General features: G+C 37.7%; 19 protein-coding genes and 1 long non-coding RNA gene across 25 annotated transcripts; 12 read left to right on the top strand and 8 right to left on the bottom strand.

Annotated features, from left to right (window-relative positions):
- Positions 1-4,212: 4,212 nt before the first annotated feature.
- Positions 4,213-7,215, bottom strand: LOC114252102 (SUN domain-containing protein 2). Its single transcript, XM_028186607.2, has 4 exons — positions 6,973-7,215; positions 6,739-6,897; positions 5,562-5,848; positions 4,213-4,507 (listed from the first exon to the last, which is right to left on the bottom strand). Exons 1-4 carry the CDS (start codon positions 7,159-7,161, stop codon positions 4,213-4,215), a joined length of 930 nt encoding a protein of 309 aa, XP_028042408.1. The 5' UTR covers positions 7,162-7,215.
- Positions 7,216-7,310: 95 nt separating this feature from the next.
- Positions 7,311-12,861, bottom strand: eIF3m (eukaryotic translation initiation factor 3 subunit M). The gene is made up of 7 exons (XM_028186608.2): positions 12,684-12,861; positions 12,408-12,587; positions 12,153-12,247; positions 11,243-11,458; positions 10,516-10,781; positions 8,881-9,024; positions 7,311-7,909 (listed from the first exon to the last, which is right to left on the bottom strand). The coding sequence occupies exons 1-7, from the start codon at positions 12,726-12,728 to the stop codon at positions 7,695-7,697; spliced, it is 1,161 nt and encodes a 386-aa protein (XP_028042409.2). The 5' UTR covers positions 12,729-12,861; the 3' UTR covers positions 7,311-7,694.
- A 1,096-nt stretch (positions 12,862-13,957) lies between these two features.
- Elp4 (Elongator complex protein 4) lies at positions 13,958-19,668 on the top strand. Its single transcript, XM_089732582.1, has 7 exons — positions 13,958-14,170; positions 14,336-14,371; positions 14,613-14,728; positions 15,445-15,706; positions 17,044-17,297; positions 18,193-18,427; positions 18,745-19,668. Exons 1-7 carry the CDS (start codon positions 14,059-14,061, stop codon positions 18,837-18,839), a joined length of 1,110 nt encoding a protein of 369 aa, XP_089588708.1. The 5' UTR covers positions 13,958-14,058; the 3' UTR covers positions 18,840-19,668.
- On the top strand, positions 19,253-28,421 carry Tsp68C (Tetraspanin 68C). Its single transcript, XM_028184874.2, has 5 exons — positions 19,253-19,381; positions 20,263-20,481; positions 21,123-21,305; positions 25,618-25,818; positions 26,888-28,421. Exons 1-5 carry the CDS (start codon positions 19,319-19,321, stop codon positions 27,200-27,202), a joined length of 981 nt encoding a protein of 326 aa, XP_028040675.2. The 5' UTR covers positions 19,253-19,318; the 3' UTR covers positions 27,203-28,421.
- Positions 22,768-25,267, top strand: LOC149501665 (uncharacterized). Its single transcript, XR_016324127.1, has 4 exons — positions 22,768-22,844; positions 23,021-23,092; positions 23,549-23,669; positions 23,761-25,267. It is a non-coding gene; the product is annotated as an uncharacterized LOC149501665 (long non-coding RNA).
- Positions 28,411-61,957, bottom strand: LOC114250829 (uncharacterized). Its single transcript, XM_089732581.1, has 9 exons — positions 61,288-61,957; positions 51,363-51,576; positions 48,222-48,956; positions 36,552-36,678; positions 33,592-33,717; positions 32,548-32,856; positions 31,775-31,889; positions 30,882-30,954; positions 28,411-30,799 (listed from the first exon to the last, which is right to left on the bottom strand). The coding sequence occupies exons 1-9, from the start codon at positions 61,350-61,352 to the stop codon at positions 30,470-30,472; spliced, it is 2,094 nt and encodes a 697-aa protein (XP_089588707.1). The 5' UTR covers positions 61,353-61,957; the 3' UTR covers positions 28,411-30,469.
- A 1,305-nt stretch (positions 61,958-63,262) lies between these two features.
- On the top strand, positions 63,263-70,233 carry Trap1 (TNF receptor associated protein 1). The gene is made up of 13 exons (XM_028184871.2): positions 63,263-63,681; positions 63,754-63,914; positions 64,744-64,905; positions 65,449-65,684; positions 65,875-65,984; positions 66,051-66,124; positions 66,439-66,715; positions 67,059-67,128; positions 67,282-67,429; positions 67,515-67,642; positions 67,780-67,967; positions 68,468-68,699; positions 70,013-70,233. Exons 1-13 carry the CDS (start codon positions 63,561-63,563, stop codon positions 70,185-70,187), a joined length of 2,082 nt encoding a protein of 693 aa, XP_028040672.2. The 5' UTR covers positions 63,263-63,560; the 3' UTR covers positions 70,188-70,233.
- Positions 70,234-71,658: 1,425 nt separating this feature from the next.
- Nrt (Neurotactin) lies at positions 71,659-79,201 on the top strand. Of its 2 annotated transcripts, none has more exons than XM_089732580.1 (7): positions 71,659-71,807; positions 71,975-72,249; positions 74,217-74,280; positions 74,808-74,983; positions 75,760-75,832; positions 76,092-76,242; positions 76,324-79,201. In XM_089732580.1, exons 2-7 carry the CDS (start codon positions 71,977-71,979, stop codon positions 77,756-77,758), a joined length of 2,172 nt encoding a protein of 723 aa, XP_089588706.1. In that variant the 5' UTR covers positions 71,659-71,807; positions 71,975-71,976; the 3' UTR covers positions 77,759-79,201. The 2 variants fall into 2 exon arrangements, with proteins under 2 accessions (XP_089588706.1, XP_028040667.2); XM_028184866.2 differs by having other exon boundaries at positions 71,671-71,807; positions 74,217-74,349.
- Positions 79,202-80,780: 1,579 nt separating this feature from the next.
- On the bottom strand, positions 80,781-87,529 carry LOC114250828 (uncharacterized). 3 transcript variants are annotated; one of them, XM_089732577.1, is made up of 7 exons: positions 86,620-87,529; positions 85,384-85,478; positions 84,898-85,085; positions 84,296-84,414; positions 82,744-84,205; positions 81,900-82,046; positions 80,781-81,344 (listed from the first exon to the last, which is right to left on the bottom strand). In XM_089732577.1, the coding sequence occupies exons 2-7, from the start codon at positions 85,415-85,417 to the stop codon at positions 81,120-81,122; spliced, it is 2,175 nt and encodes a 724-aa protein (XP_089588703.1). In that variant the 5' UTR covers positions 85,418-85,478; positions 86,620-87,529; the 3' UTR covers positions 80,781-81,119. The 3 variants fall into 3 exon arrangements, with proteins under 3 accessions (XP_089588703.1, XP_028040669.2, XP_028040668.2); XM_028184868.2 differs by having other exon boundaries at positions 86,624-87,529; XM_028184867.2 differs by lacking the exon at positions 86,620-87,529 and adding an exon at positions 85,574-85,876.
- A 137-nt stretch (positions 87,530-87,666) lies between these two features.
- Positions 87,667-90,185, bottom strand: Sf3a2 (splicing factor 3A subunit 2). The gene is made up of 3 exons (XM_028184875.2): positions 88,603-90,185; positions 88,265-88,528; positions 87,667-88,071 (listed from the first exon to the last, which is right to left on the bottom strand). The coding sequence occupies exons 1-3, from the start codon at positions 88,754-88,756 to the stop codon at positions 87,704-87,706; spliced, it is 786 nt and encodes a 261-aa protein (XP_028040676.1). The 5' UTR covers positions 88,757-90,185; the 3' UTR covers positions 87,667-87,703.
- An 11-nt stretch (positions 90,186-90,196) lies between these two features.
- Positions 90,197-91,923, top strand: RpS10b (Ribosomal protein S10b). 2 transcript variants are annotated; one of them, XM_028184876.2, is made up of 3 exons: positions 90,197-90,396; positions 91,167-91,413; positions 91,861-91,923. In XM_028184876.2, exons 1-3 carry the CDS (start codon positions 90,197-90,199, stop codon positions 91,894-91,896), a joined length of 483 nt encoding a protein of 160 aa, XP_028040677.1. In that variant the 3' UTR covers positions 91,897-91,923. The 2 variants fall into 2 exon arrangements, with proteins under 2 accessions (XP_028040677.1, XP_089588705.1); XM_089732579.1 differs by having other exon boundaries at positions 91,167-91,923.
- A 2,587-nt stretch (positions 91,924-94,510) lies between these two features.
- On the bottom strand, positions 94,511-100,126 carry ND-39 (NADH:ubiquinone oxidoreductase subunit 39). Its single transcript, XM_028184872.2, has 7 exons — positions 99,884-100,126; positions 99,554-99,747; positions 98,729-98,952; positions 98,320-98,523; positions 96,521-96,682; positions 95,380-95,569; positions 94,511-94,774 (listed from the first exon to the last, which is right to left on the bottom strand). The coding sequence occupies exons 1-7, from the start codon at positions 99,927-99,929 to the stop codon at positions 94,595-94,597; spliced, it is 1,200 nt and encodes a 399-aa protein (XP_028040673.2). The 5' UTR covers positions 99,930-100,126; the 3' UTR covers positions 94,511-94,594.
- A 1,645-nt stretch (positions 100,127-101,771) lies between these two features.
- Positions 101,772-113,720, top strand: ric8a (ric8 guanine nucleotide exchange factor A). Its single transcript, XM_028172735.2, has 8 exons — positions 101,772-101,939; positions 102,022-102,161; positions 102,631-103,102; positions 103,655-103,860; positions 104,219-104,357; positions 107,243-107,483; positions 109,066-109,277; positions 111,010-113,720. Exons 1-8 carry the CDS (start codon positions 101,856-101,858, stop codon positions 111,163-111,165), a joined length of 1,650 nt encoding a protein of 549 aa, XP_028028536.2. The 5' UTR covers positions 101,772-101,855; the 3' UTR covers positions 111,166-113,720.
- A 2,315-nt stretch (positions 113,721-116,035) lies between these two features.
- On the top strand, positions 116,036-136,686 carry LOC114241762 (spondin-1). Its single transcript, XM_028172718.2, has 15 exons — positions 116,036-116,556; positions 117,489-117,727; positions 117,888-118,082; positions 118,195-118,401; positions 118,618-118,884; positions 119,721-119,886; positions 120,263-120,479; positions 121,217-121,429; positions 122,570-122,618; positions 124,354-124,539; positions 125,457-125,607; positions 126,619-126,807; positions 127,663-127,755; positions 134,470-134,564; positions 135,478-136,686. Exons 1-15 carry the CDS (start codon positions 116,367-116,369, stop codon positions 135,628-135,630), a joined length of 2,610 nt encoding a protein of 869 aa, XP_028028519.2. The 5' UTR covers positions 116,036-116,366; the 3' UTR covers positions 135,631-136,686.
- ZnT77C (Zinc transporter 77C) lies at positions 136,343-152,796 on the bottom strand. 2 transcript variants are annotated; one of them, XM_028172720.2, is made up of 8 exons: positions 152,511-152,796; positions 147,461-147,665; positions 146,540-146,792; positions 143,131-143,241; positions 140,312-140,434; positions 138,250-138,425; positions 138,041-138,140; positions 136,343-137,781 (listed from the first exon to the last, which is right to left on the bottom strand). In XM_028172720.2, exons 2-8 carry the CDS (start codon positions 147,647-147,649, stop codon positions 137,654-137,656), a joined length of 1,080 nt encoding a protein of 359 aa, XP_028028521.2. In that variant the 5' UTR covers positions 147,650-147,665; positions 152,511-152,796; the 3' UTR covers positions 136,343-137,653. The 2 variants fall into 2 exon arrangements, with proteins under 2 accessions (XP_028028521.2, XP_089588704.1); XM_089732578.1 differs by lacking the exon at positions 152,511-152,796 and having other exon boundaries at positions 147,461-147,703.
- Positions 152,797-157,452: 4,656 nt separating this feature from the next.
- LOC114241816 (uncharacterized) lies at positions 157,453-178,025 on the top strand. The gene is made up of 19 exons (XM_089732547.1): positions 157,453-157,462; positions 163,936-164,021; positions 165,025-165,084; positions 166,274-166,391; positions 168,638-168,744; positions 169,434-169,614; positions 169,891-170,039; positions 171,150-171,271; positions 171,822-171,975; positions 172,723-172,941; positions 173,645-173,760; positions 173,838-173,946; positions 174,647-174,797; positions 174,894-175,033; positions 175,602-175,720; positions 175,808-175,925; positions 176,133-176,339; positions 176,696-176,938; positions 177,874-178,025. The coding sequence occupies exons 1-19, from the start codon at positions 157,453-157,455 to the stop codon at positions 177,910-177,912; spliced, it is 2,448 nt and encodes an 815-aa protein (XP_089588673.1). The 3' UTR covers positions 177,913-178,025.
- Positions 177,954-193,561, bottom strand: LOC114241835 (uncharacterized). Its single transcript, XM_089732546.1, has 18 exons — positions 193,415-193,561; positions 193,212-193,331; positions 192,299-192,376; positions 192,169-192,219; positions 192,006-192,087; positions 191,810-191,913; positions 190,880-191,066; positions 190,612-190,742; positions 190,094-190,224; positions 188,618-188,768; positions 188,326-188,508; positions 187,394-187,509; positions 187,063-187,310; positions 186,869-186,993; positions 186,482-186,591; positions 179,564-179,672; positions 179,249-179,488; positions 177,954-178,787 (listed from the first exon to the last, which is right to left on the bottom strand). The coding sequence occupies exons 1-18, from the start codon at positions 193,559-193,561 to the stop codon at positions 178,071-178,073; spliced, it is 3,030 nt and encodes a 1,009-aa protein (XP_089588672.1). The 3' UTR covers positions 177,954-178,070.
- Positions 193,562-193,661: 100 nt separating this feature from the next.
- LOC114241713 (uncharacterized) lies at positions 193,662-205,230 on the top strand. The gene is made up of 20 exons (XM_089732545.1): positions 193,662-193,669; positions 194,673-194,889; positions 194,974-195,033; positions 195,113-195,160; positions 195,445-195,586; positions 195,658-195,995; positions 196,580-196,799; positions 197,004-197,134; positions 197,226-197,356; positions 198,280-198,433; positions 199,480-199,662; positions 201,004-201,119; positions 201,571-201,806; positions 201,939-202,075; positions 202,250-202,368; positions 202,829-202,946; positions 203,490-203,621; positions 203,976-204,083; positions 204,232-204,440; positions 204,548-205,230. The coding sequence occupies exons 1-20, from the start codon at positions 193,662-193,664 to the stop codon at positions 204,564-204,566; spliced, it is 2,826 nt and encodes a 941-aa protein (XP_089588671.1). The 3' UTR covers positions 204,567-205,230.
- Positions 205,231-206,142: 912 nt separating this feature from the next.
- On the top strand, positions 206,143-210,704 carry LOC114241758 (splicing factor YJU2). The gene is made up of 5 exons (XM_028172713.2): positions 206,143-206,297; positions 206,386-206,598; positions 207,433-207,607; positions 208,755-208,932; positions 210,226-210,704. Exons 1-5 carry the CDS (start codon positions 206,274-206,276, stop codon positions 210,596-210,598), a joined length of 963 nt encoding a protein of 320 aa, XP_028028514.2. The 5' UTR covers positions 206,143-206,273; the 3' UTR covers positions 210,599-210,704.
- A 4,550-nt stretch (positions 210,705-215,254) lies between these two features.
- Positions 215,255-225,223, top strand: LOC114240883 (LINE-1 retrotransposable element ORF2 protein). The gene is made up of 2 exons (XM_089732544.1): positions 215,255-217,751; positions 225,084-225,223. Exons 1-2 carry the CDS (start codon positions 215,255-215,257, stop codon positions 225,221-225,223), a joined length of 2,637 nt encoding a protein of 878 aa, XP_089588670.1.
- Positions 225,224-243,793: the final 18,570 nt, after the last annotated feature.

Genomic DNA, 243,793 nt, shown 5'->3' with positions numbered 1-243,793 from the left:
ACATTTTCAAGATAAAGCGCATATATACAAGTTCCGAACAACAACATTGGGACCGTCGGTCTACCGAGCAAATATCACCCGCTCGGTGGAAGATCTTCCTTTCGTCGTATATCTCCCAAACTGGTGACCTGCGACGGAACAATTGCAGCCTTCACACTTCATCATCAGCGCATCAAGAACTTCGGCTACCATAATCCCCGCATTCTCGAAGATAAAACAAGTCATCGACAGTCATCCCATAGCAAGCCAGCATCGCAGCCTCAACAGGATCATCGCAGCCGACTCACCGCGCTTCCTGGTCCTACGGCACGCATCTTCACTGCCTCATCACGCCATTACAGTCCATCGCAGCCCACGACCGGATCATCAACGCTTGGGGTCACACATCTCCGGCGTGGCAGCTCTGCATCACATGGATTACTCACGATACACGCGCAGCATTCAAGCTCAGTCTCGACTCACCGCAGACTTCGAGCAGCACTGGCGACAATCACGCAGCACTCAAGTTCAGTTTCGACTCACCGCAAACTTCGAGCAGCACTGGCACTTGCAAGCTAATCTCAGCACGGACAACGATAACTAAAATGACACGACCTCCGGTCTCGGAGGGGAGTGATGTGGCGGGTAGCCATCATACAACGCAAGATAATTGACAGATGCCTGAATCTCGCTTACGACATTTTCAAGATAAAGCGCATATATACAAGTTCCGAACAACAACATTAGGACCGTCGGTCTACCGAGCAAATATTACCCGGGACCGTCGGTCTACCGAGCAAATATCACTCGCTCGGTGGAAGATCTTCCCTTTGTCGTATATTCCTCCAAAAAACTAACACACTGTAAAAGTAATAAATGTTATTTGTCATAGATTTTTTTTGTTTTCCTTTGTAACAGTATTTATGGCCAGACTAAGTATAATAATATAAATAGACCAGAACAAAACAATTATACCTTGTATTGGAGTTCTCTGTTGTCAACCGATTCTCAGTGCTTAAGTAGCTTAGCTAATTTAAGTTGGGCTTTGATGTTACCAAAAATGTATTTGGAAATAAATTTACCAGAATAAATAAACATAACAATCCTAACACGAAAAAGAAAATATAATACATAAAAGGAACGCATTTAACTGATGGTAGGGCATCTTAAAAGCTTGCACGGGTAGGCACCACTACTCTGCTTCTTTCTGTATGCTTTTGTGTTTGAAGGATGAGGTATTTCATTACAATATAAAAACTGATAATTAGAACTGATTTCTAACGTGGCTGGCGCCGTTTGCGTTGTTAATGTCTGTGTGTTCTGCAGTGGCGGATTTGCAGTCACGGCCGCCCTAGGCCCCAAGCCATCAGCCGCCCCTTTCTCAGCATCCACCATATAGACTACATAATGAAATTACTTTATTGCCAACTTTTATCTAAATAGATTTATAAATTTAGGAAAAAAAAAGTTTCATTTCGCAAGAATATGGTACATAGGTTGTTACAACTAGTTATTTGCTCTAACATACTCTGCCAATTTGGCATACTTGGTTTTGATAACTTTTACACGAGTGTTATCTACTTTCAACACTTAATTGCGAGTTAAATATTTGAATATCTATTAAAAATTAAACACAATTAATTTGTACGGAGCTACTTGTTATCGCAAGTGCGGGTGGGAAGTGTGGGTAAAATTAACCATAAGTTTATTATAATACTATAATAAATAATAATAATAGCTGAGATGATAATAGAGTATTTAAGGATGCGGTATAGATTGCACCATGCAGTGCAGTCCGCCGGCCATACGTTATATTAAGTTTATGACACGATTGGGGCCGTCCTTAGGTAAATCCACCACTGGGCTCCCGTTAGGAGCACTGCTCCGGTAACCACTTAGCACTAGGTAGGCTGGGGCTACTGGGTTTCTCGGCGGATCTTCTCAGTGAGTCGCAATTTCGATCCTGTTGTAGATTTTGCGAAGCACTGCTCTTCGCAGGACTTATGATAACAAATTTTCTCAGGTCGAGCCAGTGAGCTCACTTACCCGTCAGAGTTTAACTGGAATAGCCCCTTCTTAAGTTACCAACGAATAGGTAGGAAAAAAAGACAGGTCCATACCTGTCTTTTTTCCGGTCCATACCGTCGGTTGGACGGTCCATACCGTCCAACCAACTAAGTAATAAAAAAATATAAATCCTGATATGTCAATGAATATGATTGAATTTCGGGCGAGCAATAGTTTATTGAAACGATTAAATAAAACGTTTAAGCTCGTAAAAACGTTCATAGGATACTGATCAAAGTCTCTGTGTCGTGTGTCAATCGCAAAACACTATCCTATATACCTCACGGTAGCAAACATCTAAAATGTCCTATTGTGTAACTAAATCCTTTTGCGTTAACTTTTTTTTTGCGTACGAGTAATAAATTAAATAAAACTTCTTTCATAACGTTTCTGAAGAATATTATGGTTATACAAAAGATCAGTACTGGCTCGCTCAACCCATTAGTGTGGACTCGACGGGGGCTCATGATCACTTTGCTCAAGTTAATTTATGTGCTTTGTCGTTTTGTTCGGTACACAATAGTCGAATTTTATAGCGTTCGGCTGCTGGACATCCAGATTAACATCTACACATGGTTTTGGCTTTCTCTCGTTTTGTGCAAACGTACAATAGAGCTAACCGGACACACACCTGGCTTTAATGGGTCGGCGCAATGGATATTTAACATATAAAAAACGTTCTGTGGTATTAGTTTACCATGTACATAATTAAGAAACATTGGATTAAGAATTTAAATTAATCAATTGTTAATTAGTATATTATATTGTATTAAAATATAATATAAGAATATAAATATATATTAACTAATATTATATTATAAAATTAAGTAAAATTATATTATGTATTAATCTATTGTGCACGGATCTCTACAGTGGCTGAATGAAACAATTGAAGGTGACCTTGGAAATCCCAATTTGATATTCCTCTTTCTATTTAAATTCATATATATGTGTTTGCACTTTTGAAATTATAATCTAATTGTTGAGCTCGATACATCCGCCGTCAGCTATATTAGGAACAGAACTTCTTATAATTATGAATATTTAATAAATAAAAAATACTTCAACCGAAAATCGAACAGCTAGACTCCATGGTAAAAATCACTATGAAAGAGTTATAAAAACATATTATATAAAATACACAATTGTTAATTATTAGATTTTTTACTCAAGGAATTGGATTTGGAATAGCTCTTGTACTGACATCAATTAAATCTATAATTCGTTAATGATCAGTAAGTTTCGCCCGAGATCATTGTGTCCTACCCGAAAAGATGCCTGTTGTATCAAGTGAAGCGACTATGCCGGTGTTCTATCTTAGGAGCAGGTAAGAATTTTTGCAATGAAATATGTACCTAACATATATTAAAAAATTATTTCCACGATGAAGGAATAACGTAGCAATCGTGTTATAAAAATTAAAAGCCAAAAACTTTTTAAAATTGTAGAATTTTGATTGTATTTGTTAGTTCGCACAAGTTCGTATCTGCTTTCTGCTTTTTCTGCAGCAAAGCAATCACGCGTTCTAGTCACGAAAAATGGGACGGCCCCGACATAATAAAATTGCCTAAAACCTCATGTCTCAAAACCGGGTACTATGATGTGAACTCGTATACCCGATATACGCAATGAAAATCAAATATATATTTATTACAAACGTTTATGTACCTATATTATGAATTATTATTTCGGAGTATCATTCACTGCTTCAGTGGGCTTCTTCGGACAGTTACTGTTGGATTTCTTTCGGAGCAGGGCGACAATAGAACCCAGGTTGATTTTAAAAACTTTCACTGATACGTACTGTAACACACGTGCACTGCCACTATTGTATAGGTACCTTGCTCAATCCCATTATAATAGAATACCTACGTGTATTCTTTTCTTTGATTTTCGCGTAGTATAATTTAAGCAATGATTACTTTAAAGTTTCCGTGGTCACGGACAGGCGTCCGAACAAAATGAAGACAATAAAAAAAACGCGCATTTAAACCGTAAAAGTTTTCTCCATCTACATAATATATGAAACAAATAAAAGTGACTGTAATTTCTAAGTACCTTATTTATTTTACAACATTTATAATGTGATTTTACGTAAATATTGTTATATTATTGTTATATTCATAATATAATATAACAATATTTACGTTATTTCCATATATAATATTATTCATTTTCGATTCGCATCTCCGTGTCGTCGGCACCGAAGTTTTGATTACGTCCCGACAATTCACCGTGAACCCTCACTCGGTACACGCAAGTATACACAGGATGTCCCCAATTAGTAAGCACGCGTATCCTTATCAAGCTGTACCCCTTCGTTGAAGGATACAACACTTCAAAGTACTGAATCGGTTTGCCCTCCTTATCGTATTCAAAGGTACCAAAGTCGTGGGGGTACGGATCGCTGCGATATTCTAAGCCTTCCACTTGGAATAGTCGTGGCGCCGAAGATATTTCCCTGTAACAGAATCCGCATTTATTGACTTTTTACATACTTTCACAATGCGCAATGTTAGTAGAATCTCAGGGATATTAGGTAAAAAAATATATTACTTATATATTTGAACAGTGTTGTTAATTTTTGAAATTGCTAGAATTGCTGAAAATGAGAAGACTGCCTCACGGCCCACCAGGACCATCAAATCCACCAGGCGACCAGCGAATAAGAAAAAACAATTAGACAAATGCTTGCCGTTGTCTTCAACATTCAAACGCATAAATGTCTATGGCCTACCTGATGGACACTACTGCTCACAGACACAGGCCACTGAGTTTCTCGACGGATCTTCTCAGTGGGTCGCGTTTCCGATCCAGTGGTAGATTCTGCGAAGCACGACTCTTTCTAGAGTTCGTGTTAGCAACATCGTAAGGTTTGAGCCCCGAGAGCTCACCTACTAGTTAAGGTTACGCTGATATAGTCTCACTAGACCATCAGCTTAGGTAGGAAAAAAAAACTACTGCTAACGGACATTAAAGATGCCGGGGACAGAGCAAATCTGCTGCTTACTGCTGAGGACTCTCTCAATCCTCGTTTAAAGAACGACATATCTTAGGGCTCAGGAAACAACCGGGCAATGAGTTTATATCAGATCCAGATGCCAAATGGTAATTATTTTTTATTGCCTAGATCGATGGGTGAGCTCACAGCCCAACTGATATTAAGTGGTTACTGGAACCCGTAGACATCTACAACGTAAAATTCCGCCACCAGCCTTGAGATATGGGTTCTAAAGGTCTCAGTATAGGCACAACAGCTGCCCCACCACCACCCACCCTTCAAACTGCTTCACGGCAAAAATAGGCAAGGTGGTGGTACGCGTGCGAACTCACAAGAGGTCCTACCACCAGTAAATACCTAAATTATAATTTTGCGCTAGATACGAATGCACCGGATGTCCTGTCTTTTAGGCCACAACGAGTTCAAAAGAGCTGAGCGTACAGCTAAAATTCCTAGCTCATCTTCGAAAATACCTAAGCTATTAATTGAAAAGTAATGTTATAATTTAGCTGACCTGGTTGGCGAGATATGCGCCGGAATATGCTCCACACTGACACCCATCACCTTCACAGTACCGAGTAGACGTATCATAGCTTGACCTTTCGATCCTTTGAACGCCCAGCATTCTCCAGGTAAAGTACCTGGGCGGATCATAGCACTGGCCCCTTGACATTCCCTACACATCCACGACGTAATTAAATGTAAGCCCCAACTTATCGGCGACTCATAAACTAGGTGCTCTATCGTATCTCCAGTGTCTAATATGCGACCACCAGCGGACTCGAGCGCGTAATCAGCCACCTAAATCAAAATATGCTACTGTAGAACTTTTACCTTATCTCGATTCACTGGTGGTGTGTACATTTAATGTTTATTCGTTCTCTAGGGCAATATTTAATAATCGATCGTTTATATGTAGACCTTGGGACAAACTCTTAACATAACATACACATGGTGGTAGGGCATATTGTTGTCCGCACGGATAGGTACCACCACCCTGCCTATTTCTGTGAAGAAGCAGTAATGCGTTTCGGCTTGAAGGGTAAGGTAGCCGTTCTACTGTAAAATATTGAGACCTTAGAACTCATGTCTCAAGGTGGGTAGTGGCAATTACGTTGCCGATGTCTGTGAGCTCCGTTAACTCCTTAAAGCCAAGTGGACCGTGAGCTTGTCCACAGATGTAAGCAATAAAAAAATATATACACACTACCTACTTATTATAATACATGTAATCCAACCTGTAAATCTGAAATTATTAATTAATGCATTCGTGGTCGAAATAGATTAATCATAAAGTGCAGTTATATTAGCAGTAGTGCATTGTGTGCTAACTTTTGCTAACTGTGCCTACTGCTGCTACAAAGTAGTCATGCGCTCCCATTGGAAAGGTGTAAGACCCCTTATACTATCTCTATAAATCTGGACGAAGTTTTTGAGACGGATAGCAGCATTGACATCATAATGTGCTCCGTAACCATTTAACACCCGCATAGTGTATCATCATCATCATCATCAACAGCCCAGTCATCCACTGCTGGACATAGGCCTCTCCCAATCCATACCACCGAGCCCGGTTTACGGCTCTCCTCATCCACATCTTGCCGGCCACCGTTCGGAGGGCATAGTGTATATTTGGTATTTTTGTGACAAAATCAATGAAAAAAAAATTGTTTTGTATGAGAAAAGCGAACCTGTCTATCATAATCATAATTATCCAATGCCTGTCGGCTGTTCTTCCTCAGAGATGGTTCCAAGGCGTCTTTAGCGCGTCCTGCAGCCGCAGCCACGGCAGGAATCACCGCCGACATCCGTTCCATTTCGTTTTGTAACTTTTCGTGTTTTCTGTTAACCTTATGATATATATTTGTTTAAATTTAAATAACTAAATGTTATTCTTCCGATTTTGCATAAACATAACGTGATACCTCTGTAAGACCGCGAGTAAGCTGCATCACGACATATTTAATGTCTGAAAAATCCCCATCGAGCGAATCTGCAGATGGTCCCCAAAAATAAGCGTAGAAATTCAATGATAACAGCAACGTTAAAGTCACGCAAACGAACGAACGAAAAACGTTTTGGAAACAACCACTATTTTCATCATCATAATCCATTTAGTGTACTCTTCGAAAATGTTTTCGTTTTTTCAGTTTTTATGACAACTTTAGTGTCAGTTTTGTCAGAAGAACGTGAATGAAATTCGATAGGGAGAAATGTAACAGAATTACTGATCAGTCAAATGAGCGTAATAAAAACGAGAAAATATTTTGACAGATTTATTGATACAAAATAATAAATTTATTCTTATTACACAAATCGCAACTGGTTGTAGGTATCAGATGACACTAGTTTCAAGATTTTGGTTGCTTAAAAAAGGCTTTCATTTTATTTTTATCCAAATAGCACTGCACTATTATTTCAAGACACCTTTTCCATCTTCTACTTAGAAATTTATGTATATAACTAGGCACGTAAATACTGTGATACTAACAATCACATTTCAAAATGAAAAAGCAAAGGTATTAATTTAAACGGCCTAATCTATTCCTACCCTGAAATGGTGAAAATGAATCACTCAATTTTTGTGATAACAGAATAACAAGTCAGTCAATTGCAATATGTATAATAAACAAAGTTGTGACTGCGATTAGGATTTCTGTTGTTGCGCGGCGTATTCGATCTGCGCCGCGGCGACGGACTTCATGGCCTCGTGCGCCTGGTGCACGTTGGCGCGCCACGCCAGCAGCACGTCGCGCAGCTGCTGCCACTGCTCGCGCCCGAACGTGCGGTGCATCGTGTTGGACACGCGGACCGTGCGCTGGGCCTGGTCCATGCGGGCGCGCACCAAACGAGTCTTCAGTACTGTTGATTTAAAAAATTTGTTGTATGAGTCTGTGGCGAGTGAGCAAGTCAACTCGCACATCTCAACACAGCACCAAAATCATACGATTTTGTGTCACATCAGTGTGCTTAGTGCGAGTTTTTAACATTCTCGATATCGTAAAAGTTAGCTCATATTTGTATGGAATGGGATCGTTTGCTTACGTTTGCCGCTAGGGGCGCTGTTCCAACTGCATACAAAATTGGGTTAACTTTTACGCTATCGAGAATGTTAAAAAACTCGCACTAAGCACACAGGGGCAGTTAAACCCCCCCCCCCCCCCTGCAACATGTCGCCGGCGCATCTTATTTGTGGAAGTGATAAAGAGACAAGATGGCCACGCTTTGATCTATTATTCTTCAGGCGGAGGACATGTTGAAAGGGGCGGTAACTCCTGCGCAAAATTATTGTTGACTAGTTTTAATTTTTACTATAAATACGATTGTGCCGTAATTGTGATACAGACCATCTGGAATACTTCAAGTCCATCCATACATGTAACCGAGAGACTGGTGACAGGTTAGCGTGGTATGGACATGTGATACGTAGAGAGAAGATGCATGTGACTAGATGTATGGAAATGGTAGTGTAAGGTAGATGGGGAAGAGGTCGACCGAAGAAGACATGGTGGTGTGTGAATGACGATATGAGAGAGGAGAGAGAGTGAGAGAGGGGGGAGAGAGGGGGGAGAGAGAGAGAGGGAGAGAGAGAGAGAGAGAGAGAGAGAGGAGAGAGAGGAGAGAGAGGAGAGAGAGAAGAGAGAGAGAGAGAGAGAGAGAAGAGAGAGAGAGGAGAGACAGGAGAAAGAGAGAGAGGAGAAAGAGGAGAGAGAGGAGTGTTGAGATGACGGCTGATAGAAGAGAATGGAAGAGAAAAATTAGCTCTGCCGACGCAACCTAGTTTTATAATACGAAATAGATAGGTATAAAGATTTCTTAAAATAATAAAATACCTTCAATTACGAATGCTTCCACATCTTTCTCTTCAATTTGAAGTTCAGATATAATCTCATCAAATGTAAGGTCTGGATTTGTTTCTGCCATTTGCATAAATGACAATATTCTCATTTTCTTAATATTCTGTTCGTGGTTTAAGCCTGAAAATTATAAGCTGCTATTAACAATAATTATGACTAGGAAAACTAATTCCAAATAAGTTAACCTATATTATCACATCATCAATATATATTAATCTGGCAGGAGGTATTTCTACTTTTTGACTTTGCTATCTACAGTGTTACGTATAATGGTTAGCAGAGTTTATAGTCATACAAAGTAAATAGCCTTGCATATATTGACATCTGCTGGAAATCATAAAAACCTTCTAATACTTGTACACTCGTTGCAGAATCGAAATGCACAAAACAAAACAGTGAAAAAGCGGTAACCACCTTTTTGAAATTATAACAATTGGTATGTACCCACAAAGATTACCAAAACTAAGGATAAAGACAAAAAACATTTCTAACAGTTGCGATAGCTTACAGCTATCTCGTTACAAAATATATTAGCTTCAATCTAAAGCTAACAATAATCTAGTAATTTGAAAAAACGTTTAAAATAAGGTATATAATTTTTTTGTAAATTCAGTTGGCAATTCTTTTTACTTTAGAATTTGTCTACTCAAGGATACCCTCTTGGGTTCTAGGCAAGTGCCATGTTATCCCTATTTTTTTTTAATAGTAATGTAGACATAAATTAAATTGAGCATCTTGCAAGTTCTTATTAACAAACAACTGAACTAACACGGTGTGTTGTAAATAGTTAGCCCTAGTTTTACCAAATGACAAATAGGGAATATACAGTAATATCATCTATTACATTATTAGTAGAGAGTAAGTAGAGGAGTCAAGGTATAGATATTGGTCTACTTTGAACTCCAACTGAAAAGTTTTTTCATTTTGTTAAAGTTTGTTTAGTTTATACCAATTTCCTTTCATTTCACCCAGTCCTTGTTCTACCTAGTCTAGCCCTAGTTGAACCTACAGTATAAAAGATTTAAACATATTTCTGCATTGTCAGATTATCATGAACTTGAAACACTGTTTTCTTGTTCAGAATGTTTTAGAATGTACCTTTTTACAACAGAGTGGCTTGATGAGAACATAGGACAAAATTTATTATGGTGCCTGCGTGGATGCATAGAGATAAAACAGGCTTTTACAGTGTATGGTGACAATCCCATTTTAATACTGGTAGTAGATGCTCAAGCATATTGTACTGGAATTCAGGTTTCTGAACACTACTAAATTACTTAAAATCTAGGGAGTTTAGGATATGACCACCATAATCTTGTAAACTTTATTATGCTTTCATGTATGCTAAGGGTGGGGCAGCCGTTGTAACTATACTGAGACCTTAGAACTTATGTCTCAAGGTGTGTGGCGCATTTACGTTGTAGACGTCTATGGGTTCCAGCAACCACTTAACACCAGGTGGGCTGTGAGCTCGTCCACATATCCAGGCAATAAAAAAAAAAACATAAGAAATCCCAATTAAAGTTTTAACATTGCCCGCTATTTGCTCACCTGTACTAATAAATAAATAAATGCATATGATTACATCAAGCAAATAAAATTAATAATTACCTTGAGAATGTACAAACTCTTTATGATTATTATAGAATGTCTGGTAGCTTGACAACTTTTCAGATACAAAAATTGTAAGTAAATCGTGAATGAGCTCTCCTTCCAGGAAACGTACTGGTTTTAATGTTAACAAGGGATCCAGCAGAAATGTGTTGGGATCTGCCAATGCTGTCGCTATACATTTAATTGCGTCTTCTCTTGCATATGAAGCATTTTCATCTGTATATGTGCCCAGTAGCTCAATCATTACTTTAGCAGCTAGTTCACTGTAAATAAAATACATTTATATTTTTTAACGGAACATTCGAGTTTGTATTGTACACTAATTCAAAGCGATTACAAAAATCTACTTACTTACTATTTATTTAGTGCCCTTGTAAGAAAGACATTCCTGTGCAAGGCTGTCATCTTTTTAATATATTACATACATAATACTCTTATTAGTAGATAGCAGTTTTTAAAATCTGGCAGGTCCAATGACAACAGCAAACCGTATATTTAAATTACTTTTATAATTTAGAAATTTTAACACAAAACAAATACTACTAAAATAATTTTCAAATAGCAAAACATAATTCTAAGCATAGAATCTCTTTTGGTGAAATATCTATGCTATTTTGAGAAATATTAATAAAAATGTTTCCTTAACAAGCAATCAGACTTTGGTACATCACTCATAGAAATAATATGGTCATTCTTTAATAAATTTAATGTAGTGAGAACATACCTGTTTTGGTCTTTTAACACTTGATGTAAAAGCCGATACAATTTCTGCATTTGTTCATTAGAAGGTGGGCAGTTAGCAAACTCTTTCCTAAGCTGCTCAACTCCAGTGAAGACTTCCCTGACAAATCCAACTCGTGCAGCCAGTTCTATGACATGATAATATACATGGTATCTTAGAGGTGAGTTGGGTTCTAAGTTGTTGTAAAGTCTCCATAACCTATGAAACAAACATTTTGCAAAATTACTATCTTTCATTTGGATGAAAGTGATTGACCCTAAACTAAATACTGTTAGTCTCGGTGATTATTTGGGATCATTATTTTTTTCATTACTTTCCTGTCGTCAATTCCACTTTTCGTGGCACAAATAAAACTTTTGATGAATATACTATTACTTAGGGCAGTTAACTTAATCATACTTTGATTCACACACAAGCATCAAGCATTTAATTTTCTGTAAGCTTTTCCCCTAACATATTCTGTTTCACTTCTATAAAATACCAATTTGGAATTCTAGGATCTATTTTTTTTATATTTTAAGACATATACATTGGAACCATTGAATCCCAAAAATAAGTAAATTTATTTGACACATTTTTTCTGTCCCTAATGATTTTAAAATATTGTTTATTTGACATTTAAATAAATAAATAAATAAAAAATTGCAACATTCATTTTTACACTTTTAAGGGCAAGACATAAAAAGCCTTATTCCCTATGTCTTGATGGCTTCAACATCAACTAGCAGATTGGATCAGTCAAAAAATAAAGAATGTGAAACAACAGAACAAGTGTATGGATTTAAACCTATCAGATTTCACTTAAATCTTTGTAACTAAGATCTGATAAGTGATGTAGTTGGTTGAATAATAAAGGTTACTTCCATAGTTAAAAAAACCTCTATATACTTACGATTGCAGAGCTACCATTCCAAGTTTAGGGCCAGGAGCCTTAGTGAGCCTTTGACTAAATGCTAAGATAAGGTTTTCTCCTCTTTCTAATGGTATCTGTGAATATTAGTTATGATATATATAAGTAACAAGTATAAATATAAGTTACAAGTGTGATATATATAAGTAAGTCAACTGTCAAACAATTAATTAATGCTAAAGTACACCTAGATGTTTCTTATTAAAAATAACTATAGCTTTTGTGCGTTCAACTTACAGAAACCATAATAGAGACAATACTGTTCAGAATGGCTTCGATATCCGATTCACTCGGCTCTTTGAAACAAGCATCACAAACCCCAACGATCTTATGCAGATCATCCTCAATGCCCTTAGCTGATTTTTCTTCTGAAATCTCGGCGCCAAGGCTCTTAAAATATCTTCTCAGTTCGAGTGCCTTCAATCAAGAAAGAAATTTTATTAAAATTTGCATGTAGACACATTGCAGCAAATAATTTGTTTTGAACGACAGGTTATGTTGACATAAACTGACCTGATCTTCCAGGGATATGTCCATAAACACAGCTGGCCCTTGCATTTTAATTCCTTTTTCGAACTGTATTCTTTTATTTATTATTTAAAAGCATTAAAGTGAATGCAAGAACGATTTCTTAGCAACGAAATGTGGCAAACGATATGACAGATATTAGAGTAGTATTTCTAGTTTTTTCAACTGAGAAGGCAAAGGTATCATAGCATATAGCCTAATCTTTTGTATATTGTTTTTTATGAAAAATGATATAGAGAGAAATGTATTGCAACATGAGCATTGTAAGGTGTTAGTGTGACCAATACCGTCTTCACCATAAGGGCACACGGGGCCCGTGCCCAGGGCCCCCATTCTCAGGGGGCCCCGAAGGACCGACAATTTCTCTCACAGACTTATTCTCAAAACATTTTTGTCGGGCACTTTTTTCACAAATCAGTAATCTTATCAGAAGGTATTTAAAAGGAATATACTACGCCATTATATCGATGACTGCGCCTATTCCTACTGTACTAATATGGAGGCTAGAGGTAAGAAGGACCGTCTCTGTGTGTAAAAAGTGTCCGTTAAAATCTGCTAAATAAGAGTGGCGCTACAGTAGCAACCGGGTAAATTTAAAAAAAAAGCGCTGAAAAGTATTTTATTTAAAGCTGATAGGAAAATGCAATCCATGTCTCCACGTTTTACCACAGCAATAATTTTAGGTTATATTGATGAAATTTGCTTTGGAAACTGTTATAGTAATCCTAACCAAAAAACCAGCAGCATTCTAATATCATTAATGACATATTATATCATGCTATATTTGATTACCTTTATTAAATGGTCATACTCAGTAAAAAATTGTTATTATAATTCGCTTTTTTACTTTCCAAAAAGGCATCATATCCTTGTGTGCCCAAGGGCCCCAGCCTAGTTTAAGACGTCCCTGAGTGTGACTTCAATTTAGTAAATTATATGATTCCCGAGCTTTTCCAACATTGTGCCTTGTTCCTCACAGTACACATCTACTGTAATACTAATGGCATTTGGTAAGAACTAAACTACAGAATTTAAGAAATATACCGACACTAGACCACTAAACAGTGATCGTGACTTAATAAAAAATTCAGTTGAATTAGAAATTTACTTTCAGAAATACATAAATTACCTTTCAAATGATATTTGAAAACAGTAACTTATTGGTAAAGACCCGTTATCGTGGCAACTATATATCGTAAAGGTTTTATAATGTATTAATTTGTAAACCTACATCTGGCTTAAAGGTCTTGTTACCAAATCACAAAAACTTCAAAAACGAAAAATACCTACATCGTAGGTAACATAAATTTTAATCGATAAACAATATTTTGCAGAAATCGGCTTGATAAATTAATAAAAAATGCGTAGTTTTCGAAAATTTATAGATATAAGTACGCATATAAATGGCACAAAAGTGAAAAATAACCTACCATACGTATCTTCCGGTATTCCATCCTTAGACCATATAGTTGGTAAGTTTTACTATTATGTTTAATGGATTAGATTGGCAAAACAAGATCAAATCATAATTGATTATATAAATTAAATTTGTTCCCTACAATTGTTTAATAACTTAAGTTTTTATTGTCATATATTTACAAAAATCAATAAAATAAATATAATTTTACACTTTCTAGGTGGAGGAATACCTGCAGGCAGCATTTTTGTTGTAGGTTCGTGAATTTCTTTTAAAATTGCATAATATCTTAGAGCCAAAACAAATTTAATAAAGAAATATGGATATGAAATTTAATAAATAATCAAATTACAAATATTTAGATTTTTATCATAACTTCATTTAATTTTCAATACATTGCATTTTAAGAAAGTAAGATTAATATGATTTTTATATTCACACAACGCATTGTTATTAGTTCCAATGAAAGGACTTCAATTACCTTATTTACTTTTCAGAGGAAGATGTCCTTGGTGTGTACAGCAAAGTGTTATTTAAATATTTCATAGCAGAGGGTGTAGCTTGTGACCATGAATTATTTGTTACATCTTTAGATGAAGACCCACACAAAATAGTTAGTCAAAGTTTATTACTTTTTCTTAGATGAGTAGAAAATGTCACTGTGCACATGAAGCCAAATTATTACCAAAATTAATAGATATCACAGCATAAGTACTATTACCCATCTTTACACTGTGGGCCTGGGCTGTCTGTCTTTTATATAAAAAATCACAGATTTGTATTTATGAATGTAACCAAATTAGTGATAAATGTTAAAGGTCAAATAAATATCATGCACATCTGGAGTATACGTATACAACATACAAGCATCCAAAAGTTTGGAAGCAGCCAGATATACTGTGATAAAGTATTCAATTTAAGAATAAACAAAAAATTAATAATAAAATGAGAATAAAAGTACAAAATTAATATTCACATCAACTGTAGAGCCATCAAAGTGTCCACATATTTTGATTATTTATCTTCTTGCATATTCTAGGCAATAGGCATTCTATTAATTAATTTCTTGAATTATGTCATAACAAAACACGTCAAAATGAAGGAGCTTATTAAAACTTGACAACTTAATAATCCTATCGTTTTTGTTTGAATAATCTTAAAATGTTGTAAAAAAGTATCTTTAATACAATTTTTTACTATAGTGTCATAGATGCTATTCTTCATAATTATGCTTTCAAAATTTAGACTGCAGTGTATATATAATTACATAAATAAATAAACATAAGTTAGTAAATCTTATTAAAATTTTTGTTAAAATATTAATTCCAGACATCAGAACTCCCTCAACCATGTGCTTTACCTCCAGAAGATGAAAAAGCACCAAGTACTGATGCAGAAAAAATGAAAATAGCCTGGAGATATGAAGGCCTTAGTCAAGTTGAATCATCATTTGGCAGCAACACTAATTTTGGACATAACTTTGACTTGAGCAGATACATTGATGCTGACACAATAGAAAAAAGTAAAATCCAGTATGGTACTACAACTTGGCAAGACAGTACTTTGAGCTGGCAAACGACTATGCGTAGAGGTATATTTAATATATTATTCCCTCTTTTCATAAAAAAAGTTTTTTAATTACAATGTTTATAACGAATTAAAACTAACACAGTATAAGGTATAACTTAATTATGTGAGAACAATCAACAATTAACTTAAAGATAAGTAATTGAGGTAAAAACAATTAAACACTTGTCTATATTACTGAAGGACGGACTTTTTCTGGAAGCTTGGTGGTTGGCCAGCGGTGTCTCTGCCGCTCTGCCTGCATGCATGCCCTCCAAAGACCCACAAATACTAACCAATAGGGATGTGTGCATTGTGTTCGTTAGTTTTTATCACCAATAATTTATAATCAATATATTTAATCATGGAAAAGTCAAATAAGTAAAAGACAATAGTACATTGTGCACCAAGGGAGAAAAGTTGGACATTTCCCCTCGCGTGTAAAATTGCCAAACACGCTGAAGGAAATGTCCAACTTTTCTCCCGCGGTGCTCATACTATTTTTTCTCCTACCAAGCCGAAAGTTCGTGGTGTACTGAGCCCGGGTCCAGGGGCGAAGCCCTGGCCGGGGGTAGGGGGGCGGAGACCCCCGTACTCAAAAAAACAATTTAATCCTTTTTTTTTTTTAATAAACTACTACTAATTGTATAAGAACTGTCTGATGAACTCATGTTTGTTTAATACTACACTATTAAATTTTATTGCCTTTTGTTTATTTCACTTTTACACTAAACACAATATTGCAAATTACCCGAGCACAACAATGGCGGAGAATTTTAGGTGCGTGTGAGCAGACGTAGACACTAACGTGCATGCGCACTTGTCAGTACCCAGGGAGGAAAAGTTACACTTTCTTCCCTGTACAGCGGGAGGAAAACCGAACTTTCGGCGTAGGTAGGAGAAAAAAATATTCAATATATCTATATTAATATATAAATCTACAGTGCTTTTTATGGATGTTCTGTTATAACTATTGAACCATGCATCTGATTGACTTGAAACTTGGTATCCATGTAGAAAGTACATTACTTAATGGATAGGCTAATATTTATATGAGTGCTGGACTCCCAACACCAGTCGCGGGGGCGTTAATGATGAGAATATAATATAGAGAAAATAAAATAATAATGTTAATTTTAAATGCCCAGCGAATTGGACAGGTACAGCTAGTTACTAATATTACTTAAATAGTATTTGAAAAGACTGACACCTTAAAACTCATATATGTCAAGGTGGGTAGCAGTATTTACGCTGTGGATGTCTATGGGCTCCAGTAACCACTTAACACCAGGCAAGCCGTGATCTCGTTCACCCACCTAAGCAATAAAAAGATATAATTATAAGATGTAAATTTATTTTCAGGGAAATTAAAAAGTGCTTTGTTTCACAAATTGCTAAGAAATATTTACGAAACTGTATTAAGAAGTAGCGGTACCAACATGCTCAGGCTCGCTATACACTCATTGGGTTCCCCTATATGGTTGGCGATGGACTCTGATGATACCGAGTTCCAAAATTATGGAAGAGATCTCATAATGTTCATGTACTATTTAAGGATATTGATTAGAGACAAAAATGTTGCTGTGTTCATCACTATACCATCACATTTGTATGAGGTAAGTACATTGAAATTCAATTCGATTTGATATTGCATAGCAGAACCCACCGAAAAGCACATTCCTTACTTCATACAGTTTCAATCATGACTGAATTGTGAACTTAATTTGAAGTCGTCGTGGCCTAAAGGATAAGACGTCGGGTACATTCGTGTTGAGCGATGCACCGATGTTCGAAACCCAGGCGGGTACCAATTTTTCTAATGAAATAATATGTGATCAATAAATGTTCACGATTGACTTCACGGTGAAGGAATAACATCGTGTAATAAAAATCAAACCCGCAAAAGTATAATTTGCGTAATTTACTGATGGTAGGACCTCTTGCGAGTCCGCGCGGGTACGTACCACCGCCCTGCCTATTTCTGCCGTGAAGCAAGAATGCGTTTCAGTTTGAATTTGGGGCAGCCGTTGTAACTATACTTGAGACCTTAAAACTTATATCTCAAGGTGGGTGGCGCATTTACGTTGTAGATGTCTATAGGCTCCAGTAACCACTTAACACCACGTGGACTGTGAGCTCGCCCACCCATATAAGCAATAATAAAAAAAAACATCTTTACTTTTATAATGTCATGATTCCTTCTGTTAAAAAAAATAATCTATTTGAGTTTCATTATTTTTGTAATATTTGAAAGGGAAGATCACTTAAGGACGTCGTGCCTTGAATGATTCTAATACGAACTTTATTTCATTTACTCGTATATAATTATATTGTTAGTCAACATTTTTGTGAATAATTTAAATACATCAATTATATAAAAAAACTAATTTCTGACCATTGAAACATTTCTGCTTCATTAAATACAATTTGCATTATTGATCCTGCTATTATTAAGAACACTTTTATTTTCAAAGAATTGCAACACTCACTAAAACGACATTTTATTATCAGGATCCAATCATTATGAAGAAAGTTCTGTACTCGGCTCATAATGGAGTAAGGATTGAATCATTTGCTGGCTCCGAAAAAGAAACAAATCCTGTCTATAAAGATTACCACGGACTGTTTCACATTACAAAATTAACGGCGCTGTATACACTCGTACCATTCGTGCCGCCCAGTCTTGATTTAGCATTCAAGCTAAAGAGGAAGAAGTTCGTCATTGAAAAACTACACATTCCACCAGGTAATTTGGACAGCAATTACCATTTAAACAAGAGTCTAGTGTTTTTTTATGGCTTTGTAGGCAGGCAGACAGCTATGTAACCCGCCGGATGATGAGTGGATATCTTCGTGCAGGAACGTAAGCTATACCAAAGTCACAGCCAGGTTTGCGGTAGGCAGCGGCTTGGCTCTGCCCCTGGCATTGCTGATGTCTATGGGCTTCGGTAACCACTTAACACTAGATAGGCCGTGAGCTCTCCCACCCGTCCAAGTATTTATTAGTTTTTTTTTTATAATAGTTATTAACGGTAACAGTTATTTATGTATGTAATTTTACAGAACTTGAAGAGACGAGTGAGAGAGAGCAGGACGATATAACTGCAACGCCGTCGACTGCTTGCGGTGGATTCCGCAAAAAGGATATCGACTTTTAACTCGGCACGTTGTATATAACAATTCTTGGTGTATTTTTACTTTAAATAATAATAATAATAATGAGCTAAGAAAAAATGTACTACGCATATTAAATAATGTTTCATTAAATTTTTTAGATGAAAATAAAGTATCTGAAAACTTAAAATTCTGTAAAATTTAGCCCTTTGTATGAAAATGAATATTTTATTTTCCTTTGAAGTACGTATTGAAATACTTTGTGTATAATTTTATAGTAAGTATACGCAATAGGGTCTCAAAGCCCTCGAATACTAAAGAACAACTCATGCGTCAATTTTAAACAAAACTGACTCCTAATTACATATCACCCCACCTGTTCATCAGAGCATATCTCCCTAAAACTGGCGCATCTATTCATCGACTCATTCATTCTCATACTAAAAACCAACGATATCGCTATTGTGGAGATTATTATTGTCAAAATATTTTACGTTTAAATAATTGTGGATGTGTTGTAAACATGAAATGTTCAAGCGGTGCTTCGTCCAAAGTTTTATTTGGTTGTTCCAATTCAATATTTTTCGTAAGTAACCTATTTTTGTATGTGTCCAAAGCTCGCTTTTTTTGGTTTTGATAGTGTAGAGTTTTTAATTGAGCATCAGCTGAAATGCGTCTGCGGCCTGTCGTCTCTCTGTGGACAGATAAGCTCACACTAGTTTAACGTTGAACCTACCAACATTTCATATATGTGTATGTACTTAATCTAACCGTAAAAGGGTCAAATGAACCGTATTTAAAAAAAAAAGATGTATGAAGAAAAAATCCTTAGAATTCAATGTATTAGATGATTAAAATGCTTTTCCAAATAAAGTCTGTCTTATTTTTGTAATTAAAAGAAACTAAAAAAAAAGAAATTGAAGACGCACTCTTGCGCATTCTCAACCAAGAAGGGCCTTTTTGTTATTACGCCGTAATTTTAATAGAGATGCCTGTCACCTGTGAGTACTGGGATTCTTGTGATGACATTTGAGCGGTGTTCAGTAGATATCGGAGTTATTTAGTGGGTAAATCCAAGTATGCATCTAAAGGTTAGGAGAGATTCATCTTGAAGTATCCGAAGCGGTACTGCCCGCCTGGACAAAGACTTATGCTTTAGAAAGTACAAGTTTGGCCTCCCGTAGAATATTGCTCCCACATCTGAGTCGCTACTCCCAAATACCAGCTATTTCCGTTTGACTCCATACAACAAAGGGCCGCTCAGATTGTCAACAATCCCGTTCTCTGGAATCGGAACCTCCGGATCTATGAAGAAACATCGGTTCTCTTTGTTTAGTCTCGTTCCACTCTCTAGTGCTCTGAGAAATCGTTTGACATAATATCGTACTAACCCAGGAGCAGAGTTGTTGACTATCATGTGTAAATTATACGCCATTAGTGAACAACAGTTTCTTTTTTCATTTAAAGATATGCGGATTTCTTGAAGTTGTCTGTGGTTTCCTGCTACTGTGCGATTCAAAAAAAATATTATTGTCGCGGTTGCTGGCTTCCCCGGAAAGTAATTTGGCTCACCCGCCATTTTACTACTTGGCTCTGATTCTAATGGCAGCAGGCCTCACCATGTGTGCGACGGCTGCTCTTGGCTGCTGGGCAACCTATTTACCCGGATATGCAGCTTTAAGTGTCGTAAGTTTATAAAATCGACATTTTACTTTAAGTAAAAATAGCGTTGAAATTTTGTTGGTACTGTTATGGATGCCCACGAAGAGACACATAAGCTTAAGAAGGTTAAGTGTAGGAAACGTTTTTTTATGACGTCAATGCGACAGAATAACCCTTAATCGTAGTCCCGTCTGACATCTGACCTGGCTTACGCAGCAGCCAACCACCGATGTCACCTTAGACACGTTCGGACGAAAGCACCCGATCCACTCACGGTGCTGTTGACGCTATTACTAACATCGTTAAGTGCCAAATCAAAGGTCACCGTTATCACCGAAGAATACGACCCCACGCTTATTTCATAACAGTTAACCGAGTTTTTCTCATCATCATTCATTTCGCTCATCTCATCAGTGATCAGTTCATCATTCATTTCGCTCATCTCATCAGTGATCAGTTCATCATTCATTTCGCTCATCTCATCAGTGATCAGTTGCTATAAAGTTGTCAAGCCTCGGAGCACTAAACTCAAAATAAGTGACGTACGAGCGGTTTTAACAAATGGTTGTATTTCATAAATAATGCGATGCATACAATTTATATTCAATTTAATCACTACTGTACTCTGCTAGTCACTACTCTAACAAAAATCCTTTTTATTTCAGTACTTCTTAATAGTTCTGTCTTTGCTATTGTGCGAGTGTGCTGGAGGCGTTTTGGCTGCAGTATGGCCGCGATGTCTGGGACTTGAAAACGCACGAGGGGGCTCTGTCGGAGCTCTGCAAAGCTATTATGCTATGCCCGACTTTGAACAATTCACTGCGTCTGTAGATTTAGCGCAAACAGAGGTTAATAAAAATGATTGGAATATGATAGACTTAAAAAACGTTTGTTCCCATTGATCTCCATATGATCAATGTGAATTTTAAGGGTGTATTGTACTATTTTGTCTATTTCTTTACTTTACTTCGGTAGCACGTATTTTGCCGACGGGTGAGTAGCACCGGCCTGCCTAATTCTGACGCGAAGCAATCTTACTTCTCAATTTGCAATGGGTCAGTTCATGTTCAGCTTCATAGACATTCTGACTGCCTTGATAAGTTACTTTTTTGTTTCGACTACACATATTTATTAATCAGTACCCGATGTATATTCATTAAATTGCTGAAGTTGCAGATTAATCTGAAGAGCACACCTTGAATCAGGGGGGTGCAACTCCCATACAAAGGAAAATAACATACAACTAGCGTCATCTTACTCCTGTGGCGACGTCATTTTTGTAACTTTTAGGCATTAATGATCTAATAAACTCACTAGATGGCAGATATGAGTTCTGACTCAATAAAAAATGTAGCGTACTTTGAAGCAGTGCTTCCACTTTTAGGGAATTCTCCCTTTTTTAGGGAAAAATAGCTGATATTTTGGATGATAAAGACAATTTAAAAAATACCAGGATTTAGGATATTTCGGGGTAAAAAGCAAAGCCTATACTAGTAACTGTTGTGAATTTTAAAATAAACGATAATTAAAGTAAAACAATGAACATTTTATTTTATGGAGAGAGAATGACATTAAGTCGAGTTGACAAGTAAAAGAATAAAACAGAGTTGTGTATAAAAACTATAAAGGTTTGATTCAACAGTAACCCTCTAGTAAAGTAAATCATAGATTAAGCCACTGCTTTTTCTTAGGGATTCCCCAGAATCCCAATAAGTATAATCCGCCAAATTTTTATTTACCTATTTTCGTTGATGTCACCAGAACTTACTTGTATTGTAATATACAGGTACTTCATGTACCATGAAAGATTATCATGGTAATTTCATTTACGAAAACCTTGTAATTGTCATTTCACTTTTGCTAGCAGTTCCTTCTTCAAAGACTGAGGTGGAAAGATTATTCAGTGTTCTCAAATTTAAAAACTGACAAAAGAAACAGGCTTTTGAAACCCTGAACGGCTTGCTTCATAGAAAGTTCCCAACTTTGCCAGCAAACAATTGCTCAATTTTAGAACCGAACAGTGTTAGGTTGTGCAGCAAAAGAATATAAAAGCAATGCGTCGACTTCCTTGAAAATTCTAATCCTATAGATCTATGATCTTCTGGGGGCGTTTATATTATATATACCTACATTAAATAATATGCTGTGGTTTATTTTCTGTATTTTATTTACGCTTTCTATATAAAGGATTTATGAAAGTTGTCTAGGGAATTTTAGGGTAAATTCAAAAGAAACTAGGGTAAAATGTGTTAAAAAAAACGTAAGTGGAAACACTGCTTTGAAGTTTTCAAAATTCCAGGGCCGTAAAACAATCTCAAGAAAAAAAAAAAAGTTTTCAAAATGTCGGAACGATTTAATTTTTTAAATCGTTTTTTTTTGGTCTTGGTGTGAGTTATTTTACGTTGTAGTATTAATTTAGAGCAACTTTTAGCTTTATGAGAATATTAGACGATTAGACATTGAGAAACTCTGTTTTGAATTATCTTTAGACATAACTTGGCTCCAATACTTTTTTCTTCGTTAGCGTTTCGTAAGCCTGTGTAACTATTTTCATTTCTTACAGAATGTTTATTATTAAAAATCAGCATGCCTCGAAGAACGAAAATGAAATGCTATTTCGGATGCCTTGATAACGGTGAGTTTACACTATTTTCCCGGTATATTATTTGCTAACAGAATTATTATTCATAATATAATTAAATGAATTAGCACCAACTAATGGTCCTTCCTATTTCTGCTGCCTAGCTATCATATATGTTAAGTTTTGATCAAAACAGTCGGTATTAAGTCTCTTACTATCACACACACACCTCAGATAATAAAATTGTCTCGAGTGGGTTGAAGTATTTATGTTTTGCAACTCAGCGTATTATATGCTTATTGTCAAGTGGGCCCGAACTAGTTTTTTGGAATGATCAATCAGTCATGCTTTCCTGTTTAAATAAAATACAGCACAATTGATCTCACATCCAAAGTTAGATGATGGCATTCACGTTTTGTTTCCTGGTGTTTGATAACTAAGTTACACCAAGTGGCCTGTGACCACGTTCATCCTTCTACCCAATATAAAATAATGTTTTTATTTTTGTAGACAAAGGTTTGATAATGACAAAATTTTATGGAAAAATTATAAGGAGCACTAAAATGTCTGAAACATGAAAAGATTGATGCACTATATTTGAACCAGAACGTGTTATGTAATATATTAATTTGTAAGTAAGATTACATTAACACTAAATTTTTCATGGTCGTATTTTTTCAATATTTGTTACATACTTAAGATACTTTGTTTCTCCGTTTCAGAAGAGAAACTGATTCAGCAAGGAACGTGAACTCTCAAGGGATCTTAATTTTTTTTAAATATGTTTATAATTGATAAATTAATAATTGAAATAGTTCATAAGAACTAAATTGATGCCAATTTTGTTTTAAAATAGGTTGTTTAGTTCTTATAGTTATAGTATTACGTTTGAATAGTTGTAATTAGTAAGTTAGTAATATATGAAAATACTGATATAAATTTTTGTAAATAACCTTTTGTAAATTCTACGAGAAGATGATTTTAATTAATGATCAAAAGTCAACGGTCTTTAAAAGCATTATTTGCAATTATTTAGATTAACTGTGGAATATATTTGCTAAGTTGTGTTTTCTGTATGAGCAGATATAAATGAAAATGCCCAAACATGATTATGTTTCTTACATTTTCATTATGTGAAATCAATATGCTTGTGACTGAGTATATTAATAATTTATTAAAACTTAAGTGATAGACAGCAACCCCTATGGCACTGCTGAAGTTTATAAGCACTGGTGACCACTTATCATGGGCCGGGTTGCGTGCTCGTCTGCTGTTGAGTGCAATAAAAATTTTCGAAACCCTTTCTATTATTTAGATGTAATATTAGTGTACATTTAATTTGGATTAAAAGATAAATTTACATTTTATGTTTGCATGTGTATGTTTATAATTCATTTGCATGTAACGAACACCAGTTTCTTTTGTAACAAAATGTAAACTAATGGTTTGTAATGAATGTAATTAACTTTAAGATGATTTTCTTTCAATCTGCTGTTTGTTTCATCTAGTATTACCAAAGCTAAAGCATCAGAAACGTCAGAATAGAAATAATTTAGATAGGGAATAAAAGTATAACTAATGTAATCATGTCTAAGATTACTATAAGCGTCATTAAGTACAAACTATCAATATTTAAGAGTACTTTAAATCATCATTACATTTTTTAAACATTTTTTGTTTTTCAAATCATGTAATAAAACGTTTGTGCAGAACAAAATGTCACATGTTATGAACATGATTGTGGGTTAATCGTTTCTTAAATTTCAAAATTTTTATAAGAATGCTAAGAATAATTTAGTATTCACTTTAGTGTGTGTATTATCTCTACAATGCTAGTATAAATGACAATTATTGTATGACGAAGCATAGGTAGTGTTTATAGATGTAATATTTTCATACAAGGTCATGATCTGTCACGATCAACTTTAAGCAAGAACTGCTATAGTTAAGAAACAAATTTATTAAATTTAATTCAAATTGTCTACTATGTTTGTAATGGAAAGCTGACATGTTTATATTTCGCACAAATGACTTAAGTGACATTGAATGATTTGATTATCTAGACTTAATTAACTTTTAGATAACTTTCGATTTAATGTTATTAAGTACTCTAGTAGGATTAATCTAGAGGAGTTATTGTTATTCGAAATTTTATACAATTGTACGTTCATACTATCTTTTAACAGTAAATTGTTTGTAATATAGGGAAATTAAATAGCTTACAGAGAATTACAGCTTTTTATTTAAAAAAACTGTTTTCTCTCTGTATGAAAAGGTCTTATCGATTAGAATGCTGAACACAATCAAACGTTCTTTAATATTTCATAAGTACTACCGGGAATTTCAGCGATTCTAAACGATAAGATTTTTTCATAAAGAGAGTTAATTATAAAAAATATTAAAATTACTAAAAAAGCCACCTGGTGGGGGGTAGGGAGACTAATAATCGACAGCAGCGACGCCTGCTGTCCCGGGCTCTAACTAAAGCAAAAATAAAAATGAGAGTTGCGCATCTATCTCAAATATATTAAGTGTATAATCTATGCCTTGAATTAAACATGAAGTAAATGCTTTAACAGTTGCAGTGTTGCGGTATGACAGATGCTCGAAACTACGACATGTCCGTATGGCAACTGAGGAGGCTGGGTCCGCGCGGAATGGCCGTACCGTTGAGTTGCTGCGTGCAAATCGAAGAGAACATATCGTATCTGAACCCGATGCCGGTCAATTTATCGCGCTGTCAGGAGTATCAACCTAACCCTGTTTATCGGCATGTTCCGGTGAGTTCACTCTGACAGATGAGATAGCGGCATAAATGTTACCAACGCCAATCATAAACACTTCTTTACACACTACCTACACGTTGTGTACGTTCAGCTGTAGAATTACACGGACAGAGATACCTTAAGTTCTAAAATTACCGCGATTAAATATAATTCCTCAATATTTTTATTATTGACATTCCATGGTTGCGGAACATCATTTAGTGGAATCATAATGTAGGTACCATGAAAGTTAGGGTGATGGGAGAGATGTGCTCCGCACTAAACACTTCACTTTTCCCCTTCGCCTTTTCATGAGTTCTGTCTCATGCGAGGTTCAGACGTGGGTTGTTGAGCGACAGAAGATTTTTCGTCGGCTCGACTCCGACATGCCTCGCCCGCCATCCTCAGTGGAGGGGGGAAGTCCGGCAATTTCATACTGCCCAAAAAAATCCGTGAAAGTACTTAAGCTATATTTTAAGCTGAAAATTTGTTTTTGTTATTCCATTCGTACACTTTTGCAGCTAACTGTACACAGTGACCAAGTGTTGTGACTATACATGTGCATGACTCGACGACGAATTAAAACATTTGAAGTCGTCGTGGCCTAACGGATAAGACGTCCGGTGCATTCGTGTTGAGCGATGCACCGGTGTTCGAATCCCGCAGGCGGGTACCAATTTTTCTAATGAAATACGTACTCAACAAATGTTCACGATTGATTTCCACGGTGAAGGAATAACATCGTGTAATAAAAATGAAACCCGCAAAATTATAATTTGCGTAATTACTGGTGGTAGGACCTCTTGTGAGTCCGCACGGGTAGGTACCACCACCCAGCCTATTTCTGCCGTGAAGCAGTAATGCGTTTCGGTTTGAAGGGTGGGGCAGCCGTTGTAACTATAATTGAGACCTTAGAACTTACATCTCGAGGTGGGTGGCGCATTTACGTTGTAGATGTCTATGGGCTCCAGTAACCACTTAACACCAGGTGGGCTGTGAGCTCGTCCACTCATCTAAGCAATAAAAAAATAAAAATAAAACATTAAATTTCATTTTTACGAACGTAATTGTTGTTCTGTTTCAGGGATGTATCGGTAAACTTGAAGAGTGGTACCAGAAACAATATTTTGTCCTCATGCTTAGCATCTTTATATTTGCTGTATTCAAGCTGGGAGTTTTATTAAGCACTGTATTTTCGTGTATCCGACTCCGTCAAAGGAGACAAGTACTACATACAGTTACAGTTAAATCCATTGATCACGCAACGAATGAAAATATGTACGGTCCGGGAGTTCGCGAAGACCACATCACAGCCAAATATATCCAGCCGGATAATTATTACAGTCCAAGAGTTCGAAACCCTCGTATTTTTACGAGCAAACCGAACGAAATTATATGAGAATTAGCCTTGGAGATAAACGCTTTAGAGTTGAAATTGGAGAAGTTCTCCGATTGTCTGCATAAACACGAGGCTGACTCTATTATGTGGTGAACTGAAGATTGCACGACGAACGAATACATAAAGTGCCATATGTTAAACATTACATAGTTTACTCAAAGCAGCATTCAAACGCTATATTTCGTAAAACTTGTTTTACGACGTACAATCACATAAATACCGCCTTTTTTATCTAACAATGCAGTGATGTTTTAAGAAAATATCCTACATATTTATCTAATTATATAAATACTTATAGCTTTCCTCGCCTGTCTCGTGGCTAAAAGCGTCTCAAGCACGTGTCAAATCATAACCCTAGCGCCCTCTAGTGAGCACGCGATCAAAATGGAATAAGTACTTTAATAGATTCATTGAAAGTCCCAAGGCGCCCCCTAACACTGCTGCGACCACAATCTGCACCATTGATTAATCCGCCTCTGCGCGTGGAGGAGTGTTAACACGTAAATGTTGTGCATTGAATGCTTCACGAGAAGAAAAGTCTCTTAAAAAGGATCAGTGAAATCAGCTATAACTCAACGAAAAGGAAAAACTTTCAATTGGATATGTTCCAAAAATATTTTTGTAGGGTGGCCATACGAGGTCACGTCTCATCCGGTATTACCAGAGCACACAAAAACCACACAACGCTGAGGCCGTCAGTCGACTGAAGACATTTTTTTTCCTACCTATGCTGATTGATAGCCTTGAGAGGCTATTTCAGCTTCGCCTTAACATGTAGGTGAGCTCACGGGGTTCTAACCGGAGTGTTGCTAACACTGGCCCTAGCAAGAGCAGTGCTTCGCAGAATCTACCACCGGATCGGAAACGCGACCCACTGAGAAGATCCGGCGAGAAACTCAGTGGGCTGTGTCTATGGGTTTACTGAAGACATGAGGTCAAGCAATGCGTTCTAGTAACGGCGATCTGAATTAAAGCTTCATTAAAAAATCCTGTCTATCAATTTATAAACCACCGATCACCTATCATGGGAGTATTTAAGTGTTATTATTATTTAAGTGTAATTTAGTAATAATGTTTAGTAATAAATCCCATCATGGGAATATGTAGTAATTTATAAATTTGTGTACTCTGAAGTGTTTACTCCAACTGATTCCGATAAAGTGTATAAGATTATGGTATTAATTTAACTTTACAGTAAAATAAAAGAATTTTCGTTCAATATGCAATATTATTTTCAAAAGAACATTCAAAAATTGGTCCTAAAGTTAAAACATTGTTAACAATGGCTCTGGAATGTTACTGTCATTCACAATAATTGGTTTAGCTGTGGATTCTTTTATCTACTACATACAGAGAGCTGAAGTTTTTTGTTTAATTTATAATTAATTTCACAAACAATAATAATATTTAGATACAATTCATTTAGAACAAGTTGTTTAACAACCCCATCACAAATTATTTACACAAGACAAATACAAGTATATTTCGAAATATACTAAAACACTTGACATTCCATTCTCGCGTGACCCGAAGTCGCATCATTCAAAGAATACTATTAAAACGACATAACGGTCTGCTATTCCCGGAATCCCTTAAAACCCCAATCTAAAATGATACAATGAGATCCTTAACAATTAACAAATATTTATTATAATAATTGATACTATATTCACCTATTGACCGTTGAGACCGACATCACAGTATAATCTACTATTATATCTTAGGTACAGGAATGATAAAAATCCTCCAATATAAATTTACAATTTGCACTATAAAATAAAAGTCGGGTCGTTTTGAGGCGGATACAAACGTGACTGCTTCACTCTCTCACACAAACATCTCGTAACATTTTCAACTTAACTAATATCATACGTCATTCCAACCGATCCTGACTACACGGCAGCGGCTTCAGAGGGAAACAACTCAGTGGCCATATCGAGAGCGCATTCAGAAATTAACAGAACTGTCAGTACTGATCATTATCTAAAAAAACGGGAAATATATTTTTTATGTTTTAAGCACAGTTATATAAATATAATGTGATTCTGTGCTAAATGTTGTAACGTTTTTTTTTGTTTTTTAACTATAAAATACATAGACACTGTAATATTATAAATTGTGAAAGTGGATTTCGCTTACACATTTTAGCTGCTTAACCCATATTCATCTAATTATGCATACACTTTGTCTTGGTTACAGAAAAGGACACAGGTAAGTAAGAGCCTTTATGAAAAAAAAAAATACTATTTCCGAGAATATTTTTTTTGTACAATAACACGCTATGCGTTACGCTATTAAAAAAATGGTATAAAGAAAGTGTTCAGCATTGTCATATGCAATAAGGCTGATTCGTTTTTTTTTAAATCAATTTTTAAATTAAAACAACCGTGTCTTATGTTAGGTGAATGTGTTTAAACACCAGCGAAACTAAGAAAAATTATATTTAACAAAAAAAAATGTTTTTTTTAAATCCGACAAATGTGAAGCTTTGTACCGCTTCTCTGCCTCGACAACATGTAATCTGTATTTTCAGTAGTATCAATATATATTCAGCCATAGTAAAAGTATTTTAGAACGATAGATCATATAGTACTGACGTCACTATCGGTCACTTTCCGAATGCAACTCTATTCGCATAACACACGCAACAAACTCGATTCGAAAATTTGTGATAGCCCCGAGGAAGCAACGAATGGAAGTCCCAATCATAAGAAAATAAATAAAACATTCAACGCGAGATTTCCGAAATGAAGACTTCGTAGTATTGCCCCGTCGATCTGAGTTCATTGATAAATAATTTAACAAATAATAAAATAGGGAAGTGTCTTTTGTGCTATCTCCTTAAAAACTACATAATATATTCTGTAATAAATATACATTATGCTACTCTGCAGCTAAAATAAAGATTTAGATTAAAGGAGAATGTATAAGTCTAACGTTGATAGTTACGTCCCTACCACTACGTCGAACGAACGATCGATTACACGTAAAAGAACTACTTACAATAATAATAGTCATAAATACTAAGCAAAGATGTTTTTACAGTAAAAAGTCTACAAAGAACATGGTCCAAGACATGATACATCGAGATATTAATGTCGCCGGCTCTCCGGAAACGTCGCTCCAGCCGAAAGCTGGCGGTTAAATTCTATTTCATTACTTTGGTCACATTTCGAATTGGTCAGTTTCCGAACGCATAGCGAGCCGCGCCGCCACGAGCCGCGGGGGTCGGGGCGTTGGGGGGGGGGGGGGGCACGCGGACACTACTTAAAGGATGTCGTTCAAAAACGAATTGTCTATAGAGTTGAGCAGCTCTTGGGCCGTGATGTTGCTCGCGTCAGTGGAAGGCATGTTGTCGAGGAAGTCTAGGTTGAAGTCTGCAGTTTGTCCCGCGAAGGAAGACGTGTTGTGGAGTGAGGGAAACGAATGTTGAGGTCCGTTGGCCTGCGTCTGCACGGGACCGTTCTGGGCCATCATCGAGGTTGGCATGGGGCCGGTCTGGGCGTGCATGGGGTTGCCCTGGTGGCCGCCCATGCCTCCCAGCCCGCCCTGCTGCATCGACATGTTTTGAGACTGGCTCATGTGGATGTTTGGTATCTGTAAAAACAGTTCATTCCGTTACTTCGGATCAACCAATAAGAACATAGTAATTGGGAGCTGAGTCATTGCCTTAACTGACCTGTCCTTGCACGCTCATCATTTGGTTTTGTTGCATAATGAGATGGGACATAGGTGACTGTTGGCTTGAAGTCCTGAAACAATATTGTAACATTAAAACAAATAAAAGACTACAAAGAAACAAACCATGTTAATTAGGAATGAAGAAACTAATGTAACAGGTTTTTATTTTCTCAGTGAATCTTCACAGCTTTTAGAGCTAGCCATTTCGTACAAATTTAAATCGCCAGCTTCACCAACTTAGATTGCAAGTTATTTATAATAATAATAACTGGGAACAAATCACGCACGGCTATCAGACCCCAAATTAGGATGTCATTCCTGTATTATGAGTACCAGAGACTGACATACATACTTACTTACGTTTAAAAATATACATATATAGATAATAAACACCCAGACAAAGAGCAAACAAACCTGTTCATCACACGAATATTTGCCCCATGTGGGAATCGAACCATCGACCCTCGGCGCAACAGTCAGGGGCGCTAAATACTGCACCACCGAGTCAGTTATTTTAACCTTAATTCACAATTCTGTTTTATATGTATCAATAGAAATAATTATCCACCAATACATGGTACTGGTGGCAGGACCTCTTATGAGTCCGCACGGGTATGTACCACCGCCTCACCGATTTCTGCCGTGAAGCAGCAATGCGTTTCGGTTTGAAGGGTGGGGTAGCCGTTGTAACTATACTGAGACCTTAGAACTATATCTCAAGGCGGGTGGCGCATTTACGTTGCAGATGTCTATAGGCTCCAGTAACCACTTAACATCAGGTGGGCTGTGAGTTCGTCCACCCATCTAAGCAATAAATAAAAAAAACCTGTACTTGTATCTAAACAAGGTTCTTGCTATGACTGAAATTCCAAACTAATTAAAGAAACCGACCTCTGCTGCTGATGCTGCATGAGCTGTTGTTGTTGCAAGCGCGCCTGCTGCAGCTGCATCTGTTGCTGCTGTTGCTGGGTGATGCCGCCGCCCATGCCACCGCCCATGCCGAAACCTACGAAGACAAATAACGATTTAACACATTGAACGCCACTTGAAAATTGGAGTATTTTCATTCAGACCACGGTTTTTTTTCCTACCTATTCTTGTAACTTCGAGGGGTTATTCTAGATTCACCGAACTAGTAGATGAGCTCGCGGGGTTGAAACCTGACGTTGTTGCTAACACGAACCCTAGCAAGAGCAGTGCTTCGCAGAATCTACCACCGGATCGGAAACGCGACCCACTGAGAAGATCCGGCCAGAAACCAAATTGACTGTGTCTGAGGGTCTGTAGCCTTATCTTACTGAAGCGTTTGGGCCAAAAGGATCAACCGCTTCCTACAATATAAAAATTAGAGCTATCAAACGAAACGCGTACGGAAGTGAAATGAAGTAATTTACTGATTTGCCATTGCCTATTTATTTAAATTTACGTTTATAACTTGTTTTATTGCGTAAGGGTGTGCTCATGGGGCAATGAATAATACCGTTCAGTTTCAAATTGAATCAAAATTTATTATTAAAAATATTCTGTCTTATTTAACTTTCTAATTATCTAATAACTTGAATTTCCTCGAAAACGCTTTTTTGGCTTTGGTGAAAGTTACATCCAGATATCTAATTAGTTTCACACTGCCGTTTTACTTCTGGGTATTGCAATAAAAAAATTACCTTGGTGATGGTGCGGGAACTGTTGCCTGGACGCAGCCTGTTGCTGCATGAGCACGTGCCTCCACTCGGGCGAGTACTGGCGCGGGTGTTGCGGGTAGGGGCGCGGCGCCGCACGACGCATGCCCCCCACCGCACCCCCCACTGGACCCCCAACTGAACCCCCCACGGCGCCACCCACACTGCCGTACCGCGCCTTGTATTCCGGCGGTGGCGGCCTCATCTGCTGCTGTTGGGCGCGCAGCATCTGTTGTTGCTGTTGCTGCAGCATTTTGGCTTGTTGCTCTCGCGATATACCCGCTGCTGCTACTCCTGATGTACATAAAACAAACAAGTTTTTTTTATTGCTTAGATGGGTTGACGAGCTCACAGCCCACCTGGTGTTAAGTAGTTACTGGAGACCATAGACATCTATTATACAACGGAAATGCGCCAACCACCTTAAGATATAAGTTCTAAGGTCTCAGTATAGTTACAACGACTGCACCACCCTTCAAACCGAAACGCCTACCATACTTATAACTCGATTATACAATACAAGATATACATAATATTTATTATACTCATTAAATGTGCATATTAATTGTGCTGCAGATTAGATTCACTCAAAATTCATTATAATTGATTTAGTGACAGTTCTTGAGAGGAAACGTCTTCAATTGGAATCCGTACATTGACGTTGCATCGAAGACATCGCTCTAGTTAAACTAACGTCCAAACTAATAGATTTGTACTAGTCATATAGGTTACAACAACAAAAAATAAAACAATCTAATTTGATATATCCGAACAACCATTGTATATTTCGCAATCAATCCACTCCAATTGTATGAATGCGACATAATTTGCAAAGAAAAAAATTGGTTATAGAGTTATCTTCATCCCATGCTTGGGTGACGATCTTTTCGACCTCTGATAGAGAACGAATCGAAGCTATAAATATGTAATTATATAGAAATGAATATCGTTATTATGACTTTATCTGAGCTACAATGTTTTAATGGTTATTGAAATTAAATTGTGGAGAGAATTGTTATGATGTGTTACCGAGCGGTGTGGGGCCAGGACCGGGCGTGGAGTTCTGCTGGGCGGCGCTAGGCTGCCTCGCTCTCATCGCTTGCGAGAAATTGATGCTCTGCGATTGTGACATTGAATACGAATCGCAGCCATTACCTGAAAATGTAGTCAAAGAAATTGTCCAAATTATTATGTTTTGTCGTACCTAAACTAGCTAGGTCCTAAAGTAGTATATACTAGTTGACCCGGCAGACTTCGTAGTGCCTCAATAGATAGATAAAAGACCTAAACTTTTGTATAAAATAAACTTAAAACAAACAAAAAGAATCCGTCCGACGGGTGACACATCAAAGGAAAAACAAAATTGTTATTTTTATTTAATTCCGAGCGTTTTGATATTTATCTACATTTTAAACCTTATCTGTACTTTCACAAATAATTCAAGACCAAAATTAGCCAAATCGGTCCATCCGTTCTCGAGTTTTAGCGAGACTAACGAACAGCAATTCATTTTTATATATATAGAAGAAGAAGATAGAAGAAGAGGATATAAGATTAAGAAGAAGATTTCTTAGCTGGGTACACGAGCTTGCGGTGCACCTGGTGTTAAGCGGTTACCGGAGCCCATAGATATCTACAACGTAAATGCCGCCACCCACCCACTGAGATATAAGTTCTAAGGTCTCAGTATAGTTACAAGGGCTGCCCCGCTCTTCAAGCCGAAACGCATTACTGCTTCACGGCAGAAATAGGCAGGGCGGTGGTACCTACCCGTGCGGACTCACAAGAGGTCCTAACACAACGTACGTAAATGATATCGATCAATTTGGGACATTAAAAATATGAGGAACGGCTATTCTATGATTGAAACAAGACGTAGAAGAATATTAACGACCCAACTAATTAATATTTCATTGTGAACTTTTGAATTTGCAAATAGCACAATTGCCGAATATTTCCGTACGTTTTAAATAACATGTTCGTATAATTGTAAGCTGTTATTTTAATAACATTAAAACGCAACAGTGTCCCTTATCGGAGACAATAAAATCTCGACAGCGTGAGAATAATGATCGCAGTTAATTAACATGTGACATGGATACCTACGGAGATATTCAAGCTCCGTGACTATTGTGCAAATAAAATTAAAAGTGAAAGTAACCGGTGAAATATTCCAAAACAGTGTTACACGCATCAAACAGAGATGAGGTTATCTGCAGATCTTATGTATACAGGTAATACGATATGAATTTTAACATAGTATGACGTAAGTAGTATATGTCAACAGTGCTCACGATTCCGACGGAATATTTACTGTTTATGCTGAAAATAGGGTACCGTACTATTTTTCATACCCACGTGATTGATATCATGATTAGAATTATAAAAACAAACCAAAACATTTCTTTTTGTTTATTCATCAACAAGTTTTATGTGTAACACGACCGTTTTAAATTTATTATTACATTTGCGTATCATGAGATTAGATGGTAACAATCAAAGAAATATAAATGTTTGAAGTACAAGGCTCAGGTAAATTGCCTAACGTATTTCTAATCAATTTACCTAATTTATAGATAATTGCTAGCACCAGTGATTGCAGCAGAACGCTAGACTAATATTGTATGGTTCTCTTATTGAAGTTATACTTCTTTAGGCGCGTTATGAAAAATTGATGAGAGTGAAATTTTAAGATGCGCGCGCACCGTGACACAAAATTAACAGAATGAAGTTGCCCACTAAATCGCTCATTACAATACGACCGACGTAACTTGGCGAGTCTGAATATAGCCGCAGGTGAACTTCCCGAACCGTACCGAGAATTACCGAATTTATACGATGTCAAGAAAAGGGATGTGCAATATGCGTGTTTGAGGATGTTGTTTAATCGATTTTTTTTCAAATTGATTAAAATTTAAATTTTAAAAAAGAAATAAGTTTAATAAAAATAAAGTATAACTTCTTACGCACGTACATAAAGTACACGCACCCTTTTTGTTGCAGAATACATTTATTTTTGTGTCCGAGTCATTCGTCTTCAATGCAGTAGTAAACAACACATTAATCAGTTATAAAAATATGTAATCGTCGAAAGAGGTGCGCGGAATCTCACGGATCATCAACCTCGGGCGCGATCTCCCCACCACACACCATTCACCACAACAAAATGCAAAACGCAGTGTTGTTATTGCAACGGCATAGGGGTCCTATTGGTACCTTAACTAATGCGAAAAGTATTCAACGGAACGCGGCCGTTATGAAAATAAACACGCAATGTATTTCTTTGTTTTTGATAGTGTGAAAATGGCGTCGTTAATTATTACAGCGGGCCGCAGGTTGAACGCGTTATGTTAAGCGCGCGTCACAATGACTTCTCAATTCATTCAACGATTTATCGTTTGTAAATATCCGGCCGGTGTTTTGATCATCTTTTTGGTGTATACAAAATTCGAATGGCATCGGCATACTTACAACATGTGCTATATACGCGAACAAAAAATGAATCTGTCGTTACCATGAAATACATAGTTTAATACTAAAACAACTAAAATAATAAAAAACGTGAAATAAAAAAATACATAAACAAATCAATCTACCTGATATGCCAAGATAAATGAACCTAACATTTGATCGATTCACATAATTTATTTTACCTTCATTGTAATTTTGTACCAATAGTTTCCAAATTTGTATTGGATACTTAATGGTTGGTACTTATCACACAAACACATTCTCGCGATTAATTAAAACACAATTGCCATAAATATTTACCCAAAAAATCTACTTACATATTATGAAACTTACAATAAAAAGCTCTTGTCATTAGCAAAAACATGTTCTTAAGTATTGTAATATATTACAGGAGGCTGCCTCACATGAGTACTAGTTAATACGCTTCAAATTTCGTAGGTGACTTAAGAAACGATTTTGTACGTGTTCGTTAAATCAAATTTAAATAGGTACCTATTACATAAATTAATAATAGTCACCTTGATGGTGTTGCTGGGGCGGAGCGCCCTGGTGCTGGAAACTGGCGTACATGCCCTGCTGGGCAGCCACTGACACGTGCCCGCCGCCCCCCGCGCCGCTCACTTGCATGTGCTGCGCCGCCGACACCTGACGACCAAACGCTCATGATAAACCGGTTCGTTCGGCTCATCGTACACTTTTAATTTTACAACTACCTTTATAAAAGATATTAATACATTATAAAATCGGCAGTCAATGTCGTGTGATAGAGTGTGCTTAGTGCGAGTTTTTTTAATGTTCTCGATAGCGTAAAAGTTAGCTCATATTTGTGTGGAATGGGATTGTTTGCGTACGTTTGCCGTTAGGGGCGCTGTTCCAACTGCATACTAAATTGCTTTAACTTTTACGCTATCGAGAACGTTAAGATACTCGCACTAAGCACACTGTATACTAGAGCTGCTAGTCCCATTCTTCGCCTATAATTACAGCACTTTTCGGATTTCCTTCGTTACGTACCTCCCATGCATTGAAAATTATGTAAAAATTACGATAGTAGAGCATTATTGTTTCTAATTATTGGTCTCGCTTATTGGTATAAACCTATACTAGATATTCATTTATGATAACGTTTTATTTCAATTTCACAAATAAAGCGTATCCAATATTAAATCGAAATAAATCCTTTTTATAAGTCCAATAAATTTAATGACCATATCAATTTAATGAATATTAGTCTTCTATGTTTAAGCAATTTTTTTTTAAATACAGTTCAGTGGCTACTCGTATATTCAACATCACTTGCGAAGGTTATTCTTTCAGCATAACTGGAAATTATTTTTATTAAACACATACATTAAATACATTGGTTGCTTTTAGTTTTCTTTGTGAATTATCTAAACTAAAATGGTATTGCGAATTGTTTTTTAAATGCCGATATTTCCAATGATATTATTTGATAGGTTGTTAGGTTTTAGTTCGTTCAAGATATTTCGACGCTATTGGAAGTACCATCGTCGCGGATAGACTCACTTATACAACAGCACCAACAACACCAAATATCAACAACATAGTATTTAAATAGGCTTTTATTAGCTTCAGACGTATGTATTGTAACGGAATCTTTGAACATGATTATGACCCCCTTCAAAACGTCGGATTAATTCGAAATTTTGTATACTTATTAACGAACGATGACAATACAGTATTAAAAAAAAAATTTAAAAATTGAAATTCAACTAAAAAATGAAAAAAAAATAACCTGAAAAGCACCCCACGCTTTTTTACAATAAAATATTTTTTTCTTACACTATTTTTAATTCAAATTTATTAAAATTTATTTCCTATTTTTTAGTTGGATTTTCTATAAAAGCGTATTTTGTTAGTTTTTTTATAATGTTATTATTGGTCGATGATTGCATTGTGTTCATTGAAGCCGACATAAGACTGTGACAGATGCCATTCAATGCAAGAGGTGAACACATCATCAGGCTCGGGGCTCGTCTCGACTGGTCGCGCCGCAAACCAGTTTAGAACACAGGCGACCACGCACCGGTCCGCTTGCACCCGCGATTTCGTTGTTTTCCATAAGGGTAAAGTTACACTATCAAAGATCAACGACCAGATGACGGCTAATATATAGTATGTCTCTAAAGTCCTGTCGTATTATTCATTAGTTATTCAATAATCACGATATTGAAATATGAACTCCGCGATCAATCAAATTCCAATGTTTTTAAACAACTTCGTCATCTGTTAATGTTGGTCGACGAGTAAGTGCTTTAGCTACGATATCGCGACGCTCGTGCCATAGTTAGGTTAGTTACAACGCCAGCACCAACCTTGAGACATTTCGGTCGATGTCTCTATTATATTTTATAACGGCTGTCCCACCCATCAAACCGGAACGCTTGGCTGCTTCGCGGCATAAATACGTAAGACGATGATTCCTACCTGTACGAAACGCATGGCTGCTTCGCGGCATAAATACGTAAGACGATGATTCGTACCTGTACGAAACGCATGGCTGCTTCGCGGCACAAATACGTAAGACGATGATTCCTACCTGTACGAAAAGCATAGCTACTTCGCGGCATAAATACGTAAATATGGTGATTTCACAATACAGGACGCAATCACCAATAGTAATGACTATTTTTGCATATTACATTTTATTCCAAAACGTTATCGTTCCTCGTTGAAGTTATTTAGGGACACTAAACTTACTACCATATAATATATTTCTTTACACTAAAAAATTACCTGAGTTCTAAAACGATTTCACTCGATGTAAGAAAACCAAATTGTTTGTCCCTTAGACCGACGATTTTGACTTATTTAAGCTTTTAATTTTGACTTGTACAAAAACTGTAGTGGTAAGTGCACAACACCGAACCGGCAACTTCTTCTACGAGGCACGCATGGTGCAACCGGGTTCACGAACAAGAAAACGCTATGTCTATAAATAGAGTTAGTATGGTGGCCGTATGTAATGTGACCGTATAGCGCGTTCATACCGCTAAGCCATGCGCCTCCCATTGTTAAACCAGACGATCTAACGGCATCTCTTATCCATTTATACGTCAAATAACAATTTTTTTTAAACCGTCAAAGGAATGTTACGAGCGCAGGTAAAAATGACTCAGAATTAAAAAAATATATATGTTTACGTTCTCACAATTATCGAAACGGTAACATTAGTCATTAACATAGACATTAAATACTCTATACAACTTGTAGAATACATTGTAACAAGACAATTGATTTAAAGGACAAAGGCACGCAGGCAATTAAAGCAGTTAGTATTAGTAAAGTAATTAGCCTATTATGGTCTACGCAAATATTATATACATTGCACTTTCCAAACTTTGTTTATAAGAGAAACACAGTATTTGAGTTTTTTTTCCGGTCGACTAATCGGTTTCTAGTGTAATGAGTAACGATATCTAAAATCTTAATTTAATTCTAATTATTCTGGCAGAAACCGTAAAATCTCATCTCCACGACTACTATAATCCATCGATTTTATAAAAGATGCGTGAACGAATAGAGCACGAAAATACAAAAAAAAACCAACTACATTTTATTAATTTTAGATTACTTAACAACATATAGGTCGCCGTGGCTTAAAGGATAAAACGCCCGATGCATTCGTATCAAGCGATGCGACTGTGCCCGTGTTCGAATACCGCAGTCAGGTACAATTTTAAAAATGAAATACGCACTTCACAAATGTTCACGATTAATTTCGACGGTGAACGGCGTGTAATAAAAATCAAATTGGCAAAATTTCAAATTTGCGTAAATACTAGTGGTATAGAATTATGTGAGCCCGCATGGGTAGGTACCACCACCCTGCCCGTTTCTGCCGTGAAGCAGTAATATGTCCCGGTTTGAAGGGTGTGAAAGTCGCTGTACTGTAAAAACTGACTCTTAAGGTGGGTGGCGGATTTTACCTTGTCGTCTACGGGATTCTGTAACTTAACACCAGGTGGGCTGTGATATCGACCACCGATCTAAGTAATAAAAAAAGTTGCAATTCGTAACGTCCCAGAAAGAAAAGTCTAAAAGCTGTTTATCTCTGTTTAAAGCTGTTTGTTTATCTGTTTTACTGGTGGTAGGACCTCTTGTGAGCCCGCACGGTTAGGTACTACCGCCTTGCCTATTTCTGCCGTGAAGCAGTAATGCGTTTCGCTTTGAAGGTGGAGGCTGCCGTTGTAACTATAATAAGACTTCAGACCTTACTCATATCTCAAGGTGGGTGGCCCATTTACGTTGCAGATGTCTATGGGCTCCAGTAACCACTTAACAGCAGGTGGGCTGTGAGCTTGTCCACCCATCTAAGCAATAAATAAAAAAACTTAGTTCTAGTAGGGATGTGAACATAAGTATAATTGGACGTCAAGGGTGGTAATACAAGCGAATCGACCGCGTCGTCGCCCCCACATTACGCCCACAGAACTTGTATGCCGACATTCAATGTATATATTTATGTAATGAAATTTATTTCCCTACCTCGAGCCACGAGACTCAGCCCGAACCCTGAGGGAGTTAGCTAACATTTGCCCTAGCAAAAGTAGTGCTTCATTGAATCTACCACTGGGTCGGAATCGCAATCCACTGAGAAGATCCGTCGAGAAACTCAGTGGATTGTGTCTATGGGTTATCTCTTACTCTTCGTCGCATTCGTTGAGTTCGATCCGAGGGTGAATCAGGAGGATTTGGCATATCATGTTTATGGCGACGGCGCCGCGGCGGCTGTGCTTTGCCCCGAAGTCTGGGGCGATCGTTAAATTAAAACAACCATTGTAAAAACACCAAATTTCAAATAAGAATTCGATAGAATTTATTTATATCACACTGCATCACGTTTTGATAAACATCATTATCTTTCGACGTTTATCAATAATAAGCAAAGTATAAAATGCGACAGAAGAATACAAAACTGGTACACGAAATCCTGTTTGACCGGTGCGACGTGTAAACTAGATGTTATAAATGTAGTTATATTATGGATGTTAAAATTCTCGTAGCGTAAATACCATTGCGATAAGGCTAAAGGGCATGACGTCACGGATGTAGCCGGGAGATCGTCCTTGATAGCGCCAAAAGTAACGTTCCCAAGACGCCCACACTAGTGAGTCCCACCTTCAGGGAGCTTCAGGCTTAAATCGACACTTTGAAATAATAATAAAAATTAAGTTATCCTTTCGTTATAGCTTTAAAATATTAGAAAGATTTTCTGATCTCAATTGTAAGTAGAAAACTTTTAACGATAATCAACAATTTAGTATACTTGATTGCAAGACTTATATATAGTCTATGGGATGTTATGTGTCATCGAAAGTTGAGCGCGATTTTGGTTGATGTATTAATTTGGAATATTTCCTTTTACGTATTGTGTGAATTACGATAATGTTATATTACATGTTATATTACACTGTTACTAAGCCGATTAAATTTGAAAATATAAAGCGCTTTGCTGCCGAACTGTGTTGTTATTGAGCCATGGTATAAAAAGTCTTACAGTATTAGTTTGAATCGCAAACCCGGGAAAGAAAACTGACCACGTTTTCTTGCCCTTTTTTCTTTAAGCAGAGTCGAAACTGCAAAGATGCTTTTCCTAATTTAATTAAAGTTACAGTTATTAAAACTGTTTTTGTTTTAATCTCGCGTTAATTATTTTCATTAGGTTATTTCTGAAGTTTCATATATGTTACAGTTTCCGTGGTCACGGAAGACATTTGCCCAACAATTCATCGACATTTGAATTTTGTGCTAATCATCGTCGGATGTTTTATTAAAATCGTTATTTAATTTCTATGCCAAACTTGCTGTTTTAGACAGGATATCTGCAGACATCTGAGGCAATGCTTAAACGACGAAAGGAAAGATCTTCCACCGAGCGGGTGATATTGCTCGGTAGACCGACGGTCCGAATGTTGTTGTTCGGAACTTGTATATATTATTGTATATATGCGCTTTATCTTGAAAATGTCGTAAGCGAGATTCAGGCATCTGTCAAATATCTTGCGTTGTATGATGGCTACCCGCCACACATCCATAACCGGACAGTTCTTTTGGCCTAGTGTGAGTAGCATTAGTATGCTTCATAACGACTGGGTCTTGTATCGTTTGTATGGCCCGACAAATAATTGATTTGAGGTCGTGAATTCTGAACTTGTAATTTAAAATGGGACTGTTTTATATAAATAGACCCCCAAACTTATCTATGACCAATTACTTTAGGGTGAAATCTTCCCCTCGAAGAATTGGCAGCGCAACTAAACTTTGTCGTAGTAATTCCATTTCCAGTATAACACTGACGCGATATCTAAAAAATGTTTAGAATAAAAACAATCACTTGTGTTTTTGTCTTTAAATAGAAAGTTACTACCGTATTAATACTTTGAAAAGACCTTTTTACGTAGCTCTCAATAAAAAAACGTCGCGTTTACTGTTACAGAATTATTACATCAATTACCGAATGAATTCATTAAAATGAAAAGATTTCATTGCGTAAATGATATGAAAAAATCATAACGTCAGAATCTTATGTAAACTTCATATTATATTAATCAAAACAGAATTTTGCAAAACAAACCGCTTTTTTTGACTTGTTCTAAAGCGAACTTCAAACTCCGAAGTTGTTCATAACCTTCATTGTTTATGTATTGTTAAGAAGGCTCGTAGCGTAGAACAGGTAACACTGTTCTGCTTATTCTCAGTCGGAGAACGTTCGTGTATAATTGTTCGAAGGAAGGTTTATTTTATTATAACGGAGATTTCGATTTCAGGTTTTAAGGTGCTAGGCGAAATTCATTGTGTCGCGTTTATAGATTGCAGTAATCGCTCAACTACTTACTACTAACTTTTATAAAAATGCTACTAACATTTTATAACATATTTTAAAAATGGTTTTCAATCAACAAGTACAGAGATTGAATGCACGACAAATCTACGTTGTGGAACAAAGCATGTTTATTATAACTACAGCTGATGCTTTTCTTTAACTGGACTACAATGTGATGTGTTCATTGGGATTACAAATGAATTAAACAATCTCTAATATGCCAGTCAGCCGCAATTAAGAATGCAAACAAACGACGTAGATATTACTATAGTATAGCAATAAATCCCATAGTGTACCAGATATTTAACTAAAACCCAAATCACGCTAATATTCGAACCATCGGTATACCGATCAAAGTGATCCCTTGGTAGTCAGTGAACACCGACGGAGTAAGCCCACTGAGTTTCTCGTCGGATTTTCTCAGTGGGTCGCGTTTCCGATCCGGTGGCAGATTCTAAGAAGCACTGCTCTTGCTAGGGTTAGTGATAGCAACATCATCAGGTTTGAGCCCTGTGAGCTCACCTACTGATTAAGGTTACGCTGAAATGGTCTTTTAAGAGCATCAGCCAAGGGAAAAAAAAGACGGAGTAACTGTAACCTTCACACAGACAGCGCGTCATCAACGTCCTCCACTACCGCAGCATTCCGCCCTCTCCCAGTTCAACACGAGCTATTAATCATCATTTAGCTCTGCCTTACGTGGACTACTCCTGACACTGACATTCAAGCCCGATCTCGAATAGAAGCAAGCTTCGAGCAACACTGGTACTGAGTGATACTTGTGCTGAGTTTAGCACCGACAACGCAGCCTTGTGTCTACACGGCGTCCATCCGGTATCGGCTTAGATTGATATAACGATAGCTATCGTAGAATCTAAGATATTTGACAAAAATAGATTTTGCTTTTAAATTATAATAAATAATGAAGCTGTCCCGTTGTTCCAACCAAGTTAAATTTAGAAGAATAGAAGAAACATTTCAATGTATAATATAATACTTGAAATAGCAGCTCATCCGAAAGTATTTATTGGCTTTTGTTTGGCATAAAATATATGTACAAAATTTTAAGATCAATGATTCGTTTTTAAACTCAATAGGTTTTTTTTGTTTCCAGAAAATATAGTATACTTATGCTACAGTGTTATATTACAAAAGTTACATTAGATCTTTTTATATGCCCATCACTACTTTTGCTTTATTCGTTATGAATCCTGCCAGTGTGTTACGCCACGAAGATTTCACAACGACCGCGTTTCTACTGCATTCATCTACCGATATACTTTCTCTGGCAGAATTGTACTTCGCTGACTTTTACTGGGGACAAGGGATAATGAGACTAATTTGTAAATGTTATTATATAATATATATAAACACCCTGCATTTTCGCTGTTCTGCTGTTTCGATGTATTTGAATTGCTTCGTATTTTTATGTAATTTTCAACTAAAAAAAAAAGACATGCACCACAAACAAAGGAATGTCACTTATCAGACTAGTTAAACCTGGCTGTTTTTCATTTGACCTTAACGACTCCAACTATATTTAAATATGCAGTGGAATTTTAACGATAAGGCTTCCATTAATAGAATATTATAACGGTATCGTTGTGTTTTGACGGAATCAGCTAGAATAAATAACTTCATTTTTGATTTTGATTTCACTGCTCGTAATGGATTATGCAGTCGTTTTATAAAAGCATATTGAATAAGAAATCAAGTGAAATAATATTTTGCAGGATTACGAAAGAGAAATGAAATGAAGAAAAAAAATTGTAATGTTTTTCATGGTTTATGTATATATTTACGTGCATAGAAAGCGATAACCGTATGAGGGTCGAGAAGGCGAGATGTAGGGGCGAGGCGGGCGGAGGGACACGTGGTCCGCCTGGGCACAGGAAGCAATCGGGTCGGGAGCACTCTTTTTGTTCCATTCATGCTACTTCTAATGTCATCGGCCGAGACGTACAGACTTTCATATTCAACTAGAAATTACAAAACTAAACTTTGTTTCTAAGCGCGCTTGGTTATTTTTGTAATGGCGAAATTTCAAGAGTAATTATTTGCATAAAAAGCATGCTAGTCTACCTGATGAGTGAGTAAACAACGTCATACACGCATCAGTAATGCCAGAGCCATGGGTTCGAATAGATCTCGATTACATTAAAATGGTTATCGTACACTTCACACCAAAACGACATTACACTTCGTATCGGAATTATTGCTTCGCATGAAAATAGACGGGGCAGTGGTGACGACCCGGGTGGGCTCATAACATGCCAGTAATAAGCGGACACTAAGAAGTGAAGCTAAAAATTCAAACGCGTATTCAGTAAAGCGAAAATACTAAAAACTAATATTGGTGTAGGTGTTCAATACAAAGAATTTTAATAATATCATTGAAAAGTTTCGTCTTGTTACTCGCTAATCATTGAACACTATACTTGGAAACATATATTTTTTTTTTTTAATAGCTTATGAATTTTTTAGCGAAAATGTTATTTATACAAGGAATGGGTTAGCTTTTTTTTTTGTTGCTTCGGATTATCAAAATAAACAAACCTCGTTTATGGAGCAAGGAAAGATATATTAAACAACACCAAAGGTTTTCTAATCAGCCACAAACCTTATCACACAAAATAACTTTTTTTTTCTTCTTTTTTTTATATATGTCGTAATGTGAATACACAAACTATGGATAAACCACGTTCCGTAAAGAACGATTAATTTTGTATTACATACATTATTTCATTGTAATAACCCTAATTAAGCGCATGAGGCTGACGTCATGGATATTCTGACGCATTTACGATGAATTTAATGAAATCATAACACGTTCGTTCCAGCTACACTGTTAGTCTAATCCAACGAAGTGTTATAATGTATGTAGTATGTAGTACCTACTTGCGTTCAGCCTCGTATGAGACACAGTTTTAAATGTAACATGTGGCTTTTGATACATCTGCTTATTCGCCATATAAACCTAAGTCAATATATGTTATTACGCATTGAAGTATGCTTCTGTTTATGATTACTGAGAGTTCTTCACTGAAGATGTTATTTATTAGCTTATAGCTTGAAATATCATTCAGTTTATTATAGGGAAAGAGTATCGGAGCACATTGTATTGGTATAGTTGGCTAATACGATACTAACATACTCCACTCGCACATTCTTAAGAACGTTATTGTTCACTTTGCTTTTCTTTGTTCAAATATTTAATCATATGGTTTAACTAGAAAATTGATTTGTGTCATGTTTGCATTATTTTCGAAGTTAAATATTTCTGACATTTGAACAGTAAAATTCTTCAAATTCTTTGCAGTTTAAAATTTTCATAAAAATATATTTATTTTTTTAACGAAACTCATTTTGATAATTCAAAATTATCAACAACTTCTACTTCCTTTTTAATAAAATACTCTTCGATCGGAAACGGATAGAATTCCGTTACTATTTCTCGCTCGAGTACGTTTTAACAAACACGACCCACGGGTAGCTTTTTAAATTCTACGATAAAAATTTTCGACACATTTCGACTTTCATTTTAACAGAAGAGGAGGCCACGAGACATTCGTAAACGTCAACGTCGTCAATGTCGTCTAACGAGTACCTCTAATAACAAATTAAAATAAAACTAGTTGTCCCGCAGTAGTCGAAATTCGACTATAATTAATTGGAATTGTAAGTTTGTACACTATTATGATTGTATTTTATACTTCGATAATCACAAATTTCGCCAAGGCTACACTATAAAAAATATTAACAAAGACAAACAATATTTAATCTATTCTCAATTTGACAACAAACGTCAAGAAGAAAAGTTTGACAATAAATAGTATGCATGCGTGTGTGCGTCAAATACATGGTATGTAGTGTGCGTAATGTTTTCTTTATTGATTTAATGTATCTTTTATGCATTATTTAAAAAATATATTAGCATTGTGCACTTCTTCTCTATATTCTCTATAAGTGTGGAAAATTTCATACTCCTCCGTCCGCGCAATTTTCGTGAAAAGGGATACAAAGTTTTTGCTTCACGTATTAATATATAGATGATACGTCTCAATGTTTGTACTATATAGTCGAGTATAAACGGTAAAAGTCACACAGCGCTTCGCACTCGGCGGCGAGTGTGTGTGTGGGGAGGCAGCGCGCGCACACCGCCTCCGGTCGATACTCTAAACCAGACACCATGTTTTTTATGTCCTATAAGTCGCGTCACAAGTTACACGAACGAAATACAACAATTACTGAAACACACACACCTTTAGTTATTTCTGTATGCCTAATAAAATGATAAATACTATTTTTATTTTATTTGAAACAAGGTAACAACAGATTGAGGTGATCTCTACGCGTTATGCGAATCGGATCACTCGTAGATTAACATAATAGTTATTAGCATATTCCAAGGTTTTTGTATTTGATCTGAAAATCATTTTTTTTGCTATACCTCATGATGTTCTTAAAATTATGTCGCAAAATGTTTGGTAGTTGTTTCTTCGTGTAAGCCCATACTAGTAGGTACCATCATCGTGCATATTTCGGCCACTAAGCAGTCACGGGTTCTGGTTTGAACGATGAGACGTCCGTTATACAATATACTTGACGCCAAAGAGTATGTAACACTACGTTTACTTGACGCGTCGAAATAAGAGGGTGTGGATATTCACATATGATACCTATTGACTCCGATAAACACTTTACATTAGGTAGGACATGAGTTCGTTGAACAACTAAAAAAAAACATATCCGGTACATCAAATAAATTTGATAAAGACAATGACTGCGATCGAGGTCGAACACTGGTCCCGTGATACCAATGTCCGGGTCACTAACTAATGTACAAAAAACATGAATACCGCTTCCCGTATTAACATGATGTTCAATAAAAACCGAAACACTGTTTAGTGAATGTGCCTTACAACTGAGCAGCAAGGGTGAAGAATTAAGATAGATATTATTATCACTATTACAGACGGATGATTGAGTAATTCGTTACTTCGAGAAATTGAAAGAAATTCCATCATATAGTCTTTTAAGCATCCAAAAAAAATCATGATAATTATACATTTGTTCTAGTGGTAAACCGAAATCAAATAGCGACGGGCTCAATCCAAATTGCGATTTCTTGAAGCCATACGTTATGGCCTGTGGCATACGTATGGATACGAATATCGTTTTCATTTCTGCGTCCAGAGACAAGCTCACAGCCCACCTGTTGTATACTGTAATCGAAGGCCACAGACAACCCGAGGCGAAGGCCACTCGCCCACTTGCCCTCGCTTGTTCATTTCACAAATAACAGAATAATTATGGATATTATTAGATTAACTAAACATACCTGGAGGTTGTGGTGTGGCTGTGTAACATGCAACTGTTGCTGCTGCGACATATGCAAGTGGTCGATGGGAGGCGGCGTAGGTCGCAGACGGTAACCATAGCCTCGGTAGCGGGCCCAGTCTCCGCCAGTCGCCTGCTGGTGTTGTTCGGCCATGTGCTTCAAAGTCTGAGCTGCCGGTGACATCTCTCCCCCGGCGTACGGTCTCGGGGCAGTTTCCCCTTCAGGCGGCTCCAAGCCGATGCCCCCTCCATTAAATTTGCCCGCATCCAAATCGAAATCTTTCATGAACTCAGGGTACTCGGATATTTCAGTGATAAGGTCCTCGAATGTATCATCGCCGTCATCTTCACCTATCAGGTCTGCGAGGCCGGGGAATGCTGAAGCCGCATCGCGTTCAAGAGCCGCTGCGCACTCGTCGAGCCCGACGAACTCATCGTCTGCAACTTCAGATTTACATTCGGCCTTGCACTCTCGTTCGCAGTCTAAGGGCGTGGGGATCCGCGGCGGGGGCTGCTGCGGGGGCGGAGAGCTAGAGGTCTTTACAGCATTGGCGAGCGCCTTTACGGTGACATTTGTGGATATTTGCTGCGGTTGCGAATCAGCTGCCGAAGTTGTGAACTCGAGCTGTTGAACTATTTCGACCGAGAATTTGGTGAGTGCCTCGCCAGTGACTCCTCCACCCCCACATTGAAGCTTTGCCGGAGGTTCATAATCACCACATCCAAATTTTTGTTGCTGAAACAAATATACAGCATAAAAAACTTACTAGCAAAAAATTTTGTTATAAAACCTTTCATTTTACACTAGAGATTTTTATTCCCAATCTGTCAATTCGAAGATGATGTTTTTGTCCAATTTAAAATTTACTGAGCAAAATAATATGTATATTTGCAATAATGATAAGCAACCTTGGACGAATGGTAAACGATTTAATTATGTGCAGACATCACGTGTATGATTGCACGTTAACAACGAGGGAGTGCTCAAGTCTACAAATACGCGTGTGCGGTTATCACGTGAACTGATTCAGTTTAATTAATAGATTGACCATTATTATGTTCTTGCAAGATAATCTAAAACGACAAACGAGTTTTAAATGTCCGATCATTTAGGAAATATACGATTAAACAAGGATTAAAATTCAATTAATTATACACGTTCGTTTATAATTGACTTAAGAATACAAGTACAAATTACTTCTTTGTAAGATGATTTAGGTTCGATTTATAGAATTCTGGCAGAATGTAGGTCTACCTACAGCCACTGGCAGCGTTCTCTACACACAGTGTTATAATCTATGGTAAAGTGACAGAAAGCCCGCCAAAACTAAAACATAAAATTACACTTCTAATATTTTCTTCCCAAATGTTGCTAGTTGGATTGTTAATTCAAGTTAAATACAACTTGCACAATAATTGCGTTGTATAATTCAACATCGATAATAATATGATGACACGATATGATATCGATATGGGTACGTATGAAATTTTTATGCAGTTCTTTTTTCATTTCCTATTACAACATACACAGTACGCAGAAACATCAAATCGTTAAACTGTTTTCTCATCGGACATAAAACAATAATGAGATAAATGTTTTTTTTTTATTGCCCTTGTAAGCAGACGCGCATACGGCCCAACTGATAGTGAGTGGTTACCATCGCCCATGGATTTCAGCAATGCCAGGGGCAGAGCCAAGCCGCTGCCTACCGCTTAATACTCTCTACAAGCCTCGTTTGAAGAAAGACATGTCATAGCGCTCGGGAAACATCGAACTGTGTCTGAATCATTCCAAATTTAAACATATTACGGGGTGGGCCATAACGTAATACTTATTTGTCAATCTATACCAATCAGCTTTAGATATTGTCATCGGTTTTTCTTAGAGCAAAATACACCATATTAGAATATCAACAGAAAGCAGGTACAAGAGCCAGCGTACCGAGATTCGGAGGTCGTCGCGGTGAGCGGCGCGAGACAATGCGAGGCGTTTGTTGTGAAACTCGCGCAGTTTGCACAACTCTGACAAACCGCCCTACTGTACCTACGCCGACATGATCTAGCGCTGGTAAAAGGAGGTACGTGTCGAGAAGCTATGGCGGACGGTTCCGAGTAAATTGCGCCGGAACCTTGACGCGAACATAGAAACCTCTCAAAACAAATTACCGAGAACCACGTATTAAACAGAGCGGAGGTCAAACGAGGTGTGATAGGAAAATAACTTATTAACCATAAGTCTAAACGCGTCACATTATATAAAGCAAAAGTTAACAAATTAAAAGAAATATCTATCGAAACGCAACGACTCTTACAAATGCTTACGAAACATCTTAAGTTTGTGAAATTAACGTCTGCAGGCGATAGTCGCGTGCTAAGTCAATATAGAGCGTGAGGAACGGGAACGGGATGCTGTGCCATAGGGTCAACTCAATTGACGTTGAGTTACATCCGGCGCGGCTACTCAGATACGGCACGTGCTGCGCTAGTAATTATCACCTTACATTCAGTATCGTATTATAACACTGTTTATATAAAAATCCTAACAGTTTGCCAACACTTTCATTGGGTTATAATTCTTTAACAATTAACATGCACGTACATCGTATTTAGCATCAAAAATGTCGACTCACCGGTACAATTACAATGCATGCACGTGCGAGGCAAGGGGCACGTGGCTTAACGTAACACAAACAAGGAAGTTTTCTTATTACTTAAAGCGAATAGGTGAGATGTATTATCTTACCTTTAGACATGAGATCGCTCTTGCATCATCAATATGTTAACCGAGATATGCACATACGAATAAAATATATTTTACGTTGTTAATATAGCTAATACTATCGAAATCGAAGTTTCTAGCAGTACACGTTTATTACTGGTGGTAGGACCTCTTGTGAGTCCGCGCGGGTGGGTACCACCACCCTGCCTATTTCTGCCGTCAAGCAGTAATGCGTTTCGGTTTGAAGGGTGGGGCAGCCGTTGTAACTATACTTGAGACCTTAGAACTTATATCTCAAGATGGGTGGCGCATTTACGTTGTGGATGTCTATGGGCTCCAGTAACCACTTAACACCAGGTGGGCTGAGAGCTCGTCCACCAACCTAAGCAATAAAAAAAAAAAAATTTTGGACAATTAACTTACTACATGGACAACGCTACTGTGTAGATTGCTCGAAATGGCAGGAAGATCAGGTTTGCGCTCGCTTTTCTTGGCTTGCCGTTTTGCTTTTCCTTCAAGAAAGCGCTTCTGCAGGGCGCTCGTCTCCAGGTTTTGCTGTTCGCATGCTCCGCTGAACGACTGATCGAACCTTGGTACGCACTCGGACTGGCGTCGTCGATAAGTTTCTATCCTACGCCTGTAACAATAAAAATAGAGTACATTCAATCTAAAAACAATGCTTTTTTTTCTTCTAACATCTACGACCTCTAGGACCTCTTGTGAGTCCGCACGGGTAGGTACCACCACCCCGCCTATTTCTGCCGTCAAGCAGTAATGCGTTTCGGTTTGAAGGGTGGGGTAGCCGTTGTAACTATACTGAGACCTTAGAACTTATATCTCAAGGTGGGTGGCGCATTCACGTTGTAGATGTCTATGGGCTTCAGTAACCACTTCACACCAGGTGGGCTGTGAGCTCGTCTACCCATCTAAGCAATAAAAAAAAACGACGAGCAAACGGTCGTCGGGCGGTGAACACCGAATGTCAACATCAACGAATGGCTTAATAGTCATAACCTCCTTGAGTAAGAGATCAAATTTTCAACTGGCTCAAAAGTCTATCCTAACCGTAATACAGCTTTAGACATTATTATAACTGAAGTATAATAGTGGCCCATTAAAATTCCTTAAAGCCAGTACTTGAAATTGGAATTAGGGAAAGGAGTAAATAGAAAGAAGGTAATAATTCTGTATGTCGTAGCTGAAGTCACAGGTTTATAATAAACGGAACTTAGAAATTTAGAATGTATGTGATATTTTGATTGATAAACATACAGGCTATTATCATGCAACAAACATCGGTCAACAATAAAGTTATTGCAAACAAGCGGCCCGCTCCGGCTCCGCTCGAGTCTTTAACAAAAATTTCAACGACATATGACGCAGTTTTTTTTTTTTTTAAATAATATAACACTTAATGCGGCATAACTATAATAGTTAGACATATGCTGTCGCGACACTTTTTGTAAATAATAATGTGTTCTACAAAGTCGTAGTACATTATTTTATTCTATCATCAATAGTTTTCGCAGAGCACGGGATATAAAGAATATTTAGGTAATATTTTTACACCTTGGGTTACATTATTGAAGTTTTAGTAAGGATCCCTAATTTTTTTCAAAAAAAGATTATGGCCTATGTCATTCGGGAATAGTTTAGCTTTCAAAAAGTGAAAGAATTTTTCAAATAGGTTCAGTAGTTTCGAAGCCTATTCAATACAAAAAAACAAACAAATCTTTCCTCTTTATAATATTAGTATAGATAGTATAGACTACAACAAGTAATCAAAGTATTTCAAGGGATTCAGAAGTAACAGAACAACGTTTATCGGATAACAATATTTCAACCGATGCTCAGTCAGCCGCAACTCCGAGCGCGGTCACCTTGAGCAAATGTTAATGCGGACAGTCTGGCTTTATAAAAAAAAATATCATTACAAGCTTTTCATTTATTCATCAGCATCATTCGCCAACGATATAAGGCTCAAGGTCGTTTGTAGTCATTGGCGTCGAGACGTAATCTGGTTTTTGACTATCACTACGTAATAAGTCATAGAGACAACTATGTTTGGATTTAAATAATGTGTTATGTAATTGTCTTAGCACATTCGTTGTGGTAACTACGTAATACGAGGCGGTTCGTATCATAGACAATCAACAGCAATTTAAAAAAAATGCGAGAAATGCGGATACAATTTTTTTAACAACTTGTGTACTGCAAAAAATACTAAATATATTATATACACACATCAAAAATATCTATGGTATTTGTACGCCCAGACCACTACGTACTTATAGAACGAGTTAGTTTTGACAAATCACATGTAGGTAGTTGTAGTTGAAATTAAAGAATTAGCGGTTGCTATTACTGATGATCAAGAGCTTACGATGACTACTTACTATCGTCATATAAGCAGAACGTTTTTTTTTTATTTATACTGCACTTTATACAAAAAGTATACACTAACTGGAAGCCTCCTATTTTGTTCATTTTTAGTCAGTTCAGAGAATATAAAAAATTCTTGGCAACATTATTAACTCTACTAACATTTAGAATTATCGCTGTGCCTTAGTGACGACAAAGCTCGGACGCATATTGTGCAATACGCGTCTGCACGCCATAGGGGGACAAGGAAACTCAATGTGCCATTCATTATCTTCTAACGCTTGCGTTAAATTGACGACGTTCTGTAATTTTCAATTCAGTTAAAATTGAACTGTCTTGATTGAAAATCTCTCAAGCCATTAGCAGTAATTTCTAAAAAGAATTTTCATGAAGAGCTTTCCAAACATTTTTTTAATAGCTTAGAAACGAACTTACAGCTTAACTGTTCTTTTATCATAGCTAACATTGCCACCCTCTTTGTCTGTTTAAAAAAATGAAGATTTTGGAAGGAAATTATATAAATACGATACTACCTTTAAAATTTTTTTTTTTAAATAATTATAACAAAATATTATTATTATATTATTACTCTGCACTACCTTTGGTTGACTGGTAGAGAATGCCTTAGGCATTAAGTCCGCCAATGTAAATTTTACATGAAGTGTAATAAGTAAATAAATATATATACGAATAATAAAAAAATATTAAAACGTAAAATTGAAGCGTTTCAAATAAATATATCAACCTTTATATATCTGATATTGCATATCAATGAAAGCAGTTTATAACAACCACTGCAATTGGCAAACAATACATCACGTAACATTCAAGTTTGTAAACTTTTACATAACACAGATGCAATCCCCGTATCGCTTTAAGAAGACAGGTTTGTTTAATAAAATTCAATTGTAAAATTTTATAATGGCTGTCCCAACGTTATTAATCCGCAACTAACAATTGCCTCGCGACAGAATTAGGTAGTGTTTTAACATATACCCGTACAGACTTATATTACGACAGTAGGCAAAAGCCGAGATTTGACAACCATACACGTTGTTTCAAAAGTAAATTCGTAGGACGAGAATACAATTAAAAAAAAAAAAAACAATACGAGTAATGTATAAATTACGTAATTAAAACTGTCCGACAACACAAAATTTATCAAACACGTAATTTCAAGTACTTGAACTACGTAGCGTACGTAGTACCTAGTTATCGGATATTGTTGCAATGTTACAATTTATCACTTGAAGCAGTAGCCGGCTGATTACGATTTTAAAACTTTGTAAAAATAATATCTCATTACGTCTATGTATTCTGTACAAAAATAACCTAAAGCAAGTGACAATAAATAGAAAATGCATATAAATCAGTATTGTCAAGGTGGTTGGTTACAAAGGAATTACGAAATCGAATGTGTACGTGAACTAAAACGTTACGATGTTTATTTACTTGAGCAATCAACAGCTACACACACACTCACGAGTAGATAAACGATACGTCACAGAGATAACGTAAAAAGCTATTCAAGGTTTATCAATATGCGAATGTCTTGAAGTGAAAATAATACCACTACGCGAATGGCCATTTTAAATTCTTACTTCACAATTAACGAAATTCACTTTTCTTTCCTACTTATGCTGGTAGCTTAGAGGGCTATGCCAGCGTTACCAAACGACTAGCTCACAGGGCTTTCAACTGGTGAGGAAATTCACTAAACTAATTTTAATGTATCGAAACTTGCAATTGTGATTTGTGTGAATGTTTCTTTAAATTTAACTATTCGAAAAGGAATATGTAGTTGCGATTGGATCTCGCTTAGAAGGGCAGACGTGACTCAACAAGTGTATAATATCATATTCATGTTGAAAACGACACAGCACTATAACCATATATGCAGTAGCGTATACGCTACAACACAGTGTAACTCGTAGGTGTTTTTGTTTGGTTCATTGACCAGCCACGGTTGTCGCGCTACGCATACAACGTCTTCGATAAGTCCTGATTGTATGTCACGCTATGTCACTGACACCGCTCTTTATCCCCACAGATATCCCTGCGATATGATATGGATCGATACTAAATTAGAATTTTACAAATTGTTAGTTTTGCACCTATTTTTAAACAACGCAAGCAAATAGTTGCCCGAACAAAGGTCGTAATAAAAAATTCTAAAAGAATCACTATTCATTGAACCTGATAATATCATAATACAACATAGTCGAAATTTTATAGAATTCTAGTCGACGCCTTTCCGTGCTCAACCCAGGACATTTCGTCTCGGCGTTCAAGGGGTATCCCTACAAATGATCCCATTAACACAGGGGGTCGTCCCTCGCTGCGCTCGGCTAGCAGTATTGATCGCTATACTAGTAAACCGTCTTAACAACGACACCCACATTTGTCTACACATATACATTTATATACTTATCTCCTATAAAAATAAAAATATTTGAAATATATATTTGTTCGCTATACGTTCCAGAGACATTCATCTGTTGGGATGAAACTAATTCCGTTGTAATTGGCACTCTAGGGAGAAGGTTTCTATCAGAGTAACATCAACGTACGATAAATAGCGCGCGAATAGTTTCAAGAAATCGATGTTCTTCATACAGTTAACGATAATCACAGCATTCACTAGCAGGAAATGAAAGACGCTGATACAATCCGCTGGATTCGGGCAGAGCAGGACCGAGCATTATGACAAAATTTGGAGGAGCCCTATGTCCAGTAGTGGGCGTCCGCGGGCTGATAATGATAATGTTAAGAAAATGATTGTGGGTTTTTTTTATATAGATTTTGGTGGAGGTTATTTGGCTAGCGCAGTTAATGGACATCTCAATCTCAATTTTGAAATGACCATCTTTATGCGTGCAGAAACTGTGCGGTCGCCGTGCAGCGTAAAATAATCTCGTATGGGGTATGCTGGATATAAGAACTAAGACATGGCACACAACCGACACTGCAGTAAGTCGTCTTGACTATTGACGCACTTGTTACAAAAGTATTGAAGATAGAGTATTGTGAGCCTACTTACCTAGTAGGTAGATACATAGATTCTGCCTATTTCTCGTGCCTTAATATTGATGTCTATGGGCTCCGATAAACAATAGCATCGGGTGTACTGAGTTTCTTCTCTCAACTAGTGCGATACAAAACAAGACATGGCGTGAAAACCCGTTAAAACTTAGAGAACCATGAAATTTCTCGAATTCCTCAAATCGCTAAATCGATTAAAATGGTCATCGTGTTTTCATAAGCCTTTTGTCTTAAAATATGGCTTTTAGTACACATCAGTATTATAGACAGTACAAAGTATATTTATTTGCTCAAGTATAAACTAATAAACACAACATCGTCAGTATTTATATGTATTTACCACAATATTACTGTTCAAACAACCAATTATCGTGAACCGTGTATAAAGAAAATGACCGGCTGTTACTTGCGTGGATGAAGAGACGAGCTCGAGACCCTGCTGGTGTAAGACTATTGTCTACAAACACTTTTATTTTATTTTTATTGCTTATATGGGTGGACGAGCTCACAGCCCACCTGGTCTTAAGTGGTTACTGGAGCCCATAGACATCTACAACGTAAATGCGCCACCCATCTTGAGATATAAGTTCTAAGGGTCTCAGTATAGTTACAACGGCTGCCCCACCCTTCAAACCGAAACGCATTACTGCTTCACGGCAGAAATAGGCAGGGTGGTGGTACCTACCCGCGCAGACTCACAAGAGGTCCTACCACCAGTAATTACGCAAATTATAATTTTGCGGGTTTGATTTTTATTACACGATGTTATTCCTTCACCGTGGAAGTCAATCGTGAACATTTGTTGAGTACGTATTTCATTAGAAAAATTGGTACCCGCCTGAGATTCAAACATCGGTGCATCGCTCAACACGAATACACCGGACGTCTTATCGCTTAGGCCTCGACGACTTCGACACTACAGCGTAAATGTCGATGCTCATCTAGATCCACGTGGTCGAAGTCTCGACTGTAGTGGAATGTCATACCCGATCCTGCGGACCGAATGGTAAATAGTTGACGTCGCCCAAAACACGTCATTACAGATCCTCTCGATCCATTAACGGTGCTTTTAGGTACCACAAGCATCGGTCGCCGTCCTCGTCGAACCCGTCGCTTGCGACGAAGGGCTCAACGAGCGAATTAACCAACAGACACAGCCCACTGAGTTTCTCGCCGGATCTTCTCAGTGGGTCGCGTTTCCGATCCGGTGGTAGATTCTGCGAAGCACTGCTCTTGCTAGGGTCAGTGTTAGCAACACTTTGGTTTGAGCCCCGTGAGCTCACGTACACGTTAGGGTGAAGCTGAAATAGCCTCTCAAGGCTATCAGCATAGATAGGGAAAAAAATGGAATGATGTTTGCCATATTTTAACATTGTAACATCACAATTTTGCGATTGTAATAGGGAAAAAATAACATGAAGACACTAACTACTACATGTTGTAGATGATTTTTTCTTGAGACCGGGATCGCGTACCTGGATATTACATCTCATGAGCATAAAGACACAGACAAATGTCCTACTTTTTGTACCGAAATGAATGATTGCATTTGTAACAGAAACACCCAGATCAGTATAGTAGTACACTTGCCCAATAATACACAGTAATATGTCCTATCGTAGATAATTATTGATAATTCAACATATATATTTTTCGAAATTTATGAATAACATAGTGAATTATATTTTTGATAAGCTTAATTGTAATGTGTAATGGGTTTGGCTTATATTCATGAAAAAAAAAACATATTTTAATTACTTACTGACTTGCAGATAAGTGACTTCACAAATAAATTATCTGTAAAGTGATAATACTACCGAGGTTGTGTACCAGTGACTAGCTATTCAGTACCGTTAGGCATACCTACATACACCGATACTCCAACATAATTTCACTAAGTGCAACCACGCTGCACTAACACATACAAATTCTAATGTAGTACACGATACTATTTTGAGTATGCTTAGCCTCGGGAATAGCATGTTGTGTTGCATCGTTTCCTTTTATGAAAAATCACATTAGATAGGTTATTTAGATTATTAGGAAAGCGTGAACTTTTCTATTTGCTCTAGCTGTTGTCGAAAGTTGTGTTAATTTTCTTGGAGTATTTTTACCTTTTATTATATTATGTCGATTGAGGAAAAAATACCAAAGAGCAGCGTCAGCTATTAACCTAATTCTGAAAAAATCTTATAATAAATAACACCACATAGGCTTTTTTTGCGCATTGACTGTTGGTTTATGTTTTTGCGGCAAAAACTACACTGTCGATTTCTGATAACCCTGAATTTACAAAGCGAAGTATATTTCGAGTAAGTATGTAGTTTGCAAACTCAATCAAAATTATAATAGAAAATAGTTCCAGCTTATGAGGCCGTAGATCTGTATACGCTCCTTCAAATTCGTAGAGAGGATGTGACTCATATTTTATCTAGAGATTGTTCTAAGAATTACACCTAAAGGTATACGGTAAAAGAATTGTTGGCTTGCGAAAGATAGCTCGTGTTTTCATGGATATTTTTATAATGTTTGCATTGTCTCACTCTCGTCCGCCATTTGATTTGGTGGTATATCTTTAATGCAGTCTAAACTCAGAATTATCCGGTTAAAAGTAGGAAGTAATATTATTTAAAAAAAATATCTCTAAGTTATGTGTACATAGCATAATGTGCACGTAACGGGTGTCGGGTGCTCAACAAGTCTGTCAAAAGTTTTTATAAAGTTATGATTAGTGTGCGATAGCAGCATTTAAATCGTTTGCTCACCTGTCACTGTATGCTTTAAAAAAAACGAATTAAAAATGTTGCCAAAATCAGTCTTTCGTAAAAATAATTAGAATGGTCATAAAAATGTCCACAAATCATAAACGTATTGATATTTGGATCTAGGAATGATGATGATGATGATGACTTGTAGTAGGACCTCTCACATGAGATACCAACCCGCGCGGACTCACAAGTCCGCAGAGTAGGTATCACCACCCTTCCTATTTCTGGCGTGAAGCAGTGATGCATTTTGGTTTGAAAGGCAGGGTAGCCGTTGTAACTATACTGAGACCTTAGAACTTATATCTCAAGGTACTGTGCTTATCAACCGGAATTAATTGGTGGCAGGATTGTCTATGGACCACTTAATAGCAGTCTGGCCCTGAACTTATCTACTCATCTATAAAAATAAAATACAAAATACTTGTATGTGGCATGAGTGTACTACTTGCTTGTTTGATCTGTTTTGTGTTATAGTAGCCACAAAAATTACAATGCATCAGATATTTGGTATGTGAATTATACAATTGATTAAGAGACTGTAATGAATTTGAATGTTAACAATGAGCTGATTGATCGCAGAAATATCACATTCTAACCTTAGCAACTTTTTTTTAATGCTGTGGAATTCGTTTACGGATACCCGGTCCAGGGGGGTAACGAGCCAGGTTATCCTACCTAAGCTGAGAGCCTTGAGAGGCTATTTCAATGTAACCTTAACTAGTAGGTGAGCTCACGGGGCTCAAACCTGACGACCTTGCAGTAAAAATGTATGACCCAACCAATCTTTAGCTTTCTTAGAAATATATATTAAATTATTTATACATCAGAATGTGTATAGTCAAAACTAAATAATAAAACAAAATTACTTAACGCTATTTTTAAAATTAAAATATACCAAAATCAGTGGTACAAAATATTCCATTTTAAAGTTGTTTTTACTGTGAATATGTCACTTAAATATTATAATTATAGGTTCTACTAGTTATATAACGGTGAAAAATAATGCATTTCTAAATGTATTTTATTTTATTTTATGGACATTATAAATTTTATGGATAATCAAATTAATGACCATAATAATTACAATTCTATTAACAAGTGTAAAAAGATACCTGGCTATTAATATTGGGTCAACACTATTTTAATTAATTTAGTCTTTATTAATGTGTAGAGCTTCAATATACAGATTAAACCAATACATTATTAATTAATATTTTAATTACTATTATAATATTAAATTTATATTAATTAAAATTTTATAATTTAAAAATAATATAATAATTTAGTTGTTATAATATTTTAATTATTAATTATTAATTAATGATATTATAAATACGAAATTAACTCTGTCTGTTACATTTTCTTGCCAAAACTACTGAATATAGCTGGACACCTTGCAATAGCCAATTCGTACATAGAAAGCTAGTTTAACATTAAAATAATATGGTATATCATTGAAGTCTTAAAATCTTACACAGGAATCCTAGCACATAATCAGTCTGTCAAGCTTTTGATTAAAAGGAAAGGATTCAATATTCTTATCACATACTTCTCCAGTATCTATATTGGTTTACAGAGTAAAAAAAATATTGTTAAACATTCTACATTCCTCTAGTATAATGCCCTTCACATGCCACTAGTGCACAGAAATCCTTACAACTGTACAACATTTATACAAAATAATATGCAAATAAGTGAAAATGCTGTCTGCTTCATGTACAGACTATAAATGACTCTTCGTCAATGTATTGCGTTTGTGTGCACATACTATTTTGAGAGTCACAATTTAAAAAAATGACTGGCTTTCCAATAATCAATAATTAATAAAATTAATTCATTTGCAGAAAAGTTCTATTTCATTCTAACATATTTTCCAATATTTTTATTAATTAAATTAATAATTTATTTGAATTTGTTTGCTGTCTAAAGTAAATTGTAACAGACTATAAATGAAAACAAAGCTGCTTAATATTTTTAATTTAAGAAGAAATATTTAATTTCGATTAATTTAGTTTCTTTAAATTAATGTTTAGAAATACTTTTAGATGGTGTTTCATTTAGTCAAATAAGCTTAACAATAAATTAAATTTTTATCATAACAATAAGATTTTTATGACGCTTACCATCCTATTTAAAAAGAAATTAAGTTATCTTACCTTAAGCGGTCTACAACAGCTTGTCGTTTGGGAGGTAGAATCATTTCCTCCATAGGCTGTAGCATATTAGGCGGATGCTGGGCGGGCGAAGCGCCGGGCAGCAAGCCGCCCGCGCCACCTCCTCCAACCAGATGCTCCACGGTGACGATTTTAGTTCACTTTTGTCGTTTCATAATGAAAAAGTCCTACCAACCGACCCTAAACACAAATTTCAAGTACTGCCATGCAAATGAGATAACATCGAGATAAAATAATTTAAGTTCGTCCTGAATCCTTTAAACCAAATATTCATGTTGACACTGCAGTACGATACCAACTACAGTTTTGGGTTTATTTTAGGATTGATATATTCATCTTTTAACAAGAACGTCACTGGCAAAAAGTATCTTTAAATTTTACGAATAAAGTCACTAACACTAAACAATTACGTTACAGAATCAATGTTCACTGATAATATAAAAGAACACAAAGCAACTGCACTTCTATTAAAAACCAAAAACATATTAAAGAGTTTTTATGATGGATTTAACTGTTCAAATTGAGATTTTATTAAATAGGTTTTTATGAATTAAACAGTTCAACACGGGCACATCTTTTCGGTTGTCGGAGTTTGACTTAACTTGAGTGAATGACAAAAGCACTAAGCAGCAAACGCCAAACCCAAACATCAACTTTACTTAGAGTTGACCAATGCCAAGTTGAATAAAATCGATTTGCCAGGATCGATGAAAAAAATTACAAAATTGTTGGACGGTTAAATTTTGAGGGATTGGGTTCTGTAGGTTGATGAGGGGCTATTTAAAAACACAACTGCTTCATTATAATTATATTGCAGATTGCTTGAACACTTTTACACCATTATACAATTATTATCTTTATATTTTTTATAAAACTATTTCATGTTTCTCTTGCCGTGTCTAGATGAGAAGTAATAACATTTTCTTACGAGAATACAATGATCTGTTTTTAAAACATTTAAAATTATTCCAATATTCGAAATCTAATCAAGTGTCAAGTGTTGCCTGCCATTACATTTATATACAAACTCCAACAAAAATTGATTTCGGGATTGGTGGTTCCATTTTGAGCCACTTTTCTGTTTCTATGGGACAAATACTTTCATGGAAAATCGACGGATACCAATTAAAAAAAATTCGAAAGTATGTGATTAATTATTCAAATTCACATATGTTTAGTATTGTGGTGGTAAGTTCCACTAAGAAACATTTTGACGTTTCCAAATTATGTACCTACTTATAAAATTCAGATATTAAGATGGTTCCTACGGTAAGCACTAATACCAGATTCGCGGTGCCACCTCTAGGTCACCCGACTAACGGGTGGTCGAGGCGATCATCGACGATTCGACCTCAGTACAACAGCCCGTCAGACTGCTTTCGGCGGTGCCGTTGGTGTCCCTGAATACTCCGCCGGATCAGAACCTGCCTGCCGGCTCGGAACATGACCTATAGCTAGCGAGCCGCACTTACTTGCACTCTCAGATCCCGTAACCGTCACCGGGGGAGATCACCTCATTTATGGACCAGTCCCGGGTTAAAGCCTTTCTCTGGCCTCCAGCTCGGCAGTAACGGATTAGTGCGGAGAGTGATGAGTTCAACAGAGGGATCTCTGTTGGACGGTTAAATTTGGGGGGATTGGGTTTTGTAGGTGAGGGGCTATTTAAAAACACATTCTTCATGGTAATATAATTATATTGTAAATACTTTGTACACTATTACACCATTATAATATTTTATTTTTATTAAACTCTAAGACAAATTAACTGTATAATCTACTAATTTCACTCTATTCACGCTCTGACCTTGTCTAGATGAGAAGTCATTGTCTTTTCTGAAGAAAAGACAATTATTTGTTTCAAACATTTAAATAAGCATTCCAATATTCGAAATCTGTAACCTTACATGTGTCAAGTGCTGTCTGCCATTGCTTACATACTCAAACTCCAACAATCTCTCGTTCAGCCGTCTCCATCTGCGAGATAACGGACTCGCTGAAGTCGAACGTCACCTTCTGAGACTTGTTGCTATCGATCAACGGAGCCATGATTGCTGGCAGCGACAAACCTTGGTCTATTAGTGAAACGAGGAAACAGCGCTGCCCTAGCTTATGGGCCTACAGTCCCTTTGCCTGTTAAATAGACGTTTCTCTAACAAAAACGGGCTGTCATTAGTGTCATTGTACCGAAAAAAAGAATTTGCTGTGAGCTGTCTGTGAGTTTAAAAAAGGAAATTAAAGTGAATTATACATTAAAAATGTTTGCAGTCCGTCCCAGAGTGGGAACATTCTATTTGAAAAGAATTTTATCCCGTTCAATGACTAATGTAATAATTGTAGCCCCGGGATGTGAAATGATAACCTCAAGACCAACGAATGGTTAGCAGTTTGAGTTAAGCCTAACGCTGAAGTGTAGTAGTATTTCTAAAAACGATTCATTTTCAATTACAGTTTTCTTCGCATCCAAATTAAAAGAATTCCAGCACTTTAGTACTGTAACTGAAAAACAAAGCAATGAAAGCTTAAAAGGAAAGTCTGAAAAAAGAGAATTTCAAGCCGAAACGAGAATGTTGCTAGATATTGTAGCTCGATCTTTATATTCAGATAAAGAGGTTGGTAGTCCAATTTTTATTCTAAGGTGAAAGGACTTGCAAAGCCTGTCATTGTACCTATTTTGTTTCTGTGTTTAAACATTGTATTTTTTTTAAATATGATTTATTTAGTTTTTCTTAAAGATTAACTTTTACTCATGTGCTATTAGAAAAATTGATTAAGAGACTGTAATGAATTTGAATGTTAACAATGAGCAGATTGATCGCAGAAATATCACATTCTAACCTTAGCAACACAAGCTTCTTTTTCTTTTATTATCAGTGACCATGATCCTGAGTTGTTGAAGAACTTTTTAAGACTTAGAATAACAAACAGAAACTTACTAGTGAAAATTACTAAAAAAATCTTGTTATACACTTAAATTTTATGATTAACACATACAGTATGCGTATATGAAAGCATTAAATGAAATTGAGACCGTAAAATGTAAATGAACAATTCAATAATTTTCTGACTTGTTTGATTTAGAATATTGGTTTGCCTTTTGAGGAAAAAAGTTCGATTCTCGATCAAGGTAGTAGTTGCACTGATTTAATAGTGATATATGATCAGCTTATTGTTAGTGCTACAAAATATTAAAAGTAATGAATTTCTATGCTCCTTCAATGTTGAAATTGTAGTCTGGAACTTCTTGCCAAAGACTCATGATATACCACACAATCAAAGAACGAATTCAATCCAATAGCTTTTTTGTGGCACTAAATCAAAAGATACAATTAAATAGATTAATAAAATACTGAAATTCAATTCAAATACATAGCAAACAGTAATACTAAGATCCAGTTGGAATTGAGCCTTTCAGTGTCAATCATATTATGTCTTTTGCAGGTATTTATTAGAGAACTAATATCTAATGCAAGTGATGCTCTTGAAAAATTCAGATACCTGAGTGTAAGCTCAGTACCAGAGTCTGGAAACCTAAAAGAATTGGACAGACCACTTGAGATCAGATTAACAACCGACAAACAAAATCGTACAATTACATTCCAGGTAAAATTGAATTTTTGTAGAACAGCTGATATTATTTACAAGAGTTTTTTACGCGTATTTAATAAAGCCCTATTATTATTTACATAACTTATATTCTATGATATAGGAAGATATAACCCAAAAAGTGGTTGAGGTCAGACAGGCAGCCAGTTATAAAATTCAATGTCATTTGATTCATGTCATTGTCATTTAATTATACTCCCAGTATGCACTTATAGACAAGGGCATTGAGCATATTTTGATGTTGTTGCAGACACTGTTGGATGTTAAATAATAGTCCATGTAAAGCAAATACTTTACAAAAACTACAAAGTATGTTAATCACACATTTGCTCAATATTTTTGAACTCATATTTATAGTTATAGTCATATTTATTTACAAACACTTTGCATGGACCATAACACAACATAACTTTTACAGTTGAACCTCCTGTTACACATGTTACATTAAACGCGCAATTAAACAGTAAAAGGAATATTGATAATAATCATAATTTTGTAAGATGAACACAATCAATAAAAATATTTTAATGTCTATTCAAGGACTCTGGTATTGGTATGACGAAAGAAGAACTCACGCAAAATTTAGGAACCATAGCACGATCCGGATCAAAGTCATTCATTGAAGAAATTAAAAAACAAGGTGCTGAACAAGCCAGCTCCATAATTGGGCAATTTGGTGTTGGATTCTATTCTTCATTTATGGTGGCTGACAAAATAGAAGTATTCACAAGAAGCAGTAAAGGCGATTCACCAGGATATCAATGGTCATCAGATGGGTTAGATAATACTTAAAATATTTAAATTAAATATTTTTACACTTACAACATAAAACTTTGCATTTAGATTGTATTAAATTTAATTTTTAATGTAAATTTCACATAGTTAATGTTCAGTGTCAAAATGCCACACCAAAACCAAATCCTTTCTAGGTCAGAAAATATATACTTAAATTTTCATGTCTTCCAGATCTGGCACATATGAAATTCAAGAAGCTGATGGAGTTGAAATTGGCACAAAAATAGTTGTATATTTAAAAACAGACTGCAGAGAATTTGCAGATGATGATACAGTAAAAAGTATGTTCATTTAAAAAAAACTATTTGAATCTCACGAATGATATTTATAATACAAATTTGTTCTAGGTATCATTAAGAAATACAGCAATTTTGTTAGCAGCCCTATTTTTTTGAACAACGACCAAGTTAATTCTATTAAGGTAAGATTTGTAATTTTTTCTTTTAACAAAAATAAGTGTAACTCAGATTAATATATGAAACAGAATTCTTAGAATTGGTCCAGTAGTTCAAGTACGAACTACATTCAAAGAACCAAAAAAAAATGAATACAAGTTGTAAGGATATTTCCCAAAGGTAAAGAAAGATTAATGGGCTATTTCCAAAATAAACTAAAATGAAAATTCTTTTGTTACTACACATTATTTTCGAAAGGACCTTGTGCATTAAAACATTATTAAAATATAAATTTTTTGATGAATGTACTGTTATTATTAATATTTCTGATTTATTTCAGCCTTTATGGCTATTTGAACCAAAAGAAATAACTCAAGAGCAACATATTGAATTTTACAAATTCATCAGTAATTCATATGACAAACCTCGTTTCACACTTCACTACAAAACTGATGCGCCATTGAGTATAAGATCTATATTGTATGTGCCAGAAGGGAAGCCTGGTCTCTTTGAACTGTCACGTGATTCTGATGTAGGAGTAGCATTGTACTCCAGGAAGATATTGATTAAAAGCAAAGCAGAAAATATACTACCTAAATGGTTGCGATTTGTTAAAGGTGAGAAATTGTCCTAAAATTAATTCAAAAGAATATTCAGAAGATCATTAAAATATTTCATTAGAGGTTTCTGGCTCATCCTCATTAATATAATAATTAATAGTGACATAAAAAATCTACTCTGTCAAACAAATTATGGAATCCTTTACAGTGCGTAGTAGGATACATAAATTTTTTTCGCCTGTTTGTTAACAGTCAAAAACTACTGGACCAGTTTTAATGAAGATTTTGCCATTTAAAGTTAATAACAAAGCTAAAAAGGGTGGGCTCCTATTTATATTTTTTATTCTGCATCCCTGTGTCAAATGGAACTATGGGACTTATGTTTTTACTTTATTTTCAGGGGTTGTAGACTCTGAAGACATTCCGCTAAATCTCAGCAGAGAATTGTTACAAAACAGTGCGCTTATTACGTAAGTTCATAGAAACAGCCTAATCAGTTTTTATTATATTTCAAATCATCCTGTATTTAAATAAAGTAGAGTACTGTTTTTGCTGTAGTTACACACTAAATTATAACAAAGATCTCATCAAATACATTAACCACTGTATAATTTACATTACAGTAAACTGAGAACAGTCCTAACAAACCGGTTTCTGAAGTTTATGGTTGAAATGTCACAGAAAGATCCTTTGCAGTATGAGGCATTTTACAAAGACTACTCCATATTTCTGAAAGAGGGTATAGTTACAAGTCAAAGCCCATTGGAAAAGGTATAATCTTATAAACTATTATAAAAGTATTATTTAAGTTTACAGTCAATAAATCTGTATGATAATCTATCTCTTATTACTTCAGGAAGAAATTGCGAAATTATTACGATTTGAGTCATCGAAACTGAGTAATGGTCAAAGAACTTCCCTATCGGATTATAGTTCACGACAGAAAGATGATCAAAAGTCAATCTTTTATCTAGCAGCTCCTAGGTATGTTTTGCTAAAAACACAATATAGACTACTAGAACTTTAACATTTATTCAAATGTATTATTACACAATATTAAACTGTTAAATTTTAAAGGTGTTGTTAGTGTGGATTTTTTAATGAAAAATGTTTTATTTCAGTCGAGAACTTGCAGAAACATCGCCATACTACGAATCACTTAAAAAACGCGATATCGAAGTATTGTTTTGCTATGAAATGTATGATGAGTTGGTGTTGTTAGAACTCAAAGAATTCGGTGGTCGAGCTTTAGTTTCAGTTGAAAACGACATGCAGAGAGATCCACTAGATAAATCGGAATCTATTATAGGTAACATAAAAAATATATTTGTATAGTTTTCATTTTGAAATTAAGCATTAACATAACAAAACCCTTTTATTATACGCTTTATATTAGCTTCACTTTCTTTTTATTGCTTATATGGGTGGACGAGCTCACAGCCCACCTGGTATTAAGTAGTTACTAGAGCCCATGGACATCTACAACGTAAATGCGCCACCCACTTTGAGATATAAGTTCTAAGATCTCAGTATAGTTACAACGGCTGCCCCACTCTTCAACCCGAAACGCATTACTGCTTCACGGCAGAAATAGGCAGGGCGGTGGTACCTACCCGCACGGACTCACAAGTGGTCCTACCACCAGTTAAATATAGGCTACGACTAGGTTTTCTGCGTTCGTGACCCTAACGTACGTACGTTTGCATGTTTTTTGCATGCACGTTTAAAAATAACCTACACTAAAGTCTAAATAAACATTCAAGTGATTGTCGAGACATTAATATTAAAATTTCAATTTTTTTTTTTTAGGCAGTGAGGGCCTGCAGCAATCTCAAGTGGATGAGTTAATCTCTTTTCTGAAAACGAACTTAACTGGGAAAGTATTTGATGTGCGCACAACGCAGAAGCTAGATTCTCATCCTTGCGTCATTGTCGTACCAGAAATGGCGGCTGCGAGACATTTCATTAGAACACAAGCTCAAAACCTCACTGAGGAGAACAGATTTGCCCTTTTACGACCACAGTTAGAAATAAATGCTAAGTAAGTAACTACTGAATCAGAACAGAGACAGTCTAATCATAAACAAGCAAAATGTTTTCTTAAGGTGTCTACGTGGCTAAATGATATAGATATATACACAAATACAATATGAGGAAAATTTAATTAATACTATTAAAGATACAAATACAATTTCAAGAAGTACCTATTCTGTTCTTGATTAATAATTGCGAAAGTAAACACTCAGAAATTTCTTTCAAATTGCGATTACATTATGGCCCCTTGACATTAACCGACACACACACCACCTAGTCACGTCACGCATACCGCGTAATGGTGGACTGGTGATGAATGGTCTATACTCTATCTCAAATGCATAGCGAAAGCTTTTCCGAAGTTTTCCGCAGCTTTATTTAATAATATTAAAGCTTTCTACCATAGTTTTAATTGTCTTTTGTGTCTTACCAGTTTTATTTTTTATTGCTTAGATGGACGGACAATACTCACGAGCCACCTGGTGTTAAGTGATTACCAGAGCCCATAAACATCTACAATGTAAATTAATAAATTAAAATACTGGTATTATACCTCACGCTGGTACTTCACGCCTGTACAAAAAGTTTTACTTTATAAAGCACAAGTCCGGCCTCGCCTGTTGTACTGCTCCCACATCTGGGCTGGGGCTCCCAAATATCAGCTAGTTCCATTTGACTCCATACAAGAGAGAGCCGTTCGCATTATCGATAATCCCATTCTCTCGTATCGTTTAGAACCTCTGGGTCTGCGGGGGGACATCGGTTCTCTCTGTATTTTGTTTCGTATGTTCCATGCGGAGTGCTCTGAGGAATGGTTTGAAATTATTCCATTGTTTTTACCAACTCCTCGCCCGCCACCGGAGTAGAGTTCATCCATACTACCTAAAACCACTCCGTTCATACACAATACGTTTCCAAAGCCCTTTTGTGCCACATACCATTCGGCTTTAGAATAAGCTCCACTCTACGGCGTTTAGTGAGGGCTATGATATCTCTATCTTCAAACGAGGCTTGTGGAGAGTACTTTACGGTAGGCAGCGGTTTGGCTTTGCCCCTGGCATTGCTGACGTCCATGAGCAACGTTAACTACTCACCATTAGGTGGGCTTTAAGCTCGTCTGCCTACAAGAGCAATAAAAAAAGGAAAAAAATGTAGATTAATTTTTTTTCGTTTTTTGGCAGTAACATAAGAATTTGAATAATTTACTACCTATTATTGTTCAATATTAAGAAGGTGCAAGTAACCGTTCATGATGTCGGTATTCACGTTATATTTATTTAGCTTATAAGTAATTTTAAATCATTAAAATATTCGTTTCAGGCATCCAATTGTGAAAAAGTTACATAAACTGATGTCGACTGACAAGGAACTAGCGAACATGGTAGCTCAGCAGTTGTTCTCCAACGCCATGGTGACGGCTGGACTCGTCATGGATCCGAGAAATTTAATAACACATATAAATGATCTTCTAGTCAAGGTTTTAGAAAAACACTGATTCTGATTGTATTCTGTTTGTAGTTAATAAAATGCATTTAAATTTAGTGTTGTTTCATTTAAATTTAAAATGTTCACTGCTCTACTATTCATAGTACTACATACCATCATCGGACACCATAGGTATAGAATTCTAAATAAAACAACCGAAGCATTAGGGTATGTGTTTTGTGGCATATTCATCTAGAACACGTGTTGTCGGTTTGCAAATATAGCTAATTGCACGAACAACAATAATCTGTTTGTCCACAGATATTTTACCTATAGTAGAGTTAATTTGTCCGTCCAGTTTGGATCATAAAAAATCGGAACGGTGAAGCGAGTATTTCGCTCTCTCTTCCACTCACGAGCCTTATGGACGGGAATAGTGATGTGTATTATTGTTGTCGATAAGCGCTATCGATAGTGTATTTAGTTTTGTCATTTTGTGGGTTAGTGATAAAAATGAAAGAAAAAACACTAATCGAACACTTATACCACATATCGCCGCAGCACGTTAACGAGAACGGCAGAAATTAACACTTTGTAACTTTTCGAGATCTATTCTTATTTCAGTGAAAAATTTTAACACATTGTTGATAACAACACGTGCAAATATTATTTTGAATAAATTCTGCCGTTTTGATACAAAACAAAGGAGTAGCCATTGTGTCACTAAAGAAATTCAGAGAACCAATGCATAAAAACACATTTTTCTTCGACGTAATGTACTATAATTTGCAGGTAAGTACAAATGACTCTTAACACAACAGTGTCTCACCACTCTTCGTATACTACCCGCCGCCACGTACCTGCCTTCGATGACCCATTTGTTTTTATCGATAATATGGCGTTGCGCCCGCGCAGCATGCTCACCACCTTAGCCGGGCTATGTTTTATGACCCAAACTGCACGGACAAAATAATTCTACTATAGTTCATATAAAAAGGACGGCAATGTTTTTTTTTAAACTCACATGAGTGAACGAACTTACAGCCCGTCTGGCGTAAAGTTGTTACCGGAGTCCATAGACACCACAACATGAATGCAATCACCCATCTTTAGACATGGGGTCAAAGTTTTAATATTAGTGTGTAGCGACTGTTCCACCGTTCGAAAATGACAAAAAGGTACAAAGAGTCGAGTTTCTGGATAAATTATTACACAGCTCCTAAAATCTTGAGATTTTGCAATGCCAGGGGCAGCGGCTTGGCTCTGCCCCTGGCATTGCTGAAGTAAATGGGCGACGGTAACCACTCACCATCAGGTGGGCCGTATGCCCGTCTGCTTACAAAGACAATAAAAAAAAAAAAAAAACAATCTAAGAAAACAAAAATTGATGATTCTAAGGGACGAATCCGATATAAAATTTAAAGATTGAAGTTTGATGAAATAGCATTAATTGATGATAAAAAATAATCAATAAATATCGCTATTTAAAAAAAATTATAAAAAAATCTATTTTAGTTTTACGAGCTTAGTTCCCTTTGCCTGTCCAATTCTATAAAACACAGCAAAAAAATCTAGTGTTGCAAATGGCATCTGTTTTAAAATTAAAATTAAACTGAAAAATAAAGTTAAACTGAATTACTGAATGGAAGTGATGGTATAAAAGCGTTGATCAAAAAGACACACATCGCCAGTAAGTCAAACTTAAATTACTTTTTAAATTTGTATTCAATTAGAGCCTCTTTCTCCCTCCGATTTACATACAGACGAAGTAAATCCAAACAAACGCTTTGCAAATAGCTTGTTTCCTCGTTCGTTTTGTTGGTATTCTTTCATGCGAATCGTATCGTTTTCCCGCAGACATGAGTACAACTGAAATTAATAAAATAGAGTTTGAGGATGAGAAGACGTTGGATAAAAAGGAAATTGAAGCCGAAGAGAAAGAAGTTATGCTAAAAGCCGAAAAGGAAGCGGTTGATGACTTTGCGGAACTAAGAGCTGAAGCAGAAGGACCTGTAAAGGCAGCTCTTTCTGGTGATGTTACGGAACAAGGACGTGAAGTCAAGCCGAAATATATACCTATCGGGGCCATCAAAATGCCGGGATTTTTCACGAAAAGTTCTGAGAAATCGAAGGTAAGTTTTGTACACATAGTATGTCTTCTTCTTAGTCGTTTGCACTCTTGGCAGAGTGGTTCTGGTCATCAGCTCAGGTAGTGGTGAGTGATAGAAGCTCTTGAAATGTGGCGCTGGACAAGAAAATTGCATATATTGTAGACGGAGTTCAGAACGAATCACTAAATTCTACAGTGACATGAAGCAGCCTCCATTGTTCACGGTCGCATTCTCACTTTCTTTGTACATGTGTTGCAATGGGGGGACATCTGAATGCAGTGCCTTGTGGTACAGGGCATGATTGAAGATATAAGACATTGTGGCAGATTACGATGGACTGACCAAATAAAAGCTCTAAAGTCTCGTTAACTAGTTCACAAGAAGTGTTATAGTATACGAGGCATGGTGATATACAATGTACAAATTATAAAATTACTGAAACTCTTTGGATCTTGGTTAATAATAAAAAATAACTCACTGACTTAACTTAACTAAATATCTAGGGGTAAAGGCCTATTTGGTTTAAGTAATTTTACAGCAGAGCCATTTAAAGCTTAAAATTTGGATAAAATATCATAATAAAAAAACTTCTTAAGCTATTTGAATGGAGTAAACTTAATTGAGCCTTTCACACCTCAATATGTGCTTGGAACAATAACACATGAGTGCTTAAATTTTTTTAAGTATCCTTTAAACCATGTTGATAACTACATAATGTGTATACTGTTTAACATCCAATAGTTCTTTAAAGTAAAAAAAATCTAGCCTAGCCTTATGATGTCTTGTCTCACAGCTTTAAATTATTTTTCTTACAGTTCTTGCATACATATAATATAATTTATAATTTCACAATATTTTTTCTTGACTGCATGTATAATTAACACTCCTCCATCTGTCTTAATTTTTTATTCTTAATCATTACTACTTCTATAGCCAATTGCTCTTAATCCATTGGTTTCCATTACTTGGGCCATCACTACCTGTGAAATATAAGAATGATATTTATGTACAAAAAACAACAAATGTCTCTCGATTGTTTTGTCAGTATTTTGATAGGGATGCTCATAATGGTTTTGTCAGATATATTGAATAGATCTTAAGCAATATTGGAAATTCAAAAATAGCTTTAAACCTGGATTAGGTTTAAAGCTATTTTTGAAAGACATTTGTATTCTTTTGTATATAAATATCAGATAGAAATCACTAGACTTCTTTAATGATTTGAGCAATGCTGATTTTATTTTAGAAAGGGATCCCAACGGGAAACAAGTGAAAGATGAAGTTACCAGGTAGCACAGTACAAAAGATACCTTGTATATTGAATCTTTATCCTTATAATACTTGTATATGCATCTTGAAATAATATTCCTCCAGATGAATAAATATAAGTACTGATATTACAAATACTGAACGATCAAGGCTTATTAATTAAAACACAAGTTGCAGTCATACAACCGTATCAGAAGTTAATTATTAATTATTTAAAGCCTTCACTACATGAAATGTTGAGGGGTGGTTTGCAAATTATTACATACCTGGTATTTAATTTTGTAGAATTTTAATTTAATATATACTGTTGCACATACCGTGCATAATGTGGTTTTTTCACCATCATATCTCATCAGGGATTATATTTACCTGACTTAGTGTATATTGGAGTAACTGAAGGGAAAGCACTGTATAGTTAAAGAAGATGCCTGGGCAAGTCTTGTCCTTATTCATTTATTCATCCAAGCTACTTACAATAGATAAAAAAAATCCTTTTGAAATGTGTTAGAAATTATATGTATGTTTTTCAAGCCTTGTTCACTTTGAATATTTTTTTTTATAATAGGTAAAAATTTTAAATAAAAGATAGTCAGACCAGTGTTATTCAATAAAATTCCTCTAACATAGCTAGCTGTTCACATATTAATCCATTAGAATTCTTAACACAGTATATTTTCTGATACTGTATCATCAATAGATTTATTTTGCAATGATTGCAGGATGAAGAAGAAATTCAGAAAGAAACAGATATCTGCAAGACTGATGAAACTTCGAAACCAAAAGGTCATCATTTGAAATTCTTGCATTCTTGTCCGTTGACTAAATTTATGCATCATCCAAAGAACGAAAATGGTTAGAGTTTATGTAAATTACAATTATCTTTGAGTGCTAAGATTATGATAAAAATATATATGGTTATGATTAAACATTTATTAAGATGTATGTATTGATCCATTTCGCGGTCCAATAACATTGTTGGACATATGCTGTGAACACAATGTAATGATTGGAGTTAAATACTATATCTTGAAAAATAAATAGATACTAGTAGCATCAAATCAGAATACATATTTGAATATTTAGTGTTTCAATAGAACAATTTGTATCTGATTTTAGGATATAAACACTGGCATAGTCACATTGCTCAATATGAGCACATTGGGAGTCTTATTCTTATTACAACAACTTTAAAATAGGCTGCCATGAATAAACATTTGGTCTGCCAACCAATATTCAATGCATCTAAAAATGAGACTATGATCCAGCTCTTGATCAATAAAAATTCAATAACATATTAACTAAAATTACAGATGAACACAAAGAACAGCAAAAAACCAAAAGAAGTATATTTAATATCAGATATCCAAATTTTTTCAAAAAACGTTCTCCGAGTACTGCAGAGGCCACACTAGCTTCAATGGAAACTTTGGATGATAAAATGGATACATCTAATGATGGATTGGAAAATGTAAAACTGGAACCTATGGTAAATACTGTCAAAATATAGATACAGGCAGGCAAACAACTACTCACCTGATCATAAATTTTTAATTTCATTAATTTGTTAATTATTTATTCGGTTTGTATAGTTTAGTTGTATATAGCAAAAAGGAAACCGTAGTTAAAAATAATTATTTGAGAGGAATTATGAGTGCCATGAAAAAGAAAAAGTAATAAAAAAATTACAAAAGCTTATTGCGCCTTGTAAATTTTCAGAATAAAGCAAAAAAACGACAACTTCAGTTCTAATTAAATTATATGTAAAGAATGTTTAAAATTAGTTTTATGGTTTAATTTCGAATACATTGCAGTTTTCGTGTTAACGGACTACTTCGTCGGAAATTATATTATTTATAATGGCAATAAAAACACGAGCTTAAACCGTAAAAACAGTTTTAATTATGTCTATGACTCGCGAACACGGAAATAAATACTATATGAAAAGAAAAATTCATATAGTCCCTATCAGCTTCTTTGTGGTTTTTGACAGAAAGTTATCTGTATGTCCAAAAATATCGAAAAAAATGGCGTTAACCATTAAAACCATTTAAAGTTAAAAAATTTTGAAACAAAAATAAGTAAAAGAAGCAAACCAAAACATATCGAATTGGGGACTGTAAACTGACAGATCATAAAATATTTGTTGTAGTGTCATCATCCAGGCCGGTAACAGGGTTATACGGTGAACGTTCGATTTTCGTTACGATTCACGCGTAAATTCGTTATAAATAAACAACTATAACATTTCAATTTATTTAACAGGATCCTGAAGATGGCAAAGTGGCCACTAAACTTCCCTTGAAAGAAAGAATTCGACAAAAGAAATTTATCATTGGTAAGTTTTATCTTATCATAATTAAATTGGAATTAGTAATTGGAAATCTGCATACTGATCACCTAATTGAAGTGGTTACAGTGGCGCTCGTAGACACCAGCAGTCCTAGCTTCTGTCTACTGCAAAGAAAACTTTTCAAACCTTGTGTGATTAATAATACCGATAGAATACTGAACAGTTACCCCGATAACGCTAACAATCCTCAATTTCTCTGTCTGTTGATAATATGACTTACCTTGTCATTTGCTGTTTTATTTAGACGACATTGTGGTGTGCATTGTGGCGCTCTTAGTGGCAATGTCGGTGATCATTGGAAGCTTGATTGGAGCTTGTGTCGGACCGCCAGTTGAACGACCCTTGCGTTTGGGACGTTATATCACCGCGTCTACCGGCTGCGGACCCGTGGAAGGGTATGTTTACACATTCATCTTTTTTCATATCTGGATAATGTTATTACATTATGTTCACTAACAATTTTTTTTTTCTTTCAGAATATTGGATGAAGGTGTTTACAAGTTCTACAGCATTCCATATGCAGTTCCTCCAATAAAAGAGAAACGGTTTACCTACGCACAACCATTAAACAATTTATCGCTATGTTGGAATGAAACTTATCAATGCCACGTGCCTGGGCCACTCTGCGTTCAGTTTCTGGAGAACGGCACTATTACTGGCGAAGAAGACTGCCTCACGCTCGACATTATGACGCCTCACGTCAGGTACGACTCACCGTTGCCCGTAGTTGTACTCATCGGGGCTAACACACTTGCTGGCGGAATAAGCCCAGCTCAACCATCAGCTTTGTATGCTCGGACCGAGGAAGTTATTTTTGTGCGCCCCAACTTTAGACTAGGACCTTTCGGTTTTTTATCTCTCAATATACTATCCAAGTCAAAATACCCGCATACCTCTGGCAACTACGCTCTTAGCGATTTGCTGGCTGCACTTCGTTGGATCCATTTAAACATTAATCATTTTGGAGGAGATCCAGAAATGGTAACCTTACTTGGTCATCGAGCTGGAGCGACATTAACTGCCGCTTTGACGACAGTCTCCGGAGCGCACAAGCTGTACACCAGAGTTTGGCTGTCTTCACCTTCTGTAATATTTCCCGGAGAAGTTCTAGAGCAGTCTCAGAAGAACAACGAACAATTCAGGCAGATGAGTAAATGTAATGATGCGGATTGTCTGAGACGTGTGTCCAAAGAAGAGCTGTTGGCGCTCACGCCTGATACCTGGTTCGGAAATAATTTTGAGACGTTGCCCCGGACTGACGAAATTCAACGGTCTTGGTTAGTCTTGGACGGAGAGATGTTACGTATTCACGCGTACGAAAGTTGGCTCGATCAGAAGACTGCAAAACAATCTGGTAAAGTAAAAGTTTTCAAACCGATGGTCTTCACCACGACCCTGCATTCCGGCCACTCAGTTACTCTGAAAAACAAACATGTCAAGTGGACACCGGAGATCGTGGAAAAAATCGTTAACGACAGCGTCATCGGGGAGAAGAACTTGACCGCCGCCGTATTCACACATTTCAATAAGACTTACGAGGGTCTAGTAGAACTGATTTCGTCTGTCCGAACTCTGTGCCCGCTGGTGAGCCTGGCGCGGCTGCGGCTGTCGGTCCCGCTGTACGTAGTGCGGGGGGCGGGGCGGGGGGCGGGGGGGTCGCCCGGGCTGGCCGACGTCAACGCGGACGTCAAAGCAATTCTCGGTACTTTTGATTCCGAGATGCCCGAACAGCGTAGATTCATGGCAGTCATCCAACACCTGTTCTACCATTACGTCGGGCACGGCAAGCTGTCCGGTCCCGAGCCGGGCCTCGTTGCGATTGGCCAGGACCTGCTTCCTCAGCCCAGCCTTCCCGCGTGCGATCTACTCATCCGAGAGGACATCGTCCCGCGATACGCTCACGTCGATTAGCGAGCGGGAGCCATACGTGTATTACGCGATGTTGTAGAATAATAAGAAAAGGAAATGTGGCCATTTTAATGTTTAGATTAAATAACGAACCCCACGATTTTTTAATAACTTTTGTAACGTTTTTGTATGTCGTGCACGTGTTTAGTAGATAATTCGTGTTTTATGATGTGTTGTGTTAGCGCATAGATTAAATAAGTAACTGCCGATGATCAAATCCAAAGATTACAATGCTCTCAATTAGCAATTTTACTTACTCATATTACTTTATAAGAAATATTTTATCAACTACTTTGTGTGAGAATAAATTAGGTCCTAAGTTTATGGTGATTATATTCACTTGCTTTTATAATTATTATTAATGTAATTTTCTAAATATTTTTAATGTTATTTAAGGTTTGTGACTGGCTTAAGTTTGTAATGTTTGTAATCGATATTTTCGCCTTAAATTTGAGATTAAGTCTGATTATTCCAAAGAGATTTTAACTGTTTAGCTTTAACTGTGTTCACTGTGATTTGTGATCTCTGTGTTATTTGTGATCTCTGTGTAATTTGCTAGTTACTTCGATTCAAATAAGAAACAGCAAAATTAAAAATGTAACTTTAAATTTATTACCATACGGCTTGTATTTGCTTAAATTGCTTGTATTTTTAATTGTGTTACACGCAAATAGGCAGCACTATAAAACGTAATCATATTCTTTCGGTTACATGAAACTGTTTATTCGATGTCTAGACTGTGTTTTGTGTTTTTACTGTAATTGTTTTCGAAAACGACGACCTATGCCAAGTACGTCTTGGCGGTTTCAAAAGTTAATATTATGTTCTAGGTTTGACGCATGGCATGATGAGGTAAACGTTCTATGTTTTTCACATTGCAATGGAACAAGTAATCTATGACGGCTTCGAGGGAGCAAGAGATGAGGGGACAGGCACCTTCATTTTTCATAGTCTGCTCATATATTAAATCATTGCTACTTAATTGCTAGAAAATTTTTCATTTAGAGCTACTACTTTGTTCCGGCTTGGGAATTATTCTAATACACCCTGTATAACATGGTGAGGGTTCCTTACATAGACATCCTCGGTTCCGTCAATCTTTCCAAGAGATAAAATTGAGAATAATAAGTGAATATTTATAAAGTGCTTTGTGGTGTATGATATTCAAGGGCGTAAAAAAAAATCAAATGCACATCGTCGATGATATTATTATGTAAAAAAAATTAGAAAATCAAACAATCCCATCATTAATTTTTATTAACTACTAAGCCTAAAATTAAAAAAAACTGCAATGTAAATCTCAAAAGGTCTGGCAGAAGACTGAATTTTACGGAAATCTCCTCACGTTCGCATGCTGTAAACATATTGATTGGATAGTATTCTAATTGTCCAATGTATATAATTTGCAAGGTTTTGTAAATCCAGATAAATAAAATTGAATTCTAATCTTGGATATTTTTATTAGTACTCTATTTATTATAAATGAAAGGCTTTCATTGGTTGATTGTTGCTGAAAACTTTTTGTCTTGTATTTTTTACATTGAATTGTTATTGCTGGTGAACGAACTCAGACCACCACTAGATGATAAGTTGTTACCGGAGTTCATGGAAAACACAATATGAATACTTGGTGGCATAAGATATTTAAGTTTTTTTTTATCGCTTAGATGGGTGGACGAGCTCACAGCCCACATGGTCCTAAGTGGTTACTGGAGCCCATAGACATCCACAACGTAAATGCGCCACCCACCTTGAGATATAAGTTCCAAGGTTTCAAGTATAGTTACAACTCTCAAATATATTAAGTGTATAATCTATGGTTACAACGGCTGCCCCACCCTTCAAACAGAAACGCATTACTGCTTCACGGCAGAAATAAGCAGGGTGGTGGTGGGTAGGTACCGTAGGGGCGTGAACTCCTAAGAGGTTCTACCACCAGTAATGACGCAAATTATAATTATGCTGGTTTCATTTTTATTACACGATGTTCTCCCTTGTTGAGTACGTATTCCATTAGAAAAATAGGTACCCGCCTGGGATTCGAACACCGGTACATCGCTCAACACGAATGCACCGGACGTTCTTATCCTTTAGGCCACGACGACTTCAAACTGGGCTATGTCTACGGCTTAGTTCGCTCGTCGAATTCAGGAATTGGAGAATGCACCAAGACATGTTTCGGTCGACGGCGACTTTACGTAGTCCCGTCGCCTTGATCGAATATCTAATTAGCAATGGCCACGATAAATGGGTTATCGCGTCCCGCCGCGTTGTTGCGATAGCATTCTGCCGCTACCTTAAGATACTTTCTAGATTAAGTGTATAATCTATGCTTACTAGTTCTAAATTTAGAATGTCATGAAGATCGTAATTTTTTATGTACCACAGCTGCTGTATTGCAGAAACGATATTCGAAGACTTGATGATAATGTAGAATACGGAGCGCTTGGGCGAACACTACACTTACATCCGGCTATGGAATGAGCTCCCCTCCACGGTGTTTCCCGAGCGCTATGACATGTCCTTCTTCAAACGAGGCTTGTGGAGAGTATTAAGCGGTAGGCAGCGGCTTGGCTCTGCCCCTGGTATTGCTGAAGTCCATGGGCAACGGTAACCACTCACCATCAGGTGGGCCGTATGCTCGTCTGCCTACAAGGGCAATAAAAAAAAAAAAAAACATAAGTCATGACGGAACATATGCAAATTTTGTAGTCACCATGTTACGAAGGGGCAATTTACTTCGCTTGCAGATCATGGGGTAGAGTAGATCGAGTAGGACGCGGGTCGGTCGCGTACTATTTCGTTGTGGGTGCCGAATATCATCACTCTGTCTGGGGTGACGCCTAGATACTTGGAGAGTCAGGCCATTGGGTGACCAAAGATTTTTATAGAGGAAATGAAGTTACCGGAGTGGTGCCGGAAAGGCGATCCCTTTTGATCCTGGTAATATGGCTGCGTTTTGGTCGTATTCATTGGATGGAATTTCAAAAACATTAATATACGAATAAAAATGATTAGAATAAAATAAAATGACAACTAGTTTTTTAATAATTTATCACACCAAATAAATTAAACTAACAAATAAAAACTTAATTTTAAGCTAATGCAGTCTATAAAGGCACAATTGACAAACAAAACACATTTTTCGATAAATAGCTTGTAACTATAATAAATAAATAAAAAACTTTTCCTACATAAGTGTAGTTTTTACACGCCTCTAATATTAGTTTAAAACAGGTCGATTAATAAATTACACATTGAGTAGGTAGATAAAAATATTTTTGAGTTTTTCTTAACATTAATAAATTTTGAAGTCATAATGGAAATAAAAATAAGTTAGATAAATAATAAAGAAAAAAATAGATTAAAGATTTCGTTCTCTCAATGGAGATATTGTTTGCATATTTTCTTTGCCGACTTTGAGTGATTTTCGTAAAACTGATGGAGATTTCGGAGTGTATTGAGATTGTTCCAAATCTTTTTTCAACTTGTCAATAATGGAAGATTGTTTAGCAACAGTCATTGTCAATTCTTCATTTTCTTGGCGCAGCAGTGATAATTCGACAACCAATGATTGCTGATCTTGTATCTGAAAAGTTAGTATTATCCTTGATTTTTTTTAACCAAAATAAGAAGATAAACCACAAAAATTGTCGCCAAACCAGAAGATGGTCGAGGATTGCCAAATTATTGGAGTTTACTCCTTTAGAATCGATTTACATATATAGGCCCGGGGTATGAAAATTATGGGGACCAAAATCGTACTAGCATGTCACACGAAATGCGTTATGCGCATTTCGTGTGACATGCTAGTACATGCGCCGGCAGTCCGCCACAAAGCCTCGTACTGATCGCGCGTTTCTCTCATTATTGTATTTTCATATATTTGTTAGTCGTTTGTTTTGTGTCTCGTTAATTTGTTCATAATCTGTAGTGTATCGTGTTGTCGTAATATAGAACTATTTCTCGTATTGTTTCGTTTAATTTTTTATATCCAGTAAACTCCAGTCGTGCGTCGGAGCGGACACACACACTTTTTTTTTTAACGATCCTAATTTTACTTAAAAGCCTTGAAAAGTAGTAGCTAACTAATTAATCTAACAACGAGGTTTTTCAAAAATGCCACCTGGCTAATATATTTTACCTGTTGCTGATATCGTTCATTTTCATTCTCTAAGCGCGACAAATCCGCAGCGGCTTGCGCGAGCAACACTCGTGATTGTTCTGCGGCCGCAGTGGCCTGGCCTGCATGCTCTGTAGCCATTTCGCACAATACACGCTTTTTCTCGACCTTGAAAAGTGTAATTATTAATATTTTTTTGTAATACACACGAGTCGTCTATTATCAAAGGTGGCAATCTGTGCATTTGGACAAAAAAAATTATTGATATTTCAATACAGATTGATTTGAATATAATCGTCTCCTTCAAAGAATACGGTTCAAAACCTGCATTAAATAAAGGTTAATACTTAACCTGTTATTTATCTAAGATGTCGTTCAGAAGAGCTTTGTGACTGCCAATGGAATACAAAGTCAATAATTCGTTTTTCTGATTTACCAATAATTATCCAAGTCACATTGCCGGCTTTGATAATAGTCGACTCACACATCGTCTTCTCGCATTAAAACTGTATAATCTCAAAACTTACTAATTTTACCGGAGAGTGTTTTAAAGGTTTAACATGTAATTTTTTTAATATTAATCATATTTGCAACAATTTTTTTTTTACCAGTTACATCATGTCTTTTAAAGTAAGATAAACGTATGTATTAATTTTGTTAATAATCGTCAAAACATAGGTAAACTAAAAAAAAACACTAAAACTAAATTACGCTCTTTTGACAGTATTTATGAGAAAAATACTGGTGATACCCAATGTTTAAGCATATTAACTCAATTTCGAATATTTTTGGAAATTGTACACTTTTAATGCGAAAAGGCGACATATGCTTTATTCTGCAGCCTATTTATACTAAATAAATATACCTCTTCTCGAAGAAATTTAATTTGTGAATTTGATTCCTTTTTCAATAGCTCAACATCTTCAATGAGTTCATTTTTTATGGTTCCAAGTTCTCTGTATGCTTCTTTCTCGACATTTTGTAAACTTTCTATTAAGGTAACATTATGTTCCATAATACGAGTGTGTTCTTTGGTAAGGGCTGCTTTTGATTTTAGAATGTTAACTAGTGCTTCTTTATACTCATCACACTCTCTGACAGTGTTGTTTAGAGTATTTTTATACGTAGTTAATTCATTTTCTAACACTTCTTTTGCACTTGTTAACATCTGTACTTGGTCTTCCAATTGTTCTAATTCACTGTCAGATTCTCGCAATCGCAATGTTAAAACGTGTACAATATCTCTTGTTACTGACAAAGATGTTTCAAATTTGTTTTTCTCTTTGATAGCTTTTTCCACTGCAAGATTTAATTTATTCTTTTCATTTTCATAATTAATAGTTTTCTCAATTAGCTCATCTTTTAAAGTCTTTATTTCTTCAATAAAATTAAACTTTTCAGTTGACAATTCATCTTTACAATTTTTCAAATTGTTCAATTCCTGTTTCAAATCTGAATTCTGATTGTTGGTTAAATCTAAAGAATATTTTAACTCTTTTATCTCTTGTTCCAAATATTGTATAGTTTTCTCTTGCTGCGAGCAATGCTCTTGAATGCTTTGGCTCCGCTCCTCAAACTGTATTTCACATATTTTAAGTTTTTCACTAGCAGATTCCTCAATTTGTTCAAGTTTCGCTTTCATTTCCTGTTCTTTAATAATCAACTGACTATGGAGTTGTTCTAAAGCCTCACATTTCTCTTTTAACATTTGGTTTTTCAAGGATTCAATTGATGCATTATGTTTTGTTTTAAGATTTTCTTGATCAACTTTACATTTACTGATAATGGCTTGTTTTTCTTCATCCAATTTAGTCTTTAGAGCTTCCAATTCTATTTTGTACTCTCTCCTGATACTTTCATTAGCTACCAGTGCCAAAGCATGGTGTCCCTTAACCATCTCCAATCTCTGCTGTGTTTCAGCTAATGTTAATTCATTGTTTGTCAATTTTTCTTGTAAATCTTTACACAAACTATCTCTTACAGTGATCACTTCTTCCAGTGATGACAATTCCATCTGCTTATCATACACTTCATTGTCAAGTGCTTCACATTTTTTTTCAAGTTCAATAATCCTACTTCTCATATCATTTATCATGGCAGAAACTTTCTCAGTGTCTGTACCTTGAACAGCATTATGTTCCGTGTGGCAATTTGTGTTATTAATTCTAAGCTTAGAAAGTTTTCTGTCAATTTCATTGAAATCAATATTGTTATGAGATTGCCTAAATTTAGTTGCAAGTTCTTTTAAAATTTCTTGAAGTTGAGCTATCTCATTTTTGTAATCTTCTATTTGCTTGTTATACTCACATATGGTTTGGTCCTTATTTCTGAAATAAAATAGTATTTAATTATACTAAATAAATTTTAAGATCAAGTGAATTTATCAGCTAATTGAAATAATTATTTACAAGACTCACCTTATTTCAACATCTTGTGCTTGAACTAATTCATCCTGTGGTAATATTTTATTTTTGGGACATGTTAATGTTTTCTTAATGCTGCTGTTAGGAGCTTTGGTAATTTTGAAAGCTTTGGGCTGAAATTAATGAACTCGCTTATAATTTATATTATGTATGTACATATTTTATACACAGTAATTGATGGCTTTTTCATACATTTCATTATAAAGACTGAAACCCACAACTGTATGTGCACAGTAATGTGGTAATATTGTCACTAAGTTAAAAAAGAATTACTACCTAGCTCATTGCCAAAAATTCTTTTAAATGCAGTGAATAAGTACATGAGCTAGGGCATTTAATGTTACAATTACTACAATTAATATTGAGCATTTAAATAATGCTGACAGTACCTTTTTTCCCTATGTATTTATTGGTAGTTTAAGGGGCTATTCCAGCTTCTCGCAAACATGATATAGTACCATAAAGCTATCTACTCATAGAAGAAATTTATAATAATTTTGCAAAGGAGCAGGCCAAGTATGTGGTATTTACATGTTTGTCCCAAACAGGGAACTAGCAATAAAAACACAATGTAAAAAAGTTTAAACAATACTTACTGTGGCAAATTTTAATGATTTGCTACTTTGGACACTACTACATTGAGACTGCCCATCGACTGGTCTAATAGAATTGAGTGTGTTACTGCGACTTTTGCACAAACTTGATGATGTCTTTGTATTAATTTTAGTACTTTCACTATCTAATTTCTTATGTACATTTGTCTTCTTTTGATTTTTCTGAGCAACTGGAATTTTAAAGCACTTTTAGAAACAGGAATCAATAAATTTGTGGCTTTAACAAAATAAATTACAGTACATTTATCACACTCGCTGGTCTAGCTTGGTAGGTTGGATCGCTCTACTACCGGGTCCAAGTTCGATTCCCAGTCTGAGTCAGTAACTTTGTTTATTCGTGATACATATTCTTGACTCATAAATGTGTTTCCAGTGCCCATGGTATAGTAGAAAATCGTATCCGGGGGCCGTTAAATGTGGAAAGTTTATTAGTTCTATTCATTATTAAACTGTAGTGAATAAACTTACCAAGTGGTTCAAACCGCTTAGCTTTTGAAAACATGCTGAATATATTTGAAGAATCGCGTTCTTCGGAAATAGTTTTCCGGAACGACGAGAACGATCTGTTAATGTGTTAAATTATTAATGAATAAAATTGATTTCGTATTACATATGTATATAATTAACTGTTTAATATATGGACAGTTAATTATAATACCTAGCTTATAAAGTTAAGAGAAGGAATTTGACTTGGACCGAAACCGAGAACTGAACAGAACTGCGATGTGGCGCGGGAAACTGGACGGTTGGTTTTATGCATTGACGCTTGGTAATAATAAACAATAATATCTATTCAACAAACGAACAGCTGCAACGAACCGTTAAAATACGTTCCGTGCCACGCAGAATCATCGATTTTAAACAATAAACGAGATTTAAAATCAGAAATCTAAGTCAAATTATTCGACTGTTTGATTTTGAATTCACTTTACATTACACATACATAGGGCATAATCCTTTGATAGGGCCATATTAAGTGTATAATCTATGGATAGGGCATAAAATACTGCGTGGCAGCACCAAAATTTGAAATTAATTTTTTTATGTTATAAAATATTTAACTAAAGAGTTCATAATTTTTATCTGCAACATTTCGAATTTCGTTTTAACGTGCTTAAGTTAGAATTAGCGTCAATAAGGCAGCGTCATTGGCGAGCAGTTAGAATAGCCCCTTAGGCTACGAGCGAATAGGTGGGAGAAACGGCCGATGGGGGATGCAATTATATAGATAATATGTATTTTGAATTGAATTACAGTTGATTCCGGTACTGTTTATGTAATATTCCATTTCGATAAATCCTCTCTTCTCCCTCCCGTCGTGGCCGCCGGTAAATACATTCCTGATCCTGCGGACCGAATGGTAAACAGTCGACGTCACCCAAAACACGTCATCTCGGATCCTCCCGATCCACCAACGGTGCAGGTACTCCAAGCACCGGTCATCGTTCTCGTCGAACCCGTCGAAGGGCTCGGCGAGTATATTAACCCACAGACACAGCCCACTGAGTTTCTCACCGGATCTTCTCAGTGGGTCGCGTTTCCGAGCCGGTGGTAGATTCTGCGAAGCACGGCTCTTTCGAGGGTTCGGGTTAGCAACAACGTCAGGTTTGAGCCTCGCGAGCTCACCTACTCGGTCGGTGACGCTGATATGGTCTTGAGAGAATATCAGCTTAGGTAAGAAAAAAAATGTAAAATTGTAATTACCTACATTTGTGTTATGTTGTGGCGCCACGTGTCTAGTTGTAGTGTTGACCGCGGGAACCCCCTACTCTGACGGGTTTTGACCCCGGACGGAGATCGGACGTCGGGTGTAAGAGTGCAGGGGAGTCGTTTAGTGCAGTAGAGCCCTAAAATTCCTTGGGCCCGCGGTCTGCTCCCAACACCTTGCAGATCGTCAAGTCCCACATACCCCGCGCGCCCCCAAGGCGCGGGAACCTCGTAGGAGGTTCGGCCTCCGCGCCGAAAAAAAAAAGATAGTGAGTTTGCGAGGTGTATTAGTTGTTTATTTGAAAAGAACCTATAGGTAGTCAAGCAAGAATGATTATTATTAAAATGGCTACATCAAATTTTGCCCATTCATGTTCATTTTACCAACGCTGAGTTTTATTTTATTTATTTAGTAGTTATTACTATTTAATTAGTACCATAAGGACGGGGTAAGATTATTAACTTGCGACCATAAGCTTGTGAAAAACGATTTGTAAAAGACATAGACAAAGATAAGTTGTTAAAATTGGAATTGAGATATTTGTACGAAATTGAAAAGAAAAAGCTTTTATCATAGTTATGACATATATATATATATCTTTTAATGAAAAACTCCTTTTTTATTACCATTCTAAACACTTTTTTTATGACATTTAAACACACCAAGGAGGTAGAACTAAGTAAACCCAGGACTGAAGTAATATGTTCCTACTAAGGATTCTTAAGAAAAGTCATCATGGTCAAGAGGATAAGATACCCAACGCATTCCTAAAAGCTACATTATTATGCTAGTCACACTTCCTACAAACTCAAAGTAGGTATCAAAAGACTATTTGGAATGCAAGCTCACATCCTACATGGCATTAAGGGTTACTTACTGGTGACCTATTAGAGGAATTGAAGTCAAGACACAATCGTTAGCAATAACATTTTTTTATGTATATTGGAAATTTTTGTATTTTCGTTTAAAAACATCTTGACATTAAAGTACAAAAAGACCATAATTGAACAGAAAAGAGTGTTAATTAATTAAATTAAATTAAATGTATGTCAAAAACTTTATTGGAAAAATATCAACTAATTACATAGAGGGTGGTGGTGGGGGCACTGGTAATAATGGTGGTGGCGGTGGTACTCCCAACATCGGTGCTCCAGGAGGTGGAGGCAACCTCATGCTATGACCCTCCCACATTTTGGGATGGGGGGGAGGCATGCGTAACTGATCCATCTTAAATGCAAATTGCAAAAAGAACTGCTTTGTGTCCTTGTTCCAATGAGTCCAGAATTTTGAATCATGCTTTTCAACTTCTCTGCTAGGGACTTTAAATGCAATAGTTTCATAAGGCTCTGCTGCAAACAACAAATACTGCCATCTGCGGTCTGGAGGCTCAATCTTCTGTTCATAAGCAGACATAAATCTATGTCTAGGTATAACACCCTCTGCAATCTCTAAAAAAAATATTACACAGCATTTGAATATCTGTTCCTCTTTTTAGTATGGTTAATAAGAATTATTTCATCTAAATGACTTAAAATAAATTTTAAAGAGTAAAAGATTAGAAATATAATAACTGTAAAAGAAAACCTATTTAAACTACTTTTATTTCAATTTCACTTTTCATAATCATTGAAATGACTGTACCTGGATAATCTACTTGGAAGAGCAAGCTCTGCTGTCCAGTTTCAGGATCTTTCTGTTTTGTTACTCTGTAACCAGGTCTACCTATCTTCACAAATTTCTTAGGTTCAATTCTAGGTTTTTCCGGGGCAAGCTGTTGAGGCGCTTCTTTGGCTTCCTTTGCAGCTCTACGTGCCAAATTGGCTTGATGTTTCTTCCCTTGCGTGTGAGCCAAATAACTTCCCTCATTGTTATGCAGGGTTAAACAAAGTTTACATTCATAGGACCCTAAAAATGAAGTTTACGTTTGTGAAGTGAACGAGGTTAACATGTTGAAGTTATAACTAACGTTTATTACTCACCTAAATGATTTTTCATAAAATATGGATCTTTGTTTAAATCTATTGTTTCTAGTGCAAGCTGTCGTAATCTCTCCCGCCGGTCTCTGTTACTTTCCGACCATGACGCTACACCTCCTCCACCAGTTTTACCGCCAGGGCGATTTTGAAAATCCATTTTAATTAAAAGTAACACTTATTTTAAGCTTAAAATATTAATTGTCCAGTTGACAAAGTAGTTAAACATTGACATTAAATTAAATTGAAATTTGTAATCTGCTCTGTAATTAATCTACAAACCTAACCTTGTAACCTAACATGACATTTGATGACATGAATTGATTTTTTTTAAGGGATTTTATGACCTGGTTACTAAGACCTTTAGGTCAAGTCTTATTTTAATTTTAATGAAAACTTTTCTCTATATGGGCCGTTTTCCAATTACAGCACAAGAGCACATTATGCGGCATAATGCTCAACTAAGCTTTAGCATAATTCGGCATTGTGCGTCACTGAGTCGCATTATGCTCTGTAATTGGAAAACTACCATTAAGTAATGGTAAATGAAAAATGATATTATGAAATGAAATGAAGTTGATTATTAAGAAGCATGACATGAATCGAAACGAAACGGAATCTGTAATCTGAGACTTTAATCAATTGGGATGAAAGTAAATGAACTGATCAATTTTCTTCATTTTTTATGCTACTACAAACGATATGTTGACTACAAGCAAAATCTGCTGTAGTAAGCGCTTAAAGTATGTCTCTTGTACGAGTATGAAAAGTTAGTCGGAGACTATTTGAGTCGTCTATTATCAAAGGTGACAATCTGTTCATTTGGACAAAAAAATATTATTGATATGTCAATACAGATTGATTTGAATATAATCGTCTCCTTCAAAGTATACGGTTCAAAACCGGCATTAAATAAAAGTTAATACTTAACCTGTTATTTATCTAAGATGTCGTTCAGAAGAGTTTTGTGACTGCCAATGGAATACAAAGTCAATAATTCGTTTTGCTGATTTACCAATAATTGTCCAAAAGTCACATTGCCGGCTTTGATAATAGTCGACTCATTTAATGGAAATAAAACAACATGGATGTAAAACATTTGTAGGTGTTCAATGAAATTAAATGAAATAACCTCATTTCGACGAAACTCACTTTAACACATGCATGCACACGCGCGCTCATATAAACACACACACAACATCTCATTGAATTTCGTTTCCTTTAGTCATTTCATTCCATTCATTCCAATTTTACATTTCAGTTAATATTCATATTATGTCTTCCCTACAAAAGATTTGGCTGTATGAATTCAAAGTTCATGATTTGTCGATTGATTGCTATTTGACAGTTGACAGCTTTCAACAAACTTCTCTTCAATCCCCTTGCTCTTTTCTGTGTTAAGTTAGCCTACAGGTAGTACAGTTTTTCTTATAAAATCGATCTTAAATACATTAATCAGTGCATATTACTTATTATAAGTGTTATAAGTGAAGAAAAAAGTTATTGCGTAATCTTGTGATGAATATATTTCAAGAAGTGCTACGTTTTTTTCACTTGTATGTCTTAACCCAATAATTTGTTGTTTTAGGCGGCTTTCAAGATGTTGATGCCCAAACAAAACCGTGTTGCTATTTATGAGTACCTCTTTAAAGAGGGAGTCATGGTAGCCAAAAAAGACTATCATGCACCGAAGCATACTGAACTAGAGAAGATTCCTAACCTCCAAGTTATCAAAGCTATGCAATCACTCAAGTCCAGAGGTTATGTTAAAGAACAGTTTGCCTGGAGGCACTTTTACTGGTAGATATTTATTATGTTTCATGTGTTGTCTATTATTTGTCGTAATTTTCATACATTTAATGTAATGATACGATTCTCATAGAATTCTGTATCAACTACACTAATTTAATATAAACACTAATATTTTATACCTTTTAACAATTTGTTGAGAATGTTAAATATTGAGATTAACTTATATCTGTCAATCAATGTCTGTTGTTTAGGTGTGCAATAGAGTACACATTAATTATAATATGAATTGTTTGGCGCATCAAATTAATTTCACTAATAACTTTTTTTTTGTCAACCAAAATGACGAATCTGAAAAAAAAGCTGCTTACCTTCAGAGAAATACTAACCTTTAAACATCTGATGTTGTTGATTTTAGACATTTTTGTTTAGATCACTTACCTTTTCAATGGATTATTTAATTCTCATATTGTGTCTTGTGTGGTGTCAACCCATAATATCAACACTGCATCTCTTCTGGATTTCATAAATTGCAACTAAGGTTTTAGTGAAAAATGGATATTGGTGTTCTCTAAGTGTTCAATCTGATCTCTACTGGTATTGGGGTATTTTGTATTACGACTTCATCTGGGTTCCAGTTTGAGGGGAGGGGGACACCTGTTGCACTATAAAGTTGAGCTCATGTCTTAAGGCAAATGGCATTCTTGTTTATATTTATGGGCTCTAGTGACCTTTAAACACATCTGGGCACTAAATAAAATCTACTATTTCTTTGTCTAACCTTAATTTTTATAAATATTTTTTCTAAAAATTTTCTTCAGGTACCTAACCAATGAGGGTATTGAATACTTGAGAATATTCTTGCACCTTCCTCCTGAAATTGTGCCTGCAACACTTAAGCGCTCAGTACGTACAGAGACAGTACGTCGTGGCCCTGTTGGTCGTCCTGATGCCCCAGCCCGCTCTGCTGAGGACAGATCTGCATACAGACGTACTCCTGCTGCCCCTGGTGTTGCACCTCATGATAAAAAGGCTGACGTTGGTCCAGGCTCAGCTGATCTTGAATTTGTAAGTCCGATATTGTTGTGCCTGTTAATTGTAGACTGGATTGAAAAGTTACAAGCACCTGAAACATACAGTAGACTTCAGTAAAATCTTCTCCTGTTATCCGACATGCTTATAATATGAAAATACAAATTTATTTTTGTAAATCTTCATTAATGTGTTTGAACTGGTTGTATTGTATGAATATTAACTAAATATGTTGGATTACCTGGTACTCTTTTCGAAAAAGTTTTAGACTTTTTAAGAGGGTCTGTGACAATATTTTATGATCTGAAACAATCCTGAAATATGTTTTATCACATAACTACAGGTCCCATCGGGTTAAACCAACGAAATTTGCTTGTTTTGTTGAGAAGAAAGCATGTGTGAAACCAGTTTTGTTGCTTTGTGTTTTATTATATTTAAATATTAATTGCCTAAATTATTCAAAAAGAATATTTCTATTTGCAGAAGGGAGGCTATGGACGTGGCAGGCCTGCTTCATAATTTAAGCAATAAAAAAACTTAAAATAAGTCAATGGTGTTTTTTTGTATGGAACTAAGTTTTGTATTTAAATATACATTTCATAATATCTGATTGTATCTGAAAGTGCAATGATGGTCTGCTGAGCCTTATCTTACTGAACCATTCGGGCCATGAGGGTCACCTGTGAGCCTCTTGAGAGTTCGTACGTAAACACTTCACACGTAACCTACGTAAACAAGCTACAGCTTGCAGCTATAAAACAAATCGCGTACGGAAGTGAGCCGCGAGGCCTTTAACTGAGCCAAATGTCTTTGTTTTCAAATCCAATAGAAAGTTTTAGTTATTTTAAAATGTCTTAAGAACTGGCGCTAAAAGTCGCTAATTGTTACCTTCCGTGCAAATTATCGAATTGAAGTTGATAAAAATTACTAATTCCCTGATTTTGGCTTGGCCTGAATGGTATAGTACACTAGGCCCATTGGTGGGCCACAGCATTCAGCATGTTAAGAAACTAGTGTGAGTTCCTTCTCAATTCTTGTAAGCAATATAATAGTACTTAACTGCCTCATTGATGTGATTAGTGATTCTTGCATAATATACCGTGAGCTTATTCTAGTGATTGCCCGATCACCGTCCTCGTCGAATCATTTTTTTTTTTTTTTTTTTTTTATGATTGAGAGATTACTGGTGGCCCGAAGGCCTTTCCAGTTTCACCAGGACAGGTGGGCGAGCAAAGGCTCAGCCAAGAGGGGTGGGATTTGCTAACAACTGCCCGAGCGCCTCCGAAGGAGACCTAACAACTCAAGAGCAATTGCTTCGCGAATGAATCTACTACCGGATAGCTCGTCGAACCCGTCGCTTGTGACGAAGGGCTCGACGAGCGAATTAATTCATAGACACAGCCCACTGAGTTTCTCGCCGGATCTTCTCAGTGGGTCGCGTTTCCGATCCAGTGGTAGATTCTGCGAAGCACTGCTCTTACTAGGGTCAGTGTTAGCAACACTCCGGTTTGAGCCCCGTGAGCTCGCATATGTTAGGGCGAAGCTGAAATAGCCTCTCAAGGTTATCAGCAAAGGTAAAAAAAAAGCTAGTGGTTGGCATGATTCGTTGTACATTGCCTTTACAGTATTTCAGAATACAAGAAAAACTTTAGATCTAGGAACGAAGAGCTAGGATGTTGGGTGGTTTAAAATATGACCTACTAGGTACCAATAATTTGCAAGTTTTGTGGGTTTGATTTTTGTAAGACATTAGCCCTTCGTTATAAAAGTCGTGTGAACTCGCGTTGAATATTCTTTGGAATGTAGTTTCAAATATAAGGGTGGTCGATACGTGTACACCACGTGCTTTGCCTTGTGGGCTTCAAACACTACATACGTATACAAAGCAATTTTACAGTTTTAAAAAAATTATTAACCATACTAATATTTTATTGCGAAAGTAACTGTCTGTCTGTCGCGCTTTCAAGCCAAAAGCTCGAAACTACTGAACCGATTTAAATGAAATTTGGTACACAGATAGTCTAGAGCGTCAGAAAAGACATGATGACTATTTAATGTTAATGAATTTTTAATGCGAAAAAGGTAAGGGGGGATAAAGGTAAAGGGTTGAAAGGGGGGGATGAAAAGCTGTGTGGAAGTAATTTTTTAAGCTTTAGCTCAAAAAATGCTGTGGATTCGAAATAATTATATATGACAGTTTGACAGGTGGTAGGACCTCTGGTGAGTCCGCACGGGTAGGTACCACCGCCCCGCCTATTTCTGCCGTGAAGCAGTAATGCGTTTCGGTTTGAAGGGTGGGGCAGCCGTTGTGACAATACTGAGACCTTAGAACTATATCTCAAGGTGTGTGGCGCATTTACGTGTAGATGTCTATGGGCTCCAGTAACCACTTAACACCAGGTGGGCTGTGAGCTCGTCCACACATCTAAGCAATAAAAAAATAAATAAAAAGAGTAACATAGGCTATCTATAATATAAAAATGAATTGCTGTTCGTTAGTCTCGCTAAAACTCGAGAACGGCTGGACCGATTTGGCTAATTTTGGTCTTGAATTATTTGTGGAAGTCCAGAGAAGGTTTAAAAGGTAGATAAATATGAAAATGCTTGGAATTAAATAAAAATAACAATTTTGTTTTTCCTTTGATGTCCCCCCCGTCGTACGGATTTCTTTGGTTTGTTTTAAGTTAATTTTATACAAAAGCTTAGGTCTTTTGTTTATCGATTGAGGCACTACGAAGTCTGCCGGGTTAGCTAGTAATTTATAAAAATGTTGTGCGAATTACCCAAAATGCTAAGTGTCAAATAAAAAGAGAAAAAACTGCCATGTGCGAGCTATTTTTGAGTGCGTCGTAAAAACCGTTTGAGTTACTTATACCATATTATGTAAAATGGAAATGTTTATCATATAACTATCGTTTATTTGTAAGCCATTATCGCCAATACAGTGGACCATTAATTTAAGAAGACGAAAGATTAGATTTTTTGTTTATTACCTACGTTCTTTTTTAATGTGTTTGTTACTGTCAGGACCAGATTTGTATAAAAGAATATTCAATAAGATCAATAATAAATTACAGTCCTCGAAGCGAAGCCAGGGCGGGTCGCTAGTTACTTAATAAAATCCAAAGCATAATTGTTTTATGAACGTAATTTATTAAACTTTGTCTACACGCTCATAATGTTTATTCAAGAGGTAGCTATTATTTATAAAAACAATTCAAGCTGAGTAAACTGGTGGAGGGTCTGGTTTCGGGAACTCTCCAAGCCGATCCATGTAGTACTGATGGGCGCGAAAAGGTTTCAGTTCCCATGGCACCTGGTCTTCCATGTGCGTCAAGGTGACGCCCAAATCCTCAAGGGTGGGCACGCCGATCACCACATTATCTGAAGTAGCTTCCTGTAATTCAAACCATTACATTATTTCGACTTTTTACAATGTCTGAAAATTCAAAGCGTATTTTGTGTGATATGCGCTGCGTTTCACAGAAAGGAGTGAAAATTTTAGTTACATCTATAGTTAAATTTAAATTTATTAATAGGGCCGTACAGCCACGCTGTCATTATCATTTAATGATAATGTTTTTCAGAATATTGATTTGCAGACATTATTCGTGCGACACCCGTCTAACGTTGGTAATACTATGAAATACTAGCTGTACCCGTCCGCTTCGCTGGGCATTTAAAATTAACATTATTTCTCACCCCCACAAAAATTCTCATCATTAACGCCCCCGCAACTGGTGTAGGGAGTCCAACACTAATATAAATATTAGCCTATCCAGTAAGTACATGTACTTTCTACATGGATACCAAGTTTCAAGTCAATCGGATGCACAGTCCAGTAGTTATAACGGAACTGCCGTAAAAACCACTGTAGATTTATATATTAGTATAGATTTCCTGAAACATGACAGGGTTCAAGTCATCCGGATAAACCAAATATTCTAATCATATATAGAAGATATATATTTTGATTGTATCAGATAAGTTAATTTTAATTACCCTTTCAATTCCTTCCCAGTGAAGATTTCCGAGTGGATAAGCTGGTGAAATGGCGTTAACCAAAGCAACTTTCAGGGGCAGTATCGGGTCGTACTTCATGTCGTAGCGAATGTATCCACCCCATTTTTCGTCCTTCCTCATTAGTTTGTAAAACCAATCAACCAAATCGGCAAGTAAGTAGCGTTTTGGCCTGAAAACACATTAAGGATTGTAACGTTTTTTTTGTTTTTGTTTTGAACGAACTCACGCCGCGCATGGTGTTAAGTGGTTACTGGAGCCGATACATCATAGCATGAATGTCGCCAAAAACCTTGAGTAATGAGGTCTTAGTCTTAATTGTTTAGTATAACAGTTATTCTAATTACGAAGTCCCATGAGACAGATGTTACTATTATGTTCTTGTATGTGTGAATTAATTGTATAATGATTTAGATTCATTGTGTATTTTTTAAATGATATTTACGACCATGAACAAAAAATTATTATTATTTCAAATTATGCGAAACGTAAAGAGTTATGCGCGCATGTGAGTGGCCGTCAAACATTCATTCGCAAACTTAGCGGCTGTGCAAATGGGTTCAGTACTCAATTTGCGAACCCGTTTGCGCTTCCTCCTACACTTGTTTACGAATGTCTCACGAATTTCTCCTCCTTTTTAATTCGTCAATAGAACATTGAAGAGAAAAAGAGTTTTGAATTCTTTCCCAGATATCATTAACAGCCATGCTGTTTTTATGAGATTTCTTTTGATGAAGGTACGCTACACTGTAGACGTCACGATCTATGAAAATAGCGAAACGTCCGTTGCCTTCGCAATCCTGGGCGCAACTGGTCACACGAATGTGTGGGAGACTACGCGAAGGTTCGCGGTTCGCGCGCTTTGATGTCTGTTAAAAAACCGACACAGCTTGGAAAACCACGAATGCAGCGAAAACTTTGCATAATCATTTGCAAATGTCGTCCTACACTTGCGGGTTTGTGTATTCGTGCGCATGTGAGTGACCAGTGTTACGTTCTAAGAAGTTTCAAAAGGGACTTTGTAATTGGAATAGAGTATAGCTCATCCTTCAAACCAGAAAACAAGACTGCTGTAATTGTAAACTATTTGTATTCTGCGTTTAATATTTAAGATGGAACTCACCCAACGGCTTGATAGACTTCACATTTAGTGTCGTCGTCGCGCGCGGCGTTCACGATACCCTGAGCGACGTCCGACACAAACACAGGCTGTTTCACAGTCGCTAGTCCGTTTTTATAGAGGGGCATCAGGTTGCTGTGAGATCGCATCTTATTAACTAATGACCTGAAAATAGTTGCAGTATATCGGTATAGTTCGGTAGGCCCGTCGACATCCACGACATGACGGTGACACTTCGTCTTCTCGCATTAAAACTGTATAATCTCAAAACTTACTAATTTTACAGGAGAGTGTTTTAAAGGTTTAACATGTGATATTTTTAATATTAATCATCTATGCAACATTTATTTTTTATTTTTTACCAGTTACATTATCTGGCTTTTAAAGTAGGATAAAATTATGTATTAATTTTGTTAATAGTAGTCAAAACATAGGTAAACTAAAAAAAAATAAAACTAAAACAAAACTACGCTATTTTGACAGTATTTATGAGAAAAATATTGGTGATACCAAATGATCCGCATATTAACTCAATTTCGAATATTTTAGGAAATTGTACACCTTTAATGCGAAAAGACGACTTGTAAGCAGACGAGCAAACAGCCCACTTGATGGTGAGTGGTTACCGTTGCTCATGGATGTCAGCAATTTTGCTTAGATGGTTGGACGAGCTCACAGCCCACCTGGTGTTAAGTGGTTACTGGAGCCCATAGACATCCACAACGTAAATGCGCCACCCACCTTGAGATATAAGTTCTAAGGTCTCATGTATAGTTACAACGGCTGCCCCACCCTTCAAACCGAAACGCATCACTGCTTCACGGTAGAAATAGGCAGGGTGGTGGTACCCACCCGCGCGGATTCACAAGAGGTCCTACCACCAGTAATTACGCAAATTATAATTTTGCGGGTTTCATTTTTATTACAAGATGTTATTCCTTCACCGTGGAAATCAATCGTGAACATTTGTTGAGTACGTATTTTATTAGAAAAATTGGTACCCGCCTGAGATTCGAACACCGGTGCATCGCTCAATACGAATGCACCGGACGTCTTATCCGTTAGGCCACGACGACTTCGAATTCCTCGGGAACAATAGAGCCGCGAAGTATCGATGAGTACTTGTTTGAAGAAATAATTCCGAGGCCGCATAGTTAACTACTATAAAACCCCGTTTACCGCTGTTTCGGTTTAAAGCTCTTTGATTTGAATTCTAGGAAAAAGCATTTCACTAGATACTAAAATACAAGTGATTAGAAGTTTAGATACTAGTGAATGTCAATGTCAAATTGCTGCTGCATTGAATTTAGAATTTTGAATTCAACAATAAGGTAGAAAATTGGATATATAGAAGAGACTGAATGATCTGAAGAATAACTTAAAACTGACTTAGAATTTTATTTATTTTTATATGTATGTATGTGTATACATTTGTTAAAAGTATCTTGTTGATTTAGTTCTAAAAAATATAATTAATCATTTAAATCGTAAAATACCTGAGCAATTTTCTAACAATATTCCTGTAACCCCTTGTTGTACAGCTGTCCCACATTTCAAGTCTGAGAGCACCTACTCGCTTTTAATAGATGTAAGAGAAGATGCTTCGCTTCGATACCTAAGATGCTTCGCTTTAGCATTGTGAACAGTAGAAACGGAAGCTCATCATATATTACTTTTTGTTATTATTATATTTGTTATTGTAGCTTATTTTTTTAATTTTAACTAAGAATTTTACTCAATCAAAGACAGAATATTTTGAGATAAAGCAACAGACCTATATTATTAGGTGATTCGATTCTAACCTCAAAAATCTGTCTTCGGAACCATAGATGTCTGATGCTCGGATAATAGTGGCAGTTGGGTATTCCTCTCTGACTGCACACTCTCCCAAATACTTGCTTATTTTCCAAGCAGACGGTTTCTTCAGGACAAGAGGTTTTGGATGTTCTTCAGCATTTAAATAAGACAGATGAATGAATCTCTCAACTCCTTCTTCTCTGCAGATTCTGTTGTAAATATTTATCCATTATAACATCGTATTTCATGACTAAACTATAGTTCTGAGTACACATGGCTGATGCATTTTATTTCAAATCTGTTTAAAAGCAAAATAATTGAACATATTTATAATTTAATATTTTGTTATTATTATTAACAGTTCGACTTTATTTTAGTTTTATATTTCTTTGATCTTTGGTTAACAAAACAAACCTGGCAATTCTTCTTACGCCATCAACATGAACATCATTGTATTTGAAATTCTTAGTTTCATAATCTCGTCCAACTAGATTGATGACAACATTAGAGTATCGGACCGCTTTTGCAATAGACTCCTCATCAAGGAGATGGTAAGGAGTAAACAAGACCTGGCCTAAATCTCCGCACACTTTCAACCTTTGGGCATCATAGAAATCGCCTCTGTATGGTAAAATTAACTGCAATAGATATTCAGGTTAATCTAAAAATCCTGTCACTTAATATATTTATCAAAAAATGTTTAATCCGGTAGAGATTTTGATCGTGATCATGACATCACTCAACAAAAAAATGTATATTTAAAAAAAGAATTATTGCATAAAACATGAACAGAAAAATTATAGCATAAAGGCGAAAATGTTTATTTATGTCCATATCCATATTTAAGAGTAGTAAATGTAGGGGCAATAATCTTCTTTTTTTGATTAGATAGGTTGTTAAATGAGCTCATATCTCACGAGGTTTGAAGAGGTTATGGGACCCCTAATCATCACACTTGAATCCTTTATCCACCTTGCACCAATTATGCAGGAGAAATTTCGAACTTGTGGCCATTAGATAAGGATTATTTATTAATGGATTAAAATATTAAGATGAGTATCCTTAAGGTTGGTTCTATGGATACTTTCGTATATGGTATTTCGTATATATTTGCCTTTAGACATCTGTTTAATTTAAAATTTATTTTTGTTTGCGAACATCGCATTCTCTTTATATTTGCATGCTGTACTGGTATTTTTGATAGGCAGAAGACTCAGATTCAAAAGTATTTGTTCTTACCTGGGTACCAATTTTTCCCAATTTGTTGCACACATAGCGTCCGACAAATCCGGTGCAACCGAAAACTGTGGCTACGATGCCGTTAAAGCTACTGCGGCCACCAGTACCTCGCTTATATGCTGCAAGGTTGGGTTTACGATCCGAACTGTAGTTAGCGGCTTTGATGTACACAACACTCATAGACCCATTCAAATCTGAAATTTTATGTGAAATTTACGCAATTTCATATTATTTATTATACATTTTTTATCTGTACATAAACAGCTGAATGTCATTATGTAAGACTAAAATATCGTGTCAGATTTATTGAACAATACAATCTGTACTCACGAAGTAATTTGCTAGTAGCTTGAGTTTTTAGTGCTATCGCAGCCATTTTATGGCTTAAATATTGTGATAGCTCTTATTTATACAGTTGATAATACTCCCATTTAAAATGGACAAACTCAATGCGAGTGTGTATACAATATTACTCAGAATATTTCGAAGGTAAAATTTGACAAAAGATTGACATTTGATAATAATGATAGTAGTGACAGTCCTGTCAAAGCTATGTTCCGATTTGCACTATGAGCACTGCAACGGGTGACATCAATTTAGTAAAGTGCGAAGCCGTTTCTTTACAGTTAGCTATACTGGTTACCGCTTAAAGGGAACGCATTACAGTATACTGTCATTGATATTTTTGGCATTGTTCAACAAAAACGACTTGACCTAAAGGTCTTAGTTACCAGGTCATAAAATCCCTTAAAAAACAGTGGCTTAAACATAGATTATACACATAATATTAAACTTATTGTCATTATAATAGGTAGTATTAAGTATATACATAGATATACATAATATTTGATTAAGTACCTTTAAAACTTTAAAGTCTTTAAAGCTACTTAGACGAACGTGCTACTCCGATATTACAATACGACCGACGTAACTTGGCGAGTCCGAACTTCGCGCAGAAGGCTGCGCACAAACGTTTTTAGGAACCAAATGGTGGTATGAGCAACGTGCGTGGGGCGGAGGTCTAGGCTAGGGATTGACTCTATGTAAACACAATCGTCCCTTTATTCAATCAAATATCACAATCGATTTTTATCGGTTTGGAATTTATTGATTTTTGTTTATATGAGATAATGAATGAAAGAGATTTACAAACATATTGAATGTTGTCGTTAGTAAACGAGACTTCATCTTTAATAAAAAAAAAAACTAATAACACTTTATTTTCTTGGTTGAAAGACATGATTTAGTTGAATATCAGTTATTTATCAACAACTACTACAATAGGGACTGTTCGTGAATATTTTAAACCTCCTATAAAATGGAATATAAATATATATTTTTATATAAATTTTAATCAATTTGAAAAAAAATCGATTAAACAACATCCTCAAACACGCATATTGGACATCCCTTTTCTTGACATCGTATAAATTCGGTAATTCTCGGTATGCGGTAATGTGTCTCACTCACACGCTAGCATTAGTGTCGTGTTCGTGTCGCTATCTCTGTCTTGAGTACGGGCGGCTACAAAAGTTTTCATTGATTTGTTATTATTATACTGTTTTTGTTTAGTGCTCAGTTTTTTGTTTAGTTTTAAGATTGTTTGTGTTTAAATTTGTTTTAGTATTGAGTGTCCCTTGGCATTTATACTATTCGTTAACAAAGATGCCACCAAAGCATAATAGTGTTTTAAATCGACGGCCGACAAACATAATTTTTGATTTTTTTTTAAAAAGAAAAAGAAGAAGGCGTAAAAGATGTTGACAGTTTTATTTAGAGTTGCTAACGATCTGGTGTATCGCAACGCACAGTACAGCGGATCGCAACTGAAGGCAGTGTTGGGCTTACTTTCCAATTAATTTAATTACGTTATTTTTACCGCTTTCTGTCTTAATTTATTATTTTTTTATTACCTCTCTTTAATTTATTACGTTATTTTTATAGCTTTCTCTCTCATAGTGTTTTGATATTCATTTTATTTGTACTTGGTCCCTGTATATGGAAATTTTAATTCGTATTTTGATTTAAAAAAATGAATGCTAATAACACTTTTTTTTACAAGTGTACATGCGCGAAAGTTGACCTGCGGCTATATTCAGACTCGCCAAGTTACGTCGGTCGTACTGTACATTAGGTGTCAATATTTGCATTTGATAATTCGATTCTAAATTTCTATTTAAAAACTTTATTGATATTGGTAAAATATATTAGGTGTATAATCTATGTATTGGTAGTCTAATAAGTTAATTAGAGTGTACACTTTAAAATAAATAGTGAATAAATTTGAATTACAGACCAGAAAATGGATGAAATGGAAATTGATGACCTGAGAAATAGTAAGAGCTCAACAGAGATAACAAATATTTTACGGAAATTTGTTAAAGACGTGAGTGAGAATAATTTATGTGGATTCTTTGGTATATTGGTAATTCAAACAGAATGTTAATCTAATAATCTAATTTTCTCAGAACGAAAAAACTTTCAAATTTCCTGAACTTACGAAGAAATTTAACAGAGTTTTACTGTGGACAACACTTTTTCAACACCTGCAAAATGATGCTTTGGTTTCAACACATGCACTATGTTTAAAAGCTTTAAGGATTCTTAGGTTTGTGTTAACTAACAATAATAATCTTTTTGAAATTCTACTGACTGTAACAATTGGAACTGGAATAACCATTCCTGAAAATCCATGTAGTAGAGCTGGTGATTCTGAAAGAAGAAAATAGGAAATAGGTAGGGTGGTGGTACCTACCCATGCGGGCTCACGAGACACCCTTCCATCATATTTTTTTTAATAATAGGCATTTTAAAATAATTATAATTCAATTGATATAAGAAATGTATAGTCTCGTGCGAACAAGGGGGAATTTGCTGGCCTGCTTTTGCTTTATGCTGTGTGTACCAAAAATACATTTAACATGATAACTCTCATTATTGATTTAAGTAAAATAATTACATATTTGTCTCTATAATTATTCACTTTTGATAGTAACTAATTACCATTTCGATTTTCGGAATGGTCTCTTGAGACCCTGTATATGTAGGATGAAATTAAATTTTATGTATAATTTTAGCCGTGACCAAGATGACATTGAAAATGTTCTATGTGAACGATGGGTCATAACATTAATCGACAAATCAGGCTTGTTAGAGCCTATGGAGTCTGCTGAAAAGAATCCAACTCTATTAGTTGTGCCCTGTAAAGAAGTAGCGATTGAAGCTATGAAGTGTTTGTGTAATATTACGTTTAATAGTGAACTGGCTCGTAATGTTTGTGTAAACACAAGAATAGCACATGGGCTTATCACACGAATGAAGATATGCAAACACATTCCTTACAAAAAAGAGTTAATGCAGTATGATATGAAATTGATCTTCATACTGACAGCATTAATAGAAAACATAAGGTTGAAATTTAGGCACGAGGATGGTGCAACGCATATGATTAATTATCTCAATGAAATATACTCTGAAAGTTTACAACCTAGTTCTGAAGAGGCGAGTGTTAGTGCTAATTCAGAAGATGCTCCAAAATATTACTTCACTGTAAGTTTTTTAATTAATGTTGGGAAATAAGTAGTTAACCTAGCATGTATACCTAGTTATAAGAAAATTTTAAACATGAACACTTGTGATTATTAAATGAAAAATGTTGGCTAGTAGTGCCTGTCATATAACATTAAGCTTATGACAATCTATTAAAATATGATTAACAGTTAATGCTGTTCATAAGGTAAATTGTTCATCAGTGATATTGAATACTTTTAATTAAACAAATAAATATACAGGGTATTCCAAAACTCAATGAAAACCAGGTGAAAGGCAAAGTTATACCAGAGAAAAAAATCCTTGTCATTTAGTTAGCACTATACCATTAAGTAATTGAAATTACAAATCAATGTAATAAACATTGCTAATTTAGTAATTAATATAAATTAAGTTTCATTGCATTATGGATTACAAATGTTATCATTAAATTTTGGGATATCTTGTTTAAAGAAACAATCTGACATGGTTGTAAAATTTTCTTTTAAAACATGAATAAAGAAGCATTTTTACATAAAATTAAAAAGATTAAATATTTAAATTCTCTTACAGGATGAAGATCGAGTAATTGTGTGTGAGTTATCGAAGGCTTTATTTAACCTCATAATATTGCCTAATGAAGATACTCCCACAACAGAGAAAGAGAAACAACAATTTACAAAATTGGTGGCTGTGCTTGGGAAGATACTGACTGTACAAACCTCCTCCAAATCAAATGATTTAGATTTAATCAATAATATTGTTAATCTACTAACAAGGTATTATATTTTTGATAACTATTAAAACAATTAAAATAAGTTTAAAAGATTAAATTATAAAAGTTTATTATTTTTTAAATGGATGGAGGGGTTCAGGGTGCACCTGATGTTAAGTGGTTAGCGGAGCCCATAGACATCTACAGCTTACATGTCAACAAGGTGGGTACCTTGAAACATGAGTTCTAAGGTCTCAATTTCTAAAGTACAATGGCTGCCCCACCCTTGAAATCAAAATACATTATACTGCTTCATTGCAGAAATAGGAAGGGTAGTGGTATCTACCTGTGCGGACTCACAAGATGCCCTACCACTGGTAATTTTTAACCACCAGTTCAATGTTTCTACTTTCAAATTTCAGCATCCACACACTGTTTTATATGTCCCTGACAGAAGAAATTGGAGACAAACAAAAGCCTGACCATATTTATGAAGGTAGAGATATGACTTCACTGGTCATACTACTTCAATTTTTGAAACATCAGCTAACTGCTAGCGATGTAAGTAATCCAATGTTATTACAAAATATATTATAGGAAAGTTAATGTTTCTTGTAGTTGTCAAAGTTAATGTATACTTAGTTGCCTCCGCTCGACCATCGACGCGGTGATGCGCGTGCACGCCCTCTCTGATGAGGCTGTCGGCCGGGGCGGGGTTGCACTGGCGGTGTCCCTGGACATCGCCAATGCGTTCAACACCCTGCCCTGGTCGGTGATCGCAGGGGCGCTGGAGTATCACGGTGTCCCTGCGTATCTCCGTCGGCTGATCGGGTCCTACCTCGAGGACAGGTCGGTCATGTGCACCGGGCACGGTGGGGCGGTGCTCCGCTTCCCCGTCGAGCGCGGTGTCCCACAGGGGTCGGTCCTTGGCCCTCTCTTGTGGAACATCGGCTACGACTGGGTCCTGCGGGGTGCTCTTAGCGCTCCTCTCCCGGGTCTGAGCGTAGTTTGTTACGCGGAGGACACCTTGGTCGTGGCCCGGGGTAGGGACTTGCGCGAGTCTGCCCGTCTTTCCTGCGCGGGGGGGGTGACCTTCGTCGTCGGCAGGATCCGAAGACTGGGTCTGGAGGTGGCGTTCGATAAATCCCAGGCTCTGTTGTTCCACGGGGCCTGGAGAGCGCCGCCTCAGGGGGCCCACCTCGTGATTGGAGGCGTTCGCGTCGAGATCGAGGCGACCGGGTTGCGGTACCTCGACCTCGTACTGGACGGTCGTTGGAGCTTCCGTGCTCACTTCGAAAGATTGGGTCCCCGACTGATGGCAGCCGCCGGCTCGCTGAGTCGGCTATTGCCGAACGTCGGGGGTCCCGACATGGTGGTGCGCCGCCTCTACACGGGGATGGTGCGGTCAATGGCACTTTACGGGGCTCCTGTATGGTGCCACGCCCTGACCCGTGACAACGTCGCAGCGTTGCGACGTCCGCAGCGCGCGATTGCGGTCAGGGCGGTTTGTGGGTACCGCACCGTCTCGTTCGAGGCGGCGTGCGTGCTCGCCGGGACGCCTCCCTGGGACCTGGAAGCGAAAGCGCTCGCTGCGGATTACGCGTGGCGATGTGATCTCCGCTCCAGGGGGGAGCCGCGTCCCGGCGCGGCGGAAGTTCGAGCGCGGAAGCATCAATCTCGGCGTGCCGTGCTCGAGGCGTAGTCTCGCCGCCTGGCGGACCCCGCCTACGGGCGACGGACCGTCGAGGCGATCCGCCCGGTCCTCTCGGACTGGGTGAATCGCGACCGAGGACGTCTCACCTTCCGAGCGACGCAGGTGCTCACGGGACACGGCTGTTTCGGTCGCTACCTGCACCTCGTTGCCCGGAGGGAGCCGACGCCGAAGTGCCACCATTGCAGTGGCTGCAACGAGGACACGGCGTAGCACACGCTCGCGTACTGCCCCGCTTTCGTGGAGCAACGCCGCGTCCTCGTTGCAAAAATAGGACCGGACTTGGCGCTTCCGACCGTCGTGGCTGCGATGCTCGGCAGCGATGAGTCCTGGCAGGCGATGCTCGACTTCTGCGAGTCCACCATCTCGCAGAAGGAGGCGGCGGAACGGGAGAGGGAGAACTCTTCCTCTCTCTCGGCGCCGTGCCGCCGCCGTCGAGCCGGGGTCGGAGGAGGGCGTTTGTCCAGCTCCGGCCCCTATGAGGAGGCAGTCTCCTCCCGGTGATGGTCACGGGGCGACCTAAGGGGGTTGAGACTGCGCCGCACGCTACCGTCACTCTAGCGCGCTGGCACCAGGAGGACGGGACGACGCGTCGGCGGCTGCGGACTGCGATGCGGTCCGCATTTTCGTCGTCGCTGTCGTCGCCGAACATACTGTGGAAGAGCAACCCGGTCGGCGGTGTATCGCGTTCCGACCCGGCAGGCTGGTTCTGGCCTAGCGGGGTATCCCAGAACACCAGCGGCATCGCCCGGGCGGCCTGGTAGGGCCGCCGTACCGCGGAGACTGACGTCGTTGGTCGTCGACTATCGCCTCGACGACCCGTCGGTCGGGCGTCCTCGGGGTGGCGCCGCGTGTCTGGTTGTAGTGTTAACCGCGGGAACCCCCCTACTCTGACTGGGTTTTGACCCCGGACGGAGATCGGACGCCGGGTGTAAGAGTGCAGGGGAGTCGTTTAGTGGGTGGGCCCTAAATTCCTTGGGCCCGCGGCCTGCTCTCAACACCTGCAGATCGTATAGTCTTACATACACCGCGCGCCCCCTAGGCGCGGGGACCTCGTAGGAGGTACGGTCCTCGGCCCGAAAAAAAAAAAAAAAAACTTAGTTGCCTCCCCATATATTTCAGCATACTTAAATATTTGTATTTACCATAAAGTACTTGGTTTTTAAAGTTATTTGAGCACTATCTGAAGTGTGTTAATTCGTGCCCACATGTTGAAATTTTTGTTTATGTAGTCCGATCTTCATGCAACATACCATTAAAAATAATTTACTCAGTTTTAACTTTCAAGTTAAATGATGGTATTCATCAATTATAAAAAAGTAAATATTATTATTGTGCTCAATGACATGCAATGGGAGAGGTCTATGTCCAGCAGTGGACTGCTATAGACTGATGATGATTATGATGAAATATTAATATGACACTTCCTATAAAAGGTGCTAAGTTATTTCTATATTAGAACCTAGAACCACTGCGTTCATCCACAGTGCGATTCCAGAGATCTTTTTTGCCATATACCATCTGGCTTTGGAATGAACTCCCCTCTGTGATGTTTCCCGAGCGCTATGACATGTCCTTTTTCCAACGAGGCTTGTGGAGAGCATTAAACGGTAGACAGCGGTTTGGCTTTGCCCCTGGCATTCCTGAAGTCCTTGGACGACGGTAACAACTCGCCATCAGGTGGGCCGTTTGCTCGTCTGCCTACAAGGGCAATAATTTTTTTTTTTTTTTATAGGAGGGACAGAACCTGTACGAAAAACTATCTCCGATATTGACGGTCCTCAATAAATGTGCCCGTGTACGCGTCCAACGTAAGTTCCTACGTAAAGCCGTGCTGCCGCATCTCCGCGACGTGTCGAAGCCCCCCGAGCAGGGCGACGAGCTGCGGAACCACCTGTGCCGGCTGCTGACGACGCCCGTCACCAGCGTCAGGGACTTGGTAGCGGAGTTCTTGTTCGTACTCTGCAAGGAAAAAGGTACCACTGATGTCAAGTATTTCATTCTTAATTCTGTGTGCTTAGTGCGAGTTTTTTAACTTCTCGATCGCGTAAAAGTTAACTAAGATTTGAATGGAGTTGGAACAGCGCCCCAAGCGGCAAACGAAGGGAAGCTTTACGGTATCGAGAATTTTAAAAATTCGCACTAAGCACACTGAACACATCTAGCTTTTTTTTATTGCTTAGATGGGTGGACGAGCTCACAGCCCACCTGGTGTTAAGTGGTTACTGGAGCCCATAGACATCCACAACGTAAATGCGCCACCCATCTTGAGATATAAGTTCGAAAGTCTCAAGTATTACCTTATATATATATTATAGCCGTTGTACTGTAAAACTGAGACATAGAAATCATGTCTCAAGATGGGTGGTGGCATTTACATTGTTGATGTGTATGGCCTACAGTACCCGCTCAACACCAGGCGGGCACTGCGCTCTTCGACCCATCTAAAAGAAACAATTGAGTACTCCATCATTTTTGTATTGATTTTGATGTGGATAAAAAATATACATATATTATATTCCATTACGCCGCAAAACATTTACCACTACGACTGGATGATTTCATTGATGCTTTATCATTATTAGTGTACATTATGTAGTTTAAATAAAATTAAAAACCCATTTGTTTCGTGGCCGACTTTTAGCTCCTTAATCGCTCAGCTCAGTTTCTAGAATTTTAAACTATCGAGTGTGCCTTGAGTACTGAGGATTGAGTTATTAAAACAAAAGAAATTAAATATTAACTATGACAGAAACAACGAAAGGAGATTTTAAATTATTTTGAAATCATATTTATTGAGTTACGAGTGGTACCTTTATATAAAAAAAAAAAAAAAAACTTAATGATACCATCCACTTGTAATATCGTAAAGTAGCAACAATGTTGCTTAAACCTTCACCCCTCGATATACATAGTTATAGCGCCAGATGGTTTAAAGGTAACTCTGATGACCATGAACAAAAAAAAAAGATGGGTTGCGAGTGGTGAACACTATTGCCAGTCCATTTACTTGTTCGTCCATCTTAGCATAATTCGACGCTTGAAAGGCAAACGTGACTAAGCGACGACGTGAAATTTACAGTAGACCAATTTAAAGTTGAAATACCTGAAAAAAAACCTATTTTAACGAATCTAGCTGTAGGATTTGAAATGATTTTAATAGACCTAGAAATAATTTTTTTTTGCGTATCGAATATGGATATTGCCTATCATCTATACTAATATATAAATCTACAGTGGTTTTTACGGATGTTCCGTTATAACTACTGAACCATGCATCCGATTGACTTGAAACTTGGTATCCATGTAGAAAATACATGTGCTTAACGGATAGGCTAATATTTATATGAGTGTTGGACTCCCTAGACCAGTTGCGGGGGCGTTAATGATGAGAATCTTTGTGGGGGTGAGAAATAATGCAGTTAATTTTAAATGCCCAGCGAAGCGGACGGGTACTGCTAGTTTATTTATAAATCAGTTATTCTAGGTTAGTCACGTTAGCCTTTCAAGCGTAGGGTGTGTATTGTTGTATCTGAAGGAAGTAATGATTGCGTACAGTGAGCCGCATGGTGAAGTACACTGGGTTCGGTAACGCGGCCGGGCACCTGGCGAGCCGCGGGCTGCTGGCGGGCGGGCGCGGCGCGCGGTACTCGTCCAGCTCCGACTCGGAAACGGAGGAGTACCGCCGGCACGCGCACGCGCTGGACCCCGTGGTGGGCTGCACGCGCCCGCCGCCCGCCGACCCCTTCCGCGGCATGACGGACGAACAGGTCACATTTTACTTCTTTTTTTTCCTACCTAAGCTGATAGCCTTGAGAGGCTATTTCAGTGTAACCATAACTAGTAGGTGAGCTCACGGGGCTCAAACCGGAGTGATGCTAACACTAACCCTAGCAAAAGCAGTGCTTCCCAGAATCTACCACCGGATCGGAAACTCGACCCACTGAGAAGATCCGGCGAGAAACTCAGTGGGCTGTGTCTGTGGGTTAATTCGCTCGTCGAGCCCTTCATCGCAAGCGACGGACTCAACGAGGACGGTGACCGGTGCTTGTGGTCACTCTACTACACAACCACGCTACTATACGCCATCATCATACAGTAAAAGCTCTTTATTCGTTAGGTATACATACCATGTTCCGTAAATGTGCCACGAATACAGAAACCGTTAATCCTAACAGGAAGGGTAATTTACATGTAAAGAAAAACCTTTTTTTATGTAGTTTCTATATAAAACCCTTGACTTTTTAGTGAAAAAAAAAGATTTTTCTTATATAGGTTGACTGAAATCTCTGTCATTGAGAAAAAAAGAGGAGTTCAGTTTTATTTAATTCAATAATACTGTGTAAAATTAATTAAATGTTGTTTTCTTAATGTTGTACAGAAAACACAATTAAGTATTTTAATATTGTTCAACCATTTTTATAATATTTCATATCCTTATATTCATATACGGGATTATACGTTCCTAGATGAAAAATTAAAAAACAAGTGCATATAACAGCGATATCATTTAACAACATATTTTAAAATAGGTGTAATAAGGTTTATTTTACTTTTTTATTAGTTTATTTGATAACACGTTTACAAAGGATATTCGGTTGGATACTTGCATATTGGAATCCTCTTTATCAGTGTGTGTACGTACTGATGTACCGATTTGATCCGTGAATAAAGAAATCTTTAGTCCTATATTTAAAATTCGCTAATTGTGAAAACGCGAATGACGAAAGCGCGAATAAGAAGCTTTTACTGTATTTTACTTTCAACATTTACATTATTTCAAAGATATTCTGTAATCAAAGCTAATTTTTTTAAGCTAAACCCCCTTTCAATTAATCATAAGATTCACGACATTTTATTTGTAAATCCCTTAACGTACGACGTCAGAATTTTAACTTTATTATAATAATGCTATTCATTTCTACTCTTTCTTTCAAACCAGTATGACGAGTATTGATTTTTTATATATATACGTACCGTACGTAAAGGTACGTACGTTTATATATAAACTTGGTACCTACCTGGCAATTCGAATAACTTCAAAATTTGACTAGGTATAAGTTGTATAATGTATAAGTTGTATAATGGCTGTAGAATGGTTGTAGAATTGTAGAATGGCTGCTGAGAATTCGCTCTGAGAAGTTGTTCGAGATCCCTTCGTCTAGTTTTAGGATCACGCCGCTCGCCAATCGAGCATGCTCGCTTACGGAGGCAATAAAAATAATAATTAAAATGTATGTAGAATAGGGATCGCAGCGCATAGAATAAAACTTCCCCTGTTCCAAAATCTACTCTTCTAATAATAATTAATAATTAACACTTTTATTACGTCTTACTCATTTTTCAACCGTCTTCGCCATCTTCCAATTCTCTGTCATTCTGCCTGTCATTCTCATCTCTCTTTCTTTCCGTTTTCTCTCACTCACATCTTAACGCTCCGTTTCACATTCTTTTCATACGTTCCGTTCTTACCAATCCTACATGTATTTTCTTTAATTACAGAAAGAGTACGAGGCTATGAAGCTTGTCAACTTGTTCGATAAGATGGTAACCGCCGGCGTGGTGAAGCCGGCGCGGGTCGGGGCAGACGGTCAACTGCAGGCAGTCGAGCACGTGCTCCAGCTCAGAGAGGATCTACCGAAAAGGACAATGTCTTAAATAAAATAAATCCACTTTTTACTGGTGGTAGGACCTCTTGTGAGTCCGCACGGGTAGGTGCCAACACCCCACCCATTTCAGCCGTGAATCAGTAATGCGTTTCGGTTTGAAGGCAGGGGCAGCCGTTGTAACTATACTGAGACCTTAGAACTCATATCTCAAGGTGCGTGGAGCATTTACGTTGTAGATGTCTATGGGCTCCGGTAACAACTTAACAAACAGGTGAGCTGTGAGCTCGTCCACCAATCTAAGCAATAAATAAAAAAAAATCCAAACTTTATTTTTCCAAATATCATGCCTTTTTCGTTGATTTTTCTAGGTTAATTTATTTAAGTAAAATCGTTTATTGTCTTACTGGGTGATTCGGGTGAAGTATACTGTTTATAACATAATCGATAAGTACAATTTTGATCAGTACATAAATTTGATTGTTACTCGAATTTTCTTGCTACCATAACGCTCAACATCACGACACTGAAGGTCTTCAAGTGAACAATCATCATGCAGCAGACCACACGAGTGTCAGTTTGAAAGGCGCGCTAATCGCTCTAAGGGCTCGTACACAATATCCGGCTGCTCGCAATTTATTAAATCTTGCTTCGTTATAAATGCCTTTAAAATGATTAATAATTCTTCAAACGTGTTTATGCTCATTCTAGTGCACCCGTTTTCTTTGTTTATATAGTCTTGAATATTTCAAAACGCTTGCCCTCGTGTTTGTAAATAAGAATGTATCCAGTACTTCTTGGTTTTTTCTTTTTCACGTAACGTGTGTAAATTTAGTAAATAGTTGAAACTTCTTTTACGTACATATTTGAAATTTTTCGTTTTCATCGTCGTGGTTGGTAATCGCAAACCGGTAGGTGAAACTCGCAACGTATTGCGGATAATCACATAGTGTGTATGACTCCTAACAATACAATTGAGACTTCGACCTCAAGGTGGGCGGCAGCGTCGAGACTGGGCTGCTATGAGCATCAATGACCACTTCATATCGGTTTGAAACTGGGCCGTCATGCGCCTATGGACGACAGGTAAAAAAGTCACCCAAAAGAGGCGAACTAGAAGTTAAATACTCTATTATATTATAAAGTATTTATCTTTAAAACCTTTAATCTAATTTATATTATAATATGTATTAATAAATTAATGCTACTAACAAAACTTAGCCTGATTCCTTTTTGCCTGTGATAAATATAATTTGAAAGCTTAAAGGGGCGCTTTATTCTGGTTTTTCTATAGTATCTGGTTATATGATTATGAATCAAGTTTTAATGACTATTTCTACATTAGATGTAAATATGAAATCCCGATATATATTTTTTTGTGTCCTTGTAGGCAGACGAGCATACGGCCCATGGTGGATGGTGAGTGGTTACCGTCGCCCATGGACTTCAGCAATGCCAGAGTCAAACCGCTGCCTACCGCTTAATATGTACTCAATAGCAGTGCGGATGTTACAAAAAGGTGTTACCTTATGCCATATAGATTTTATACAGCAGTAGTGGACTCAAAATGCCAAAGACGAATGAATGAATAAAATCTGTAAATGAATGGAAAATGTAAAGGTAGTGAATTATTTTCGGAAAATGTATGAATATATTATTTCAAAATGTCAGTATAATTTATGTTGTGGATGTAATGAACTAACCTAATTATGTAAGTACTAATTTAAAAAAATGTATTATAGATATTTTAAAAATAAGTAAAAAGTAAATATTTTATTGTGTAACATTTTATTCTACTCCAAGAAATATTTAATATGAATTTTTAGTACGTATTAAATGATAAAATAATATAAGCATTAATCATCTTCATCTCGGAAAATGAATTAATAACATCAAAATAATTTTATTAATAAATTAAAAAGAGTAATAGTATAGTTTGATACTTTTAAAGTATGTTTCCATTTGTATATTTACATAGTATACTGTAGTAGTATAATAGCCTAGTCACGCATAATTTATTTCATATCAACTAGAGTATGCTCGATTTCATGTATTTGTAATAACTAGTGTACGTATACCAATGATCGAAATTCGACCGTAATCACTGACACCTCAAGATTTATATTCATTTGCATTAATTATTTGACATCTTGAACATAAAAAATTACTATTTTCAGTACTTTTATTGTTAACATAGAACTCTTCAGTCTAATAAAGAAAACCAAATGAAAATCGATTGATACCTCCGCCCCCCCTACTCCCGACAGGGCTTCGCCCCTGGACCCCGGCTCGGTAGGTACTCCACGAACTTTCGGCCTGGTAGGAGAAAAAACAGTATGTGCACCGCGGGAGAAAAGTTGGACATTTCCTCTTTTCTCCCCTGGTGCACAATGTGCTATTCCTTTACCTGTTTATACTTGATTATATAGGTTCACGTCGTGTTAAATATGTTATTACTAGTAGAGTTTTCATAATTCTTTGATTTAAATTCCAACATTATAGTATTGTAAATCATAGTTGTGTGAAATCATAGTATATTGTTTCTAAGCTATATCATTGTTTTTAATTTAATATATATTATTAATGGAATAAAGATAAAAATAAAATTACGTTGTTTATTATTTAGATTTTCAGAATAATTAGTAACTATTAAATATTTAAAACGTTCGCAGCCTAATAAATATCACGCATGGTGTCTCTTAGGTGTGTTGGGGCAGCTACCAATTTTCCGACATCGACCGATGAAGAAAAATAGTAGGGGTGTTCAATAAATATGTAGTGATAACGATTTGGGATCAGGAAGAAGATTTAAAAAAAAAGGAATTTTAAGTTTTGTACAAAGATATACAATGTGTATAAACCTCAAAGGTGACTACGTCGAAAAATAATATAACATCTAATAAAAGATTATTGCGTCATACTCATCAGTTTTTATTGAACAGCTCTAGTAAGTCCCGTAAAAGTTCAGATTCAACTCATTGGTTTCAACTTTAATGTCACCACGATATTTTTGTCGAATGGTAATCATGTCTCTAACTCCGAGCCCAAAAAAGCTACAGTTGCGAAAAGAACTGGCGAACCAAACCCAGTGGGTTTATTCTAATTTATTTTTAAAGTAGGTTTTTATATATTTACAATTTTAAATAAAGATACAAAAAAAATTATGATCCGGCACAAACACCTCACTCCCGCATTGTTCCGTCCGTTTGTGGAATGTGATAGCGCGTTTTAAGCCCCATGAAGACATGTGGCTCGGAACCTCCCGGTCCATTCTCGGTGCTATAGACTCTAAGCACCGGTCACCGTTCTCGTTAAATGCGACGAAAGTTTAACGTGTAACCTAGTCCATATATTCAACCTACTGACTTTCTCTTTATTTATCTTCGTAGTGGGTCGCAATTACGTTCCGGGAGTAGATTCAGTAAAGCACTGCTATTGCTAGGGTTAGTGTTAATAATTGTGGCCTCGCCTACCGCGTAGCTGGAATAGCCTCTTAAGTTTTCAACGATTAGGTAGGGGAAAAAAGTTGTAAACCCCTATAGATAATCTCTCTCTTCAATCGGTCCCTCATTGCTGAGGATCGTGACTCCGTCCGATTCTGTCAACCAGCTGTCTCCGTCGATCCCGTTCTTTAGCTTGGTGGAGTGCGTCGATGACAGGTATTTTCAGTTCCTCCGCTATTTGGTCCGACCATCTGTTGGGACCTCTACCCCTAGGCCTTTCCCCCTCGATTTTACTGGTCACCACAAGGCGTTCCAAATTGCTGGTATCCCTGCGTGCAACATGACCAAAATCCCGCAATATTCTTAGTAGGCAGGTTGTGGATAGACGTTGTCTTCTCTATTTTTAAATGCTTGAGAACAGATGTTGGTGCAGCGGGCCGTCCATGGTATTCATAGCATGCGTCGCCAGCACCACATTTCAAAAGCGTCGATTCTCTGCCTATCTGCGGCTTGGAACCTCCACGTCTCTGCACTGTATAGAGCAATGGAGAAGACAAGGGTGCCGACCAGATGTATTTTAGTCCGGTGGGTAATATCACGGTCTCTCCAAATTTTGCTCAGTTGGGTCATTGCAGACTTTGCCATGCCAGTCCGTCTCCGTATTTCATATAGATAATAGCGTCGTGTGTATTTCCACCTCGACGTAGTAGCGTCTCCTGGTTAGAAAGGTAGGGTAACAGTTATACGATTAGAGCTGTTTTTGAGATTGATTCAACATGAGCCGTGTCTTTCAGAAAATAAGTCATCACAGCCTGGTGATTAACTACTCAAAAGAGCAGGGTGGTAGTCGGATGACGGATGTGTTAACCAATTTTATACTGAAGTTGAACTAATAATGTGAAGATGACAAAAAATGTTCACGACTTGAATATCGGCGGAATGGATGTAATATGCTCTGCGTAAATCCTATTCTGCCGTCTCAATAACTCCGACTGGGCTCCGGCCCGGTCCGGGATAGGGCGCCGGCTGTGAGCGGCAGGAGTTTTTAGTGAGGTTCAACTCCCACATAGCCCTGCGCGGATGGGGATCCGGCGATTTTCTCCAGTGGAAAAAAAAACGACTTGAATATGCTACAAGAAATGAGCTTAGTAAATGTGATGGCGCTGATAAACATGCATTAAAATATAGTCTAGTTGGTATAAGTAAAAAAAATACTTGTCAAAATTTATTTGAAAAATTAAAACGGTATAAGTTTATAATATTAGCCCAGGAAATTCAGGAGGCGTTAATTTTTTTAAGAAATGCAGATCAATGTTATATAAGTACTGATCATAATGCAACTCACGTTAATAATTACATGGCAATATCTCTGAAACAGTTCTCCGTTTACATATAAGAAGTATAGAGCTGGAATTCAAAAGGCTCTATATAGCAATGTACTTAGTCTATGTAGGGGTGCGTCAGTACGCGATCAGTTGATGCCGAGGGCGGGCGGTTCTGGCGTCCACATTACGAGTTCCTTTGTCTGCTAAAATTACTTCAAGATTGTTAAATTGCGGCGGTTTTATGTATAGTAACATAAGTTGTGAATCCCTGCCTGTTTATTTAAATGTTTTTTAATTGTAATGAGTGAATAGACTTGACATTCTTTTGTTTACAAGGGCTTCTGAAAAGCCGGATTAAAAATTCCATTTGGTTTCGTTTACATAACCCAGATGCTGCAGTAAAGTTAGTTCGATTTTTTTTTATGTAGGAGCTGTTCGAAAATGGAAAAACATTTCATATTGGAAAGCATATAGAATATTTAAATATGCACGAGACGGAAGCGTTGAGGTTTTTATTGGTCTTGGTAGTTTCTTTTGAGAATGCGATATTTGTTGCTGGTGAGTCCTTGGCTAAGTGTGAACAGGCTCCGGCGCACGCGCAGCCCACCGATGATCATTTCAGCTTGCGTATATCAGGCGAACCAGATTTGTTTATACCAGGAGAGCTGTATACCGGTAAAATACCTTTTTATTAATGAATGTAGATGTGACCGCTCACCTGTTGGCAAGCGATTCTCAAAGTCTGTAGAAAACACAAATTAAAAGTCGTCTCTTGCCTTGAGATCAGGCGCAGTTTACCAATTGCTCGTAATAGCTTACCTTTTACTTTATTTTATTTTTATTGCTTAGATGGGTGGACGAGCTCACAGCCCACCTGGTGTTAAGTTGTTACTGGAGCCCATAAACATTTACAACGTAAATCCGCCACCATTTTTTTTTCCGGCCAGGGGCCGAACCTCCTACGAGGTCCCCGCGCATACCTTGAGATAAGTACTAAGATATCAGTATAGTTACAACGGCCGCCCTACCCTTCAAATCGAAACGCATTACTGCTTCACGGCAGAAATAGGCAGGGCGGTGGTACCTACCCGCGCGGACTCAAGAGGTCCTACCACCAATAATAAACAAAACAATTACAAAGAGGAGCGCAGGGTAACTTAGCTGCCAAAATAGACATAACGCAGATGCATGTTCACAACACGCTCTGTCACAAATACTCAAAATAAGAAATACGAAATGAGTTAGATACGAAAATAAAGAAACGGAAAAGTGGTAGTTAGAAGAGAATGTGGTTGCACACTCATTTGTTTTGATGAAATATTGTTAATTGTTATCTAAGATTCGACATTGTGTTCGCACAGTTCTGTGACGTCTTTATTTCTGTCCGATTCCGATGTAATGTTTTTGTTACAGGCGTTACGCATAGTCATTATTTTCTTTTAATTTATAGTTAGACGAAATGGGGAGCGACAACATTTATGTTAAGGCGCCTATTGTTCTCGGTAACCACTCAATGTCGATCATTCCCGGTAAAAATACACTTCAGCTTTAGACTGATGTCTATCGCTAATTCTGTGAATGATTCTATTGAGGTGCGTTGGTTTTAGTTACGCTCCGAGGGGCTAACAGCGGTCAAGGCCCCAATCCGTTTACCGGCTTCAAGATATGGGCTGAAGTCGCGAGTGATTTTTCAAAAGACGAAACAGAGCAAGGAGACCTGAGAGCAACAGCTGACCCTCACCAGCCGCTGGGAGTATTCCAGGCTTACGATGCTCAGACTAAACTTCATGAATCCTGTGCTCCAGCCGTCGATAATGCTACTGCCCACCCTAAGACAGAAGTGCAGGTGAGCTCATCGAAATCTATAGTTATAGGTGAAAGTAGATATCAGTGGCAAATGACACCCGACTACTAATGAAGAAGATACGGGACAGAAATGAAAATCAACAATGCATCAATCAATTGAAACAATGACACTGTTAGTAAACATATAAATTCTTTACCAGGTAATATGGAATGCACCTTTAAGTGTGAGAGGAGTTTGCGTGCGGCTGTCTGCTCGTGTCGGTCCCACGCTGACCGCAAATAAATGGTCTGTTTTGGCTCGTAAGATCTGCCCCACTTCGGCTGGACCTTCTAGCCTGAATCGACAACCACCCATTGTTGAGCCCTGCTGTGCTTGTGATGAAGCAAAATATGAGGTAATGTTCCTTTAATATTCACATCAGAAGTTTTAGGAAAATTATTATTTCTTAGTTATAGTAAGTTGTTTGGTCGAATCTATGAAATTATTATAAAATGTGTTCATTTAAGGTAAATTTCGAAGGAATGTGGTCTCGCAACACCCATCCTCGTGAGTTTCCTCCGGAGAATGCTCATGCCCATTTTGGTGATATAATTGGCGCCTCACATACTGCACAGTACAGGGTCTGGCAAGAAGGTCGAGTAGCGACGACTGGTTTAAGGCGTCTCGCCGATGACGGCTCTACCACAGCCCTCGAAAAAGAATTAAAAGCAGAGGTACCAATGACCAATCCTATAAAAATTATACTTTGTTTCTTCAATAGGGGCTCTACTCCTCTTTATTTACTCTCAAAGAGAGTAATGTTTTCAAGTGTATTTGTGTTATATAAAATAATTGAAACTTTGTGCGTTTAAATACTTATTGTATTTTTAATGTAGTCTGAATTTTTTGTTTCACTTTATAATTTATTTTATTGTGCTATTGTGTTTTAGAGTGATCATATCCGTACGATAATCAAAGCCCGTGGTATATCGTGGCAGCAAGTGACGGGAACTGGCATTCCAAGTACGTTTGCTGTGTTTCGTGTAGACGCCAAGCACCATCTGGTATCTTTGGCTGCCAAATTAGCTCCTTCGCCAGACTGGATCGTAGGAGTTTCGGCGTTGGAGCTCTGCAACGTGAATTGTACATGGAGAACGTCGGCCTCACTGTCGTTGTATCCTTACGATGCTGGTACAGATAATGGCATAAGTTATACTGTGAGTAATGTAATTGAAAGTAATCATTTTGACTCAAGCCAAAAATACATTTGCTACACAGAAGTCAAACTGTCAAGGGCTCAATTCAGACTTTTAGCAGTTACGCCCTTGAAAGTTTTCATTTTTATTGTATAGAAGAAGCACGGTTGGTATCGGAACCTATGTGTTCTAGGCTTAAAGTCGTCGTGGCCTAAATGATAAGACGTCTGGTGCATTCGTACCTAGCGATGCAACGGTGTTCGAATCCCGCAAGCGATTGCAATTTTTTTAAATAAATTATGTACTTAACAAATGTTCACGATTGACTTCCACGGTTTAGAAAAAACATCGCTTAATAAAAATCAAACCGGCAAAATTATAATTTGCGTAATTACTGGTGGTAGGACCTCTTGTGAGCCTGTACGGGTAGGTACCACTACGGTGCTTATTTCTACCGTGAAGCAGCAAGACGTTTCGGTCTGAAGGGCGGGGCTGCCGTTGTAAACTGAGACCTTAGAACATGGGTGGTTAGAACATTTACGTTGTTGATGTCTACGGGCTCCGGTAACCACTTAACAACAGTTAGACCGTGAGCTCGTCCATCAATCAAAGCAATAAAAAAGCCTCAATTGTAGTATTATTGATCGAAGATTTCTTATCTCAAAATTTATCCCTAGAACGAATTGTCCAATTGCATTGGGATAGTGGCTATTATAATTTTCAAAACCTATCGCATCTAGATTTAGACATGTACCATGTCGGCTTAAAAAATGCTCTACTAATTGGAGTCACGCTAATTTGTCGGGTTTGACGTAAACTTCACTTGAGACTTTTTTTAAAAATTGGTTTGTTTACAGTCTCGTCGTATGCCAACGATTCCAGCGGCGCCCGTGCGAGCTCTAAGGACGGATTGGCCTCGCGATGTGCGCTCACCGTTTTTCAGCACGACCGGGGAAATGAGACCCTTTGCGCGCGTTCGATTAACCAGATTGCGTTTATATGAGAAGAGCTGTGATGTCACAGGTAAGTCGTCGAGTGAGAGATCGATTTTAATATGGTATTAGTTTAGAGTTTCATTCTAATGTCGTCAGTGAAGTCCTCATAACTCATAAGACACCTTTTTTTTATTGCTTAGGTGGGTGGACGAGCTCATAGCCCACCTGGTGTTAAATAGTTACTGGAGCCTATAGACATCTACAACGTAAATACGCCACCCACCTATTGTTACCACGGCTGCCCCACCCTTCAAACCGAAACGCATTACTGCTTCACGGCAGAAATAGGCGCCTGGCATGATTGTATAAAATATTGTTTTTTTTTTCAGTTAAAAATATATTTAGATAGATTTTTTATAAAGGCGCAATGAAGATTTATCATTTTTTCTCGCAACTATAACAAGAGCCCGGAACGGATCAGAACGTTCAAGAAGGTGTCGGTGCGGGAGGTTGGTGCGCGACACACGGGTGGGGTCCGTGGGGTCCGTGCAGCGTGACGTGCGGTGCGGGCCGCGCCTCCCGCCAGCGCGACTACGTCTGGCCGGCGCGGGCCCACGCTGAGGCTTGTCGCGTCCAACTCACAGATTACAAACACTGCCACGGACCGAGGATGCATTGCCGGTATTTCCAAATGTATCCTAACTTCATAAATAATGTTTGTGACGACACCGTATAGTAAACAAACAAATTTATCAGAACCTATCAGGTTATGAGAAACCAAGTCTCGACTGCGTCGTACTAATGATTATTCCACTATTGAAGCCGAAAATAATTTATTTACATTCAGTGTTTAGTTGAGAGGCTATAGTAATAAGAAAAAGCTGGTGCACGTGCGACTTGGTGCACGTGAAAGAAGTGAAACTTCAACGTACCTCGAGAAATAACATAAGCTCAGAAAGAAGTCGTTGCTAGTATTCGATGATTACCGAAGGAGTTTTACTTAATAATATTTTGAGTGATAATTTAAAACATTACTTTTATTTAAAATACCGCTTATGGTAAATATTTTAGAAACTAAGCTGTTCACATAATTGGCCTTGCAATGTAGTAGTTTATATGAAGTCCAATAGATATTGCTAAACTAAATAACGACCTAGCTCGCTTTGTCCTTTCCTCTCTCCACGGTCGAGTGGTTCGCGAGACGCTCTGTCTATTTTCTCACTCCCGCTCGTCCTAAATTGTATCTTTTCTCTCTAGCCGTAACCAATCTTTCGCGTGCTAAATTTTACTCTCAAACTCTCAACGCGCCTAAAGAAGTTTCACGTCAACAAATTCTCTATAAACACTACGAACTGAAATGCTATGAAGAATGTGTGAAGATTTTACATTTAATTGACGTACCTTTTGGTGGGCACTAGAGCTGTATCGGAATACGAGCCAGACCCAGCGGAGTCGAGCGGCCCGTGTGCGATGTCTCCGTGGTCGGAGTGGTCCCCGTGCGACGGGTGCGGGGTGCGGGCCCGCACGCGGCACTACCTCGCCCCGCGAGCGTACAAACGATGTCACATCGGCTTCCGCGCCCGCACTATACTCAGCCAGGCCATGCCCTGCGCCGAGGGACCGTGTGAACAGTTAGTCCATTTCTCTTGGAACAAGTTAAGGCGTTATCCAACCGCAGTTTGAAATGAGCTCTACGTTCGAATTTTATTGAATTAATTAAAATATACAGATACATTTTTTTCCTACCTAAGTGATGGCCTTGAGAGGCCATTTCAGCGTAACCCTAACAAGTAGCGTAATGAAATACGTACTCAACAAATGTTCACGATTGACTTCCACGGTGAAGGAATAACATCGTGTAATAAAATCAATGCCATAAAATTGAAATTTGCGTAATTACTGGTGGTAGTCCTCTTGTGAGTCCGCGTAGGTAGGTACCACCACCATGCCTATTTGTGCCGTGAAGCAGTAATGCGTTTCGGTATGGGGGGTGGGGCAGCCGTTGTAACTATACTTGAGACCTTAGATCTTATGTCTCAAGGTGGGTGGCGCATTTACGTTGTAAATGTCTCTGGGCTCCAGTAACCATTTAACACCGAATGGGCTGTGAGATCGTCCACCCATTTTAGCAAAAAAAAAAAGTAGATGAGCTCGCGGGGCTCAAAACTGACGACATTGCTAACACTAACCCTAGTAAAAGCCATTTTATTAATGAAGTCGTTCAAATATGACAATATTTCAACCGGTCTGTCAATCTAATTCATAAGAATATTTCTTAAAACTGAGAACAGCGGTTTTGTAAGATATCAATTTTTTTGTTAATCTGTCAAATTAATTAATTTATTTATTTTTATTTTTTATTTATACTTATTGTACACAAAAAGAAAATACAATAAAAACAGATTTAGAGAATGTCTAAATACTATGTACAAAGGCGAGCTTAACTCATTCATGAGTTTTCTTCCAGCAAACCATTAGCAGAGAGAAATACGATGTATAAGAGGGGAATAGTGTACAATATAAGAGCTATTAAAGCATGATTTTTAAACTAAGCATTAAAAAAAATAATCTAATAATTAATCTCATTTTCTTTTCTTTCAATGCATGTGTATTAATTACAGTTACTAGGTACATATTTTTTTTACGCTTATCAATTAATCTCGTTCTGTTCGTTTAACTATTAAATAGCGTGTATGTGTGTATAACTATTAAATATTTTGACATTTGGCATTTCTATTTTAAATGTTGAGTTTTTTTTTTTTGCTTTTCAGACCACCGCCCCGATACGCGAACATGTCGAGTTTCGATTGGTTTTTCGTGGTATGTGATTAATTAGACAATTAGGTACTAAAATATATTTATCCCGTTTTTAAAACGAAGTAAGAATATAAAATCTGTTCAGTCTTATACCTATGGGGTTTTTTGTATTCCAATTTCAAGTATCGGCCATGTTGAAGATTTCTAGAATGCAGTTTATCAGTAAATTAATTTAAAATCAATTTCATATGTATACCCGATTGAACGTAGATACAAGAAAGCGACTTGATAGAGCGTGGTTAAACGTATTTGTTTAAGAACATAATAATATTCGATCGATTGGGGCTTAGAATAAATACACTGATTGGGGTTAAAATCTTAGTGCCTCGGTTTTGTCCCCAACCCCCGCCACTTGTAAGTAATAAGGTCAGGTCAAACTTCTGAGACTCGTGATTTCAACTCAAAAATTACAACTATAACTATTAACGATCTCATCTAAGTGCATTTCAACTTATATAGAGCGCTCATTAGGAAGTTCGCTAATTTATTGTGGTATAGTCATAAGATTTGTTATGTGTCCAGAATTGAATCATGCCAGCTGACTACACCAGACATCTTATCTATAACAGTACGGACGACGACTAGCTATTTATCTATCAACCCACCAACCTGTACTGCTGGATATAGTCGTTCCCCAAGATTTACCACAATCACCAGTCCACCGGTCGCGGATTCTCACGAACTTCAATAATATATCGCGTAGAAAGATTACCTACGCTATATTTTCTGGTACGCGGTCACCGCTCGAGAACTTTTTAGCCTTTAGCAATCATCTGTTATGAGTAATATACCCTGTTCATTGGAACTTCAAACTCACAGTTCTTTGGGCTATGTCACTTATCATGATTTTCCTGCGAATCTCCTCATTCCTGATTCGAGCTTGCAGGAAAACTTCAAGCATAGCCCTCTCCGTTACTTTTTAGGTGATCTTGAACCTTTTGATAAGGCCTAAGGCCTAAGGCCTTTCTGACCGACCATAAATTTTTTTATTATAATTTTTTTATTGCCCTTGCAGCCCTTGAGCACACGGCCCACCTGAGGGTGAGTGGTTACCGTCGCCCATGGACTTCAGCAATGCCAGGGGCAGAGCCAAGCCGCTGCCTACCGCTTATTTTAGTATGCCAACTACCAGCCAATCTACCACTTTTTTTTTGTTTCTACCTATGCTGATTGCCTTGAGAGGCTATTTCAGCTTCGCCCTAACGTGTGTAGGTGAGCTCATGGGGCTCAAACCGGAGAGTTGCTAAACTGACCCTAGCAAGAGCAGTGCTTCGCAGAATCTAGCACCGGATCGGAAACGCGACCCACTGAGAAGATCCGGCGAGAAACTCAGTGGGCTGTGTCTATGGGTTAATTCGCTCGTCGAGCCCTTCGTCGCAAGCGACGGGTTCGACGAGGACGGTGCCCGGTGCTTGTGGGGCCTAAAAGCACCGTTAATGGATCAGGAGGATCCGTAATGACGTGCTTTAGGCGACGTCGACGGTTTACTATTCGGTCTACAGGATCGGGTATGTAGTTTCCAGCGGCCACGACAAGAAGGTTCTAATGTCGTGTCGCCTTGTTAAAGCGGCGCAGCGATGCTGACTGTAAATACTTACTGACAGAGTCGAGCTCCAGGTCATCGTGAAGATCCACGTTCCTCAGGAACCATGGTGCTCCGACGGCTATCCTGCAGAATCGGGATTGGGGGTTGAATCTTCCACAGTTACTTAGTAAAATAGTATATTTACTTAAATAGGACAATCCTAGAGGAGAGTGTAGAGTGACGTCATGGAGCGACTGGTCGCCGTGCTCGGCGCGGTGCGGGCGCGGCCGCCGACTGCGCACGCGCGTGTACGTAGTGCGAGAGACGCGCGTGCAACAGCTCATGTCGAAACGATTGCTGGCTCAGTGGAATCAACGTTTTGCCGAATTGCAGAACTTGGTAATTTAAATATCGGCTCTGAATCTTTATTATGATACAAAATTAATTTAAGTTTTTTTTTATTATTTTTTTATTTATTGCTTAGATGGGTGGACGAGCTCACAGCCCACCCGGTGTTAAGTGGCTACCGGAGCCCAACGACATCTACGACGTAAATGCGCCACCTACCTTGAGATATAAGTTCTAAGGCCTCACTATAGTTACAACGGCTGCCTCACCCTTCAAACCGAAACGCATTACTGCTTCACGGCAGAAATAGGCGGGGTGGTGGTACCTATGCGGACTGACAAGAGGTCCTACCACCAGTAAAAATTAACGCATAAACTACAAATTAATGATACAAAATGTTGGTCAGTGACCTTCGTAACCCGCGATGACTATTAGCTGTCAGGTGGACCGAAGAGCAATACCGTCTTTACCATAAGTGTACACGGGGCCCGTGCCCAGGGCCCCCATTCTCAGAGGGCCCCGAAAGGCCGACAATTTCTCTCACACGTTTATTCTCAGAACATTTTTGTCGGGCACATAACACGTTTTTCACAAATCAGTAGTCAGAAGGTATTTACAAGGCATATACTATGCCTATAATAGAAGATTTTGCTCAATAGAAATCCCGAAAGAAACCGTTATCGAAATCGTAACCAAAAAACCAGCAGTATTCTAATATCATTAATGACATATTATATCATACTGTATTTGATTACCTATAATAAATGGTCTCATACTCAGTAAAAAAATGTTATTATAATTCGCTGTTTTTACTTTCCAAAAGGGCCTCAAATTCTTGTGTGCCCAAGGGCCCCATCCTAGTTTAAGACGTCCCTGCCGAAGAGCCTTAGTAATAAAAAGTAACATCGAAAAGTTAATTGATTTATTTTTATATCTTATTGTTATCTTTTAGTCGAGTTTTTTTCTAGGAAGTTGCTACAGAAAACGTAACCGCAGAGGACCCAGAAATTGAAAATCTCGTAGAGGAACATCTAGAACGATGCCAGTTCACTTTGACTCAACAAGAGGCCTTTTGCGACGGAGAAGACAGAAGCTGCATCAATTTTAATTACTCTTCAAGTAATTTAACAATTTTTTTTTATTAATGATAAAGCTTTTTATTTTATATTTTAAAAGGTTGAGTACAATTTAAACGGTATCATCATCTTTAATGAATTTAGTTGAGTCAGAAGAATTTACTTTTATTATTGTTTTTATGATTTTTGCACAGCACGCAATGTAATACAATCTAAAATCAAGTGATACGCGAAGTCAATGGTCTCTTGTAACGCAGATTTTACAAAGTAGAACCTACATTAGCGTACAACGAAGTAGTGAGTAATGTTTACAGAGTGCTGGACGTGTCTAAAAAATAATATCTGATTACGAGACGTCTATGATTAATGGAAGATGTAATATTGTATTATTAATAGACGTTTGCAACACTTAAAATGTACTAAACATCTTAGCAGCGGTCACAGCAGTATTCCGTTGTACTTCCAAAGTTTTTTGAAGCCTTAAATATAATGAAAGTCTTATACGCGTGGTTTTTTTAATGCATAGATAGGTGGACGAGCTCATAGCCCACCTGGTGTTAAGTGGTTACCGGAGCCGATAGACATCTGCCACGTACATGCAGCGACCCACCTTGAGATATGAGTTCTAAGGTCTCAGTATAGTAACAACGGCTGTCCCACCCTTCAAGCCGAAACGCATAACTGCTTCACGACAGAAATAGGCGGGGCGGTGGTACTTACCCATGCGAACTCACAAGAGATCCTACCACCAGTAATTGCGCAAATTATAATTTTGCGGGTTTGATTTTTATTACAAGATGTTATTCCTTCACCATGGAAGTCAATCGAAAACATTTGTTAAGTACGTAATTCATTAAAAAAATTGGTACCCGCCTGCGGGATTCGAACCTCGTTGCATCGTTAGATATGAATGCACCGGACGTCTTATCCTTTAGGCCACGAAGTCTTCATTTTCTATACATTATTTATTCACATTAATAAACATGACGACTCTTATGTATTCGTTGTAGCGTAGTAAAGACATGATCCTCTAATTATTATAAGTGGTTTTCAGAAATCTGCAAGCTACCGATGTCGGTCGGCCATTGTCGCAGGTATCAGGAGCGTTGGTTCTACGACTGGCCCCGCAAGTCCTGTGAACCGTTCGGATACTCCGGCTGCGGAGGAAACGACAATAATTTCCGTGACAGAGATGAGTGTTTGAGCGTATGTCACAAGAACACCTCGGTAGGAAAGAAATCGGGTTCGTATGAAATACCTACTTCATATTTCAAATAGACTCATTAGCTATAAGACTATTTACTGATGGTAGGAACTCTTGTGAGTCCGCACGGGTCGGTACCACTGCCTTGCTTATTTCTGCCGTGAAGCAGTAATGCATTTTGGTTTGAAGGGTGGTGCAGCCGTTGTAACTATACTGAGACCTTAGAACTTATATCTCGAGATGGGTGGCGGCATTTACGTTGTAGATGTCCATGGGCTTAATAATCAATTAACACCAGGTGGGCTGTGAGCTCGTCCATTCATTTACGCAATAAAAATAATTAAAAAATAATTACTTTTTTTTGTATTAGCTCACATTGTCAATCTGAATTGTCGATATGACGATACAAACTAATTTGTAACATTCATTAACTGCTTTCGTGTTATCACCATTAGAAGTTCCAAAATAAATCAACGTACGTCAATCGTTAGTTATTACGAAAATTTTGTCGGTTCAATCTTATAAATTAGGTTGTAGTGAGATTTATCAAGATGAGTGGCGGGATATATAAATGGGGTGCATAGGCTCCAGTAATAACTTAACCTCAGGAGGCGATGAGCTGTGAGCTCGTCTGCATGTTTAATGTAATAAAAAAAACTCGGTTATGTCGTTGATAGTTCAGAAATTATGGTGACCTTACGATCAAATGGACCGTAATCTTCCACTCGGACGACAAAGAGTCTTTAGTTTAGATTGTTAAGAAGTTATCTTGAATGAAATGGACACATTAGTGCACAAAGCGCGTTTAAATGTACACTCACATTTTACGAGCACTTTAGCGACCTTTTGTGCACGTTACGGTTGTATAGATTCTTTTGTTAATTTTTTACACAGAAGCTGTGAGCGAAACGAGAATAAAAAAAATGAAAGCGACCCCTTCATCTGATGACAACGAGGTCATGTTGAATGACAAGCCAACGGTGCGCGGTAAGCTCAATTTTATAGATTATACTAGCTGTACCCGACCGCTTCGCTGGGCATTTAAAATGAACATTATTATTTCTCGCCCCCACAAAGATTCTCATCATTAACGCCCCCGCAACTGGTCTAGGGAGTCCAACACTCATATAAATATTAGCCTATCCATTAAGCAAATGTATTTTCTACATGGATACCAAGTTTCAAATCAATCTGATGCATGGTTCAGTAGTTATAACGGTCATTCCGATAGAGGCACCCGTCACGTGCGGACGTGCTCATCGTCCACTCGATCGCCCGGTCTTTGTTCGCCCGGCTTTTGTTAGCCCGGCCATTGTTCGCGCGGCCTGTGTTCGTGATACATCTGCCGACCAAGTGTGTTTCCTGGAAGCTTTTATTTGTTTTGTTTTAGTTATTTTTGTGTTCGTGGAACATTTGCCGACAAAGTGTTTTCCTGCAAGTATTTATTTGTTTTGCTTCTTTTTGTAATTTCTGTTTTGTTGTGCTTTTTCTTTGTCCTGTAGTAATCGCGCCGCATTGCCACCTGTGTTCAATAGAACCGCTCAGGTCCGAGAAGTTGGGGCCTCGCCGCAAGGCGAGTGTTTTCAAGACCCGGGGCCGCCCCACCTGGGTACTCAGCGATCATGGACGCTGTATTCGTGGAATTCCTCCGACTTCGTCACCCACAGCTCGCCTCAGAGTTTCTGGCTTTCAAGGCCAATCACACTGCGAGCTCTCTCGAAGACTCCGCCGTGCTCGCTGCTCCTGCGTCGCCTTCGTGCAAAGCGTCTACATCGAGCACCGCAGCCTCCGTCGTGCCTGCCGTTCCCGCGTCGCCTATACTGGCGAGTAAAACTACTGCGTCGTCCGCCGTGGCCACCGTTCCAGCAGCGCGATCATCCGCGGCCTCCGTCGCGCCCTCCAAAACTCCTGCTTGTAGGTCACCTGCGCCCGCCTCCTCGTCCTCCGACTCTGACTCGGAGATGGAGGTCGACCTCGCCCCCGCCTCATCGACGGATGGATTCACCCTGGTACAAAAGGGTAAGAAGCGTGCCGCGGAGTCTCGAGCTCTCGCGGCCGCTAAAATTAGCAAAGCCGCGAACGCGTCGCGCCCCCGCCCTCAGACTCCCGTTGCGCCTCCAGCCCGTGCCACTCCGTCGCCGCGACCGGTGGCGCAATCTAAAACTCAGACCCCTCCCCCGGTTATCCTTCAAGAGAAGGCAGCTTGGGACCGAGTTTCCCTGGCCCTTAAGGCCAAAAATATTAATTTTGCCAGCGCCCGTAATCTCGCCAACGGGATTCAAATAAAAGTAACGACACCCGACGACCATAGGGCCCTCTCAAGTTACCTCCGAAAGGAGCGTATAAGTTTCCACACTTATACGCTCCAGGAGGAGCGCGAACTCCGCGTTGTCATACGTGGAATCCCGAAGGAGCTAGATGCCGATCTCGTCAAGGCAGATCTGATAGAACAAGGCCTACCAGTAAATTCCGTGCACCGCATGCACACCGGCCGCGGTAGGGAGCCATACAATATGGTTTTAGTCGCCCTCCAGCCTACCCCCGAGGGTAAGCAAATTTTTAACATTCGGACCGTCTGTAGGCTCTCCGGTATTGCCGTCGAAGTCCCCCATAAAAAAGGCACTCCTAGTCAGTGCCATAACTGTCAATTGTACGGGCACTCTTCCCGTAACTGTCACGCGCGCCCCCGATGTGTTAAGTGTTTGGGCGATCACGCCACGGCCCTCTGCGCTCGCGACCAAAAAACCGCAACGGAACCGCCTAGCTGCGTCCTGTGTCGAACACAGGGTCACCCCGCGAATTACCGTGGTTGCCCCCGAGCTCCAAAAATAAATCGCCGCGTCGCCCGTCAAAACCGCCTCCGAGCTTCCGGCCCAGACATCAAAGCCACGGTACCCTCTGTGCCGAAGGCTAAGCCTGCTTTCGTGCCGGCGTCGGTGCCCAGCGTCTCGGCTTGGGCTAAACCGTTGCCGTACACGAACACGGCTACAACTCTCTCCCCCGCGACTCGTCCCACCCCCGCGATACGTCCCTCCCCCGCGACCTGCCCTCCGACCGCGTCCGAAAATCTCGCTCTAGCGATTGACTTTTTTCAGTCGATCAACTTTGAGCGTGTTAACGCTTTGGGTGACGCCATTCGCGCCGCCTCCACTGCACAACATTTCATCGCCGTTGTGCAAGAATACGCTGACGTATACGCGTCGTTAAATACGTACGTCCTCCCCTCACTCCGCCGGTAATCAATGGCGTACATTAGTAGAATAAAACCCTTATCCGTAACAATAGGATTTTTTAACGCTTACGGTCTCGCAAATCAACGTGATCAGGTTTGTGATTTTTTGCGTGACCATCAAATTGACATTTTCTTAGTGCAGGAGACCCTACTTAAGCCCGCGCGCCGTGACCCTAAAATCGCGAACTATAACATGGTCAGGAACGACAGGCTCTCTGCCCGTGGTGGTGGTACCGTTATTTACTATAGAAGAGCCCTGCATTGCGTCCCGCTCGATCCTCCCGCGCTCGCTAATATCGAAGCATCAGTGTGCCGAATCTCACTGACGGGACACGCGCCGATCGTTATCGCGTCCGTTTATCTTCCACCGGATAAGATCGTTCTAAGCAGTGATATTGAGGCGCTGCTCGGTATGGGGAGCTCTGTCATTCTGGCGGGCGACCTAAATTGTAAACACATCAGGTGGAACTCACACACCACAACCCCGAATGGCAGGCGGCTTGACGCGTTAGTCGATGATCTCGCCTTCGATATCGTCGCTCCGTTAACCCCGACTCACTACCCGCTAAATATCGCGCATCGCCCGGATATACTCGACATAGCGTTATTAAAAAACGTAACTCTGCGCTTACACTCGATCGAAGTAGTTTCAGAGTTAGATTCAGACCACCGTCCCGTCGTCATGAAGCTCGGTCGCGCTCCCGATTCCGTTCCCGTCACGAGGACTGTGGTGGATTGGCACACGCTGGGCATCAGCCTGGCTGAATCTGATCCACCATCGCTCCCGTTTAACCCGGACTCTACCCCGTCTCCTCAGGATACCGCTGAAGCCATAGACATCTTAACATCACACATCACCTCGACATTAGATAGGTCATCGAAACAAGTTGTAGCGGAGGACTTCCTTCACCGCTTCAAATTGTCCGACGATATTAGGGAACTCCTTAGAGCTAAGAACGCCTCGATACGCGCCTACGACAGGTATCCTACCGCGGAAAATCGTATTCGAATGCGTGCCCTACAACGCGACGTAAAGTCTCGCATCGCCGAAGTCCGAGATGCCAGATGGTCTGATTTCTTAGAAGGACTCGCGCCCTCCCAAAGGTCTTACTACCGCTTAGCTCGTACTCTCAAATCGGATACGGTAGTAACTATGCCCCCCCTCGTAGGCCCCTCAGGCCGACTCGCGGCCTTTGATGATGACGAAAAAGCAGAGCTGCTGGCCGATACATTGCAAACCCAGTGCACGCCCAGCACTCAATCCGTGGACCCTGTTCATGTAGAATTAGTAGACAGTGAGGTAGAACGCAGAGCCTCCTTGCCACCCTCGGATGCGTTACCACCCGTCACCCCGATGGAAGTTAAAGACTTGATCAAAGACCTACGTCCTCGCAAGGCTCCCGGTTCCGACGGTATATCTAACCGCGTTATTAAACTTCTACCCGTCCAACTCATCGTGATGTTGGCATCTATTTTCAATGCCGCTATGGCGAACTGTATCTTTCCCGCGGTGTGGAAAGAAGCGGACGTTATCGGCATACATAAACCCGGTAAACCAAAAAATCATCCGACGAGCTACCGCCCGATTAGCCTCCTCATGTCTCTAGGCAAACTGTATGAGCGTCTGCTCTACAAGCGCCTCAGAGATTTCGTCTCATCCAAGGGCATTCTCATCGATGAACAATTCGGATTCCGTACAAATCATTCATGCGTTCAACAGGTGCACCGCCTCACGGAGCACATTCTTGTGGGGCTTAATCGACCAAAACCGTTATACACGGGAGCTCTCTTCTTCGACGTCGCAAAAGCGTTCGACAAAGTCTGGCACAATGGTTTGATTTTCAAACTATTCAACATGGGCGTGCCGGATAGTCTCGTGCTCATCATACGGGACTTCTTGTCGAACCGCTCTTTTCGATATCGAGTCGAGGGAACCCGCTCCTCCCCACGACCTCTCACAGCTGGAGTCCCGCAAGGCTCTGTCCTCTCACCCCTCCTATTTAGCTTATTCGTCAACGATATTCCCCGGTCGCCGCCGACCCATTTAGCTTTATTCGCCGACGACACGACTGTTTACTATTCTAGTAGAAATAAGTCCCTAATCGCGAAGAAGCTTCAGAGCGCAGCCCTAGCCCTAGGACAGTGGTTCCGAAAATGGCGCATAGACATCAACCCAGCGAAAAGTACTGCGGTGCTATTTCAGAGGGGAAGCTCCACACGGATTTCCTCCCGGATTAGGAGGAGGAATCTCACACCCCCGATTACTCTCTTTAGACAACCCATACCCTGGGCCAGGAAGGTCAAGTACCTGGGCGTTACCCTGGATGCATCGATGACATTCCGCCCGCATATAAAATCAGTCCGTGACCGTGCCGCGTTTATTCTCGGTAGACTCTACCCCATGATCTGTAAGCGGAGTAAAATGTCCCTTCGGAACAAGGTGACACTTTACAAAACTTGCATAAGGCCCGTCATGACTTACGCGAGTGTGGTGTTCGCTCACGCGGCCCGCACACACATAGACACCCTCCAATCCCTACAATCCCGCTTTTGCAGGTTAGCTGTCGGCGCTCCGTGGTTCGTGAGGAACGTTGACCTACACGACGACCTGGGCCTCGAATCAATTCGGAAATACATGAAGTCAGCGTCGGAACGATACTTCGATAAGGCTATGCGTCATGATAATCGCCTTATCGTTGCCGCCGCTGACTACTCTCCGAATCCTGATCATGCAGGAGCCAGTCACCGTCGACGCCCTAGACACGTCCTTACGGATCCATCAGATCCAATAACCTTTGCATTAGATGCCTTCAGCTCTAATACTAGGGGCAGGCTTAGGGACCCCGGTAACCGTACTCGTCGAACTCGACAAAGAGGTCGACGTGCAACCTAACCCATGCATCAGCCCGCTGAGTTTCTCGCCGGATCTTCTCAGCGGGTCGCGATTCCGATCCGGTAGTAGATTCATTCGCGAAACAATTGCTCTTGAGTTGTTAGGTCTCCTTCGGAGGCGCTCGGGCAGTTGTTAGCAAATCCCACCCCTCTTGGCTGAGCCTTAGCTCGCCCACCTGTCCTGGTGAAACTGGAAAGGCCTTCGGGCCACCAGTAAACTTTCAATCATAAAATAGTTATAACGGAACATCCGTAAAAACCACTGTAGATTTATATATTAGTATAGATGTATGTACGTCGGTTTGTAAAAGTTGAGCCATTCATCCATTCATTCGTTTCTATTATCCGGGTTCACTTGTAAAGATTTTTTCTAACTCCAAACCACAAATGAATTTTATTCGTTTCCTCATCGCTGAGGATCATGACAAAAAGTATCAATCGACAAAAATTATGTCAATTTTAGTACTGTGATGGTGTGATTTAAATTGGATTGTACCTATAAACTCGTAATTGTTTACCGTCATTAAACATGTGAAATGAATTGAAGAGCTACGTAAGTCCGACGACTCGTCAATCGCGTAATAGGTCGCTCAATGCGAAAGATTATACGTAATATCTCGTTTCCTGGGTCCGTACTGTGCCCGCGATGCGCGGTTATAATGTTCAGATACAACGCGCGCTAAAATGGACACGTCTGCCGCGTCAGGCGTCTTAATAGTCTGTGCACTGTGAACAAAAATTCGCCAGGTTTGAGCCCCATGAGTTCACCTACTTGTTAAGGCTACGAAGACATAGCCTCTCAGGCCTATCTGCTTTAGTAGTATTAGAAAAAATGACCTAAAGGGCGGTTTCATATCAATATTATTATATTTTATATTCCGCTCTCGTCACCGCTACCGCCACCGCGCTGATCACCGTACTGTGGACTCACACTCGAAATTGGTTAATAGATAAATAAAAAAGTATATTACTATCGAGACAGCACAAATTGGTCTTGCTAAACAGAGGATTATATAGTACATAACTGTTTTGTTTTTTTCTAGATTTGTGTTTTTATTACTGTCGAAAAAAAAGGAGCTACCTAATCTTATGTGATTACCTTCCTTTCACGAATATCCAAAGAAAAAAAATATCGTTGTAATACACTGCCGATGAATGCAGCCAATGGCGGATCCAGGGGGGGGGGGGTCATGGGGGTCATGACCACCCCCTGAGCTGGTTCCAGGATTTAGGTGGACCACTAATTGAATATAATGATTTTATTTATATATTTTGTCACCATACAGATTTTATGTAACTACATACCTTCAATATTTAATTAATTTAATATAATATAATAACTTTGTATAATGGCAAACGTCTGGGAACGAACGCATCTAAATTTGACTATATGACCCCCTCCTGGCTCCAAAACTGGATCCGCCCTTAAATGCAGCAGTTTGATATGACATAGGTGAACTTTCTTTGAGACGTAGACGACAGATAATGGGATTTTAAAACACTCCAAAAACGGGATCGTTCATGCAACATAGTCCTAAAGTTAAATTACGATTAGTCTTTAATGCAATGTTCTCTAGATTCAATGAAGTGTGCAACTGGTCCGTGGCTTGGATGGAGTAACTGTGTCGGCGACTGTAATTACGCTGTCAGACTCAACTACAGATTAGTATTGGTGAGTTCCGGTTTTTTTTTCTTTTCAGCTGAAACATAGCGAGTGCTTTCGAAACAACGGAAGATGACTTTTTAATTTCTGTTTTGCAATAGTGTATCGTAAAACATTTTAACGTAAATAGCAAAGCTTTTTTTGTAGATACGCCACTAGTATTCGTATAATAAACATTTTTTTTGTTGTTCTAAATATAGATTAGGGTGAACGTATTTATAATCTTTACCTACTCATGTCATAAGCGTCTATTCATGTCTTACATGCTTACATGCCTAGTTTTTTTTTTTTTTTATTGCTTAGATCGGTGGACGAGCTCACAGCCCACCTGGTGTTAAGTGGTTACTGGAGCCCATAGACATCTACAACGTAAATGCGCCACCCACCTTGAGATATAAGTTCTAAGGTCTCAAGTATAGTTACAACGGCTGCCCTACCCTTCAAACCGAAACGCATTATTGCTTCATGGCAGAAATAGGCAGGGTGGTGGTACCTACCCGCGCGGACTCACAAGAGGTCCTAGCACCAGTAAAAAGCCTAGTACCAAGTACAAGTAGTAGTACAAGTACAAGTAGTTCCAGGTACAATTTTCACGATGAGTGAATTACTTCGTACCATATAATTTGGTATCGCATAATTTATAAGCTATTTAATCTAATTGCTCGAGGAATTGACAGTCGTTATACAAAACGCTTGAGATATAAAGCACATAATAGATCGTCCTCATGTCTCACGGTGAGTGATACCATACAAATGCTGATGTTTTTGGGCTCCAATAACTACTGAAGATCTGATAGGCGGTAAGACCGACTGCCCGCTTAGACCAATAAAAATATATGTATATATGGTTTTCAGCAGCGTAAATCATTTAAATTTAATACTTTTTCCGGCATAGCAACTAAACTTTGTTGTGTTATTACAGAGTAAAGACTCAGGTCTAGGGACTTCATGTCGAAGGCTTGTGAAGAGTCGCTCCTGCAGGCCAGTCCAGTGTCGGAACGCTATTCTGGCTTCCACAACAGACTCGACCATCGACAAAGATAGCACTTTAAGTAATAGCTTAACTTATGAATAAAACACTTTGTAGACCCTCCTTAATTATTAATCCTTAAAAGTAATCTTTTATAATTAGAACTTCAAAATTTTATAGAAATAGTATCTTATACCTACAGACAAGTTCAGAGATATTGTGATTTATGACTATTTAACGTTATTATATCAATTTCAAGGAACTCATATTAGTGTTATAATAATTGTAGTTATTAATAAATTACATAGATACACCTAATAATCTAATTATTGACAACTGAGAATTCGATTTAATACCTCAACGTGACTCCAGTGACCACTTCACACCAGGAGAGCCGTGAGATCATTCACCCACCAATAAAATAAATAAACATGGCCGCTCTTAGTCTAAACGACTCTAGTTCATCGCTAAACGATTCAAAAATAACTCTAAGAGGTCAAGGTATTTCGTTAACTGTGTCAAGTACATGGCTACGTTATCTCTTAATCGAATTATCATTTGCATATTCAAATGAATTCCTGTTTCTATTTCATAATGTATAAATAAAATTATAATACTCCCGGCCTGTTGTCTATTTGTTTATTTAGTATTTTAAACGAGTGATTGAAAATGTCAACATTTCGACGCCATTTTACTAATCAGTGTTTGACGTACTGACCATAGATTATACACTTAATATATGTACTGACGGGAATATGTCGTCACTGATAAGGTTTTCTTACAAATTTAATAGGCATTTTACGAATGAAAAATCATAAGAGATTAAGATTATTTATTTTCACGTTGGGTAATTTCAATTTAACTTTGTACACATATATGTTATTTACCTATTACTTAAATAATAAGTTTTTAAAAACGAAAACTAAAAAATAATTTCCTTAAATAATACTGTAAAGAAACATCACAGTCACAATTTGTACAGCGCGTCTGTTTGAAGAATATCAAATAACCATTTTGATTCAATAAGAATCTCAACTATTATATAGTGTTGTTGCACCTTGTTGATTTATAAACATAGGAATAATTTTAAAATTTTACAATATAAATAGTGACTTAGTGTATCTTTCTACACTTGATTCAAATTAAATAATACGTAAATGATCCTGGTTGTTTATTCTTGTTAATCTTTGCTAAAAAAACACGAATTAAAAATTAATTCAAAACAATTAACTGTAAATTAATGCAATATATTGAGCAAATTATGACGTATTTCCAACAAATAACCTACCTACATAATAAAATGTCGTTTATTATGTAGATAGGTTATTTGACGTTAACGACAAACGGAGTTCTATATCATACAAATTCTTGTCAAGGAAAAATATGGCGTTGTCTTTGTTGTACATTACATGTTATTGTTGCTCGGTGATTTTATTACAACAATGGGAAATGAGTCGCTACTCGCTGTAGCATTGTGGCATCACGTACTATGTTTTTATTCATTTCACTTTCACTGTGGGCAGTTCTTTATTTACCGCAGCAAAATAGAAATTTCACCTTTAACAGCGATACTCGGACGAATTTCTTTGGTTTGTGATTGTGATGCAGTACGATTTTTGCAAATTGGTACCTAACGGGCGTGGGCTACAAATTACGATCATTATTGTAAGTAACAAAAAAAGCCCGTTTTCGCGCCATTATGAATGTGAAATGTCAGACGTATATAATTAAATCAAAACAACAGGCATAGACTACATACATCTCACTAAAAATATAATTCAAAAGAAAAAAAAAGAGTTGTGAATGGGTAATGATGGGAATTCGAGAGGTCAATTTCAATTTTTACATTTTTACTTCGAGGAGTGGTTGTACATTTAGTCATCCATTAGCGGAGGAGGGAAGCACTTATTATATGAAGGAGCTATGTTATACGATTTTCATAAATCTTTACATTACATTTCTTGGCAACCCGTTAAAGTTTAACATATTTAATTATGACCTAAATACGCACTTTTAGAAAAGCGCATCTCAGTATTCTAATTTCTTCTAAGAACTATTTAAAAATAATTTATTTAGTAAAAGTTACTTAAAGGCAAGATTTTGAGGATCCTTATTTTACAAATGGTTTTTAAATTCGTATAATAGGTGGTATATTTGGGGGTTCGCAGCAACGAGGACCGGTGCATTCTTTGACGCAAGGACAGGAACAACCTAAGTTTCCATATGCTATTAATTCCTTCTTTTCTTCTTCCGTACCTGTTTGAAAATGCTAATATTAGAAGGTGATCGGAGGCCACAGTTTGTCAGAACGTGCAGCTACATCGCATAAAGATTACTTTATGCCTATTATCATTTTTTGAAATTGCCTACGAAAAAGAATTACTGCAAATTTGATGATTAGTGATCACAATCGCTCATTAACCAAAAGGGTTTGGCCAGACTGCTACCTAAAATGGTATAACAATGTCTTTAAGTTTTCGAACCAAATTAGATAATTCACTGTCATAGTGCTTACCTCGTGATGATGTGAGCATGAATTCTGGCTGCAGAGTGACCAGCCCGATTCCGTGGCGTTTGAAAACATCACATACTAGAGCTGAATTCTTGAGATAATCCTATGAAACGAGAAAAAATATGTAGCCTTTCAGTACGCTGGTCAGCGGCGGATTTTACACCAGAGATTCATTTAGATCTGAGCAATCAAAGGTTGTGTAGCTTGTTTACCTCGTGCGTTCCATAAATGACGTGTGCCGTGGCGACCACCTTATCCCTGTGAAGTTGCCACACGTGCAGTTCGTGGATAGCGAAAACTCCTGGGACTCGGAGCGCGGCGGTTCGCAAGTCGCATGCTCCTAGACCTTCAGGCACGGTTTGAAGGAGCACAAGACCAGCAGAACGCACTGAAAGACAATACTGTTGTTTAATACAAAACTCCAAAGATAGTGTAAAACAAATAAAAATATATAAACATGTTATCCATATGCTCTATAGAAGGTGTGGAGGGATGATTTTAGAAAGGTTCCGAAAGCGGCGAATGACCACAGCCCTGACCCGGCATATGCAGCAGTTAACAACCATGCTCACCCTTGACTCGTCATTACAGATTCACCCGTTTGGGGCTGTTAGACACTACTAGTTCTTTTTTTTTATTGCTTAGATGGGTGGACGAGCTCACAGCCCATCTGGTGTTAAGTGGTTACTGGAGCCCATAGACATCTATAACATAAATGCGCCACCCACCTTGAGATATAAGTTCTAAGGTCTCAAGTACAGTTAAAATAAAGTTCGCTTGCTTCATCTAAGGCATAGTTAACAGTACTCGTCGAAGAGTTCGACGTGACACTTAACCCATGTCATGAGCTCTGCTGAGTTTGAAAATGGATCTTCTCTGGTGGTTGTGTTTCCGATTCAGTGGTAGATTCATTCGCAAAAGAGCTTGAACTATTAGGACTCCGTGGGAGTCTTTCAAGTAGTTGTTATTGAACCAACCCACTCGCGGCTGAGCCCTCGAGTTCGCCGAACCATCCTAGTAGAGCTGAAAAGGCATCCCGGCCAACCGGAATATATTTATCCCAAAAAAAAGCTGCTTCTTGAATTTGAGCGCAAATGGCAGTTTCCGCGTACGTATCAAAAACACACGACTATTGGAACACTTGTTTAATATTTTTATTAACTTGAAATGCGACTTGCGCTTATCGCTTTTATATTTGTTATTATTTTAAAATGAATTAGAGGAAGAAAGGACACGCTCAGGATCATGTTTGTGCCACCCGTGTAATTTTATAATACTGTTGTTGGTAACATAATAAAAATTCAATTACTGACTTAAGTTACATATTTCGAAGTGATTTAGCATCATTATCGTTTTAAAGAGCCGCTTGTAATAATTTTTAGATTATAAACATATAATTTCTTAATAGGGCTTAACTGATTATTTTTTAAATAAGTATTCTATTGGAGCTTACTTTATTTACCTTTATCTATGAATGAATTTATCGGTGTCGTCAACATAAAGATAACCTAATTAAAATGATTGTCTAAGTTTTACACAAATATAAAATAGCTAACAGACAATTTGCAAATGCTCACCGAGGATTCAATGAGAATAATTGTTTATTTACGGCAGACAATATTTACGTATAGTGACGTTTTAGAGTCATTTGTATGAACTTACTAGAATAAGGTTATTATGTATTTGCCAACGTTAAATGTTTCATTAGAGGCAATGAAATTTTACGAGAATAGAATTCGACTCGTTAAATCTTTGCAATAAAATTTGCAATTTGAGTGGTGCAATAATTATATATTTGCTTATAACACATTGTTCTTAGTCGTATACTGAATCACAGTTGGATTATAGTTTATTATACAATATTTTACAAAAATGAAAACCTGATTAATTAAAATCAGAATATCACCAATGTAGGCAGAGTCAAATAAACATGCATTATTAAGTACCTATATAACGCAAAACAACTAGTTAGATCTTCATAAACATTAAATGGGACTAAATGAGAAGTATCAGATAGGCGTTCGGGTAGCTGTTAGCAAATCCCACCCCTCCTGGCTGAGCTTTTGCCCGCCCAACTGCCTTGGTGAAAAAAAAAAGAACCAGCTTTCAAAGTAGCAGGTGAAGAAAGTATCAATGAAATCGGTTCACCCAGAAAAATATTTTGTGCCAGGGCACATAAAAGAAAACAGTCGAATTGAAAACCCCCTGCTTTTTTTAAAGTTAATTCGGTTGATAAAGTATTTGGTCGGTGTTTGACCTGTAGAGTATACTTACTGAATGGATAGTTGAATACTACGAGAACGATAGCAGCACACGCAGACAGGGCTGGGTCCGCGATACGAGAGGCCTCGTGTTCCCACTCTGCTGTGAGACCAGCCGCTATCACGAACAGACTGCCTTGTATTAGAAAAAGTATGCTTAAAAATGTGAAACGCATTCATGCTTTTTAAAACAATCCGAGACGAATACGTATGTGATATTAGTTATTTATTTCGGTAATTCGAGTAGTAAATCCCGATCATGCTTTGCTTTGACTAACGCTCTAAATGTAAAATGTGAACTCTCGCTACCAAGTTCAAATTAATGGCACTAGAATTCCGATCAATAATATATGAAGCGATTGTCATTGCAACTTGCATAATTGGCAACAAAAACAACAAATATAGAAGATGAACAAATAAACATTTGTTGTGTAAATATCGCGTTTAGGTATATTTTTCATTGTTACTTAGCAACATTGTTACGTTAACTTTAAATCAAAACAAATCATAAAAATTCAAATACAAAATTCCTCAAAGCTGTTTAATATTACATTTTGCTATGCTCGATAATAAAATTACATAGGTTTAATTTACACTAGCTAGCTACCCGTATTATAGGTAATAGTTATTATCACGTGGGTGGAGATCCGTGCTCTGCAGTAAGATGAACCTGTCCCGTATTTCTAACCTATGGTTGAAACTATTTCCATACCGAATATCTTCAAAATCGGTTAAGTGGTTTGACAGGGAACATGTAACAGACAGAGAGTCAAAAATATACCTAATAAAATATCGCTGGTTTGTGTTCCTTTACTTGTCTAAAGTAACCCAATTTCAATTTTTTATAATTTTGTTTTCATATGTTTTCGTTAGGTAATTACAATCTACTCTTTTGGCGGATACACATTTATTTATGACTACGGAGCGGAATCGTGCCTACGAGTATAACGTAGTTCAATTAAAGCAACACGTGTCCTAGATTTGCTACGTAATAAAACATCACCTTCATTCATTAAGATTGATGGGTTAATAATACGGCGCGATGTCGTTATTGGATATAAATGACAGATTTGAAAACACGACGATCATAGCGTTAAGATACGTAGTAATGTTCATATAGTTTATTTTTATTTTTTATTGCTTAGCCGGGTGGACGAGCTCAGAGCCCACCTGGTGTTAAGTGCTTACTGGACCCCACTGCTACCCACCTTGAGATATGTTCTAAGGTCTCAGTATAGTTACAACGGCTGCCCTACCCTTCAAACCGAAACGCATTACTGCTTACCCGTGCCTACCCGTGCGGAATCACAAGTGGTCCTACCACCAGTAAAAAGCAGGTCTTTAATAGTTTGATTACGAAATAGTCTTAATATATAAAGATTCTGTTCTGGTTACAATGTACCTAATAAAAGTATTGTTACTAAGTGAAATTCGAAATAAAATCAGTCTTTCAAGGCTTCATGAGTGTATGTTCTGTTACTTATTTGAATTGACAGTTGCTGTGAAGCAATTAGGTTTTATTTTTATTACTCAGTTAGGTGAATAAGCTTATCTGAACATCACACAGTGAATGTCACCGTCCAACATGAGGTCGAGGTTCTAATTGAATTATTGAACGGCTGTCCCAACCTTTCAAACGAATGAATGTGTTAGTGACAGAAATAGATAGGATGGTTGTACCTACTCTTGCGGACTTAGAACTTAGAACTCGCCGTACCATCGATAGTATCGATCGTAACGTTCGATTTTAATTGAGTGACACCGTATTGCGATTTGTAATACTGTGTTGGTCTTTTACCACGATTCTGGCACTACATTTTTAAGGTTGGTTGGGTTTTCATTGGTTTACATGAATATAGTAATAAATAAGATATAGCGCTATATTATAAACAAAACTATTTATACGTTTTAATATAAAACTGTATAGTATTCGAATGGTCGGAAATAATATATTTTTTTTTATTGCTTAGGTGGGTGGACGAGCTCACAGCCCACCTGATGTTAAGTGGTTACTGGAACCCATAGACATCTACAACGTAAATGCGCCACCCACCTCGAGATATAAGTTCTAAGGTCTCAGTATAGTTACAACGGCTGCACCACCCTTCAAACCAAAACGCATTACTGTTTCACGGCAAAAACAGGCAGGGTGGTGGTACCAACCCGTGTGGACTCCCAAGAGGTCCTACCACCAGTAATTACGCAAATTATAATTTTGCGGGTTTCATTTTTATTACACGATGTTATTCCTACACCGTGGAAGTCAATCGTTAACATTTGTTGAGTACGTATTTCATTAGAAAAATTGGTACCCGCCTGCGGGATTCGAACACCGGTGCCTCGCTTCAACATGAATGCACCGGACGTCTTATCATCATACGAATGTACCGGACGTCTTATCATCATACGAATGTACCGGACGTCTTATCGTCTTAATATACCTAATGGTAATAAAAAAACGCGAACTTAACATTAGTTTTAATTATTTCTATGACTCGCGAAAACCCAAGAAAATACTATGGCTATAGTAGTAGTCATACAAATCTCATAGTATCAAATTATTTACTCCATCCACAGATTTTAAAATAGGTAGATAGGTATTCTACAAAAAAAAAAACAATTTATGTTTTTTTAAATTATTCAAGTCTCTCAATTAAAGAATCAACCATACGGTTGCAACGCCGCCCAAGGCTGTTGCAAATCTTAAGTATGAAATTGTTCATAATTGATTATTTTCTAACCGCCAAGTTAATTTACTGTCAATAAAATTGTTCATTGAAACTGCACGCTTCGTTTTACGCGACAAGCTACTTGAATTCCGTTGTAGCTTACTTGCAATATCAGCAGGAGCGTGTGCCAGGACCGGTTCCCCTGAGCCAGTCTTCAACACCACACCACCACCTTCAGTGACGCTCAGTCGCCGACTGTAGCTGAGTTCACGACCTGTTAATATAAATGTACATTAATCACATTTTTACATACAAAGTTTGGCCCGCCTGGTATCTGGCTACTACTGGAGCCTATAGGAGATTACAACGTGAATGGTGTTGGTGGTAGGGCGTGTTGTAAGCCCGCACTGGTAGGTACCACCACCCCTGACTACTTCTGCATTGAAGCAGTACGGCGTTTCGGTTTGAAGTTTGGGGCTGTTGTACTATGAAACTGAGACTTTAGAACTTATGACTCAAGGAAACAGCGTCTACGTCGTTGATGTCTATGGGCTCCAGTATCCACTTAACATCAGGTGGGCTGTAAACTCGTCCATCCATCAAAGCAATAAATAAAAACCTTGAATATGACTATCAAGTGACAGAAATGGGCCCGATGGTGATAGTTGCCCCTTTAGAATTTCCAATAATTACGCTAATTAAATCATTTTTACAGGACTTATTAAAGAAAGTTATTTCTTCATGGTTAGGTTATTTGTCGTGTGTTCAGTATGCATTGACTTGAAAAAACTTGGTAAATGTCTTCTAAATTAAAATTTCTCTAATCGGTTATACCGTTGATGCTTTTAAGATACATTCAATAAGTCCTTTCAGGATTTTATGAATTACCAATTAATAAATATATAGCAACAGGCCATAGTTTAACGAAAACTACGAGTTTCACGGAATTATTGTGCTACAATACCTATGTTAACTTCATTTGAACATTTTTATGATGATTATAAAAGTACATACTATTATTGTTGGAAGTAAAAAAATTTTAGACATAATATTGAAAATAAAACAAGTCCGCTGAGTTTATCTGGTCTTCACATGACTCTTTATGGTATAGATGAAACAGTTTATTTTGACATTTATGTTATATGCCATTTAAATTGTATTACATAACCTTGGTTTTGTATAACCAAGTAGTTTAATACAATTTCGTAATAGGATTTCATAGTATCAGTATGGTCATTCCGCGTTTCTCGAATACAATTAGCAAATCTTTCCTATTCCAAATCTGTAATCGCTGTCGACGTAATTCTCAAATCCGTTTAGATATATTTCATAATTTGTACGACTATGGGCATATTGGTAACGTTTTTGTCCCCAATAAATGCGGTGATTATGAGATCAGGTTTTCGTGTCAATTCGTTTATTTGTAACGCTGCAAATGTTAACAGAAAAATCGTGTAGGAGTTGACCCACTTAAAAATCTAGACCGTGTTCGTACATAAATGGTTGTTCTGTGGACTACTTTCGCGGACCACTTTGAACCATCTCATGCTAGTTGTAGAATTATTAAGCTCGGGTCTTAACTAGCAAGTTTAATTAACTAAGTTTATAAATCTTCCGAGTTTTGAGGAACATTTTGGATTAGCTCAAAGTAAAAGGTTTTGATAGAAATCGTTCTCTGGAATTGTTACTGTCCGCTTGATGAAGAGTAATTATTATTAGTTGCCGTTGCGTACTGCTACCGGACTTGATGAAGTTGGAAAGGCTTCCAACAACACTTCTATCCCAAAAAAGCATACTGCCTAAGACTCTGTCTTTATAACCCTCGTTTCGAGAGTACAAGGAAGCATCAACAATTTGCGGGTTGAGTGTTGGCTAAAGATCTTGAAGTCGAGATGGGCGTTTCGCATATCCTTATCTTTCGATAGCCGGCAGATAATCATCGTGTAAGATGGGACAAGTCCATTAGCTAAGATGTTCATCGCTTTGTAAACCAAGGAAGTTATTCTGGTAAGCTTAAAATCGTAAAGATTTGATCGATCTTCGGTGTAGAGTATTGCTTGGGTAAAAGTGCTCTTGAGCAATGTTCTATGAAGAGTCGTAAAAATGTTGTTATAACATTTTATATGGTTATTAAAGAAAATGACATCAATCATTATTCTTGTTATCAGTAATAATTTCGTTTTTTTTTATTGCTTAGATTGGTGGACGAGCTCACAGCCCACCTGATGTTAAGTGGTTACTGGAACCCATAGACATCTACAACGTAAATGCGCCACCCACCTTGAGATATAAGTTCTAAGGTCTCAAGTATAGTTACAACGGCTGCCCCACCCTTCAAACCAAAACGCATTTCTGCTACACGGCAGAAATAGGCAAGGCGGTGGTACCTACCCGTCCTGACTCACAAGAGCTCCTATCACCAGTAAAAAACAGTTTTATAATAAGTACTAAAGAAAGATAAACTATCTTATGAAATCTTTTAAATTTTGATTTCGTTTTTAATAGGTCATTCACGGCTAAATCTAACGTTTTTACTGTCATATATTATTTCGTCCGTGACCACAGAAACATTTAAGTATTCAAAAAATCGGAAATATTTGAGTAACAATAAAGAAAAAGCGTGATAAAACTGTAAAAATAGTTTTAATTATATCCACGAAACGTGAAAATCGAAGCAAAAATACTACCTACCTATATGATTAAATTTCCATTTTATTGTGTTCTGTCATCTATTGCGTAATGTAAACGTACTATTGTTTACAGCGATTCTAATCATAGTTATTACGTTAGTTACCCTCAGATACTCGTAATGTTTTCATAACAAGCTCCTTGACTTTAGCCGTGTAATGCACGATAACTAACAGGCAATCAAAGACAAGCATTTACCTAAGTCACAGGTATTATTTTATAAATATTTAATTCATACATGTTCGATCATGTAAATACAGAGAATGAGTTGTATGCAATGTGTTATTGAGTCTCTTACTGATTGTAATTTAATATTATCTAATATTTTTATTTTATTTTATTTTAAACTGATGCTTGATAAATAAATAAATCAGTAGGTTCAATCACTAAATTTAGAAGTGTCTCCTATTAGTAATCTAAAATAACAAATGTTTGTCTTTATCTTCAGTACTAGATTAGGTTTTCGTAGTGAAACATCAAGCTACTGAAGCGTTATCTTTGTAGTTTGGTATCATCCACAATTGAACTTATGTAGGTAATTAATATAATTTTACGTCGATAGTTTAATATTTTTAAGATACAGTGTTACTTTGAATTGATTAATTTTTTTTTAAATTAATTAGCTCCAACAGCATCCTGACCATGATGTTCGAGATTAGATGGACCTTTTCTCAATCATTGTAGAGAGGTCCACAAAATTTGCTCGTAATGGTCAACTATTACAATTGTATGTATGTATGTTGTTCTTTTCTTTTGTTACTACATCCTTACTATCTATCATCATCATCAATCAGTGTTACTAACATTAATATGGATTAATATTATCTGAAATAAATGAATTTAATAATAATTACTGAAAACTATGTAACCGATTGAAAACTTACCAGCAAGTAGCATGTAGTTGATTGCGTTAAAGAGCAAGCCTATTACAGCGCTGCCGACAATGACTCTGGGGTAGCGCGGTGGTGGCCCGTGCGATGAATGCACGCCAAGTTGCAGAGCATTCACCACTAGCGCTAGAGCGAAAGACGCGAAGAGCACGTGGACAGATAGCCGACCCACGACCTCGATGCGAGCCCATCCGAATGTGTTCCGCAGGCGACCTTCGCGACCGGTTCCCTCGTCTGCTCTTTCGTACTGCATTCAAAAACATGGTATTTGTTTAGTAACAAATTATTTCATAATAAGATTTGTTGCCTACTACAAATGGTCACCGTCCTCTTCGAACTCGTCGCTTGCGGCGAAGGGCTCGACGAGCGAATTAACCCATAGACACAGCCCACTGAGTTTCTCGTCGGATCTTCTCAGTGGGTCGTGTTTCCGATCCGGTGGTAGATTTTGCGAAGCACTGCTCTTGCTAGGGCCAGTGTTAGCATCACTCCGGTTTGAGCCCCGTCAGCTCACCTACAGTTAAGGTTACGCTAAAATAGCCTCTCAAGGCTCTCAAGGCAAGCTTAGGTAGGAAAAAAAAACTACAAATTTTTATTTATCATTTTTACCACCGCACCGCTGGCCACCGGAGTATAGTTCATCCATACGACCTGGAGCTACTGCGTTCATCCACAGTGCGTTTCCAGAGACCTTTTTTCCACGTACCATCTGGCTTTGGAATGAGCTCCATCCACAGTGTTTCTCGAGCGCTATGACATGTCCTCCTTTAAATGACGCTTGTGGAGAGCACTTAACGTCAGGCAGTGGCTTGGCTCTGCCCCTGACGTTGCTGAAGATCATGGGCGACGGCAACCATTCACCATCAGGTAGGCCGTATGCTCTTCTGCCTTCAAGGACAAAAAAAATATATGTACCTTAAAGGAAATAAGCGTTGTGATGAGTCCCACAAGTCTACACAGAGAGTGGCACGTGTCAACGAGTAGTGTTGGAGAGTTTGTGAAGTGTGATGCGAATAATCTTCCGCCGAAGCCGGCGACAGCCAACAGGAGGGCTAATAGTGATCGTGGTGGAGGCAGCCATTGTAACCATTCCTTCATTGCCATTCCGATGGACTTAAATCTGTTGAATAATATAAAATATTATGTGCGACCTTATAATTTAACTAGTGTTCGATCACACAATGAAATTTAACAAAAATCATCGACGCCTTAACATTTCCATGCATTTTGTATTAGATTGTGTTCTTTGACTTATTGATAATATATTTTCTTGTAAATTGGTATTTAATGGTATCAACAGCTCGTATTTGAGTAATAAACAAAAAATATATACTGAAAAACACAAGCGAAAAATTTCGGGACAGAGCTTTTACTTTTTTCTATTTTAATAAAGATCATAAAGACTATATCACTGTTCGCATTAATAAATTGCACCAATGACGTAGTGTTGAGGTAAGTATTTTGTAATCTGACAATGTTTTAAAATCGTTTAATACGGTGTCATGGATACAGCGACATCGTTTGTTACTGTTAACCGTTTAATTTTAATATTTGTTAGATGTATTTCGAAGAACACAAATTAGAGATACGGTAATGTCTGAACAATTGTTATCGAAATTAATGCGACCGCATTATCAATTAAGAAATTAACTTAAAACTTAACATTTAATTATAATTACAATCATTAAGTTAATTGAAGTAGTTAAACCTGTGTTAAGAATATCGAAACAAGCAAACTCATTGAGTATCACTTTGTTTATACAAAAGAGTTCGTAGCTTGAACTATATTAACTAGTTTAATGAGCACCAAGTACCACTAAGAAGTCTAACGAAAGTTATTATAACAAAAAAATACTTCATTTAAAATACTGTGTTAATTCTGTGCAGCCTGCCTTTTTGAACAGTAGTGTCGGAGTTTATTGAAATGATTTTTGATTTATTTGGGTATTTAATATGAGCATAAACATATATTTCAAATACTACATTACGTTAATTATCGCAACATACATCAATAAATCAACATTTCATTTCTTACCGCTGGATTTTAAGACACTGTCAGTCAATAAATAATCGAAAAATAATTCACTTGAATCACAGCGGGATATCGAAATGATTTATTCAATGTATGGAATCCATACAGCGGTCATCGCGTTACTAATGAGATATTTGTCAGTCAAATATATTTATCCACGTTACATTTTCGTGAGGACCATAAAATTTTCCGTGTCAATGAAAACACATGTACCTGTATGCAAATAAGATATGATAATCCCTGAGATTAATGGCTACGTTAATGATAAACGTTGTACAGTCGATCTTAAGATAAATTTTAGTACAGCTACTGCTACTAAGTAGTTAGCTAAATTTCGTTCCAGCAAGATGTCGTTCAATTTGAATCGTAATAGCCTATCTCCGGTATAATTCGAACAATAAAACCAATTTGTTTGTACTGTTGCGTTTTACAATTTGGATGTTTTTGTCTGTTGCTGCGTCTCGCGTGATGAGTCTTTGTTTTGTTCAACGACAGTTTCGGTTTCTTCGGTTTTCCGTGTAATTTCGTGCTCTATTTACTTATTATTCGACGATCCATATGTCCAAAGAATTGACATAAGTAGAATGTAAAGCACGGTACTATAATTGAACACGGTGTTGTAATGATGTGTGATCGTGGTTCATTTTATAGATTATTAAAAATTTATTCGTGATATTGCATATTGAGAATCCGCACGGATGAGTACAACGATATCCGGTTTTCCGGTTTTTAGGGCAGTGCTAGTACTGCCCTAAAAGCAGCAGAAGAGAAGCTCATACAAATGAGACTTCAATCCTATGTCTCAGAGTAGGCAGTAGTATTAACGTTGTCTTGTCTAGGAGACCAATGTATAGGGACAATGAACAAACATATTGTGAAATCGCCCACCTGTCCTGGCGAAACTGGAAAGTCCTGCAGGCCACAAGTAATCCATCATTTAAAAAATATATTAGAAAAGGCCCGTTAATAAATAATAAACGAACACGTCTTCTTCTATTTGACAGTAGCATTAATTGGCTTTGGCATTAACTGTATTTTTCTTCAAACCTCTACTTACTTTCTACAATAATGACTGTTATTGTTTTTTTTTTATATTATAGTCGTTCGGTTTTAAGAAGACTGGTTTCGATATTTTTCGTCACATGATATAACAACGTGGTAACAAACAAGGTTGTTAAGGTTAAGTTTTTTCATTGAGGTTGTTTTTAAGGGAACACATTTTGTCAATGTTATTGTCGGTTGTGAGCTACAAAAAAAGGGACATAAATATTTTCAAATCAAGTTTTGTTCCGCAAAATAATATTAGCTGTTAAGTTCTTGATACGAAGGGTACCACCCACCCACTGGGTGGTAAATGTGCCACACACCTTGAGATATAAGTTGTAAAGTCTCAAGTATAGCTACAACGGCTGGCCCAACCTTCATACCGAAACGCATTACTGCTTCACGGCAGAAATAGGCAGGGTGGTGGTTACCTACCCGCGCGGACTCACAAGAGTTCCTACCACCAATAATTACGCAAATTATGATTTTGCGAGTTTGATTTTTACTACACGATGTTTTTCCTTCACCGTGGAAGTCGATCGTGAACATTTGTTGAGTACGTATTTCATTAGAAAAATTGGTACCCACCTGGTATTCGAACACCGGTGCATCGCTCAACACGAATGCACCGGACGTCTTATCCTTAAGGCCACGACGACTATCGACTGATAGATTTAATGTAGACATTAGTGACAATGTTTACATTTTGATTACATAATGATTGATTTGATTATATAATGTATATCGATTAAAAATAACGTCAAATTTAAACTAAACTAAAACAATTGCCCCCGCACTATAGTTCTTAGTTTTATCGCGGGAAGCTACTATGATGAAAGCATTCGCCATATTTATTGTTACGTACTGGGGCATAAAGATCCTCGAGTAGAGACCACGTACTGGCAAACGCAGTGTGAGACGGCCACATATCAGAGGGACCGACGACCTAGTGAAAATCGCTGGGTCACGATGGATGCAGGTGGCAACGGACTATGACAATTATATCTATACTAATATTATAAAGCTGAAGAGTTTGTTTGTTTGTTTGTTTGTTTAAACGCGCTAATCTCAGGAACTACTGGTCCAATTTGAAAAATTATTTCAGTGTTAGATAGCCCATTTATTGTGGAAGGCTATACGCTATATAACATCACGGTAAGACCGATACAAGTGGAGAACCATTAAAGAATGTTTCAAAATATTTTCACTTTCAACGTAAATGAAGTGGGAGGTAAAATTTAGCGTTATGCCAAAGTAACTATTCCACGCGGACGGAGTCGCGGGCAAAAGCTAGTATACGAACTATAACGGCGATAACGGAGATATTGATTGTTAGTATTTAAAGAATCAAAATTTAACATTAGGCTAGATTAGGTGTAATTTTATATTAAAATTTAATAAAGAAAATGAAATGTATAAAAAGAAAACAATTTGTCATCCGTGACTAATAAAAGCGTAAAAAATTGGAAATAATACAGTGAAAAAAGCAAACACGAGATTAAACCTTAAAAGAAATTTTAATTGATATTTGTATATAATATGTATATATATATACATTTTTTTATTTTTTTTTATTAATTTTTTTTTTTACTCACGCAAATTTATTAATAGTTAACTATCAAATGAGCATTATAGGAGTATTACAAAATCGAATCAAGGACCAACTATTATATTTTATGTTCATATTGATTTATTTCTAATAACTAATGCAATTTCGGTGTTAGCATTTAATATTTCGAATATGTTTTATTACATATGTACTAAAATATTAAATTGCAGACCAAATAAAACATTATCGAAGACTATTAGGATATAAAGTGGAATACAGTGAACATAGTTTCTGCATTTATTATCCGTCTTAGTAACCAGTAGTAGTTAGTAACCACATTGATAAAGAAGTGAATTACCAGCAGACGTTAAGTGCCCTTGAGATTACAAAATATCAGACTTTTGGATACGCAATGTTTTATCGTAGGATTAACATTATAGATATTACATAGTTCCATCGCCACATTTACCGCCTCTATCAGCGGAATATTTTCTTTTCTATACTAATATTATAAAAAGGAAAGATTTGTTTGTTTGTTTGTATTGAATAGGCTCCGAAACTACTGAACCGATTTGAAAAATTCTTTCACTGTTTGGAAGCTACACTATTCCCGAGTAACATAGGCTATAATCTTATTTGAAAAAAAAAAGTGATCCTTACTAAAACTTAAATAATGTAACCCGAGGTGTAAAAAAATTATCTAACATATTCTTTACATCGCGTGCCCTGCAAAAACTATTGATGATAGAATAAAATAATGTACTACGACTTTGTAGAACACATTATTATTTACAAAAAATGTCCCGACAGCATATGTCTAATTATTATAGTTATGCCGCAAAACGACGTCAAATATCGTTGAAGTTTTTGTTAAAGACCCGAGCGGAGCCGGAGCGGGCCGCTAGTTTAAATATAAAATTAAACGATCGTGGTCTCTTTACGCATAGAAAGACAAGTAATGTGCTGGTTCAGTTGATTTCATTATGATTCAGATGAGTGAAATTAGAAAGGTCAGAGAAAATATAAATATGAGACGTTGGATTCGGGCGGTTGATCAGCACGCGTGCTAACGGTGTCGCGACTGTTGTCTACTACTGATATAGAAGTCGCGCACCGGCGCGGCTACTAGTTTAAAATATATAAACAAACACGCATGTTTCGAACGCGTGAATCTGCGCCCAAAACTATATTAATCATTTGCCCACATAACGCGATATTTTTATTTTATTCGAAACCGCCTTAACGACTCGGCGAATAACCTCGATTTTAAGTCACTGTAAATTTAACACATTTTATAAAATCATAATCGATATATGGGAAAAAAAGGGATACGCGCTCACCTTTATAATATACTTTTTGGCAGCTTTTATTAATTGGCAGCACGAATTAAAATAAAACTCTGCAATTATGTGACACACTGTTGTTTTGAAAACACAAGGCGGTCGCGATTCAGGCACATACATATCACTTGAAAAATAACTGATGTTTTTTCTTTTATGAACGTTTGAATTTTGCGGAGTCTTTAGTCGGTAAGGTTGGTACGGCGACGTCGTTTGCAATACTGAGTGAGTGAACGATGCCAGGCAGAGCGGCGGTGCGCGTGCGCACTCTCTGTTATCGATGAACTCCTCGGACCCGATAAGCGAACGAAACTGTTGAGGGAAAGTCATTGTTTAGGGAGTTTGAACGGTTATTGGCGCTTCCTCAAATATCGATCAGTGTGCTTAGTGCGAGTTTTTTAACGTTCTCGATAGCGTAAAAGTTAGCTCATATTTGTATAGAATGGGATCGTTTGCGTACGTTTGCCGCTAGGGGCGCTGTTCCAACTGCATACAAAATTGAGTTAACTTTTACGCTATCGAGAACGTTAAGAAACTCGCACTAAGCACACTGGTTACTATAACTTTTAATTCGAGCGACAGTATTGTTATTTACGTAGATGGGCGGACTAGCTCTTGTCCTACTTGGACTTACGTAGTTATCACAGCCTTTAGATACAACGTGAACGTAAATTATATTCAATAATAATAATAATAGCCTTTATTCATACAGTATTTCATTTACATATCTTAACTTTCTTTTTGTTAACAATTTAATTTTTATATACTTTATATATTAAAGTCTTAACTCTATCCTTAACTATTTAGCATCGATAACCCCGTCTGTATGTCATTTATTGACAAAGGCCTCCTCCAACCTTTTCCATTCCTCTCTATCTTTGGCAATTCTTGTCCATAAACCTCCTGCTACGGCTTTAATATCATCCACCCATCTTCTGGATGGTCTACCTCTTTTCCTCTTTATATTTACATCGGTATAATAATTGTTCTAGCTTCTCCAAGTCGGAATGCACGACTGTCTCTTTGTGGTAGAACTCGTCCGAGCTCACAACAACCAAGACTCTCCTAAAAATAAAGAGCGCAAATTAAAAATATCGCAGGTTGATAATTTATTCGATTAATTGTTGTTTACATGATCTATTTATTATTCGATTTATAAAACGCCGGTCCACGTTATTTCCTGTAATCAGTAAGTGCCTGATTAAACAGCATGAAACACGAGATGTGTGGATTTTTTAGTCGACCACCAATCAATATATGGACCGTTTATTTTGAAAGTGGTGTAAGTCCATTTTCTTTTGTTTCGAGAAAATTAAAGGTTACTATATTTGTTGATTTAAAAATACAGGCAAATCATATGAGGTCTGGCTACCTCTGTCAATTGGACTTACACCACTTTCATAATCGATGATTATGCAATTTCATTTACCGACCGATTTTAAGTTGTACAAAACATGGGATTTTTTCGAGAAATTAAACACGGACTAGTTGTATATAAAAATTTACATTAAATTAAGCATGAATTACGTGATAGCTCATTTTTCTCAAAAATGGACTTACACCACTTTCAAAATAAACGATTCATTATATAGCAGTTTTTTTTCACCACAAAAATATGTACGTTTTATTACAGTGCAGATTTAGAAATTAGTACGATACCAATGTATGTAAATTCTCAGCTAGACGTTATGAGTTCACGGCCGGACATCGAGCCGTTATTTAATTTTGTTTAGTGCAGACTCAAAATACCTCTATTCTCTTTTTTCCGATTGCGCTAAAGATAAAATTCAATCGCTGTCATGTGACTAAAAATTATTAGTTTCGTATTTTTGATTATACTTAATATTACTTGAACTAAAAATATATATGTTAAAGTTGTGCTTTAATAAATAACGTTATTTTTTTAAGAATACTTTATTTACTTGGTTTATTAACCTAACATCTTACTTACCTCTCATATTTTATTTAATAGTTTTATTCAGCCAAAAGACTTTATTATATATTTTTATAAAAAGGCGATTATGATTAGAAAATATCATTTAAAGGCGAAGAAGATTCTGCAAAAAAATTGCAAATGTTTTAAAATTTAACATGAAAGACTTAAAAAAAAAAATTGGTGTTTCGGCAACCTGACACTAAATCACAGATGTTTTGTCCGTTTGTTTGATCATTCGAAGAACACACAAAAACCACTGACCGATTTTTATTAAACTGTTGATGCAGAACTGTTTTCGCTTATACATACATTTGGCACATCATATATTTTTATGTTATGGAGACAGAATATAACTTTCTCAGAATATAACAAGATTTTTAAACTAATGTTCTAACCGTTTGTTTATTTATGTATATACATACCGAGAAACATAACAATTACGCGTACTGTTTATTTCTTTGAGAAATCTGTTCCAGCAGATCCGCGTTTATTATAAATTATTTGTTCCAAATTTCAAATTTGTTACGGCCATTTTTGTTTTTGTTATAATTTTTGTTCTAGTTGACTAAATTATAAGTAACGGTTGTGAATACAACGGACATCACCTACCTTCGAACATTTGTCAAGAAAATTTGTCGGCTAAAGAGGTTCAAAGCATATTTATAATTTCTATTTTTTTAACCCACCATTTTATCAATGGTAGGGCAGGTTCTAAGTCCGTAAGAGTATGTACAACCATCCTATCTATTTTTGCCTCTAAGTAATAACTTCACAGCAACGGTCAATTCAAATAAGTAACAGAACGTACACTCATGAATCCTCGGTATGAAAGACTGATTTTATTTCGAATTTCACGTAGTCACAATAGTTTTAATACATCGTAACCAGAACAGAATCTATACATTAAGACTATTTCGTAATCTTCTTTTTTTTTATTGCTTAGATGGGTGGACGAGCTCACAGCCCACCTGATGTTAAGTGGTTACTGGAGCCCATAGACATCTACAACGTAGACGCGCCACCCACCTTGTGAGATACAAGTTCTAAAGTCTCAGTATAGTTACAACGGCTACCCCACCCTTCAAACCGAAACGCATTACTGCTTCACGGCAGAAATAAGCAGGGCGGTGGTACCTATCCGCGCGGACTCACAAGAGGTCCTACCACCAGTAATTACGCAAATTATAATTTTGCGGGTTTGATTTTTATTACACGATGTTATTCCTTCACCGTGGAAGTCAATCGTGAACATTTGTTGAGTACATATTTCATTAGAAAAATTGGTACCCGCCTGCGGGATTCGAACACCGGTGCATCGCTTCAACACGAATGCACCGGACGTCTTATCCTTTAGGCCACGACGACTTAAAATATTAAAGACTGATTTTTACTGGTTGTAGGACTTCTTGTGAGTCCGCAAGGGTAGGTACCACCACCCCGCCTATTTCTGCCGTGGAGCAGTAATGCGTTTCGGTTTGAAGAGTGAAGCAGCCGTTGTAACTATACTGAGATCTTACAACGTATATCTCAGGATGGGTGGCGCATTTACGTTTAAGATGACTATGGGCTTCAGTAACCACTAAAACCAGGTGGGCTGTGAGTTTGTACACCCACCTAAGCAATAAAAAAAATCCTTGGTACCTTAAAGGGCTATTCCAACTACGCGCAGATGGGTTGGTCAGCGGACAGATTTTGCTAAAACTAACGCTAACAATACGTTCATCTGACACCCATAAAAATTCCGATGAAAATGTGTTTTTATGAATATTGTGTGGCGAATTCATAACAATAAAAATTCTCAGTATATTAAATACCGTCCTCAAGTAATAAAGAGGTATCCGGATAGCACGAAAACAACCGTGAAATATCATTATGACAAGAATTGGCAAGTATGTACTTATATAATTTTCCAAAAAAAATATTGGAGATTTTACTAGCGGCATTCACATTTGCTTTTATGTATATTATATTTACTTTGGATTATCTGCCATACTCTTCGAACAATAGACAATGTGGAATTTATATTATTCACTATGCAATAATATGGCTTATTGTTTCGTCATATTATATGCAACATTAAGAAAGACGTACTTTGTGAAATTTTGTAATGTAGGTAATTTATATTACTTTATGAATCTTCATCTGGTATGACTTCTTTTTTGTACTATTCCATTATTGTACGTGTAATACTATGAGCATTTTGATTTTGATCTTGTCTACGTAGCGTCATTCATTTTGTTTTTTTTATAGGTCCTGAATTGAGCTGCCTATTCTCTCATCGCAATAGGTGGAAGTTTGGCGATTCATATCTGTCAAAAAAACGGTGTCCGGTCTCCGATGTCTACTTAACAGATATTTGAATAGTTATTTCAATTTGTTATTTGATTAATTGGACAGCGTACATACTAGTTTTTCTATTGTAGCTAAAGAAAAAAAAAAATCAATCGCGTTAGCTAAGAAGTTATAAAAATTGGCAACAGTTGATAATCACAAATCGCAAGTTTTTAAAGACCTAACCAAAGACATCCGATACAGTAAACTTCTATAAACTGAAGTATATAACATTTTTTCCCTAAGGCACTTTCTCTTTTAGGTGTTGTGATTCACATTTATTTCCTAAATACTCTATTTAGCGATAGCAATCGTAAAATACAACAACAGTGGCCTGAAACCTTGTATTGTAACAATTATTGTACATTTAGAAGATAAACTTGAGAAGCTTCGAATACCAATATTCGGCCTGTAGGTCTACCCCCCTCGACCGGGTATCCGTAAATGGATTCCCCAGCGTTAAAAAAAAAAAAAAAAAGGTCTACCCTACCACTTGATCTACCAAGTAATTACATCTCTCCGTGGACTTTCTTTTCATGTTTCTTCCAATCTTGTTTCTCCCAAAACCATTTTTTTATTTACATGTATAGTAACAATAGTCACTGACAAAAAAAAAATATTGTAAAAGTATCGATTCGATAACTGAGCGTAATACATAATATTGTAACGGTTGAAATGAACCTCGGTACGGTTTAAATGAAGGTAACCACAACAATTTTCCACTTAATCGTTTATTTACATAGTTATTGAAGTACTTTTTCGTAAGTGGGCTACAGATAAATGTAATCAGTTGTAAATTACATTTTGAAGCATGTTACTCTATTTCCAAACGTACATACAATGTGACTAATGGTTAACATAATAATATATGTATGTACATATAATATATTGGTTAATATGATAACTATAACGTTAAAGCAAAGTGTTCTTCTATATTTTAATATTAGCGACCCGCCCTCGTTTCGCTTCGGAAACTGTAATTTATTATTGATTTCTCCACTATTTAATGGATGTTATTATACATATAAACCTTCGTCTTCAATCACTCTATCTATTAAAGAAACGCTATCAAAATCCGTTGCGTAGTTTTAAAGATTTAAGCATACATAGGATATAGGGACAGAGAAAGCGACTTTGTTTTATACTATGTAGTTCTTGCTAAAACTCTCTTAGGATAGGTACGAAGTTTTTATAATAACTAATCTGCGAAAAACTAAATAATAAAAATGATGGTTATGTATTTAACACAATTTTAAGCTAATTAATCTTGTACCGGTATAATATTAAAATTTAATTTTCAGTAATTTCAAGATGTCTGTGTTACATCAAATAAAGAGTACCTATGCTTCTTTTTTTTTTTTTTTATTGCCTTTGTAGGCAGACGAGCATACGGCCCACCTGATAGTAAGTGGTCACCGTCGCTCATGGACGTCAGCAATGCCAGGGGCAGAGCCAAGCCGCTGCCTACCATAAAGAACTCTCCGCAAGCCTCGTTTGAAGAAGGACATGTCATAGCGCTCGGAAAACACCGACATGCTTCTCCGAGGATCGATGAGAATTATTTTATTACTTTATATGAGATATTTATACACGAACAGGAACATCAGGAAAAATATAAAAATACAAAAAAGAAATTTAGTTCGGCTTGAGGTTACTTTGTATCTTTATTTAACGAAACTATACTCACTCATTATTGCTTTAACTCGAGAAGAACAAGGTCACGACTGATAGGTATACCGTTGATCCATTGCACGACGCATTTTTATTTTTCATTCAATAAGTTCCGATGCTATATTCGCATAGAAACTACTCCTCTTAGTTTCAGATTTGGCCCTGAAAGATACGTGAAATTAATCTGGTGCATTCCACAACAAAAAATAAAAATTATGTTGATAATATTTTGTCTCGTGTCTGAATGTTAACATTCTGTGGAATAGTCCGAATAATCTTTTAAGCCGATATCTTACCGTGTTTGGGGCCGCAAACAAAGCAATAAAATTTATCTACCGCCTAATCTAAGGCAATAGTCCAATAATCTGTTGGATTAATTGATATTTAGGTAGTTCTGTTATCACAGTAAATTTCTAATTATTGTTGTTATTATTTAACAAAACACACTTATAACTTTCGATTACGCATGTGTTTTGAAGCTTTGAGATTTTAAAAATCCGTTATCGATTGCATTGCATTGCCGAGAATCGTGTATAAATATGTCATACATTTGCAAACTGGTAACTTCGATCTCAGGTTGTATTTAAATATAACCTCAATAGACGTTAAAGCTACTTCTTTAAAAAGAAGAAATCATTACAGCAAAATCCTGTGTCAATGTCACACGATCAAACGTACTATGACAAAACAAAAAATCAACAAGTATAGGAATTGTACAACTGAATATATTTAGCAAAGTAAAAAAAGGAAAAAAAATACAAAAAGCATTCGAGCCCAAAAATGATGAAAACTATGGCGCCTCTGCCTATTATAGGTACATATAGTTTTTATTTATTAATTAAATCGTTTTATTTTAAACTAGCCGTACTCGCCCGCATCGTTGGGCCTTTAAAATTAACATTATTATTTATTGTCATTATTATTAGGGAGTCCAACACTCATATAAATATTAGCCTATCGATTAAGTACATGTATTTTCTACATGGATACCAAGTTTCAAGTCAATCGGATGCATGGTTCAGTAGTTATAACGGAACATCCGTAAAAAGCACTGTAGATTTATATATTAGTATAGATATTAACGCTACTTACCATTGAATTTGGCATGTCTAACGTAAGGTGTCTTCATTTAAAGCTGTTTTTTCTTTCGATCGCTTTAATTTAGTCTAGCAGAATTACTTCCAGAAATAAATTATTTATTTATTTATTTGGGATACAAACATATAGTATTTAAAAAAAATATAGCTAAAACAATAACCAAATATGTTTCCACAATCAAAGTCACATATAAGTAGACAGTGAACAAGAAGAGAAATTTAGAAATTTAAATTACAAAAAAACAAAAGCAACAAAATACGCACATATTATTTTATACATCAACTTACAATATAAAACTATAATACTTAACGGGCTGAATCACCTTATAAATATTTTAAAATAGCTTTTCTATATGCTACAAGTGACAAGCAAAAGATGACAGCATTAGAGAACTTAGCATCATACAACCTACAAGATCTACGGACAAAAGAGTTAGAAGCATATTTCGTTCGAACGTTATCTGATGCCAAAGCACCGATTCATGATCATTTTATCTGCTTGCTAGCCTTAATTAATTCGAGCATATCCCACATCCTTATGGTTCGATTTGAATGTAAATTCTAACTTGTAAATGTTAGGTATTTATTTCTTGGTACCTATAGAGTTTTAAAATTCAATTGTTTGCACAACCTTAAATAATACTTGGGACGTTTATTGTTTTAACGCTGCCTGCCGGAAATGTGGTATATCAGAAACTTTTAAAAAACTAATAAAAGCGTGTCTGTACAATTTAATTTGAAGATTGATATCAAATAAGGATTACAGTGTTTAGGTTCTATTTCACATCAAAACGGATTGAGTAATGTTGCTTATTCAGGCCGGGTATCTGGTCTCTTATTCAGTTGCATCACACCGAAAATTATAGTATTCTTTCAATGAATATCACTGTGTTTATAATTTCATGAATAGACCAAGCTACGAAGTATTGTTTATATAATTACGATGAGGTGTACCGGAAATATGAAACTAAACTAAAACTTATTTTTGTTCACGAATAAGTGTAACTAATACAAGTTTGAATATTGTATAATTAAGATTGCTTTAGGTTTAAATAATAATAATTTCTCATAACAACATAGTATTTAAGGTAGACTGTTAGAGAATGCCTATGGCATTAAGTCCGCCTTTATACTTTCTAGTATATGAAGTTATAAATAAAATAATAATATATATAGTGCACTTAGAATGAGAGTTTATGTAAGCTATTTTAATATACAGTAAAAAAATGCAATATATTATATACCTTACAAGCATTTTACATACATTATATTACATAGTAATTTAATTTACCACGAGTGTTTGCCAGCGGTTAGAATTTTGCTTGTACTCCTTTGGTTATGTTTTTAATTTGTTAGATATTTACGATATGTATGATATTTTTAATAAATGGGTGTTTTTCATTTAATATTTTGCGATAATCGCAATTAAGCCTGATACTGGATTTCACTGTTAGTTTTTCCATTCGCGGAACGTTCGGCCGATTGAGTTTGAAATCTTGTACAGCAGTTGGCAATTTCGTGAATGTTTTTATTATGGAATATTAATAATATTATTATAGCATATAGTACCTGTAGGTGATTTAAAAAAAAAAGGTTAATTTTATACGTTTTTCTATAGTCCAGCAAATCGTTTGTAGGCCTTGATGAGTCACAATCCGAATTGTTTATGCGACAGTAAGCTTTCATAAAAAAAGAGTCCCAGGCTTTTGTTTCGTGCTTCGCTCTTTGGCTTTATTCCAAAATAATGCAAACAAGCCACGACCGTTACTAGTTGCCGAAAATAAAGTTTATATTAATACCTGAAACTGTTCAACGCTGTCAATTTTCGTAGTTTTTTTTTCGGAGTTCAGTTTGATTACAATCAATCTCTGAAATACTCGTATATATGATACAAAAAATAAACATCTATGGTATAAATATAATTAAATATGAGACTGATATAAGACTAAAGTAAATAAGGGGATCTTTGTACGAAATCATAGTAAAAGGGTGGATCGGGCCGAGTGTTCGTTTGACTAATAATGCTTTAAACAACAATTTTAATTAACACATATTACTGTAATCCATATATCTGCTTAATGTTTATTTGTGGCTTATACATAGCTATATGAATGAGCCTTACAAATCATACAAACGGACGAAAGCAAGCGTTTGTTTAAACTACCCATTTCGAAGTGCGTCATCCATATTTATTTGCTATTTATCTTAACATTGAATTTATTTTTCTTTAGGTTTATTGTGAATATGTAAATGTTGTGTACTTTATAGGTAAAATGCACTAAGCGGTTTGCTTATTTGTCCTCTTTATTACCTGAAACTCGTTGTAATCTAAGTGTTTGATATGTATGTATGTATTTTAAATGTGATAAATATATATTTTTTTTTAATTTTAATTGATTGGAATGGAAGGCTTTATGGGTTCATGTTCAAATCTTACATTTGGATGTACATGACAACGGCCCATGTTGTATTCGTTTGCGTTGTTATTAGTCTTGGCTAACAGCTTGCCTAATTCTAATAATTAGTAGTGCTCTGAGGAATTGTTCGAGATGATACCGGCATCTCGTTTTTATCATCGCACCGCCCGCCACCGGAGTAGAGTTCATCCATACTACCTGGAGCCACTATGGTCATCCACAGTGCGTTTCCAGAGATATTTTTTGCCACGTACCATCCGGCTATGGAATGAGCTCCCCTCCACGGTGTTTCCCGAACGCTATGACATGTCCTTATTCAAACAAGGCTTGTGGAGAGTCTTAATACTCTCTCGGTAGGTAGCGGCTTGGCTCTGCCCCTGGCATTGCTGAAGCCCATGGGCGATGGTAACCACTTACTATCAGGTGGGCCGTATGCTCGTCTGCATTCAAGGGCAATAAAAAAATAATAATAATGAGATTAATCTTCAAGCATCGGTATCGCAGGATTCGACTGATGTATTACCACGACCACTCTGTCAAGAGTGTACGACTAGGAAGAAAAAATGAAATTAATAGCCACGTTAATTGATTTCAAACCATTTCGCGTCTCTCTGCAAAATAGGACCCGTGGTAGTCAAAACACTCTGAATATTGTTAGGCACTTCAATTTATCTATCTATCTAGTTGGTGTCGTTGACATTTCAAGCAGCCGGCCATTCACCAGATTCAACTTCGGCAACTACTAGGACGCCATTCGGTGTCAAAACAAAAAAACAATATTTTCCATATAGTGTTGTCAAATCTATGTATATAAAAGAAAGTCGTGTTAGTTACACTATTTATAACTCAAGAACGGCTGAACTGATTTGGCTGACAATTGGTGGGGAGGTAGCTTAGAGCCAGGAGAAGGACATAGGATATTTTTATCACGTTCCCGTGGGACGTGACGTGAAACGTGGTATAACAAAACGCAACTGATATGGAATAACAAAACGCAACTGACAGCTAAACGTAAAGTAGTCTGTGGTTAATTGAAAAAATAATAATTGACCTTGATAAAATCTAAAGTCTGCTCATTTATTGCCTCTAAGGCGGAACAAAGTTCGCCAGGTCACCTGGTTACCAATAACACAAAGTTTCCCGAAATTATACTGAAAAACAAAATAGAACAATTAATTACTGTTACCATTCTTACAAATAAAATTAAGGATATATGTTTGTATCAACATTAATTTCTTAACTTGAATTCTTTTGGAGAGTAAATTTATCTTTGAAAATTGCTGTCAACTTTTCGGTTTGTTCGCCAAGTGGCTTTCCGTGTATCTGACGGGAACTATTTGAACAGAAACGTGGTATCATCTGTGTGTGATTGAAGCATTATATGCTACATTTACTTTTGGTCTTTGCCCACTGAGTTTCTTGGCGAATCTTCTCAGTGGGTCGCGTTTCCGATACGGTGGTAGATTCTGCGAAGCACGGCTCTTGCTAGGGGCAGTGTGAACGACACTCCCGGTTTGAACCCCGTGAGCTCACATACTAGCTCGGTGAACCTAGAATAACTTTTTACTGGTGGTAGGACCTCTTGTGAGTCCGCACGGATAGGTACCACCACCCTACCTATTTCTGCCGTGAAGCAGTAATGCGTTTCGGTTTGAAGGGTGGGGCAGCCGTTGTAACTATACTGAGACCTTAGAACTTTATATCTCAAGGTGGGTGGCGCATTTACGTTGTAGATGTCTATGGGCTCCAGTAACCACTTAACACCAGGTGGGCTGTGAGCTCGTCCACACAACTAAGCAAAAAAAAATTAAAAAGAAAAAACCCTCGAGGTTACTAGAATAGGTAGGAAAAAAAAGAAAAAAAAATTGGTCTAATTTAACGATTGATACCGGTCGTTCGGTATTAGACTATCATGTTGATAATATGTAGAGAAAATATTTATTTTAGATAACTCGTTACGTTATTTGTGTTAGATAAGGAGAATGCACCACAGAAACGTGTGCAGCGACTCCCTATCGCTAAGCGGGCACAGTCTGCGAGCCCCGCTGTCAGACCACGGGTAAGACTCTTAAATTATTCTTTTTTATTTTTTATTGCTTAGATGGGTGGACGAGCTCACACAGCCCACCTGATGTTAAGTGGTTACTGGAGCCCATAGACATCCACAACGTACATGCGCCACCCACCTTGAGATACAAGTTCTAAGGTCTCAAGTATAGTAACGACGGCTGCCCCACCCTTTAAACCGAAACGCATTACTGCTTCACGGCAGAAATAGGCAGGGTGGTGGTACCCACCCGCGCGGATTCACAAGAGGTCCTACCACCAGTAATTACGCAAATTATAATTTTGCGGGTTTCATTTTTATTACACGATGTTATTCCTTCACCGTGGAAGTCAATCGTGAACATTTGTTCAGTACGTATTTCATTTGAAAAATTGGTACCCGCCTGCGGGATTCGAACACCGGTGCATCGCTTCAACACGAATGCACCGGACGTCTTATCCGTTAGGCCACGACGACTACAAAATCATCTAGTTATGTCTCGAAATTACGAATTGCTGCTCTGAAAAATGACCACATTGATTCGATTGAAAATACAATGACGTATTCCTAATTACTCATTAATTTATTGATATTTAAATACTACTTTCACGGTTTAATCTCGGATTATTTTCGTTTTGTTGTTGCCGGCGTTACGAATACAGTTTTCGCCTACCTAGTCACGGCCGATTAATACGAAATTAAACTGCAATAGTAAGTTTAATTACTTGTACGACCCGCCTCTTCAAATTAAAAAAAAACTGTATTAGCAGAGTTTTATTTATATATATGCCTATTTAACGGGCTCTTACCACAATTTTCACTTTCGCTGTTGCAAGCATCATGATTCACAGGTTAATAAAGTTACGTTTGTTTTAAGTCGATTGAAAAATAACTATCAGATTGTTTTCGTAAAGTATGATTATAATTTTAAGATTATGCTAGTATCAACGTGAATGAACTTAATTGTACCTAAAGATGAATGGTATGATAATTACGTTTTTTAATGTTTTTGTAGAATCCGGTTCTTGGAAAAAAACCTGATCAAAGAAGATGTCAAAGCTTATCACCACTAAGTGTAAGTTCATGCTAATATATTGTATCGGCTTGGCTGTTATAATGATTATAATACCGTTACTGGTGTACTGAATATAACTATCGCAAACTGTAATATGATAAGAAAAAGTATGGAATTAAATATTAAAATGTAAATACAAAAATATGTTTTAGGTATTCTTTAAATAAGGTATCTGTCGTCTCTGAACGTATCTGAAATAATCGTATCTAAATTACATACCCGATCCTGTGGATCGAATGGTAAACAGTCAACGTCGCCCTAAACACGTCATTACGGATCCTCCCGATCCATTAACGGTGCTTTTAGGTACCACAAGCATCGGTCACCGTCCTCGTCGAATCCGTCGCTTGCGACGAAGGGCTCGGTAAGTAAATTAACCCATAGATACAGTCCACTGAGTTTCTCGCCGGATCTTCTCAGTGGGTCGCGTTTCCGATTCAGTGGTAGATTCTGCAAAGCACCGCTTTGGCTAGGGCTAGTGCTAGCAACACCTCCAGTTTGAGCCCCGAGAGCTTACCTACACGCTAGGGTAACGCTGATATAGCCTCTTAAGGCTATCAGCATAGGTAGGAATAAAAAAAATAAAAAAACGATCAATACCAATATGTTCTACGTACTAACGAAAATACGTACTTAGTACATGCTCACAACTGAAATCCATAATGAAGGGTTTAACTAATTTAAAAAAATGCATATTTGTCGGATGTATCATAGCCCAGCGCGGATAGGTTTAGCCTCCATCCTAGCTGTTAATGGCGCGCTAGCTATTAACAGTCAATTGTTCTAAAATTCCTCTCTGGCCCATCTACCGGCCGCGTTCAATCATTACCCTAGCGCCTATTAAGTAAGTATCTAATAAGCGCTGCCATAATGCAATAGATTACATTTGTTACAAATGTAATAGATTTATTGAAAATGCCGAGGCCAGTGCCTCCTAACAACGCTGCGCCCATCCCGTGCACCACATAGGCAAAATCGCCTCTGTTCCTTCTGATTCGATGGTGAGGGGTAGCCGTTGGACCTGAAATATTGACATCATTGCTCAGTATAGGTGATGACATAATTATACGTTATGTTGTTTATAGGCTCAAGATATTTAACGCTAAGCGGTATTTTAGTTCGTTTACAAGCAAAAGCGAAAGAAACGACCCTTATTATGTGGCTTTTTTGTTGAAATGATGTTTTACAGCCTACTAGGAAGAGATTTACTCCGGAGGTTTTGGAACGACCGTTCACTCAAGGCAGCGTCTCTGCACCAGAAGCTGCTCGTCCCCTCGATAATTATTCGTTGGAGCATCTGCAAGCAGGTCTATAAGAGAATTTTATAATCGAAAAAATAGAACACATTTTCATTCATTTTCATCTACTGGTGGTAGGACCTCTTGTGAGTCCGCGCGGATGGGTACCACCACCCTGCCTATTTCTGCCGTGAAGCAGTAATGCGTTTCGGTTTGAAGGGTGGGGCAGCCGTTGTAACTATACTTGAGACCTTAGAACTTATATCTCAAGGTGGGTGGTGCATTTACGTTCTAGATGTCTATGGGCTCCAGTAACCACTTAACACCAGGTGGGATGTGAGCTCGTCCACCCATCTAAGCAATAAAAAAAAAATCATTTAATAAAAACGAAAATTCTAAAATATAAAATAAAATCGACTAGCATATTATAAAATAAAGTACTCACTTCATTTATTGGTTCGATAAATAAACAACACTGTAGGTACTTGTAATTTTTATTATCAAAATGTATCTAAACATTCGAGCGCTTATATTGAATTTAGCTCTCGATATTGAGTTAGTTTTTTAAAAATAGAGTTTACCTGTGCTTCCCATGTCGGCTTTGTAATATATTTATTTTCTAAAACCAATTGTGGTGTGTATTTGCAGTACAAATCGATAATGATCGTTTTAATTTATTAATTAAGGCGTAATGTCTTACATCTGTATGTTATCTTATCTTGCATATTATGTGGCTTGCATTGCTATGATCGACTGTTCTGTATCTTTTTGTAATTAAGTACTCATGCGTTCCGCTTTCAAGAGTTTGGTAGCCTTAATGCAAAAATATGAAGTCTTCGATTCCACGTTTTGTCTATGGACATCGATAACCACTTAATATAGGTCACGAGTTCGTCCAAATATATAGAGTAAAAAATATAATTTATTATAATTTAACAATATACCTAGTCAGGTCATAAGTATTGTCACACAGTAAAAACTTTTCTTTTAGAATGCTGGCCACAAAAAAGTTTATTGAATTCGAATTTCGAATTGTTCATGAAAATAAAAATGTATACTTTTTCGAATTTTACTCATTTTTAAATATGGAGTGGACGCTTAAAGAAGACCGTGTTGCAGTTATTGCGTTGCATCGTTGCGGTTACGCGCCAATTCAAATTTTTAACATACTGAAAAATTTGAATATAACCAAAAGATTCGTTTATCGTACCATCAAACGATACAATGAAGACTCTAGTGTAGATGACAGGTCAAGAAGTGGTCGCCCTCGGTCTGTTAGGACTCCAGCAGTGATAAAAGCTGTGAAGGCGCGAATTCAAAGAAATCCCAAACGTAAGCAGAAACTGTTGGCCCTTCAGATGGGGTTAAGCAGAACCACGGTGAAAAGGGTGTTAAATGAAGACTTAGGGCTTCGGGCATATCGAAAAAAAAACAGGACATCGTTTGAATGCTCGTCTAATAGACCTGAGACTGAAGAGATGCCGCGCTTTGTTGAAGCGGTACGCGGGAAAAAAATATCGGAAAATTCTTTTTTCGGATGAAAAATTTTTTAACATAGAAGAGAGCTACAACAAACAAAATGATAAGGTGTACGCACACAGTAGTGAAGAAGCGAGCAACCGTATTCCGCGTGTCCAACGAGGTCATTTTCCATCCTCGCTCATGGTATGGTTGGGAGTTTCTTATTGGGGCCTAACAGAGGTACATTTTGGTGAGAAAGGTGTAAAAACGAATGCAGTTGTGTATCAAAATATAGTCCTGACGAACCTTGTGGAACCTGTTTCTCATACCATGTTCAATAACAGGCACTGGGTATTCCAACAAGATTCGGCGCCAGCTCATAGAGCGAAGAGCACACAAGACTGGCTGGCGGCGCGTGAAATCGACTTCATCCGGCACGAAGACTGGCTCTCCTACAGTCCAGATTTGAATCCGTTAGATTACAAGATATGGCAACACTTGGAGGAAAAGGCGTGCTCAAAGCCTCATCCCAATTTGGAGTCACTCAAGACATCCTTGATTAAGGCAGCCGCCGATATTGACATGGACCTCGTTCGTGCTGCGATAGACGACTGGCCGCGCAGATTGAAGACCTGTATTCAAAATCACGGAGGTCGTTTTGAATAAACTTTAGTGTAATAAGAATCTATGTTTTGTTAAGTTCATTTTGGTATATGAATGGTTACATAATGAATAAATTTGTTTCAATTATTTTACATTAAACATGTGACAGAATTTATGACCTGACTAGGTACATATGTATATATTTATAGCTTAGGAAGGTAGTCACTTAATCAAGCTCTGAGATTTTGCAGATAAAGAAGTGGTGATGCCGCAATGTGTACTGTCGAAAATAATGAGAACCCTCGCAACTAAAAAAAGAGAATTTATCAAAATGCGAAAAAATTTAATAGCGCAGCAAGTGAGTTGTATATTGCGGTTTTTTTTTTACTTATACCTTACTTAACCTACTTCGTGGCTATAAACGTTAATTATTATAGAAAATATTTTGTATTAATCAACCAATTATTTCGTGATACGAATAATTTAACACATTTCGGTCATGTAAAGCTTTTAAATTTTAAAGATAATTTTGATTACTGGCAGTTTTATGTAGTACGTATTATATTTGAGTTAGGGTTATTGAATAAATAGATACAACAATTTTTCAAAGCTACCTTTTTTATTATTTTTTTATTGCTTATATGGGTGGACGAGCTCAGAGCCCACCTGGTGTTAAGTGATTACTGGAGCCCATAGACATCTACAACGTAAATGTGCCAACCACTTTGAGATATAAGTTCTAAGGTCTTAAGTATAGTTACAACGGCTCCCCCACCCTTCAAACCGAAATGCATTACTGCTTCAGGGCAGAAATAGGCAGGGTGGTGGTACCTACCCGCGCGGACTCACAAGAGGTCCTACCACCAGATTACTGGCAGTTTTATGTAGTACGTATTTTAGAATTTTATATTTGATTTAGGGTTATTGAATAAATAGATACAACAATTTTTCAAAGCTACATTAAATGTCTCACCGATTACACACCTCTCTATGCTTTGAATAATTCTCCAAGTCAGATTTCGGTTGAATTTAGTACATATTCTTTAGAACTCTCTGTTGGAGCACTACGCGATCCTGCGGGATATGGAGAGTCGCGCTGGTGTCGCCGCGGAGACGCTGGGTGAAGTCCGCGTGCTGTCGGTGAGCGGGTGGCCAGCGCATGATCTGCTGCTGCTCGTCAGAGACGACCTCGAAATGCCGATGAACTCTGAGATAAACGGCGTATTCGGTACCAAAATAATAAGCCTTATCATTTCTATTACAAGGCTTTAGATATGAAGCGCGTTATTTTCGAAGTATTGCAATAAATAAATTGCGATTCATTTCTGAATGGTGATTTTTTCGTGCATAATTCTTTTTTTTTTATTGCTTACTTGGGTGGGCGAGCTCACAGCTCACCTGGTGCTAGGTGGTTACTGGAGCCCATAGACATCTACGTCGTAAATGCCCCACCCACCTTGAGATATAACTTAAATTCAACTATATTTTACCCTATTTCAATTAGGTACGCATGTGCTACAACAACTCATGGCTCAGTTGAACCCGATACCAGAAGAAGTTTTAGGGATGGGTGCGGAACTGATGGCGAGACGTTTGGAGCTATTGAACTTCCTCCGAGGGAAACATCGAAGTGATCGTGCTACGTTTTCGACGGTAACTTTTTGAAGGTTGATTTTAAAAGTAATAAATGGTAAATATGGGTTTTGATAATCCTTTTGTCATCTTTTTGAAAATCTGTTGAGTATACGGGGGATCTTCGGTTATTTCGTTTTTATCTTCGCACCGCCTGCCGCTCTAATGTTTTTTGTTTTTTTTTCTACCTATTCTAGTAACCTCGAGAGGTTATTGTAGATTCACCGAACTAGTAGGTGAGTTCACGGGGCGCAAACCGGTAGTGTTTTTAACACTGGCCCTAACAAGAACAGTACTTCGTAGGGTCTTCCACCGGATCGGAATCGCGACCCACTGAGAAGATCCGGCGAGAAACTCTGTGGGGTGTGTCTATAGGTTAATTTACTCGTCGAACCCTTCGTCGTAAGCGATGGGTTCGGCGAGGATGGTGACCGGTGCTTGAGGTACCTAAAAGCACCGTTAATAGATCCGTAATGACGTGCTTAGGGCGACGTCGACTGTTTACCATTTGGTCCACCGGATCGGGTATGCCGCCCTAATAAATTCCATCCATACTACTTAGAACTACTACGTTCATTCCGTACGTTTCTTACTATATTTCCACGTAGCGTCCGGCTTAGGATTTTTTTTTCGCGCTGCTCTCTGAGCGCTATGACATACCTTTTTTGAAAAGAGATCAGCGAAGTGTACTCAGGAGTAAGCAGCGGCTTGACTGTGCTTCTAATACTGCTCAGACCATTAAGTAAAGGTTACAACTCAACATCAGATGGGCTGTATGTTCGTCTAGCTTCAATGCCAATACAAACAATTTGTCAGTGTGTTATTCAGATCGTAAATTAGCTAATTTAAACCTGTCAACGTATGTAAACATAACCAATAGCTCGAAATTTAATAATTCCAACTGACGTAGGTCATTCTTAACCATTCTTATTTATGGAAAACTGTATCAAAATATTATTCAAATTGAATAAGGTAGATAAAATTGAAAGCAAATAAGAGCATATTAATTTATTTAGTTGAATTTCATTTCGAAAGTAACAGTATGTAATTAAAATTAAAATCCCTTCCTCCGTTATTTCATTAGATATGAGTTTTGAATAAATTAAATTACTTAATGAATATGTTGCACAGAATTTGGAATGGAAAACCAGAAATACGGAATTCGACAATGACACCGAGAGATTACATCGAATGGTTGCCGGGATTGCTGAAAATTTAAAAGCTAAAATTAACTTTTCTCTGGAAATAGCCAAGTAAATATTCACTGTATGTAGTATAACGTGGCTTATAATAATCAATAAAATTATTTATATTACCACGAAGTAGCTAAATGTTTTTTCGACATTATTAACGTTGGTTCAAAACTTATGTTTAATAAAACTCTTTTGTAAAAAAACAAATATTTCAGAAGTAGTATTCTTATTGCTATGTATAGCATTCTTTAGTATATTTGATTTCGTGTTATAAGGACATCACCTTCTATAAAAAAAAACTTTTTTATAAAAAAGAATTGCTCTCGCTGGTAAACGTAGCAAGCAGTTTGAAATTTAAAAGCAGTCGTAAAGATATCCCTCACTCCATTTAGAATAATTGTATTATATTTTAAAAACATTGATTGTTAGTAGCCTGCAAATTATGTGCATTTATACACACACGTTACGTATGACTTTCAGATAATATTAAAATATAGCGGTCTATAACCAGTCTCCATTTAATTTATCCCTTATATAATTGATCCGATATGATCCAACGGCATTATATCATCATTTAACTACCACTACTAAAAATATGTTTCATAAATAGAATACCGTGGTTGGATCGCGACACTATGATAAAGAAAATAGAACGATTGCAAAAAGAAAATTCAATACTTCAACACAAGGTTGATGACACTTCTAAAAAAGAAAACGAAGAACCGCCTTGTCATCCAATCCAGTCTGGTTCCTATAATTATCAGGTCAGAGGGGTTTGGTTCGTTTAATTTCAAAATGGTTTTCTTGAGGAACTAAATGCTTTCCTTAAGGTGAAAGCTGCGTTTACGATAGTTTTGGTTTTAAGTGCACCGAAATAAGTCTATGCGCATATAGAAAGATTTAATTTCAAGATCATAGAGAGACATCAAAATCTATACTAATATATAAAACTACAGTGGTTTTTACGGATGTTCCGTTATAACTACTGGACTGTGCATCCAATTGACTTGAAACTTGTTATCCATATAGAAAATACATGTACTTAATGGATAGGCTAATAATTACATATATTAGTGTTGGACTCCCTACACCAGTTGCGGGGGCGTTAATGATGAGAATCTTTGTGGGGGTGAGAAATGATAATGTTAATTTTAAATGCCCAGCGAAGCGGACGGGTACAGCTAGTCTCTATATGTAAAAATGAATTGCTGTTCGTTAGTCTCGCTAAAACTCCAGAACGGCTGAACCAATTTGGCTAATTGTGTCTTGAATTATTTGTGGAAGTCCAGAGAAGGTTTATAAGGTAGATAAATATAAAAATGCACGGAATTACATAAAAATAACAATTTTGTTTTTCCTTTGATGTGTCCCCCGTCGGACCGTTTACTTTTGTTTGTTTTAAGTTTATTTTATATAAAAGTTTAGGTCTTTTATTTATCGATTGAGGCACTACGAAGTTGGCCGGGTCAGCTAGTAATTTATAATTTTTCAGGTTCGTTTGTTTAAAATAGGCACTGAACGAGGAACTGTCAAAAGAGCGAGCGGCGCGCGAAGCACTGAAGGAGGTAGTGGCATCAGCGGAGAGCATGCTGCGTGTAGCGCGCGCCCGCATCGCGACGCTGGAGAGGCAGCTCAAAGATACGAAGGCCGAATTCGAAATCGCGAAGAAGAAGCACAAAGACCTCGAGCAACTCGTAAACAGACTCGCAATCGAACGTTCACATGCGACAGTGAAGTTGTGACACTACATTCGATCCGACGACGGTCACGGATCGATTTTACAAAATTGATGCGTTCATGTAGTTTCTCGATTGCCATTTTGGTAGTCTTAACAATAAAATTTGACTCAATCGAAAGATGTATGTCAAGCAAATTTAAAAAAAATATATTTGTTTTCACGAATTCCATCAATGTGTAAGCCAGTTCATTCAAGATGTTGAAAATATTGTATTTGACTGACTCATTTTATTTGATGTCATTTCACGATTTTACTAAAATTATAATCGATCAGACAAAAATAATTATAATTTTAGTTAATGCTCGAAAGGCAAGAAGGAATACCAGTGGGATCCTTCGGCTTAGGGCGTTTGACGATGACTTCCTTACTTTTTGGAAGTCATAGAGCGGATTGTTAATAACGAGTTACTCAGTCACCTAGTCGACAGTTGATTTATTATTTTTGAAAATTCCTCTTGCAACACAGATATTTGTGTTGGTTACAGGATAGAAACATATACTCGAGTACGCTGCGTTGTTACTATTACTGTGTCTGAAATACCGACACTGATTTACAAACAACTCTCGTGTCGTATCTTCATAGATAGTATTGTAGCAATACAAATCAATAAGTTGTTGAAAAATAATACTTTTTTATTCCTTTATTGGGAATACTTAGAAAAATTGGTAGTGCTTTGATTGTAATTCCTTCTGCAGTACCGTCATCGCGAGAACAGTTACGATGCCAGATCAAAAAAGCTCCTCGAAGTCTCAAAAACCGGCGAAATGACAATAGAGACTTTGTCACGACAGCGAGATGCCCTTGAGCTTAGGTAATTCGACTAAGATTCGAAAATGATGTGGTAGTATTGTGTCTTTCATAAATACTTAGTAAATTTGAGCTCTATAGGGTTAAAGAGCTACGTGAGCAAGCAGAAGCGGCAGAACAAGTCGCACAATCACGTGTGTCAGAACAGAAGGCTCGCACCGAGTTCCTTCAGGCGAAGGTAGCAGAACAGGTGCCACTTTGATGTTTCAAATATTTCACAGATCTATATTTACTAGTGGCCACGCGGTAGTCGAAATTCGACTATAATTAATTGAAATTATAATTTTGTACACTGTTATGTTTCTATTGTCAAAGACTGTTATACTTCTATAATCACAGATTTCGCCAAGACTACACTTTAGACAATATTAATAAAGACAAAAAATATTTAATCTATTGTCAATTTAACCACAGATTGCAAAAAGTTTGACAATAAACAAATAGTATGCGTGCGTGTGTGCGTCAAATACATGGTAGTGTGCGTAATGTTTTTTTATTGATTTAATGTATTTTTTATGCATAATTTAAAAAAATATTAACATTATGCACTCCTTCTCTATATTCTTTATAAGTGTGACAAATTTCATACTCCTCCGTCGGCGCAATATTCGTAAAAAGGGGTATAAAATTTTTGCTTCACGTATTAATATATAGATAATTAGATCTTCAATAACATCAGCTACTTTAACTTTATTTTTATTTATTTTATTTAATATATTTTGAACACACCGCTGTTAGAAAAAACACGACAATAAAGATACAGAGTACAAGGGCACTACTTATTTCATGTTGAAATCTCTTCCAGTAGGCCCGCTTCCGTTTATATTTTTTAGGTTTATCAATTTTGTTGTCATTATCATTATAATATATTCATTAGTCATCTCTTTTAGGAGAAGAGTAAAGCAGTAGCCGAGTCCAAGGTTGTTGAGCTTGACGGTAAAGTGAAAGAGTTGGAAAGTCAGTTACAATCTTTTCGTGATCGATCGATCAGACTTGTAGATATGGAGCGTCGGCGTTGCCTGGAGTATGTTCCGTGTAAAGGTAACCTTATTTTATTACATTTCTAGAAATAATTATATATGGTAGTTATGCTGATTGATGTTGAAACCGCCGAATTTATTTATTATCTTTTTGTAGAAAACGAACCTACGGATAGAGAGACTGAAATTTGGAAAGAGCTGCAAATGACTCGAGGGGCATTGCTTCGGGCTGAAGAGGAGTTACGTCAGAGTCGCGCCGAGAAAGATAATTTTTTGAATTCACTGTCCAGAATAGCGGTAACATGCAACTTTTAGTCGAAGATTAAATAGTACATTGTGCACCAAGGGAGAAAAGTAGGAAATTTCCTCCCGCAATGTAAAATTGCAAAATGGCAAATACGCGGGATGAGATGTCCTACTTTTTTCCCGCGGTGCACATACTATTTTTTCTCCTACCAGGCCGAAAGTTAATGGAGTACCGAGCGGAGCTCGACTTACGAGCCATACGCCTAAATAAACCAATTTACTGAATTTTAATTTAGATAAACTACTACTAATTGAATAAGAAATGTCTGATAAACTCATCTTTGTTTAATACTTCGCTATTAAATTTTATTGCCTTTTGTTTATATCACTTTTATACTAAACACAATATTGCAAATTACCCGAGCACAACAATGGCGGAGAATTTTAGGTGCGTGAGAGGAGACGTAGACACTAACGCGCATGCGCACTTGTCAGTACCCAGGGAGGAAAAGTTACAATTTCTTTCCTGTACAGCGGGAGGAAAACCGAACTTTCGGCGTAGGTAGGAGAAAAAAAATTGGTCCTCAGGACGAGATTTCAACTGTGCGCTTATTTATAGCAAGGCGAAGGAACTGAGAGTTTTCAAGATAAAATGGCGACAGAGTTGCTTGATCGAGAACAAAAGATTGTTAAACTGCAGCAAGCTATTGATGAGCAACGAGAAAATGAGAAATCAATGTTGGTTATTATACTAAAGTTTTGCAGTGCTGAATAATATTCGGTGGTTAATTTGCCACAATCAGTGTTAATGTAAACTCTTTTTAGGGAACAGACTATGACACAATATGAAAATCAACTGGCAGCTTTACGTCTTGAAGTGAAACGATTGAGAAATTATGACTGTTACTCTAAAGACGTATCATATCCGGAATTACAAACAGAGGTAGGTAGTGTTTTCAGTACGAAAATATATTTTATTCTACATAGTTTCCAGGAATTAGTCATTAATTAGGTTGGTTAGCGGTTGATCCCGTGAAGTTTGGTAGTGATCGGTTCAAATACAAATCAAAGATCGGCCAGCAAAGCGGGGCGGTTTTGACTAGCTTAGTGATAAAAGTATAAAACAGTATTTACAGATATTTGCTTACAGATATTGGATTTACATTTGCAAGTCGAAACGTTATCTAGAGAAAGGACAGCGTTAATTACTGCTGCAGCTTCTCGAGCATTGATGCTTGAACGTCATGAGAGAGCTGCTGATCTATTCGCTCGCATGGTGCGGGCGCGGAAAGATCTCGCCGCTTTACTGGACGGACGGATAGACCCACCGCCCTTCGAAGATATCGCACACGCAGAGGTGTTTAATTTAACACAAAAATGTTCTATCTCCTCGCGAAAAAATCTATACTAATATTATAAAGCTGAAGATTTTGTTTGTTTGAATGCGCTAATCTCAGGAACTACTGGTCCGATTTGAAAAATTCTTTCAGTGTTAGATAGCTCATTTATTGAGGAAGGCCATAGTCTATATATAACATCACGGCAAGACCAATAAAAGTGGAGCACCGATAAAGAATGTTTCAAAATATTTTCACTTTTTAGGTAAATTAAGTGGGGGTAAAATTTAGCGTTATGCCAAAGTAACTATTCCACGCGAACGGAGTCGCGGGCATAAGCTAGTGCTTTTATAAAACATATACTCAATTTTAACAGATGTCCCGATCATTGACGTCCGTATGTGCAACAGCGGCCGACACGTGGACAGCTTTACGGGCTGAGAGAGCTCGGGTACTAAGACTAGAGAGTGCGGTACTTGCTCAAAGTTTGCAGTTGGAGAGAGAAGGGCTTGTTCGGACGCAGCTTGAGCGACGCAAGGCTATACTCGAAAGAGAATTATTACGAGCGAACCATTCCACATCGGCAAATCCTGTTGTGATGTGCGGGAACCCAAGTTTGGTATTGATAACTTTTTGTGTTTACAGTACGGATTCTAAGCTCAAATATTGAACCTAAAAAGAACAGTTACAACTTTGGGGTAGATTACAGAGTACCCGTTATTTTAAAGGGTAGAATAATCAAAATTTTGATTTAAAAAAGAATTAAATTTCATGTCTCAACATTAGGCAGCCTGTGCACGTCTGCTTACCATAGACAGGTGGTCGGTACCGGTGGCTGTCATTCCCAAGAACCAAATACATATACATAATACACGATTGAAATCTATTAATAGTGCAGTTTTTTAAACGGAGATCATAATGGTTGCGGAGGCTTAAATTTTTGTATATGATCCGTTATTATACATCCTTCATTACAAGATATACACAAAAACTGAAAAAAACTATTTTGACCCGATTCACCTTGGCTTTGGGGTGAATCAGGTTACGTATGGGGACAAAAGAGTTTTTCGATAGGGCTGGCAGTATTTAGTTGTTAGGTATGTACCTAACTTTAGGTAATTAGCTTTTTAATATCTGAGTTACAAAACTGATGACTAAATTAACCATTTAATATTTTTAAGCACTAAATAAAAGTCATTTTCAGTACAACACAGTTAAATCTAACAATTCAACAAAAGTATTGAGACATCCCAGATTTGTCCCTATTCTACTTCTAATCCCTATTCCCCTCAATCTTTTTTTTTATTTTTTTTTTATTGCCTTTGTAGGCAGACGAGCGTACGGCCCACCTGATGGTAAGTGGTTACCGTCGCCCATGGACTTCAGCAATGCCAGGAGCAGAGCCAAGCCGCTGCCTACTGCTAGATTCTTCTGTACTTCCTCTCCTAAAAAGCAAGATAATGAAACATAAATCGCGTTAAAGTTGTGTGGCCGAGGATTGTTGACCACTGCCATAGATCAATACATCTGTCTTATGTGTGAAAGTGATTTCAGGATTCAGATTTTTTTGGAAATAAACAAAGGAAGTACTAGTGAAACAAGTGTTTATAAAGGAAGTACTAGTGAAACAAGTGTTTATTGTACAAGCCACATTTAATGAAATATCATGTCAACTTTACAATTTCTTAAAAATAAAATTCTTATAAACAAAACATTTTTATTTACGATTGCTGTTCGATGTTTTGTTAAAACTATATTCTGTGTCCAGCAAATTTAAACATCTTACTTCTTATCTCATCGGGACATGGCCGTGACGTTAGATGATTTATTGGCAAGTTTTCTTTCGTCGAGTAAGGTAGGAGGCCTTTTAATGATGTATTCATCGTTGCGGTCGTAGAAGTAGAACAAACACTAGCCTCATTAGGTCCGATCCATTCGCGATTGTTAGTACTTCGTATAGCCTTCTTCAAAAGAAAATGGTCCCCTTTAAAATACTCAATCCCGTTTGGCCTACGAGTGTTTTTATTGGAACTGCCCATCACAATTTTTACGGGCGCAAAATCATTTTTTTCTAAGTCGGTCGATGTTTGACGATTGCTTTTATGTTTTTTGTAGTTTTTCGATTGTGTTGTAAAATGATTTACACCTAGTTTTGAATTCACTTCAACATTAGTAGCAAATGGAGTGTCTAGTTCATCTTCAAGAATTTTAATCAAATTATCTAAATTTTCTGGGGTTTCCTGATTGTTAAAATTCATTTCTGTTTGGCGTGATTCTAATTCGGCAATCCTCTTCTCAAACATATTAATTTTGTCTTGATCCTTTTTTCTGCGCAGTGATGCTTTCCTTATTTGTTCTTCTTGAGCCAAAATAATATTTTCAAGTTCTATTATATGTTTTTTTCTTGACTCAACACTATTTATCAAAGTATTTATTTCGGCAGATTTTTCTATTAGTTGATGACGATGCTAAAATGTAAAAAGAGCAATTCTGTCGTTAGTGTGGCAGAAAAAATAAATATTTTATACCAAAATATCAACCGTGCAAACATTAATTTGGTAGGCATATCGCTAACAGGCTGTCGATTGTGAGTACACTCGATTAAGCAAAATATCAATTAATTTACTAGTTAGTTTTGTAAAGCTCACGACAATGATACGTGCTCAATCTTATACCTATTTATTAGTTATGTAACTGAATCATGTTTACTTAAGCTAAAAATAAATTTTATCATCAATAAGAACCTCGGACCAAGGCCAGACTTTCAATAAATATCGAATAAATTATAGTAGTCCCCGCTGGAAACAGACCTCTCATATTTTTCCTCAAAGTGCGACTCTGTTCTACATTTCAACACCCTATTGGAGATTGACCTTTTTTTTAAGCCCACGGTTAACGGCTTTTTATACTTAGCTAACGTAATAATTACATCAATATCAGCCTCATTTCTCAATTCTAGCTTGTTATGGAGAAGATTTATTATGTTCATATGTTCTTCTTCCTTTTCATTTAACATTTTGATTACTTCCTCTTTTTTATTCAATATGTGTTCTTGTTCAGTCATGCTCTCTACAAGCCTTTTAATTTCGTTTTCTTTTGTCTGCAGCTTTTCGTCGTATTCTTCTTGCCGTTTAGTTAGCTCAAACAACTTGTCTCTCTGTTGATTAATCTGTAATACAAATGAATATCATAGAAAGTTTCATGCCATTGGATTTTTTTTTGTTTCCGACACAACCAGACTCACCATGTTACCAACATCATTTAAATTATCAAATGCACCAAATTCCCGCAACTGAGTTATTTGATTTTTGAGGTTCATTAGCTCTTCGTAGTATGATTTCATTTGCGATTCCCTAAAAAAATTATAGTAATCAATATATTTATTTCCCTAAATATATTACTGTATCCCTCCAAGCAAGGGTGGGCTTTGTAGTCGTCGTGGCATATAGAATAAGACGCCCGGTGCATTTGTGTCGAGCGATGCAACAACGGTGTTAGAATCTTGGAGGCGGGTACCAATTTTTCTAATGAACTACGTACCTACTTAACAATTGTTCATGATTGACTTCGACGATGAATAACATCATGTAATAAAAATTAAACCCACACAATTATAATTTGCGTAATGACTGGTGGTAGGACCTCTTATGAGTCCGCACGGATAGGTACCACTACCACGTCTATTTCTGCCGTGAGGCAGTAATGCTTTTCGGTTGAATGGGTGGGGCAGTCACTGTACTGTTAAAACTGAGACCCTAAAACTCACGTCTCGAGGTGGGTGGCGGCATTTACGTTGCAGATGTCTATGGTCTGTGGTTACCACTTATCACCAGGTGGGCCGTGAGCTCGTCCATCCATCAAGGTTATAAAAAAAAAGCAACACACGAGTCATCGCCACCACTCGTCACCTGATTTTTGGTAACTAGATAGTGATTTATTAATTATTCTCGTATAACTACTGATCAAATACGATTTGCCTTACATCCGATGAACAGAAAAAATTTTACGTTGCACATTAAACAAAATTACATGTTAATGCTTTAGATTGTTTTGTCCTGTATATTATGTGAACAATTGTGGGGTAGCAAGGGGGCGTGTAAATAGCCCTCCTGCGGCGGGAGCATATAAAGCGGGGTTGTAGAAAGGCGTGTAAATAGCCGTCCTAAGCGGTATGTGACAAATGTTTGTCACTTATAATTAGCGGAGCGGTAAAACTATATAGCGGTAAACAAAAGCTAGTAATCAAACTAAAGATATAAATTAAATACACATAAGCGAGCGGGCGGGCGAATGATTACACGGAAGCAGCAATAAAATGGCAATAAATTAAAAGAACTTGCACTCACCTGTAGACCTTGCCAGTGACTGTTGTGCGGGCGTCGGCGATGGATGCACACGGGCGGCGGGGGGGTGAAGCTCACGTAGCTTTTCGTAAGCACATGCACCACACAATATACAAGTGCCGCCATCTAGGCAGCTAGCGGTAAAGCGTGATCGATCGGGTAGAACCCCGCTTTGGATAGTCGCGGTAATTAGTTACTGACAAACTCCAAAGGTGGCGCCATCCCAATAATTCATTAGCATCCTATTACTAATCCGCGCGCAACCATCCTGCCCGCCTTGAAAGTTCGCAGGACTTTCAAAAAATATATAAAGATACTAAGATAGGAAACATAAAGCTTAAATAGCGGGAAGTTATTTGAAAAGAAACAAATTTTAATTAATAATAAGCCATCATGAATGTTTACGAGTAGAGTTGAAGCGGTTGATGACATGCGGTACTCTAATTTATTCTAGCGGTAGCGGATATAATTTTACAACTGGACGTTTAAGAAATCCAGATTTCGTTTTTACCAAAGCAACGCGTATAATGTTATCGACACCTGGATACACCTCTTGTATAACGCCAAGTGGCCAGCGGAGCGGTGGAATGTCATCTTGATGAATAAGAACTACTGTCCCAACCTTCACGGGGTTATCTGATGTACACCACTTCTGTCTGACTTGCAACGTATGCAGGTACTCTAATCTCCATTTCCTCCAATAGGAATTAACCAAACTATCTAACAACGCTTTGCGATTAGTTAGACTCATCTGATTTGCGGACAATTCAGACGCGGGTAAATACTGCAAAGGAGTGGACATCAAAAAATGTGCGGGTGTGAGAATTTCGGGGTTGGGATCTGCGGATAAAAGACATAAAGGTCTGGAATTCATAAGACATTCTATTTGATTCAACACAGTTAACATCTCTTCGTAAGTGAGAATTTGTGCGCCTATTACTCTATTTAAATGGGTTTTAACGGATTTAATGTTTGATTCCCATAAACCTCCAAAATGTGGAGCCCGAGGTGGGATCATCTTCCAAATGATTCGGTATTTAGTTAATTCATCATTCCATGCGGATATAAAATTATTTGAAACTAGAAGTTTGTACATTTCATCTAACTGAGCCTTTGCGCCAACAAAATTAGTGCCATTATGAAATAGGATAGCAGGCCCAAGAAGGACCCTGCCACCAAAGCGAGTTATTAATAATTTGTGACGGTAAAAGACCTCGTGACACACAATCGCTAGGATTTTCCTTACCATTAATATGAAAAAAGCGGTCAGGTGATAAATTCTCCTGAATTTGAGCGATGCGGTTTCCTACAAATATTGACCATCTATGCGGGGAAGATTTAATCCAAGAAAGAGCAATTGTAGAATCTGAGAAAGCGTATATAGCGGTGATAGGATGTAAAGAATTATAAGCGTTATAAATAAGTTTAACTAATTTTGACAAAACAAGAGCGGCACAAAGCTCAAGGCGAGCTAATGTAGTTATCTTAACCGGAGAAACCTTTGATTTTGAGCACAATAATCTTAAAGTAATATTTCCTGTGGGATCTGTAATGTGTAAATAAACAACGCAACCGTAAGCGTTCAAGCTTGCATCACAAAATGCAACAATATTTACTTCACAGTCTTTGGAAACTCCAATATGGCGCGGTATTGCTATAGTTGAAAGCAATGGAAGCTCTTTCACAAGTGAAGAGTAGCGGTAAATAATTGTATCTGGAGGTGTATCATCCCAGTCTATTTTAGAATTCCAGAGTTCCTTAATAAGCAATTTAGCGAACAGTATAACTGGAGCAACTAAACCAAGCACGTCGAACAAGCGTGCGACTAAAGATAATATTGTTCTTTTAGTGCACTTTTCGTTAGTGTTTGAGCTCGTCATAAAAAATGAGTCATTAGCGGGAAGCCACGCAAGGCCTAAAACTTTCATGGTATTATTAGCATCATCAGAGAAGCTTACAGAAGAGCGGTGCGTTTCTGGAAGGCTATTAAGAAAGGCAGTGGAGTTACTTGCCCATTTTGTTAAATTAAAACCTCCTGATTTAAAGAGTGAAATTAGTTGTTTCGATAGTTTGATAGCTGAAATATCTTCGTGTAGGGATGTGACGAGATCATCCATATATAATTGAGACTCAGCTACACTAGCGGCTTCCGGATAACGATAACATTCTTCTGATGCTAATTGACGTATAGTACGCATTGCTAAATAAGGTGATGACTTTAAACCAAAGGGCAGACAGTTAAAAGCGAAAATGCGAAGTTTATCATTTTTAAAGCGGTACAATATTTTTAAATATTTATGGTGGTCTGTGGTCACCCTAATGCGTAAGTACATTTGTTCCACATCAGCGCACAGTGCCACAGGGAACAAACGAAAGCGTAGTAAAAGCAAAAATAAGTCTGCCTGTAAATTTGGACCAGTATGCAAGACGTCATTAAGTGACAGTCCACTAGATGTTTTAGCACTAGCATCAAGAACTACACGTAGTTTAGTGGTAGTCTTGCTTGGGCGGATAACTGCATGGTGCGGTATATAATAACCGTTATCGGTTTCCTTAGCGGTGTCGTTAATTTCAGTTAAATAACCTTTACTAATGTAATCCTGTATAACGATATCGTAATCATCGCGGAGTGAGGGTAATTGAACAAACTTACGTTCGAGCGAAAGAAAACGGCGGTGAGCAACAGTATAAGACTTGCCAAGGTCAGCGGGATTTCTACTAAATGGTAACTCAACCGTATATCGGCCATCATTATCGCGGGTAATTGTAGAAATATATTTGTTTTCACACTCGGCTTCCTCAGGGCTAAGATGACGCTCATGAGGAATCTCCTCTAATTCCCAAAATTTATGTAAAAATGACTCAAGGTCTTTATGCGTTATAGATGAAAAAGTTTTATTTAAAGTGAATGCAGAATGAATTTTAGTATTTTCGAAAGCGGGTGGATTATCAATATAAACTGTACTAGATAGTCACAAAGAGGTATTATTATCATTTATAACAGAAAAATTATCATGTTGCGGTTTCATAATGCCGGTGTAACTCACTTCAGGTACGTCACCCATAAGAACATAACCGAAGGTTGTTTCTACGGCAGGTGGCGCTAGTGAGCCAGTATCTATACGATTACCTAAGTATATATATGGAAATAACTGAGCACCTAACACCATATCAATCACACCTGGAACGTTCCAATTTGAATCGGCAAGCGGTAAATTACGTATATGATTCATATTTGAGGAATTTATAAAATAAGCGGGTAATTTATCTGTAATACAGTCTACTACTAAAGCGTGAATATAATATTTATTAGGAGAAAATCTAGATTCAATATTTAAATAAACATATCCGTGAATCGGGCGAGCGGTTAATCCAATACCTCTAATATAAGAATTATTTAAAGGTATAATCGGTAATTTAAGTAATTTACAACAATTGACAGTTATTAAATTATTTTGGGAACCATTATCTATTAAAGATCTAACTATTTTACGTTCCCCTTTATTCGAGTGAGCGTATATTTGAGCGGTTGATAATAAAATATTACTATTCGATTTTATTTCCGAACTGTGAGTCAACGTGGTAGCGGTCGTATTATTTTGTTGTTGTATCGTTCTGTTAGAGTGTAAACAAGTATTCGAAGCGGCATCATGATGATCGTAACTCTGAACAACAGGTTGAGATTGAACCTGGGACCGACCGTAATCGGGCCGCGCGGCATCACTCGGAATTCCATGTACCTGCGACCGACTGACCTGCCTGTCCATATCAGCGTAGTCATCCGATGGACTGGGTACGCTTTTACTTTTTCGATTCGCCCGTTTATTACCAAAACACAACAAAGTATGATGATATTTCTTACAATTATTGCATGTTAACTTTGATTGACATGCTTTTAATGTATGCGATAAGCTTAAACAATTAATGCAACCCTTGTGCGATTTAATAAAATCATAACGTGCTTGCGGTGAAATCATATTTTTAAATTCATTACAACGATATAACTGCGTGTGGTGCGAGCTCGAGCAAAGATCGCACGTAGATAACGAAACCGGTTTGTTAACCCTTTCAGTGCGGACTGGGTCATTATAACTACTAGAAATAAACGATTTGTGATTTTTAGATTTCTCTATGTTACACTTCGGTGCAGAGCGTTCTAATATTTTTATCTGATCCTGTATGAATTTAATAAACATTTCAGTTGTGGGTATTTCAATACCACGAACCGATGCTTCAAACGAATGTAAAGTTTGAGGATCCAACCTTCTCAGTGAGCATTGTAATAAAATAAAATCAGTCAAATCAAGTAAATTTAATTGTTTTAAAGCGGCAATCGAAGATGAAATTTTTTCAATGAACATATTTAAACTATTTGCGGTAGGTGAACAATTTTTTAAATCTAATATATTATTCAGATAATGACATCCTAAAGCTCGTTTATCCTGATATTTACTAATTAGATTCGACCAAATAATATTATAAGTTTCACCTGTGGGTATTATACCAGCGGTTAACTTTAATGCACTATGTGTTAATTTGCCCATTAAATACTGCACACGTTGCGCATCAGACAGTTGCGGGTTATCGTGAATGTTAGCTTTAAAAGCCTGGTAAAATGTTTCCCATCCTTCAAGAGAGCGTCCGTCAAAGGAAGGAAGTGAAATTGTTGGCAATGTTATATTTATGGCGGCGGTAGTTCTCATTACATTTGACGAATTACCAATTGTAATTTTGTTACGAGCGCGTCTTACGTAATTATATAACGTGTCAAAAGACGATAAAGCTGCGTATTCAGGCTCAACTTCGGGGTTTTGCTTTAAATTTAAATCATTGATATCATCCAAATTGCTTTCAAATCTAACACGCATGTCATCAATCGATTCTGATTCGGCAAGAAAAGTTTCGATTAATTCCGAATCAAACTCCGAAATATTTTTTGATTTATTATATAAATCATTAATTTGTGCAAATACTAAATTATTCTTCGCGATAAGTTTCTTTAGTTGTCTATTTTCCATAATGAAGTTATGAAATAACTGACTAAAAAATAACACTAAATGAACTACGTTAATAAATATAATTCAATATGCGGTTACGAGTTATTATTAATAGCGATGAATGTAATTAACTTTTACATACAATACAATACTGTAACAAAATGGCGAATGGGGGTAATCATAAATTAATTCTAATTTTAATTAAAATTTAAGCTGGATCTAATCCAGGCTCGCAGGACCAAACTATGGGGTAGCAAGGGGGCGTGTAAATAGCCCTCCTGCGGCGGGAGCATATAAAGCGGGGTTGTAGAAAGGCGTGTAAATAGCCGTCCTAAGCGGTATGTGACAAATGTTTGTCACTTATAATTAGCGGAGCGGTAAAACTATATAGCGGTAAACAAAAGCTAGTAATCAAACTAAAGATATAAATTAAATACACATAAGCGAGCGGGCGGGCGAATGATTACACGGAAGCAGCAATAAAATGGCAATAAATTAAAAGAACTTGCACTCACCTGTAGACCTTGCCAGTGACTGTTGTGCGGGCGTCGGCGATGGATGCACACGGGCGGCGGGGGGGTGAAGCTCACGTAGCTTTTCGTAAGCACATGCACCACACAATATACAAGTGCCGCCATCTAGGCAGCTAGCGGTAAAGCGTGATCGATCGGGTAGAACCCCGCTTTGGATAGTCGCGGTAATTAGTTACTGACAAACTCCAAAGGTGGCGCCATTCCAATAATTCATTAGCATCCTATTACTAATCCGCGCGCAACCAAATTGTCTTCTTTGTCTATTTACTTATTGCTATAATGAACTGACCTTTCTTTTAATTTTTCTTTTAGCTCTTGTTGTTTTTCTTTTTGTTCTGCAAGCAGTTCGTCCTTTTTGTCTAAAATATCTTTTATCGCTTTTTCTGTGCTAAGTTTCGACTGTAACAAATTATATTTTTGCTATTGCATTTGCATATAGTAGAGCTCATTATTAAGCTCGTCTATTAGTATTTTTCTTAGGCTATGGATATTATTAACGTAAATTCGACCATTCTTGAGACACCAGGTCGCAAATCTGTGGACCAGTCCCACATATGCACGAGGACCTAGTATGAGGTTCGGCCAAAAAAAAAAGATTTTTGATGATTACTTTCGGGATTTCGCTCGCAGTAAGTTCGGTCAGATTAAGTATTGGAATTTTTTATAAGAAACATACCTTCAATTCGTCAATTTCTTCACCTTTTTCAAAAAGAAGGCGTTTGTATTCTTCTATTTCTGTTTTTCGATGCTCCAGATCAGTTTTGGTTGATTCTAACTCTTTCTGGACACACTGCTTAGTTTCTGTATTTGACATAGAAACGGTACATAATATGATAGAAGTCAATAAAATTAACTAAAACAAGTCTTTACCTAAAATGGATTCCTTTTCGTCTAATTCTCTGACTAAATCTTTAACACGCAATTCAGACTCAAGAAGATCAGTGCGCAAATCATCGATATTTTCTTGCAAAGTCTTTTTCTCTTCAATTGAATCATTGTATTTTTTCTCAATTTCTATAAGTTTTGCGATGTTCAGATTCATTTCATGCTTCATGTCTTTTATAGATTTGTTATACGACGCTGACAATTCTTCAAGACGTTTTTCTACTTCTTCTTTCCTAATAATGGGAATACGTTAACTGACTAGATTTGTTTTGTTTGACTTAAATTTTTAAAAGTGAATGCTAGTAGCAGATCTTACTCTGATTGTAATTTCTCTCGTGCTAGAGCTATATCTTCCAAATGTGTGGTGTTATCCTTAATGGATTGCGTTAGCTTGTTCAATTCTTGATCAAAGTCTTCTTGCAGCTTCTGATTCTGAAACGTTATCCAATTAAGTTAATCAACACATGGAGATGTTAATAGGCCAAGACCATCGTGACCTTCTTAAATAAGACATACACTACTGAAAAGTCCTACATATTGGTATAAGATCTAAGATTAAGGGATAAGGCTTCGTAAAGCCCTTAAAACATGCATAGAATCAGCGTCCTATCCTCATATTACATTATTATTTAATTCCAAAATTATTCTTGTCCTTCGCCCTTATTCTAATAAATCTTCTTGGTTTTACGGGTGGTAGAACCGGGTGGTAGGTAGGTACGGATTAGTTTGGTACAATCAAAATATCAATTTCTGACGCAAAGCATTTGTGCGTTCTTAATTAAGCAGAATAGATGCGATACAATACTGTGAAGAATTTCGCCTCGCGTTTCATGGCTGGCATTTACGTAGCGACATTAGAGGGTGCAAGTTAAACAACTGTTCGATCATGAGCTTGTGTGCTAATCTTATGCAACAAAAAAGTATTACCGCCCTAGCCATTTGATATATTAAATCAAAATTAACATATGCGTCTTCATATAATCGTATTTCGTAGCGACATTTACGAGTTGCGATCAACAAAATTCAGACCGTTAGTCTGCCGACAATAACAACAGTTTTTACGGTCCACCTGGTGGTGAGTGGTTAGCGTCGCCCATGGACTTCAGCAATGCCAGGCGCAGAGCCAAGCCGCTGCCTACCGCTTAATACTCTCCACAAGCCTCGTTTGGAGAAGGACATGTCACAGTTGCCAATGAGTTATTCCCTTTCTCTCTGACCTCAAATATGCTTAATGACTGAAGATTCTACCTGCTGATGTTGCTGTTGAACCGTACGTTCGAGACTCCAAGACTCAGAGCGAGCTTGTTCTAGAGCCGCTTCTAATTGAACGACACGTTCCACATTTGTTTTTAACTGATGTTCAGTCCTAGATAAGCGGTCCTTCATAATCGATTTCTTATATTTCTCCTCTTTCAATTCTTTCTCTAGTTCCTACCAAAATTAGATACAAATATTGTTTCACGTTCTATGTGGATTTCCGAATAATAAATATAAAGCAATTTTACAAGTTTTTACAGTATAAGTATTTACAAATGTATACCTCAATTTTGTTTCTATTAACATACGGTCTATGATGATCGCCGCTATGTATTTGTTTCCTCATTTCTGCGTTTTGAGTGTTCAAGTCGGATAGAGCACATGACAATTCCTTCGTCCGTAATTGAAGGGCCATTGTTTCGTTAGCGTTTTTTCTGAATACGTGTTAGTAAAATAAACTCCAAATTCACATGTAGAATTTAGAATAGTACATTGTGCACCAAGGGAGAAAAGTAGGACATTTCCCTCCGCGGGATAAGATGTCCTACTTTTTTCCCGCGGTTCACATACTATTTTTTCTCCTACCAGGCCGAAAGTTCATAGAGTACCGTGCCGGGGCTCAGGGGCGAAGCCCTGCGGGGCGTAGGGGCGGCGGAGCCCCCACATACTCAAAAAAAACAATTTAAATGTTTTTTAATTTTTAAGTAAACTACTACTAAATGAATAAGAACTGTCCGATGAACTCATCTTTTTTTAATACTTCACTATGAAATTTTATTGCCTTTTGTTTATTTCACTTTTACACTAAACACTATATTGCAAATTACCCGAGCACAACAATGGCGGAGAATTTTAGGTGCGTGAGAGCAGACGTAGACACTAACGCGCATGCGCACTTGTCAGTACCCAGGGAGGAAAAGTTGCACTTTCTTCCTTCTTCCCTGTACAGCGGGAGGAAAACCGAACTTTCGGCGTAGGTAGGAGAAAAATATATTTATTGATGTAAAAAAAAAACTTATATAAAACAAGATTTTTTGTTGCATACATTTCATTATTTAGTGAAATTAGATAAAAGAAACTTGAAAAATTTGGTATATGGTCTAAATTTTAGACTAAATTTTAGACCATATACTCTAATAGTCATAGGACTCTAAAATAATGAAATGCCTAAGAGAAAGACCAGGTTTAGGACCGTTGATTTTAGAGCGTTAATGTTCCAGCCTATGTGTCCTAGAGAGAAGATATTAATAATAAGAGAGAATATATTGTATTACTCCCAAAATGAAGAATGTTTTTTTTTATTGCTTAGGTTGGTGGACGAGCTCACAGCCCACCTGGCGTTAAGTGGTAACTGGAGCCCATAGACATCTACGACGTAAATGCGCCACCCACCTTGAGATATAAGTTCTAAGGTCTCACAGTATAGTTACGACGGCTGCCCCACCCTTCAAACCGAAACGCATTACTGCTTCACAGCAGAAATAGGCAGGGTGGTGGTACCTACCCGTGCGGACTCACAAGAGGTCTTACCACCAGTAATTACGCAAATTATAATTTTGCGGGTTTGATTTTTATTACACGATGTTATTCCTTCACCGTGGAAGTCAATCGTGAACATTTGTTGTGTACGTATTTCATTAGAACAATTGGTACCCGCCTGCGGGATTCGAACACCGTTGCATCGCTTGATACGAATGCACCGGACGTCTTATCTTTTAGGCCACGACGACTTCAAATCATAATGAAAGCTTTAAAATACCTTAAACAATCGATAATGTCGTTTATTTCTTTTAAAAACTCTGTTCTTAGCTGGTCCAAGGAAGCTTTTAACAAATCATTTTCTGCATTGAATTCTTTAATTTTCATGGTGAGAGTTTTCGTACTTATTCCCTAAGATGATAAAGTGTTAAATTTAAAATTTATTTTAAATAATAATTTTGTTTGTAAGCAAGGCATAGTCATAGGCTTAGGCATAGGCTAGTAAAGCTTTCGGCCCGCGTGATATACACTTTTTGTCGCGATGGCGTCTTTAGCAGTGAAAGAAAATATCGCCTATATACATTCTTCTTTAATCTACGACTACTAATGAAAGCTACACGAAAATCCGTACAGAAGCTTCCGAAATATAATCGAACATATAAACGGGGAAAGTAATTCTAAAATCGTTTGTTTATATTCTATTATTAACTTTTTATTACTTTTCTTCAATTTACAGACAAATTGGATCCTATTGTTTGATTACGTTATATGTATTGACGATGAGTTAAAAACAGTAACCTTTTCCTGTGACATCAGAGATTCGAACCAATTAATAATCTCTTTTCTTTTAAACAATGTTTCTTCACATTTATCAACCAGACTGTTGGGTATATTAAGTAATTTATTCACATCAAATGTTACTTTGTTATCTGTAACAACATTATCGTAACAGTAAAATTTTCAGAGATTCTCGATAGAGTTAATAAAAAAAAGTTTCATTTTACAGACAGTAGGTATAAAATCTAATGAATATTAGATTGTTTAAGTGTCAAAATAGACAATATACCTAGCGTACTGTGCTCTAGTGCCTTGGGTTCGCCTCCAGCACACAGCTGTAACAATTGTTCTGGACTTAATTTGGCAACGTTCATGATATGTAGCTCTTCTGCTGACGGTAAATTAACCTTCTGACCTAATAATTTCATCTTACGATGAGTATTTCGCAAGGACGCGTACAATTCCATTACTTGGTTCTGTGAAATGGTAACAAAACATTTTGTTGTAGTTAAAAGAAAATCGTATTATTTCGTTATCCTAATGTAAAATTTTTTTTTAATTATTATTGTTTGAAATTACATTTTTTTTTATAATTCGTACATGGCCACCGTATATTTTTACACTAGTTATTAGACATAGACATCATAACCACTTTGATACTGAGGTGCTCTTTAAGCTGGAATACATGAGTTCTAGTAGAAGATATAATCGAAGCGGTATTTCTGGCCCCAGGGGATTCACAACAAGGCAACCAGTATAGGCAGTATACAATCGTCTGAAGTTACATGTCGGGAATCCTGCCGCAACACATAGTTTAAAAAAATTACTAAAAACAACAGACATTAATCAAACCAAAAGTATTAAAATTATTCTTTTGCTATTTGGTTATTAATACGTGTAATTTTTTTTAAGATAGTCTTGAAGTTTTTGAAAATTACTTTATATATTTTGAAAGAATCCGTTACAGTGCTACAGGCCAAGTTAATAAAAGCGTGTTAATAATAATAAAACATATAGTTCGTTGGTTTGTTTCTTTGTTTTTGTAGCTAAACATCGCTAGACATTGTAGGGCGAATTTCGTTACTCTCATTGAAATATAAGATTACAGTTCTTAAAAAACATAGGAACGAATATAGCCTTTACAAAAATTTTATTTTCTTTTAAATTTGCACATTAAAGCCACAAGAAGTTTACTCAATAACAATGGAACAAGACACACCTGACGATCTTCAAGTTCTTTTTTTGATTTTTCAAAAGTCACCATTTTTTCTTGCCAAACAGTTTTAAGTTTAGTGATTTTGTGACTTTCAGATGTTATTGATTCTGCATATCGAAATAATTTATTACATTGTACATACAATGCTAAACTGATGATATGTTATTATTATTTACTTACAAATTAAAAACGTAAATACCTTGTTCGTTTAAATCTTCACACAAGCATCCATCAGTTTGGTTTTGTTGAATTTCAAGTTCTTCTTGCTTCATTATGTTATTCTAAAAGTGGACAGTATATGAAAAGTTTTCGGGATACGAAAACGGGTCTCTCAGAATTTAAAATAGTAAATTAAATGTCACCTGTGTCGGGAGTCCAAGGAATCTTAATGGATTTGATTTTGAAGAATTCCTCTGTAGTCAGAATGAAAATTGAGAACGGTTTTAAATATTTAAAAGAGAAATCAATAATTTTATAAAAAAATATAAAAACCTGAGGAACTGGAACAGTTATAACCGAACGTCCTGATTTATTTTCGTTCGTCACCCGCTTAGGTATCGTAGAAGGTCTCTGAGGATTGAGAGAACACACCGGGTAATTAATCATTGTTTTGAAAAATTTAAGGACAATACCAGATCTGGTAAGCATTAAAATAATTAAGGAAATGAAAATAGACGGATCCGTTTGAGTAACGGTTTTCTTTCCATAATCGCAGTCGATAGGGTTGGAATAATAACTTGTGGTCAAAGGAAGTTCAATCCATCTATCTTATGTGGGTATTTTGCTTATAAACACCATGACGCATGTGTAAAATTTCCACGTTTTCATTTAATGGTAAAGCGTCACCTTTGCAAGGACAATGGTAAAACGAAATATAGTGTTGGAGAAATTGTGAAAATATATTAATCGCTAATTTTATATCGCGTCCCGTTGTTAACAAAGTAGAATAATTTGGAGTCATTTCGCTCAGTCCGGGCATATAGATGATTGTATATTGTACCTACCACTCAATCCCACCTAAATGGTTTTTTTTATCTTTGAGAGATTACTTATGGCCCGGAGGCCTTTCCAGTTTTACCAGGGCAGGTGGGCGAGCAAGGGCTCAGCCAGGAGGGGTGGGATTTGCTAACATCTACCCCAGTGCCTCCAAAGGAGACCTAACAACTTAAGAGTAGCTGCTTCGCGAATGAAGCTGCTAACGACTCCCGAGCTAATTATTGTACAAAAGCTGTTAAACGATTTTGAATCTTGAAGCGCACTACTAAGAATTGTACAATTTGAATTCAATTAGGCAAATGAAATGTGAACACATACAACAGAACGAACAAACAAACAACGAGCAAATATTATTTTTTACATATACGAGTAATAGAAAAGAATTATAAAATTTCGGAACAAGGCTTACCTTTAGTGCTGGCAATAATTTTTCACGCTCTGGTCGTATTCTAAGCATGGGAATAGTATGTAGTGTCCTTCCAGGAACCATGCCCTGATCTCTTGTTCGATTAGTTGATCGAGGACGAGACTAAAATTAGAATTACATTCAATTAAAAATAGATCCAAAATCCTTGACGCTAAGGAAAAAATCGATTAAAACAAGAATGATACATTAGTCACGATCGTATTTTCAATGTTATTCATAGGTTTCGTTCTTTGATTTCCAGATGTGGATATTAATGGGATTTTACATTTGGTTGTCTGTTGTCTTGCAGCGGTGATAATTTCTGAAAAGAAATGGTGACTGGTCGTACACATTGTTCAGTAATTAAATAATTTCATTTACATTTTACTAATATATATTTTCAAACTATTCAAAGATTTAATTTTTTCGCACGGAATCAGTCTATCAATAATAATGGCACTGTGACAAATTTTTATTTTATTTGAGATTTTTTAATAAAAAATTTAACTTCTATCACCCTCTATTTTTGGTTCATCAGGCACAATGAGTGACATAATCATCGAAATAATCGCATTATGTATTTACTAAAATTTATAACTACGAGCAGTTTTTTTGAATAAATAAAACATGCTAAAACTAGAATTTCAGGATCCTTAATATAAAAGGAACAATTTCAACATGCGTCGTTTGTGTCAAAACAAATTTGATGGTTTTATATCATTTTTATTTCTTTGTAGACACACGAAAAATATCCAAAAAAGAAGAATTCAATACGAAATTTAAAGAAAAGTTTCTGTATCTTACTAATCACATAACTAGTTTCTTAAAACAATAATGTCAAACGTTTCAAATTAGGTAACTCATTTTGACGTTATCGTTATAATTTTCGAGGATTATGTAGAAATATTAATATCGAAAGAAACTAAATTATACACGTTTTTTGTTTAAATATATTAAATCAAAATGGACAACACCAGCAGAGTCTCTAGAACAAAATCAAGTAAGTCCGGTTCTATAGCAAATTTAGTTTATTTATTTATATAGACACACTACAGCAATACACACAAAACATTCAAGCTTAAAATTAACATGTATCAAATTAAGTACTGGTATGTGAGCCAGTTACAGGCATGTACAGCAATCTCTTATAACACACTATGCTTGTTGCTGTGTTAAATTTCATAGTAAAAAGAACTTTATTTAGCTTAATAGTTTATCTTATACCTTTAAACGAGCAATTCTTGTATATTAATATACCTATATATAATCTGAATCTCGGAAACGGCTCCAACAATTTTCATAAAATTTAGTAGGTATACAGGGGATTTCGGGGGCGATAAATCGATCTAGCTACGATTTATTTTCAGAAAATGTTGTTTTATTCGTGTTTTCAATAATCAACTCTTCCCGACATCTATTCGCGAATAATAATACTATTTTTTCTTAATTGAGGGCAACTAACAGCTTTAAAGACACAAGAAGAGGGCGTTATAAAAAAAACCGAGCAAAGTTCGGTCATCATCTAGTTTGTATTAATTCTCCAACAGACGGTCCACGGATCCTCCCTCGTCCGACAGCGGCGTCAGCTGCACGCGCCGCCCGGAATGCTACGAATCGAAATCTATCGTTGACCCAAAAACAATCACCAAATCGTGCTCCACCGTCGCCGGTGCCTTCGAGGGTAGAGTTTATTTCATTTTCAAGCGAGGTTTACTTCTTTAAACCAATAACACAATACAATAAATAAGTTCATTATTGCTTACAGACTGGAAAAGCTATTACGGAGCATGTTACGCATAAAATCGAATCAATATCAGATATGAAGGTTTGAATGTGAATTTAAAAGTTGATTGCGATTGCAATTATTATAGTCTTATATATATATTATTGATATTATGTTTTAGGTTCAAAATGAATGTTACATTGAACCGATACAGCCAGAATTAGACCGGGTAAGTTTAATATCAACTCTTGTTTGCATTGGTAGAGCTCCTGTTACGGCAGTCATAGAATCCGTGGAGCTCATAAACAGAAGGTAAATGTTTCTATCCACTTTGAGACTGAAGAAGACGTCTAATTTGCATTGAGATATCGGCTATTCTTAAGTTATGAATACATTACCATTTTATGGCTCCAACAAGTACCAATAGTTATAATGTCAATAGGGGAGTGAACACTACCTATAACTACATTAAAACTGTGACTCCTTATTACTGTAGTACTTTTATTTATTTAGTCAACTACGGAATCTATGCCACAGCCACAGCATACTGAGTCGTTTATTATTGAACAAATGGTTACGGTAAATTCTGAAGAAGAAATGGAATTGAAAAACGAACAAACCGCTCTTGAATCTGACAATAAAGAAAATTCTTTGGGTTAGTTTGATTGATAAAATGTTTTACGTTTAAAAGTATTAAATTTTTAATCGTTTTTCGATTCGTTACAGATTGTGAACCTGTACCAAAATCTGCGCCAAATAGCCGCCCACAAACTCCTAAAACTTTACAAGGCAGTCGGCCACAAACGCCAAGACCATTAAGTCGTCCAACGACACCATCGCTCCTCCAGCAATCGTCGAGTCGACCGAATACACCTCGGAGACCAACAACGCCTGTCAGGCCAAAAACCCCTATTCAAGCAACAATTGAAAAATCACGACAAAGTTCTCCTGTCACACAGGCTAGTCGGTTAAACAATACCAGACAATTAGATGAGATTAAGTCTACTTTTGTTTCCAAACATAAACAGTTTAATAGCATGAAAAAGGATTTGGATTTAAAACAGGTCTGTAATTAATGATTCATTAATTATAAAATGATGTTAGGTCACACACTTTCTTTCGCTTTTTTTTTGCGGATGTTCCTGTGAGTTCATATTGCACCATGCGAAAACGATACGTTAGCCATACTCAATTGTCTGTCCGAGTATTTTTTTTATTTGAAGCCTATTGCTATGTGAAATTCGGCGACGAGCGGAAAGGTAAATAGGTGGGTTCTAAGGCTGTGCGAACATTGCAAAAGTGGTTTTCTTCTTCTGAGTCGGTCTCTTCATTGCTGAAGGTCGTGTCTAATTTGAAATGTGGACCACTCGATGCACAATGCTTTCCTACGTCTTCCTGTTCTCGGCGGTCTTTATAGCCTCGGTTATTGGCAGGCCGGTGAGCGTCTTTACCAAATCAGACCAGCGGGTAGGTAAGCGTCCACGCGATCTTCTCCTGTCAACCTGAACAACTATCATCGATGTGGCCGAAGTACAAAAGTGGTACCGCTGCTAAAAATAGCTTATAGTTTCCAAAAAAAGCACAACCACCTAAATCTTTTATATTAACGCAGCTAATTTTATAACAAATTTGAATCTTGAATTTCTAGCAAGCTGTTTTGGAAGTGTTCCAAAACTTAAAATCTCTATATGAGCGTTTAAACAATGAAGGCATATCGGCATGCGGCGAAGGGTTTCTACCACAAGAGCTTATCCTTTTTAATGTAGCTGATTGGACTGCACAGGAAGTTGCACAATTATATCGTGATGCTATTGCATCTTCAACTCCCGAAAATGCGTTGGAACTTCTAGATGAAACTATGCCTATTGGTTAGTTACATTTAGAATAACGATTTGCTTATAATGTTTTTATCCACATTGTTTTTTATGGCAAGTGCTAAGTCAGGTCATGCCGAACTAAAAAGTAGATTTAGTATCTCGCAAAAAATGTACTTTTCGATTCATGAATGAATCCCTTTAAAATATGCGATTCCATTATTTAATGAAAACAAAACCAACTTGTTTTTGTTACAGATAAATGTGCCTTAGCAGAACTGAATAGCAAAGTTATGAATGTGTCAGACTGTTTTACAAACTTATGTCATAAGGCTTTTGCTGCGCGTCAAGAAGTTATAGATTGGGTCAAAAATTTGTTTGAAAATCTGGTTAGTGATTTTACATTAACTGTGTATAATCAAATGAATATCTACAGAAAATATAATTAAATATCCAAAAACTAATCTTACTGTGAACCAGGATCAAATAGACGGTGATATTTTGGAACATTTATCCCGGTATAACGATCAAGGATTTGAACTTTGTGGTACACTACGAGAATTGAAAACTCAAGCCGAAGATGCGGTCAACGCAGTAACTGATCTGTCAAAGTATGTTACATGAATAGCTATATAGGTTTATCTACATTTTTAAATACTTCGTTTTAGACTCAAAACATTTCAATACCATATTTTCCGATTTATTGTTTTTATTTGGTATTAACGTTATTATGTACCGAACTTTATTATTTATTAACTTTATTAGTTAATTAGCTTATTAGAGCTTTATTAGTTATAACCGAACTTTAGTGTTATCGTATTTTCGTATTTCTTGAGAGACATAAGACTTAATTAAAACTACTTTCACGATTTAACTCCGTGTTTTGTCGTTATGTTCGAAACTGGTGGTAAGACCTCTTGTGAGTCCGCGCAGGTAGGTACCACCACCCTGCCTAATTCTGCCGTGAAGCAGTAATGCGTTTCGGTTTGAAGAGTGGGGCAGTTGTTGTAACTGTATATAACTTATATCTCAAGGTGGGTGGCGGCTCAGGTTTGAGCCCCGCGAGCTCACCTACAAAAGTTAGGGTTACGCTGACATAGCCTCTCAAGGCTCTCAGCTTAGGTAGGAAAAAAAAAAAAAAAAAAAAGGTGGCGTATTTACGTTGTAGATGTCTATGGGCTCCAGTAACCACTTAACACCAGGTGGGCTGGAAGATCTTCCACCCATCTAAGCAATAAAAAATAAAACAAAGAAGCCTAAAAGTAATTTTAATTTAGTGCTAACAATAACATTAATTAAGAAAAAAAATCTGAACCGAAAAAAACCCCTAAGCGCTAACCAAGAAGGGTTTTTCCCTTGTTTTTTCCCCGAAACGTCAATAGCAAATGAGAAAATTTAATTTAATTTAAAGATAAAATTAGTAAAAATCTTGAGGTATCAGTAATTATAGTCGAATTTCGATCGTTGAACGAGTTTAAAAATAAATGGTCTTTAAATTTATTTTTACCATTGTACTTTATCTTCTTTTAATAAGGCGAGCGTGCCACGAACGAAGAACCCTGATAGCTGTGGGTGAGGCCCTGGTCAGGGAAGTTGCGAAACTGCGACAGGATGTTGAAACTCGTAACGTTATGATCGACGAGATTCGTGAATTACGTTCTCAATCTGAAAATACTAAAGCTCTTGAGGTAACCAAGCAAATATATAATTTAAACGTATTTCATTTGAACTCATTACTGAGGGTCGTGACCACCTTGGTCCAGTTTTTGCACTAGGTTCCTCCAATGTTGCCTGCATTCAGCCTGCTTAATGGCGCCCGGGACGCTGATGTTTGTGGCCTCCTTGACAATGTCCGTCCACTTGGTTGGCAATCTTCCTCGATTAATGAGGAAGCGACAAAGAAGAAGAGGAAGAAGAATTTTAAACTTATTTATATCATTATTGAATTATAAGCTATTGAAATTAACTAAATTAATATGAAGTATTCTTATTTATTTTTAAACTATTTAATTTAATACTCGTGGTATGGCGTCTTGTGTGCCCGGACAGGTAGGCACCACTAAACTGCTTATTTCTGCTGTGAAGCAGTAATGCTTTGCGGTTTGAAGGATAGGGCATCCGTTGTACTATAAAACTGACTGAGACTAGAACTCTTATCAGTAAGCTTATTGGGACACCTCAAGGTGGTGGGTGGTAGCATTTACGTTGTTGACGGACTTACCACGGACCATTAACACCAGATGGCTCGTGAAATGAAAAGTAGATACAAAATGCTGTATGCTGTAAATAAAAAGCATACGAACCACTTGATGGAAAAGAATATTTTTTTAATTTCCATAGTAGCCACACGCGGTTCACCTCATGGTGAGTGATCACAGTCGCTCATTGACTAACAATACCACGAACATAGCCAATACGATACCGTAAAATTACCATAGTGAATAGTCGATTGAAGACCCAATAAAACCATGTACTAATGTTAAAACCTTAGCGTGCCAACGACTCGTAACATTCTTTGATATTGACGTCATGAATCGACAGGCACTGCTACAAAACAGGACAGTTTTTTTTCTTTTTACTCTTTGTCCTACGATCACTCATCAAGACTAGATATGTAATATGAGTCGTAAGAGGTTCAGGTTAGAAGTAGAGCCATTACTCCGTTTCGCCTTAGTAGGACAGGACATCGGCTCTTTTGAGTCTTTTAAAAAAATGTACCGTAATAAAATTTTAGGAAATGCGGCACGAGTTAGACGAAGAAAGAACAGCGAAATTAGCAATAAAAGAAAAATTAACTACGACTGAATCCCAGCTCAGGCAGACGCGTAATCGTGTCGCAAAAATGGATAAGCAATTACGCGAAGCAGAGGCGAGCATCACGAGTCTCACTGGTACGGTGAAAATGCTAGAGGACCAGGTACAGCAGTACATCTCAATACAATCGAATACTGTTGGTTTTTTTCTTACGATTAAGCAGCCATATGAAATGATAGGTTATAGTTTCATTTATTCCTTTTGAAAGTCACAGCCATTAAATCGATGAAAATGACAATGGGAAGAAAGCCTATTTAATTTATTTATTTTATTGTATTCATACTTTGTGCCGTCTGTTATTTTAAACAATGTGTCATCATCAGAATTGACGTCATCGTCACTTGGACGTGGTGAAAACATTTAAATGAAAAACAACAAATCAATCTAATTTTTTTTTTTTTTTAAATACATATATTTTAGTCTGCTGTGCAAGCATTTCTTAGGCATTGCATACGACAGGTGGCTCGAACGAAAGTAAGTTTTCAATCAGCCGGTCCGGTGACCGTATTTTGGATAAAAATCAGTCTTGTATTAATCCGGTGTCTTTCCAACTACTTTAGTTTTACAGTGAACATTGAAACAATTAGCGAACATTTAAAAACATTTAGTAGATTTAATTTTAAAATTTTAATAGCAGTAGGCCGCCGTTATGCTGATATTCAATTGCTAAGCTAAGCGCAAATAGATGCGTTTTAGTTTGTCTATATTTGGTATGGCTGTGTGGTAACGGCCTCGAAAAAGAATACCTCACCTTCTCCTTCCGCGGGTGTCGTAAGAGGCGACTAATAGATTTTCCAGAGAATGGGCAGCAGCCTTCTCTGCGTATCATAACCTTCCACAAGATGGACGGACTACCTATTGAGGTTAGCGTGACTCCGCTGGAAGCAGGCAGCGTAAGACCCGTCGTTGTGGTGAAGCTTGAGGGAGGCCTATTTCCAACAGTGGACATCTGTAGGCTAAAAATAGTAGATATATAATATATTTTGTGAACCGGTAATGTAAAATATGACCCATGGGCAAATGTTTGAGTTACATTTTTTCCAATATATATTCTATTATCTTTTTGAGATTGTTCCACTTTTACTGAGCGTTTTTTGATATTTAGACTGGTTTTTATATGTTCAGTCTTCGCTTGAAAAGTTATAAGCACAAGGTGCTATTTTACTGGTGGTAGGACCTCTTGTGAGTCCGCGCGGGTAGGTACACCACCCTGCCTATTTCTGCCGTGAAGCAGTAATACGTTTCGGTATGAAGGGTGGGTCAGCCGTTATAACTATACTGAGATCTTAGAACTTATATCTCAGGGTGGGTGGCGCGTTTACGTTGTAGATGTTTATGGGCTCCGGTAATCACTGGGCATTGGGCGGGCTGTGGGGCTCGTCCACCCATCTAAGCAATAAAATAAAAAATAAAAAGTGGAAGACAAATTTTGGTTATTGTGCAGAGTCGTCAGAAGGAAGTGCAATTAGAAGCTCGTGCTCGGAAGTTGAGAGAATCGTTAAAAACTGGCGAAGTGACAACCTCTCAATTAATTCAGCAACGGGATTCTCTACAAGCTGAGTAAGTTTCGTATGACACAAACAAAATAAAAATAAGATTTTCACTATGCAAGATTTGGCATGTCGTCGAATACATACGTGACACTCAAAATGTTAAATGATAATTACTGCTGTTGCTATACAAACTATTTCAAGATGAGAAGTTGAATCACTATCTCACCTCGCGTTGGGGCTGTGAAATTTATGTGGATTTGAATTTAGCATTCCTTTCTTCAATGATTCATCTAAGCGATCGATTCGGAAATGGGATTATCGGCGAAGAGCAGTGTTGATCTACGCACATTCCGCCATCACATAGCGGCAGATTGGCGAGGGTGTTCCTTCGCCGTCGGCGATGCTCACACATGCATTCTCTGTATATCTCTCTTAGTCAAACTTCTTGGTAAATAAATTAGACCTATTTGAATGTTGTTTGATTTGAAAGATTCCATTTTGACTTGTAATAATTACAGAGTACTTGAATTTAAACAGCAAATTGAAAAACTAACAGTGCAGCACAAAAGCGCTATACAGCAGTTAGAGGAAGATCTTAAACAAACAAAAGGTGCGTTGCAAGAGCAATGCGAAATTACTAAAAGAGAAATTGAGTTGAAAGAAAGGACGGAGACTGAGCTTCAAGATAGTAGAAATGCTATCGAAGAGTTACAAGCTAAGATAATTGAACTAGAGAAGAGTAAACCAAATCCAGGTAGGTAGACTGCTACTATACTGTAGATCGCATTTAAGGGAAAACGTTATTCTTTAAATGTTAAATCATTTGAATTCAGTAATTTAGTAAAATTCATTAATTTAGTAATGTAATGTAAAGTTTGGTTAATAGATCTGCCGACCGAAAGAGAAATAGATCTGTGGGCAGAATTGCAAGCTACTAAAGAAACATTGCGAGTGACTGAAGATGAAGTAACGACTTGTAAAAGAGAGAAAGTTCGCTTTTTGGAAACGCTTACGAAAATCACAGTAATTATCTTTTATAATGATACATTGTTGAAAAAGAAAATTGTAATTTTAGGTATTTTTTTTCCAGTTTCATATTCCTGAACATTTTTTTACAATGCCTCAGAGGTGATTACGTTAAAGCTTTTTAATAGATAAATTACTTTACAAATGCAATAGCATTATTATAAATTTCAGGAGTCCGAAAACAAAATAGGGATTCAACAGAAGCTGGCTGCTGAACTTTTAAATAAAGAAGAAATCATTGGAAAGATGCAAATACAAACCAGAGAACTCATAAAGAACATAAAATTAAAGTAAATAACAATTCAATGTAAAATTCTTTAACTTAGCTGTTTGAGCGAACCTGTAGAATCACGACGTGACATGAGGTCAAAGTTTCAATTGCATTTTATGAAGGCTGTCCTACCCTTCAACTGAAAATCATAACTGTTTTGTGGTAGAAATAGGCAAGCATACCTCTGCATGCGCGCTTACAGTACACTCTGAAACGGGTAAATAATTACGCAAATTCAAATCAAATCTCGTATTAAATCACATATTATAAATCCAAATGGTATTTTCGTACAAAAAATAGACATCTGTAGAATGTGAGCTTTGGCGTGAGTCGCATCGCTTGGAGTCAGGGCTTCAAATCCTTGAGACCGTGACGACATTGTCAAAAAGTTGTTGTGTGTTCATCAAATCGATATATTGTACAATAAGCTTTTCATTTTACTATAAATTAAAAAATCTGTTTACCTATTTAATTTTCAGTGAACAAAAAGTTATACAGTATGAGCAATACGTCCGTGATTTGCAAGCACATAACAGGACAATCGCCAACTGTCAAGAATCGCCCAACGGCATAAGCTACCAGGATTTACAACAAGAAGTTTGTATTAGACCATTGGCGTATTTTTTTAGAGTAACAGATTAGCCGACGATTTTTTTTTGGATTTAACGGTAGCACAGCATTTGTGATTTGAAAGGTAGATGGTGCTACTTAGTTATTAAGTCATTCTCCAGTGTAAGTTACGAGATTACTTGAGGGGAAGGAGCCGTGCGACACGCTACATGACAGTAGTTTTACGGAACTCTCACAGAAAAGCGCCTGGATCGCAGTGTATCGCGTTCCAACTCGACTGGTTTTGGTTTACCCGAGTATTCCGGGACACAGCGAAACCACCCGAGGCTGCTTTATTGTCATGGCCGATGTAGAGTCGGCTGACCGTCTTGGGGAGAGCTGTACGTCTAGTTGTAGTATTGACTGTGGAATCGCCCCTACTTTACTCGGGTTTTGTCTTGGGCGGGGATCGGGACCTCGGTCGAGAGTGCATGGGAGGGTTTAACGTTTTACGATTACGGAATCCTTTAACGTACCTACCTACCATGGTCTGTTACGAACCGTATCGTTACAAAAGTAACTTTTCCACAGATTATGGATTTAAAAATGAAACTTCTCGATGTGGTTCATCGTAATGAGGAGTTGTCTGAAATTCTCGCCAAGAAAGACCAGGAACTCGAACAGCAAGACAAAAATTCACGAGGACAGGCAAGAGTTATAAAGGTTATTTTCTGTTAAAGTAATGATTTTGGTCAATTATAAATTATTGTTCTCGAAATTCATGAGTATGTCCATAGAAAGGTTATCCTGAAAGTCTAAAGAGTCGCTTGGCCACACTTTCGGTCTTTGCTACTCTACCGAGCTACCATTATTTTTTTTTCTAAAAATATGTAAAACGTGTGGTGCCTATTTATATTAATGGGGATCAATGTGTGTTTAATTTCTAATTTAGAGACACCTTATCAATTTACTTTATACTTAAGTAGTGTACTATTTTGCTCTCTTTAAAAAAAGGAAACGCACTTGAACTTTTCTATTTCTAAAAACTCGACGATTGTTTAACTTGACGTCTCATAGATTCGTGAGGAACTTATCAATGTACTCAAGAACAAAGAAACGGAACAGAGTCGTGAACTTGCCGCTTTGCAACAGGACCTTGAGCATCGTATGAGGATTGTAGATGAAGTGAGACGTTTTTGTTTGTTTTTTTCTTTTTATTTTTTTAACAATAAATATAAAGATATAATGACGAAAAGACTTGATAGGTTTGAACTGTGATATCGTCTGCAGGTACCTTTTATTTAGCTAAATATATGTTGACTGTTCTCTCAAGGTGAATAAGCAGATAGCAGCAAAAGCCGATGAAATTCAAGAGTTATTTGCTACGCTGGAGAATAAACAACAACAGATACATCGATTGGAGAAGATTGTGTTGGCTCTGGAAGAGCAACAACGTCGTGCTCAAGCACAGCGAACACGTCACGAGGAGAAAATAGCTGCACTCGAACATGAGCTGGCTGCTGGACTGAATAGAAAAGAACGGTAGCTAACTTTATTTGAAATTATTTTAATATTTAATATGTTATTAAGTACTTAATTACTGCGCATTCAGCAATAAGTAATAAAAATATTCATTCTTTTATTTTCAGAAAATTTTTATTCTTCTAAAAATACTGTGAAGTTTAGTGAAGGGTTGGAAATATATTTTTGTGTGTGTCTTAAAATCAAATTAAAGAAGGTGAAAAATATAGATGTTTGTTTTTGTTCATTAAAAAGAGGTCTTTACTCTATGAAGTGGCCGTTACGCATTTGAATTGTATGACTGGTACTTGACGAAGAATGGTAATAAATTGTAAATTGAAATGAATTTTATTTAAAAGAAAATCTATACATATATGATTCTATTTTTAAGTTTAGTCATATATTAATTGTTTTGTTTTCACTACCGTACATAATTTTGTATAAATACAATAAAAATACGAGTATTTAAGGACTACAGATCATTAAATTAGTTACGGTAAACGGTATAAATAATAAGCTATTATAATCTATCTATGGTTACGGTTGACGTAACTTTTAATGCCACGCAAACGGCTCACAATAATAGTAACGGAGACAAAGTGAACACTGTCAACGAACACACGACTTGTTATTTTAGTTGAACGCTTCCGACATGAATATTTTAATCGGTACCATTGGTACATAATTGGATTGATAGAAATAAAATATTAAATATATTTTGATTTGAATTAATTATTTTGAGAAAAATGACTGTGATTTCTGTGTACTAAGCGATAATTTTATAGAGACCTAATAAAGAGCAACTGTTAAATTGTAATGAACAGAACAAATTGTATTTTATCATATGTATGGGCATGGCATCATCATCGTCGTTCGTCACTTGTATTTGGCGAAGTAGAAAACAAACTTATAAATCTGTAGCAGTTTATTTCCTTTAAGATATTCTAAAGATCTGACCGGACTGGCGGTTTACGCTCGACTGCGTACAATACGTACCTTTTTTTGAGAAGGGTGGAATTTCGTAACAGCGGGTATTGTCCGCCATCAGGTATATTTTTAATAGCTCCAGTTTTACTGTTAACAAATCATCCTTCAATGCTGCAAACGTTAAGATTTAAATTGTCACTATTCGTCTTCGTGTCGACATGTACCATTTAACATGCCCATACCATCGCATGACGATACTAAGCTGGACTGCTTCGATAATGGTACCAATTATTTCATATTCGTCGTCGTGGCCTAAAGGATAAGAAGTCCGGGGTATTCGTATCTAGCGATGCAACGGTGTTCGTTCGGTCGTCATTCAACGGTTCACGTTTGACTTTCACGGTGAAGGAAAAATGAAACCTGCAAAATTATAATTTGCGTGATTGGCGGTATGACGTCTTGTAAGGCCGCACGGGTTGTACCACCGCCCCGCCTACTGCCGTGAAGCAGTAATGCGCTTCGGTTTGAAGGATGGGGCAACCGTTATACAGTAAAAACAGATCTCAGAACTCCTATCTCCTGGTAGGTGGCAGTATTTACGTTCTAGATGTCTATGGGCTCCGGTAACCACTTAATACCAGGTGCGCTGTGAGCTCGTCCACCCAACTAAGCAATAAAAAAATATATCATATCATTCAATTCTAATCTATTTTATTTCCTATGGAGAATCCGTAGATACGACGAATGATTTTTTTTTTTTGATGACTTGGCTTAAAAGGCCAAAGATCCAGGCCGTTAAATAGTTTAAAATATTGTCATGAGTGTCAAATATTATAAACGTCAAATACAGATAAATAACTAAGTGCTCTTTATTGGAAATAACATTATTTTGTGAATAAAATCATTTAATTTGATTGTTTCGTAAAAATGTCGGAACGAAAGGTTTTAAATGTAAGTAATGGTTTCTTGGTTTGTATGCGGGTGATATTGTAACAATTTAAATGATATATGTATAAACCTGCACCATGCAATGTTTCAGAAATATTATCCACCGGATTTCGATCCTTCGAAGATACCTCGTATGAAACTAGCGAAAAATCGTCAATACACAGTCCGACTTATGGCTCCATTTAACATGCGATGTGCTACATGCGGTGAATATATTTATAAAGGCAAAAAGTTCAATGCTAGGAAAGAGGACGTGGAGAATGAAGATTACCTCGGTATTAGGATATATAGGTTCTATATAAAAGTAAGTAGGGCAATGAACAAAACTAAAAAATGAGTTAAACAACTTAATTCTGTACTAATGTGAATTTTCCATAATATTAAAAATATATATATATAAATGTTCTATGGTAGCATATATGTTAAGTAGCATCATTTTATTACACATATGGGTGCATAAGCAGCCTTATGGGCATTAAATAGTGACTAAAGCATGTAGACATCACAATGTGAGTCCTTCCACCTTCACATAAGATATCGCCAAGGCTATATTCCTAGAATTGCTAATTTGCAAATCTGATAAGTGAATACTTCTAATTACATAATTGTTTTACACTCTATGCCTTTTTAGGTCTTTAAAGACAAAATAGGTATCTGCATTGTTCACAATGTGTTTCCACAAACCATTTTTGCAACGTGTTTCAATCTGGTAGAATTGACTCAGTATTGTACATTTGAATATTAGTTCTTTTTTTTTTTTTTTATTGCCTTTGTAGGCAGACGGGCATACGGCCCACCTGATGGTGAGTGGTTACCGTCGCCCATGGACTTCAGCAATGCCAGGGGCAGAGCCAAGCCGCTGCCTACCGCAAGTTCTCAAAATAGGTTTAAATATAGTTTATACTTGAAGGTAGTAGCTTTGTTTTGCCTGTTGTATTATACCAATCTTGATGGATACTGGCTACCCATTGCCATAATATGATGTGAATTAAAGTTACTTTCAAAATAATTTAATTACTATTTCAAGAGAATACGGAAATCTGTTTTTTTTTTATAGAAGAATTGTGTTTATTTGATTGTACCACTCTAGCTTCTTCTTTAAGACCTGGTTTAATTTTTAAATATCATTTTATTTCAGTGTACTCGTTGCTTGCAAGAAATATCATTCAAAACAGATCCAAAGAATACCGATTATGAGATAGAAGCTGGTGCTACAAGGAACTTTATGGCATTAAAACTTGCTGAAGAACAGGCCAAGCGTGAAGAAGAAGAGCAAAAAGAAGAAGAAGCCAATAATCCTATGAAGCTATTAGGTAGATACATAAATATAGCCTTGCCGTGATGATTAATCTGTATTTTAGTTTATTTGATTCTCAAATAGATTTGTGGATATACTTTCTTGGCAAGAAATGAAACCTTTTATCAAACAAACCAAATTTTTTTTGCACTTTTACAACTTGTTTTACATACCTGGGCCAGAAAGTAGTTGTATATTTTGGATTTTGGTTTGAAAGGTAGATGACTGATGCAATGTACAATTGAAAATTTGACCTCATGTCTTGAAGGTAGCCTTTCCCAAAGTGGGCGATAACACCCCATTGTGGGCGCTTGCAGACTTAAAAGGGGGCGGTACGAGACCCAGAAAAAAATGGGGGCGTTGTGTAGAGGCTTGGGAGGCGATTTGTAATTTCATCTAGGAGGACTCTTAGGCACCAACTGAGCTCTCACTATAGTGGTTTTTAAGTAGATAAAAAATGAGGGCGCTAAAAAATAATTTATTCTCAAAGTAGGCAGTAGACAAAATAAGTTCAGGTGGGAACCCCTGTCTTAACAACAACAAAAACAAACTGGACATCCCTAACTTTTTTTTATTTATTGCTTAGATGGACTGAGCAAGATATTTTTAATTTGTAATACTGTAATGTAAAAGTAACTAAAATAGAATTGTTTAAACTGCTAAAATGCTAAATTGTTTGTTTAGCCTGACTGCTCAAATGTTAATTGGTCTTGGTCTATAACATTAGTGGGCTTAAGGAAGTATTTTGTAATCTTTATTTGCTTGAAAAAAATAATCATAGAAGTATGAAATAAATAATTAGTATAGTCAACATTAATCCAAAACAGTCAATGAAACAAGATATCCAATATCATCTAATTGTTAAATAATCGTTAAGTAATCCACCGACTAATCTACATAAAGTCAAAATATTCTAAAATTAAAGCAATTCTAGAATGTAGGATATGTTTTAAACACTATTATTAAATCCTAAAATGTTTTCACGGCTGCACTATCATGATAGATGGCATTGCGAATTGTAGGAAATATATTAAATGTGAAAATTTTAAGTTAAAAATGATTTATAATATGTTTGTTTGCAAGAGTTATGAAGAGGTATGTGTTGCAAATAGTTTGAAATACATTTCTATAATATTCTTACATTTCTTAAAATTATTTTACAGAATACAGAACGGAGCAATCACGACAAGAAATTGAACAATTGGAAAATCTTGAGGAATTAAAGGAATTAAACCGTAGGCAGCAAGCAGTAGACTATGAGGGTATGTTAAGACAGTATCAACCAGAAACAGTTGAAGAAAGAAAGGCAAGAGAAGAGAAAGAAGATAATGATTTTATAAAGTGAGTTATCATCATTACATTAATAATAAGAATAAAATTACAATATTTTTGAAAACTACCTTGTATATAAGTTTGAATGCACCTCAATAAGTCATTTTATTAATTTGAAATTTGTTCTTTTTTGTTCTTTTTTATAATTCATTTTAAAAATATCTAAATGTAATTTGCATTATGGTAGAGAAAACACACATGTCTAATGAAAAAGACAAATATTATACATTCTTAGACTTTTTAGCACAATTAAAGGTGTTTGTTCTTACGATTTCAATGTGGGATACATAATAATACATATATTAGAATTATTTTGAACGTAACCACAAGCATCAAACAAAGCACAATGTCTATAGACGATTCCCGAAGAGGGGAATAAATTACATCTTATGCTAATACCTAGGCGGCACTGAAAATTTCGGGAATTAACGAAGTGACACAACATTACTATTTAAAAATGTATTTATTGCTTTTCGAAGTATTCTCCGCGAAATTTGACACATTTTTCCATACGATGGAACCAATCGCTATCCTGTAAAAACGGGATTGTATGATTTGATGGGGTTTCAAGTCAGTGCGAGCCGCATGAGCAAACACTAGACTTGTATAGGTCATGACTGGACGTATGCAAGTTCTGTAAAGTGTCACCTTAGACGAAGGGACAATTTACTTCACATGCAAATCATCGGATAGAGTTGTCTTCAATGTCAGATAAGCATATGGGGGCCTAATAAAAAGCTATCACTGTCACTCAAGCAGTGATAGAGGCATAGCCAATCCACTGTTGTAAAGCCTGTTTTAACAAGGATATATCAGAACGCTCTGAGAACAAATATTGGAAGGCAAATCATACCGTTTCATGGTATGTGGAAATGTGGTTCTCTAGGTATTAAGAAGGAATTGTTTAACAAATAATGCTATAATCGCAATGGTACATACAGTATATAAAATAAATCTTAAAAGAAAAAAAAAAACACCAAACTGCATTAATGCCTATTGAAACATATAAATACTAAATTACATTACAGTTTTAAATAATAAAGTTTTAATGTTAGCGAAAGAGGGATTAGGAAGGGGGAGGGGGCTAGCAAAGGGGGATGATTAAATTACACACAAATATTTTTTTATTTTCTTGCCCACTACCCCGTTAGTTTCTATTCTATTCTACCTCATATTGTGTCACTGCATTCACATTGTGATGTTTATAGTCTCCAGTAACCATATAACACAGTGGAGCATGAGTTCATTTACCCGTATAAGCAATAAATAATAAAATAAATACGATATTTTTTATAATTTCAGGTCAGTGAAATTCAACAATTGCTCTAAGAAAGTGGTTGCCGAAGAAATAATCGAAGATGTTATAGATGAAGATGAACCACCATCAAAATGTTCTAGAATTGAAAGCTTAACACAAAAAACTTCGGATAAGTCAGATAGTGTAAAAAAACATTCCTGGAATAGGAGTGTCGGTGGATTAATAACGAAACCGGCTCTCGCGAACCTCGTGAAGAGTAAAAAACCAGAAAGTGCTGAAACGTCTAAGTTCACTACAGAAGCACTTTCAAAGAGTAATAATGCTGCTGAAAGTAATACGAAAAGCACAAAAGATAAACCAGCGTCAGGGCTCTCATTATTAGCAGGGTATTCGAGCAGTGACAGTTCAGATTCATAGTGACCGTTACTTAAGTTGTGAAGAATCCCGTGGTTTTGGGACCAGCTCACACAGGACACTGAGTTATTAATTTGACAGGATGACAATAAAGTTGTTCAAAATCGTTTCTCGTGTAGTTTTAATTATTTCCTATTTACTATTGTTTCTAAGCTCGCCCTCGACTACATTTTGATACTTAGTAACAAACCCAGCAACTATGCCAATTTTCCTGTCAGGTAACTTTGATATGTTTTTGACAGGCTATCCTTACAGGTTATACTCTAGTTTTTTAGAAATAATTAATTGGCAATTGGAAATTGTCATCGCTTTTCAAGGTGATGACATCACCGTTGCCTTAAAAACCTTAACCTGTGACAAGGTACCGTAAAATGGGGCGATTAGGGACAAATTCCAACTTTATGAGCAATTTTAAGGTAGTTGTTGATGTATATAATGCTATATCAGGATCAAAATGATTGAGTCTTGGGGGCATCTTTGTTGTCCAATTTAAAATTATGCAACTAGCATTCCAGTTTAAGCAAAAAATGCAAAAATAGGTGTAATCCCTATTTACCCGAAAATTGCGGTTAATTGGGACGAAATGAGAAATTTGCTAGGGTTGGCACTACTTTTATTTTTATATATAGTTTTAATTAATTTATTTATTTAGTTGCACCAACATAGTGATCATCAATAAAAAAAATTTAAAAACTGACAAAAGTACATGGCAGACATCACCTCAATTATAGGTGCAATCGACAGTGCTGATATTTCTATCTGGGTTAAGAGATTAGGTGTGTCGGTTATTCCATGGATTAATCAGATGAATACCCCCACTCTGAACAAATATTAAATATTTTATTAAGTATTACTTAGACATTTTTGTCCACCTTGAGATTTCATTGATCTTGTTACATGTCTCTGCAAAATCGACTTACTTATATTAAATTGCTTATCTATTTCAACTAAAGACTTATTCCCAATTTCGCTTCGAATAAACCAGATTTTTAACAACAAATTTAAAAAAATATTGTTATAACTACATAGACAACCCTACAAACCTGTACCTATTTATACTTAGGTCGTTTCCATTTCACGTATTCTCATCCCAATTGACCCCTTTTTCGTTGTTATTTGTACCTAAGACGTCCCCAATATCCCCAAAAACAACAGATTTTTACATGTATTTTTATTTAATCAAATACATTAAAACCAATAACAACTGAGACTTACCTTTAATATATATGCTGGTTCAAACAATAAATAACGTTTATAAATCATAGTCGTCTTCTATTATTATCAAATAAATTAAAGAGAGCAAAGTTTCTAGCACTAAAATAATTACCACCACAGGAAGTTAATTTGAAACGCGATTTTTTATAAGTTAGCAGCTATTATCATGCATATTCAGAGTTGTTTTGTGAACTTTCAACATTCTACTATTAAACTGCAAAAAATGGAAGATTTTGCAACGAATATAAAACTTATATTGAGCGTCGAAAGATTTTCCCGGTTTTTTCCCGATTCGCCTCTCAATCCCTAAACGCCCCATTTTACCGGTACTCCTTAAATCAATGCCATCCGTTCATTAAAAAAAATCTATTTTTTCCGCAAAATAAGTATAATATGTCTGAAAACACGTTCGTATTCCTATAAACCGCATTAATAAGTAAAACTATAAGTTTTACCTACCCGTGTGGACTCACAAGATGTTCTACAACCAATAATTAGGTACATTTTGAAGTCGTCGTGGCCTAAAGGATAAGACGTCTGGTGCATTCGTGTTGAAGCGATGCACCGGTTCGAATCCCGCAGGCGGGTACCAATTTTTCTAATGAAATACGTACTCAACAAATGTTCACGATTGACTTCCACGGTGAAGGAATAACATCGTGTAATAAAAATCAAACCCGCAAAATTATAATTTGCGTAATTACTGGTGGTAGGACAACTTGTGAGTGCGCGCGGATAGGTACCACCGCCCTGCCTATTTCTGCCGTGAAGCAGTAATGCGTTTCGGTTTGATGGGTGGGGCAGCCGTTGTAACTATACTGAGACTTTAGAACTTGTATCTCAAGGTGGGTGGCGCATTTACGTTGTGGATGTCTATGGGCTCCAGTAACCACTTAACACCAGGTGGGCTGTGACCTCGTCCACCCATCTAAGCAATAAAAAAAAAACGCAAATAATTATTTTTCGGGTTTGATTTTTATTACACGATATTATTCCTTCACCGTGGAAGTACCTAAATCGTGAACAATTGTTAAGTACGTATTTCATTATAAGATTGATACCCGCCTGTGGGATTCGAACACGTTCGTTGCATCGCTCGACACGTATACACCGGGCGTCTTATCCTTTAGGCCATGACGACTTCTAATATCTCAAGGTGGATAGTTGCGTTGGGATGTCTATGAGGCTCCGGTGACCACTGAATGCTAGGCAGCTCATTCACCCTTGTATGCACACTGCCTAGTGGAACTAACATTACCTAAAATTGCCTACTGGCTAACTGAAACGCTGCGCAGGAAGAAGCTAGGAATGATCATAGATTTATGAGGTACCAAGATCGAGGTTAGTCTAAAAACGTTGCTGCTTAGCCAGGACGGATACGCAAACTTACGGTTTCAGCCAGGAAGCTTTTACAGCTGCTTAAGCGCTCTAAGGGGGGGTGAGGCTGCGCGGCGCGCTACCAGCACTCTAGCGCGCTGCTATGGAGTGAATAGAGCGATCGGTCGACGGTGTATCGCGTCCCGACCCGGCAGGCTGGTTCTGGTCCAGCGGGGTATTCCGGGACACCAGCGGCACCGTCTGGGCGGCCCGACGGGCTGCCGTACCGAGACGGCCGACGTTTCAGAGCCTTCGATTCGCCTCGAAGGCTCCGTCGGCTGGGCGTCCTTGGGGTGAGCCGCGCCGTCTGGTTGTAGTGTTGACCGCGGTAGCCCCCCTACCTCATCCGGGTTCTGACCTCGGAGGGGATCGGACGTCGGGTGTAAGAGTGCAGGGGAGTCGTTTAGTGGGTGGGTCCTAAAATCCTTGGGCCCGCGGTCTGCTCACAACACCATGCAGATCGTTGAGTCTCACATACCCCGCGCGCCCCTTTTGCGCGGGGACCTCGTAGGAGGTTCGGCCATCTACCCGGAAAAAATAATAAAAAAAAAAGGCCTAACACTTCAAGAGCAGCTGTTTTGTAAGTACCTACCCGGAATCGAGGACGGGTTCGCGACCTGCTTAGAAGATCTAGCGTGGAACTAAGCGGACTGATACTGTGGATTAAGGTTCACTTCGAATTATTCAGCAAGAATGGTGCCCCGTTCTTTGGACTTGTCTAGGGCGTTGAAAAAAGCTCCTTAACTCGGTCGTCAAAACTAAATACTAAATTAAACATCATACATGTAATTAGTGATTTTTTTTCTTAGATAACTAGTCGATTTTGTCAAATCAAATAATAATTCGAAGCTTATGCATTCTATCAAATTAGTTCTTTTTTTAGGATTGAAGGATTACTGGAGGCCCGGAGGCCTTTCCAGTTTCACCAGGACAGTTGGGCGAGTCGCAATGGTAGGTGTATTCCTATTGTTGTTGAACTGTATACTTAGAAACCTACGGATGGATGCTATTCCCGTTCGAATCTATCGTGTAAAGTAGGAGTATAGATTTTCCTATGCTTAGAACTTTAAAACGGTTTGATAGGTTAATAAAATAAGCTATAAGTACCTAAGCTTAAATAACTGAAGGAAAGAGGAAATTAATATTAATTTTACACTTCGCTAAACGATTCCGGAGATAGTACCTAGCAATTTAGTGCGAATACCAAAAAGTGTTAAGATAAATTTAAAAGCAAAAAAAAAACACGCTGTTCAGCAATTGATTTGAAAGAAAATTTAGTGCATAACTGCCGAAAAAGATTTAAGAAACGATTCAGAGTAGAAGATTAAATGTCTACGTTGAGCCAAATTGATGATTACGCTAAAGAACTTTTTCGTCTACCACAACTGTCTTTTTTTAAGTCCCTATAATATGTCGGATACAATTGAATGAGAATACAATTAAATCAATCTGCTACTTCTGGGATTTCATAACAAAAACATTACTTCCAGACACAACTCACAATCGGCTTATCGTCGGCTGTCAAAGCGCCAAAATTCCTTGATCCCCGCCCTTTGTTGGTCGATGCCTTCCATTTATTACGGTGTCAAGTGCATTCACACGGCGGGTTTACGTGGCGTTTTCTTGTTTCGTTCTACTGATCTATTACTATACAGGATGTTTAATTTTTTTAATTATTATTTTCTGTTTTAAATCGATATTAGGCTCACGTTTTGCCTGTTATTAAGAGGTGGTTTTGTGGGTGGAACTCATGGATATCAACGATAATGTCGAATAAACAAAAAGTTTCAAAGATGCGTAAATGGCGTAACAGATATATTTAGTATGGCCATAAGTTATTTTTTCCTAATATTTTTATTTATTTATTACCGTGCGGATCCGGCTAAGAATAGTTCCGCCCCCTTATCTTCCCAGGGGTGTCGTAAAAGGCGACAGGGGGATTTTAAGCGCAAACATCCAGCGACTTACCCGATTGGTAGCGGGCAATCTACCAACAAAAGCATTCCCAAGGAGGGTTGACGTCAGGCAGGCGGCCGGTCGTAAAACTTTGCCAAAACCTTCACAGCTATGAATACGAGGGCATATGATGAGAATGATAGGACTAGGGCGTACCCTGTAGGCGACGCGCAGGTGCAGCACCCGGCACCTGTGGGAAATGGGTTAGGGTTGTCGCATCAGGAACGGGTGCGACGTAAGACGCGAGTTCGTGAAGTAAGAATGAGGTATGCTAGTTGGAATGTAGGGACGATGACTGGAAGAGCAAGAGAAATAGCGGATGTATGTAAGAAACGAAGGATAAATGTGGCATGTTTGCAAGAGACGAAATGGAAAGGAACAAGAGGTAGAGAGATTGGTGAAGGATATAAATTCTTATATAGTGGGAGTGATGGAAGAAAGAATGGAGTTGGGATTATGCTAGATAGTGAGTTGAAAAAATATGTGACGGATGTAAGACGAGTGAATGATAGGCTGATGCTAGTGAAATTAATAAAAGATGATTTGATTATTAATGTTGTTAGTGCATATGCCCCACAATCTGGATGTGATAGAAGTATGAAAGAGAAGTTTTGGGTTGAGTTTGACTTGCTGATGATGGATATTCCTGACTCAGAAGAGATATATGTGGGTGCAGACTTCAATGGGCATGTAGGACAAAGGAATGATAGATATGAAAGAGTGCATGGAGGATATGGGTTTGGTACTAGAAATGAGGAAGGTGAAATGTTGTTGGAAGCTGCTTTGGCGTTTGATCTAGCAATAGCTAACACATTTTTCACTAAACGCAAGGAACATCTTATAACATACAAAAGTGGAAACTGCAACACCCAGGTGGATTATTTTTTGATCCGACGACATAAAATTACTTCTGTTAAAAACTGCAAAATTATCCCGGGTGAATCCTTAGCTCCTCAACACCGTTTATTAGTATTGGACTCTAAGCATTACATACGCAAACAAACAAGCAATTCCAAACCGGTCCCGAGAATAAAATGGCATATGATTGGGAACACAGAATGTGGTGAAAAATTTAGAAAACAAGTAGTAGATAAAATGATAGAAATGAAAGATTTGAGTGGACGAACGGTGAATGAATGTTGGAATGAAATGGCTGAGTGCATAAGGAATGTGGCAAAAAGTGTGTTTGGAATGTCAACGGGAAAGAAAATTAAAGATAAAGAAACTTGGTGGTGGAGCGACGACGTTCAAAAAGCGCTTAAAGAAAAGAAAAAGACCTTTAAGAAATTCCAGAACACAGATTTCCCAGATTTGGTGACGAAAGAGAAGTTAAAAACAGCATATAAAGAGAGCAAGAGGGCAGCAAAAAAGGCTGTAGCTATTGCCAGGGCCAAGGCACAGGATGCTTTGTATGAGTCACTAGAAAGACCTGAAGGACAAAAACACCAAGCAAGAGAGAAGGATGGAAGAGATTTTAACCACATTAAGTGCGTGAAAGATAGTGCTGGAAGAGTGTTAACAAATGATGAGGAAATAAGAGATAGATGGAAGAGGTATTTTGAAAGGTTGATGAATGAAGAGAATGACTGGAGTGGTGAACTGCAAAATGTTCCAATAAATACTGGGGTAGTAAGGGAAATAAGTATGCAAGAAGTACGAAAGGCTGTACAAGATATGAAGAATGGAAAATCTATTGGACCAGATGGTATTCCAATAGAAGTGTGGAAGTTTCTGAAAGCAGATGGATGCACGTGGCTGACTTTATTCTTCAATAAATTGTTTCAAGAAGAGGCCATGCCTGACGAGTGGTGCAAAAGTTCACTCGTGCCTGTATTTAAGAGCAAAGGTGACATACAGGTATGCGACAATTATAGAGGAATAAAGCTCATGTCACATAGTATGAAAGCTTGGGAGAAAGTGATAGCGAGAAGAATGAGAGATGAGAGTGAGGTATCACAAAACCAATTCGGGTTCATGCCGGGACGCAGTACAACGGACGCCATTTTTTGCCTGCGCCAATTGTGCGAAAAATATCGCCGTGCAAGTAAAAATGTGCACATGGTGTTTGTTGATTTAGAAAAAGCGTATGATAGGGTTCCCCGTGAGGTTTTGTGGTGGAGCATGAAAGTGAAAGGAGTGCCAGGGAAATACCAACGGCTTGTTCGAGCTATGTACGGTAGAGCTAGTACGTACGTACGCTCCGCAGCTGGCGATAGCGACGAGTTCAGTGTGGCGGTAGGCTTACACCAGGGATCAGCTTTAAGCCCTTACCTGTTCATCCTAATAATGGATGCCCTAACATCGGACATACAGGAAGAGGCGCCTTGGTGTATGCTGTTCGCCGACGACATTGTTCTCGTTGGAGAGGAAGGGCCTGAGATACAGAGGAGATTGGCAAAATGGAAAGAAAGGTTGGAAAACGTGGGTTTGAAGATCAGTCGAACAAAAACCAAGCACATGTTTTGTGATTTTGGTGGTTCTTCAGACTTCACGCCAATCGCCTTAGATGGTGTATCCCTGCCAGTCTGCTCCGACTTCAAGTACCTCGGCTCTATACTCCAGAACGACGGCAACATAGACCGGGACGTCACAAATCGAATAAACGCTGGTTGGATGAAATGGCGACAGGTCTCTGCAACAGCATGCGATCGTAGAATGCCCCTTCAGCTCAAGGGTAAAATTTACAAAACGATCATTAGACCTGTCGTGCTGTATGGATCTGAGTGTTGGGCGACGAAAGTTAAGCATGAAAGAGGAGTGCATGCGGCAGAGATGCGAATGTTGAGATGGATGTGTGGAGTGACAAGAATGGATAAGATAAAGAATGAGTATATCAGAGGAAGTTTGAAAGTGGCCCCGGTAAACAACAAATTAAGGAGCAGACGGTTAGCGTGGTATGGACATGTGATGCGTAGAGAGAAGATGCATGTGACTAGGAGATGTATGGAAATGGTAGTGCAAGGTAGAGGGGGAAGAGGTCGACCGAAGAAGACATGGATGGAGTGTGTGAATGACGATATGAGAGAGAGAGGAGTGAGTGTTGAGATGACGGCTGATAGAAGAGAATGGAAGAGAAAAATTAGCTGTGCCGACCCCACATAGTGGGATAAGGTGGAGAAAAAGAGAAAAGAGATTTTTATTTATTTATTGCCCGTGTAAGTTGACGAGCATACGGCCTACCTGATGTAGAGGTATTACCGTAGCTCATGGACGTCAGCAATGTAAATTGTACAATATATGAATAAGAGTCGGCATCCCAGATCAGCCTGTAGCTATACATTTTTTGTTTTGGTACCTGACTTTAGGAATTAATTGAACGGAAAAAGCCGTTTAATGCATTGATGACTGAAGGTTGGGAACAACGCGTAGGCGATTTGAGAGATACGGTGCCCCAACAAAATTTAATTGTACCAATTCTATGGCCATCATGTTTAGTACTTTTATAAAAAAATATTTATACATTTGCTATTTTTAAATGTTTACGTAATTTTATCTATAGTACCATGTTATTTTTAATAGGTTTGCGGTAATGGAGGGCCGCCCCTAAATATTTCCTGCTAACAAGTATTGATGACCACGCCCAGGGTGTCATTAACAAATTAGGATTTTTCCACTCACCGGGCGGTACCTGCAGATTCTTGTAACAAGGGCCCGAACAAAAAGCGCATAGCTCACAGTTCCGAGATAAATACAACTCGTATCCCGATTTTTTCGTCGGCATAAATATTGTTTTTTCATAGATGTAACGGCTTTAAGCCGACACGTCGACGTTCGATTCTGAGAAGTAGAGATGTCGCGGCGCCGGCCGGGACTCTCGCTAATAAATATAAGCTTGCTTGGGAAATATTATGTTACTCGACTTGGAATTTTTTTGGGAGAATGCGTGCGGCGGCGGCGCGTTCGCCTTTGCCCACTCGAGCCCTTGTAATGGGCCAGATTTTGCTATCTCCGAACGATAACGTAATTCAATGGAAATATTTCGTTGAAAAAACACTTAGCTATTTGATTATTAACGAAATTTTAATAAGTACGTTAAACTGGTTACATGACAGTAGTCTGGGCATCGTGAATACATATTATTATAATCGTTCACTTTGAGATATGATGTTGGAGTATCATTTGTATGCTAGCCTACTTATCCTTAAAATGCCGCGCAAATGATTTATAACAAGACGATGGATTGCCTCAACTACTGATTATTCCTTGATTTTTTTGTAAAATCATTTGAGGAATACTTTATCGTGAAAATTGCTCGTTAGCGTTTTTTGTTTTGTAAATCGGTGTACGCAGGCATTGCATGTTTCGCCGTAGTGTATTATTCGAAGTTTCAGTATCATTAGATTGCTTCGGAACTGAATTACGCAGGACGGTAGTACGATAAATTTATTATTGTACTAAATGGATGACCGAGCCATAGTCATCAGAACTTGAAGGTCGTCGCCCGCCTCGTGTCATGTCAAGTTATAATGACTCGCGGCAGAAGTAGGCAGGATGATAGTTTCTTTAATGACTGAAGGTTTACTGGTGGTCCTGAGACCTTACAATTTCACCAGAACAGATGGGCGAGCAAAGGCTCAGCCAAAGGGAGAGGTGAGATTTGCTAATAGCTGCCCGAGCGCCTCCGAAGGAGACCTAACAACTCAAGAGCAGCTGCTTCGCGAATGAACCTACTCCCGGATCGGAACGATAAGGCGATTATCATGACGGATAACGTTATCGAAGTAACGTTCCGACGCTGACTTCATGTGTTTTCGGATCGACTCGAGGTCCAGGTCGTCGTGTAAGTCGACGTTCTTCATGAACCACGGAGTTCCCACGGCTAATCTGAAAAAACGAGATTGTAGGAATTGGACGGTGTCTATGTGTGTGCGGGCCGCGTGAGCGAATACCTACCACACTCGCGTAAGTCATGACAGGCCTTATGCAAGTTTTGTAAAGTGTCACCTTGTTCCGAAGGGACATTTTACCCCGCTTACAGATCATGGGGTAGAGTCTGCCGAGAATAAACGCGGCACGGTCGCGGACTGATTTTATATGTGGGCGGAATGTCATGGATGCATCCAGGGTGACACCCAGGTACTTGATCTTCTTGGCCCAGGGTATGAGTTGGCCGAAGAGGGCGATCGGGGTTGTGCGATTCCTCCTCCTAATTCGGGATGAAATTAGTGTGGAATTTCTCCTTTGAAATAGCACCGCAGTACTTTTCCCTAGGTTGATGTCTACGCGCCATTTTCGGAACCACATTCCTAGGGCTACGGCTGCGCTCTGGATTTTCTCGCGATTAGGGACTTGTTTCTACTTGAATAGTAAACAGCCGTGTCGTCAGCGAATAAAGCTAACTGGGTCGGCGGCGACCGGGGAATATCGTAGACGAATAAACTAAATAGGAGCGGCGAGAGGACGGAGTTCTGCGAGACTCCAGCCGTGAGCGGTTGCGGGGAGGAGCGGGTTCCTTCGACTCGATAGGATGGTAGTACTTACCCATGTGGACACATAATACATATGCGCCACCAGTGCATATTACGCCTTACAAAGTAGTAAACGCTCATGGGACGAGCAAATCTAATGAATTGTTTGTCTTTTTGACTAGTCTAATGGAGATTCTAGTATGAGCTCAAGATCCGGTAATTATTTAAAAACAAGTTACCTATAGGGTCGTTCATTCATAATCGCAAAAAAGTATACATAGCTACTTCTCCATCATCTATCCATAGTAGTATCTACTGTTTAATTTATTTTCGATTGGAAATTGCGTGGTACTGATAGATTTCAAAAGGACATATCCAACCACAATTCTGCATATTTTTGCTGCGAAGCGATGCGTTTTGTTAGTCGTTATTGGAAGGCAATGAAGGTCTCTGACCCGCGTCTGAAGGTCAGCGGCGGCATTCTCGTTGAAGTGTCCCAGGCCTACCGAGGTTGGTCATAATTTCGTCTTCCCATGGATAATATTACAAGTTTAGTTATCGTACGACCGGCGCTTATTGAACAAAACTGCGCTTGCACCGGATGTCGTCCGTATTGATTAAAACGCCGCAAGTCATTGATCAAACTAAAAATAAGATTTATTAATGGACTCTTGGTTCAAAACTAATTGGTTCAATTCCGTTCATAAATTCATACATATATTTTGCTCTTCCATGTGAGTAGTATCCGAAACGACTAGGTACCACCATTCCCTCAATTTTTGCCATGAAGCAGTTATTCGTTCTGTTTCGTTTTTGAAGGATGATTCAGCGGCTATTGTATAAAATTGTGATTTCGAACTCATATGTCAGTGTGATTTTCAGCATCAAATTGTGTAGTCTATTGTTTCCGATAACCGCTTAGTCGGGTATTCGCTCAAGTCGGCCATGAGCTCTTCCGCCCATCAAGTACAATAAAGAAAGCGATTACATTTTTTTGTAATAATTGCCTCGAAATGTTTGTTAACGCTTCCTTAGTTAAATGACAGACCTAAATAAGTACCTTTTGTTGAACAAAGCATGCTAACGGACGATTTTAAGATGGTTTCTCCGTTGCACAGAGCTATATAACTGTAAAAATAATTTGTTTATGATTTTTAAAGCTAAAGCAAAGCTACCTTAAAATATTCTATTAAGTTCGTTTATTTATTTCTAGCTTACGCTAAAATTTTATGTAGATATTATAAGGGAGGTAATAAATTAATCTTTGTAATTTGCATATTATAAATCAAGTTTAATTGAATTCTATTCTTAATTAGTCTGTGTTCGGTTCTAGCTTACATAAGAATCTTTCTCCTCGAATTCCGAACATGAGCCGCGACCTACGACGTTACTGAACCGGGCCCATGTGTGCGTTCGGCGTTCGTTTATTGACACGTATCATCACGTACGCCTGGCTTAGTGCACTCACACAGTCACATTTCTGGGAAGACGTTCCATTCATAATTTTAACAACCACTCATTATACTCAGCTCGGAACGAGATGGGAAATATAGCCCTAAGGAATTAAAAAAAAAACCTTATCAACTCAATGCGGCGTGTTTGTGTCTACTTGGTACAATAAAATTATATTCTTTGAGTGTATTCAACGCCGTCTATATCGCTTCGAATTCCAATCTAGCACGCGCAATCTTTAATTTTATTTTCTGTTTTCGGTACTAGGAGCACACATTAGTACATTATTAATTAAGATACGAATAACACAGAAATATCTCCTACTCAAACGAGAAAACCAATTGAGCTATCATCAAAGTAGAATTCGATGTATTTATCGTCTAAGCAGTTTTGTCATTACTTCGTGTGTGGTACGCGGAGGTGCATTCCTTCATTATCTTTCCTCTCCAATACATATACAAAGGCGTGCAGATAAATGGAATGCGATTAATGAATAATGAACAAAAGATTCATTTCATAATGCTCAATGTACCCGTATTACCTGGCTTGAAGCCTTTGGTAACTGACGCCTTCACACTAAAGTATAAATAAAGACAAAAGTGTTTTGTGTTTAAATTACGGATGTTTCTACTATCCCAAAAATGATTTAAGTACATACATATATGAATTATTATTATACTATACCAAACTAGAAAATTCAAAGTAGTTTTAGTGTAGTAAAATCAAAATAGTAACACCGATTTTTAGACTTTGATTTGCGAGACTTCCATTAAAGTTAAGTATGACAGTCCCCCAACATTCCTGAACAACAAAGCCATACATCTACGACTAAAAATAAAACCTTCTTCGAAAAACGTACATATATATATATTCATTTTACTACAGAAAGGTCAGAAAAGTTTCTGCCGGGGCCCTATGATACCTTTTTTCCAAGTGCTATTGATAAAAACTTGGCGTCCCATTAACAATAAGATCAAAACTAGCCGCGCGCCACAATGGCCAGTGAGCCCAGATCAGCCTCCGACCGCTCCGGAGATGCTTCCAGGAATCGTGCCCTTTTAAAAGATTCAACTCATGATGGACCAGAATTTGTTGGCGAACTAGTATTTCTACATCACCCACTTCGGTCTTGAAGCTCGGTACATATTAGGTCTACTTTGACTACGCAATGTTTGTTAACAAAAACAAATATTCCTGTTAAGTACTGTAAATATCTTCTTCTATCTATATATATAAAAATGAATTGCTATTCGTTAGTCTCGCTAAAATCGAGAACGGCTGGACCGATTTAGCTAATTTTGGTCTTGAATTATTCGTGGAAGTCCAGAGAATGCTTAAAAGGTAGATAAATATGAAAATGCTTGGAATTAAATAAAAATAATAATTTTGTTTTACCTTTGATGTGTCCCCCGTCGGACAGATTCCTTTTGTTTTAAGTTTATTTTAAACAAAAGCTTAGGTCTTTTATTTATCGATTGAGGCACTACGAAGTCTGCCGGGCTAGCTAGTTTCTTATAAAGTTCGAAGCGTTAAATTAACGTGTTTTAAATGAATGCAAACGTGATATCACCAAAACGTATCAATTCATTTCCTGTGAAGACTATAAATAACCTGTTGCTATGGAACTCTTCATGTACACAATGTGTCTTTTGTGAAAAGCGGTAGTGTTGACGCAAAAAATCATGACAACTACACAAAGGTAATAAGATGATTTGATGCGGCCATTAGTGAATACCACCCGACTGCTCCCACGCTCAATTGTGTACTTGGGGTTTGTTGTAGCAGCGCCCAATAACTTTATGTTAAATAAAAAAACTATTTGATGTTCACAATTCATCGGTTGACCCGAGATTATTGGACATCCAGAAGAGTTTGGTAGACAAAAACTATTGCTTTTTTTTTAAAATGGCTTAATGGGCATTGTAACGTTGCGTGGTTCATATCCCATGCCATGGCGGGACGGTGAAGCGGTCTTATCAAACCGTTATCAAACGCCTGACAAAGTTTAAAAAAAAATTATTTCCAGATCATCTCCAGATTAAAACAAAACGTTTCTATGAAACTATACTAAAGTAAAAGTATTTTTTTTAAGTTGATCGTAAGTAACGACAAAGGAGTCTTGGTAGTCTTCACCGACAGGGTGAGACCCCCCGCGAGCCACGGTTTATTAATAACGAATGCGCTCTAATGTTTCATGTGGTATTAGAATTGTCTAATACCACATGAAACATTAGTAATAAATTCTTTCATTGGTAATAAATTCCAAATAACGGGTTTCGTGCATTTACTTGTTAAAATTAACACATACCACAAATGGCTTTTAATTAGGAGCTAAAATGGAAAACATATTTACGATATCGCGTCGCCATAACGGTTTATGTTTAACTGAATACAAATTTCGATTTTGTTCCCCCGATGAACGAGCTGAAACTTAAAGGACACGAGACTATTTTAGTTGAGAAAGTTTATGTGTGTTGTAATAATGTAAACGCAATACATACACATATGTATGTGTAATATAACGTATGGTATAGCTAACAAGATTCCTTGTGACTATGCAAACACTTGTGCGTGCCCGTAAAATTTATAACACAAACATACATACCTACATACTATGTATATTACGCCGTGGCGCTCGTCGGAAACGTTGCCTTCTTATTTCTTTACGTGTTTGTATGCATGCACGCACATAACAACATCTCTCTAGAAACTCTAGATCGTTGTTTTTCATTTCCGAGATTATCATGTTCATTTTATGAACAGTGATGTCGACCCTATTTTTTAAATAAAAATTTATGTTCCTTCCAAAGTCTAGAATAACCGGATACTACCTACGAAACGGTTCTAAATTGACCGGGTCAGAAACCATTCTTTCTGGTGAGACTAATTTTCTGTTTCGCAAAAAGCTAACCTAGAAACAGCAGTTGCTTATTTTTTAAAGATTAGAAATTAGCTCACTGTCCACTACGTTCCTCCACTTTTTCCACTTTAGGGGCCTCAATTGTGCTACGTAAGTATAACAGCCGTCCCATCCTTCGAATCTGAGTGCATGTTTGGTTTATTCCCCTTTGGGTTCACAGTACCACAAGTACGGAACAAGGTGAAACTTTACAAAACTTGCATAAGGCCCGTCATGACTTACGCTAGTGTGGCGTTCGCTCACGCGGCCCGCACACATATAGACACCTCCAACCCCTACAGTCCCGCTTTTGCAGGTTAGCCGTTTACCAGTGAATTCTGTGCACCGTATGCACACCGGTCGCGGTAGGGAGCCATATAATATGGTTCTAGTCGCTCTCCAGCCTACCCCCGAGGGTAAGAAAATCTTTAACACACAGACCGCCTGTAGGCTCTCTGGTATCGCTGTCGAAGCCCCCCATAAAAAAGGCACTCCTAGCCAGTGCCATAACTGTCAATTGTACGGGCACTCTTCTCGTAACTGTCACGCGCGCCCCCGATGCGTCAAATGTTTAGGCGATCACGCCACGGCCCTATGCACTCGCGATCAAAAAACCGCGACGGAACCGCCTAGCTGCGTCCTGTGTCGAACACAGGGTCACCCCGCAAATTACCGCGGATGCCCCCGAGCCCCGAAAATAAATCGCCGCGTCGCCCGCCAAAACCGCCTCCGAGCTTCCGGCCCAGACATCAAAGCCTCGGCACCCTCTGCGTCGCAGGCTAAGCCAGTGTTCGTTCCGGCGGCGGTGCCCAGTGTCTGGGCCTGGGCGAAACCGCTGCCGTACACGAACACGGCTACAACTCCCTCATCCGCGATTCGTCCCGCCCCCGCGACTTGTCCCTCTCCCGCGACTTGCCCTCCGACCGCGTCCGAAAATCTCGCTTTAGCGATCGACTTCTTTCAGTCGATCAACTTTGAGCGCGTTAACGCTTTGGGCGACGCCATTCGCGCTGCCTCCACTGCACAACACTTTATCGCCGTTGTGCAGGAATACGCCGACGTATACGCGTCATTAAATACGTACGTCCTCCCCTCACTCCGCCGGTAATCAATGGCGTATATAAGTAGAATAAAGCCCCTATCCGTAACGATAGGATTTTTTAACGCTTACGGTCTCGCAAATCAACGTGATCAGGTTTCTGACTTTTTGCGTGACCATCAAATTTATATCTTTTTAGTGCAGGAGACCCTACTTAAGCCCGCGCGCCGTGACCCTAAAATCGCGAACTATAACATGGTCAGGAACGACAGGCTCTCTGCCCGTGGTGGTGGTACCGTCATTTACTATAGAAGAGCCCTGCATTGCGTCCCGCTCGATCCTCCCGCGCTCGCTAATATCGAAGCATCAGTGTGCCGAATCTCACTGACGGGACACGCGCCGATCGTTATCGCGTCCGTTTATCTTCCACCGGATAAGATCGTTCTAAGCAGTGATATCGATGCGCTGCTCGGTATGGGGAGCTCTGTCATTCTGGCGGGCGATCTAAATTGTAAACACATCAGGTGGAACTCACACACCACAACCCCGAATGGCAGGCGGCTTGACGCGTTAGTCGATGATCTCGCCTTCGATATCGTCGCTCCGCTAACCCCGACTCACTACCCGCTAAATATCGCGCATCGCCCGGATATACTCGACATAGCGTTATTAAAAAACGTAACTCTGCGCTTACACTCGATCGAAGTAGTTTCAGAGTTAGATTCAGACCACCGTCCCGTCGTTATGAAGCTCGGTCGCGCCCCCGATTCCGTTCCCGTCACGAGGACTGTGGTGGATTGGCACACGCTGGGCATCAGCCTGGCTGAATCTGATTCACCATCGCTCCCATTTAACCCGGACTCTACCCCGTCTCCTCAGGATACCGCTGAAGCCATAGACATCTTAACGTCACACATCACCTCGACATTAGATAGGTCATCGAAACAAGTTGTAGCGGAGGACTTCCTTCACCGCTTCAAATTGTCCGACGATATTAGGGAACTCCTTAGAGCTAAGAACGCCTCGATACGCGCCTACGACAGGTATCCTACCGCGGAAAATCGTATTCGAATGCGTGCCCTACAACGCGACGTAAAGTCTCGCATCGCCGAAGTCCGAGATGCCTGATGGTCTGATTTCTTAGAAGGACTCGCGCCCTCCCAAAGGTCTTACTACCGCTTAGCTCGTACTCTCAAATCGGATACGGTAGTAACTATGCCCCCCCTCGTAGCCCCCTCAGGCCCACTCGCGGCGTTCGATGATGACGAAAAAGTAGAGCTGCTGGCCGATACATTGCAAACCCAGTGCACGCCCAGCACTCAATCCGTGGACCCTGTTCATGTAGAATTAGTAGACAGTGAGGTAGAACGCAGAGCCTCCTTGCTACCCTCGGATGCGTGACCACCCGTCACCCCGATGGAAGTTAAAGACTTGATCAAAGACCTACGTCCTCGCAAGGCTCCCGGTTCCGACGGTATATCCAACCGCGTTATTAAACTTCTACCCGTCCAACTCATCGTGGTGTTGGCATCTATTTTCAATGCCGCTATGACGAACTGTATCTTTCCCGCGGTGTGGAAAGAAGCGGACGTTATCGGCATACATAAACCCGGTAAACCAAAAAATCATCCGACGAGCTACCGCCCGATTAGCCTCCTCATGTCTCTAGGCAAACTGTATGAGCGTCTGCTCTACAAACGCCTCAGAGACTTCGTCTCATCCAAGGGCATTCTCATCGATGAACAATTCGAATTCCGTACAAATCACTCATGCGTCCAACAGGTGCACCGCCTCACGGAGCACATTCTTGTGGGGCTCAATCGACCAAAACCGTTATACACGGGAGCTCTCTTCTTCGACGTCGCAAAAGCGTTCGACAAAGTCTGGCACAACGGTTTGATTTTCAAACTATTCAACATGGGCGTGCCGGATAGTTTCGTGCTCATCATACGGGACTTCTTAACGAACCGCTCTTTTCGATATCGAGTCGAGGGAACCCGCTCCTCCCCGCGACCTCTCACAGCTGGAGTCCCGCAAGGCTCTGTCCTCTCACCCCTCCTATTTAGCTTATTCGTCAACGATATTCCCCGGTCGCCGCCGACCCAGTTAGCCTTATTCGCCGACGACACGACTGTTTACTATTCCAGTAGAAACAAGTCCCTAATCGCGAAGAAGCTTCAGAGCGCAGCCCTAGCCCTAGGACAGTGGTTCCGAAAATGGCGCATAGACATCAACCCAGCGAAAAGTACTGCGGTGCTATTTCAGAGGGGAAGCTCCACACGGATTTCCTCCCGGATTAGGAGGAGGAATCTCACACCCCCGATTACTCTCTTTAGACAACCTATACCCTGGGCCAGGAAGGTCAAGTACCTGGGCGTTACCCTGGATGCATCGATGACATTCCGCCCGCATATAAAACAGTCCGTGACCGTGCCGCCTTTATTCTCGGTAGACTCTACCTCATGATCTGTAAGCGGAGTAAAATGTCCCTTCGGAACAAGGTGACACTTTACAAAACTTGCATAAGGCCCGTCATGACTTACGCGAGTGTGGTGTTCGCTCACGCGGCCCGCACACACATAGACACCCTCCAATCTCTACAATCCCGCTTTTGCAGGTTAGCCGTCAGAGCTCCGTGGTTCGTGAGGAACGTTGACCTACACGATGACCTGGACCTCGAATCTATCCAGAAATACATGAAGTCAGCGTCGGAACGGTACTTCGATAAGGCTATGCGTCATGATAATCGCCTTATCGTTGCCGCCGCTGACTACTCCCCGAATCCTGATCACGCAGGAGCCAGTCACCGTCGACGCCCTAGACACGTCCTTACGGATCCATCAGATACAATAACTTTTGCATTAGACGCCTTCAGCTCTAACACTAGGAGCAGGCTTAGGGACCACGGTAACCGTACTCGTCGAACTCGACAAAGAGTTCGCCGTGCAACCTAACCCATGAATCAGCTCGCTGAGTTTCTCGCCGGATCTTCTCAGCGGGTCGCGATTCCGATCTGGTAGTAGTTTCATTCGCGAAGCAGCTACTCTTGAGCTGTTAGGTCTGCTTAGGAGGCGGTCGGGTAGCTGTTAGCAAATCCCACCCCTCCTGGCTGAGCCTTTGCTCGCCCACCTGTCCTGGTGAAACTGGAAAGGCCTCCGGGCCACCAGTAATCCTTCAATCATAAAAAAAAAAGGTTAGCCGTAGGAGCTTCGTGGTTCGTGAGGAAGTTGACCTACACGACGACCTGGGCCTCAAATCGATCCGGAAATACACGAAGTCAGCGTCGGAACGGTACTTCGATAAGGCTATGCGTCATAATAATCGCCTAATCGTTGCCGCCGCTAACTACTCCTCGAATCCTGATCACGCAGGAGCCAGTCACCGTCGACGCCCTAGACACGTTCTTACGGATCCATCAGATCCAATAATCTTTGCATTAGACGCCTTTAGCTCTAACACTAGGAGCAGGCTTAGGGACCTCGGTAACCGTACTCGTCGAACTCGACAAAGAGTTCGCCGTGCAACCTAGCCCATGCATCAGCTCGCTGACTTTCTCCCCGGGTCTTCTCAGTGGGTTGCGATTCCGATCCGGTAGTAGATTCATTCGCGTTAGTTGCTCTTGAGTTGTTGGGTCTCCTTCGGTGGCGCTCGGGCAGCTGTTAGCAAATGCCACCCCTCCTGGCTGAGCATTTGCTCGCCCACCTGTCCTGGTGGAAAGGCGTCCGGGCCACCAATAATACTTCAATCATAAAAAAGTACCACAAGTAAATACCATTGGAGTAAGAACACAAAGACGTCACTGTCCGGTGAATCGGTCAACCAGCCTGCGCTAATCAAAACTCTCACCAACCCACAATCAACATTTAAAAAAAACACAACTGACACAGGAAACTTCTTTATTACAAGTAATTTGATCTAAATTTGAAATGAACTATTTGTAAAGTTCAACAGTTTCCGATAAACAAGGCTTTCAAATATTTGTCTGCAAATAAAATTTCGATAGGTTAAAATTACATATCGTTGCCTAATACCGTACACGTATATCAATGGTTTATCGTTACATTTTGACCCATGCAACCAAATGCCGGCCAAATGATAACCACATGAGAAACTGACACCGCGTCCATCGATGGGAACTAGGCGATGGTTTTTACATGGACATTGATAATGCGAGTCCAGTAAAATCAAGATTATTTTACGTAAAGTCGATCAGTTGCCGCCGAAGAGTCTCCAGCCAGCCATATATTTGTCAGTTTCATTTATCATTGTCAATAAGCTACGTCTGTTCCCACGATAGTAATCTGAATACCGTATAAACGTTTGATTTACACGTCCTAGGAAAGAATGCAATTCCGCGAATAGCGTACCTACGTATTGCACATAATGTTCATAACTTTCACAACTTTCACACCTTTCGTAGAGTTTATTGTTATTTGACTAAATTGTACATAGAGAAAAATACCGTTTATAAATATATGAGTCTGCGATCCACTTATCGATCACCGGAACTCATTTTAAGTCATAACATGTAAGTTTCAACTGTACTATAGCAAAGGCAGTTCCTGTTTTTTCAAAAAAGCAATGCTGTGCTCTCTCCTTCAGGCTAAACACATGAATATTTCGTGAGAGAATATTTTTTTACTCCTTTCGAAGACATAGGTACCACATGGCACAATTTATGGTGGGTGGTTATTATCGCTCATTGACAAAAGCATAGACTGGAGACTCCTTGACTCCTTACAAATCATGTCTGATGAATACACGCTATAACCCTAATTTGATGTTAATTTTATTATTATCATTGCTTCATAGACAAACTCGTAAGCCAGCGTCATGTAGGTACGTATTTTTCGGTAAATCATGCCATAATGCAAATCAAGGTATAGTTGTAAAACTGAACAGGAGTAAACCGGTCGAAAGCATTATTAGACAGTGAATACTGTCTTAAAATAATTGGATAAACCAAATTTTGTAGTTTTAAGAATTGGATTAATTAATTGATCAGGATATAAGCATACAACGAAACTTTAAAATTATTCTTATATTTTACTTTTAGACGCTGAATTGAAACTTCTCCATTCAGTGGTCCCACGCTAAGATTTCCTGTATTATGTAAATGTTAATATCCAGAATCTCAAAGATATAACAAAGAAACCAACAAAGACCCGCAATCGAACCCGGAAACTATAGTAAATTAGTCAAGGCTGCCAACTGCAAATGGGTAATCGATAAAATAATCACAAACCAAAAATCCTATTCTATCTGTTTATTACGTTACTATCCTGTGGAACTGTTTACATTCTAATTTAAAGCCCATATTGATAATTTAGATAGTTTTGTGTTACAGCTGTGTTACACAATAATCACATAATTATAAATCCCACTCTACAATGTCTGGAACTAATGCTCCGACAATAACTGTAGCGAATGCATGACACGTGACCACTATTTGCCGCCGTAAAAGTATCAGCACACAACCAATTATAACATTTACTTTATGTTCCAATTGAGTCATTTCGCGGCCACCCTATGCGGGCCTTATTCGCAGAGTGCACGGGACTCGCAATTGATGGGAACCGCACCCAAATTAACGGTATTCTTCAAATCGTATAATATTTAATAGACTTTATTGGGTCTTGTCGATAAGAGTCGGGAAGGCGGCGAGACGGCTCGTATCCGGTCCCCGATACTGTGATAAACTCAATACCGATTATGCAAACAAAGTATGAATGGCCGTGTTATCATTGAATCAACAGCGAGAAAAAAATCATAAGGTGCTTCAACCCGTTTTCTGGCTACGGTCGTTTCAAGACGCACGGCATTTTTCAAAAGGAAAACGTATTTTTTTTGTTTTTTAGCGATTCAATGTACGAAATTCAATAGTTATACACTTTGAGAAGGCGGCACGACATGAGAACTTCTTGTTGTGGCCGCTGGGAATACCCGATTCTGTAGACCGAATGGTAAATAGTCGACGTCGCCCAAAACACGTCATTACGGATCCTTCCGATTCATTAACGGTGCTTTTAGGTACCACAAGCACCGGTGACCGTCCTCGTCGATACCGTCGCTTGCGACAAAAGGCTCGACGAGTGAATTAACCCATAGACACAGCCCACTGAGTTTCTCGCCGGATCTTCTCAGTGGGTCGCGTTTCCGATCCGGTAGTAGATTCTGCGAAGCACTACTCTTGCTAGGGCCAGTGTTAGCAACACTCGGGTTTGAGCCCCGTGAGCTCACCTACATGTTAGGGCGAAGCTAACATAGCATCTCAAGGCTATCAGCATAGGTAGGGGAAAAAAATAATAGTTATATTACATTTCTAAAACTATTTGGGTAGGCCCAAGCTACAGTTAAGCATACAGAACTAAATGAGTCCGAAGAACGACTATTAGTAAACCGCTGAAGAACAGGTAATATTCCGTGCACAATAGAACAATGATATCTGGCGCCAGCGTGTCGTGACAACAGACAACACAACAACACAACCGTCCCGTTGCGGTACTCTTCCGACTAATTGCCAAATCCTTGGTCATTGTCCGGCAGGTATCTTCCACCATTTTTATACCAAACAAATGTGAAGTAATATAGCAGGAAGCGTTTCTCTCTTGACTTTAACAATAATCCCAGAACAACACAATGCTCCACGTACATATTACTTTGCTAGTGTGAATTGTGGACAGGTTGATCCCTGTTAGGTAGTATTTTATTTGTGCACAATAGCTTAAAATATTGTTTTTGAAATAAACGGTTGATAGGTACCTTAAGGAAAGTAAAATATTCTTTAAAACTGACTCTGAAAAAAGAACTATTGTCGACTCTAAGACAGTCTTCAAAACTTACATCTCATGTAAATTACGTTTTTTGTTTATTTCAACATTATCGTCAGTCCCGTTTTTTTTAATAGTAAATAAATATTATAGAAGTTGCCTGTACTTCAAAGAAGACCGTGATATTCGGTTTGGAGTAAATGTTTTTTTATAATATTTCTTTCACGATCTAAATGTTTGCAAGCATAATTATTCTTTAAGAAGCTTACATTCGAGGAGAAGATGTCAGTGCCAATGGATAACCTCCTTCTCTATTCAATTGCCCCGCTGCCTTGATCGTATCATGGCTATGACTATCTCTCTGTTAATCCATGCTACAGCAATTTTAGTCTACATGCACAACTTCCTAAGCAATAGTATTCGCAGCCTTCCGAAATAGATAGTGTTCTCCATACATAAAAAAAACAATATATATAAAGTTTCATTAAATGCTGCGAATTTAAAAGTGATTAAAAACCATATTAAAGTTTTAAAATACATTTGTGTCGATAATTTTAATTTACTAACTTCCGCTTAAAATTTTTAGTTACTTATTTATCTTCGAAACATTTTTTGTGCATAAACTGCGATTCCTTGAAGTGCACAAAGCCATGAATGAACTTTAAGCCCGTCCTTTTGCATAAGACAATGTACTGCGGCATGTGGCCCAAAGGGCGAGAGGCACATGTGCCATACGCACTCATTCATTTTTGCTATTAATGATCCATTCATTGGTATTGTCTTGCACATGCACCGGAAACGGCAATGCCAAGGTCCAACCACACACAACGACAAATTAGCAGAAACGTTTGTTGTGTGCGGCTGATAACATGCGTCGTCGTCGTCTGGAACAACACTAGCGTTTTGTTTTAAAACAGCTGCGGAGCTTTGATATTATAATCCAAACGCACACTGAAATTTGAGTCATCTTCGTATTTCATTTGTTAACTTTATTGGGCGGCGAAAGGCTAAATAAAATCCGATTAACTAAATTGTTAACGTTTTTTGGTACCTGACGAATTTTTTGAGAATGTTAACCGTTGAAGTCTTCGTGCCTAGTTATAAAACACATATTTTAATATTATCATGACTAGTTTGATATATATTTTATACATAATTATATAGTTTTTTGTAAACCTACGAACAATAAAATATTTTTGATTTATAATCAATGAAATAGGTACCTATATCAATTTAGTGGAGCAGTTCGAGATATTTTACTTTTTAATTTCTAATACATACTTGTTAATGGTAAATGTTGGAATTTTACTAAAGGAACTATCACGTATTATTTTAAATATAAAAAATTCAAAGGGCTTGTTCGATATAAAAATGTATGAGTAATTACAAAAATGGAAGACAGAGTCGACAATTTCACCTCTACGGCTATGCATTGTTTGAAAACTGCTCCAAGATATAAAAAAAAAAAATCAACAATTTTACTGGTGGTAGGACCACTTGTGAGTCCGCACGGGTAGATACCACCACCTTGCCTGTTCCTGCCGGGAAACAGTAATGTGTTTCGGTTTGAAGGGTGGGGCAGCCGTTGTAACTATACTGAGATCTTAGAACTCATATCTCATTTACGTTGTAGATGTCTATGGGCTCCGGTAACCATTTAACACAAGGTGGGCCGTGAGGTCGTCCATTCATGTTAGCAATAAAAAAAAATCGTCTAGGGGGAAAACAACTTACTTTCAATTGGTGCTAAGTAAAACTACGATATATGCCTACACGACCTCAGTTTCTTTCATCTTATCATAAAAAATAAAAGAAAAGAAAAAAGGTTGTATGTGGACGTGATCTGTGGTTCGTGTTCGGTCGGTTGATAATACGTCATTTGTGTTGTCTCTTATTCTACCGCCTAACCGTAATGTATTATGGTTCTTATCGATAAATAAACTCGAGCGCCGTGACTTACTTTGCCACATTATACATTTAAATTGTTTACTACAGTTTGAGCTTGCCAAATAAAACGTAAAGTAGCTGACGAAGTAAGAAACGTTATTGAATTTCCGAAAGCTTTCGTTTTTTATGTTATTCATGGAGCCGTGCCATGGACATCGAATGAACTAAAACATTCTGGATCAAACTCCGACTTCAAAATTTCTATGCTAACAAACATAAGCCTGAGCAATAAATTCGAAGGATATTACAAATATTTTTGGACCAATCCACTTTGAGTGATGTGGTATGACATAACAACAGGCTATGTGTATTAATGCTACCGCCATGGAACAACTTGATGCAACTCTAAAAATGACCTCTTGTGAGTCGGCACTGGTAGGTACCACCACCCTGCCTATTTTTGCCGTGGAAGAGTAATGCGTTTCGGTTTGAAGGATGGGGTAGCCGTTGTAACTATAGTAAGACCTTAGAACTTACATCTCAAGGTGAGTGGCGGCATTTAAGTTATTGTCTATGGCCTTACCACTTAACACCAGGCGGCCGTGGTATGGTACACCCATATATGCAATAAAAGTGAAGTAAGTGACGTGATGTGTCAAATTTTGATGAATTCATTTCTGTGGCCCTGCCTTCAAGTCATTCAATCCCGTTTTTGCAGGATATCCGTCGAAGCACCATGGTTTCTAAGGGATGTGGACCTCCATGATGACCTAGAGCTTGATTCCGTTACTAAGTATTTACAGTCGGCATCATTGCACCACTTTGAGAAGGCGGCAAGACACAAAAACCCACTTGTCGTGACCGCCAGAAATTACATACCCGATCCTGCGGACCGAATGGTAAACAGTCAACGTCGCCCTAAACACATCATTACGGATCCTCCCGATCTATTAACGGTGCTTTTAGGTACCTCAAGCACCGGTCATCGTACTCGTCGAACCCGTCTAATGATGTAAAGCTTGACGAGTAAATTAACCCATAGACACAGCCCACTGAGTTTCTCGCCGGATCTTCTCAGTGGGTCGCGTTTCCGATCCAGTGGTAGATTTTGCGAAGCACTGCTCTTACTAGGGCCAGTGTTAGCAACACTCCGGTTTTAGTCCCGTGAGCTCACTTAAACGTCAAAGAGAAGCTAAAATAGCCTCTCAAGGTTATCAGCATATCAGTAAAGTAATATCATATGAGATGCATCGTAAGTGACCTGATTCAGGTAAACAATAGATATTAATGGATTTCAAGCCACACTTATTTGTACAAAGCTCATAAACCGACAATGATTTTTATAGTCAGTGCAGTGTGCATTTCTGAAGTTTGAAATAATGTCGCATTCACTCTCCGATAATTCAAGTACTTAAATTTTAAGAAGGTGGTAGCATTAAAGTAGTACGAACTATGTGGATGTAGTAATTTTTAAGTTTTTAAATCGTTTATACTGCCATCCATACAGAGGCTGAAGTCCTAATTTTTAATAACACAGACCGAAAGCCATACATCACAATATACAATAATTAGTGTAATGTATGGGCTTACAAGACCTATCAGTTTCAAAATTGTAATATCAATTGAGTTGTTATAAACAGTATGTTTGCAGCCCTGGAATGTGGAAAAAATAGGCAGCATGGTGACAGACTTTTCTTTTGATTTGCCTACCTATCTGCGAATAGCTTCAAGGGGCTATTCTGGTTTTACCATGACTAGTGGGCGACCCTACCGAACTCAGCCTGAAATAATTTACTAACATCTGCCTTAGCAAGAGCAGTACTTCGCTGAATCCGCTACCGGATCATAATCGCGACCTATTAAGAATCCGGCCAGAACACAAGATGTTGTGCTTTGTGGATTAAGTTACACGATAGCCGGTGCTGTGAATACCTAAACACACAGAGATGAATCGAGAGGATCCACACAATCCACAATATATGTGGAGCAACCGCGGTTATTCGCTATCGCGTCATAAGGGTCGCGGGCGTAGTTTACAGCGGCCGCGATAAGAGGGTTATCTTGTCGTGCTGTCTTACCCAAGAAGCCTTCCGACGCTGTCTTCACTTACTTACGAATCGGTTCTAAGTCTGAGTCGTTGTGAAGATTTAAATTCCTCCAAATTCACATCGCTGCGACACTATCCTACAAGAATGGGGTTGTATTACTTTTAGGGTGTTTTTGTGGGTGTGGGCCGCGTGAGCGAACACTGAAATTCCATAAGTCATGACCGTACGTATGAAGAATGTCGCATCGAAGTACGTATCTTAAATCTTGTTATAAAATATGTATGTATATAAGTTTAATAAATAGTGGAAATTATCAGTTTGTGTAATTACTAGGCACGGGTGGGACAGTCAATATTCAGTACAATTAAATTTTCGACCTCATATCTCAAAGCTGCATTGCGTGGGGTGCATTCAAATTAATAATTATCGATGCTGGAGGTCATCGATAATTAAATTAAGCACTTAACACCAGTTTGACAGTTAGCGCGTTCCCTGTCTTTCAAAATTGGAACCAGTGTAATTATTTTACAGCTTTTGAATTCACATTTCTTTTTTTTTAGTAATGCTAGTTGAATTTTTTAAATCCATTGTTCACAATATTCTTAAACAACAATACAATAAAAATTTAATGAAATGCTTTTTTTTACTATTTAGTTTATGTTACCATTAACTGAATCGTGATGAAATGTCAATGCATCAATGCAGGCGTTTTAGCGGCAGCTACGAACCGCGTAGCAGACTTCTTCGTAGCCAGCCTACGGAGAAACGTTCAACAGGCGTTTTACGTGGTTAATATGTTAACTTCTGAAAATATTTGTTTATTTTGTTGATTACGTGACCAGCTTACTATAACAAAAAAACATTTTAAAGACAAAGCAAAACGTTACGCTATTTAATCAAATGAATTAGCAAAATTTTGTTCATTTGACGATCATTGAAACTCGAGTCGTCCTTTCATAACAAAATCGACCCATATTCGTAGAAGATTTAATAAAAAAAAAGAACCAGCAATCATATGAAATTCCTCCCTTCGCCTATCAATGCCATAAATTGTAACGTTAACATCGGTTATCCTGAGCTGAGCCACCCATCGCGAGGCTTTCAGGCGGCCGACACGGGCGCGGGCAACTGATAATTGACTCGTCGGACTAGTCCGCGTCCGGACACCCCTTCCATAAATATTTCCCGATCAAATTATTATGCGTTCTAAAAAATGCCACGAGCTCGATTCTCAGAATACCCGGACGAGGGCGGTTCTACAAAGCCGACGAAGAAGACGCAACCATTGTAAGGATAGCGGGCACGAGCGAGACACCTGCTCAATGGAATGAGGTTGAGGCACAGGCTCGGCACGGCGAGGCGACGCGACGGCCCAAACTGTGAGAATTACAAGGAATGGATTTATTTATTGATCTTGCTTGTTCCGTTATTGTGAACGACTGGCTTAGTAAATAAATAAACGTTGCTTTTATCATCTCAGGATGGGATGTTTAATTTGAGAAAGTGGGAACTGGGACCACGAAGTTTTCATGTTAAATAGGCACATCCGCAGAGCTTTTACCTAAGCGTTTATCCAAAAACTAGCACTACGTTACTTATTGATACTACAAACACGGACCCGATGGACATCTGTTACGTAAAATAAATTTCTCCAGCGTCGTGTGTCTGGAACAACTAAAAACGTAGCTTGCTTAGTTCACCGATGCTAAATATCAAGAATTTTCGATAAATTTTAACCGGTTCGTATTTAAAATGTCTCGTTTTCTATCAGTAATAATATGTTTTATTTATCATCAGATAATCGAATTAATCAACATTCAACAAAGTTTTATCTCTGCACGCGCGCTTCTATTTATCTTACGCGCTCGGTACCTATTTCTCATTGAGTACGTTGCTCTGTGGTGTGGTGTCAATATTGTTAATACTAGCAAGAAACATAAAGAGAGCAATTCTGTTTGCTCTGCGCCTTGGGAGCACGATGCTAATTACAAGAGAACGACATATTTGCGACATGACGTGATCGCCAAGCGAGTCCTTACTCTAAACCCCAAGACTACTAATAAATATTCGGACAACTTTAAAAACATTATACGAACTTAACTTAGCTAGAAAAGGCTGTCTTGAAAAAATAAACGAATGTTAATAATTTGTTTTAACTGCAATTCTATTTTTATACAATCAGAGGCCGGCTTAAATAAGCATTATAAATAGTTTTTTTTAAGTAATCATAAATATACATGTTTTGATGGTGTTGTAGTTGGGTGTGATTTTTTTCTGAATTTCGCAACTTCTGTTCGTTAATAGAGCTATTGTAATACTAATTTTATTCGTGATCTGAATGTTTAGATTTTATTGTTAGTTAAAAATGAATTTAATTCTAAATGAGAATCAACCACTAGAGGTCGTTGCTGCCTAATTTAATGTTTCGTCTAATATTAAGCGGAAACACTTTTTTTTTGTGGTCAGGTGGAAATCGCCGGAATTCCGCCCTCCACTGGGGATGGACAGCGGAGCATGTCGGAGTCGAACTGACTAAAACCTTCTGTCGCTCAACAACCAACGTCCAAACCTCGCATGAGACAGAACTCATGAAGAGACAAAGGGGGGAAAGTGAAGCGCTTAGTGCGGAGCACATCTCTCCCATCACCCTCCCCCTCGGGACACCGGACCGGCGGTCGTCGGTGCTACGACCACCAGCCCTCTCGGTCGGCAGGCTATCCGAAGCCCGCCTAGATGGCGCCGGTTAGTATGAGCTATCCTACGGAATACCCCGCTGGACAAGAACCAGCGTGGGTCGAGGATAGCCGACCTTCCATCACCCGGATGCTCCTGCGTAAAACGCGTGCAGAGCAGCTTGCACGTCGTCTTCTTAGGCCCCCCTCGCCGGTCCCCAGACTGACATGAGAGGGGGACCCGAAACACTTAGAGGGCCAGGGCTTGGGCGAGATCCGCCTCCCTGGCCCCCGCTCGACGGCGGCGGGATTGTGCGTCTCTCACGCGCCCCGCCGCCTTCTTCTGCGAGATGGTGCACTCGCAGAAGTCGAGCATCGCCTTCCACGACTCGTCGTCGCCGAGCATCGATGCCACAACACTCGGCAAGCGGAAACCATAGGCTAGATTTATTTTTATTGGCATGAGCAAAATAGGCCCACCTACCCCGCTCTCTCTCACTGACACAAGATCTAAACGCAGAGGCGTCTCTGAAGCTAGGGAGGGCTAGCTTCAGAGAGACAAATGGAAATCTCAATCAAAAATTTATAAGTTTTGTTTGTTTTGTATTTAATTTATAATATAATTATCTATTTTCAGATTAATTATCATTACATTGATTTTTAATTAAATACTTAACTCAAGAATAATAATGACAGGATCTTAAAAATGTTTAAACGTACCTATATAATTTAAGTTAATGATTACATACTTGTCGCCATTAATACGATTTTATTAGCTCGGTTGCATGTTTGTAAGTAACGAAATCTTTGTATGTCATTTTCACCGACTTCAAAACGTCCGCTAAACTTGAAAATTTGCACACGCTTCAATGACCAAGGATAATACAATAATTTTATAATCGATCTAATACCCTGACCAGTATCGACAGAATTATAAAAAGCTAAAATTAATTATTACTATAGTTGGGAGTGTTTTTTTTTATATTTTTATAGTATATGTACATTATTTTTGAAATGTTTTGTTATTAAGGACCTAACTAGTAGGTATTATGTGATCGTATTTCTATATCATTCTAATCTGTCTCCAGACTCAGCGCGGCTGTCAATAAGCCTTACAACTATTGTTTCAGCACTTTATTAACTATGATATAGGTTGTTAAAACCCAGAAAATACGGGTAATTATTATCTACTACATTAAAATATGTATAAAGCAATTATTATCATGAACAATATACATTATTATGTACATACTTAATGTTAAATAACATTTTTTATAACCTTCAAATATCTATCTCATTTAAAATTAAATTGTGGGTGGAGTATCCTTTCAAAATGTTCTCTTTTTATTTAAACGGGTTTCATCAGTAACACAACATGACGCTCTCTCGGCGTAGGTAAGGAGATATCAGATCGAGCTAGAAATATGGTATCATCCATGATAATTTTTCGAGCTGCGTTTTAATTTGAAACTCAAACAAAAATTTTTTTTTTTTATTGCTTAGATGGGTGGACGAGTTCACAGCCCACCTGGTGTTAAGTGGTTACTGGAGCCCATAGACATCCACAGCGTAAATGCGCCCCCCACCTTGAGATATAAGTTCTAAGGTCTCAAGTATAGTTAAAACGGCTGCCCCACCCTTTAAACCGAAACGCATTACTGCTTCACGGCAGAAATAGACAGGGTGGCGGTACCTACCCGTGCGGACTCACAATTTGCGGGTTTGATTTTTATTACACGATGATATTCCTTCACCGTGGAAGTCAATCGTGAACATTGGTTGAGTACGTATTTCATTAGAAAAATTGGTACCAGCCTGAGATTCGAACACCGGTGCATCGTTCAACACGAATGCACCGGACGGAAGTCTTATCCTTTAGGCCACGACGACTTCAAAAAATCCCTATTCTAAATATTTAAAGGTAATAGGATTTCATGATAAGATTACAATTATATGGATGAGGAATAAAATAATAATTCAAGATATAGACGATTAGGAAAAGCTTGTATAAAAACAACGCATTCCTCTCGGTTCAATGTGCTAAATTGCTTAAACATAGCTCTGGCGATGTAACACAATATGATACTTGGCCCAAATCGTGTCGGCGTGCTCCTTCAATTTGTTGAAACTGAATTAAAGAGCGGAGATGTCATAACGACTAATTGTGTCATAAGTTGAGTCATCTATTCACAGTCACAGACAACGAACACGGCTGGGTCATTTGAAAAAAATGCCATACTTCAATTAGCCGTTTAATATGTACATGTTTTTGTTGCTCACAGCCCCAAGCCGCTGGTTACGACTAAATTCTTTTCAATATTCGTCTAGAGAACGATACCTTTTTGAGTTGCGGAAATATCAAGTAGGTTGGTGCGTTGCAATCATGGATATTATCTGTGAACTGAGTTCAGTGGATTTAAGTAACACGAATGAAACATCTTTTAATGGATGGATGATGCTAAAAGAATGTGCTGTCATCGAGAATCGCTTATAGTCAATATTACTTTTAAGGTTATTCGACAGAAAACTAAACTCATCGACATAACTCAAAGAGTCAGTAAGGTGAAGTGGCAGTGGGCTGGCCATTATGCCGTAGAACTGACGATCGCTGGAGCAGACTGGTCCTCGAGTGGAGACCGCGCAGCGGAAGACGTAACGTGGGACGCCCCCTGGCTAGGTGGTGCGATGACCTCCGAACGGTGGCCGGCAAGAAGTGGATGAGGAGAGCCGTAGACCGGGCTCAGTGGTGTGGATTGGGAGAGGCCTATGTCCAGCAATGGACGACTGTAGGCTGTTGATGATGATGATGAAACAAAATGGAGAAGAAACTCGAGAATTTCGTGATTTGTTAGATAATACACATACTTTTGAACTGCAGTCAATATCAGAATATAAAAATTAACTACCTAGGTTCTATCTGTGCCGATTGTTAATTCTAAAATTCTTCGATTAATTCTTAAAATCATCTGTTAAAATTATAACAAAGCCTACCTGTTGTAATCCTTTTATTGCTTAAAGTTGTATTTTAAAGCTTTTTTAAAAACATATTTCATAATCAACAAGAATCATAACAAATATTATTTTAAGTGTAAAAATGTAATATAATCATAGCTGGGAAATCATACTATATTTTCTTAGCTAATATTATCATTCTTTGAAGTAAAAGTCAAAGTTCAGCGTGCTATTGAAAGGTGTATGTGCGGAGTTTCTTTGATAGATCAAATTAGAAATAAAGAAATGCGTCGAAGAACCGACGTTTTTTTTATTGTTTCGATGGGTGGACGAGCTCACAGCCCACCTTGTGTTAAGTGGTTACTGGAGCCCATATACATCTATAACGTAAATGCGCCACCCACCTTGAGATATAAGTTCTAAGGTCTCAGTATAGAAAAATTGAAAAAATATCATTGTTGAAGCCAATTACGTTTCTCGTAAATTAAGGTCCGTTTGGAATACCAAACTCACTTCTCACATCAACTGCGCTAACCAGCGTCTTCAATTGAACTAAATTACATTCCCTATTCGGAGATCCGCCCAAGATAGTTCTCTACTTCCGACACAATTCGTTTCGAGTCACCCGTTGCGTCACGTTGCGTTTCGTATGGAAATATACACAAATGCCATATAATCAGAGCCATGGCTGTGAGAATGTTACGCTCGGAATGTCTAAAAATTAGCGATCCGCGTTCAAAATAACCTGGAAGATTCGGTAAGATGATACTATATCAGAAAAGCCGAACATTAAACACCCAAGGTAGAAGGGAAAAGACCCGCCGGCCGGCCACCAAACCGTTGGTCAGATCAGATAACTGCGCTCACTGGACTCTCTGTTGCGACCGCCCTAAGGGAAGCCGAAAACTAAAGGAAATGGGAGCTGATGGTACAAAGAGCCACAAAGGGCTTTAAGAGACACGTTCAGCAATGAACTATGCGACTAAGAAGAAGAAACACATAAGGGTGAGTGCGTTTGATAACACGAAAATAGTCTGCTACCTGCTGTGCTAGCATGCAGGGGTAGGTTCTTTCATTGTCTAAATTTATATCACCATCCTACCGATTTGTGCTAAGTAATGAGTTCAGGCTTTAAAAGTGCGACAGTTGTTCTAGTCGTTATATAATTAATGTCGCCCTATATCTTAAGGTTGGTAGCGGCATTCACGATATGATATCTGTGAGCTCCAGTAGCCACATAACACCAGATAGCCTGTAAGCTGTAAGCCTGTGAGCAACAATAAAACAATTATAAAATACCAATACTCCACAATTTTTTATTTATTGCTTGGGTTCTTGGACGTGCTCACGGCCCTTCTGGTGTTAAGTGGTTATCAGAGTCCATAGACATCTACAACGTAAATGCCGCTACCTACCTTGAGATATAAGTTCTAAGATCGCAGTTTTTACAGTACAACGGCTGCCCTACCCTTCGAAGTGAAACGCATTAGTACTTCACGGCAGAAATAGGCAGGGTGGTGGTA

The sequence above is a fragment of the Bombyx mandarina genome, chromosome 13 (genome assembly GCF_030267445.1).
Source record: "Bombyx mandarina strain Sakado chromosome 13, ASM3026744v2".
Taxonomy (NCBI): domain Eukaryota; kingdom Metazoa; phylum Arthropoda; class Insecta; order Lepidoptera; family Bombycidae; genus Bombyx; species Bombyx mandarina.
This window is presented reverse-complemented; position numbering and strand designations above follow the sequence as displayed.

Bases quoted from the DNA above. Each gene is read 5' to 3' on its own strand.
- ND-39 (XM_028184872.2), bottom strand. From the start codon at position 99,929: ATGGCTGCGATAGCACTAAAAACTCAAGCTACTAGCAAATTACTTC. The intron at 98,953-99,553 runs GTAAGAACAAAT...TATCTATTGCAG, and splicing joins TGGGAAAAATTGGTACCCAG to TTAATTTTACCATACAGAGG. The intron at 96,683-98,319 runs GTTAGAATCGAA...AACTATTTTCAG, and splicing joins TCCGAAGACAGATTTTTGAG to GTCATTAGTTAATAAGATGC.
- Sf3a2 (XM_028184875.2), bottom strand. From the start codon at position 88,756: ATGGATTTTCAAAATCGCCCTGGCGGTAAAACTGGTGGAGGAGGTGTA. The intron at 88,529-88,602 runs GTGAGTAATAAA...CTTCATTTTTAG, and splicing joins TTTTATGAAAAATCATTTAG to GGTCCTATGAATGTAAACTT. The intron at 88,072-88,264 runs GTACAGTCATTT...TATTTTTTTTAG, and splicing joins CTTCCAAGTAGATTATCCAG to AGATTGCAGAGGGTGTTATA.
- LOC114250829 (XM_089732581.1), bottom strand. From the start codon at position 61,352: ATGCTACAGCCTATGGAGGAAATGATTCTACCTCCCAAACGACAAGCT. The intron at 32,857-33,591 runs GTAACACATCAT...TATGTACATCAG, and splicing joins TCCTGGCCCCACACCGCTCG to GAGTAGCAGCAGCGGGTATA. The intron at 30,955-31,774 runs GTCGGTTTCTTT...ATATTGTTTCAG, and splicing joins ATGCAGCATCAGCAGCAGAG to GACTTCAAGCCAACAGTCAC.
- LOC114241762 (XM_028172718.2), top strand. From the start codon at position 116,367: ATGCACGAGACGGAAGCGTTGAGGTTTTTATTGGTCTTGGTAGTTTCT. The intron at 116,557-117,488 runs GTAAAATACCTT...CGTTGGTTTTAG, and splicing joins ACCAGGAGAGCTGTATACCG to TTACGCTCCGAGGGGCTAAC. The intron at 118,885-119,720 runs GTGAGTAATGTA...GTTTGTTTACAG, and splicing joins ATAATGGCATAAGTTATACT to TCTCGTCGTATGCCAACGAT.
- LOC114250828 (XM_089732577.1), bottom strand. From the start codon at position 85,417: ATGTTTTCAAAAGCTAAGCGGTTTGAACCACTTG. The intron at 84,206-84,295 runs GTGAGTCTTGTA...ATTTTATTTCAG, and splicing joins GCACAAGATGTTGAAATAAG to AAATAAGGACCAAACCATAT. The intron at 81,345-81,899 runs GTAAAATATATT...CTAACTTTTCAG, and splicing joins ATGAACGATATCAGCAACAG to ATACAAGATCAGCAATCATT.
- Tsp68C (XM_028184874.2), top strand. From the start codon at position 19,319: ATGAAATGTTCAAGCGGTGCTTCGTCCAAAGTTTTATTTGGTTGTTCC. The intron at 19,382-20,262 runs GTAAGTAACCTA...TTTCATTTAAAG, and splicing joins GTTCCAATTCAATATTTTTC to ATATGCGGATTTCTTGAAGT. The intron at 25,819-26,887 runs GTGAGTTCACTC...GTTCTGTTTCAG, and splicing joins CTGTTTATCGGCATGTTCCG to GGATGTATCGGTAAACTTGA.
- ric8a (XM_028172735.2), top strand. From the start codon at position 101,856: ATGGATGAAATGGAAATTGATGACCTGAGAAATAGTAAGAGCTCAACA. The intron at 103,861-104,218 runs GTATTATATTTT...TTCAAATTTCAG, and splicing joins ATTGTTAATCTACTAACAAG to CATCCACACACTGTTTTATA. The intron at 109,278-111,009 runs GTCACATTTTAC...CTTTAATTACAG, and splicing joins GCGGCATGACGGACGAACAG to AAAGAGTACGAGGCTATGAA.
- LOC114241816 (XM_089732547.1), top strand. The intron at 168,745-169,433 runs GTGAGTTGTATA...CATATTCTTTAG, and splicing joins AAAATTTAATAGCGCAGCAA to AACTCTCTGTTGGAGCACTA. The intron at 173,947-174,646 runs GTGCCACTTTGA...CATCTCTTTTAG, and splicing joins AGGCGAAGGTAGCAGAACAG to GAGAAGAGTAAAGCAGTAGC.
- LOC114241758 (XM_028172713.2), top strand. From the start codon at position 206,274: ATGTCGGAACGAAAGGTTTTAAAT. The intron at 206,298-206,385 runs GTAAGTAATGGT...GCAATGTTTCAG, and splicing joins CGGAACGAAAGGTTTTAAAT to AAATATTATCCACCGGATTT. The intron at 208,933-210,225 runs GTGAGTTATCAT...TTATAATTTCAG, and splicing joins GAAGATAATGATTTTATAAA to GTCAGTGAAATTCAACAATT.
- ZnT77C (XM_028172720.2), bottom strand. From the start codon at position 147,649: ATGGCAATGAAGGAATGGTTACAATGGCTGCCTCCACCACGATCACTA. The intron at 140,435-143,130 runs GTAAGCTACAAC...TTCTAATACAAG, and splicing joins CGCTCCTGCTGATATTGCAA to GCAGTCTGTTCGTGATAGCG. The intron at 138,426-140,311 runs GTAAGTATACTC...ATTGTCTTTCAG, and splicing joins AGTATTCAACTATCCATTCA to TGCGTTCTGCTGGTCTTGTG.
- LOC114240883 (XM_089732544.1), top strand. From the start codon at position 215,255: ATGAATACGAGGGCATATGATGAGAATGATAGGACTAGGGCGTACCCT. The intron at 217,752-225,083 runs GTTGGATGAAAT...TTGGGTTCACAG, and splicing joins CACAAATCGAATAAACGCTG to TACCACAAGTACGGAACAAG.
- LOC114252102 (XM_028186607.2), bottom strand. From the start codon at position 7,161: ATGGATTATGATGATGAAAATAGTGGTTGTTTCCAAAACGTTTTTCGT. The intron at 5,849-6,738 runs GTTCGCTTTTCT...ATTTTGATTTAG, and splicing joins ATTATGATTATGATAGACAG to GTGGCTGATTACGCGCTCGA. The intron at 4,508-5,561 runs GTCAGCTAAATT...ATTCTGTTACAG, and splicing joins GCGCATATCTCGCCAACCAG to GGAAATATCTTCGGCGCCAC.
- Elp4 (XM_089732582.1), top strand. From the start codon at position 14,059: ATGCGTAGTTTTCGAAAATTTATAGATATAAGTACGCATATAAATGGC. The intron at 15,707-17,043 runs GTATATTTAATA...ATTTATTTTCAG, and splicing joins GCAAACGACTATGCGTAGAG to GGAAATTAAAAAGTGCTTTG. The intron at 17,298-18,192 runs GTAAGTACATTG...TTTTATTATCAG, and splicing joins TACCATCACATTTGTATGAG to GATCCAATCATTATGAAGAA.
- eIF3m (XM_028186608.2), bottom strand. From the start codon at position 12,728: ATGCAAGGGCCAGCTGTGTTTATGGACATATCCCTGGAAGATCAG. The intron at 10,782-11,242 runs GTATGTTCTCAC...TTTTATTTACAG, and splicing joins GTGTTAAAAGACCAAAACAG to TGAACTAGCTGCTAAAGTAA. The intron at 9,025-10,515 runs GTAATTATTAAT...TATAATTTTCAG, and splicing joins AGAGTTTGTACATTCTCAAG to GCTTAAACCACGAACAGAAT.
- LOC114241713 (XM_089732545.1), top strand. The intron at 197,357-198,279 runs GTATGTTACATG...TCTTTTAATAAG, and splicing joins GCAGTAACTGATCTGTCAAA to GCGAGCGTGCCACGAACGAA. The intron at 199,663-201,003 runs GTACAGCAGTAC...GTTATTGTGCAG, and splicing joins TGAAAATGCTAGAGGACCAG to AGTCGTCAGAAGGAAGTGCA.
- Nrt (XM_028184866.2), top strand. From the start codon at position 71,977: ATGAGTACAACTGAAATTAATAAAATAGAGTTTGAGGATGAGAAGACG. The intron at 75,833-76,091 runs GTAAGTTTTATC...TGTTTTATTTAG, and splicing joins ACAAAAGAAATTTATCATTG to ACGACATTGTGGTGTGCATT. The intron at 76,243-76,323 runs GTATGTTTACAC...TTTTTCTTTCAG, and splicing joins GGCTGCGGACCCGTGGAAGG to AATATTGGATGAAGGTGTTT.
- LOC114241835 (XM_089732546.1), bottom strand. From the start codon at position 193,561: ATGTGTACGACCAGTCACCATTTCTTTTCAGAAATTATCACCGCTGCA. The intron at 191,067-191,809 runs GTGTGTCTTGTT...ACCATTTCACAG, and splicing joins AAGAACTTGAAGATCGTCAG to AACCAAGTAATGGAATTGTA. The intron at 179,673-186,481 runs GTCAGTTCATTA...TAATTTTTTTAG, and splicing joins AAAGAAAAATTAAAAGAAAG to GGAATCGCAAATGAAATCAT.
- Trap1 (XM_028184871.2), top strand. From the start codon at position 63,561: ATGTTTGCAGTCCGTCCCAGAGTGGGAACATTCTATTTGAAAAGAATT. The intron at 63,682-63,753 runs GTTAGCAGTTTG...TTTCAATTACAG, and splicing joins AACCTCAAGACCAACGAATG to TTTTCTTCGCATCCAAATTA. The intron at 64,906-65,448 runs GTAAAATTGAAT...TGTCTATTCAAG, and splicing joins ATCGTACAATTACATTCCAG to GACTCTGGTATTGGTATGAC.
- RpS10b (XM_089732579.1), top strand. From the start codon at position 90,197: ATGTTGATGCCCAAACAAAACCGTGTTGCTATTTATGAGTACCTCTTT. The intron at 90,397-91,166 runs GTAGATATTTAT...AATTTTCTTCAG, and splicing joins GCCTGGAGGCACTTTTACTG to GTACCTAACCAATGAGGGTA.